Source organism: Xyrauchen texanus, chromosome 2, assembly GCF_025860055.1.
Source record: "Xyrauchen texanus isolate HMW12.3.18 chromosome 2, RBS_HiC_50CHRs, whole genome shotgun sequence".
Classification (NCBI taxonomy): domain Eukaryota; kingdom Metazoa; phylum Chordata; class Actinopteri; order Cypriniformes; family Catostomidae; genus Xyrauchen; species Xyrauchen texanus.
This window is the reverse complement of record NC_068277.1, coordinates 40,310,895-40,570,449: the sequence shown is the minus strand read 5'-3', so window position 1 is coordinate 40,570,449 and position 259,555 is coordinate 40,310,895. Positions and strand designations below refer to the sequence as shown.

Here is a 259,555-nt window from a genome sequence, read left to right as displayed (position 1 = left end):
CGTGCGTTTGAGTGTGGTGCAGTTCAGGTGCAAGTGAGATGAGAATAGAGTGCGGTAAAGTTAATTTTATATTTGACATTCGTTTGACATTCGCGACAATGCTCATTAAACTCTCTGTGCCTATAAAATTTTCAAACCAAACCAACTTAGACATGCATGAATGGGTTTTCTTTGCCTAGCACAAAGCTGAATTGTAAAAACATATTTTTTTCATATACATTTTATTAGCCCTATAAATCAATAAAACAATTTAACCATTTGATATTATAACATCACAACAAATATGAAATGTTCTTAAAAATATCCCTTTCATGACACAATGCTCTGTTTGTGGAATTTACATTCTATATGTTTTCAAATAAATATAGTGGATTAAATGTTTTTAATAATCAAATTCCATTAAACTCAATGACTGTTTGACCTAGAGACATGAAACCAACTATAAAACACTCCAAATATTATTCTTTATACAGCACAAGACATGTTTTTGGGAGTAAATATTCAGTGCTTTTTATACAGATATTATTCTTCAATGTTGCAATGTTGAGCTGGTCGGGATTCTCAAACTGAGCCAAAAAGAGCTGAAGTGTTTACATATTTTAAGGGGAACCAACCTATGAATAGCTTTTTTAATAGCTCTTTGAATATTCTATTGGGATAGGGAAAGTATTGTAACATTATAACAATAACAATTGCTGTAGTCCAGTGATTCTGAGACATCTTCTGAGAATGTAAGAGATGAAGAGAAGAGAGGGTCAGGCAAAGTAGCAAGATCAGTACAACCTTAACAATACGTCAGGGTCTGACTTAATCTCATAAATAAAAGGTAAAATGTAGTGCAGTGAATTTATGAACAACATAAAGCACATTATAATCACATTATAGTGGATTGTAGGAGTTCAGTCATGTATTACTTCTCATTTAGTGGGCACTACTCTATCCCTGCAATCAACTGTGCCTCTGGAGCACTATGGGGGTTAAGTGTCTTGGTCAAGGGTACATAATTATTGGCGACACACTCTTGTTATGGGCTACTCCTAACTGGGTTGAAACCTGGATACTTTGGCTGCCAGCCTAAAACCACAATGCAACCACCACTAGATCTAGTATCATTAATACTGTGAAATAAGATCCTTATAGGATTTTATCATTCATTATAATGATAATTACTTGATATTAAGTCATTATATATTGTAATTATGTGAATGTTTATACGTATATAGGATACGACAGAAACTGTTCACCCAAAAATATAAATTCTGTCACCATTTGTTCCAAACTTGTATGACTTATTTTTTCTTCTGTGAAACACCAATGAATATGTCAGTGTAAAATAGCTCAAGGATGGGCAAGGAGGAGGCGAGAACCGGCTTGTCAATATAAATGATAATTTAATGAAAACTTAAACCAAAACACATAAACAAACACACACGACGGACATGCCCATAATTCTCTCTCTCTCGAACCATCGTCACCGGCCGCCTTTACCCCTCGCGCGCCTCATCAGGCCGATTGGGGACCGGGCGCGCGATATTCTGATCGGCCGCGCCCCCTCCGCTCCACAGTCAGGAATCTCAGTCACCTTTTACATTCATCGTATGGGAAAAAAGGTATAATGAAAGTGAATTGTGACTGAGAAGAACATTCTGCCTTACAATCTTCTTTTTGTGTTTCATGTTAGAAAATCTTGTGGGTTTAGAACAACATAAGGAAAAGTAAACAATAACTACATATTCAAAGGCATGTTTTGGGTTCAATACAGGTTAAGCTAAATTGATATTATTTGTACAATAATGTTGATAACCACGGATAATAATTAAGATTTGTTTATAAAAAAATCACAGTAACAGTGAGGCACTTACAATGGAAGTGAATGGGGCCAGTCCATAAACATTCAAATACACCATTTTAGAGATTAAAGGGCACCTATTATGGCATTTAAAATGTTCCTAATATTGTTTTGGGAGTCCCCAACAACAGTTTTACATGCATGCAATGACAAAAAACACTTTTGTTGTCTTACAATATGCATTTATGTTTACCTGATTTGCTCACCGACTCCCAAATGATTTGTTCAACGACTAATTTTTCCAAACCCCTCCTTTGCGTGACACTAATCTGCGGTGATTGGTCAGATGACCAATTGTGATTGGTATACTCTGTGCAGAGATTGTCGGAAACGGAACGCCCATCACCGCTTTGTAGTAAAAAAATCAAACTCAGAGAAGGAATTTGAGTTGATTTATGTTAGCGATCATAGCCCAAAGTTCGGTGGTAAACACCCAAGCAGTTATTGTTTGCGTTAGCCCAACGCATAAACATATTGGTAAAGCACTGCATTACTACAAGTTATTGCTCTATTCTTTATGACAACTCCAATAACATCGACAAACATTTCACATATTTCAAAAAAATTGACATTGGAGACCTAGAAGCTGCGCTGAGCGTAACTTACACAACACACACAAATACTTAATAAGCATGCTAAAAAACACATAAAAGCAACAATTATTAATAATACTTACAGGTTGTGATTCGGAGGAGGAAGCTGATCCAAATAAACTTGGTACTGAACCTTCCTTCAGTATCAACCGGCTCGCGAATCCACACTTGAAAGCATTCATGTTCGTAAAGCAATCGTCATTAAAATGACGCGAAGACAGCACAAGGTTCGGGCTATACTTGTGTGGTATAGTTGTAAATATAAACTCTAGCCACTGATTCTTCACATGCTCGTCCCTGGGCAGTGAAAAAAGGTCGCTTTTGATATGCACTTCAGATCACAGCGTCTTGTTGTCGACATGATGTTTTCAAGTTTTCCCTGGTGTCTGCGCGCGCAGTGAGTGGGCACGGCCAATTTGATAATTTTTCGTCTTGACGTCACAACGAAAAGGAAAATGACTCATTGGAAAAACGATTCATTACATTGAGTCGACTCCTACTTTTGAGAGACAATAACTTTTTTTACGGTGAACTTTCATATATAAAACTTTGCAGGATGTTTTTGTTCACTTAAATCTATGTTACACACTACATGAAAGGTAATTTTCAAAATTCCATAATAGGTGCCCTTTAACATTACATCTGTTAACATGCTTTTATTGAGTTAAAATAGCTTTGTAACCTTATCGAAGTTATGTCCAATATTGCAACTTTGTAGTGATGGTGACCTAATGCCAGTAAATACTGTAATCTGGTAAAATGCTGTAATGCTGGTAAATCCTTGATTTTATCACAATAAAATCCTGTTAATCATGTACTGTGTAATGGTTATGTGTTGTAGTAATACTTTTTAAACGGTTTGTATTTTAACATTTATAGACTGGCCTCATTTATTTCCATTGAAGGTGCGTTACAGTAATCACGGTTTTTTTGCCTGTTACCATGTTTTTTTTTCTCCCCAATTTGGCATGCCCAATTCCCAATGCGCTCTTGGTCCTCGGGGTGTTATAGTAACTTGCCTTAATCCGGGTGGAGGAGGACAAATCTCTGTTGCCTCTGCGTCTGAGACCGTCAATCCATGCATCTTATCACATGGCTTGTTGAGCACGTTACCGCGGAGACATAGCGCATGTGGAGGCTCACGCTATTCTCCACGGCATCCACGCACAACACACCAAGCAACCACCGAGAGCGACAACCATGCTGTAGCGACCAAAAGTGGTTAACTTAACATGAATCTACCCACCCTAGCAACCGGCCTATTGTTTGCTTAAGAAACCTGAGTGGAGTCACTCAGCACACCCTGGATTCGAACTTGCGACTCCAGGTGTGGTAGTCAGTGTTTTTATTGCTAAGCCCCTGTTATCATGTCTTTTGATCCAACAAAATATGTATTTTAGCTTGTAACGCAAATCCATGCAACCTACAGGTTTGTTTTTGTTTTTTGTTTGTTGTTGTGTTACAGAAAGTGTTAACTAAATATCTAAGTGATAATGGCTTAAAAATCTCTTTTCACTTTTCCTGGGGAAAATGTCCCACATTCACCTGTCAGTCAAGGCTAGGCAGGTGACAAGATCCTGTTGGAGATCTGTGCATTGAATTATTCATGCTATCTTACAATGCCAGCTGAATATCACATTGAAATATGACAGAGTTATAGAAAGTGTATTAAAGCTCTGGCTTTCAGTTTAACTCTGGGCTGTCCAATTCTTAATTCATTTTTGTAAATAAATAATAACATTTCTTAATGACAATATAATTATGCACTTCTTTTGGGCTTTTATGCTATTTAGACCTTATTTACCTGTACCTTTCTCAATTACACCATTAATTTGCATAAGCAAATAAGCTAATTTATTGTAACTTAACTTACGTAAAAACCTAAACTTTTATAAGTTGAAACATGAAGAAAATATAAGAATGTGTCATGTATTTGGGAGATTGCTGATATCTGGTGGAAAAAAAAGAAACATTACATGACTTGAAAATCATGTCAAAACAATAATAACCAGTAGATGGCTGCAGAGACTGTGTGGTCTGATTGCCTTTTGTAACTTAATTGTAGATTTAATTAGATTATCATAAGTTATGCAATTTGAAATATATTTAGACATTTATAAAAACTATTATTTGTCAAAATGTAATTTTTTTTGTTGTCAGTTAAGTGTCAGATTTTGTAATAATGTCACATTTTGTTTACAGTCAAACCTGACCATGGTGTTACAAAGAGAAGACTTTGTAAGTGTTATGAGTGTGTGGAAATGCAGGAGAAGGCAGACGGGTAGCTGGGATCCAATAGCAGTTTATTGACACAACACTAAATAAACAAACTCGGGAACAAATAAAAAGATCCACAAGGGGAAAAGGAAACTAAAAGACTGGAACAAACAGCAGGGAACAAGAACGACAGGGTAAGCCTTGAACGAACAGCAGGGACAACGAACATCAGCAAACATGAACATTCAACAAACGACAAAGGAGCGGGAAAACAAGCGGGTTTAAATAGACCGGACACTGTGATAACAAAATCACGAACAGGTGTGGACAATTACGCCGTGACAGCAGTGATGAGGAGTGAGGACGAAGGGAAGTGTAGTTCTAACAGAGACAGTGAAACACAGGCTGGCAACAAGGAAGACATGACAGGGAGCATGTTCGGTGAAACGGAAAACACGGGACGGACAACAAAGAAGAGTGACATGGGACGCGACTGGCAAGAGTGAAACGGAAAACGCGGGGCGGACCACAATGAAAGGTGACATAAACGTGACAGTGAAAACAGAGAACACAGGGATCGTAACATAGCCCCCCCTCAAAAGGACCGGATTCCACACGGTCTAAACAAAAACAAGAAACACAAAATGTTCCAGGCGAGGGGGGCTAGAAGAGGGGGAGGAAAGACAGACCAAAAGGGGCACAAGGGACACCGCGACAGATCAAGGAGGCACAAGGGACACAGAGACAGACTAAGGAAGCACAAGGGGCAAGTAGGCAGTCCACGGGGGAAAAAAGGGAAATGAGACAGTTCACGGGGGCAATTAGGCAGTCCATGGGGGTACAAGGGGCAGACAGGCAGACTCTGGGGGTGTGTGAAGGGAACTGGGTCAGGTGGCCTGGGGGGCGTCCACCGGGTAGGGACAGGTTGAGGAGGCCAGGGAGGTATTGACCGGGCAAGGACAGGTTTAGGTGGTCCGGGAGCTGGCCACAAGGCAAGGGCCGGTTCAGGGGGCCTGGGAAGTGGCCACAGGACCGAGGCCGGTTTAGATGGCCCGGGGGCTGGCCACTTGGCAAGGGCCGGTTCAGGGGACCTGGGAGGTGGCCACAGGACAGGGACCGGTTCAGGGGGCCTGGGAGCTGGCCACAGGGCAAGGATAGGTTCAGGAGGCCTGGGAGCTGGCCACAGGGCAAGGACAGGTTTGAGGGGCCTCGGAGGCAGTCGAAGGACAGGGGCCGGTCCTGGAGGCCGAGCGGAGAGGGGCTCTGGAGACGAAGCAGGGGGAGGCTCTGGAGGCTCAGGAGGCGGAGCCAAGGCAGGCGGAACCATGGAAAGCTCTGGAGGCGCAGGGGGCGGAGCCGTGGGAGGCTCAGGAGGCGGAGTCGAGGGAGGCTCAGGAGGCGGAGCCGAGGGAGGCTCAGGAGGTGGAGCCGAGGGAGGCTCAGGAGGCAGAGCCGAGGAAGGTTCGGGGGCCTCAGGAGGCCGAGCCGTGGGAGGCTCAGGAGGCCGAGCCATGGGAGGCTCAGGAGGCGGAGCCGAGGGAGGCTCAGGAGGCGGAGCCGAGGGAGGCTCAGGAGGCGGAGCCGAGGGAGGCTCAGGAGGCAGAGCCGAGGAAGGTTCGGGGGCCTCAGGAGGCAGAGCCGTGGGAGGCTCAGGAGGCCGAGCCGTGGGAGGCCAGGGGGCAGAGCCGTGGGAGGCTCGGGAGGTGGAGCCGAGGAAGGTGGCGCCATAGGAGGCTCTAGAGGTGAAGCCCTGGAAGGCTCTGGAGGCGGAGCCGATGGAGGTGGCGCCGTAGGAGGCTTTAAAGGCGGAGGCCTGGAAGGCTCTGGAGGTGGAGCCGAGGAAGGCTCAGGAGGCGCAGCCGAGGAAGGTGGTGCCATATGAGGCTTTAGAGTCTCTGGGAGCAGAGCCGTAAGAGGGTAGGGGAGAAGAGCCGTGGGAGGCTCGGGAGGCGGAGCCCAGGAAGGCTCGAGAGACTTGAGGAGCGGAGCCCTGGGAGACTCGAGAGGCTTGAGGGGCGGAGTCCTGGAAGGCTCGAGAGGCCTGAGAGGCGGAGCCCTGGAAGGCTCGAGAGGCGGAGTCCTGGAAGGTTCGAGAGGCTCGAGAGGCAGAGCCCTGGAAGGCTTGAGAGGCTCGAGAGGCGGAGCCCTGGGAGGCTCGAGAGGCGGAGCCCTGGGAGGCTCGAGAGGCTTGAGGGGCGGAGCCCTGGGAGGCTCAAGAGGCTGGGGGGTGGAGCCTTGGAAGGATCAGGAGGAGGAGCCCTGGAAGATTTGAGGGATTTGAGAGGCGGAGCCCTGGGAGGCTCGGGAGGAGGAGCTCTGGAAAGCTCGGAAGGCAGAGCTCTGGAAAGCTCGGAAGGCGGAAAGCTCGGAAGGCGGAGCTCTGGAGAGCTCGGGAAGCTCGGAAGGCAGAGTTCTAGGAAGCTCGGAAGGCGGAGCTCTGGAAAGCTCGGAAGGCGGAGCACTGGAAATCTCGGAAGGCAGAGCTCTGGAAAGCTCGGAAGGCTCGGGAGGCTCGAGAGACTTGAGAGGCGTAGCCCTAGGAGGCTCAGGAGACTTGAGAGGCGGAGCCCTAGGAGGCTCGGGAGACTTGAGAGGCGGAGCCCTAGAAGGCTCAAGAGGCTTGAGGGGCGGAGACCTGGAAGGCTCGAGAGGCTTGAGAGGCGGAGCCCTGGGAGGCTCGAGAGGCAGAGCTCTGGGAAGCTCGAGAGGCGGAGCTCTGGGAAGCTCGGGAGGCGGAGCCCTGGGAGGCTCAGGAGGAGGAGCCCTGGGAAGCTCGAGAGACTTGAGAGGTGGAGTCCTGGAAGACTCGGGAGGCGGAGCTCTGGGAAGCTCGAGAGGAGTCCTGGAAGACTCGGGAGGCGGAGCTCTGGAAAGCTCGGGAGGCGGAGCTCTGGAAAGCTCGGGAGGCATTGGCGCTTGGACGGTCATGGCTCCAGGCGCTGGCCCAGGGGCGGTCGGGGCTACAGGCGCTGGCTCAGGGACGGTCGAGGCCACAGGCGCTGGCTCAGGGACGGTCGAGGCTACAGGCGCTGGCTCAGGGACGGTCGAGGCTACAGGCGCTGGCTCACGGACATCTGAGGCTACAGGCACTGGCTCGTTGACGTTTGAGGCTACCGGCACTGGCTCACTGACGTCTGAGGCTACAGGCGCTGGCTCGTGGATGGTCGAGGGCTCAGGCTCGCTCACCGTGGCTGACGAGGACTCAGGCTCGCTCACAGTGACATGCGTGGGCTCTGGCTCCTGCACCGGGGCTGACGAGGACTCAGGCTCGCTCAAAGTGACATGCGTGGGCTCTGGCTTGCTCACAGTGACGTGCGTGGGCTTGGGCTCGCTGACCGTGGCTGACGTTCCTCCTCCGGGTGGACAAAGTCGACCGTGCTGGCTCATGGACTGACGACAGGCATGGGGGCAAGCTCGCTGACCGGTGTGGTAGGTGGAAGAGGATGAAAAGGTGGAAGAGAAACTCGAAAAATTAGAATATCGTGCAAAAGTTCATTAATTTCAGTAATTCAACTTAAAAGGTGAAACTAATATATTATATAGACTCATTACAAGCAAAGTAAGATATTTCAAGCCTTTATTTGATATAATTTTGATGATTATGGCTTACAGCTTATGAAAACCCCAAATTCAGAATCTCAGAAAATTAGAATATTACATGAAATCAATAAACAAAAAGGATTTTAAATACAGAAATGTGGGCCCTCTGAAAAGTATAATCATGCATATGTGCTCAGTACTTGGTTTGGGCCCCTTTTGCATTAATTACTGCCTCAATGCGGCGTGGCATGGATGCTATCAGCCTGTGGCACTGCTGAGGTGTTATGGAAGACCAAGATGCTTCAATAGCGGCCTTCAGCTCTTCTGCATTGTTTGGTCTCATGTCTCTCATCTTTCTCTTGGCAATGCCCCATAGATTCTCTATGGGGTTCAGGTCAGGCGAGTTTGCTGGCCAATCAAGCACAGTAATACCATGGTCATTGAACCAGGTTTTGGTACTTTTGGCAGTGTGGGCAGGTGCCAAGTCCTGCTGGAAAATGAAGTCAGCATCTCCATAAAGCTTGTCTGCTGAAGGAAGCATGAAGTGCTCTAAAATGTCCCGGTAGATGGCTGCGTTGACTCTGGACTTAATAAAGCACAGTGGACCAACACCAGCCGATGACATGGCTCCCCAAACCAACACAGACTGTGGAAACTTCACACTGGACTTCAAGCATCTTGGATTGTGTGCCTCTCCATTCTTCCTCCAGACTCTGTGACCTTGGTTTCCAAATGAGATGCAAAATTTGCTCTCATCAGAAAAGAGGACTTTGGACCACTGAGCAACAGACCAGTTCTTTTTTTCTTTAGCCCAGGTAAGACGTTTGACATTTGAAGCCCATGTCCAGGACCCGTCTGTGTGTGGTGGCTCTTGATGCAGTAACTCCAGCCTCAGTCCACTCCTTGTGAAGCTCCCCCACACATTTGAATGGCCTTTTCCTGACAATCCTCTCCAGGCTACGGTCATCCCTGCTGCTTGTGCACCTTTTTCTTCCACACTTTTCCCTTCCACTTAACTTTCTATTAATGTGCTTTGATACAGCACTTTGAGAACATCCAACTTCTTTTGCAATTACCTTTTGAGGCTTTTTTTCTTGTGGAGGGTGTCAATGATGGTTTTCTGCAAACTGTCAGGTCAGCAGTCTTCCCCATGATTGTGAATTCAACTGAACCAGACTGAGAGACCATTTAAAGGCTCAGGAACCCTTTGCAGGTGTTTAGCTGATTAGAGTGTGACACTTTGAGCCTACAATACTGAACCTTTTCACAATATTCTAATTTTCTGAGATTCTGAATTTGGGGTTTTCATAAGCTGTAAGCCATAATCATCAAAATTATATCAAATAAAGGCTTGAAATATCTTACTTTGCTTGTAATGAGTCTATATAATATATTAGTTTCACCTTTTAAGTTGAATTACTGAAATTAATGACCTTTTGCACGATATTCTAATTTTTCGAGTTTCACCTGTATATGTTTTGCACTTTGGATGTTTTATTGCCCCACCTCTTCATTTCTCTGTGTGTGTGTGCGTGCTGAAATGTGGCTGATTTATTAAATGTATTCGACAAATGAAACAATTTTTGCTCTGTATCAAGGTGTCTCCCATTATTCTCCTAAAGTCAGTAAATTTTGACCGTGAACAGTGACAGTGTAGCTTTTTTTATGACCACTTAGACTCATTGAATCAAGTCCAAAAAATGGTTGTGTGCTCAGATTGCATGTCTATGAAAAGTCACAAAGTCTTGATTGAGGTAACCATTTTTATATATATATATATATATATAAATGAAATTGGTCGAAAATGACAGTACAGCCCAGGAAGGTTAAACATGCATTTTTTAACTGGCTGCCAAAGCATGCCTTCTGTAATTACAGTTCTACTTGTGCCAAGAAACACAATCTTTCTCCTTTTCTCTCTCTCCCCCACCCCCCAACCTCTTTCTCCTTGTCTCTTTTTTTGTAAATTGTGGATGTCATTATGAGAATGCCTTAAGTCATCTGCTCACAGACCAGTATATGTGTATGCATGTAGTTGATTTTAGAATAGCTTAAAGACATTCTTTATGTAAAAAGACCTTTCCTACTAGCAGAATGAGCTAAAAGAGAGAGTGAAAGACAGAGACTGCGTGTCTTTTTCTCATTACATGAGCCAGTAGGGAAGGCTATTGCATATATTAAGCACATGTGGATGTCTCCAAGCAAATTCTTTATGCAATTCTTTATTTTTTCTGTTTTATTTATGAAAACGAGGAGCCAGCATCCCCTATGAATTATCGCTGTCATTCAAATTCTATGTGTGTGTTTCTGCAAAAATTATTTTTTTCACCTCTCTAGTTGTCCATCACAGTGGACTGGAAATCGTTGCCATATCAGAGAAAGGCCATTTACTCCCACAACACCTGTTATACCAGATAGTAAATTTAATGAATGTAATTGCATGGGTGTGAGTGGGTGATTGTGGTTATTTGAATATATTTGTCACTGCCTATCCTTATACATACTGTATACTTGTAGCTATTTACATAGAGGAACAATATGTGATATATTAATACTGTACGTATTTGTGTACATCACAGCAGTCATCATTGGTTTAAGTGTAACAATTATCCTGTTGGTCACTGCAACTGGATTCATTTTGTTCTTTGTATTATAAAGGAGATATTCACTTAGGTACGTTCATTCACTTTCATCCAGGTAATCTCTTTGCTCAATTATTTCGAGTTTCAGAATGTGTTTGATATGTGGGTGTTCCCTGCATTGTTCTTGATTGAATAGAGACTCCTTTCATATTGAGAATGAAGAATTGGGCAGCTCTGCTTTTGACTTGCAGAGAGAGGTCAGTCATATATCTCTCAATTATAGGTGTTATGATCAAGAAGGTTGTTTTGAAGGCTCTCATTTTGAGGAAGCTCGCATTTTAATTATTAATAGAGACCTTCCTTTCCCTCGCCATGTTTTATATGTTCCATGTATCTCTCCACCACACTCCCCAGACTCTTGTCTCTTTCCTCCCACTCCATTTCTTTTTTTCCCACTTACTGAAGTTTTTCCACTTGGGAGCAGACTGTGTAATTCAGTAATTTGAACTGCTCTGCAGGTGTGAGAGAGGTCAGTCACACTGCTGATAGGAAATATTGACCAGCAGCCTTTGTGTGTGTTGTGTTAGTGTGTGCGTGTTTAGCACCCAATGCTAAAATCACTGTATTTTGAACGAGGTACACCGTATTTTCTCTCTCCCTGTGGTGAGGCGTTCTTTTCAGTGAAGCTAGGCATATTTTAATGGCTCACTTGATTTCTCCACATTTCACTCTGTTGCACACACTGTGAATCAGCTTTTTCAGAAATGGAATGCAGCAGGAGACCCACTGTCTCGAAAACAATTACTGAATTTCACAATTGTTTGTATTTCTGGATGTTGTTACGATTCTTATTACAGTACATTTTAGTGTTATTTGAATTTAATGAATGAATGAATGTGCTTTGCTTGCAATCTGACTGGGAAGGAGCCTCGAGCTTTGGAAAGGCATTATACTTAAGTTAAACATATTATTGTTATTACTTGAAAACCTTGATTTAAATTAACATGATAAGTCTCTATTTAGCTGGCTTCTCTTGCTGTTAGGCCCAGACATCCTGTACACCCTCAGTTAAACATGAGTGTTTACCCATGGATAGAGGAATCAAAGGTGTGAAACTCAGCTTTTCCACCACACAAACACTTTTACGCTCTTAAAAGGCGTCTAACAGTTTACGATCTTAATGTGTTCCAAATTAACACACAGAATAAATGGACTTTATAAAAGTGCTTTTCAAATGTTCATCTGTGTCTTCCTTTGCTTTTCTGTAACATTTTAGGTCTCCTCCTCAGAGGAAGCCAATCTCTCTTTCTCCAACCCGCAGAAGTGCACAAGGAGTTCTGAAGCTTGAACCAAAGACTTACACTCAAACACACACACTATAATGTCCCTATAGATTTACAGTACTTTCCACTTTATTTGAGCCTCCTCAACAACATGGCTGTACTTGTTTAGAGGATAATTTAATTTTAAAAGACAAACTGTTAATTTCAGTAAAACTCACAGGAGGAAAAAGTGTGGACACAAGTTACCATACATGATTACCATACATACTTTATTTAAGCAAAATAAAGCAATTGAACTTTTATCAGTCATATAAAGAAAGTTTCTTGTGAGAATTCTTGGCATGTAACAAAGACTTTTTACTGTGTTAAGTATTTTTTCTGAGGAACTGAAAAAATTTGAAATATTCAAATCAAATCACTTTATTGTCACACGACCATGTACACAAGTGCAACAGTGGGTGAAAGTCTTGTGTGCAGTTCCGAGCAACATAGCAGTCATGACAGTGATGAGACATATACAATTAACAATAAATAACATAATTACACAACACAATTTACATATCAAATGTACAGTAAATAATACACACAATATAGAATACACATACAATAAAAATACAAAATAAAGAGTATATTAAAAATATATATACAGTAGTTGTATTGAGAAGAATATAATTATGACAGTCCAGTGAGAGATATAAGATTAATAAAGTGCAGTGCTGATATATTGATCGTGAGAGATCAAGTGTTCAAAAGTCTGATTGCTTGGGGGAAGAAACTGTCACGTAGTCAGCTGATGCGGGTCCTGATGCTGCGATACCGCCTGCCTGATGGTAACAGTGAGAACAGCCCATGACTCGGTTGGCTAGAGTCTCTGATGTTCAAGTTATTAAAAAATGATTATAAATATTCAAGTTCAATACAAGTTGAGCTCAATCGACAGCATTGTGGCATAATGTTGATTTACCACAAAAATTTATTTAGACTCGTCCCTCCTTTTCTTTAAAACAAAAAGCAAAAATCGAGGTTACAGTGAGACACCTTTGGGTTTAAGGGCAGAAATGTGAAGTTGATCATTTTATTAAAGCACTTTAATACTTCTGTTAATAATTGTGTATTATTTGAGCTGTAACATTGTTAAAATTGCCATATTTACAGTTGTTTTATGGTTTACAGCGCTATGTCTTCATGGCAACAATGTTGTAAAATTGGCTATAACTTTACACAGATAAGGTTTATCACACTTAAATCATGTTAACATGCATATTGTTTACAACTTGTGGCTATATTTTTGAAACAGTGAGTATTTTAAAGTTTACGGATTGGCCCCTTACATTTTGTATTTTTTTTTTAAAAGGAAGGGTAAGTCGAAATTTATTTTTGTGGTAATCAACATTATGCCACAAATGCTGTAGACTGAGCTTAACTTGTATAGAACCTGCAATATTCCTAAAAGAGGAGTGGATTTGCTGATAGATGCCTATGTTCTTTAAATAACTAATTTAATAGTATCCAATGCATAACTCTGACAATAAATGTTCAGGTTCAGTCAAAAGAAAAATTCTGTCATTATTCACTCACTGTTATTTTGTTCCAAATGCGTTTGACTTTCTTTCTTCTGTGAAACACAAAAGGGGTAATTTTGAAGGTTATACCATTCGTGATTTAAGTATAAATGCAGTTGACAGTGATACTTTAAATCTTATAAAAGTACCCAAAAGTGTCATTAAATGTAACCAATGTGTCTTGTGCAGCATTCCAATTGGATTTCACTTCTATACATTTTCTTGAACTGCTTTTTGTCTTGAAGATATTTATGACTAATTTTGAGACATTGCCTTTCAGAACGTGAAGGGGAAATCTTAAGGTTTAATTCAAATAATATTTAGGAAGATCACAATGTTCCATTAAATCAGGAAGGATTGCCAAATCCATTATGAGCTCTGGGTGCCATTTCAGAAATTATTTGCTTTCATAGTCTGCCCTCTTTCCATTCCCTGTGGTTTTGAGAATTGTATTTCCATTACTTTAAATGTGTGTTCACTCAACACTTGGCTTTCTGTTTGATTCAAACAGACCACATTTTGACAGACGATAAATACAATTTTAAATATAAATAGTATCTAATTATGAACAAAGATAAGTTAAGTAGTTAACTATAAGATATAGTGTTTTGAGTGCAATAGAGAAAAAGATCACTACTTTATTTTAAGAATGTGAAATGTCAGATGTATGTAATGAAATGTCATAATAGTAGATAGAATAATTTCTTTCAGCTTTTATTTCTTTCATCACATTCCCAGTGGGTCAGAAGTTTACAACCACTTTGTTAGTATTTAGTAGCATTACCTTTAAATTGTTTAACTTGGGTCAAACATTTTGGGTAGCCTTCCACAAGCTTCTCACAATAAGTTGCTGGAATTTTGGCCCATTCCTCCAGACAGAACTGGTGTGACTAAGGCTATGTTCAGACTGCAGGCAAGTCAGATTTCTTTTTCAGGCAGACTGTCCACACTATTAACGTCTAGGTTACGGATGTAACATCCGATCCCTGATGGAGGGAACGAGACATTGTGTCGAAGAAGCGACACTAGGGGTCCAATTTAAATCACGCCATGCGCTGAGCCATGTACGTGTACTGCTGACACAGGAGCGGGCAGGTATTTTATATGCCAAAGTGACCAGCTGTACCAGGCTGCACGTACCCTTCCCCAACGCCCCATAAAATTGTCAAAGCCTTCTGGTTCTTTACCCCAGACAGAGGGAAACAAGGCGACATGCCAAGCATGGGAGCAGGCCGCGCCAGCCGCGCCTTTTCTCTCTCTATGTTTCTCGCATAGAGTTAAAGCGGCTGGGGCCATCTTAACGCTATCATACGCACTCGGGGAAGGTGATCTTTCCCAGTTTTCCTATTCTTCCAGGGGGAAAGACCCTGCGGAGACCACACCTGCCCAGACTGGGGGAGGTAAAGAGTGGTGAAATACATCACATGGGCTTTTAGGTCACATGTGGAGAATGGCGCGGTGGTAGATCCTACCTCATTGGGATCACTGGAGTTGCTACAAACACGGCGACCGGAGGTCCGTGAGGACTGCCCAAGGGAGACGCGGGTCCGCTCGCAAGAGGACCATACCGCAGAAAATACGCACAGGGGGAAAAGTCGACGTGGGAGCCCATCCTGTGGAGCACCTATTCCAGTGCAGGGTAAATTGAGTACCCGCATTGGTCTTGGTCGGCAAATTCCTCTGCCGAATTCGCGGACCAGAGGGCTAGGGAGGAGTCATCAAGGGAGCCGAGTCTGTGGGATCTACTGGGGTAAAGGCGCACTGTATTACCTCAGTGGAGGGAAAGGGCACTATGTGCAAGCGGTCCACCCAGTCAGTTTGTCAGCGTGTACCGAGTTCTACCGGCTCGGACCTGAGAAAACACGGGACGAAACCGACTCAACACTGAGATTGTAAAATCTCGCAAAGGTATTGGGTGCTGCAAAACCCGCTGCTCTGCATATATCTGCTAGGGAGGTGCCCCTGGCCAGTGCCCATGAGGACACAACACTTCTTGTTGAGTGTGCTCGGACCCGCACGGCTTGGGTGCAATAGGCCAATGTAATGGTGTCCACTACCCAGTGGGAAAGCCTCTGTTTGGAGACAGTGTTCCCTTTCCGCTGTCCACCAAAGCAGACAAAGAGCTGCTCAGAACATCTAAAGCTCTGTGTGTGGTCCAAGTAGAAATGCAAAGCACGTACCGGACACAGCAACGAAGGGGCTGGGCCTGCCTCCTCCCGGGCAGCGCTTGCAGGTTCACTACCTGGTCCCTGAAGGGAGTGGTGGGAACCTTGGGCACATAGCCCGGTCCCGGTCTTAGGATCATGTGAGTGTCTGCTGGACCTAACTCCAGACAGGTGTCGCTGACAGAGAATGCTTGCAGGAGCGATCAGGAGGGCAGTCTTCAAAGAGAGGGCCCTGAGTCCGACTGATTCTAGCGGCTCGATTGGGGGTCTCTAAAGGCCCTAGAGGAATTTAACCTCCGGGCGCCTCGGGGGAGCACAGGGCGACCCCGCCAGGTGGCGCCGTTCTCGGGGCACAGGTGGATCGCAACCGCTCTGTCCACCTGGGGGACCTCCGTGTACACGTGGGCCCCTCCGCCATCGAGGGTAGTGACAGAGAATGAGCAAGAGGCACGGTGATGGGTGGAGAAGGTTGTTCTCTACGAACTCGTCAGCTCATCGCCTGTGAGCAGCATGCAGACCCGAGGAATCAATCATCCAGCCACGAAGGCTGTGGGGAGGACGGAGGGCTCCAGTCCAGCCCCACTCTAACGGCGACCCGGGCAAGCATGTCGGACATCGGGGTGTCAGCCTCAGACTGGGCGTGCTGGCCCGAAGGCGGCAGCCCAGTCAAGTCATCCGCATCAGACGCCGGACCACTCTCCGATGCAGCAGCAAGCTCATCCGGCTCAGGGGGCTCAAGAGGATAGGCAGGCTGGCCGTGAGGTGAGCCGCTGTTGCCTCGAGCCTGGACGGAAGTCAAAGAGCGTGTCCGCTGCCATCCCCAAATTATCGCCAGCTGGGTCGTCCTCAATCCTGTGGGAAGAAGGAGCGACGCAGGGGGTGGCTTGAGTGGCGTTCCTTCTAAGGAAGGAAAGCCGCAATCGCAACATTGCCATGGCAAAATTTTTGAATGAAACAGATGCATTTCCCTCCCTTTATACCAGTATGTCCGGGGGCGGGACATTTCTCATTGGCCTTTTCTCATAGATCAGAGATGCAAAAGGCTCTCAAGAGAGACCCCTAGTGTCGCTTCTTCAACACAACGTCGAAGTGAGCGACAGATGGCAAGTGTTCAAATCAGATTTGCACATTCAGACATAACCAACCTATCTGCATGGGACGCTTGTGTAAGCTTCTGACCCACTGAAATTCAATTAAAAGTGAACGAAGACCTTTTTTTAGGTTACAAACTGGTAATTACAAGGGTATAATGCCATAAATGTGGTTTATAAGGACATTTCTAGTATCCCATTATTCAAATCTGTTAAAAAAAAAAAAAACATACTAAATGATGTTTTATTGAAAATGTTAAAATGCAGAAAGTTTTTTGTGAGTGTTAGGTTTAGGGGATAAAATCTATAGTTCATGCAGTATAAAAATCATTATGTCTTTTGAGAGTCCTCATAATGAAAGCTGCACCAACATGTAGCAAGCTGGGATTTTTCCTACTGCAGTATTAACAGTGTATGAGGCATGACAATTACTTGCCATGAAGATAATGAAAACATTTGCCAGCTCTAAGTGTTGGGATTGCTGAGGTGACAAATCTAGTAGAAAGAGGTGAAATAATATTAAGCATACAATATTTGAACAGAGGTAGTTCATTATCACATAATGCATAAATGCATAGTTCATATTTGAATCTAAGCTGGATACAAATGCGCATGCATTTAATTTATTTAATTCTCCAGTTCCTGTCTTTCATTCTTAATGTTTTTCTTTATCTCTTCATTTCCTTTCAGTTCTTTTCAAAGTCTCTGGGACCCTGGTTTTCCACTCAGAGAATGGAAGAGAAGCAGAGAAACGGAGGATTTTACAGCACAAGTTGAACCACATGACTATCTATTGTTTGTGTGTTACAGCTTTTACACACACACACACACACACACACACACTAGGGCTGTCAACGAATATTCTAAATTCGAATATATATTCGAATAGTTTTAAAAAACAGAAATTCGAAGGTGAAAATTAATATTCGAATGTGGAAAAAAAAACGCGCCCGCGGTAGCAGATGTGCGGCTGTCTGCTTTGCGAGTGGGCGTGCTGCCTGAGGGGTCTTTGTTGTCACATTTCTCGGAATTGTGTGCCTCATTTTATTTAACGTTAAACAGAAACATGACTAAAATGTAAGGCTACTGTACTGACTGAATAGATGTTGCATGAATAAGGTAGGTTAGATACAGCAGTTTCATGCACTGCAGGCTTCCACTGGTTTGATTATTTACCGTTTCATGTCAAGGAAAAGTTCCATGTTTACCACAGCACAGCTCGCTCGGAGCGTTCAATGTCGGTTCTATATACTGTAAAACTTCAATTAATGTTAATAATTTGTTTTAATCACTGAATGAAGCCTGCTATATTTGGGACAAGAGTCGCGACCTTTTATTGCTTGCACAAAACTCTTGATCAGCACTCAACATTTGTTTATTGTTGTTGTTCTTTTAAACCGTTATGCGCAGAGAGCGTGAGGGTGAGAGAGAGAGAAAGAGTGCCTGCGCGTGCGAGCGAGAGTGAGGTCTTGGCCATTAGTTGATTTACTTGTTTTTGTGTAGGTAATACGTTGTCAAATATGTTTAAACTTAAATAAACTACCTATACAAATAGTTATGTCTCTTTGTATTAATTTGTCCTGTTATTGACGTAATGCGCGTCATTGACCAAATGCGCAACCAGATATTCGAATAGTTCGAATATATGTGTTTTTTTTAGAGGGAATATTCGAATGTCATTTTTGAGCAATTTTGACAGCCCTAACACACACACACACACACACACACACACACACACACACACACACACACACACACACACACACACACACACACACACACACGTCGGTGCAGCTATCATTATGAGGACTCTCAAAAGACTTAATGATCTTTATAGTGTACGATCTCTATAGATTCTATCCCCTAACCCTCACAAAAAAACTCTCTGCATTTTTAGATTTTCAAAAAAAAAAAAACATAATTTAATATGTTTTTTGAAGAGATTTGAATTATGGGGGAAATATTTGAACTTAAACTGAGCACACATTCCAGGAATTTGGTCATTGTGTTTAAAATTGTGCCGTTTCGCAATAAATCGCAAAACTTGTAAAAGTGACATATCGTATGAAACTGGAGATTCAATTCTTTTGACTCAAAACAGATTTCAATGGAAAAGCTTAATTAGGGTTCTTACCGGATTAAGTTTTGTTGGTGTTTCTCCCAAAGACAATCTCCTCTGTGATCAATGCCATAGTGTTTGATCACATGACTCTGTGTGTCAAAAGTTTTAACCCTTTACTGACAGTCCAGAGTCTCATGAACTGAGATCAGTTGGTTTAAATGAAATTACATTGAATATATTGATAATTGTTTGTTCATAAAACCTTAAAAATAATGGTGACAAATGGAACCTTTTTGAAAAGAGTTACCAAAAATAAGTCATGCTTTCTTACAGTATCTTACACTTTTTTGCTTTCTTAAAGTTACTCTCTTACCTAAACTTAAATTAGTCTAACATTGTTATTCATTATGTACATTATATTTTAACAATGCATATGATTACATTGCTTTATTGTACTGAATGTAGTTACTAAAGAATTCTTTGTGTTTCCCTCAAACGCAACCTCAGGAGGGCTGGCGGTAGGAGTCCTACCATGATGAAGTGATTAAAAAGAGGTAAATTCTCTTTAGAAACTGTAAACAAGTGAAAGCCTCAGGCTAGAATCTGACAGAGAAATTACAATTCCTGCTTCTCACCTCTCATTTCTCTCTCACTCTCTTTTGATGTTATCTGTTTTTATTCTAATACAAACCACATTAAATAAGACATGCTTTACTTGATCCCATTGTTATTATTAATTCTGTATATATAAACCCTTATCCTGGCGAGCTCCACCTGTTCCTAGTGTATTTACCTTTAACCTCATTAAAAAGTGATCTGCCTGATGTGGAAGTCAACGCAAAGTTTACTTGTGAACTTCAAAGGGGATTTAAGTGGACTTCTGGGCAACTGGCGTACCTTCCAGGCCCCCAAACCCATATCAAAGGAGTGCCATCATAAACATGAGCAGAAGGTCTGGAGGTCCTCGGATCCAAAACAAAGGCATTCAGTCAGGGTTTCTACATGGTCTGGCTCTTGATACCACACTGTAAGGGTGTTTAAATAGGAATGCTGATGTGATGGCTTTAGTGAGCTTCATCCTTAAATGTTTTTGCCAGGCTGCTTGTCCTGGTCTGAATGAAGCAGAGGGAGGTGGTTAGCACTCAATTGCAGCTCGCTGCCTCTCGGTCCTCTAGAGGGACTTGAACTGGAGCTGCTTGGCAGACAGTGTGGAAAAGACTGCCAGTGCCCTTCCCAATTATTACATTAATGATCCCCCCCACCCACCCACCAACCCCACAACTGTCTGTCTTGCATACACACATGCTGCTCTCAAAAAGCAGTCAGAGAGGAGAGAATCACTATCACTATTGAGAGAAGGAGAGATTGGAGATATCAAGGACAGCAAGATCATCAAGCATAACGTTTTGTCCATTTCAATGCAGAATGTGTATGTTAGAAGCATTTCTATAGGTAATTCCCTACTTGGCACGCATAAGGAGGTGTGAGGAATACGAACAAATCAGTAAAGACAATGCCACACTATTCATATAAGTTGTAAGTTAGCAATATTACTTGACTGCGTTAAAAAAAAACACCGATAACAGCACTAACACCACATCAGCAAGAAGCCAGTAAGTCTGAGGCAGGGCACTATTGGTGGCACATTTGTGACGCCATCTACAAATCATGTGTTCAGTATCACTCCTGGTTTCGTGGTGAATGCAGAGACAAGAAGCATACTGGACTGGGCTGTTTTTTGGACTATTGTGAACTCTGCTGCGATTTGATTTGAGTTGAACTCTGAAGAAAACGCGTTAAGAGAAGCGCAACCCCCTCGCATCCCATCACATGAGCACTAGTGTTACAGAAGCTTCATAGCAGCGCGCGAGAGAGAGAGTCAGTCAGTGAAGGAGCGCGCGGACTACTGCTCAACGTCAAGCCTTTATTTTTGTCTTTATTTTGCATTTGCTGGGCGACGACAGAGCAAGAGAAACTGAGGACATTTCCCTCAGTGGATATCTGACATGGCGGGTTCACGCACAGTCGAGGTGTTTGTGGGATTTGTTCTAGTTTTGCACGCGCTGGGAAGTGTTTTCCAGGTCACCCGAGGAGAATTCACGGCGAAAGGTGAGTCTGTTGAAAATCAGGTCCACGCGTTATAGCCTATTGATTACAGTTGTTTAGTATTGGCCATGCGGATATGGAACAGCAGGTATAAACACGCACACCACGAACGCACACAATTACTGAACAAGCAAAAACGGAGGGTGGGCATTACTTCACCTCATAAAAATGCTTGAAATTTATATTAGCCTACTTTTAAACACTTCATCAATTTCGTGATCAAAAAACGGGATACCTTTTAATGGGAAGCTGATGGTACTACTTTTGCTTCTCGTCTAACTATGCCAATTTTTCTCACTCTTGGGAACTTAATGGGAGTTTATTGTCTGGTTGTCAATGGAAAATGTTCTCATGAAACAGAAAATTTTCAGAATTACACCTTATACTGTTTCCCAAAATATGAAGCTTCTCTCTTTTTAGTTGACACGATAAGCATAAGTTATCACTTATTTTGGGTGAGGAAAGTCCGTTATTTTGAGCTTCTAATTCCAGAACAGGTCTATTGTTTCTCTTGTGAGATATAGCAACACTGCTATAGGCCTATATCGCCCACCATTAGCACAGTACTGTCATTTTACAAAGAATTCTATTAACCGTCCTTTTGTTCCATTTTAACTGGTTGCCAATTGCAAAGGAGGCTGAGGAACACCAGAACCAGAACGTAAAAATACAGTTTCTGCTCAGTTTGAACCGAAATTAAATAAATTTAGTTTTTAGTACCTGATGAAAAGATTGGTACAAAAACCTTTGACCTAGTTAGTAGTCTACTTTACAGGCCTTGGCTGAATGGGAACTACAGGTGAGTTTTGGACGTGGAAAACAAAACATTGTCTCTCACCTGGGAAGCGTGCATTTGTGGTTATTAAAAATGTTAGATGTTCTATAATTACAGATGATAGAGAAAAACAGCCGAGTTAGGACAAGGGTTGAAGACAGAACTATTCCATACCCTGCCCCATACAGAGGGTGAGCGAATGTTAAACGTGTTCAGACACATCTCAATGCCAAACAAACATCTTGGCCGAGTTAAAGTTGGTCATAAGAAAAAGAAGAAAAAAACTCTCTAAAGCAAACCTGACCAGTGGAACCCACCAGCTTGGTGGCCAGCTAAGACCAGCAAAACACTTTTTTCCAGCAGTGATGGCAGCCCTCGATGTTTTTTGTTTTGTGTGTGTGTGTGTGTGTGTGTGTGTGTGTGTGTGTGTGTGTGTGTGTGTGTGTGTGTTTGTTAAAAGGTTTGCTTGGGTAAAGATGATGTTTCAAGATAAGAAGGTATTCTTGCTGGTTCTGTAACAGCCAAAAGTGCAAATCTTTTAGATACAAAGTAGGGTTTACAGGTGAAACTCGAAAAATTAGAATATCGGGCAAAAGTTCATTAATTTTAGTAATTCAACTTAAAAGGTGAAACTGATATATTATATAGACTCATTACAAGCAAAGTACGATATTTCAAGCCTTTATTTGATATAATTTTGATAATTATGGCTTACAGCTTATGAAAACCCCAAAAAGAATCTCAGAAAATTAGAATATTGTGAAAAGGTTCAGTATTGTAGGCTCAAAGTGTCACACTCTAATCAGCTAAACACCTGCAAAGGGTTCCTGAGCCTTTAAATGGTCTCTCAGTCTGGTTCAGTTGAATTCACAATCATGGGGAAGACTGCTGACCTGACAGTTGTGCAGAAAACCATCATTGACACCCTCCACAAGGAGGGAAAGCCTCAAAAGGTAATTGCAAAAGAAGTTGGATGTTCTCAAAGTGCTGTATCAAAGCACATTAATAGAAAGTTAAGTGGAAGGGAAAAGTGTGGAAGAAAAAGGTGCACAAGCAGCAGGGATGAGCGTAGCCTGGAGAGGATTGTCAGGAAAAGGCCATTCAAATGTGTGGGGAGCTTCACATGGAGTGGACTGAGGCTGGAGTTACTGCATCAAGAGCCACCACACACAGACGGGTCCTGGACATGGGCTTCAAATGTCAAACGTCTTACCTGGGCTAAAGAAAAAAAGAACTGGTCTGTTGCTCAGTGGTCCAAAGTCCTCTTTTCTGATGAGAGCAAATTTTGCATCTCATTTGGAAACCAAGGTCCCAGAGTCTGGAGGAAGAATGGAGAGGCACACAATCCAAGATGCTTGAAGTCCAGTGTGAAGTTTCCACAGTCTGTGTTGGTTTGGGGAGCCATGTCATCGGCTGGTGTTGGTCCACTGTGCTTTATTAAGTCCAGAGTCAACGCAGCCGTCTACCGGGACATTTTAGAGCACTTCATGCTTCCTTCAGCAGACAAGCTTTATGGAGATGCTGACTTCATTTTCCAGCAGGACTTGGCACCTGCCCACACTGCCAAAAGTACCAAAACCTGGTTCAATGACCATGGTATTACTGTGCTTGATTGGCCAGCAAACTCGCCTGACCTGAACCCCATAGAGAATCTATGGGGCATTGCTAAGAGAAAGATGAGAGACATGAGACCAAACAATGCAGAAGAGCTGAAGGCCGCTATTGAAGCATCTTGGTCTTCCATAACACCTCAGCAGTGCCACAGGCTGATAGCATCCATGCCACGCCGCATTGAGGCAGTAATTAATGCAAAAGGGGCCCAAACCAAGTACTGAGTACATATGCATGATTATACTTTTCAGAGGGCCGACATTTCTGTATTTAAAATCCTTTTTTTTTATTGATTTCATGTAATATTCTAATTTTCTGAGATTCTGAATTTGGGGTTTTCATAAGCTGTAATCCATAATCATCAAAATTATATCAAATAAAGGCTTGAAATATCTTACTTTGCTTGTAATGAGTCTATATAATATATTAGTTTCACCTTTTAAGTTGAATTACTGAAATTAATGAACTTTTGCACGATATTCTAATTTTTCGAGTTTCACCTGTATAATTTATGAGCATATTTATTAATGGACTATGTCTCAGGTCTGCTTTAGATCACATGCTGTGGAAACAATGGTTCAAGAAGAGCAGCTCTGAAATGGTGAACAGAAACAGTGAGAATGTGGGGCCCCACAAATTTTAAATAGCTCATCCCATAGGTTGGGTTTAGGTTTGTGTTCAGCCTATCGCTATATTACCTGCCTCCCTTTGGCTCTCTCTCTCTCTCTCTCTCTCTCTCTCTCTCTCTCTCTCTCTCTGCCCTCAATTTCTTTCTCAGGGCTATACTTTTTTACCATAACTTTTTTCTTCATTAGTACAGCATGACAATAATAAAAAGCCTTCATGTAGGCTAACAGCCATATTAAACCACACTGAATGTATTAGTGGGGTCAACTGTAACTACATACTCATGCATAAGGGGAACATATAGGGAATCAATACTGTATTGGAGCCTTTGGCTTAGATACAGTTACATGTGAAAACAGCATTTTGGTTTTCTAAGCGCATTCCATCCACATTGCCATTTCAAGCGTTTCCAAAAGTTGCTCATCCACACTAAAAAGTATGAAAACTCTTACATCCCCTCTCTGAGCATGCGAAAAAACATCCATTCCATGTACAGTCTGAAATGCCTCGTGTTCCGTCGCCGGACAGCAATTCTGAGTAAACTTCCATTCGCCTTTGAAGGAATGCAATTTGAAGTTTGTAAAAAGTAACATTTAGCTTTAACAATGCTATCAAAGTGAATAACAGGCACAACAAAGCCACTACCAATGTTAGGTAAGTTACTCAAATAAGTAATCCACTACAAATTAGGGCTGTCAAATTAAAATGAGAAATTCTAATATTCATTGAAAGTAAGAACAAACTGCACATTCGAATGCTAAAACTGTGCATTAGAATTTTGGATGTGTGCCAAGAAATGATGCTGACTTCAGAATGAACGCATTCTTATGCTACAAATACAAATACAGTTTAATAGAAAGCAGGTGTCTCAAGGTGCTTTTTAAAGTTCTTTTTAATTAGACAAAGCATCTAAAAAAACAGTGCTTCCTGCACGATATGCTGAATAAACAAAAACAAATCGAAACAAAGACATTCGGGTAGCACGCATTTACATGGAAAAGCAAATGTATGGTTACAAAAGTGTTCGGTGTGAACAGCCCCTTACAGCAGGTGGAGGTCTTGCGCTCTTATAAGCATTTCTCAGATTAAGAAATGGGCTTTCAAAAGCTTTGTCATGAAAGGAGTTCAACCTTGCGTTCGGTTCCATTCTGGTGTGTTGTCTGTTTGAACAGCCCCTGGCCTGGGAGCTGCTTCACCACCGAGTTCAGCCGAATACCACTGCTATCTAGAATATAGCTACCCTAAATACAACTGTAATGAATAAAAAACAATGTGATATTTCACAGTTATTATGGAGCTTGAGTCGAGCGTAGTATACTGTGTCATCAGTGCAAGTGTAACACCATGTGAACTGCCTATTGAAGTGCCCCCAGTGCCCCCCATTTGACTCTTGACTTAACATTTGACTAAAACTTTAAATGTATTTATTTTATACACATTAGTTGAAAATGGAATGCTCTTTGTTGCAGCCAGGAATATTATTTGCAATAATATAATGCGGTGCTGTTTGGTTTATGTATTCTTTGCACCCTCTTGTGGAATAAGGAAACAACATCAATTTAAAAATCAGCTGATTTAAAAATTCTAATTTAATTCTAATTCTGAAAATATTTAAGGTAAAAATTCAAATTTAGTTTCTCTGCCCAATTGACAGCCCTACTACAAATTAATAATTACTTCTTTAAAAATGTAATCACATTACTTTTCTGATTACTTCATCTATTAATTATTTTACATTTAAGTTACTTTCTAAAATCACTTTTCCTAGAAACATTTTTGGTTTTCCGCTCAAATTCAAAATGTCTATATTTCCTCATTCAATTGTTGCAAATGCCTTCTCTGTGGGGACGAAGGCCAAAACAAAGAGAAAAATATGTGATTTCAAACGAAAACGTAATAGTGTGGACGTGGCCTGTGTTCAGTTCTTAACTGTGTCTTTTTCCTGTGGTGAATCTGCCAGCATCATGAATAGTATGAAAGGCAATATTTTGCAATGCAATACCTAGTGGAAATTATTACCAGTTGCAAAGTTCAAAGTCTTATTTGCAGTCTTTGGCACAGCAAATCTCCTCACTGTGAAGTCTCATAGGGAGTAGTACGGAGTTACAATATTTTAGCAGTGCATGAATCCAGAACTTCCCTTGGGTTATAGACCACCTCACTGTGCTTTTTTGTTCTGGATTATCCAGGGCATTATACCTTAGTATGTCTTGGCAGCAATATTGGGCTACAGTATGTATTTCTTTACAAACCACAACTAAGACTGTGTCATAGCGCTGAACATCTCTAGATTGATCCTACTGAACAGGCCACAGCTCACATGGACGGTCAGCTAACTTCATTTTTATTGTGGTATAATTATAGAGATGTGCATCTCTTGTACACATAAAGTCCACGCTCGTGGCCTAGATAAAGCATTATTTATATTGTGTGCAGGTCATCTGTAGTGCTGTGTCACAAAAGACATTATTAACAGAAATGAAGAGCTGGGTGTGTTTCTCTCCCTACAGATATAATAGTATTAATAGTTTGTTTCTGAATTTGGCAGAATAAAGTGGACTCTTCTTGTGGGGTCACACAGATGGAAACTCCCATTTGCAGCTAAGGGGGACAAGTGGAGCTACTGTAACATGCAAAAACATGCACATTTTCATACCTACACTAAAGTATACCTGCATGCTGTTAAAGGGATAGTTCACCCAAAAATTAAAATTCTGTCATCATTTACTCACCATCATGTCATTCCAAACTTGTATGACTTTCAGCTGTTGAAAACAAAAGGAAGAATTTTAAAGCATGTCCTGTTCAATGGTTTACAATATAATGGCAGTTGGGAGGCACACACTTTAAATCTTTAAAAAAGTGTCATAAAAGTTGTCAATTTGTAGGTCATATTCAAAGTCCTCTGAAGGCCTATGATCAGAGAAGAAATCAGCGACATCCTGTAAATGTTCCTGTTTCATACATGCTGTGTTAATGACACGCAGTGACAAAGAGTATGAGACGCACACTCTATTTCTGTGGCGTGATGAAATGATGAAACAAAATCTCAAAGGTTTTGTTTCATGGCAAATAAGTGCTTGTGGGTTTAAACAGAGCATTAAAATATTAGGAAAGAAATGTTTTACTATTGCATAATCTTATACAAATCTAATAAAAATATATTAAAATGCATATAAAAAAATTACATTTTATTTTATTTATAAGTTCAAAAAACAGTGTGACAATTAATCATCATAATCACAATTATTTGTTTGACAATTAATCATCAGCCAAATTTCATAATCATGACAGCCCTAGTGCCATCAAAATCTTTGAGTTAGCTTAATATATAAGTTAAGGTAAAAGTTTGATTATTAAATAATCGTCTGATCTATTTGATCTAACCGCAATTATTTGAGACAACCACAATTACTGGGCATTCAAATTCTGCTGACTTTCCTGAAGTTTTTGTGGATGTACATTTATTTTTGGTCATGCACCTGTATTCGTTCTATTGTTTGGATGTGCATGCTTGCTAATATTTTTGAGGAATTCAAATGCCCAGTAATTGGGTTTGTCTCAAATAATTGCGGTTAGATCAAATAACCGCGATCAGACGGTTAATCACAATAATCACAATAGGCCTAGATGGCACTTAACTTTTAATTTAACTCTTTGGTCAAACTTAAAATTAACAAGTAATAATAAATTAAATACTATAAGTAGAAGAATATTAGCTAGAATAAGATTTTTAACAAGATATTTACCAGTCCTCAAACTAAGCTCAAGCTCCACTATTCACCACAATGGTAACCTCAAAACTCCAACAAAGCAGAAACTGTTCTAAATAACACAAACATTAAACACTAACATGTATCCCTTTACATTCATCTTACACAAAGACACATTATATATATATATATATATATATATATATATATATATATATATATATATATATATATATATATATTAATTTTAACATTTACTCTCCCTGTCGAGTGCCATGCAAAGCATGCTGGTAAATAGAAATCCCCTGCCCAGTTTCAGTTAAATTCAACTGATTTAGACTGAATTTTGTTAATTTTGTCCCCTTGCATCAAGTAGGCATCAAGTTAACAGACCATAGCAGACTGTTTCTAATACACAAGCCAGGTTTTGAGTCCATCATCCATCATAATGCCAAGAGCAGCAGCCTCCCACAAACACACACAAACACATAGGCATAAAACAAGTGCTGCAGAGGCAGTCAATGGAACTTCCATTGACCTTCCTGTCTCTCAATAGTGACTGTAGAGGGGAGAAGATCATGAGGCCGTTTGTAGGAAGAGCCAGAGAGGAGCAAAGAAGGTGGGTTTAAGTTCTGAATTTAGCACAACTCAACACACAAAAGTATATTAACAATAATGTATTATGAACTGCTGACAATCATTTGGAATAGTTTATCTATGATTTACTCAATATTGTGAAAAGAACAAAAGATGACCACTGATGCCCAGCTTTGAATTGCTGCACTTTGAAAAATTGTCTCAAATTCATGAAAGTTGATATGTTGAAATGTAGAAAAAAAAATATTACAGGTCAAATATTTACTTTGTAAATTGCTAAGTGTTAGCAATTGTGTACTTACTCTGCACTACACCCCACGTAGGGCCTTGGCCTCTCTGCCAATGCTAGCTCAGTCTTTATGATCTTTGGCACATTTTCTACATCATCTTATTCCAATCTCTCTTAAATCATCTTCTATGTCATCCAACCATCTTTTCCGAGATCATCCCTTCAAACTTCTACCATCAGGCTTTCCTCTGTAGACCTTCTTGGCGGACCTATCTTCTGGCATTTATTCCACATGACCTAACCAGCTCAATCTGTTGCTTTTTATTTCAGCAACAATATTAGGATGATCATAGAGTTCCTCCAACTCTATGTTATTCTTTATTCTCCACTGTCCCCCCTCATTTACTGCATCAAAAATCATTCTGAGATTCTTTCTCTCCCATACTTTAAGAAGCTCTTCTTCTGTTGAAGATGTTTCCGAACCATATGTGACCACTGCTCTTACTACTGTTCGGTAAACCAAACAATTGTGTCAACTGTGAACTTTTTGTATGATTTTAGAAAGTGCTGACAGTTAATATGCAAAAGTTTTCCCACCAAAACTGTCATACAGTTCAGAGTGCAAGCTATCGTTATGTGTAGTTTTTATTCATATTTATTAAATATTATAAATGTTTTATTGATTTAAACAAACGTTGCAATTCAGTTGGTCTCTGAAGTTTAAAGGGTTAGTTTATTTTTAGCAGCCTCAATCACCATTCACTTTCATTGTATGGAAAAAATATCTAATGATAGTGAATGTGATTGATGCTAAAGCTGGTCGCACACCGGACGAGAAGCGCTATGTCTCGTTGGGTGTAACCATGTCCTAACCAGACACGATGCCCCAACATGCAATAAAATGTATCTTTTCCATGGTAAACAGAGTTTTTGTCCTAACCAGCTGCAACACACGATGAGCGACATCAACAGGGTTTTCTATTTTTGTACGTCACGCCAGGCAGCACAGTCAACATATACAGTAGGTCTAAAAGTATTCTTATTGCAGTATATTAAAGCCGGAATCTCATTAGCCGGTTCACAACAACTTGATTTTGCCCGATGGCATCACACACCTACCGAATGTTGTGCTTAAAGTTTTCTGAGCACAGTGTTCTCTCTGTAATTGCTCTGTTTTCTACGTATTATTGTCAATTTTCCTCATTGTAATGTATTAATATCGTGGTGTCACGTCTGGTGTGGACAGGCAGATAGCTTATCACTGGAATCTTATTTTGTCTTGTCTTGTTAGGACAACATGTAAGACACACACTGGACATGTCGATACCGTGCAGATGGCAGTCCAAAGTTGTGAATCTAGTCTCCATACACACAAAGATTACAAAGGATTTTGTACTTCTTCTCCAAGTGACGTTAATGAGCTTGCAGGTTAGTGTATAAAACCAGTGCAACATATACAATGGTAAACTGCCAGCAACAGGTAAAGCCTCCGGAAGTGTACGAGCAGCCACATTGGTATTCCCAATCACCATATTGCCTCAATGACTAACAGCAAATATCACCGCAGTTTCACTGTCTCCGACCTCCAGATACGATTGTCACATTTTGCCCCATAGTGACAATCATGATTAACAATTAATTTGCTTGCTATCGATAATATTCTTTATACGGGAGAAGCCATATGTCAGAGTATTCACCTGTGCCAGTGTGCTGCATATCAGTGTAGTACAACGTGGGCAAATGGGGCCACGTTGTGGCCAAATTGTCAGGAAGTTGTAAACTAAGTAGATGTTTGCTTGTTATAGGGTGACAACACTCTTTTTTTCACTCGAACAGCCTCTTTTTTGGACCTTAAAAATTCAAGTCGGGATTTATAAATCGCCTAATGACCAAGATTTGCCTATTTTCATATTGAAGTGCTCTCTGTAGTCATATATATATTAGTGATACATTCTGTGTGTGTGTTTACCATTTAAAAAACATTTAATCCTAGTGCATCAGTTTAATTCTTGCCATCTTTGCTCTCTCTCTCTCTCTCTCTCTCTCTCTCTCTCTCTCTCTATGCGTGCCCACTGTGTGTGTGTGTGACAGATAGCGCTCTCTCGGGCAACTGACTGTGAGAAAAAGATTTATGCAAAAGTTACTCAGAATGAACACCGATGTTTGCAATATATATATATATATATATATATATATATATATATATATATATATATATATATATATATATATATATGTATATATATATATATATATATATATATATTCCATATTTTGAATAAATAAACAATACATGCATTTGAAGTTATCATTATAAGGTTGTACAGGCGGATTTCACATATACAATATGTGACTGAATGGCTAATGTTTACTCTTTGAAATTAGATGATTTCCAATTAAATTAATTGGCACACTGAAATGTTTGGGCATACATATATGGTGGGGCAGTGGCTTCAGCATTATGATGTCATCAGCAATCCAGTTCTATATTATATATCAGTGCTTGCAACTGAAAATACATTGTGTTGGCTATATAAATAAAGATAGATATACACAATGTTTCATCCAGTCATGGCTAAAGTAAATAATCTATGCCTTTTAATAATGATTTGTGTCGAATCTACTGGAGAACAATGTGAATGTTGCTCTGTGGCACTTTTGAGCAGCCTCTAGAGTTGTAGCTGGATGTGTGTGTCCATTCATAGAAAACAGTTGTTTCGAATTTTAGAATGTGCCGTGTCGTCCAACAGACGTGTCCGGTGTGCGATCCACTTAACTTTCTGCTAACATGTCTTTTTCGTGTTCCATGGAATAAAGAAATTCATATGGGTTTGGAACAACATAATGGTATGATGGGAAGACAGATGAGAGACAGTAATTTGGAATGACTTAATTGTTTTTAATGTTTTTAAACTATTTGAGTCCTCACCCCACCGGCTCTGCAATTTGCCTTCCCTTCTGTCGACATTGCAGATAATTGAATGGATAGCTTGAGCCTGGCTTTATCTATCCTTGAATGAGTTCCTGAGAAAGGATGTATAGAGCTGCTTTGAAGAAAAGGAGAGAGGGGTTTTTTCTTAGTAGGTATGCGTGCAGTGTCTGTTCTCAGAAGCACCAGCATGTGTCTGCTGATCCATTACCAAAAACTAATATTGGACTTTATAAATGAACAGTAAAACTCAAAATAGTAGGACGTCATTGAGTTACATTTGCTACAAAAAAGAGCAAGGCAATGCTACATCTCAACCTTTACCAGACTAAATCACATTCAAAAGTGCAATGCATGGCTTCACTGAATACAGTTGTGAAAAGAGAAAAAAGGGAGGAGAAAGAGAGAGAGTCACTTGGTGACAGTCTCGGAAGTTTCCAGTAGTTGTCTTTTGTGCTTTAAGGGTCTTGTGTGTTTCAAAATGCTCACAGTGCTCTTAAGGTGTCCAACAGTGCTTTTGTTTTCAATTCCTCCCCAGCTCAATTTCCATCTTTCTCTGCAGGGCTGCAATAATGGTGCCCAGTATGAGGCACTTTTTTCATAGCTTAGCTAATTACCCCTCAACAAATGTTAATTACACTGCACTAAAGTATTTCTTATTCTTTGGCAAACATATTCAAAACACTATTCTGAAACATAGCCAGCTAACAGCAGATTATGTACTGTATGTTTTCAAGTATTTAGGTTGTTAATTTACACTTTAAAAGTTGTTTCAGTAGTTGTGAAGTAGACAAGATGTTTTTGGCCCTTCAAAAAAAAGGCTGAACAGCTGCTATAATCTTTTCTCAGGACACTTAAAAGGATTTCTCACACCTGTTCATGTGCACTGACCCAAACTTAAGTACTGAATGCAGAGCATCTACTGACTTTAGAGCAAAGCCTCTAGTGTGAATGAGATGGAATGGGTGATGAGGCAGATAGATTGGAATAGTAAGAAGTTGTAAATGTGTCCCTGAGCATTTGTGTGTGCATGTGGAGATACTCTCTGTGGGGGTTAACTGAGGTTGGTTTACAGGGAATGGAAATTTTCAGTTTCATCTCTCAGGAGCTCTTTAGCTCTCTGCAAAGGACAATTAACCAGCAGAATGCTTTCTCTCAGGAGGGTTCCCATGTTAGTCATGGTTGTTATGAAGCTCTAAAAATGGCATAAAAGAACCACAAAAGCAAAATTAAAGTAGTCCATATAGCTTGTGCATTTTATTAAAGTCTCTGAAAGACATATGATAGGGTTGTGAATCACAAAAGGCTGCGTTTAATAAATGAATATAGACTGCATGCGCAGCTTGCTTCAGTAAACGTGCAAAATAAACGTGAACAATGCATGTTATACGCTAACGAAACTATCGAGCATCTACATCTGAGATATACTTTGTGTGGAGTGCTCACAGAGCATCACATTATGAATTCTGTGAAAGTGAATATACAAGTTGAAAAAATGTGTAAAGAGAACTGGCTTCTTTTCTACAGAAGACTTTCTTTGGAATTACTTAAAATTTTGCTGCTGGATTATCCAGTAGACTGTTTAAAAATAAATACAGTTTTTATTGATAGTCTACACATTTTTAATGTAATAATATTTTTTTTTCTATATTTTATAATGCCATAATGTGTAGTTAGATGTTTTTGTTTCTTTACATATGTAACCAGTCCTGCCCGACCCGCTCCGAACGGGATTTGAACCAGCGTCTCCAGCATGTAGGCAGATACAGTAACGAGGAGGCTAAAGGGATACAGACTCTAGTGTCAGTTGCTAGTGCACCTCTTGAGGGCAGGGGAGTGAAGTATACACACTCCGCAGCTACCTACCAGCTGGCTACCATTACACATAGAAAAGAGTACCCCCAATCAGTTCCACACAATGAGGTGTTGATATTCTAAGCCGATTAAGAAAAAACACTGTTATCGGATCAGGAATGGCTGATACTGAAAGTTAAGGTATTGGAATTGGATAGGTAGAGCAAAAATGGTATCTGTGCATCCCTAGTTGTCACACTGGGAAGTCTTTACAGGGCTATATCTCAGTAACAAAATGTCCAATTGAGCAAATGTGTGTTCCCTTCTGTCACTCACTCGACGTTGTGTCGATTGTAGTGACACAAGGGGTCTTTCTTGAGAGCCTCCGGTAACGCTGAACTTGAGAAAAGGCCAATATGAAATTGGTAGACAGAATTTGCATGTCCCGCCCCGGACAAACCGGTATAAAGGGAAGTGGGCATGCGTCTGTCAGTCAGATTTTTTCTTCGGTGCCGAGTGGTTGTGTGATCAGCGAGCTGTGTTCACGACTGCTTCACCCACCTCTGCAAGAGAGCTTCTGTTGGATCTGATGGCGCATTCCAGCGGCTCTACATCAGTAACCATGACGTTATTTCTAACAGGTTTTGTATGTTGGTTTCAAATACCAAGTTCAAAACCCTAATTTTTATGAATTCTACTCAGCAAAGTACATTTCTATATTTCATCTTATTTTTGTCATAGTGTTTGTGCGAACATAATCAAACCACACTAGCAAACATTAAGGCTAGAGTCATAAAAACTCTATTATAAAAACTGATTTTTACATAAGCGTTTGTGTTCTTAGGACAAATTGATTTTTCACAGCAGTCAGGTCAGGGCATTTCATTTTTTTCATGGTAGGTTGTCATGTGTGTTTTAAATGGCATAATTTTATACACTTTATACAATATTTGTTGGCCAAGACAATATTTTAATATTTTTGTATGTGACCTTTTCAACGTTTGATGTTTCATTAGGCTAATCTTTTTGTGCCCTATGTTTGTTTTACTTTTTACATTATGCTGAAAAGCCTATAATAAGCTGCATGCGTTGATTTAAAGAGTTGAGTAGATTTTATTTTGATGGTGGGATGTCGGGAAACATGTTGTTTACATGAACCCTCCATCACTGGTTTAATGGCAGGTTCCATTGTAATAACTTACCCCATATAGTGTGACAACATGCCCGACTATTGGGGAAAGTTGTCACAAAAGGGTCAGTGCGTGTTCAATGAAATTTGCAAGAGCACTGAAACTGTTCAGTTGATTTTTGTACCCAAAATTTTAAGGTATATACTGTAACAATGCAGAAATTGACTTTCAAAAATAAACCTTCTCTGAGAAATATTCACTGGAGTAAAAAAGTGTGACAACTAGCCCCAGTCTCCTATATGCATAAGTATTGACAGAGTTGCCAAAAGCTGATCTGAAGATAGACAGAGAGTACGCTGTAAAAGCAGCAGCTTAGCAAGCACAAAAAAACACGGTGCCGTCTCTTAAAATTGTCGGATGTTAATATCCCTGGCTTCTAATATTTCTTTCATCAGAAATACTGTAGCTAAGACCAAATGGGTCAAGCTGTTGCCATCTATGTTGCTCGTTCACAATTCACTGCAAGACACCAAAACTGTCACTGTAAAACAGCACAAGTTTGTGAATTGCATTTGTCAATCCCAAAACTTTGCATTGTGTATGTGGAAAAGGAAAACTTCAGTTCACTGATTGACAAGTAAATTGAGTAAAGCTTGTCAAACTATTGTTCCTTTGTGGAGTACAGGGTTTTTTCTGTAGTAGTTGTTTACACATTGTACAGAGAGTTTTTACAGTTCTTGAATTGTTAAATCCTTTTAAAACTTTTAGTGTTTAATTGTATTTATTTATTTGTATAATTTGCAAGTGAAATTTAATGGCTTGTATTTTCTCCTGCTTTTTATTTGTGCCTGAAATGTTTAAAGATATTGTCATTTTTATGAATATACGTAAACCACTTTTGTCATGTTGCTCAGTAGCACACATAAACAACCAGACTCATATTCACCCGTCCCAGATGTTTTTCAACTGCCTGCAAGCCTTAACAGGAATGTGTGGGCTCTGAGCTGACTAATACAGATTTAAACAGTAAAGCTTTGTGTTTCTGCAGCTGGAACCATGTTTGTGTAAGAGTGGTTATGTATGGTTGGAGGGTGTGCGTTAGTTGAAGAAAGTTCACTTCAGCAGAACAGAGATACTTAGTGCTTGTATTTATTTATTTTTTTTTTTCAAAGAAACTCCCCTGAGCCTCATCCAACTACTAATGCATGTTAACACATCATATATACAATTAGGGGGCTTTCACACTAGCACTTTTGGTGCGCACCCCGGTTCGAATGACGTCAGAGTTCGGTTCGTTTGGATGATGTGAACGCTGTCTTCTGAACTCGGGTGCGCACCCGCGAACCGTACTCGAGTCCGCTTAAAAATGTGGTCTGGGGTACGGTTCATGTGAACTCCAGTACGGTTCGCTGCTGATATGAACGCAATCGAACCAAACCGCGGAAGTGAACCGCTATTGATGACGTATAATGTGGTCGTCAGTCTCACACGCGTCACTTTCAAATTGAGCGGAAAGAGTTTACTTTCGTGCGTGTGTGTGTGTGCGTGTGTGTGTGTATACACTTACCTTGACGAAAAGCGGGATTGACGCACACGCACTGCAAGCAGAGAGATGATTTCTGCTTGCCTTCGCAAAAATGGTCTTCGGCGGACAGCCCGCTGTCTTTTGAACGATTTCAGTATTTTTGCGGCAGACAGACGCAACTGTGTTTATGTATCTTGATGTTGAAAACAAAACCAAAGGTTAAAAAAAAGAAGAACAAATGTGAACCGAGAAAGTCTATTCATTGAATTTTGACGCCTTTTCATTTCGCGGTTATCAAGCAACACGATTACGCACCAGCTGCAGCTTGATGACGCAAGCGTACCGCGGTTCGGATACAAATATATAATGCGAACACAGTCCATCGGGGGCAGGGGGGAGGGGGGAGCAATCGAACTCGGGTTCGGAACAGGCAATCGAACCAAGTGTGAAAGCCCCTTAAACACGTTAGTGATTTTAATGGGAAAGTTCACTCAAAAATGAAAATTCTCTCATCATTTACCCTCCCAGGTGTGTATGACTTTCTTTCTACTGCAGAACACAAACAAAGAATTTTAGAGGAATATCTCACCTCTGTGTGTCCATACAATGCAAGTGAATGGTGGCCAGAACTTTGAAGGTCCAAAGCACATAAAGACAGCATAAAAGTAATCCATTAATGAAATCTATGTATTCAGAGGTTATATTATTGGTGTCACGAACACGGGTGAAGGCGCCTCCTCCTCGAGCCTCCGGAGATCGCATTCACCCGAGTACTGATTACTCGCCCAGCTGTTGGTTATTACCCCACTCTATTTAACCACGTCTGTTTGTTCCCTCTTTGCGAAGTCTTGTTTAGCCCCGGCGACATTTCCAAGCAACTTAGATACCTCTCTAGTTTCCCTGTGTACCGACCTAGCTGTTCCCCGTTCCAGTTTGTTTGCTCCCTGCCCAGTTACTCTAGCCTGTTTACCTACCACGATTGATATCCGCCTGTCCCGATCTCTAGCCTGTTCTTGTTTACGCCTCAGCCTCTCTGCCTCACTCTGTTTGCCTGTCCTAGACCATTGCCTGTACGACCTGAGTTTACTGCCTAATAAAACCGCATATGGATCCAAACCAACCTGAGTCTTCATTACAGAAGACTTCACCTCCCATCGATCCAGCGGTGATCACACGCCTGTCGGAGGAACTCTCGGCGCAGGCTAACCAGCTCTCCGCGCAACAGCACCAGCTCGGGCGCCTCGCTTCTGCCATCGAGGAGATAATGCGCACCGTCCAGGCAGCACTCCAACCAGCGCCAGCACCGGCTTTCGCGTCCGCACCCGCGGCTCCTCAAGCTAGCCAAGCGTCAGCCGCCGACCCACTTCCCCAAGCCGCTGCCACTCAGCGACTCGCCTTACCGGAAAAATTCGACGGCACGCCCTCGAAGTGCAGAGGCTTCGACATGCAATGCTCTATTTTCCTCGCGCAGCAACCGACGATATACCCGACTGATCAGAGCAAGATTCTCTTCATCAGCTCCGTGCTGACGGGCCGCGCTCTCGACTGGGCGACCGCGGTTTGGCACAACCAAGGCTTCACTCACTTTACCTTTGACTCTTTCATGCAGAGCCTGATCGACGTCTTCGATCACCCCGAATGCGGCAAGAGCGCTGGTGAGCAACTCCTGGCACTCTGCCAGGGAAATCGCACAGCAGCAGATTACGCTCTCAACTTCCGCACCCTTGCAACGCAAACCGGCTGGCTTGAATGCACCCTCAAACTCCTCTTCCGTCAGGGGCTGAGTGCGGATCTGCAGTCTGAGCTGGCGTGTCGTGATGAGGGGACCTCTTTGGAACAATTCATCTCGCTGGCTATCCGAGTCGACAACCTCATCCGTTCCCGACGACCAGCGAGGTGGCTCCCGCAGCCCGCTCCGGCACCCCAGCGCCAAGCGTCCCCGGAACCCATGCAGGTAGACCCCACCTCACTCCGGAGGAGAGAGAACGCCGCCTCTCCAACCGCCTCTGCCTCTACTGTGGCCAGGCCGGGCACATCCGCTCCAACTGCCCGACGCGTCCGCCTGAGCGACAACAACCTGGGGTGAGTTTGCTCCTCTCTTCCACCCTAACCAGTTCCAGCCTGAAGGTGCCCGTTTTACTCTGTTACCGATCATCTAGCTTAAAGGCCCATGCCATGATTGACTCTGGTGCGGCTGGTAACTTCATTGATGAGAACTTTTGTAAGCAACATGGTATTCCCCTGACTGTATGTGAACCTCCCTTGGCAGTGGCGGCCCTAGACGGACGTCCCCTGGGTACCGGTCGAGTGTGCAACACCACTACCGACATCCGCCTGCAGGTGGGTGTGCTGCACACCGAGACCATCCGTCTGCACCTCGTCACCTCCCCTCACCACCCGGTAATCCTCGGCCTCCCCTGGCTCCGTCTTCACGACCCACGGATCTCCTGGCGGCACAGTCAAATCACACAGTGGGGCACTGACTGCTCGGCGAGGTGTCTGAAAACAGTCCTCCCCGTGACCGTGGGAACCACCAACGTCCTGAAAGCATCGGACGTCTCCGCTCAGATACCCCCCGTGTACGCTGACCTAAGCGAGGCCTTCAGCAAGGCCAAGGCCTCCTTACTTCCGCCTCACCGACCTAGCGACTGTGCCATTGAACTCAAGCCGGGAGCTACACCACCCCTAGGCCGAGTCTTCCCCCTGTCTGAACCTGAGTCCTTAGCCATGAGGTCCTACATCGAGGAGGAGCTGGCCAAGGGGTTCATCCGGCCCTCCACGTCCCCAGCAGCTGCTGGATTCTTCTTCGTGGGCAAGAAGGACGGCTCCCTTCGCCCGTGCATCGACTACCGCGGCCTCAATGACGTCACCATAAAATTCAGATACCCCTGCCACTGCGTGCCCGCTGCTCTGGAGCAACTAAGGAGCACGGTTTTACTCAAGCTGGACCTGCGCTCCGCCTACAACCTGGTGCGTATTCGGGAGGGAGACGAGTGGAAGACCGCCTTTTCCACCACCTGCGGCCATTACGAATATCTGGTGATGCCGTTCGGCTTATCCAACAGTCCCTCGGTGTTCCAGTCCTTCGTCAATGATGTGTTCAGAGACCTGCTCAACCGTTGTCTGATTGTTTACATCGACGACATTCTGATCTACTCTAACTCTCTTGAGGAACACATCACTCACGTCCGTACCTTCCTCAAGCGCTTGATACAGCACCAGTTGTACGCTAAGGCCGAGAAGTGTGAGTTCCACCAGAAGTCGGTAGCCTTCCTTGGGTACGTCATCAGCCCAGACGGAGTGGCCATGGACGACCGCAAGGTGCGAGCCATCCTGGAATGGCCTCAACCGGCCACGGTGAAGGAGCTCCAACGCTTCCTAGGGTTCGTGAATTTCTACCGCTGGTTCATCCGCAACTTCAGCACAGTTGCCTCCCCTCTCACCGCCATGCTGAAGAAAGGTAGAACCAAACTCCACTGGCCGGCTGAAGCCCTCCAGGCCTTTGCCCAACTCAAGGAACGCTTCACCTCTGTGCCCATCCTGCACCACCCCAATCCTGACCTCCCCTTTGTGGTAGAGGTGGACGCCTCGAACACTGGAATTGGAGCCATCCTCTCCCAGCGCCAAGGTAACCCACCCAAGCTGTTTCCCTGTGCCTACTACTCCCGCAAACTCTCCCCCGCCGAGCGAAACTATGATGTCGGCAACCGGGAGCTCCTGGCCATGAAAGCAGCCCTGGAGGAATGCCGTCACTGGCTGGAGGGGACCAGGCAACCATTCCAGGTCTTGACGGACCACCGCAATCTTGAGTACCTCCGCTCCGCCAAGAGGCTCAACCCCAGACAGGCCCGATGGGCCCTGTTCTTCACCCGCTTCGACTTCAACATCTCCTACCTGCTGGGCTCCAAGAACACCAAGGCTGACTCCCTCTCATGTCAACACGAGGCCACAGTGCAAAACACCACTGCCGAACCCATTGTCCCGCCCTCGCTTTTCCTAGCCCCCGTCCAGTGGGACCTCATTTCAGACATCTCCCAGGCTCAGGTCTCAGTCCCACCTCCTCCTGAGTGCCCTATCGATCGGACCTTTGTACCCCCCAGCCTCCGGGAGAGGGTACTCCGCTGGGTGCACGACTCCTCAAGCTCCGGTCACCCTGGAATCTCAGCTACCACCCGTCTCCTGAGTAACCGCTTCTGGTAGGGGACCCTACCCGAGGACACTGCTGACTTCGTCAAAAGGTGCCCAGCCTGCAACCTAGCAAAGTCCCCAAAACAACCACCGGCCGGACTGCTCCAACCTCTCCCCATTCCACATCGTCCCTGGTCACATATCGCTGTGGACTTCGTAACCGACCTACCCAACTCCCAGGGACACACCACCATCCTCACGGTCATAGACCGGTTCTCCAAGGCTTGCCGCCTGATACCCCTGCCCAAGCTACTCACCGCCCTCGAAACTGCCGAACACCTGTTCCAGTGCGTGTTCCGCTTCTACGGTCTGCCTGAAGAAATAGTCTCTTCATTACAATTGGTGTGGGTGAGAAATCCTATTTTACTATTAATCTCCACATTCACTTTCACATTCTTCTTTTGTTTCTTCATGCATATTGCCACCTACTGTGCAGTAAGAGGAATTTATATTTAAAAAGTATTTTAAATATCGGTCTACTGTAATTATATTTTATTGTTCCCTTACGAGGGAACTCGCGATGCGTCGATGACGCTTTGGGAACGCCTTTGCGTGAACGCCCCTGAAGCACGTATGTCAACTAGTCCAATGGAATGAATGAACGCCACGGGCGGGTGACGTCATGACCAGGAAAGGATATAAGCACATCCGGTGCGTTACTCGCATCAGCTTTTGTGCCTCAGCAAAGCGCTCTGTGTCAAAACTGTCTGTCTTATTTATTGTTGTCTGTCTCTCTTTATATTGATATTATGGCGAAACAACTATTTAAAGCCTGTGCTTCTCCTTGCCCTCGTTATATCACGGGTGGAGATACACATGAGCTTTGTGTAGTTTGTTTGGGAGTGGAGCATGCAATGTCAGCTTTCGAGGGGGCTGACTGTCATCATTGTGAGCGTCTGCCGCTCCACATGCTCCACTCTTGTCTGTCCGCATTTGAGGATGATGGACAGGCTCGCGAACCTCAGGGTTCTGGACCCGCGGCTGTCGAGGCAGCTCGAAGAAGGCTCACTGGGGGTTCGCAAATGGATCTCTCCGAGGTATCCATTGCTCTCTTGCCGGTGTCGGAAGCCCGCGCTGCGGCTTCTTCCGCCCGGGAAGAGAGCCCGATGCTTCGGTGCTCTAGCTCTGAGGAGGTGGAGTTACTGAGCGTTTATGAGAGTGACACAAACACTAACACAATAGGGGGAGAGGATTCGCCTCCCTCTCCCCAGCATATGAGGAGCTTATTGAGGTGATAACTCATGCTGTTAATAAATTAAATGTTGACTGGCCAGCAGAAAAGAGATACTCGTCCTAAAAGCAGATCATGGAATAAACCATATTCGTCTTTTTAACCTCGATGTTCTCACATATTCAAATATAAAGGGGCTGAAAGATTTTGGTTATGGGTCGATGCCCCCAGCTGAATAGACGCTCGCGAGCTATCTGTCTCCTGGGTCAGCATCATCCCTGAAGGATCCCGTGTTGTCGAATAAACCACTAAAAACCACATCCAATTTTGTGGGTAAGGCTTATTCGGCTGCAGGTCAAGCTGGAGCCTGTCTACACACGATGGCAGTGCTCCAAGCCTATCAAGCAGATCTGCTGGGGGATATCGATAGGAGTGAGGGAGTTAGTCCCGACGAAATTCGAGAACTTCGTCGGGCTACAGATCTTTCTCTCAGAGCTACGAAGGAGACCGCCCGTGCTATTGGGCGGTCTATGGCAGCCCTCGTAGCTACTGAGAGACATCTTTGGTTAAATCTTGCAGAGATTAAAGATAAAGAGCGGGCTTTTCTTTTAGATGCCCCTGTGTCTCCCTCTGGTCTCTTCAGTGACTCGGTGAATACGGTTGTTGAAAGATTTCTAGAAAATATAAAACAATCTGAGGCTTTTAAAAAATTCCTTCCTCGCTGAGTCCATCCCCCTGGGGATGCTGGGCGTGAGCATCCCCAGCCAAGCTCCTCGCACCGTGTGCAACAGAAAATAAGTGTTGCGTCTCGTGCTCCCCCGAAATCTTGGGGACCGAGCCAACACTCTCAGCCGAAGTCAGCTAAGTCTAAGCCGGATCTGAGGACTGTACTTAGAAGGCTTCGGCTCAAAAAAAAAATGGTCCCTCATGGGACCAGTCTGCCAACCCCGCCACCCTTGGTGCTTCGGGGCGCAGTGGTATCCAGCGGAAGTTCGGCGCAATGTCGACTCGACGTTGCGTCGGACGTGAGCCCTTTGAGGGGGGGTCCAAAAACAGTCAGTTCGGTTGTTTCCTGCCAATATGCTTCAGGTTGCCAAAGTGGCTGTTCCTTTAACAGGGTGGAGCGGTGTACACCTCAGAATACGGTGCTCGCTCCACTTCGGGGTCCTCATGGGACCAGTCTGCCAACCCCGCCACCCTTGGTGCTTCGGGGCGCAGTGGTATCCAGCGGAAGTTCGGCGCAATGTCGACTCGACGTTGCGCCGGACGTGAGCCCTCTGAGGGGGGTTCAAAAACAGTCAGTTCGGTTGTTTCCTGCCAATATGCTTCAGGTCGCCGGAGTGGCTGTTCCTTTAACACCAGAGGCCAGTCTCGAGAGACTGGTACCCTTAGTACGGTCTAGCTCTGTCACCCCGCATGTTCACGAAGTGCGTAGATGCAGCTCTGGCCCAGCTCAGGCTGCAGGGCATACGCATTCTGAACTACATCGACGACTGGCTGATTCTGGCGGAATCAGAGCAGTCAGCGGTTCGGCATCGAGATGTCGTTCTCGCTCATATGAAGAAATTGGGGTTGAGACTCAATGCCAAGAAGAGTGTGCTTTCTCCATTACAGAGAACCACTTTCCTTGGTTTGGTATGGGATTCAGTCACAATGCGGGCCACACTATCACCTGTTCATGTAGCTGCTATCATCACAGCCACAAAAGAGTTGAAGCTAGGCCAGTCACGCACTGTGAAACAGTTCGAGAGACTGTTAGGCCTCACGGCAGCAGCGTCCAATGTGATCCCCTTTGGCCTGCTGTACATGAGACCTTTGCAGTGGTGGCTCAGGACCAGAGGGTTCTCCCCGAGGGGGAACCCACTTCGTATGATCACGATCACGCGGCGGTGCATCCGCGCCTTGATTATATGGAGGAAACATTGGTTCCTGTCACAGGGGTCCGGTGCTGGGAGCTCTTTTCCATCGAGTTGCTATTTCGACAGACGCTTCTCTCACCGGCTGGGGAGCGGTAATGGAAGGCCGCTCAGCTCAGGGTCTGTGGAGGAACATCATCTCTCTTGGCACATAAATTGCCTGGAGATGATGGCCGTCTTCAATGCGTTGAGACATTTCCTCCCAGATCTGAGGGGCCATCATGTGCTTGTCCGTACAGACAACACATCGGTGGTCTCTTATTTAAATCGACAGGGGGGTCTGTGCTCACGTCCACTCTGCAAACTGGCGCACCAGATCCTCTTGTGGTCCCTGGGTAAAATACTCTCCCTGAGGGCATATAGGAGCAGACACCCTGTCGAGGCAGGTGCTGAGGCCAGGGGGATGGAGACTCCACCCCGAGGCGGTGGAGCTCATTTGGGAATTTTACGGCCAAGCAGAAGTGGATCTGTTTGTGTCTCAGCTTACGACGCACTGTCCACTTTGGTTCTCCCTCACGCAACCAGCCCCCTTGGGGTTGGACGCTATGGTACAGACGTGGCCGAGGCTACGTCTGTACGCATTTCCCCCTGTTGCTCTGCTCCCAGGAGTTCTGGAGAGAGTCCGCCAGGACGGAGTAAGTCTATTATTAGTAGCTCCACGCTGGCCGAGTCAAATTTGGTTTGCGGACCTAATTCATCTCCTCGACGGCCCTCTTTTCGAGGTATCCGTCAGGAGAGACCTTCTGTCTCAGACAGGGGGCACAACATTTTACCCCCGACCGGAGATTTGGAACCTATGGGTTTGGCCTCTGAGGGGGCCCAACTTTTAGAGAGTGGTCTCTCGACTGAGGTCGGTGAGACCATTCTTAGCTCCAGAGCTCCAGCCACGAGGAAATTATATACACTTAAGTGGAAAGTTTTCACGTCTTGGTGTCACCAGCATCAGCAAGATCAGTTAACTGTTCAGTCAACACAGTACTTAAGTTTCTCCAGTATCGTTTTACATCAGTTTCATGTCCTTCTACCTTAAAGGTTTACGTGGCGGCCATTGCGGCTTTCCACGCCCCTGTGGGTAGGACATCTTTGGGTCGAGACCCCCTGATTATTCGTTTCCTTCGTGGCACCTTGAGGCTGAGGCCTGTGGTTATTGTACTGCAGGCATTCTGTCCTCCTCTGTTTACATCTTCGGACGAAGAGCACTGCGAGCACTGGACACTTGTGTCCACAGGGCTGCCCCGTGGAGAAGATCTAATCAGTAAGTGGATAGCTGAGGCTATTTCTCTTGCATATGAGTCCTCTGGCCAGCCGTGCCCTTCGGTGGTCAGAGCTCATTCTACTCGAAGTATGGCGGCCTCTAAAGCCCTCGTATCAGGAGTTTCCCTTCAGGAGGTTTCTGATGCGGCAGGTTGGTCCTCGCCGCTAACTTTTGTGAGGTTTTATAGCCTGGACCTGGAAGCTTTTTACTGATTTCCCGACAGTTTTTATCAACTGGCATTTTGTAATTATGGCATATTGGGTATTATCGTTCCCAAAGCGTCATCGACGCATCGCGAGTTCCCTCGTAAGGGAACGTCTCAGGTTACGACTGTAACCCTAGTTCCCTGAGAAGGGAACGAGACGATACGTCACCCTGCCATACTTCCTGCATCCCTGCGATCGACTTTGCTTCGGCTCTAAAAGCTAACGTGAGTAACGCACCGGATGTGCTTAAATCCTTTCCTGGTCATGACGTCTCCCGCCCGTGGCGTTCATTCATTCCATTGGACTAGTTGACATACGTGCTTCAGGGGCGTTCACGCAAAGGCGTTCCCAAAGCGTCATCGACGCATCATCTCGTTCCCTTCTCAGGGAACTAGGGTTACAGTCGTAACCTGAGACGTTTTTTCATCATTATATTCACATTTTAGCTTTTTAAAAATGAAGAAATCAATGTATTTAATCAATAAATATAATATTATATTGCATATATAATATAATACATTTTATTGTTTAATTGCATTATTTGTACTATTTACAGGTATGTACATTGGTTTGTAGAACACGTGCTAAAAATGCAAATACGTCACATGGTCTTGCCGAGTCTAGTCAGAAGTATGTCATGTGGAGAAGTCCCATGGTAGGTCCTGCCCAATGGGGGAGGAGGCTCTACGAGCATGGAGACTGGGGCAGAGGGGCCTCTGCCAAAGGAAGATGCAGTTTGCCAACGTGGAAAAGGTTTTCAGTGGAATATACGTCGCAAGGGGTTGCCTATGGTGAACAGCGTATGCGGAGGACCTGTCCCAGTACGGGGCTTGGTTAGCACAAGTACTGGGCTGGCAGTGTGTTTCTCTGCAAACTCATCTGCCACAGGGCTAGGAGGAAATCAACCAGGGAACACATTTGTGAACACTACTGGGAATCAGCAAGGCACATATTCAGCTCAAGGGAGGTGAAAGGTGTAGGCGCAAGTGACATACCCGGCCGGTTGACCTGTACTTACCCATTCATTCCTGCTAAGACATGGGATGAGACCGGCTCAACCTGGAGATTGTAGAATCTCGCAAATGTGTTGGGTGTAGACCAGCTCTGCAAATGTCATCTAGAGAGGTGACACTGGTCAGAGCCCAGGAGGCCACCACACTCCTGGTGGAATGGGCTTGTAGCCCTGCAGGGGACAGCACATGCTGAGCCAGGTAGGCAACAGCTATGGCGTCATTGATCCAGTGGGTGATCCTCTGTTTGGAGACAGCGCTTCCTTTCCATTGTCCACCAAAGCAGACAAAGAGCTACTCAGAGCTTCTAAAGCTCTGCGTATGATCCAAATAGTTGTGTTAAGCATTCACTGGACACAGCAATGCTAAGGCTGGGTCTGCCTCCTCCTGGGGAAGCACTTGCAGGTTCACCACTTGATCCCTGAATGGGGTCGTGGGAACCTTGGGCTCATAGCCCAGTCGTGGTCTCAGGATCACGTGAGAGTAGTCCGGGCCGAACTCCAGGCTATTTTACTGACAGAGTACACAACCGATGTGCCTGGATACCTATTCTAATGGAACCCCTGGCCGTAGAATTACGAGGTCGTTCCAAGGGCTGAAAAGGCAGACAGATCGGCGTGATGGCCACCCTTCACCATGTTGAAGTGGATACCGGTAAACCTGGACGGGCGCCTGATGATCTGAATCATGTAACCGAGTCGGACGGTCTGGGTCAGCCATCGTGACAGGTTGGAAGGCGCGAGCCACGTGTCCAAGCTCCGGGCGAGGGGGACCAGGGAACAATCTCGTCAGTGGTACCGGCGGGTGGGGCCTCACGGTGGGGCGGAGCCACGGAGGCCACATTGACGGGGTTTGAGCCCTGTAGGGAGAGACATCAAAGCACTTTCCTGACTCCTGATACTCACCAGTGGATCGGTCGAGGAGGGGGGAGGTGGTGTTTCGTCCCTGCGGTCCGTTGAAACCTTCCGGGTTTGAGTATGTTTGTGCCACAGCTTGGTGCGCAGGGGCGGGGAGGCTGCCGCCGGGGAGCTAGACCTGCCAAAGAGAGATAGAAGATGGTGGTCGGGGTGATGGCCGTACACACCGGTTATGTGACCGAGGGACTGAGAAAACTGCTCTTTTGTTGAATGTTTGGGTACAGCAGCTACTGGGGCGTGTGGCAAAACAAAATGAAAAGGAAACAAAAGATTCTCCTCCCGGCCCTCCACTGGGGAATAGAGTTGTCTGCTTACCAGCTCCAAGGCAGTAGATCCTCATGTCCCTAGGTTGGGTAGCGTCTACTTCCTGCAGGGGGCTCGATGCCGGGGCGGGACCACAGAGGCGGGCCGAGGCAGAGCCGGTGCAGCCACCGCAGGGAGACGCCATTGGTGACGTGCAGACGTGGTGCGGGATTTTGAGCTGCGCCGGGGCACAATGTGCTAAATAGCCTCCATTTGCTGCTTCACCGCCGAGAACTGCTGGGCAGTTCGGGGACAGACAAGTCCCCAATGGTGTCACCGAATTGGCCTGGGAGATGAGAGCGTGTGTCTTTCAAGCCTCGCGCATCTTGACCAGGTTAAGCCACAGATGGTGCTCCTTGACCAACAAAGTGGACATCGTCCGCCTGAGAGACTGCACCGTGACTTTCATTGCTCGGAGGGCAAGGTCGGTCACCGAGTGCAGCTCCTGCATCAATCCCGGGGCAGAACTACCCTTGTGCAGTTCTTTCAGTTCCTTGGCTTGGTATACTTGCAGGAGAGCCATGGCGTGCAGGGCAGAGGCGGCTTGTCTGGCAGCACCGTAGGCTCTGGCCATCAGGGACGACGTAAGCCTACAGGCCTTGGACGGTAGCTTCAGGCGCCCGTGCCAGGTCGCGGTGCTTTGCGGGCATAGGTGCACTGCAAGTATCTTATCCACTGGGGGCATCGCCGAGTAACCCCTGGCCTCTCTGCCATAGAGGGTAGTGAGACTACAACCATATCAAAACATTGCTGACCAGGGCTGTGTATCCCATACAACGATGTAACTCACTGCTTAACCACCATAGTATGATGCATCGTTAGAGAAATTAACTAGCTAGTCACAACTGTTTCCCGAAACCGCTGTCACACATCCACCATTCGAACCATGTTGGTTCAACAAAATAGAGCTGTCATTAATGACATTATGCAGGGGGTGGAATAATAACTTCTGAGGATATCAAATTATAATAGCTCATTTACACATTCTCCAGAAAGCTGTTTAATGCGCGAAAGCTGCATGTACTGTGTTTTGTGACAGGTACATTGCGCTGCAATAGTAGGATTTCCCTTTACATCAGACTTCAAAAACCTATAAGAACACCACTTTTGTGTTAATATGGACACATAAGCCGTGTTCTCGGAAAGAATCCATGTGTGTTAAAGTGCTTTCTCTTAACAGCCTGCATTCAAGTTTACATGTAAACGTTGTCAAAGTTTGACAGAATGAAAAATATAGAAGCCTCAGCGATGTCAGATTATGTCCACAAGGCAAAATAACAAGAAACTATGCTTCTAAGCACAGGTAAATAGATGTAGTTCCAACCACACAACTTTGCGATGCTTTTCGAGAAAAACCAAATCGTTGAACTACGTTGGTAACGATGGAACATGTGGCCCTAGTTGGCTACTACTGCTTATGAGAAACGCACCCCAGCCTGACACAGCAACATTGACTCAATCAATGCCGTGAGTTGGGGCAGGACAGGGGGCGTGTTCAGGAAACCTGTTTAAAAAACAGTTCTTAATTGTTTGGTGTTTGGTGACACTTGTGGAACAGAAATAACACACTTCACCTTTAAGGAGCCATGTCTACCTGCCTTGACCACTAAAAATTACTTTTATTTCATGAAGGCTAATGTTTGACAATTTATAGCAACATAGAGCTACATTTATTTACAAATAAATACATTTGCACAACTATAGGTTTACTGACATGTATTTATTTTATGGTTATTCTTTCATGGTATTGGGGGATTATTAGTTTTGTGTCACAATAACATTAAGATATTAACTTTATGGTTTATGATAATTCAGGCTTATGGCTGCACAGAGACAAGGGGTAATTGAGGCAGATGGAGTAATTCATGCTAAGGGATGCCCACTTCTCATCTAAATACTGAAAGGTATTGCTCATTACTGATTGTCTTGTTGCACTCATTGGGGTTGGGAAAGAGAAATCTAGCTTTGCTGTCTCTGGGTTTGTGGGTGAGTGTGTGCACATGATGATCTGATGGGAACAGCCTCAAGGACATTTTCCCGTCATGCCTCACCCACTGCAGTCAACACCATCAACCTTATCTGATGTCTTTTCTAGAGTATTTGTGTTTGTGCAAGTATAATACTATCATCGCAAATGTCACCAATGAGGTGAAGTAACTGGGCCCTGCTGTTCCATCGATCTTGCTACATAAGCACTTCCAATGTCAAGTCTATTGTTTTAAGTGTGTTTGAGAAAGACAACATTGCTTTCACACATATTTACACTCATAAATACAGCTGGTGCTCAGATTAGTCACAGTCAGGTGAAACTGTCAGTTTCTATTTTGCATTGGCCTCAAAAACATTTTTAAAGAAGTGATGGGACGTAATCAGTGGAAAGTCCTGCAGTGGGACCTCTTACTCGTTTAAACTGAACTGAAGCAACTCCAATCTTGCTTCCCGAAAAAACTACTTCATGAAAACATTTAGTAATATTCCCTGGAGTGAAACACAAAACACAACTCAAAGAGAAGAAAGGAAAAACACAACGAATGCTAGCCAGACCGATAACAAGAGCAAGAAAAGGGGAAAAGGAGATGTTATGATGTAATCTCTTATTGTTGTGTACATTGTGTTCAAGGCATGTTTGCACTGTTGCCTGATTTGGATAACTCCTTAAGTGGATCTCGTGCAAAAACAAACCATTATAAACGGGTGCATTTTTTGTGAGTTGAATTTCCCCCTCAGTCAGAGTTATGAGTGGGATAAGTGAAATTATGTTCAAGAGAGTTGGTCTGCAACAGTTGGTGCAGAGGGTGTTTCTTAATAATGTATATGCCTGTTTAACTGCAGATGTCAAGGGTGCCGAACAAAAAACACATTTTTGGTGTGTTTATGTCACAAGTGCTAGTCCTGCCCTCCCAGTATATAAAAACTGTGTGAGCAGCAAATGTTACAAATAGATGCCTGCACGGATCCCGGTGCAGTTTTGTCCAGTTTGTATACATGACTGTATAAAAATGCAACTTACATTGCTTTTTGACAATGAAAAGCTTTTTCATAGTTTGGTTAACTGATTACAGATTCCAGCTAAGCAATTACTGTAAAATGAAGTGCATATGATTTTTTAATTATTGCCATAATTTCATTGGCATGACTCTGAAGGAGTATAAAAGTTTTTTAAAGGAGCACTATAAGGCTTATAAGTTGTCTCATACATGCCATAAACTAAGATGAGAAAACATGGTTTAATAGGACCAGGCTGTGAGTGTGTAAATCTAGGACATGTGTTCTGAGGTCTATCGCTTTCTCAGAGGAAATGAGCACAGCAACCAGTACATCGCAAATCCACTTTGGAAAGATCCCTGTGCATCAGATGTACCTTATAAATAAACATAAAAATAAAAACAATATGTGTGTGTGTGTGTGATTCAAAGCAATGTTATACAACAGTATGTTCCAATTTATGCACAATATACACTGATGTGTACAGTATCACAAGGTGTTCATTAGAAATCCTATATTTATGGTGCATTTTAACATTGAGAAAAAAAATTAGCTTTCAGAAGCTTTATATGGAGTTAGGATGACAATACGGTGCATTTAAACTGTTCTGAGACCAATACAGACAGACAGCAAACTGGAGGTTAAATCATTCACTAAATAGGGAGCAAGGGAGCATCTTATAGCTTTCAGATGAAGCCAGGTGTATTCAATCCAAACTTCCTATCAAAAGCTAATTTTCAGGCTGCAGATTATGTTTGGACCACTCAACGTGTTTGGCGGACATGAGACAATGATAATAAATACATAGTTTCCAAGGTTATAATAGATATTTTTAATTTTACTTGGTTGGCAGCGATTTGACTTTCAGAATTAATTATGCTATATTCTGATTGGTAAAATGCTTCAGGACTGGCTATCACTTTTTTGTTCTAAAGTACAAAGAGAGAACATTCAGATTTTGTTTACAAAGTAGAAAAAAATATTGTAACTTACAGTTGAAGTCCGAAGTTTACACACATTATGTTGAAGTCATTCAAGCTATTTTTTTCACCACTCCACTTATTTCATATTTGCAAACTATAGTTTTGGCAAGTCGTTTAGGACATCTACTTTGTGCATGACATGAGTAATTGTTTAGAGACAGATTGTTTCACTTTAGATTGACTATATCACACTTCCAGTGGGTCGGAAGTTAACATACACTTAGTTAACTGTGCCTTTAAGCAGCTTGGAAAATTCAAGAAATTGATGTCAAGCCATTAGACAATTAGCCATTTAGCTTCTGAATTGGAGGTGTACCTGTGGATGTATTTTAAGGCCTACCTTTAAACTCAGTGCCACTTTGATTGGTATCATGGGAAAATGAAAAGAAATCAGCCAAGACCTCAGAAAACAATTGTGGACCTCCACAAGTCTGGTTTATCCTTGGGAGCAATTTCCAAATGTCTGAAGGAACCACGTTCATCTGTACAAACAATTGTATGGAAGTATAAACACCATGGGACCACGCAGCTATCATACCGCTCAGGAAGGAGATGCATTCGGTCTACTAGAGATGAACGTAGTTTTGTACAAAAAGTGTGAATCAATCCCAGAACAACAGCTAAGGTCCTTATAAAGATGTTGGAGGAAACGGGTATACAAGTATCTATATCCACAGTAAAACAAGTCCTATATTGACATAACCTCAAAGGCTGCTCAGCAAGGAAGAAGTCACTTCTCCAAAACCGCCATAAAAAAGCCAGACTACAGTTTGCAAGTGCACGTGGGTATAAAACATTTCTTTTTGTAGAAATGTCCTCTGGTCTGATAAAACTAAAATTTAACTGTTTGGCCATAATGGACATCTTTATGTTTGGAGGAAAAAGGCTGAGGCTTGCAAGCTGAAGAACACCATCCCAAACGTGAAGCATGGGGATGTTGTGGGCATGCTTTGCTACAGGTGGGACTGGAGCACTTCCTAAAAGAGATGACATCATGAGGAAGGAAAATTATGTGGATATATTGAAGCAATATCTCAAGACATCAGCCAGAAGTTAAAGCTCAGTTGCAAATAGGTCTTCAAAATAGTCAATGACACCAATCATACCTCCAAAGTTGTGGCAAAATGGTTTAAGGAATTGGAGTCTGATCTCAATCCGATAGAAAATTTGTAGGCAGAATTAAAAAAGCATGTGCGTGCAAGGAGACCTACAAACCTGACTCAGTTACACCAGTTCTGTCTGGAGGAATGGGCCAAAATTCCAGCAACTTATTGTGAGAAGCTTGTGAAAGGCTACCCAAAACATTTGACCCAAGTGAAACAAATTAAAGGCAATGCTACCAAATACTAACAAAGTGTATGTAAACTTCTGACCCACTGGAAATGTGATGAAAGAAATAAAATCTGAAATAAATAATTATCTCTACTATTATTCTGACATTTCACATTCTTAAAATAAAGCAGTGTTCCTAACTGGCATAAGACAGGGAAAGTTTTCTATCATTGAATATCAGGAATTGTGGAAAAACTGAGTTTAAATGTATTCGGCTAAGGTGTATGTAAACTTCTGACTTCAACTGTGAATGTCAAATCAGTTTTATTTGTATTGTTTTTATTTGTGCTTTTCCCAATACACATTGTTTCAAAGCAGCTTTACAGAACATCAGATGTAATGCCTGTAAAACATGAATAACTAACACTCCTGGAAATATAATAAACAATTTGATTTAAATAAAATCTGACTTTCTTTAGCTTGATATTATTTAAAATTTCAGAACTTAGTCCCGCTGTCCACATATGTGGACACATTTTTAGTAAAAGTGTTTGCTCTAGAAAAAAGTATATACATGTTTATTAGGTGCTACTAGTTACAAATCAAAAAGGGAAATGGAAAATTCACACAACAGTCACAATTAGGAGGTTAGAATACAAATTATTTAAAATATAGTTAGGATCAATTAATGGATTGCATTTATGCCTATAAAAAGTCTGCAAACAAACTTTTTCAAAAAACAATTTTAACATGTATCTTTGATTTGTTATATCTGCTGTGTAGAAATCTGAAATGATCGTATTATTTAGTAGATCGTAGAATCAAACTTACGATTCATCTTTGTTTTGTGGTCCGTTTCCCAAAAGCATTGTAAATTAAGTAGATCTTGAAAATACTTGTGGAAAACAAGTGCTCTGATGTACTTGTACAGCGCTAAGAGCATCGTAAAGACAATTGCTAATTTACACCTGATACAGTTTAAACACCAATAGCTACAATTTATGCTGAGACTTTAATATTAGGATATATGTGTTTCATTTATTTTTATTTTAACAGAGAAGTCGAATAATAATAATAATAAAATAGGTAGTCTAAATGGATGAATAGATTAATTAGTTTACAAATACATTTATTTGTGTGGACAAGCTGGTAACAACAAAGTGGGGGCATGATTGATGAAGACAACTGTATAAATTAATATTAGAGAGAGAAGAAAAAAGTAATTAACTTGCTGCCGTGCATGAAAATCATCCGTATATATTGGCTCTTCATCCTATATTTACATATATTCATTACATATATTCATATCCTCGTCTCCTCTTCCTCTCTGACACCCAAAGGCTCTCTCACCAGCACTAAAAGTTGTGTAGCACTGCATATGCAGCACTGCTCTCACCATTATCACTTTTGGGAATAAAGAGTAGACCTCCACTTAATTGGTGAATGTCCCTAAAGTGCAGCTTCCATACGTATCTTATTTTGCACTCCGCAATAACATGTTATATGAATGCTTGTAATTAGCACTGTCTTCACTAATCCTAAAAGCTTTTATTTTGAGAGGAATTTGTGATAATGAAATATTACAAATGCACACCTGATTATGTAAGCAGATTATGTAAAAGAAAAAGATAATTCTGCATGAAATTATTGTAAAAACCGTATGTAAACATGTAGTTAATTAGGTCAAATATTTAAGAAAATATTGTAAAACAAATTTTAGCTATTTCAATTACAAATGATTGTAAAGATGTGCACAAATATAATAAAGTTACAATGACGAACAGCACTATATGGTCACATTTCAGCACTGTCATATGAACAGCAAATATCTTAATTGGCACTTATAGCGCGTCCTCGCACATTCATGTTAAGTGCAGTTTTCAGAAACGCACGTGATAAATTAAAAACTTTCATAAAATTGCTAGTTGAAAACTCTCTTAACCGCTAAGTCGGAAACGAGGCCCAAGGCAGTAAATGCAATATTAACTGAATCTCTGATTTCCAAATAATTCTTTCTCAGTTCTAAAAGAAACTGGAATTGTTACTGGAACAATTAAGGAACTGGAATCATTAAGAGGAATCGGAACCGGAATCGTTAAATTCCTTACGATACCATCCCTAGCACTCCAAGAGTAATGTTATTTAGTATAACAGCACTGGAACGTTTCACTGTTTGTATCACTTCACTTGTCTGTTTGCTGCATACCAGAAAGGGTGTATAACTTTAAAATAAAACCCAGAATACTGTATTTTTGAAGTTTTTTTTTTTTTTTAAATAAGCACACTTGATCTTAAGATTAAAACATTGCAAATAGATTTCAAGTAGACACAATCAAGGGCGTTGATGTCAATCTTATTGATAAAACCTTAAAGAGACAGTTCACCCAAAAATTCAACTACTGCAGTCATTCCATCCCTTTATTCCTTTGATTTCATGTAAAAGTTTATTAATGCATCAATTTGACATTCTGGAACACATTTTTAGTGTGAGTGTGTTGCATTAATTAATGACAAAAGTTACTTTTCTTAAAGTAACCATTTACTCTTTTTTTTGTACACAAATAACACAAACACACAAAAAATTGCAAGTTACACAGTATTAACACAATTTGACCTAGTTACAAGGCCTTTAGAGAGATGAATGAGACTTGCAGGAAGAGGTTGTTGCATGCTAGACCCAGCCATCTTCCATTTACAGCCCCAATAAATGTGCGAGTTAGAGTGAATATGTCTGTGTTTAATTTTTAGGCTCTTTTAAAACAGGAAATGACCACACCCTTGCAGCTCATGGATCCCTTAAAAGGATTTTATATAACAAGTAACACTGTAACTTTTGTAACTGGCTGCAAGATTATCAGATGCATCATGGATGGGCAAATCGATACTAAAGTATGGATACTTACATAAAAATATTGATTCTGAAGTTTTTTTAACTAGTGATCTTATTATTTAGATAACATGAATATTAAGGCATTTCATAAGCTTCAAAGTTTAAAAAAGAATTATAGTAGCGAATTGTTGCTAGGAACAATTTTTTCTTCTGCTCATCTTGACGCTAGAAATAGCGCAGAAGTGCTAAAATACACCAGCAGTCACAGACAGCGCTCATCCTTTCACTCATAGCGCTCGTTCAAATAGAGAGCAGTGCTTTCATGAAGTAAAAAAACAGCATCTGGTGTTATTCACACTAAGTAATGAGAAACCTAGACGTGACATGATTTATAACGGGCTTGTGGACAATTTCTACAAGTTTATTTAAATTCAGAGCTGTTAAAACATTGATAATGATATTTAATTCTCGTTAATAAATGATACCTTTATAAATAAACCCATGGATTTACTGTAGTAATATTGTGTTTTTTTTTTTTTCATTTTTGGCTCAAGGTTTTGATGCAATTAACCATGGTTTTACTTGGTTTTAGTAATAGTAACAATCTAATAATATCTAAGGTTAATTTTGAGGTTTTATATGAGGCTAAAAGGTAAACAAAGCAGCCTAATTATTTTCTGTTTAGGCCTATAAATATGTAAAATTTGTAAGTAATAATTTAAGTTACTAATAAAATAACTACAATAAATGTAATAGAGGTATCGGTATCGGCGATATTGGCCTAAAAGTACATGGTATCGGATCGAAAAGAAAATAAGTGGTATCACCCATCCCCAAGATGCATGCATGAAACAACACATATGACACTTCATAACATTTCTCTGTACACATCACATTTTAGAGTGGCTGATATGTTTGATATAAAATGAGTAAATCCTTACAACTTCTACATGCAGTATGAAAGCATGGCTTTAGTGAAACAATTAAGGCATTTGTATGTATTACAGCTGCTAGGATTCAAACTCTGCCTGAGAGCAAGTGAAATGTAATCACTGAATGAGATTTCTTACAGTCAAGAGAGGTATAGTTTGCTTGTTCCTGCAATACGATGTAATATTGTAGCTTGCTACAAGCCTATGGGATGCCAAGATCATTCTTGGAGCTTGTTAGAGTTCAATTAAGCAGAGTTTAGAGCTAGTCCAGGGTTTGTTGATCCATGTTTTATTTTAATTAAGTTGGCTTGTGAGAGCCAACTTACTGAAATCCTACTTAAACTTATTATTATACCGATTCTTCTTCTTATTCTTCTTAGCGGTGAAATTTCGGTATCTAACTCCTCCTAGAGCTTTTAAGCTACAGGCACCAAACTCGGCACAGACCTTCAGACTAATCCCGAATAGTGTGCTATATCTTTTCTAACTGATCGGACTTACGGTTTTCCTAATAATGACGATCAAACTCGAAAAAACTCCCATTGACTTAACATTGCGGAATGTTCAGAAATTCAAATTCCAACTGACATTTTCACACACACAGACAAAAAGGGCCTGTCAGCCCTGCATCTCTCCCTCTCTCTCTCCCTCAGAGGATTTATTTTATCAAGCAGCCAAAAAGTAATGACCTAAAATCTTCCTAGCCACACGCTAAAACATGCTAAAAACATGCTAGCATCTATCTGAGGGTCAATATCTATCTATCTATCTATCTATCTATCTATCTATCTATCTATCTATCTATCTATCTGTCTGTCTGTCTGTCTGTCTGTCTGTCTGTCTGTCTATCTATCTGAGGGTAAATATCTCTCTCTCTCTCTCTCTCTCTCTCTCTCTCTCTCTCTATCTATATATCTGAGGATAAATATCTATCTATCTATCTATCTATCTAGCAACTAAGTTAAACTATTTTAACACTACACTGTAGAACTGGCTCATTAGAGTCATTCATTTGGGAATCAGACTACACCAGTCACACTGTAAGTTTCACATTGTAGATTCAAAAGAACCGGCTCATTAGAGTCATTCATTTGGGAATCAGACTAAACTGGTCACACTGTAAGTTTCACATTGTAGATTCAAAAGAACCGGCTCATTAGAGTCATTCATTTGGGAATCAGACTACACCAGTCACACTGTATGTTTCACATTTTAGATCAAAAGAACTGGCTCATTAGAGTCATTCATTTGGGACTCAGACTACACTGGTCACACTGTATGTTTCACACTGTAGATTCAAAAGAACCGGCTCATTAGAGTCATTAATTTGGGAATCAGACTACACTGGTCACACTGTATGTTTCACACTGTAGATTCAAAAGAACTGGCTCATTAGAGTCAGTAATGTTGTAATCAGATTACACTGGTCACACTGTATGTTTCACACTGTAGATTCAAAAGAACTGGCTCATTAGAGTCAGTAATGTTGTAATCAGACTACACCAGTCACACTGTATGTTTCACATTTTAGATCAAAAGAACTGACTCATTAGAGTCATTAATTTGGGAATCAGACTACACTGGTCACACTGTATGTTTCACACTGTAGATTCAAAAGAACCGGCTCATTAGAGTCATTAATTTGGGAATCAGTCTACACTGGTCACACTGTATGTTTCACACTGTAGATTCAAAAGAACCGGCTCATTAGAGTCATTCATTTGGGAATCAGACTACACTGGTCACACTGTATGTTTCACATTGTAGATTCAAAAGAACCGGCTCATTAGAGTCATTCATTTGGGAATCAGACTACACTGGTCACACTGTATGTTTCACACTGTAGATTCAAAAGAACTGGCTCATTAGAGTCATTCATTTGGGAATCAGACTACACTGGTCACACTGTAAGTTTCACATTGTAGATTCAAAAGAACCGGCTCATTAGAGTCATTCATGTTGGTAATCAGATTACACTGGTCACACTGTAAGTTTCACATTGTAGATTCAAAAGAACCGGCTCATTAGAGTCATTCATTTGGGAATCAGACTACACCAGTCACACTGTATGTTTCACATTTTAGATCAAAAGAACTGGCTCATTAGAGTCATTAATTTGGGAATCAGACTACACTGGTCACACTGTATGTTTCACACTGTAGATTCAAAAGAACCGGCTCATTAGAGTCATTTGTTTGGGAATCTTGCTAACGCATCATAGCATTGCCTAGCGAAGTGCTAAAACATGCTAAAAACATGCTAGCATCATGCTAACACATGCTAGCATTGCCTAGCGAAGTGCTAAAAAATGCTAAAAACGTGATAGCATCATGCTAACACATGCTAGCATCGCCTAGCGAAGTGCTAAAACATGCTAAAAACGTGCTAGCATCATGTTAACACATGCTAGCATCGCCTAGCGAAGTGCTAAAACATGCTAAAACGCGCTAAGCATCATGCTAACACATGCTAAGCATCGCTCTAGCGAAGCGCTAAAACATGCTAAAAACGCGCTAGCATCATGCTAACACATGCTAGCATCGCCTAGCGAAGTGCTAAAAAATGCTACAATCGCTGCAAGCATCATGCTAACACATGCTAGCACGCCTAGCGGAGTGCTAAAACATGCTAAAAACGTGCTAAGCATCATGCTAACACATGCTAGCATCGCCTAGCGAGCGCTAAAAATGCTAAAAACGTCAGCAAGATCATGCTAACACATGTTAAGCATCGCCTAGCGAGCGCTAAAACATGCTAAAAACATGGTAGCATCATGCTAACACATGCTACAATCGCCTAGCGAGCGCTAAAAAATGCTAAAAACGTGATAAAGCATCATGCTAACACATGCTAAGCATCGCCTAGCGAGTGCTAAAACATGCTAAAAACGCAGCTAAGCATCATGCTAACACATGCTAAGCATCGCCTAGCGAGCGCTAAAACATGCTAAAATCGTGCTAAGCATCATGCTAACACATGCTAAGCATCGCCTAGCGAAGTGCTAAAACATGCTAAAAACGTGGTAGCATCATGCTAACACATGCTAGCATCGCCTAGCGGAGTGCTAAAACATGCTAAAAACGTGGTAACATCATGCTAACACATGCTAGCATCGCCTAGCGGAGTCCTAAAACATGCTAAAATCGTGGTAGCATCATGCTAACACATGTTAGCATCGCCTAGCGGAGTGCTAAAACATGCTAAAATCGTGCTAGCATAATGCTAACACATGCTAGCATCGCCTAGCAGAGTGCTAAAACATGCTAAAAACGTGCTAGCATCATGCTAACACATGTTAGCATCGCCTAGCGAAGTGCTAAAAATGCTAAAAACGTGCTAGCATCATGCTAACACATGCTAGCATCGCCAAGCGAAGTGCTAAAAGATGCTAAAAACGTGCTAGCATCATGCTAACACATGCTAGTATCACCTAGCGAAGTACTAAAAAATGCTAAAAACGTGCTAGCATCTATCTGTCTGTCTGTCTATCTATCTATCTCTCTATCTGAGGGTCAATATCTATCTATCTATCTATTTGAGGGTCAATATCTATCTATCTATCTATCTATCTGAGGGTAAATATTTATCTATCTATATCTATCTATCTATCTGAGGGTAAATATCTATCTATCTATCTCTCTATCTATCTATCTGAGTGTCTATCTATCTATCTATCTAGCAACTAAGTTAAACTTTTAACTACTTTAAACTACAAACTACTTTAAACTTTAAACTAATTTAAACTTTAAACTCATTTAAACTATAAACTACTTTAAACTTCAAACTAATTTAATCTTCAAACTACTTTAAAATTCAAACTAATTTAAACTTTAGACTAATTTAAACTTTAAACTAATTTAAAATTCAAACTAATTTAAACTTTAGACTAATTTAAACTTTAAACTAATTTAAACTTCAAACTACTTTAAACTTCAAACTACTTTAAACTTCAAACTTTCTGGTCCAAACTTTCACAAGCCAACTTAAATTTTGTCTCGACGAACTTTTTCTAGTTTGAATTGTGTTGCACCACTTAATTTTAAATAAGGTTTAATTAGGTTTAAACCTTAATTAGTCAACATTATACTAAATTCTCCTTTTGTTTCACTGAAAAAAGAACATCATACAGAAGTCAAATATTCTGTGTTTCATTGTTTGGTGAAATAACACTTTAATGCCATATTGCTTTTAGCTAGTATTTAACACAATTTAGCAGTTATCTATCTTATTGTACTGTATCAATAATATACACTCACTGAGCACTTTATTAGGAACACTATGGTAATAAAGCTTTTGTAGCCCATCCGCCTCAAGGTTGTGCATTCTGAGATCCTTTGCTGCTCAATACAATTGTACAGAGTGGTTATCTGAGTTAGCATAGCCTTTCTGTCAGCTCAAACCAGTCTGGCCATTCTTTGTTGGCCTCTCTCATCAACAAGGTTTTTCCATCCACAGAACTGTCACTCACTGGATGTTTTTTGTTTTTGGCACCATTCTGAGGATACTCTTGAGAAAAGTGTGTGAAAATCCCAGGAGGACAACAGTTACAGAAATACTCATACCAGCGCATCTAGCATCAACAATCATACAACGGACCAAATCACTGAGATCATATTTTTTCCTGTTGCTTCTGACCTGTAGCTGCATGATTTTATGTACTGCACTACTGCCTCAAGAATGGCTGATTAGATAATTGCATGAATAAGTAGATGTACATGTGTTCCTAATAAAGTCCTGAGTTGTATGATTCGATACTGTCAAACTCAATTAAATAAAAGAAGCTATTTAACTGCAGTAATTTGGAGATTTTGTGAAAAATATTTCAAGGTAGGTCATTCACCTTAATGTGTAATAAAAAAAAGTTTAGAATATAGATCTCTCTCTCTCTCTCTCTCTCTCGCTGTGTGTGTGTGTGTGTGTGTGTGTGTGTGTGTGTGTGTGTGTGTGTGTGTGCGCGCGTTTTTGATTAATGGGGCAGGACAAGGTCACTAGTGCCTTATAGCTCAAGGACCGGAAGTCCATGGTACTAAATCTTACATGCACAAACACCCCTGGAAAGCATCCCCACAATATGTGCTGCTCAGTACATAACCCATTCTTTCACCAACCCTCTTAAATCTCACTCATATAAACAGAGGCTGTGTTGCAATTCCAGCTGTTTAAACTCACTCATTGAGCAGAAAGTATGGGAAGTGTAAGATTACTCGCTCGTCCTCGTCCTGATTCTCGTTGTTTTGATTGTGTGTATATGCGCATGTTTATAATTGGAGGGATGTGGACAGATATGTACATTAAGCTAAATGTTGATCTGAAGGGCTCATTCATTGCTTACTCTAACCGAGCAGAGTTTGTGTCCTTATGTTTCAGATAAACAAGCATTTATGGCTCTGCACTAATTTAGATAATTGCAGTTCCCTGTCAGCCTGAGCTTTTATGTGGAGAGAGGATTATAGAAATGACTTAACTGATATACACGCTGTGTCGGCTCAGCACTGAGGTCATAACTTTGACATTTCTAAATAGCATAAAGCTTGTTCCTGCAAATCAAATGCTTATGAAAAATATATTAACCATTTGGGACAAAGCTTTTTACTATGTTTGCCTAAGAGCAACTTTATCATACACTTTATGATGCTGAACCTGATATTGTATATTTGATATTTGATCTGTTGTTTTCCAATCTGTTAACAACATTGTTAAAATGTATTAGCCTATACTGTATGTGTACATGCATATGTGTGTTGGTGTATGGCATTCTTGTTTAGGACTTGTAAGGATAGGAATCGTAAGGAATAAAATGATTTTGGTTTCTTAACGATTCCAATAATGATTCTTTTAGTACTTTTGAGGATTAAATATTTGTAAATAGGAAATACTATTTTGTCTGTTACTAAAATATTACATTTATTTATATAGCTAATAAAAAAATAAATGTATTTCTATTTGAATGTTTTAAAAGAACAGATTCTTGCAAAAGGTCTGTTACACTGACTTTTTAACTAATTAAATGTTTTTAGAAAAAAACTCATATTAAATAAAACTGATAATGTGTATCTTTGACTACACATATCAATGTCATATCAATAACCATCCAGTAGGCTAAGTACTGATTTAAGTCTCATATTTGTGTCTTCAGCAATCATAATTCTTGGTTCAGTACCCAACACTTGGTTCATTTCGAGTCAAAGATGGTGAAATGACTGTGCACCAGATGATGAGAGTCATTAAATCGGAATTAGACTACACTAGTTGAGCTCTCTGTTTTGTGTTGTAAATTGTAAAGAACTGACTCATTAGAGTAATTTATTTGGGACCTGGACTACACTGGTTACACTGTATGTTTTTGCTGTAGATTTAAAAGAACCGACTCATAAGAGTCATTTGTTCCAGAATCAGACTACACTAGTTGAGCTCTATGTTTTGTGTTGTAAATTCAAAAGAACTTACTCATAAGAATCATGGAATGTTGTAGTGCCGGAAACACTGTCAGAGTAGTACCCTGTTCCATCTGCATTGGCGAACGAATGATCATTCAAGAATCGTTTATGGAAGCAAAAGTCAAGAAAATAATAAGAACTGGTTCTTGGTTTCTAACCCGAATTCTAAGCAGTCAAAATGTGTCATCACATCCTCCTCCTGTAGTTTAAATCCTTTAATTATCTAATGTTACCCTCTGCTAATAAGCACTTTCAATTGTGTGAAGTTGAAACAAAGGCTTTTGAAAATGTGCTGTGTGATTGAAGGGATGTAAGAGAATGACACAACTGAGAGAGCAGGAGATGGATGAGGTTAAATGGTGAGAAGGACATTAATTGGAAGCCATGTAGAACTGTGCTGATACTGTCGATTTAAGAATTTAATAATTGCAGTACACATCAGTTTTACAGCTTTTTTTTAATTAATAAAGCAAGGAAGCACATGCAGAAGAATAAACCTGTGAGAAATAATTTTGTGTCTGTGTGAAGTAGGGCTGGGTGATATATTGAATATCCACGATTGTCATGATTCACTGTTGTTTGCCTTTTGTTTCTCCCCGTCATCTGTTCTTCCCGGACTACACTTCCCATATTTCCCTGCCCGCATCACTGCCAGCTGTCCTTGTCCTTAATAATTTTCACCTGACTTTCATTACTCATTATCCAATGTGTATTTAATGCCTTGTTGTTTGCCTTGTCTTTGTCACTTGTTATGTGTTTTGAACTCCAGTTTAAAGACCCAATCCCTTCATAGCTCATTTCTGTGTTTTTCCCCCATCGTGGTTGTTTGTTTTGTTCCTGTGTTTCCCCCGTTAATCTGTACTTTGTTTATTTTATTAAATACTGTTTCGCTGCACCTAGATCCAGCTCTCGTGACTTCCTTCCTTACGTTACAGAACAACCGACCACAAATTGGATCTAGTGGCGTACTTCGTACAGCTGAGCCAGGCGGACCTATCAATAAGAGAGTTCTCCCATTTCTTCTCCACCGTTCCATCCACACTGGATTTGATGATGATACCCTGAGGTCCATCTATTGAATCAGACTAACAACACGCTGGTGGAGGGAATTGCCGAAGACCGGAGATTGCACATGGGAGGAATATGTGAGGCTAATCTTAGAGACACTTGCTGCAGAGGATCCTCCTCTATAAATACCGGTTACGGCTACGCCTGGGTCTGCATACCGCCATGTCACAGCCATGCCTCTGTCTGATCCAAGCCCTGTCACAGTCATGCCACAGTCTGCTCCATGTCATATCCACGTCTTAGTCTACTCCATGTCACAGCAACACCTCAGCCTCTCCCATGCTGTATCACAGCCAAACCTCAACTTGCTCTACACCTTGTCACATCCATGTCTGAATCTGCTCCATGCCATATCACATCCACACCTAAGCCTGCTCCGTGCCATGTCACAGCAAAGCCTCAGCCTGCTCCGTGCCATGTTACAGCAAAGCCTCAGCCTGCTCCGTGCCATGTCACAGCAAAGCCTCAGCCTGCTCCATGCCATGTCACAGACACGCCTTAGCCTGCTCCATGCCATGTCACAGCCACACCTCAGTCTGCTCCATGCCATGTCACAGCCACCTCTCAGTCTGCTCCATGCCATGTCACAGCCACGTCTCAGTCTGCTCCATGCCATGTCACAGCCACGCCTCAGTCTGCTCCATGCCATGTCACAGCCACGTCTCAGTCTGCTCCATGCCATGTCACAGCAATGCCTCAGGCTGCTCCATGCCATGTCACAGCCACGTCTCAGTCTGCTCCATGCCATGTCACAGCCATGCCTCTGCCTGCTCCATACCATGTCACAGCCCTTCATGGCCCTTGTCTCCAAGTTGAATTATACGCTACTGATATCGGTGCGTAGGGCCACGAAGACCCTACCCCACAAATTGTCAGTGCCCACGCCTGCCACGGCCAACGAGCCAAAGCCCTCGCCTGGCACAGGCAACGAGCCAACGCCCTCTTCTGCCACAACCAATGAGCCATCGCCCTCACCTGCCACGGCCAACGAGCCAACGCCCTCGCCTTCCACGGCCAACGAGCCAATACCCTCGCCTTCCACGGCCAACGAGCCAAAGCCCTCGCCTGGCACAGGCAACGTGCCAAAGCCCTCGCCTGCCACAGGCACGAGCCAACACCCCTCGCCTACCACGGCCAACGAGTACATGACTCTGTCTCCTGAAACTGTTTCAGCCTTATGACCACCAACTAGTCCTCCTGATCCAGTCCCTACCCTGAGGTAGTCTTCTGGGTCTGATGGCCATCCACCTGATCTGCTCTGGTATTCATGGTCTCCTGGCCTTCTGCCTGATATACTCTGGTCTCCTGGGTCTTCTGGCTGTCCACCTGATCTGCTCTGGTCTACTGAGTCTCCTGGCCATCCGCCTGATCTGCTCTAGTCTTCTGGGTCTCATGGCCATCCACCTGATCTGCTCTGGTATTCATGGTCTCCTGGCCTTCTGCCTGATATACTCTGGTCTCCTGGGTCTTCTGGCTGTCCACCTGATCTGCTCTGGTCTACTGAGTCTCCTGGCCATCCACCTGATCTGCTCTGGTCTACTGAGTATCCTGGCCATCCGCCTGATCTGCTCTAGTCTTCTGGGTCTCATGGCCATCCACCTGATCTGCTCTGGTATTCATGGTCTCCTGGCCTTCTGCCTGATATACTCTGGTCTCCTGGGTCTTCTGGCTGTCCATCTGATCTGCTCTGGCCTTCTGAGTCTCCTGGCCATCCACCTGATCTGCTCTGGTCTTCTTGGTCTCCTGACCGTTCACCTGATCTACTCTGGTCTCCTTGCCGTCCGCATGATCTGCAGAACCAGCATTGTCAATCTCATCTGTCCCAGAGCCTGCATTGCCAGCCTCGTCCGTCCCAGAGCCTGTGTTGCCAGCCTCGTCCGTCCCAGAGCCTGCTTTGCCAGCCTTGTATGTCCCAAAGCACACATTGCCTACGTCAGCCTCCCAGAGGAGGAGGAGGAGGAGAAAGGCTTCCGTTCCTGAGTCTCAGTCCATGCCCATGACCACAGAGGTTGTTCCCAAGTCTCTGTCCATGCCCATGACCTCAGAGGTCATTCCAGACTCTCTGTCCATACCCATGACCACAGAGGTTGCTCCCGAGACTCTGTTCATGTTAAAGACCTCTGAGGTAATTTCCCAGTCACCCTGGACTCTTTTAGCCACGGCTCCACCTTCTACGGCTTTGCCCTTCGAGCCTGCTACGGCTTTGCCCTTCGAGCCTGCCACGGCTTCACTCCTCGAGCCTGCCACGGCTCCACCTTCCGCAGCTCCGCCCTGAGAGACTTCCACGGCTCCAGTCTCTAGTCTGTGGCCACCACCCTGGCCTCATGACCCTATATCAACCCTGTGGTTGCCACCCAGGCTTCCTGACCCTGTTTCAGCCCTGTGACCACAAACTAGGCCTCCTGATCCAGTTCCTATCCTGAGGAGGTCTTCTGGGTCCCCCTCGGTAGGCACAGGCAATGAGCCAAAGGCCTCGGCGGGCACAGGCAATGAGCCAAAGGCTTCGGCGGGCACAGGCAATGAGCCAAAGCCCTCGGCGGGCACAGGCAATGAGCCAAAGCCCTCGGCGGGCACAGGCAATGAGCCAAAGCCCTCGGTGGGCACAGGCAACAAGCCAAAGCCCTCGCCTGGCACAGTCAATGAGCCAAAGCCACCTGATCTGCTCTGGTCTACTGAGTCTCCTGGCTGTACATACTGTAACGTCATGCCGCGATGCGGGAATGGATCCAGTCGCATACTGTGACCGACGTCATGCCGCGACGCGGGAATGGATGGAACGGAACATTAGGAATCGTTAGTGGAATCGTTAACGTGTGGACGTGTACGATTCCGATGGATCGGAAAGTTTGGAACCGGTTCCAAACCGGAACCTGGAACCGATTCTCAAGCCTACTTGGTCTCACAGTAATCATTTAGTATTATGCAATATTCAACTTGGTGGTAAAAAATAAGTGAAAATATTTTTGCACACATTGTTCATTTTACAAAAAATATTTTAGTAAAAATGTATGTAGGTGTGTTATTTTTTTATTAAGCTACTATGTATCATGTATATAAAATATAAAACTACATATCAGTGAAAATTGGAAATATGCTTTTATCATTTAAAAAAAATTATTCAATGCCTTTAAAATATTGAATCTACTTGGTTACAATGGCTTTGGGTTTGGATGAAATTATGGTTTCTCTGATTTTAACTTTTGAGCCATTTCAGAGCAAATACATAGTAATCGAGATGTATTGTTTATCCAACATAGTAAATAGGATGAAAAATATCTAAATATAATTTTTGTGGCCATATCGTATGTATTCTGTCTTTACTGTTAGCCACAGACCATGTAATATACACAAACTACCTATTCAAACACACACTACAAATAATTATGAAGTCATTCTGTCACACTCAACTATACACACATTAGTCAATTATGTTACTCAATCAATCATCCTGATATAGAATAGTTTATTCTCTCTGGTATGTATGCAATCTCCACTTGGTTGAATGTGTGTTGGCAAGTCTTTATGATGGCATTCTGATCCACTTTATGGATGTTTCCTCCACTTTAAGTTGAAGTTTGCTGCCGATAAGCTGAAACCAATTACAGCTCAGGGATACTGTGGTTTTTCTTTACATCAATACTCACAGCCTTTCCAATGTAGTCTGTCTATAAAGTACAGTAAAAACAATGATAAACTAGATTTGCATTTCCTGAAAGAAATGCCAGTGTTTGCAAGGCAGCCAGTTTTAGATAAGTTCAGGTGTTGGGCTTTGGTTGTGTGTGAATGCAATGCCTTTTCTGAGCCTTAATCTTAGCAGTTGTCAGTCATGACTGTCAGCACATGTCTTGTTTTCTTTTGGCTGTATAAGATAATTGGCAAAACTTGCCTCATAGAATCAAGTTACTACACCTACATTTTTGCAGACTAATTTTTTACGTGCCTCATTGTACATATTGTGGCAGTTTCCTAGTGCCAAAAAAAATTAGAGGTGCTACAACAAAGACTTTTTTTCCCTTTCACACAAATCATGAGTAAAACGGCAGATTATCAGTTCATAAACTCTTACTTCCCACCCTTTTACTAACACATTGCTATTTTATGACATATAAACCAGTGCTCGAATTGATTCCAGTCATAGCCATACACTATATTTGTTATAGTGCTTTTAGTTGTTGTGTGTGGTTGAAACAAAGATCAAGAATACAATTAATAATTTGAGTGCTGATCTAAACACCTTTACTATACTGCATGACTTGTAGGGTGATCCATTTTAAAGTCCCCCTGAAGTGCCTTGTCAAGCTCTGTTTTCTTTATTCTTTGGTGTTTAGCCAGGGAAACTAAGAAACAATCTCAGTACAGTCTAAACGCTTTTCAACTAAACTGAACAATGATTTTACTAAACATGTTACTACATAACCATTCCACAAACAAACACAGCACATCGCTGTCTTTGCATATGACAATGCTGGAGCAGTTGTGCAAGTTTAAATCCCAATACGTCAGTGCTTTAATAAGAATACTTTGAACATATATAATAAAGAACAATAATCGTGCATGCCAAACAAATCTCAGAAAAATGGTTGCATTAATCTCCAGCAACTTTTCTCGCATCCAGCTTCTACAAGCCCATTCTATTCAGAAGCGATCATCCCTATGCCCTATTCACTTGAAAGACTATTACCCTCCTCTGTGAGAGCATTAGAGGGCTAAAAGGCTAAAACAGTCATTCAGAACTTACTTTTTATGTGATTTTAAATGGAAATTCTCTTTGGAATGACCCTACAGAATGGATTTAAGTACCCTGAGAATGTATCATCTGCACAGGTGATAAAACAGCCATGTGCTCTGATCAGATGGAAAAGGAGGGTGCCTTCTCATTCTAGAAAGCATTTGATTGGACAAAATTAAAGGGATAGTTCACCGAAAATTGTCTTATCGTTTACTCACCTGCATGTATTCCCAGATGTGTATGACTTTCTTTGTTCTGCAGATCACAAACAAAGATTTTTAGAAGACTATTTCAGCTCTGAAGGTCCCTAAAATGAAAGTGAAAGGTGGCCAGACCTTTCAAGCTCCACAAATCACATACAGGAAACATAAATGTAATCAACATGACTTTAGTTTTTAAATCTATATCTTCAGAAGTGATATGATAAGTGTGGGTGTGAAACAGACCAAATTGTTACTTCTGAAAGTGAGAGTGGAGATTTAAAGTAAAAAGGACTTAAATATTTTTAAGAAGTACATTTCTTACCCACACCTATCATATCACTTCTGAAGATTTAGATTTAACCACTGGAGTTTTATGGATTAAGTTTCCTTTATGTGATTTTTGGATCTGAAATGTTCTGGCCACCATTCATATTCATTCTATGGACCTACTGAGCTGATATATTCTTCGTCTTGATACGCAGTTTCTTTAGCAATTGCGTTTTTCATCTGACGTTTCCTTTTTATGATGCTGTCAGTTTGGTTTTTGAATTTGGGTATGGAGGTACAGTAAGTTTTGTTGATTTTAAACACTTATTTGTGTTGATTTAAAACTCCATAGAGCATTAATCTTAAAAACATCATCTTGGAGAAAATTTTACTTGCTTTTAGTGCCACACACTGTACATTTCACATAGGAACTTGTATGTATAAGGAACCGTGTAAAATATTTGAATTTATTTTTGCCACAATCATATACATTTCATGAGATCAAGCTGGAATCGATGCGACGTGACACCATTTTCCTGTGCAGGCCTGGCTCCAGCTCTAAGATGTAAGGTGGGCCGAACAGTTGAAGGGGTGGGTGATTATAGTGTGGGCCAGGCCCTGGTGCAAAGATGGCTTTTGTTAAATAGATGCAAGAAGAGTAGGTCGATCACAATTCAGTGTGCAAATAGAAGGCGAACGCCTTGCAAGTACTATCATTGAGCAGAGTGAATATCTGCGTATATCGTTCACAAACGATTGGTAAGTTCTTCCTCTGTATTTTACTGTACACTCAACTGTTTTCTTTTCTTTTTTTTTTTCAGTGTGTGAATCTTTGCTTTAGATTTTTTTCAGGACTGTAAAACTAATTTGAACTACAGTGTTCCAACATTCAGATTTCAGTTTTCTAAACAAATATTCAATATTACTGTAATTATTTAACATTTATTTATATTAGGTTTGATAAAGACAAATGGTCTATCTATAGTCATTGATTATGCTGAGAATATAATTTGTCCATCTCCAGTTTGGGGGGTGTTTGTGTATACTGTATTTAGGTTACTGTTGTAACCTCCGTTCCCTGATGGAGGGAACAAGACGGTGTGTTCCCCTGGCCACGACGCTGAACGAGCCACTGCCATGGCCGGACCTTACTCTCAGCTCCTCAGTGCAAAACCTGAATGGACAGATGCATGATTCCCTAATTTTATACCCGTATGTCCTGGGGAGGGACATGCAAATTCTGTCTTCCAATTTCTCATTTGCCTTTTCTCAAGTTCAGAGGTAACCAAGGCCTTCAAAGAAGTCCCCTAGTGTCGCTTCATTCGACACAACGTTTCGTTCCCTCCATCAGGGAACGGAGGTTACAACAGTAACCTAGACTTTTTTTTATGATTAAGCGTATAGTATCTCATGAGTCTTAAGAAAAGTTTTGTAGCAGCATCTGTATATACAGTATGTATTCACTGTGCCTATTGGATATTTAATATAATGTACATGTATTGTGTAATGCATAGCATTGTATCAAGAACATTTGTAAAGGCCAGCACCAGTAGCGTTTAATTAAAATTGCACAGGTGTGTTCTTTACTTTCACTGTGCAGTACATTTCTGTGCAGTATAATTACATTTTTACTGATGCTGGTCTTTACAAATGATCTTGATGTATTGCTTGGCATGCATTAATTTACAGACCTCTTAAGAGCTGAATAGAAAAGGCATACCTTCTGCTCAGAGAGGATAAGGAAAGAGAGAAAGAAAGGGAAATGTGGGAATGGATGTACTCTCACAGAAATAAAGGAAGCAAAAGCTAAATAGAGAGAGATCCTGTCCATGCTAAGGTGGCTTTTCAAAGCATGTCACGAGTAGACACTGATTTCCACTGAGCAACAATAAAAGTCAGTGACAGCCGCTTCTCTAGCTCTTCATTGACCTGTTATGTGTAAAGGGCTTTACAGAAGGAATTGGCAATGAGAATCTTTTCTCAGATCAAGAGTTTTAAAGTGGAACATTAGACCGTGATGGCATGAAAAAAGTGCTTTCTGCAAGTTGTGCATTTTTTGTACTTTCATTCTTGCTTAGGTAGTTTAGCAGCACGGATAACAGATTAGATACTCACAGGAATTAGTAGATGTGTGGTTGGATTATCGAAACAAAAAAAAACTGCAGGAAAATATTGGAAATATGATCTTTTGATTAGGGTTTTTTATTTTATTTATTTATTTATAAAATGTCAATAGTGCTGTATTATGTGTTTAAATATTTGTGTTCTGGCACCACAAAATGAATGAACTAGACTATGTAAATCTGTATAAGAATGCTTCCTCTCACAGAGGATAACTACTAGTATTAAAACTCATTCTTGCTATGGGTCTAATTTTTTTTAAGTAGTAACACAGCAGTCCTATTTAGTTTTCTAATCTATCAAATCAGCAACACACAAGTTGTCAATTAAAATGGTTTGTCTCAAAGTGAATATTAAGATGGTGGAACTAGAACACACTGAGTGGGAGTGAGGACAAAAGTGATCTTTGAATCAGGCAATGTTTCACAAAAGATACAGGAGAATCATAGTAATGCACAGTAATCAAAAGTATTTATACTGTATACACAACAATCTCTAGGAGCTGAATAGGTAATAACAAGTGGACAAAGAATTGAGAATACTTCTGGGTAATTTTAGCTTCATCATTCCTTTCTCCATCCATTCAAACTAACTTGAATAGTGCATAACATTACACTATTGGGCTTTTAGATTTGGATGGTGTTTAATGGACACTAAACTAGATTCCAGGGTGATTCGTTGACTCTCCTTTTTTTTAAATTCTTTTTTCATTAATTTTTATTTAATCTTCTGAATCACATTATGAGGTGGTTACGGAAACTCCCATTGTCTGTTCCATCATCTTGTCTGAACACACTTGTCTCTTACCCATTAATTTCCAATGAGAGGAATAGAGGCGGCAGAAAGAGCAGAGAGTAAAGTAAATAGAAGTTTTAATTAAGCCCTAATAATGTGACTCTAGAGAAGAAGCAGTATGTTTTTTGTCAATGGAGTGTCTTGATTTGCATAACCATTTGGCTGTGTGTATGTGATTGTGTGCTTTTGTGAGTTGTTGGAGAACAAGACAAGAAAAATTATATAAAGATCATAGGAGAAAAATCTATATATAAGTCTCTTATCTTGCAGTTGAAACAGTTTCTTCATCTTTCAAATTTGTCTCTTATAGGTCAATTAAAACACCATCTCTCAGTTTAACAATAAACCAAGTGTCCACTGCACTGTCTGCAATATTATACTGCACTACTGACTAGACTAGAGGTCAACCGATAGTGGATTTTGCCTATAATGATAACTAAGAGGGTGAAAAGGCTGATAACCAATTAATCGACCGATAATATTTTAAAATTGATTTATAGAATTATAAAGGAGTTCTAAAATCCCAGATATACTTCCTACGAATTCAAAGAACGAATGGGTGTGATGTCATTTAGAACAAAATCTGGCTAAAACGAAGCTGTTTTTCGTTTGTTTCAGTAGTTCGTAATAGCCAAACATTTAGGAAAAATTCTTACCGGCGACTAAACGCCTTACTGCCATTGGTCCACATCATCGGTAGGTGTGGCCTGGAGCTCCAACTACTTTGGCTTGATGCCTACAGCTCATTTTGTTTTCCTTTATCATCAGTCAAAATAAGCAAACTTGAACACACTGGCATGTACTGTAGATTTATTAGCGAGCTGGAAAAAACATGGTCATGGTGAAAAGACATTTTTCAAGACCATGTCATGCAATTATTATAATTTTTTCCTACTCTACAAAAGGAATCAAATCTACTCAAATACTCTCAAGTGTCCATTCACTCATGTGCCTTCTACAGCAAAAGCCATTCACACATCTGTCCAAAGTAAGATATGCTTAATCATTCTTTTGTCTTTATTCTGCACATTAACACAATTAAACACTCATCTTTGAAGTATTAGTGTCATCATAAATTACAATAACAGAGTGTAACCAGTGCATATTATGGCCGCATATAGTGTGTTAGCGAATTAGTGTCATGCATTCACTATGTAAACAAGACAAATAAAAAAAAAATCATAATACTGTTTTACTGTATATATATATATTACTTAAAATCATCGAGTGGTTAATGTCAAGTCAAGTCAAGTGGTTTTTATTGTCCTTCAACCATATACAGTTAGTACAGTACACAGTGAAACGAGACAACGTTCCTCCAGGACCATGGTGCTACATAAAACAACATAGGACAAACCCAGAACCACATGAGACTACACAGACTAAAATAACGTACCTATATAAAGTGCACGTGCATACGTGTGCAAAACGTATGGGACAGCACAATAAATTAATAAAAATGAACAGGACAATAGGCACAGTAAGAGACAGTGCAGCACCGACCAGTACACAGTAGTGCAAAAGATGACAGTTTCTAAAAATGCCAAATGTAAACATACTGTATCATACTGTGAGATAGTGTTCTATGCACATAGCAGTTATTGAGGTAGCAGCCAGGTATAAATTGACAGTGAATTAAAGTGCAACTCAGAATACATGTGTGTGTGTCAGTCCAGTCTCTGGCCATGATGGCCCAAATGCTTCGGTACCTCTTGCCTGAAGGCAGGAGGGTGAAGAGTTTGTGTGAGGTGTGTGTGGGTTCATCCACAATGCTGGTTGCTTTGTGGATGCAGTGTTTTTTGTAAATGTCTTTAATGGAGGGAAGAGAGACCCTGATGATCTTCTCAGCTGTCCTCACAATCCTCTACGGGCTTTGCGTTCCGAAACGGTGCAAGTCCCAAACCAGGTAGTGATGCACCTGCTCAGGATGCTCTCAATAGTCCCTCTATAGAATGTAGTGAGGATGGGGGGTGGGATATGTGCTTTCCTCAGCCTTCGAAGACAGTAGAGACACTGCTGGTCTTTCTTGGTAATAGAGCTGGTGTTGAGGGACCAGGTGAGGTTCTCCGCCAGGTGAACACCAAGGAATTTGGTCCTCTTGACGATCTCCACAGAGGAGCCGTCGATGTTCAGCGGAGAGTGGTCACTCTGTGCTCTCCTAAAGTCAACAACCATCTCTTTTGTTTTGTCGACATTCAGAGACAGGTTCTTGGCTCTACACCAGTCCGTTAGCCGCTGCACCTCCTCTCTGTATGCTGACTCATCGTTCTTGCTGATGAGACCCACCACGGTTCGAGCTGAGCATTGCTGCACAGTCGTGAGTCAGCAGAGTGAACAGCAGTGGACTGAGCACACAGCCCTGGGGGGCCCCAGTGCTCAGTGTGGTGGTAGTGGAGATGCTGTTCCCGATCCGGACTGACTGAGGTCTCCCAGTCAGGAAGTACAGGATCCAGTTGCAGAGGGAGGTGTCCAGGCCCAGCAGGTTCAGCTTTTCAATCTGGTGCTTAGGAATGATTGTGTTGAATGCTGAGCTGAAGTCTATGAACAGCATTCAAACGTATGAGTCCTTTTTATCTAGGTGGGTGAGGGTCAGATGGAGGGTGGTGGCGATGGCGTTGAACGTTTGGATGATACGCAAACTGCAGTGGGTCTAAAACAGCTTCTTTTACTGACCTCATGTAAATTCTACTCATAGAATGAGGCATAAAGTCATTGATAACACATTTTAATGTCACATTAGTTAAGGTTTATTGAGCATCCTCATATTTAAATGCTCCTCTAAATGCCCCTCACAGCAGTGTAACGGTTGTCTGAATGTTCTTAAACAGTATACGATGATTTTAGGGCAGTGGTGGCTCAGCGGTTAAGGCTCTGGGTTTCTGACCAGAAGGTCAGGGGTTCAAGCCCCAACACCACCAAGACACCACTGTTGGGCCCTTGAGCAAGGCCCTTGATCCTATCTGCTCCAGGGGTGCTGTATCATGGCTGACCCTGCGCTCTGACCCCAGCTTAGCTGGGATATGTGAAAAAAAAATAATTTCACCATGTATATGCAGAAATGTATGTATAATGTGGGACAATTGATCAATTTATTTTTATTATTTTTATTATACAGTACTTTTGCTCAGCTTTTTAGAACTTATTTTTACCCCTGAATGAAGAACGAAGAACGAAGAACTTACTATGATGGGCAGAGACATAGAGGCTATAATAGTCCAAAATGAAAGCAAAACCCAAAAGTAGTTCATTTGCAACCAAAATTCCAACAATAACTAGAAAATTAAGATTTAGTGCATAACATGGGACTTTTAGCTAAAAACAAGCCTGACCAGGGACTTTTATTTTAATATAATAAATTAAGCTTATTATAGCCTATAATTTCACCAGATGAGGTTTATTTATGATAAAAATAAAAAATCCAGAATAAAAAGCATAGATTTAGTTGATAACCGATAGTTCCTAAAAGCATCAATCTATCGGTTTTACCGATTAATCGGTGCCACTAGTTGCTCTTTGGAACTATTGGTTATCAGCAAAAATCTATGCCTATAACCGAAGTTACTATTGGCACAGATTAATTGGTAAAGCTGATATATCGGACAACTTCTTCAACTGACTTCATATTAACATGCTCAAATGAAAGAAAATGTCATTCTCAAGACTGTGTGAGAAAGGAGAATTTAAAACAGTGATGCTTTGTGTATTTGTTATACTTTTCGTGTTAATACTAATGTGTAGGTGAAAACTGACAACAACTAGTGAGACAGATGAAGCTTGAAGTCTGGCTTTTATTTGAGTAATTCAATAATCAAACTGATTCTCATGACAATGACCATTGCAAACTTTTGAAGTAATAACCTATATGATGAAATCTTGTCACCATTTTCAAAGGGAAATTTTTATTTATTCATATTTATGCTTTTAGACCCATAACAGATTTGTTTCTGTTTTTCTCCAGGGCCTGCTTATTCAGTTCTTCAGAGATGGTCACAGGATGATGATGTCACAGTAGAGCGGTTAAGGACGAGACGTTGGCTTCTCATGGAGCCCCTTCCAATGGAAAGTAACAAAGCCAGTCAGGACAGCTTGAAGCCCGAGTCTCAGGATTCACCTGGAATACTGGCTGATGATGATGCAGATAACAGCTCCCAAATAATGGTAACATTTAAACTTTAACACTTTAGACCCATGCTCTACAAAGACATCATATGGATTTTCTCTGAACACAATAACGATTTGTAACTAAAATAAAAATGTACCTCATCATCCTCATATTTAATGGCTAGTTCACCCAAAAATGAAAACCCAGTTCGAAACCTGTAGTATTTCTCTTTGTCCGTCCATGTAACATAAAAGGAGATTTTTAGCAGAATAGCTACAATTTTCCTTGTAATGAAAGTGGATAGGAATCTGCTGACAGCTTTCTCGATGGATAATACAAATTTTCTTTTTTTTTTCAAATATATTTTGTGAATTTGTTATATTTTGTAAAAATAAATGTTAATTTAATTTCAGCACTTTTGGCTACTTTTAATTTTATTTCTTCGATTAATCGATTAATTGGATAAAAAATTACATTTTACTTCCTGTATTTTTTTACATTTGATTTTTAAAAAACAGAAATGATTAAAGGCATAAGGATTTTGTTCGATTTAAGGTTCTAAATTCATGATTCTATACTCTCACAAAACTTTAAACAAAGCCTAAATCATGAAAAGTTAAGTAAAGTTTACATCAATTAAGTTAACTGTGACTTTAAGCAGCTTTGCTTAATATTGAAGTAACATCTCAAGACATCAGCCAGGAAGATAAAGGTCGGTCACAAATGGGTCTTCCAAATGGACAATGACACCAAGCATACCTCCAAAGTTGTGACATAATGGCTTAAGGACAACAAAGTCAAGGTATTGTAGTGGCCATCACAAAGCCTTGACCTCAATTCAATAGAAAATTAGTGGGCTGAACTGAAAAAGCGTGTGCGAGAAAGGAGGTCTACAAAACTTACACCAGTTCTGTCTGGATTTTAAATTAATATTGTACGTTTTCAAAAAGAACTGTCACTGATTACATGTTTCTAAACTCTTATTTATAAAAAAAATACAAATAAAATTGCAGTGTATGGTTTTCCGATAAAATAATGTTTGCCACAGTACAAATTTAATGGTGAAATCAGACATTACATTGCATTATTAGAAAGCACTTTCACCCCTAGCACTATTATATTCAGCATTATATGTAGTTTAATACAGTACAGTCATCTGTAAATGCAGTGCAGGGGAAAACATCTAAAACATAAAAAAAAACTGACATACATTGACCTCTGAGACATCAGTGTTGCATCAGTGAAAGTTGATTACGGTACATTGAAACTGAAATCGTGGTATGTTTTTACTAAACCGCAAAGCATAGTTTAATCATAATGATGCTGCTCGCTTTCTCTGTTGCAATCGGTTTAATTGATGTGGATGAGCGCGCTTGCTTACTGAGTGAAGTTTAATGGAGATGCACAGCAAAACGGAAATATGCGCCTGAATTTGAATTTAAACCATGTGTACAAAAGCATGCTTTCAAAAGTAAATTATAAGTGATGCGCTGGAGAGAAACAACTCTCAAACACATCAAAGAGAACACTGTCATTGCACCTGATGCAGCAACCGCTCCACGTTAAACTGTATGCTTATTATTATCGTCTTTTAAGTGTCCTGTTCCAGTTGCTGCCGACACGCTGCAGGAGTGTTTGTAGTTTGCTAGCCTTCTTAGCATTGCTTATTCTTATATGTTAATCATTTTATGCTTTTCCATTTTACAGCGTGCTTCAGGTTTCTCCGCTTTTCTACTGTTTCAACTGCGTGTATCTTACCGCACGCACCCGTTTTCTCTCTTTTTATTATTTTGTTTCCCCGCTTGTCTACATATCGCATCTCAACTGCGTGGATTCATTTTCTCAACTATGTCTTACACTGGTTATTGCATCAGTCTCAAACATCTGCTGATTAGGAACGACATCTAACCTCATCGATCTCAAACCCTTGCTGCTCAAGAACAACCATCACAACAACAACAGCAACAATTGTGGTAAGTCATGGCATCTGCTTATGTTTTTTTGTCCTGCATTGCATGCCACATGTTTACTATAGCTACTTCCATCAGCAGTGAGGGATTAAAATGTGATAAATGTAAGGAATTATTCATGCTGATGGAGAAGTCAAGTCAAGTCATTTTTATTTGTATAGCGCCTGTCACAACACACATCGTTTCAAAGCAGTTTTACAGAAAATCATGCATTAACAGAAAATTAAACCATAATATCTATAAAGTCTTAGAGTCGTCATTGTGTAGTTTGATTAAATATGATTATGATATGTGTATAAAAATAAGTAATTAAATAATAATTGTATTTAGGCACGCATCCGAATGCTAGTGGAGGTCAGTGAGAAAGAGAAGACTGTAGATACTGTTTAGGATACGGGCAGTACAGCGAGCAACACACACGCTTTTGTTCTGACTGTAGAGTCCATGCAGCAGGGCGTTTGGGTGAAGTCTCGACAGCATCCTCACTCAGCAAAGCGACACCACTCTCCCATTCCTGTTATAGTTTCCAATCGCTTCTTCCCAGTCAGTGATGTACCCACTGAGAATCATGTTGAAAGAGCCTTAATAATTGGTGATTCTATTGTAAGGAATGTGGAAATAGAGACTACAGCCACAATTGTTAAATGCATTTCCGGGGCTCTGACTTCAGATCAAATTTACAAGTGCTTGCTAATGCTAAACGTAGATTTTCTAAAATTTGTTATTCATGTCAGCACTAATGATGTCCAGCTTTGCCAGTCGAAGATCACTTAATATAATAATAATGAGGTGTTTGAACTTGCAAAATTGATGTCAGACACTGTAATATGCTCTGGCCCCCTCCCTGCTCATCGTGGTGATGAGGTTTATAGTAGATTAGTGTCACTGAACGGCTGGATGTCTGAGTGGTGTCCGAAGAATAGCATAGGATTTATAGACAATTGGAAGAGTTTTTGGGGAAAACCTGACCTTCTAAAGAGAGATGGACTCTGCTCTCCTCTTTAGTAATTTGGCTCATAGTCTTAATAGTGATAATATTTGACTAACTGGCTGCCCAGGTCAGGAAGCAGACAAACTGGCTAATCTGAACATCTGCTGGTTGTCTTGAGACATCACACAGGTCACATAAACTACAACACATAGAGACTGTATCAACTAGATGTCATATAGAGACTGTGTCTGTTCCCTGAACTAACAAACAGAAAACTCTCTCTAAATCATTTATAAAAAATTGGATTAAGGTCAAAAACATTACTAAACATTAGATCTCTTTCTACCAAAACACTAATTGTAAATTAAATTATTACAGATCATAGTTTGGATGTGCTCTGTTAGACTGAAACCTGGCTTAAACCGGATGAATATATTAGTTTAAATGATTCTACTCCCCAAGGTTATTGTTATAAACATGACCCTCATCTGAAGGGTCGAGGAGAAGGTGTTGCAAAAGATTGTGGCAAGCAAAGCTGCTGCTGCTGAGTCTCAACTGAATCAAATGAAAAGTGGGAAAAAGCCAGGTTTGGAAATTATTTGCATTTGAGGCTGATGAAAAGGGAAACATCATAGATCAGCAAAACCCTATTTGTAAAGGCTCCTTTCGCAATTTTCTGACGAAAGGATGAAACACATCAAGCTTAATAAAGACAGACACGGATTTATTCAAGCAAATAAAGCAGGTGAGTTTAAACGCATATTATCATTTGCATTAGGGCTGAAACGTTTAGTCGACATTATCATAAATTGACCAGTTTATTTTATGTAGATCCCAAAGTATTAGGGAATGATAAAAAAAAAAAAAAAAGTAGGGCTACATTCAGAAGCATGTACCTTTGTGGAATAAGCGGAGGCGGAGCTCTTTAAAGGAAACATCCCGGTGTTACATCTTAAATGCAGTTATAGTGAATGCGTTATAGCTGTATTAAAGTTCAAATAATACAGAAGCAGGTCATGTTAATAACTATAAACTCAGAAACCGGCATTTCTCTGTGTGGTCGGTGCCTCTTCAATGAGTTGCGCGAATGTCCCGATCTAAGGGGGAGAGATTGAAACTGTACCCGGCTGAGAGAGTCTCTGCCTCGGGGACGCTCCTCCTTCGCGCGCGCACACTTAATGTAGCTAGATTAGAACTTACTCGCAACTTATTTAATCATAATATCTATATATATGTCCATATGCATTTCTCATCATGAAGAAAAATGGCAAAATGCAGCTTTAATAATAAGAGAGCACATTGCACATTAGTTTGGAAATTGTTTTTTATTAATTCTATTGTATGCTTGTTTATTTTGGGGTTTGTTTTTTAGTACTTGGTAAAAACTTAAATTAAAAGTTTCAAAAGTTGAAGCAAATCTTATATAAGTGTTCAAAAGTACTTTAAGCATGCATTGTTCAGTTTTGTTATAATTAAGAAATAATATATTTAAATTAAAGTGTTGCTCAGTGGCATATTTTTGTTCTTAGTTCTGCTGCTAATGTTTTGTAGACTTTGTTATTAAAAGAGTGTTGTTTAGTAACCTGTTTTTGTGTTTTGCAAAAACAAACAGAAAATGGTATCAAGTACCGTGAAATTTCACTGGTATTGGTACCGACTACTGAAATTTTGGTACCGTGACAACACTAGTTCCTAGAATATCAAAATCCACAATAGGAGGTAGATCCTTTTCCTATTGGCTCCTAAACTATGGAATAGCTCACTAACACTGTTTGGGATGCAGACACACTCACTCAGTTTAAGTCTGGACTAAAGAATCAGGCATACACCTAATTTATCCATCAACTCACAATTAGGCTGCTTTAGTTAGGTCTGCCGGAACCAGAAACATCTATCATGATCTATAACTCTGCATAAAATTGAATGGCATCTATGCTAATATTATTCTATTTGTTTACATGTCTCAACCTCGGGATTCATATCCCAAAGTTACCAGAGTTGGCCAGATCCAGCTCCGTTCCTGCTTGGTGTCGGACTCCACTGCTACGTGTCGCTGAGTGATGACAACAAACTACAGCCGGTGCTAGCCAGACATTTCTTCAGTCTTTTACAGTGTATATCAGAGGATGAACTGTGTCACATATTCCCTGTTGTCTTTTGTTTTTGTGCTATTATGTTGAAGTTCTTGTTAGGTTTTTGTAGTTCTTTGTAGTTTCATTTTATGATTGGTTTCCCCTGATTGTTTCTCATTCCCTGATTGTTTCCCCAGGTGTTCCTTGTTTTCCCTTGTGTATTTAAGCCCTTGTTTCCCCCAGTTAATTTGTCAGTTCTTGCATGTTTTGTTATGATCTGTGCTAGGTTCCCTTGGTGTTGATTTATTCTGAGCGTTCTTGTTTATTTTAATAAAGCTGCGTATAGATCCTCATTCCTCACCTGCCTCGTCACAAACTGATTCCAACTCCCACTGTAAGATATCGGATACTTCAAATGCCAGTGCCTGAACCTTAGACTTAGGATGGACCCCACCGAACCTCACCAAAAGGACCTGCCGGTTGGACTGCGATGCACCTCATTGATCTCTGCTTGCATCACCTTTGTCTATTGATGGATTACACTCTTGAAATGGAATACATCGATTATCATTTAATTGCCAACAAAAGCCTTCATCAGCCAACTAACAAAGGACAATGCATCTACATGAACTTCTGTAGCTAATCCAGGATGGATTAGTCATTAATCTTACAGGTCATAAAAACAAATTTAAACACTGGCCCTTAACACTTACTTAATTTACAAATTGTAAACCATGACTTGCGCTGCACACAAATAACTAATATTGGCAGTATATTCATGTTGTTTTGCCAGAGGGGAACTGGCCCCACAGTGAGTCTGGTTTCTCCCAAGGTTATTTTTCTCCATTAACCAACATCTTATGGAGTTTTTGTTCCTTGCCACAGTCGCATTCAGCTTGCTTAGAGGTTCTTAATATAATTATTATTTAATTTTTATACACAATTTACAATCATATTTAATCTACTCAGTGATGACTCTTAATACATAGATATTACTGTAAAATATTTTGTTAATGCATTATTTTCTGTAAAGCTGCTTTGAAACAATGTGTGTTGTGAAAAGCGCTATACAAGTAAAAATTACTTGACTTGATAAAGTGTCTCATATACTGGACAACTTAGGTTGTGTTTTTTCTGCTTGTCATTTTTCAAACAGGTTATCATGTGAACAAATTTTTCACTAAGTTGTAAAGTGACATCATTGACGGACCAAGCTGAAATACAAACACATTATTTGGTCTGTTTGTCTGACTTTACAAAAATTGGACTGGTGCAATTTCAGTCAGACTAAATTGTTTATATGACATTTTAAAAAGACAAACTGTTAGTCCGACTGAAATTTAACTCTTAATGGAGTGAATTTTTGCACCAGATTTAAACCACCTTCCACACAGCACGGCTGTTTGCACTCCAATAGTCTGCAGAAAACAGAGAAATTGAAGCCAAAACTCACGTGCCTTCTGGATGACCAGAGTTAGATCCTGCCTTTTGTCCTCTTTTTTTTACATCTTGTTTCAGAATCAGAATGAGATTTATTGTTAAGTGTTCTCACGTACACAAGGTATTTTTTTTTTGGTGATAGGAGAAACAAGTGCACACAGAACATTACAGTGAGACTCTGAATATAAAATAAGGTAAGATTGTAAAAAGACAAATAATAGGACATATAACAGAATGGCGTATGTACATGTGCAAGTGGTAATGTATGTGCAAGTTAGGGGTTTGCACAGTTATTGAATTAAATAAGTGAATTTATATATATATATATATATATATATATATATATATATACATGAGATATGTATTTACATTATTGCAGTATCAGGGAGTCCTGAGGCAGTTTAATTGTTCATGTGGAAAATGGCCTGAGGGTAAAAACTGTTCTTGTGCCTGGATGTCCTGGCACTCAGTGCTCTGTGGTGCCAGCCAGAGGGCAACAGTTCAAAGAGGGAGTGGGTAGGGTGTGTGGGGTCCAGAGTTCAGGTCCTGAGAGATGGTAGAGCCTAGGATCCTGAATGACTCCACTGCTGCCACAGTGCTGTTGAGAATGGGGGGTATTTCTCCAGAAGTCCTCTATCATCTCCATTGTTTTGAGAATGTTCAGCTCAAGGTTGTTGTGACTGCACCAGACAGCCAACTCTTCAACCTCCTACAGGTTTGTCACTGCCAAGTCATTGTCAAATTCCTTACATTTATCACATTTAAATCCCTTACTGCTGATGGAAGTAGCTATAGTAAACATGTTGCATGCAATACAGGACGAAAAAACATAAGCAGATGCCATTACTTTCCATAATTGTTGCTGTTGTTGTTGTTGTTATGGTTGTTCTTGAGTGGCAAGGGTTTGAGATCGATGAGGCAGATGACCATGGTCTCATATGCAAACTTCAGGAGCTTGACAGTGGGGTCCTTTGCAGGGCAGTCATTCGTATACAGAGAGAAGAGCAGTGGAGAGAGAATGCATCCCCGTGGAGCACCATTGCTAATAGTGAGGGTCCCGGATGTGAGTTTCCCCAGTCTCACTGGCTGCTGTCAGAAAGATGGTGATCCATCAACAGATTGGGGTGAGCCTCGGAGAGCTGGGTCAGTTTGGCTGAGAAGATCAGGCATGATGGTATTGAAGGCTGAACTGAAGATCCTTGCTTAAGTCCCAGGTCTGTTGAGGTGTTGCAAGATATAATGCTGTCCCATGTTGACAGCATCATCCACAGACCTGTTTACTCGGTAAGCAAATGGAAAGGAGTCCAGCAGGGGTCCAGCGATGTCCTTCATGTAGGCCAAAACTAGTCTCTCAAATGACTTCATGACCTCAGACGTGAGAGTGACAGGTCTGTAGTCCTTAAGTCCTTTGATTTTTTTTATTTATTTTTTTTTGTGGACCGGAATGATGGTGGAGGGAACTTCACACTGCTCCAGTTATTTATTGAAGATCTGTGTGAAGATGGGGGCCAGTCAGTCAGCGCAGACTTACAGAAAGGAAGGTGAGACACCGTCTGGGCCTGAAGCTTTCCTAGTCTTTTGTTTCCGAAAGACGCGACATACATCCTCCTCACAGATCATAAGTGCAGATTGAGTAGCGGGAAGGAGGAGGATTCCAGGAGGTGTTGGGGTGTTGGGGTGTGTGTGTGTGTGTGTGTGTGTGTGTGTGTGTGTGTGTGTGTGTGTGTGTGTGTGTGTGTGTGTGTGTGAGCGTGTATTTATCACTTTGTGGGGACCAAATGTCCCCATAAGGATAGTAAAACCCGAAATTTTTGACCTTGTGGGGACATTTTGTCTGTCCCCATGAGGAAAACAGCTTATAAATCATACTAAATTATGTTTTTTGAAAATGTAAAAATGCAGAAAGTTTTCTGTGAGGGTTAGGTTTAGGGGTAGGGTTAGGTTTAGGGGATAGAATATAAAGTTTGTACAGTATAAAAACCATTATGTCTATGGAAAGTCCCCATAAAACATGGAAACACAACGTGTGTGTGTGTGTGTGTGTGTGTGTGTGTGTGTGTGTGTGTGTGTGTGTGTGTGTGTGTGTGTGTGTGTGTGTGTGTGTGTGTGTTATGATTTTACTACAAAAAACCAGAGTGATACTATGGTTACCTTAGTAAAACCATTTTTAATATTTGTAAGGAAAGGTTAGGTTTAGGAGTAGTATTTGGTATAGGGTGTCTGTGGGGCTCTAAATAAACACAATAAACACTGCAGTGATGTCAATATACTGTATGTTAGTATTGAATTAATGGTGCAAATAGCATCTAACACTATTTATCCTTTGTGAAGGAGATGCATACATCACAATTTGGAGCTTCTGCCAACTTTTAAATAGCATGTAAACATACTGATATCCTGGTTGTATGAATTTTACTTCCTCTTAAGTGTTCTTACAAGGCAAGAAAAGTTAATTGAGTTCATTGAGATTTGGTTAAAACCTAATCCTTCCTTTATCATCGAAACCTATTGCAGCAAAATTTAAAGTAAAAGCACTATGTGTGTAGAGAGACTGAAAGCAGTTGTATGTTCCCGCATTGTGGACATTATCGCCGCATGAAAAATATCACAAGGCGATTTCTGTGAATGAGTTTTCAATATTGAATTAGTTTCCCACATGTTCATTACTTAAGTGATTGTTTAATTTTTTTTATGTGCATTTTTACATTTTAAACTCAGAAATTGGGATTTTTAGTACAAATTGTATTATGCTGTGTGGTGTTTAATGCTGCTTGACCAAACCTGCTGCTCAATAATGTGTGTATCTGTAGTTATCACTTGCATCTGTTTGCGAGTCTATAGAGTGTATACACTATTTAGGTGTTGAATTTTGTGTCTACTGGCTGTTTTCTTTGATGATGTTTTACGAGATCGGTGTGTGATGTGGTTTCAGTGTTTGATCTTCTACAAGCTCCTTTATATTTAACCACATTCCTGTATACACGCGTACACCCACATGCACTAGGTGCATCATTTATTTTACACACAAGAAAGTTGTAATTTTTTATTTGGTGTGTTTCAAAGCCCTGAATTTATATTGCATTTTTATTACATGTCCTCAGACAAGAAAGTTTACCCTTAGTTCCCGCCACTGTTGTGCTACTTTCATTCCATTATAAGGGATTAAGTTGTCAAATATTTCATATTCACCCTCTCCTTTACTCTTAAAGGACAGACATTTTTCTTTCTGAGAAACATATAATTCATATAAATTATGTGACGCATTCCTTTGCGGCAGGGTACTGGGTGAAGTGATGCAGACCTCTTTGATCAAACGAAGCCGCCCTTCTTTTCTGGCTAACAAACCACCTTGATTGTTTACCGTGGAGCCCTGGATTATATACAACAGTCCTTAAAATCTCTACTGACTAAACTGTTTATCTCAGACTTCTCCAAATGTGCAGATCATGAAGACATTAATCTTAAAGAAGTTAAACATCAAAAGTTCAACTTTCATAAAGGGGTCAGGGTCAAGTGTTTGACTATTAATTAGAGGAACACTATTTATTAATTATGAGCCTGGATGGCTCAGCAAGCAGCAAGGAAGACGCTGTCTTCCACCCCTGGAGTCGTGAGTTAGAATCCAGGGCATGCTTAGTGACTCCAGCCAGGCTTTCTATGCAACCAATTGGTCCAGTTGCTAGGGTGGGTAGAGTCACGTGGGTTTCCTTCCTAGTGACCGCTATAAGGTGTGCATGGATGCAGCTCCAAACCTGCTAGGTCTCCTCGGTAACACGCTCAGCAAGCCATGTGAAAAGATGCACGGGCTGACTGTCTCAGAAGCGGAGACAAGTGATATTCATCCTCTGCCAGCTGGATTGAGGCGAGTCACTGCACCACGATGAGGAATCAGGGTGCATTGGGAATTGGGCATGTCAAATTAGGGAGAGAAGGGGATAAAATCCACAGCAAAAACTTAAAGATATCAGGCAAACATGTCTTGCTGTACGTACAGAGCACGTGAGCCAAGATTCAGTAATTAATATTTAAAAATGTTGGAATGATATCATAATCATTGACTTAGTCATGTGATCAAGGGTTTTTGTGAACATCCATCATACTAATTGGTAGTAAAGGCTTCAGATGGATTAATAATATAAGACATAAACAAATTTGATCATTTATGACATTTAGGTATACAATTTCCATTTATGAGTTGACGAGTAGATTTTGTTCTTCTATCCCTGCCCAAAGTATTATCCTGTTACCTATACCCATCATTAGAGATGGGTTCTGTTTCCAATACCACTTACATTTTCTGTCCTATTCATTTTCTTGGCAGATTTCATCTGCAAACCTCCTTACTTAGTTCAAATGTCATGGTTTCTGGACTTGTTTGTAAATTGAAAAGCCATAGTGTACATCAGAGCACATGTGTTGCTAACATACAGATACACTTATCCAAATGCATATTGTCTTCAATTATTATGACCAGGAAAATGGGGGCATTCAAATCCAGTTGTCCTTCTCTTTGTTTTTAGATTTGATGATTTTCCACGCAGAGTCCAGAATAGCCATACTGTTGCTGCTGATCAATGCTCAAACCTCTTTAACATATGGCCAGCACTGCAAATACACAAACAAACAGAAATTGCCTAAATGTCTGTTTGTAAACATGCCTCTTTGTGGTCATTTTTGTTTGGGAGAGTGACTGTATTTGTTTTCAGTACTGAAAACACTGAAATGGTGTTTGTTTTTTATGTGATAATCCAAATTGGCTCATGTCTTGGCTCCTGACTGTAAAAAGCCTGCCATAAAAATTTGTGCTGAGCTATTTTCTGCTGAATGTTTTAAAAGAAAAGTCCTTCCAAAAATTATGGCATCATTTAGTCTCCATCATGTCATTCCAAACCTGTTTGACTTTCTTTTTTCTGTGGGACACAAAAATATGTTTAGCACAATGTCCATGCTGCTATTTTCTAAACAGTGAAAGTGTTCCAAACGACTTGTGCACTATATTCCAAGTCTTCTGAATCTACTGTATGTGATAATTTTGTGTTAGGAAAAGACTGACATTTAAATTGTATTTGTTGAAGTAAAGATCCTTAGAAACAATGTTATTGTGCTTGAACCTTGTCAATGTAGTAAAATAAGTAGAATTACTTATGATTGCTCACTATTGAAATGTCTCTATCCACCTTTTTCCTGAAGTGTTCCGCAATTTGCAGTCTGGTCTCCAGTGTTTTCACTCGCAACAGCCTATATTTTTAAGGGGTAGTGTGATATCTAAAGTATTTACACAATTGTAAAAAAAAATAAAAACTGTCAAAAGCATGTTGCTCTATAGTGGCAATATTTCACAAAGTCGAGATTGCCGGGGTTTTTTTGTAGATGTCATGAAGCGACGGCCCAAGATAAGTTACGTTGATATCATTAACTATTTGAGTTGTTATGACAGCCAACAACTGCACAAGTTGAGCCTGAAATTCATTTTTACTCAAAATAACACCTAAATTATTGTTCTCCGTCTGGATTGCTCGTTTCGGTAGTTTTTGGGTGTTGGGTGAAGTGATGCAGACCTCTTTGATCAATACGAAGCCGCCCTTCTTCTCTGGCTAACAAACCACCTTGATTGTTTACCGTGGAGCCCTGGATTATATACAACTGTCCTTAAAATCTCTACTGACTAAACTGTTTATCTCAGACTTCTCCAAATGTGCAGATCATGAAGACATTAATCTTAAAGAAGTTAAACATCAAAAGTTAAACTCTTAGGGTAGGGGTAGGGGATAGAATATATAGTTTGTAGAGTATAAAACCATTATGTCTATGGAAAGTCCCCATAAAACATGGAAACCCCTCTACCATTTCTCTGACAAGCATTTGCATTATGTTTGAGCAGTTTTAAGCCAAATTTTATAGAAATTAAATTAAAAAATGTTGTTACTTGGTCACTTTTAATAGTGACACAATGTACCTTATGAAAGATAAATAACGCAGTGTTTTCTTTCTTATTAAAAAATCTTTAAATTAATCTCAAGAAGAGCATATAATGGTGTCAGCCCTCATTTCCAAATGAACATGCATTACATCAGCAAGGACACCTGCATTTGCTCCAAGGTAAATTAAAGCTAATAAAATGGCATTCATTAATTTATGTTTTGCTCCTTAGTAAAGGCTAGTATATAAAGAGTTCACTTAATCAATGTGAGTGTGTTATGAGATGTTATGATCAGTTCTCTTCACCTTTACATATTTTATCAGGTGTGTAATGGCTATTAAATGACACTTTTCTCCACAGTTTTCAATTAAATTACTCTGTAATTGAACAATTTCTTTTACAAGAAACGTCATATTAATATGCTTTACAATGTCAGTCTTCATTCTAGCCAACGTAAGAATATAATTTCATTTATGAGCATATTTTGCCATGGCAATCTCCCATTCATTTCTGTGGGAAGATCTACAAAGCTTGTCAGAGCGAGCAACGGTAACCAAGAGGGGTGGAGCTTAGCGAAGGATCAACTCTTTAATAATTTCCTGACACAAATCTTTTTCTTACACTCTTTGGTTTTGTCTGACTGACTGACAGTAAGTTCTTTGTCCCAAGCACTGACTGCCTCTTTGCTTTTCCCTTGTAGGAGGACACAGATCATAATTACTACACCTCAAAGACTTATGGCCCAGATGACCCTATGAGTAAAGAATTATGGGTAAATATTGATCATATGGACAAACAAAAGGTGAAGATTCATGGCATCCTGTCCAACACACACAGACAAGCAGCGGTAAGACAGCATTCATTCACACCAGCAAATACACTTCCTGTAAAAAGACAGCAGGACACCTAGGTTGGAATGCAGTACAATTAACATGAATTACTTAATTAAAATACATTTGAATTCACTCAAAAATAAAAATTATCAAAAACTGTCATACTATCTTTCTATCTAATTAAAATGCTTTAATTAAGAGGTCGACTGATAGTGCATTTTGCAGATTCTGATAACTAGGTGGTGGAAAAGACAGACGATTAATCGGCTAATAATATTTAATAATTTATAGAATGTTAAAAAATACCTTAGTCTTTCTTACTACAAAAGTAAAGTATCGGTGTACCTCTACTTTTATTACTCTTAGTGAAGTGTTTGTCAAATTACACTTTCTGCTGTATGAAACAAGAAAAGAAAAAATCCCCAAGAAGTTTGAACATCACATATTGCATAAAATGTTTAAATGCAGTTATGGGTTAACTGAATGAGCCTTTTCAAAAGAGCATCAGTTACAGTAATGCAGCCAGTTATAGGATTACATTTAAGTGGAAAATCCAATAACAGTAACAGTACATGCAATAAGAGTGCAATTTAGTCTCAAGATGGTTAGCTGACCAGATATGACTGGAAAGTTTCCAGTAGCACCAGCTTGAAAAATTCATAATGGTTGACGTTGAGTGCAAATGGTGTTTAACCACATACTGTATGTTCTCTTTACAGAGAATTAAATTATTTTTTTTTAGAAGAAACATTTTACTGTTTATGAGGGGATGTTTTTTGCCCATGAAAACATGAAACAGGACTATCCATAGTAGTAGTGATGAACATTGAAGCCCAACACACAATAACACAATGTCCAACATGACACATATCCATCAACCATACTGCATATCCTACAGAAAATGTTGCTTGCTAGATCAACATTTTGTATTTTGATCTCTATACCTAATATTCTGTTGTGCCTGTGTGTTTGAGGGAGTATATAAGAAAGAGTCCAAATGTTCTTCCTGAAATGCCCCACTTCCCAGAAATGGGATTCATTTCAAATCAGATTTTGGTGTGTTGCCATCCAATTACTCCAGTAGGGCTGTGATATCCTCAGCATTCTAGTGCATTGTGCTTTCCGAACAAAAAACACCATAGTTTTAGTACAGAAGTCAAATTAGCAGAGTTGCTAATGTTTGATCTGCAAACCACAGAATGAATTAGTTAGGGCTGACAAGATGTACACTTGCTGTCCATTTTATTGTGAAATTTAACACTTTTCTATTGATTCTGTTTAAAGTTTACATTTTGTTTATAAATGTAAGCTCAACTTTCTCATGTTTTTATCATCAGAGGGTCAATCTCTCCTTTGACTTTCCATTTTATGGGCACTCTTTGCGAGAGATCACTGTTGCAACTGGAGGTAAGTGAAGCATTCGTCTGCTTGTGATTTGTATTACACAACCACTGAGGTTCTGTTAGGTTACAAGAAAGCGTTCGCCTGCCTCCATGTGATATGAGCATTATAGCTAAAGCAGAGTGTGTGCTGAAAGAGGAATATGTAATTGATTAGTTCTTGCTTGTAGGCAAAAGGGCATGACTGTGAGAGGGTCTTATTAATAAGGCTGAAAGTGCAGGCTGTAGATATGATATGAGAGAATGTGTGGGGATTTTTATTGGGATTGTGGTTCATGTGACTCACTGGCTGTGGGAATGTGTTTGAGGTGAAGTGGTGACAGTGAGGGAAAGATAGAAAGAGGAAACCGCCATACAATTTCTCCCTATAATTACATCAAGCATCACTCAAAAGTAAAAAACTGTGAAAGAGATGTGATCTTATAGTCCCAGTGAAACTGTGTTCTGAAGACTGTACAAGTCATGGGTTGTATGAGTGGTATAACATTAAAAAGGATAGTTAACCCTAAAATAACAATTATTTACATTTTACATTTATGCATTTGGCAGATGCTTTTATCCAAAGTGACTTACAGAGCCCTTATTAAAGGGACAATCCCCCTGGAGCAACCTGCCTTGCTCAAGGACACAATGGTGGTGGCTGTGGGGTTCGAACCAGTGTCCTTCTGATTACTAGATTACCAGTTATGTGCTTAGACCACTACACCACTACCACATCACAAATTATCTCATCATTTTCTCATCTTTCTTCTGCTGAACACAAACAAAGATATTTTGCAGGATGTACAGTATGAAGTGGTTTTGTCCATACAATGCAAGTTAAACGGAGTCTAAATCTTTCAAACTCCAAAAGGATAGAAGTAATCCATACTACTCAAATGGTTTAATTTGTGTCTTCTGAAGCGATAGGATAGATTTTGGGTTAGAAAAAGACTAAACCTTTAGTCCTTATGGCCCCGATATACTTTCAGAGATGTTTTTCTACGTTCTTTGTTCAGGGTTCAAAAGAAGTTTGAAACAGCCAAGCAGCGGTATACTGTTTGCAAACATTCAGACACCTGCCACACCACTGTGGGATGCGTTTAGAGGAGCATTTAAATTTGAGGATGCTACATGTAAAACCCTACCTAATGTGACATTAAAATGTTAACATTGATGAGATCACTGACCACTTGATGATGACTTAAAATAATATATATGCATTAGATCATGTTTAATTTGTCTTGTTTACATTTTGAATTCATGATGCAAATGTGCTTACATGCTATACACGTCCATAACATATGATAATTAAACTTTGTTATTGTAATTTCTAATGAAACTGATACTGATACTGAAACTCTATTGCAAAGAAAGGAATATTCAGAATACAGACAAAATAATGATATAAGAGAGGAATATCTTCCTTTGGGAAGAGTATTTCAGTATATTTCATTCCTTTGTTAGACTAATTAAACAAAAACAAATAAATTGCATGGTATGGTCTTGGAAAATGTCTCTAAGCCAGTGGTTCCCAACCCTGTTCCTGGAGGACACTGCACATTTTGTATATCTACCTTTTCTGAGACACCCAATTCAGGTCTTGGAGTCTCCACTAACGAGTTGATGAGTTGAATCAGGTGTGTTTGATTAGGGAGATGTGCAGTGTTAGTGGGCCTCCAGGAACAGCGTTGAGAACCACTGGATACTCCAGGATGTAGCATTAAGCTTTGTATCAGTAGAAAACCAGTAGTATTTTCGAATTACTCTGCTAAAATGTCATTTTGCGTCATCGGAGGATTTTTGGGCCAGAGGCTTTAAACTACAGCCAGTATTAGTAGCTAGTTCCGCATGTTTTCACCACGCCCATATGAGGCGGGATCTTACTCATAGAATGTAAAGATAGTGTCAGCCATCTTTAAGCTAAGCTAACAGGCTCTTGCTCTGTAAAACTTTGTATAATAGTCTAATCACGATGGCGGAAGAAAGTTTTTAAGTAATGACAGATGGGGATTTCGAAGATCTTTTGTGTGAATCGGATGCTCGTGGCTACCTATACTGAGCCGCAATACAGCGACGAACAGTTGCGGGAGATGGAGGAACAAGAGGCGGCGGAGCAGCTGCTGCAGCAGGGGAGCAAGACCTGCTTGGCGGTCAGGAGGAAGAGCCCGGCCAGACTCGAGCTGGGGCGAACTGGTGGTGTCAGTGCTCTCGCTGTGCGTCTATGCAAACAGATAGAGAGTCCTATTGCTGTCGCTGAATTTCAGCGATGCCATTTTCTTCTGCATGAGATCGCTGAATCCGCTGATGAAACTGCACCGCTAGCATGTGTAACTGAGCACCCAAGTTTTGTACCACACATGGACAGGGGGTCCTGGAAACTTATTTCAGGATCCCAAAGATAAATTGAAACGCCAGCCAAAGCCTGCAGGGACAAATGGATGGCTTAGTGTAAAGTGAGTATTTGTTTTGTATTTCTTTTTGTTACTAAGGCGTAATGTACAGAGTTTGGACACCGGCATAATCACAATGTTGTTCCAGCGTAGTCAGCTGAGCTATTGTTATATTTTCATGTATGCGTACATACTGTATGTGCAAATAGTTACGCATTACTAACGTTGTGTTTACTATTTTGTAGACAATATAAGCTACCGTCACTTCATGGAATGGGTCCTGCAAGGCGAGAGACTTGGTAAAGGCTATCGTATCGTTTTGCCCACCTGTGTTGTCCAGGATATCAGGCGGAGATATCCAGCTCCTGACGGGCAATACAGTGGATATCAGGAAACAGCTGAAGCTCTGGAAGAGCTTTGAATGTAAAAGTGTTACTATTAATTATTTTTTTCAATAAAAGTTATAATTGACACTGGTTGTGGTTCTTCTTATAAATCTTTAGTGTTGCTAGAGTATGTATTAGCTTAGAGAAATATTGATTTCAATTGGAGTTCAATTTTTTTTATCGCGAAAGTCTAAGTTGTGTTATATACATTAGGCTAACTTTTCCTAACTTTAGTAAAGTTATCTTTAATTCAAAATCAATTCCAAGAAGGGAAATAATCCAGGTCTTATATGTCTACAGTAAGTAATTACAGCAAAATCAGTGACAGTAACCATTCAGCCTCAGCTCAGCAAGTCTGTAATGTAGAACTTTATTGTACACTGGAGTACAGGGTAAGATGAACAATTTTTTTGTTTTAATATTCACAACAAAGCATTTCTACCATATTCAAAGGTACAAGTTAAAATAAATAAAGAGATAGAAAACAAAAAATATATTTTGCACAATATATAGAAACAAAGCAGGCAAAAAATAAATAATGAAATATAAACAGCTGAGGCAGAATCTGATTTTACTGTAGGTGCTATGGTAAGCCGGTTTTAGAAGCGGCTCTGGAAAGAAGCTGTGGCAGCTTCCTTTGATGGTTTTGGGACTGGTGCAATGTTGGGTGGCAGCGCAGGCTGTGGCAGTGTAAGTGATGAGGTTGGCACTGTAAATTGAATGTTTGGGTTGCGTCTTCTATACATGACCCTCTTGATGAGTGTGTCTATAAACTGGGTGGTGTGTGGTGTGAAGATTTTCTTCAAGACTCACTGTTTGGATCTCTTGCAGAATACTGGGTTAAACCGTGCTTGTCCTGTAAATGATAGGAAATATAATGAAATATAAAATCTGAACTAAGATTTAACTTTGTCATGTCTGATCATTCCCATAGCTGTAAACATTCTAGTTTTGGATATTATACTACTCAGACAACACATAATATACCTGTCTTGGTTGTGTCCTGCTTCCTCTTGAAAATGTTCTCATTGTGCTCCAGGATGGCAAGGTAACATCGCTCCTTCATTCCCTGGAATGAGAATGCCTGGCGTTTGGGGATGTATTTTAGAAGTGCACTGTGAAATACTTCAAGTGGGCCTGTGTGCAATTAAAAGAGTAAGGGAGAAGGGATACAACAAATGGAAAAATAATCAAGTTTACAAGGGCAACTATTCTCACCTGTATGTTTGAATAGGGCCATCTTATCCATGTCTCTCAGAAGCCTTTTGTCAAGCACCAACGATGACAGGTCTTGAAACGCACACAGAATCTTTTTTTCATCCACATGCTTCTTTTGCTCCTGGTCTGATAGAGTAGCATGGTCACACCGATGCTGTTCTCTGTTGTCATCTGTCCACTCATGCTCATTACACACATGGTGTGTAATGGACTTCCACCTGCGTTTCAATGCCTGTGTGAAAAACACAGTTATTGACAATAAGTGTAGAGTTTTATTTAATTGTATTTAATTTTTCAAAAACATAATAACATTACAATCAAAAGTCTTACCTCGATGTCACCTTTACTTGTTGCACAGGCAAACCACATATGGTTTACGACTGACCTATAAAAGATATACAATTACTAATTTTGAACCTTGCAAACCAATGTAAAGTCTGCTCGATTACAAAATAACACTGACCTGGTCCATGCATGGAGGATTTCGTTTGACTTTTTCTTCCCCTTATTCTGCATCTTCTTCCGGAAACCTGCGAGTTATAGCAGAGTTAGGGTTGGAGAAGTGTGGATGTTTGTGTACAGGGGTGACTAAACAAATACATACCTTTTGCTGTGTGCCAGATGTCAAACTGATGTTGTTCCCTCATTATTTTTTGAATCGATGTGGAGCGATCTGTGGCCATCACCTCCACGTCAAGGCCCTGGTCCATCAACTCAGTCATGCCCCTTTTGAAAGCTAATGGTTCCATGGTAACAGAGCTGGTGGCCTCAGTAACCTAAAGAGTCAAGTTTGAGACAAATTCATAATTTTACAAATAGCATCTGTAATTTTCAATTACTATAATTTTGCTGCTATTTATATTTATTTTACCTGCACCAGTTCTGTGTGGAGTATCTCCTTTGTGTCATCCAACATAAATGTGTAGTGACAGTATTTTGCACTGAAACCTGGCGTGTCACATCGGCCATCACCTGTCAGGTGTAGCCTCTTTCCATCCTCCTGTTCTAAAAACACTCTTGCTAAGAGTTCTGTTCTTTTTTCAATATACACTTCCTCGATAGCAGGGTGCAAGTATACCTTCTGGATGTTGTAAAATGTACTATGTCCTATCATTTGGACACCCATGGTCTTGCACCAGTCCGAGAGTTCTGTGTATGTGCCCCCTCTGAACAAAACAGCTGCTGCTGCAAGGAGGTTCACCTCTGGCATTCCCCTAACGTCACGTGAAGATTTCCAGGACCCAACATGGCCCCCAAGACATGTCCAATCCACCTTCCTCTGTGCACCAACGTCAACAATAGTCTTTGAAGAAATTGGTTTCCCACATGTCTGGCAAAATTTGAAGAGTGACATGAGGCTGGATTCGTTGACAATTATCTTATTTTCATGCCCGTCTTTTACACCTTCATCATCAGATGATGATGATGTTGATGTGACGGTGAAGGTTGACTCGGGCTGATAGCTTTCATCATTTTCAATTTCAGCTTCAATGGAGCTGATGGTTGTATTGAGGCCCCCAGGTGTACTTGGGCATGGTGACTTTAAAACAAACAAAAATTAAAAAAAAAAAATACATACAGTTGCTTTAGAATTCATTAAAAAAAAGAATATGCTGAAGTATGTTAGTTCTTCAGAAACTTATAAATTGTTCTTGGACAGAAGCAGGAATTTTGAGCGGTGTTGAGGTCAGTAGCAATGGTTCTTCATTTTTCGACGACACTAACGCATCAGACGAGATTGTAGTCTGAAATGACACAAGTTCAATAAGGTTACATAACATTTAGTTGAACAGAACTTTCTCTGATGAGAAAACAATGCAGGTTTTTTGTTGCCCGAATAAAAAGGCAATACCTCTAACCTGGGCGTTTGAGGTTACTCACGGACATATAATCAAATATTTTACTGAAATTGAGGGTGTCAATTATATTTTTAAGCTTACAGTAATTAACATTATTTGTTCTAGTCTGTACTACATTAGGGGTTCATATCGCAAATGTATCTGTCTCAAAAGTCTTCTCAACAGTTTAATAAAGCAACAGGTTTGTGTGGTAACGCTAGCATAAATCGACAAATATGCTAACTCAGTTTTACCGAACAGTGGCTTTACTTTGAGAACAGTCAACTTATATACAACTTATATGTAATTTTCTATCTAACGTTACTTTTATAAATTTGCTGTTTTACTGCAAACAACTAAAGTTAAAACATTATAGGCTAGGCTACTGTGTGATCAGAAATAGAGTCGCTATTAGTTGATAGTCTTACCTCTAGACGAATGCGTTTAGTACCAGATGGCCCAGGCTGTTCGTCATCGGGAAGGTGAATATTGATGGTATTGCAGTGTCCTTCAGAGTGGTTCTCTTCATTCGAAGGACATTCGGTTCATAGTCTTCCTGCTTGAAATGTCGACTGCAAATCCTACGGGTTTTCAGGTTTTCCATATCGGTGTCCTCACCAAACTTCGGATGGTTGATAGCCCGCAGCCACTGTTTACATCGCTCCAAATCTTTTAACAGAAAATGATGGAAACTTACTTCTTCTCCTTTCCTGTTTTTTTTTGTACATCCCGGTACAATGCAATTTAGCACCATTTCGATGGAAATTTATCGAACAACTCACTCAACTCAACTCAATTTTTCAGATACTGCCGCCTGTAACTGGTAGGCGTGGTTTGGGAGTGGCCTCGTAAGTGCGGCAAAGCAAGTGCATTCTGGGAGTTGTTGTCTTTCAGCCACATGAGTAAAAAATACATTTTTTGCCTTTTCTCAGTCTAGAATGCTTCAAATTCAAAAATAATTTCACATTTCTACTACATAAATGACCACTATTAAATACACATTCATCTTCCCACAACTGGAGTATCCCTTTAAGCGAACTATCTTACAAATGTACAGTAGGTAATTTGCATCAGCTTGTTAATAACTGCATGTCGGTGTGTTCATGTTGACTGAACTTAACTGACTGAAAACTGTAAGCAAAATTAGCTGTCAGCTTCAAGGTAGGTGGAGCTTCAGGTCAAACCTACCGATGAAGTGGACCAATGGCATTAAGAAGGAGTTTAGCAGCCGGTAAATGTAAGCGCAGCGTAGTTCTAGCGGGAAGACTAGCAGCTGTACAGCATCATACCATTAGATAGGTAACTCCTAGCCAATCACATGTAACCCGTTGCTTTTTAAGTCGGCTCGCAATCTGTCACATTGCTGTTTCAATGTGCTAACACGGCAACCTCCACCTCCCCACCACCACCTGTTGTGTTCCGTCCTGCACGGGGGTAGGCTCCTCACCCCTGCCTCCTATATCTGGCTGGATATGACGGTTCTAAGTACAACTTCTTCATACCACCAGATGGGGCCTATGCCAAAGAGAGACATTACATTTCTGTTTTATATTCATCAAATAAAGGTAATCTTAAATTTCACTCAAGTCTGTGAGTCTTCCTGATAGTTTTCCTAAAAGTTTGCCCAGGCTCGCTGTTACTAACCACCGAAACAAACGCAAAAACAGCTTCTTTTTGGCCAGATTTTGTTCTAAATAACGTCACACTTGTTCGTTCTTCAATTTCTTCAATAAAAATTGAGGCCTTGAGAAATGTTGTCTGAGAAGATCGTTTGCACAGTTTCATGCCCTTGATGCATGTCTAATGGTTTGTGTCTAATTGTTTTCATGCCGAGTTGGCCTATTTTATTTTTTGGGTACATTTAAAATGCACTGCAGTTGCCAAAAGGTTGTTGATAAACACCAGAAAAAAGAAAATGCAACATCTTATTGATGTATAATGATACCAGGATTGAGTACCTGGCAACTGTGGGAGTGTCAAAGAATCTTGCACTTTGCGTTGGCACGAAAATTGCACTTAGAATTAGCTATATACCTATGTCAAGATTGATAGTGGATAAAGAATTACATTTCAGTCTGTTTTTCACCCAAAGTGTATACTTCGGAAGACATGGATTAAACGACTCAAGTCGTATGGATAACCTTTATCCTTTTTGGACCTTGAATGTTTTGGACTTACAATGTATAATCGAAAACTCATTCATTCAAAATATCTTCGTTTGTGTTTCGTAGAAGAAACAAAGTAATAAAAAGTTTGAGAAGGCACAAAGGAGAGTAAATAATGAGAAAATTATCATTTTTAGGTGAACTATCCTTTTAAAAATGTTTAATAAAATATATTAATCATCTTTGGCTAATAAAAAAAATAAAATAATTTTGCAATAGTGACCACATCTGTTTGATAGTATGATAGTTTAATAAACCATATAATATAGTTTATAATATTTTGCATAATGGACTATATCACTCCCTGTACATTAATTTTCATACTGTAACCACATTACAACCACGTTGACAACCTCTGTTGTCAATTCTTCCTTACAAATTGCGCACATTGCTAAAAAAAAACTTTTTGGGAGAAAAATCAATTTTAGAGAAAGTTTATTTTTCTGTCTCTTTGTTCGTGTTGTGAACTGTTTAATGGTGGGCTCTATTTTTGGTTATTTTTGTTTAATGTAAATGAGTTTTTCAGTGCACTGTGTTCACAGAGTCAGTTGGAATGGCCAGCACAGTCCAGCTTTGCTGAATGAAAATTGCATCGATTTGTGAAGGCAACTGTTCAAGATTTTAGATTAAGTGTGATATGTGTGTGTGTGTGTGTGTGTGTGTGTGTGTGTGTGTGTGTGTGTGTGTGTGTGTGTGTGTGTGTGTGTGTGTGTGTGTGTGTGTGTGTGTGTGTGTGTGAAACCTCTCTCCTTTCTGTGTGTGGGATGGAAGGAGGCATTTATATGGCTAATTAGAGGATTAATCACTTTGGATACAGGCCAGGGTTGTTTGCCATAATAGATAAATGAGGAAGGAGTGTGCAGAGATGAAGAAGAGAAGAGAAAATAAATATTCATGCGTTGGCAACAAAAGACACTTTACTCACAAACAAATCGAGTGGTTTTACTTTATTTTAATTGTAAAAATGACACTTATAAATGTATGAATATGTACAGTATTATAATGTCAGATTGTGCTTTATGGATTGTGTGTGTTTGTATTTACAGGGTTCATCTACACGGGCGATGTGGTGCACAGAATGTTGACAGCCACACAGTATATCGCTCCACTCATGGCAAACTTTGACCCCAGCCTGTCAAGAAACTCAACTGTCATTTACTTTGACAATGGTAAGAGACAGAGGCAATGTACAGTGTGTATGTTTGTGTATTTTTGCAACTGAGAGAGAGAAATATATAGCGGAAATATATGGTGGTACAAAATTATACAATATTGGAAATGTCAAACTTACCAATCTCCAGAAACACACACACACACTAACATTGTGCTATTAACTTGCCATAAATCAAATGTGTCATCCCTGATCAGGTGCAATTTGATTGTATGCCCCTGCAGGCTCAGAAATGGGTGCACCTTCTAACTGAAGATATAGTACTAAAGATACTACATTTTAAGCATTTTGGGTGGTTTTATAAATAATGTTTAATGTGCATGTGTACGTGTGTGCTTTTTTTTATAGGAACTGCCTTGGTAGTGCAGTGGGATCATGTCCATCTCCAGGATTCTTATAATCAAGGAAGCTTCACTTTCCAGGCCACTTTACACAGTGATGGACGAATTGTCTTTGCCTACAAAGAGGTGTAATATGTTTTTTTTTTCATTCCTTCTAAAGTATTGCAACCTTCTATTCAGAAGAAATTCTTGAAAACTCTCCTGTGTAATCAGATAAGGGGCTCTATTTTAAGGGCACATAAACCCAAAGATAGCGCAAACACTCCCACCCACTCGCCCATTTGCACTTTGCCCTGGCACGGAAATTGTGCTTAGAATTAGCGCTCTCACGAAAATTGGATAAGACATAGCGCATGGTCTTTGAGCTTGTCGCTGCGCTTTGCGCACTTACGAAAATAGAGACCAAGATGTTTCTGTGATTTATCCTATTATTGAAAAATCTCATTCGGCCTGCAAACCTCCTAACTGAATTAGTTCTCCCTCATTTCCTACTCAGCCTCTCCCTATCACTCCATGTCTGCTCTATTCTTTCTTTCTTTCTAAATTCACCTCTTCAAGTCGATAGACTCGTAGAGAAGATGGATGATCTGAATAATATTTTCTCTTTTTTCAGGTCCCAGTGCAGATTGCTAAAATAAGCTCTGTCAATCATCCAGTGAAGGTTGGGCTGTCTGATGCCTTCGTGGTGGTCCACAAGATTCAGCAGATCCCAAGTGAGTAACTATTAAGCTTTCATGACACCAGCAAACAGCACAACTACAGTGTTACCACATCAAACATACAGTAACAAGAAATCTGTGAACTTTAGACAGCCATATGGAGATATAGAGTACCGTATGTTGATGACTGAATTTATACCTTCACAGTCACTACTGTTAGCGTGCCTTGTTTGTAATGTACAGTATATTTTCTGTAGTACTACTCTAATGTATTGGATTTATTGTTATATAGTGTGCACTGTGAGTACTTTGTATGGATTTCTGCTAATGCACCTTAATTTCCCATGTGGGATCAATAAAGTATCTATCTAACTATCCATCCATCCATCCTATTTTTTCATTGCTGTTATTTATTATGTATTTATATTATTGCATTCTTATACTTGACAGTAATCACATTGCTAATTCATTTACTTTTAGGTTACTTTCTAAAACACTTTTAACAGAAAAGGTTTTGCTTTTGCTTTCGGCCCCAAAGTCCCCAAAATATAAAGTTTATATTTTCTCCTTGTTCATCGTCACTCAAAAGTAATTAACTTAATTGAGAGTCAGTAACTGTAATCTGATTATAGAAATGTAAAATGCGCTAAACCACTTTTGACATAGAAAAGTTATTTGATTCCAGTAATTAATCAGATTACACCCAACACTGTTGGTGACCGAAGCTGTCATTCTAACGACCCACCGCTCCCTCTTGTTACAATTGCCACACCTCTGAGGGCCATCCTTCAGGCAGGCTCACAACGGTAGTGGGCAGGAGAAAGGAGAGATGCACTTTAATAAGCCTCGTTTGGCAGCAGATGATGAGGTGCACCTGATGTGAATAGAGCCTCATCACAGCTGCTTTTAAAAATTTAGAGCATGCCTTTCCTCTCCAAGTGCCTTTCCTCTGGAGGCTCTTTCCTCAGGAGCCTCTATCTCCAAGTGCATACACACTGGCGTCCTCGCAGACCCAGGAGCAGAGCGGAGCAGAGCAGAGCGGGGAGGGTGCCGGTGCGAGTTAGATGTGTCACTGGGGATGGCAGTGGCGGATGGGCTAGGATGTCGGGCTGCTCTTCCCCTCAAACGCTGTAGCCACTGGGAAGTTGAGCCGCTAAAGGAGAAGCCGCCGCCTCTTGCACTCTGGACATTGGAGTGAAGCGCACCGCCGGACCCTGTCCACGTTCTGGACCATTCTTTCAGACACTTCCCAACCTGGACTATGCCCCCCTCTGCAAGAATGCCAGATTTCCCCTGTTTTGGACACATTCCCCCTTAGACACTTTAATTCTCCATTTCAAGCATTTTATGTTGTTTATTATTTCAAATAAACACTTTTCTTAGCCTGATGCCACACCCACTGTGTCTGCCTCTTGCTCATCCCACCACACTGCGTTATATCTCCTTTTGTGTTGCATAGAAGAAATAGAGTCATACGGGTTTGGAGCAACATGAGGGTGAGTAAATGATAACAGAATTTTTATTTATGGGTGAAATATCCCTTTATATTGCATTCATATTATAGACACTTACAAAAAGCGAAATTTGACAAATGACATATAGTCGACTATTCCCATCTGACAACTAAATGTATGTTTCCTCTGTCAGACACAACATCTGGGATGGTCTTTCAAAGCCTCCCCCAACCCAACTTCCCTAGCTGTCTGTTTGTTGTCTGGTATGTGTCAAACAGGAAAAGGCTTTGATGTTGCAGTAGCAGTAAGCTCAGCTGTACTGGAGAGATAAATTTAGCAGATAAATATGTCTGTAGTTGAGGAGTCAAGGAGTGTAGGAGAGAACAGGAGTAAAGGTGCTATTTGCTGTCAGGATATCATGAATGGAAGCTCAATATTTTTCAAAACAGCCCATTCTTTCCGACCTTATTTTGTGTGCGTGTGTGTGTGTGTGTGTGTGTTTGTCTGTTGTGACTGTCTGCAGAGAAAGGGCAGAATTTGCATCGGCTCGCTCTATCTCTTTCTGTTCTGTCTGTAACAATATGAGAAAGAGAGAGAGAGACAGAGGTCTGAGGGAGAGTAGATTAGAGAATGAGACTGAGAGGGGTAATAGCATGTGTTGGTCTCTCCTCTGCCACTAATTTGTGCTTGGAGACTCATTAGGTAACACAAATAATAAATGACAAACCAGTCACCTTTAAAGATCTGCACACACATACACACACAAATCACACATACAAACATCTCCAGGCAACATCAGCATGCAATAAAGGGGTTTTGTGACACCCCATGGGCAAGAAAAGTAATTACAGACAGGAAGAGGCGATAACCTGCGGAACAACCTCCACTGAAAAAGCCACAATTTCCTGTCTTAAAGTATATGCACTCTTTCATGCATTATTACACAAACTATGTAGGATTTAGCAAGGTCAGACTTTTACTTCTGCAGACACACATGTAGGCTGTAGCGAGTGGGGTGAAAGGTGGTAATGATTCTAGGGGCCCAAAGGTCCAGGGGGACCCACAACAAATTCAAACACTATTATTTTAATAGGTAAGGGGTCCAGAGCAATATATATTCAGGGGGCCCAGAATTCTTTGCTACAGCATTGCCCTTCCATACACCATTATCCTACTTTATTAATAAAGGGGATCCTTTAAGCCACAGATCTGACAAATGAGAACATCTTCTTGGCAAATACACACACATATAGGGGTGCCATGCCTCTGTTTTTTTTTTGAAAGGGCACCAGTGGCAGTCCTGGCTCTCTTTGTACACTAGGTGTGTAAAGAAAAAGCTTATTTTTTATTTTTTGTGATAAGTGTCAGTATTTGTCTAGTGGGACAGTTTTTTTATGTGTGCAAGGGGACCTGGGTTTATATCCCAACCTAACTCGTATAACCAAAATCGTAAATGGATTTGATAGCCAGTGATTTAATTTTTTTTAAAGCTGAAGTATGTACATTTTCATTGTTAAAGAGTTAGTTTCCAAAATGAAAATGTAAGACCTTTAAGGCATCCCAGATGTGTATGACTTTCCTTCTTCAGCAGAACCGAAGTAGAGATTTTTTATAAGCATATTTCACTCTGTTTGTCCATACAATGCAAGTAAATGGAAGCCATAAGTCTGCTGTCTGTCTGACGGTCCAAAATTAATATTTAAGCACCATAAAAGTAATCCACATGACTCGTTCAGTTAATGTCTTCTGAAGCAGACCGATAGGTTGGTGTAAGAAACAAATCACTATTTAAAACGTTTTAAATTTAAATAGTTTCTTCTGGCCAGTGCTGTACTGCTGTTTGAAATGAAATAACTCACACGGGACGTTCGTTCCCCTGTTGAATACAAAGTGCGTGCTGCCGACTTCTCGCGTGAATGCGTCATTGCACTTATGTCACGCGTCAGCAACGATGCATCGACTGCTGGCAGGAAGCAATAATTTTTTTAAGTTAATTACATATTAATTGTCCAAATATTTTTTAGACAAACTTATTGATTTGCTTCTGAAAACATTAATTGATAGACTGGAGTCGTGTGGATTACTTAATTTTCTTGAAAACTGTAAACACTGTGTCTCTGTGGCGCTATGAACATTTCTCGTTTTAATTTGAATGACCCGTCTCAAGAGAGACAATAACATTGACTCAACCAATGGCGTGAGTTGGGGGCAGGACTATCTGTTTGTTCGATCAACGGCAGAAGGGGGCGTGTTCAGATAGCTGTTTTGAAAAAAAAATTGAATTCCGTTTGGTGGCACATAAATTACATACTTTAGCTTTAACAGAAAGAAGTTAACAGGTTTTGAGTGACATGAGGGATTGTAGATGATAGGGTTGGGTACCGAGAACCGGTTCTTTAAAAAAATACCGTAATTGGATGATCTTCATTACTTTCAATTCCATTAATGGTTCTCCTGCTTGCAATTTGCAACCTTATACTGATGTGCAAGTTATGAATGTGTCACGAACCCCGCTCCCTCGCTCCGCCCCCTCGAGCTTCCACGTCCGTTCCGCCCCCTCGAGCTCCTAGCTGACATAACCTTACTAATTCATTATGTATTGCATTCAACTGCTCTGTCCATTTGTGGAATGAGAAACATGTCCAGTTGGGTGAGTTTGCTTAATGCAGTTCAAAGACAACGGGAATTGTGCAATTTTAAATAACATCATGTTTAATGACCACATGGATTCTAGGAGTATTAAATGAGTTAAAAGTACTGTGAATGTGTACATAATGCACATAAAAGGAGTAAACAGAACTGCACAGAAAATCTGCTTTAATTGCCATTAATCTCTCTCTCTCTCTTGTGTTAGTTTCAGCATTCTTAACTATTCACATGGTGAATGTAATGTGTGTCTCCAGATGTTCGGAGGAAGACTATATATGAGTATCACCGAGTGGAACTGCTAAAGACCAAAATTACTAACAGTACAGCTGTGGAAATGATGCCACTTCCCAGTAAGCCAATGCACTTCTCTAAACAACCTATCAAATAGAACTATACAAGAAATCATGTGATATAGCTAATAGAAAATAGTCAATTCATGAATTAATTTTCAAACATCTTAAGATTATGTTTTGAAATATTCATTTCCCAGAAGTTATATAAAAAGCAATTTCAATACTCCATTAGCCTGTGTCTCTCTTCCTGATTAATCCTGTGCTAATGTGCTTTCCGTGTCTTTGTCTCTTTTCTTCTCTTGTTCAGCATGTCTTCAGTTCACAAGCTGTTCTTCATGCATTGCATCACAGATTAACTTCAACTGCAGCTGGTGTCACCGACTCAGTAGGTGAGAAGACAGGCCACTCTTCATACTGTGGCTTTCTTTTTCCACTATTCTGATGTGATTTTATCAGAATTGAAGCAGAGGTATTCAAACTGCCTTGAGGGGATGAAGAGGGGGTATAAGTTGCATTTTACAAGAACTGTCAGCAGTTGCTGAAACAGAGGCACTCTCAAGACAGACATTTACAAGCTCTGTGAAGATAATTCACCAACTCTAATTCAGCGATCTCAATGCTACAAATTTGTCTTTATATTTAAAGTTGGCCCAGAAATTGAAACAAATTGTACACATCATGTGTAAAACACTAAATGTTTCTTGCCTCTTTCTGCCCTTATTTTTCGGAGTAATACTGTCTCCAGTGTAGCTGAGAATCTAGTTAATGCCAAGTGCTCTTTTTTTAAGTGAGAAAGAGAGAAAATAAAGTCACTTTCCTGCTTATTCATGCTGGAGTCCTCCCCTCCCAACCCCAGACAGCTTTTCTCTCTAGATCACATATCAAAGATGTTAGTACAATCAAAGGCAGACTCGGGTGACTGAGAAGAAACCAAAGATTGAATAGGGTCAAGTCGATGAGTTAAACAGTGGAATGGAGGTGAAATACAATGCAGGAGCAAAGCAGGAAAATGATTGCAGTGTGGATAGCGATGACTCCGACAGTGGGTCAGAGAGGGGTGCCAATGGAGATAAGGCTGGGAGAGAGTTTGGGTGGGATCCCTGAGGAGCATTGGATCCAACTGCAGAAAATGAGAGCCAATTACAACCCCAGAGACAGGGAAGTACGCAGGCACAGACAAGACCAGCAGGAGAGGTGAGTAGGCAAGCTGCTGACAGGGCTTGAGGAGAGTTTCAGAATGGCACAAGACAATCTGGCACAAGACAGCACACACAATGGAGTTAAAAAGGCAAGAGAGGCAATCGACTAATCGGGAAACAGGTGACACTAATTAAGCCATAAGCCAGCACAGCCGCTGCCCCTGTAGGGAAACACTGTGCTAGTTGCCAGCACATGTCCAAACAAACAATGAAACACAGAAGGAATTTAGAGAACACTCAGGCACAAAAACAGACTCACCATCCAATTAGCATCCAATCCTGACAAAAGACTAGACCAGTGGTTCCCAACCCTGTTCCTGGATATTTTGGATATCTCCCTAATCAAACACACCTGATTAAACTCATTAGCCCGGTAGTAGAGGCTCCACGGCCTGAACTGGTTGTGTCAGATAAGGGAGACATACAAAATGTGAAGTGATGGGGGGCCTCCAGGAACAGGGTTGGAAACCACTTTATTAGACTATGACACCCGACTTTTTCTCTTTTTTATATTTTATTTTCCATCTGTCAACACTTTCCTTCTCAAACACATAACTATAGAGTAACTTTCTATCATTAAATGCATACTGTGCTCCTGTATCTATCTTTTTTTTAGCTATAGGATGTCTGAAAGCCTTTTGTTATTATAATTATCACTACTAAATAACATTAACATAGTATAATTATGCATATCGTACCACATCTTTTAATGTCAGCAGTGGGACCTTCGTTTGTTTACCCTCTCTATTAAAATGGCATCAAATCGTGCTATTGAATAATTAAACAGGAAAACAGGAGTCAATTTCTTGCCACTCTCTTTTGAATCTTCTCCTAGTGGAGTGGGATGTTTGTGCTCAGACTTCATCAATATGCATAACCATTTTTGTTTGACTAGACATTATGGAAACAATGGCTGCACGTTAATTAAAATTAATTTTACTCAGACTCGATAAAAGCAGTGTGTGTGTGTGTGTGTGTGTTGTGTGTGTGTACATAGTTATACTGTGGTTTGGGGACAAAACTGACCTCTAAAGTGAGCTTAATCTGACAAAACCTCCCTGTAGGGACATTCAGGGACGTCCTCCTTTGGAAACTTGATTCATAAAGCAAATGCAAATATTCTAAAAATAAAAAATGTTTTCTTTAAGGTGCAGGGTTAGGGTTAGTCTATAGTTATTGTAATAAGCTTTATATAAAAACAATACATTGTCATATATTAATTTAGCAGATGCTTTTATCCAAAGCCACTTACAACTGAGGAACATGGCAAGCAATTTGTCATACAAAGGTCAACACTATCTGCCGTAATGCACTCCCAAATTCTCAAAGTTGCTGGAATAGTACAGAAACTAGCGTAGAAGAAAGAGATAAACAAGTGTGTGTGTGTGTGTGTATATATATATATATATATATATATATATATATATATATATATATATATTGTTAAATATTATAAATTATAAGTGCATTTAGTGTGAATTGGTTAAGTGCTCTCTGCTGGTTCTTGAACACTGAGATGGTTTCAGCAGAATGTTTAGAGGTTGGAAGCTCTTTCCACCACCTTATAGGATGGGCAAGGAGGTGGGAACTGGCTGAAATGTCAATGTAAAATGTAATTATGTAAATGAACTTAAAAAAAACATAAAACATTAATGAACAGACAAACATGCAGCCTGGCCCTGTGTGTCTCTCTCTCTCTGCCGAACTGGTATCTCCAGCTCATCTTTATCCCCCTCCCGGCTGATTAGCCCAATTCAGGGCTGGCCATGTATCCTCAAGGCAAGGCCCCACCTTACACGTAGATAGCCAGCTACAAGTGTGTAGTGTAACTTCGCAGAAATACGCTACAGCTCGATTGTAACTGCATATGTAAACATACTGATTGATGCTATTCAATTACACATAGTTGAGCTTATATTAGACGATGTGTGTGTGTGTGTGTGTGTTCCAGTCAGTAGCCACACTTAGTAGGGCTCTGCTTCTTGTCTGTGGGTCATGAAATCTGTAATTCAAAGCTTTTCCTTTGTCAGCCTGACACAATATACAGTAGTGTCCCTTCCCTTGCCACCTGTTCAAGTTTCTTCTTTCCAAAAAACATGTTATTTGAGCGCTGTGTCTCTTGTATTATTGTGCTCTGCACAGGTTGGCAGTTTTGTGGTCTTCCTTTTAGTCTCAATTTGTTGATGCTGTCTCTTACATGCAGCATTGAAAGACTGTTTCCAGAGCTATTGGTGCTATCCTTATGAGGACTCTCCATAGACATATTTATTTTTATACTATACCATATATATATTTTTGGTTAAGAAATCCATTATCACGTGGCTTCTTGAGCACGTTACCGCGTAGATTAATTCTCCATCCACACACAACTCACCACGCGCCCCATAGTGAACGAGAACCACATTATAGTGACTACGTGGAGGTTAACCCAATGTGACTCTACCCACCCTAGCAACTGGGCCAATTGGTTCCTTAGGATGCCTGACTGGAGTCACTCAGAACTCCCTGGATTCGAACTTGTGTCTCCAGGTGTGGTAGATAGCGTCTTTACTCGCTGAGCTACCCAGGCCCCCTGCATTTTAACATTTTCAAAAAAACATTGTTTAGTATGTTTTTTTAAGTGATTTGAATTGGGGGAATACTAGAAATGTCCTCATAAACCACATTTGTAGCATAATAATCTTGTAATTACCAGTTTGTAACCTAAATAAATGTCCTTGGAAACCACCCAAACCCTCACACACCCCCACAAAACTGCTTTGTTTACCACCTGTGAAGTGACTGCAGAGCAAACATGTGTCTTTTTTTCAGAGCGCAATATATCAGCAAGAAAGAGAGAGAGAGAGAGATTATATGTATGTCTATATGGTGAATAGTACTGAACTGAAAGGAGAGAATGTATCATGAAATGATGAATGAAGAATGAGGAATGGCAGAAGGATATGGGGAGTCAGGGTTACTGCATCACTGCAGACATCAGGAATGCAAAGTCCATTGTGAAGAGTTTTGTGTGCAAGATAAATTGAAGGGAGGGGATGAGGAAAAGAAATACTAGCATTAACTGTCTAGTCCTGACTCTATATGTCAGCATCTAGTGATGATATAACCATGTACATCCACAGTATGCTGTATTTTTTAGTTTCAAATTTCTTGACCTGAACCACAGTTATTGCCGGAGTACATTTAGAACATACGGTATAGTTCTACATTCAGATCCTTGGACTGGATCTGTTGGATGTATTAGAACTACCTTGTGGTTTTTTATTGACTGTCTCTTTAAAAATAATCGTATTTATCAGTGTTCGAATTGTATGACAGAGATTTTGGGGGTCAAAAAGTCATTTTTTTATTACTGTTTTGGTGCAATTATCAATGGCGTAACTAAGTTCTTATGCATTTTACTTAATGAAGCCAGATTTTGATAAATATACCATTAGTCCATCTTATCATGGTAGCCTCTTTAATCATAGCCTGTCAGTCTTTTTACTATCACACTATTATCAGCTTTCTGCTGAGTTTCTCTAATAAAATGACCAAAAACATAACAATCATAGTTTACCTGATTTAGCTGAGCTTTCGTGCTGGAGATGCCCAATGCTTGAAATAGTTTCACTGTTGCCATAGCTCAATTCTCTGCTGTAATTATGTTGTCTCTGCTCTGAACTATGTTAATTAAATTCATTACACGGGTCTCTGGAATACTCTATTATGGTTGGTCAATGACGGCATCTAGTGATCTGATATTTCTGAGTAACTAACGCACATCCGGGGATCAGTCCGGTCATCCAGGTATTGCTAGTCATCTTTCCTTATTTTCGTATCACCCTGCGGCATCTACATGAAAGCTAATAAAATAATTTCAGCTGAAATCAAGGTTTCATGTCCATTTATTTATATATGTGGCAAGCTGGATAACACAGACAGTCATTTTCACAAAATAAACCAACAGATTTCCAATGCAAACAGTTGGTGGAATTCAGCTGTTCAGCTATTTCTTTCTTCTGACATAATAACCATAATAATCAGTATTTCATGTCCATTTATTTATTTATTTGGTTAGTAGACATGTAATAAGCTGGATAATGTAGTCAGCCGATTGTTAAATAAAAATAAACCCTTTCAGTGTGATAAAAGACCTTTGAACATACAAAGGATGTTGTAGGTTGAGCTGTAAATAAGACATAACTCATCATTGTTGATTATAATGTGATAGAATGTACTGTTTTTTTCTGTTTTCACTATCATTTATCTGCATGCCTTGCATATGTAAAGATATTTAGGGAGATATTAACTGTGCACATATTCATTAACTTAGTGACTGTTCAGTGATGACTTAATGTAACAGAGATTAATAAATGTTATAAAAGTATTGTTCATTGTTAATTCATGTTAACAAATGTTGTTAACAAATTTTAACAAATAAAACCTTATTTTAGTGAAAAATGTGAAAATGTAATTCACTTAGTCAGAATGTTTAGACTGAAAGAGAATCTAATATTGATTACTCATGAAAACTGTGAAAAACTAAATATATTGTTGTGTTATCACCGCAATAACTTTAATAAAATCTAGTTTTATGTTTGTATTATTCTAGTTACAATGAAACAATTCAACAATTCAAACATTGTTTATATTAGTTATGACCTTTTAATTTCAGATGTTCCAGTGGCTTTGATCGTCATCGGCAGGACTGGGTGGATAGGAGTTGTCCAGATGAGGTGTGTATGTAGACGTGTGTGGGTGTATATGTTCCTAGTCTTGATGAATTAACAAGATTTCTATGTATGAAAATCCCCCACATGCTATATGAAATCCAGAAAATAATGGCATGTATGATAAGGAATCTTAAGTTGAGCTCTTATGAGTGTTCCCAGTGTAACAGGAAACCTAGAAACAGCAGGAGATGGGAATACAATTTTTAAATATCTTATTTGACTTTTTTTCTCCCCTTTTCTCCACGCATTACCGCAGAGACGTAGCGCGTGTGGAGGTCCACGCTATTCTCCACGGCATCCACGCACAATTCACCACATGCCCCACCGAGAGCGAGAACCACATATTATAGCGACCACGAGTAGGTTATCCCATGTGACTATACCCTCCCTAACAACCAGGCCAATTTGGTTGCTTAGGAGACCTGGCCGGAGTCACATGGGAGTTCAAACACATGACTCCAGGGGTGGTGGTCAGCATCAATAATCACTGAGCTACCCTATTTAAAATATCTTAAAAATTCATGGACATTTCTGTAATATATATATATATATATATATATATATATATATATATATATATATATATATATATATATATATATGTTTATACCCAGCTCTAAAAGATTCAATCGGCAAGAAATTGCACTTCACAAAAGCAATCTCTATAAAATGTGTTTTAAACATTTCAAATAAACTTTTGTAATGCTATTTATTTAAAAAAGCTGTTTTCAATAAGTCAAAAAACTGTGGAAGATATGCTGCTTACCTGCTCATAAGACATATTTTCATCTTTTTCTTCCTTTTGTTATTTATTGATACATTTTTTGATGGCAGGGGGTGAGTTTTGTTGTTGTTAGTGACATTCACTCTGATAAGATGATCACCCGTAACCATGGTTACACCGGTACTACTCAAACCATCAGATTCATCCCTGCAGAAGAGCAGAGTCAAAGCCAATCTAACGTAATTAAAATATCAGTGTTCCTCCGCAAGTAACTTGCAGTTTTATGCTTCAACCGCTAGAGGGTGTATATTACATAACCAAAATTCATGCATACATATATCATAATTACAATAACGAACCCGCAACATATTCCAGGTTTGTCAAATGAATAATCCTATTGTCTTTCATTCTCACAGACAAAGGACAATACCTGTGACATCATCAACACTTCTAATCTTAACATTCAGACCACTGCTTCAGTTGCCAAGATGACAGCAATGCACAGAGAAACTACTGAGGGACACTCCACCCTGGCCACATCACAGATGCCCACCAGCATGCCTACAGAAGGTACTGTCTCACCTAAACTCACACATGCACCATTTAGTTTACAGTTTGACACTTGAAGCCTAAAATTCAACAGGACAGCAAAAAGTCAATGATCTAAACTATTAGTTACAACCAACTGCTCATGATAAGAATGGAGCAAGATAATGTGAACAAAGGCGCCAATAGATTCTACATAAATCAATAGACACAGAAAAAGAAAAGCTTGTTTGTGCTTATGAGCCTGGGGAAAGAAATAATTTGCTGGAGAAGAAACACTGTTGCAGAGAACATTCAGCTGAATCAGTTTTCGCATGAATGAGGTTCAATAGATAAACATGCTCTTTGTCATGCTTGGGAATTTCCCCTAGTAGGAGGTCACAAAGGAGGTTGGACTTTTATTTTGAAATTGTTCCCTCGCTGATTGTTCCCCCAACTGTGTTTTGTTAACCTTGTTTTTTCTTGCTTATTTATTGCCCTCATGTTCTCTGTGTCTTTGTTGGTTTTTCTCATATGTTAGGCTGTAATGTTGTTATGCTTGTGTGTTTCCCATGTTATTCACTAGTGTCTAGTTTCTTGTGTTTTTATTAAAGCTGCATTTATATCTTTATCTTGCTTCTCAGGACTCCAATCATTACACTAATCAACAGCAGCTTTATAATCATCTGCCAGGATGTTAAAGACCTCATGACATCTTTCCTCTTCCAGGAACACAGGCCAAAAATATTGAAAACTCAGCCTGCACTATACAGATTTTTGACCAAACAAATGCTCCCTCCCACTACAACTGAACAGCAAGCAAAATATCGTATTCATGGCTGTGACGAAACTAAAGATTACTGGCTATTTAACAAAAGAGACGATCCCTTTAATATGTCCCATCTAGACATCCTCTTTCAATAAAAAATTAAATGTCAACAAATGATAGAAATCTATGTTTTCTTTGGGTCTTTACACTATTCATGCCAAAAAAATACAATAAATAAAACACATGAAAATAGCAAACATCAAAGCAACTATTAGCATACGTAAAAACACCCCCAACCCATACCTATGACTTACTCATTAGCTATTGTGTATATTTGATTAAATTTCTTTTTTATTTTGATGGGCACAGACACATAATCAGACAGTAAACAAGTGAACATCATGAAGCTTTTGCCCTCAGTGATGGATTTGATTCTGTGCAGTTCTGCTCAGTCAGTGTAAATCTCTGTCCAATATTTATGCTATAAACATTTTAATTGCAAAGGGAACATTTATCCTCTTTGACTGGGTAATCCATAATGTGTTGTAATATGTATGGCTGATAGGAAGAAACGGCTTTCAATAGGAAGGTGTGGGCATATGTTTCTATCCTATCTAAAACAAAAATGGCTTGTTAGCTATGAAAGCATGCCTCACAACCATAGACCTGCACATTTAGCACATCAAATGTAACATAATGACAGCTGTGCAGTCATTAAAGTTATGGCATGACAGGTCTTTCTGTCTTCAAAGGCAGAAAAGAGATCGACAGTACAGCAGCTACAAAGATTAAATTAGTCCCAAGATTGCCTGGAGTCCATTTTCTCATTAAAAGACTTGAAGTAATTAAGAACATCGAACAATCTGTTTATCATTAACACTTTCATAGAATAATCAATAAGATAGTAAATTATAAGTTCACTGTAGAGCGGAGGAGGGCGCAGCTGGGCTGGAACAACGCACGCCCCCAATCAGCGTGATGGGGCGTGCGAGGGATATAGGCGGCCAGTGACGGCAGTGCGAGAGAGCGAGAATTACGGGCAGCTGCCCTGTATGTGTTTGTGTGTGTCTTTTTATTTAATTAAATAGTATTTACATTGTTAAGCCAGTTCTTGTCTCCTCCTTTCCCTTTAACCCCCTTACAGTCACTTTTTCCTTTATCCTATTTCCTTGTTCATTTCAAAAGTGTTATTTAATGAACTGCCCACTCAACAGATTTGTCAATAGATACATGCTGCAATCACATGAAATCCCATATTAGTAATGTACAATGTGTGTTTGTATATGTGTGAATCAAGTTTTGCCCATATTGTGGGGACCAAATGTGAAAATATAAAAGGTGACTGTTAGGTTCAGGGGTTGGGTTATGCGATAGAAAATATAATTAGGTTAGTATAAAAACAAAAGAGCGGTTCAGGCTGTAATTCAAAAACATGGTGGCTTCAAAATTCATGTTTGAGGAATGACTGCGTGTAAATGATGTTGTATGTAGAGCAAAACATCCAAGTATCATCAAGTAATGTTTACCACAGACCTTGTTTTATTTATAAGAAAACCCAGATTCCTGAGGGAACCCATGGAAAATTAGCCTTTCAAGTTCGCCTACAAATTGACGTCATGTCTAAATAAACTCTATGAAGTCAATGAAATGTTCCTATCATAAGTGTGAAAACAAACACACTGTAGTAAGTGTGTAATATAAGTCATAATTTAAGTCATATATTATGAGTCCATATTATGACTAATTTCTCCATATTATGACTAATTTCTACTCTAAACCATTTTTTAGATACTGTATAATAATTTGAATAATTTTCTTTTTACGTTAGTACATTAAAGTCAAAATGTGTCTCTGAGACCAAGTGACTTAAAATATGGAGCTGGTCACATATCATTAGCTCAGTATCAAAACAACAGAAGTCAATGGGAAATCCCCACCATGAAAGAAAAACAAATGTCTGCGATCATTGCTTCTGTACCACTATCAAAGTGCGTGTTCTCTACCATAAACTTCTGTTCTGTTGTAATATGACAAAGAATTTAGATAGTACCATCAACAATAACACACCTTCTCTCTTCTATCCATCTCTGACACTGATCAGTGCTCAAAGTGTGCCAGTTAATCAGCGAATGCTTAGATGATGATGTAAATGAGAAGCTTTAAATCTTGTTTCAACTCAGCCTGGCTACAGCAGATAGTACAGCAGCCTCCGGTCTCAGCATCAGCAGTTACTGTGGTGCTTTATTCAGTTTGTTTGAGTCTAAGTTCTTATCAGTATCACCTGCAGAGTTGCCTACAGAAGATATTGACCTGTCTGGCTCTGGTTTTCAGCTCTCTATATTTAAAACATACTTATTCAAGAATCTTCAAATAGATTACTAATTTAAAATTAATTACATTCCATAACATACTCCCCAATAAAAGACATATTTCCCTGTCTTTTACAAGTGCTTCTCACACATATGAGTGACCCATTTACATTTTTTGATGAGAATTGCCTAAATATGCAGGCTGTGTTTTTGTTTCAGAGGTTTTTGTGTGTGTGTGTGTGTGTGTGTGTGTGTGTGTGTGTGTGTGTGTGTGTGTGTGTGTGTGTGTGTGTGTGTGTGTGTGTGTGTGCATTCAAAGTCTGTGATGTCCTTTTATTGCAAATGAGAAACTAGGCAAACATAAAATACTTTTCATTGTTAAAGTACATAAACTAAATATTCTCTCTCTTTCTCTCTTTTATTATGTATACCTAAAGACGACACCAAGATTGCACTACATCTCAAAGACAATGGAGGTAAGATCTTACCATTGTTTTAGTACACGTAGTTTTAAAGGGCCTATTTGAACAATGAAGCGAATAATTCCACACACTGTTTTTCTTTGACCTCTCACTGTATTGATAAATATTGTCCATATTTTCCTGCAAATACACAAATTAAGTCATACTCAGACAGGTCTGTGTGTGTGTGTGTGTGTGTGTGTGTGTGTTAGCATGTATTTATCACTTTGTGGGGACCAAATGTCCCCATAAGGATTGTAAAACCCAAATTTTTGACCTTGTGGGGACATTTTGTCGGTCCCCATGAGGAAAACAGCTTATAAATCATACTAAATTATGTTTTTTGAAAATGTAAAAAGCAGAAAGTTTTATGTGAGGTTTAGGTTTAGGGGTAGGGTTAGGTTTAGGGGATAGAATATAAAGTTTGTACAGTATAAAAACCATTATGTCTATGGAAAGTCCCCATAAAACATGGAAACACAACGTGTGTGTGTGTGTGTGTGTGTGTGTGTGTGTGTGTGTGTGTGTGTGTGTGTGTGTGTGTGTGTGTGTGTGTGTGTGTGTGTGTGTGTGTGTGTGTGTTTGGCTGGTAGAACAAAAGTTTTGACTGAATATCTTTTCCATTGATAGCAGCGCTTGTGCCAGTTAATTTCCTGTCCAACAGAAAGATTTTTATCATAGCTCTCCCACTCTCTTACTAACTGCCTTCCTTCTCTCCCACACCATTTCCCCAGAACTCTGTATGCAAGTAAGGACCAGGTCATGTGTTTTTAATTTTGAGCGAGCTCAATAGTTATTAGCTGTCGGAAACAGCAGTCAGGGATTCAACGTGTCGTCATTAGCAGAGAAAGCAGCCCACCCAATGGAAAATGTAGCCAAAAGAAAAGAGCTATATAACCTAAAGTAAAATAATATGAATTTAGTCATTCCTGGCTAAAACTAGTAAAAAGGGTTCTGATGTATTAACCCTTAAAAGCATGGTAATTTTCCCAATCTCTCATATAATCGGGTCTTTAGAGACCTGGCACTTATATCTATCAAACATTGATGTACAAAATGCTCAGAAAGTGTCAATTTTTCAAAATATTTTCAAGACGATTAGAAAATAATAAAATTAAATGTATTTTGAAGTTTTATTTTTCATATATCAAAGAGAAAATGCAACAAATTAGTACAATTCAAGAACATTATCTACACATAAGTTACACATGTGTATTTTCTCAGGCAGTTATTGTCTAAATAGATGAACAACTTACATCATTTCAGTAGTAAACCCAAATGACAATAGTCATATCATACTGTTCACGTGTTGTACTTGCTATAGTTTATTTCAGTGTTGTTTCTTCATCAAATAGCAATGTCAATTTTAAATCAAATCACTTAAACGTCAGCACCACTTTGAGTAAGAAATAACATGTATAATATTTGAACACGCATATGGAACACCATTGTTGATAATTAATTTTTGCTCAGAAAATCAATGTGATATAGTATTTGTTTGCATAAATACTCATTTCTATTGTAATAAACAAAGAAATAGATATCCTGTGATAGTAAACATAAATAGATATGAAATAATTAAAAATATATAATTTATGGAAGTGCAGAAAAAAACGACACTCTTAAATACCTCAGGTCTTTAAAGATCATATGCTTACCGTAATTTCCGGACTATTGAGCGCACCTGAATATAAGCCGCACCCACTGATTTTTAAATAAAATATTATTTTAAACATAAATAAGCGCACCTGTCTATAAGCGCAGGTGCCTACGGTACATTGAAACAAATGAACTTTACTCAGGCTTTAGCGAAACACGACTGTAACAAAAATAAATAGGCTTTAGCGAAACGCGGTGTGGCAGCGAGCGTGGTCAAGCGCCGTCCGGGAGAAAAGCGGTAAGAAGCTTACACCTGAGCTAAATTATGTCTAACACCGGTGTCTAATTTCAGTAAGCATGGGGAGAGCGGCATAAAAGGCAGCAGCCACAGAGCTGAGAAAGTGACACACGTCAGTCTAGTGTTGGCGCATAGAAGAATTGAGAAACTTTATAAAATTGATTGTAAACATTGCTGTGGCCATTAAAAGCCTTACCTGGAGCGTCAAGTGCCCTGCTGAAAACTGTCACACTGGTGCCCGTGTGACAGTTTTCCCAAGAACTACGTGAAGCAGGGCACTTGAAATTAGACACCGGTGTTAGACATAATTTAGCGCAGGTGTAAGCGCCCTTACAGCTTTTCTCTCCGGACGGAGCTTGACCACGCCCCGCTGCCACACCACGGCTTGTAATAAAACATTTGCAGTAAATAGTAGCCTACCAAGAAAGTCATTGGTCACTATCTTCCTCGTCCTGTGCACTGAAACCACTGAAGTCATCTCCTTGATTGTCGGAGTTGAATAGCCTCAGATTTTTGTCTTTTTGCACTGAGTCAATTCCTCACGCTGCTGTTTCCAGCGTCTTATCATCGACTCATTAAGACCAAGCTCCCGTGCAGCAGCTCTATTTCCTTTTCAACAGCCAGATCAATCGCCTTCAACTTGAAAGCAGCATCATATGCGTTTCTCCATGTCTTTGCCATGGTGAGGGTGACAAAATTACTACCGTAATCAGAATGATGGGAAGTTTGGCGCTTCGATTTAATCTAAACAGTAAACAAAAAAAGTTGTTTTGACCTTAACCCGTTCGGCAATTTCATTGGTCTAATGAAAGCTTCACGCTGCCAAAAAACTGAGCACGTCACAGAATATTTTTATTTTTATTTTTTTTATATAAAATATGAAAGCGGGAAAAATCCATATATTAGCAGCGTCATTGTATAAGCCGCGAGGTTCAATGCGTGGGAAAAAAGTTGCGGCTTATAGTCCGGAAATTACGGTATTTGGTACTAAAACTATTATTTAAAAAATAACAATGTTGTAGTTTTTGACAGCACTCATTTGCTTTCTGCCAACCACGATCACAATAAACCCCATTAAACACAGCTCGCACATTTTGAAGACACAAAGTAGGCGTGGCACCGAACAACTCCACCTTTTGTTGTGGTGCATGATCTGACCATTTAAAACAGCATATGAGTTAATATTGCTCTTATTAATGTGTCTCTATTTCAGGGGTGACTACTGATCTTTTCCTCACAATGAGATACATAGAGGCTTGTTTTATCATAACAGATGGCCCAAAGAACACTTAAATGGCGTTCCCTATCTATCACTCACTCGTCGTTGTGTCGATGAGTTGACACTAGGGGCTCACTCTTGGGAGCCCAGACATCTCTGATCTTTGAGAAATGGCCAATGAGAATTCGCATGTGGCATTTGCATGCTACTCCCCCCGACATAGGGTATAAAAGGAGTGCCGCTTGCAAACACACACTCAGATTTCTTCTTCGGTGCCGAGCAGACGTATTCACAGAGCTGAATTCCTCCTGCTGTTCCATTCATCTCTCTCTCTGAAAAGCTGTTGGATCTATGGCGCAGTGGTTCTCCCCCTCACACACAATTGTTGTATTGAGTAACACCCCTGGGCGCTTGGACAGCTGTGCAGAGCTTCTCATATATATATATTTATACACAAATAAAAAAGTACATTTTCCTCTAAAAGAGTGGCGCAAACAAGTGTGTGTTTCCTGGTTGCAATTGTTACCCATCCACTTCCCACGGCCACTATCGCTGTCTCTCGTGTTGGGCACTGCCCATTCGGGGACAGCACTTGTGGACGGGTCATGCTCTCACTGCGAGGGCATGATTTTGGCAACACTGCGGTCGTGGCTTTCTCTCGTAAAAGGGAAAGCCACTCCAGCGGCTCCCCGACTTCTACCCACGGGTATGAGGCGGAGTCGGACAGCACTGGGGCGATTTGGAGATTTCAATGGGAGATTCTCCACCGAGAAACCCCCCATACCCCAGCACGCTCGTTTGCCCCAGCGAGTTCTGCGAACTACGGGCAGGAGTTGCCCTAGGCCAGGTCTCCAGGCATGTCATGGTCACGACAGATGCCTCCCAGCGTGGCTGGGGCACCGTGTGCAATGGTCACACAGTTGCTGACCCTTGGACTTGCCCGCGACTGCGTTGGAACATCAGCTCGGTGACCTTTGGGCGCTGACAGCTGCAGTGAAATGGCCTCCATGGCTGTGGAATCTAGCAGCAGCAGAGGAGCAGGTGTCTGGCTCCTCCTCCTCCCCTGGGCAGTGATCGGTTCATCACACTGCTGTGCAACCGGGCCAAACTCTCGACAGAGCTCCATGTTGAAATTCAAGAACAAGGCGCAACAAGGGCATTCATTGTCCCACATGGTGATTCCCCACTCACCAGTCTTTCCAGTGAGGCACAGGATGATGTAAGCTACCTTCATTCTCTCCGTCGGGAAAGCAGAGGGCTGCAAAGTGAAGTGCAGCACACATTGGGCAAAAAAGCGCTAGGGGATCCCTCTCCTGAGAACGCAGTTGGAGGGAGGATGCACGCATCTGGTCGGAAAGGTGCGTGGGGAACTGATGAAGCCAATGGGGGTATGTTCTGAGGTGAGCCGGGATCAGAAGATGAGGAGATTGGTCGTCGATATATTGTGCATCCCTAATATACAGTAAGTAGAGAGAAATTATCTGTGCAGTTCACATTTTAAGGTTGCCTTTTGCCCATGGTTAGGCTTGTCTCTCAAGAACCACATTGTCTCTTGCTAATACCTGAAAAGGAGAGCTGTGAGAGAATGTGACTGGAGTGATTCATCTTACGATCTCTTTACACTGAAATGGAGGTGAATCTGGAATATTTAAGTGGTCTGCAGTCAGTGTCATTCTTTTACACTCAGTGTACCTGTGATAGTAAAATAGCACAGCCAATGTTTAAAAAGATATTCAAAGGCCACAATTTAAATTTTATGACCGATTTCAACAAAACGACTCGCTCTGATGTTGCTGTGCATCAAATTATCAAAATGAAAGCGTCTGAAAATAATTCAGTCCCACTTATACCAGAAAGGTTTTAAGCACCAGGTAAAGAATGAGTGATGAGCAACAATAAAACATTTATGTTACTCTGAGTTATTGCCTCGCAGCACACTGCCAGGTTACATCTCTTTAAGAGTTATCTGAATTTTATTTTAGAATGACAGTCCCCAAGCCAAGATTTCTTTGGCTGCCAAGCCTCAGTCACCCTCATTCTGAAAATTAAAGACTTCCCATGCTTATGTGGTCATGGGCACTTCTGGCTGTAATGAATGTATGGTAGCAGCAAAAACCCTGCCATATGATTAGTTCTTTTGGTTTCACTGTCTTTATTGTGGTTGTTAGTGTTGATGTAAAAAGACTGTAGAATATTTTATTTTATACTGCGTATTACTGCATTACCACAATGTGGGAATACCAGGGTGGAAAACACAAATAAATTTACTTCTGTTGTAATGTGTACACATATTTCCAAAGAATGTATGATAAAATAAAATGTATAATAGTTTTGCAAAATTAACTTGATCTATAGACAACAGTGAATCTCTATAATAGAGACTCATAATATAAATTGAAGCCTTGCCCCTCTTTTCACCATTAGTCATGTTTTTATCTGCCTGTTATACAGATACACAAAACCCAGTAATTGTAAAAAGCCAATGGGACAAAATGCATAAATTAGGTGTGGGAACAGTGCTCTCTTCTGTAAGAAAGAGGAACTGTAAGCTACACATAGATTCAAACCTGTACTGCTTTTCAAAGGAATAGTTCACCCAAAAATGAAAATTCTCTCATCATTTACTCACCCTCATACCATTACAGATGTGTATGACTTTCTATCTTCTACTGAACACAAACTAAGACTTTTAGAAAAATATCTTGGCTCTGTAGGTCCATAAAATGCAAGTGACTGAACTTTGGTGGCCAGAACTTTGAAGCTCCAAAAAGCATATAAAGGCAGCATAAATGTAATCAATATGACTCCAGTGGTTAATTAAATTCTAAAGCAATACCATCACTTTGGGTGAGAAACTGATCAATATTTAAGTCCTTTGGTTACCTACTGGGCAAGGAAGAGAATTTATAGGAAAAAAGGAAATAAATATTGAAGCAATATAATAGGTGTGGGTGAGAAACAGATCAATATTTAAGTCATTTTTTCCTATAAATTCTTCTTGCCCAGTAGGTGGTGATATACACAAAGAATGTGCATCGCCAAAACAAAATGAAGAAGAGTGTGGAAGTGAAAGTGGAGCTTTATAGTGAACAAGGACTTAAATATTGATCTGTTTCTCACCCACACTTATCATATTGCTTTTAAAGATATGGATTTAACCACTGGAGTCTTATTAATTACTTTTATTCTGCCTTTATGTGCTTTCTGGAACTTCAAATTTCTGGTCACCATTCACTTGTATTGTAAGGACCAACAGAGATATTTTTCAAAAAATCTTCGTTTATGATCTGCAGAATAAGGAAAGTCATTCACATCTGGGATGGCATGAAGGCGAGTAAATGATGAGAGAATTTTCTTTTTTTTTCTTCTTTTTTTTTATCCTCTTTTCTCCCAATTTGTAATGCCCAATTCCCACTACTTAGTAGGTCCTTGTGGTAGTGTGGTTACTCACCTCAATCCGTGTGGCGGAGGACAAGTCTCAGTTGCCTATGATCCTGAGACCATCGACCGCGCATCTTATCACGTGGCTCATTGTGCATAACACCACAGAGACTCCTAGCATGTGGAGGCACATGCTACTCTCCGTGATTCACGGACAACTTACCACGCGCCCCATTGAGAGCTAGAACCACTAATCATGACCACGAGGAGGTTACTCCATGTGACTCTACCCTCCCGGGCATTATTAAAAGCAGTGCAGTCGTGTGTGTACAAAGTCTTTGTGAGTTATTCTCACAAGGTAAATTAACTGAAGTGTGTGTTTACTAATATATAGAGCTCAGAACAACATTAAATATATTGTGTCTATGTGTGTGTTTCAGCTGCTGCAGCAAAAAGTACAGCAGAGAACGGCACCCACTCCTTGCACATGGGTCTGATTCTTGGGATTCTCGTGCTGTTACTGGTGATGGTGGCCATCGTTCTGGTGACCGTCTACATCTACCATCACCCGAGCTCTGCTGCAGGACTATTCTTCATTGAGGTGAGACTATGTATAAGCTATAAGCTACAGTATAGGACTAATAGGAAATTAAAGAAACATGTGGAAGTAGCAGTTTAGTTGCAATTCTGTTATACCAGTTTAGTAGATGATGAATCTGGCCAGCAATAGAGTGCAACAGTTTTATTCTCGAAGTAAAAATCTGATTCATTTTCTGTATAGGTGAATTGATCTATAACAATAAGTTATAAACTTTTACAGATGTTCTTGCATTCAAAACACTTGAAGGAGCGCAAATGCAAACTAAGAAGATTGAGTATTAAACTATATTTAACTTGACACAGTGACCTAAACATTTTATGTTTATGATGCAATGCACCCAAGAGGCTACACAAGCATGTCTGACGTAGGTGTAAATTGACGGTCCTTAAACAAGCCCTCATAATAAATCTCGAACTGATTGACAAATTAATTTGTGAAATGGATTGCTATGAACTGTGTGCCAATGATTCACTTATACATTGTATTCTGAAGCCGCTTTTTGTATTGTCTTATCAATGATTCCCCTTCTGTCGCTCACTTTGACGTTGTGTCGAAGAAGCGACACTAGGGGCCTCTCTTGAGCGGCGATTATGCCTCTGATCTATGAAAAAAGGCCAATGGGAATTAGGCAGACAGTATTTGCATACCCCTCCCCCGGACATACGGGTATAAAAGTGGGCAAATACGTCGAGTTCATTCAGAAATTTTCTTCGGAGCCGATGGTCGTGTTGCAGTCAGCTGCGAGTTACACACCTGTTCCTGTTTCCTCTGACGCTTGTCTGCTGTTGGATCTACGGCGCACTTCAGCAGCTTTCTCCATTCTCTGCATGGCAGTGCAGTTTGGCCCTGGGCGCTTCGACAGCGCAAAGAGTTCCATAAAAGTTCCATAAACTTTCGAGTGATTTCTCTAAAAAGAGTTATTTTCTTTAAAAGAGCAATACGCAGCTGGCGTTGAACGTACTTTTTAGGACGCGTCTTTGTAAAGATGCCTTTCCACCCCTTCGTAGTTCCTGGATGCGGTAGAGTGCTCTCTGCTTCAGACATCCACAGGCGTTGTCTCGTGTGTCTGGGTTGCGATCACACCGAGGCAGCGTTTGTGGATGGTTCATGTTCTCAGTGCGAGAGCATGACCATGGCAACGTTGTGGGTGCGGGTCGCGGGTCGCTTTCAACAGAAAGCACACCACTCCAGCCACGCCACTCCAGCCCCGCATTGCTCCTTCTTCCCACGGGATTGAGGACGGTGCGGCTGGCGATGGAGGCGATCTGGGGACGGCAGTGGGTGCAGCTCTGCCGGGTACGCCCCCTCGGACCACCCGCCCCCTGGCACGCTTGTTGACTCCCGTCCATGCTCGAGGCAACAGCGGCTCGCCTCACAGCCAGCCTGTCTATCCTCTAGAGCTTGGGGTGGATGAGCTCGCCGCTGCATTGGAGAGCGTGCCGTCTGACGCTGAGGACTCCCCTGGGCTGCCACCTTCAGGCCTGCACGCCCAGGCTGAGGCTGACTCATGCTTGCCTGGGATGTCCGATATGCTTGCCTGGGCCGCCGCCAGCGTGGGGCTGGACTGGAACCCTCCGTCCTCCCCACAGCCATCGCGGTTAGATGACTGGTTCCTGGGGGCTCCGCCCCGCTCACAGCCGCGTCCCCCCGGTCCCGTTTTTCTTGGAAGTGCATGATGAGCTGATGTCTGCATGGAAGGCACCCCTCTCAACACGTCACAAAGCCATTCGCTTATCCGCTCTCGCTACCCTCGACGGCGGAGCGGCCCACGGGTACACGGGATTCCTCAGGTGGTTAGGGCTGTTGCGCTCCACGTATGCCCCGAAAACCCTTCCATCTTTATTCGCCCTTTACTCCCCTCCAAGACCTGTAGGACAACTTCGTCACTGACGGACAAAGCCTACAGCGCCGCCAGACACACCGCTTCCGCCTTGCATGCCATGGCCCTCCTGCAAGTCCACCAGGCCAAGGCACTCAAAGATCTGCACGGGGGTTGCCCTGATCCCAACATGCTGCAGGAACTTGGGCAGGCGATGGCCACACTCGTGGTCTAGGAACGTCATTTGTGGCTAAACTTGGTCGAGATGCGTGAGGCCGACAATGTGCTTTCTCAGCAATTATTTGAATATAATGAATTAGATTTTAAAAAAATTCAATTGACAGCCCTAATATATATATATATATATATATATATATATATATATATATATATATATATAGTATATCCCTCCATCCCTCCATTCGCGTCTCCGTGCAGAAGTGCAGCACGCATTGGCACATCAGACACACAGGCAGGCAGCAGCCCCTCCCAGCTCCTATCCCAGTTGGGTTTTTCTTGGCTTGGGTGGAGGTGAGTGGTGATGAACAAAAAACTAAGCTACCAGTACCTCAACTTTACAGCTAATTAGCCAAATGACAAATATAGTTAACTTGTGTCTTGCTAACAAGCATGACTCATGAGCTACTAGCTAATGTAGTCTACTGGCTAATGTACTGTACTTAATGGAGACACTACAGGTGAATACAGTTTGTGTCTAATAACTTCATCACAATCACCACAATGATATGCATATTAGGCGTTAACTAATTACAATGCGCTAATTTGCATACATTGAAGTGTTATGTATTCCAATAACACCAAAAGAATTAAAACGATGTATTGCCTTGTGAAAAGTATACAAATTATCAGTGAAACTATGTCCCTCTCCTTGGTGCAGTCATTTATTCTAAGTATATACTTGAAACTAGTTGCACAGAAAACATGCACATTGTGGCATAGTTTCCTTTGCTGTTGCTGCTCTTGTGATAAACCTAGTAAATACTAATGAAAACCATGGTCTCTGTGTGAACTGAGTATGAAACAAATGTGTGAGGGAATTAAAATAAATTGGTAAGGAAGTCAAAGTTGTGTTAATATATTTAACATTTTGTTTAAAAATATATATTTAAATAAATAATTATGAGAAGTGCCCTTTTTTTCTACTTGAGCCCCTGCCCCCCAAAATGTCTGTGCATGTCCCTGTACACTTATAAGCAAAAAAATGTAAATCAATAGTTTAAAATTTGTTAATCATTTTAAAAATGTTTACGTTATTTGCAATGCTTCATGGGATTGTAGCTTATTACCTCATAAAAAGACGGTGGGTCCAGTTTTAAGCATGAAAGAGCTAAGTGCAGCGCAATGCCTTAACTCATAAGCGCAAAGTCAGTGGGCATGACCATGAAGCATGGTGTTTTTCTGTAAGCGTGTGCTAAGTGTAGGCGCAAGTGGGTTTGGTGAAACTGCCCACAAAAGGTGTTAATTGGGTCAATGGAGGTTCTTCTCCAGTACCGTCTCCATCCTATTGTATGTACAGTCCATTCCCTGTCAAGCACCAGCAAATATAAACAAAGACAGCACATTCATAAGAAGTTGGTAGTGTAAATGGACTGTATGCAATGATTTAGAAGAATATAAGTATGGATTTACATTACTTTGTGCATCCTTTTTAAATGGGACACTTTCTTTTTATATGCATGGAAAATGTGGTCCAGGATATGGATGTACTGTATGCTCTGTTAAATTACTGTAAGTAGTATTAATCATTTTCATCTACTGACACGCAAATGGCTAGTACTAATAATGACTGTATCGGCATGCACTTCACTTCTACAGGTCAACAATGATTTTTAAAAATTTATTGATTAATTAATTTTATTTAATTTATTTATTGAAACACGAAAAAATTGAATATATAAAAAATATATTAAATATATAAAAATGATGTCTAAATTCAAATTACAGTTCAAACAAAACAAAAATAAAATCAAAATAAGGAAGTGGTAAAAAGAATTATACTAAATCCAAACATTTTACTCTCTCCTTCTTCCTTGACTTAAACATAACAATAGTAATAATAATTGAAAAATAAACCATGACCTCTACAAAATGTAACACAAATCTCATAATTTTTTATTAACAAATGCTTCAACAGCTATAGCCAAGGACATTATTTGATGTTCTGTACTTTTATAATTTGGACATTAACTTTATTACCACCTGCTGGTGAAATCTCCAAACTGCAAATACAGGAACTGAATTTGGACTTTGTGCTGAGTTAAGAGGTGGTATTGAAACGTCTTTATGCAATTACCAAATTCTTAGGAAAATTGCACTTTGCGCCACTTCATTTACATACAGTACACTCACAGTTTGCTTACCTAAACCCATAGATAGCACAAACACTCCAACCCACGGCCATTTGCACTTTGCACTGGCACAAAAATATTTATTAGAATTAGTGCTTTTAAATTGGATTAGACATTGCGCAGGGTCTGAACGTTGCACACTCACGAAAATAGAGCCCGGTAAGTGCACAGTTTTTATACAGTTTTCAAATAATTTTTTTCTTCAAATGAAAGTTGTAATGTTGTGATTCCCCTTAAAGATGTTTGGTTTTTGTTCATGGCTTAGAATTCTTTTTGTTAGGATTTTAAGAAATCCTAAAATATGTCCGGAATCAAGATGACTAAAGTAAATGAAAGTAATTCAATCTAGCACCACCTAATAGAATATGTGTGTATTGTCTGTGATGGGGAGTGCTTTTCAAAAAAATCATTTATCATCTTTCGTGTTTAAAATTTTTTGCATTTGCAGAGGCGTCCCAGCCGATGGCCTGCAATGAAGTTCCACCGGGGTTCTGGTCATCCAGCTTATGCAGAGGTAGAGCCTGTCGGTCAGGAAAAAGAGGGTTTTATTGAGTCAGAACAGTGCTGAGGTTTTACCTGCGACTTCTGAATTTACACACTGCCTAGCGACCTTCTTGATGTCCATCTATAAATCCATACATCTCAAATCATAATGTTCCACCAACCCTCCAAATGCAAAACACTGAAAAAACTGAAAACAATGAGGGTATGGTATTTATGATGGAAATAACAAGATGCTGATAGCTTGGATCCAGGTTTAAAGCCACATTCAGAGGACAACAGAAAAAACCCTGTTTCTTAATCAGATGGATGAATAACGAGAACAAAGCTTCTGTACTTAATGCTTGGCTCTTGACATGACGTAGGAGCAGCTCTGATTGAACAGGAAGAGGCTGTGATCTTTAAGGTCTCAAGACACGTTGTTGAACTGAGGGTTTGGTTCTCTGATTTAATGGGCCTTTTTTTCTTTTGAAAATTGTTTGATGAAAATTCCAGAGATGCACATTTATTCAATTCTTGTTTTGGAAATCTAATATAGACCTTCTTATATATTTACAAGGTTTTCTTAGGTTTATCAGATGCTTGTTTTTCTATTCTTTTATGATTTCATTTTTGATTTGCAACTGATGTTTTGGAGTTTGGAGATACAGATTAGCTCACTATATACTTATCACAAAAATGTACATTGCAATTAAAATACAATTGGGAAATGTTCTGTGAACAAATAGTATTGATTCATTTTCATGTATATTCCAACCGTTTAGGACGTTTTTGCACATGTCCATTTGGCACACATATATAGTTTAATTATTTCCACAACTTTTGTTACTAATGCAGATTTACAAGACAGGCGCTTATGAGGTTGTTTGTATGTGCGGGTCTTTGTTTAGAAGTTAATTTTGGTTAAACTGTACTTTTTGATTCATTCAGAGGACAAAGATGTGTTTCACTGTACAGAAAAACTAATACATTACAACCCAAAGCTTATAATGAACATTCAATTTGTTGTTTTAAATAATAATTTCTATTATGTTAAAAAATAATGTGGCACAATTTTGACTCTTAAGGTTTAGAACATTTATCCTTTTGTATCTCAATTAATTAGGACACTACTTACATGCACCTACCTAACATTTTTTCACTTGTTGCATTATTTTGACCAAAGAGCTCTTATTACACACAAGAAAACACTTTAATCATAGGAAATCTGTACAGCGATATCACCTCAATCCAATACACAGATTCCATACCTCCAGATTCCTCTGTCCAGAATCAGAACAGAGATGTTTCTAATGCTGTTACGAATCATTTTTTAGTTAAGAGTTACAACAGGCCAGACATCTTAAAAGCATTGCCATAATATTGTACAACCAGATGAGAGGTACTATGGAACATATTTTGTCTTTTGTTTGTTAATTTCAGTAAACCTATGCATATAGGGCTGTTCCTGAGAGTCCCCCTCATATCAATGTTTAAGTTCTGTTTTTATCACTTTCTCCTCTGCAAATGTGAGCTGCATGTATGTTCTATATCTGTGTGTGTTCAAGTGAATCTGAATGTGTACGACTGAGCACTAAAGTGATATCTGAGGGTGCCTATTTTATGAAATAATCTCAAACAAAATGTTAGATGAGGGAGAACAATTTTCTGTTCAACAGTGATGCCTGCTCTCAAAATTTGGGGAAGTATACATTTACTTACCTGCATTTTTGATAATCATAACATTGTCATGCCACACATTAAGAGACAGTGAAATACACAATGCTGTTATCTGTGTACTTTTGTGTTACTACTGTCATTTTGATTACATTTTAAATAATAAAGATGTCTAAATTAATTTGATGAATTCTGTCATGTTCTATTCTTAAGACTGTATGAGTGGGTGAGTGAGTGCAAATATGTAGTCTACAGCTTAGTGCTAATACTGTAGTAGATAGCAACATGTCATGAAATAATTTAATGACCAAATCACAGTCAAGGAATGGTAACACAAAATGATCAAGGGACGTTGGAATAAAACTACACTGAAAAACATGAACTTGGAAAAATTAAGTAAATTCTACATTTGTACTCAATTCAAACAGTAAAAATGAATGCCCTGGCTTATAAGTAAATATTATTAATCTTTACAATGTGTCATGTATTAATCCTAAAGTAGAAAAGCTTGTAGTATTTATTCGCTAATTTCAGAACATTTCACAGATATATAATTTTACTTAACTTTTCAAACTGGTGTTCCCATCATGCACATGCATGAATAATTAATGAGCTCACATGGTTTAATTTTTTTGTCTGTATGCACAGGTCTGTATATTGTTTCAATCACTTTTTATCCAAGATGTTTTCTAATAGGCTGCATAGCATGTGTTAAAGGGATAGTTCACCCAAAAATGAAAATTCTCTCATCATTTACTCACCCTCATGCCATCCCAGATGTGTAAGACTTTCTTTCTTATTACCTATATTTCAGGATGCATTGGTGAACAGACCTTTGTAGCTCCAAAAAGGACATAAATGCAGCATACAATTAATCCAGAGGTGAAATCCATATCTTCAATAGCAATATGATAGGTGTGGATGAGAAACAGATATGTATGTCCTTTTTACCATAAATATCCACTTTCACTTTCAGATGTGAAAGTTAAACTAAACAGGTACCACACAGGTCTTTCAGATGTAAAATTGAAAGTGGATATTTATGGTAAAAAGGACATACATATCTGTTTCTCACCCACACCTATCAGCTAAATTATTTCTAACACCTGTCTCTAATTGCAGTAGCTTGAGGAGAGCGGCATAAAAAGCAGCAGCAACAGAGCCCAAGGGAGAGCCCGACACAAAGGCCAAGAAGCTATTGTCGTATATTAGTGTGTGAATTAGTGTGGGAGAATTAAAAACAACCTTACCTGAACCCTGTTGCTGTTTCCGTCCCTTCCTCACTGGAAACTTGTTACATATGTTTTATTCACTTTCACTCAAATCGTGACTTATATGGCTGATAATGGCATTTTAAATATAAATTTTTCTCTCTATTACTCAGACTACGCTACTTTATGATATCGACACCATGACACCATGACACCATGGATGGAGAGGTTTGACGACCTTGGCGTGCGACCATGTTAAGTGATTTCACCTCTAAAGAACTAAATTGTGCCAAAAAAATGAACTAAAAATTATTAAAACAGCAACTGCAAGGGGGGATGACCAATGGGGTGAGAAATACCTGGCCACCCCCTAGCTCCGCCACTGATCTAAAATTCACCTTAAAATTGCGTTTGAATATGACACCACTTCACCTGCTTTTGGTGCCCCCAGCTGAACATTTTACTGAAAACCTGCAGCCAAACCTGATATACAGCATGGTTCAATATCCAGGGTATTAATAGGGTTCCCAGATGCTATAGAAATTAACTGGTTGACCGTTGAGAACACAAGTTAAGTATTCATGTGGTATTAGTTCCATCAAAATATTGTTCCAGCCCGATATGGTTGGAGCCTTATCATAGATCCATCCCAATTAAATGTTCTTTCTGGCAGTAAAAGTGAGTATATTGTACTCTCTTTATTCCCTTGATGAAATTAAAGCACTGTCTGCAAGCCCCAGAATCAAAAACAATGGGTTCAAATCAAGCTTCTTCCTTAGAACAATGCTGATTTCAGAAACTATCTCAGCCCAATTTTTTGCAGTTATGCCATGACCAAAAACAACGAGTAAGGGTACCAATTTTACACTTGAGGCATAGAGGCAAGAGGGAGCAACTAAATGCATGTCTGCGGTAAGGAGAGATGTGCATCCTATGTGTAATTTTAAATTGTGCCTAACTTTGGTTCGATTACACACTGAAATGGCTTTGGCATATTTCCAAATTTTGTCCCACTCATCATCACTAATGATAATACAAAGCTCCTTCTCCCACACATCCTTGACCATTATTGTGACTCCTGCAGACATAAAAAATGTTTTTTATTATTGCCAAGGAAAAACATACATAATAACAAATACAGATGTACAAACTTAATAAAAGTAGTACATACAAATATAATGTATTACGTACCAAAGTTTAACTAAATAATTTAAAGAGGTAGCACAGGGCTTTGGAGTTCTTTGAAGGTGAAATATTTTGGATGCATTGCTCGATTTCTTTTTTGTTTTAAATAATAAAGAAGGGTTTTTGATGACTGAATTTACATCGTTGAATGTGAATTTGGCAAGTAGCAATAATAAATGAATAATACAATACACATTATTTGCTTTGTTGATGCTATAGTAACCAAACAACAAATCCTTTTCCTCTTTTTTTTAATTAAAAAAAAAAAAAAAAAATTTTTATTGAAGATTCAAAAAACTACAAAATAATAACAGACAATTGTTATATCACAAACAATCCAAAAACAAACAAAAAATACAAGAAAAATAACATGAATAATTACAATAGAATAAAATATATATATATATATATATATATATATATATATATATATATATATATATATATATATATATATATATATACATTAACAAACTTCAATTGATAATATATTTAGCATTACCTTACATTCTTTTAAACAAAACATTTAGAGTATAAATCAGTTATTAGCATAGCTTTCTTATTTTTAACCAATTTAAGAGACTCAAAATAAAATTCAAATTTCAATTTGAAATAATTTAAAACAAGGTTTAGAATTGGAAAATTTTGCTTTATGAATATGAAATGTACCTAGTAAAATAAAGGTATTAACAATATTACTAAGCTTTCTGTCTTTACAATCAAAAAAAGGTAATAATTTGTTTCCCATCAAGAGTGATTTTTTGAGTTATTTTAGATGCCAGATCATTTTCAATATTTTCCCAGAAAGTTAAACAAAATGAACAGCCATAAAAAAGATGGGTTAATGTTTCTTGTTCAGTTTTACAAAAACTAAAATTTGTATCACTAGATGTGAACTTTGAGATAAATAGATTTGTTGGATATATATTATGCAATATTTTCAGATGTAATTCCCTAATCTTGTTTGATATACAAAATCTAAAAGGAACAAGCCACTACACATGCCAATTCATCTCTGTGAATTGAGAATTCCAGAAAGATTTCCCACAATGAGTTGTTTTCTTTAAGTTTAGAAAGCATTTTCTGATATGCTTATTAGTACATTTACTACTCATAATATCTATACCATTTATATAAAGAGTAAATTTAAGGTCAGTAACTTCATTTAGTTTTTTATAACTTTTCATTAGTTCTAATATTCCATTAGGTATAGATTTAACAACTGAGTTATATTCTTTGAAAGTAATTGGGAATGCCTTCTCACTGAGAAAGGATTCATAGCTAAGAAATTGGTTATTGCAGTCAAAAAGGTCTTTTACAAAAATAATATCTCTATCAATCCAATTCTGTAAATAAAGTGACTTGTTCCCTTTAGTGATGCATTCATTATTCCATAAGATGGATTTGTGTGGAGAAAAGTTGTGAGTGACATAATTTCCAGTCCAAAAGAGCTTGTTGATAAAATTGGGATAGTTTTAGCGGCAATCTTGTAATATTGTAGCTACATTTCAATAAGAATTTTAGGCCTCCTACATTATTAAAGATGTTATTGGGAATAAAGTACCATAAGGATTCTGGTGCTCTCAAACATTCCTTCAACCGTTTCACCTTAAAAGTATAATTCAAACAAATCCTTTTCCAAGTAGATGCAAATAGTTCACCGTCACGTCAAGGCTGTGACGCTACAGTCACGCGTCTCTGCGTCAGAGATCTGCGCTCTCACTGGACGAGCAGTGTCAGCAAAACTAGCCACCATCTCAGTCAGTTTAGTTCATAAAGTGTTTCTCTCTTTCTTGGCCTAACTCTATTGTCATATATATTTAGTTCAAGAAGGCTTCAGTTAAATTGTCGCGAGGTCCGCCTGGATGGCTGAAGCCTCCGTTACAGGTAAGCAGTTCGTTATGGCTAACACAGTGGCTAGCGGTAGTGAAGTGCGGATGTTTTATAAGTGATTGTTATTATGGCCCACTGAATTTAACTGCTTTCCCACAGTATTCTATTCATTATATTATAGTATATCAGTGTGGTTTTCTTTACGCTATTAGGACTCTTTAAACTACATAATTTAATCAGCCATTATCACGTCACTTACGGCCGCCATGACATGGTGGAAGTTTGTTAGTGTAACAAAAAGTAATTAGCATGAAAGGCTGGTTGTTAATCGATTAAATATATTCATTTCTGGTCAGCAGAGAGAAACGCAGGTTATGTCTTCAATGTGACGTTGCAGTGTGTTGCAATAAAGCTGACGTCAGTATGAATGTACAGTACATGCAGTAAACTCAAATGAAGTCAAAGGGCACAGAATTAACTCTTATGGAAACTCTTATTTTCTGACTTTTAGACACATCAAAGTTGAATCCTGAGTCAGCTGAGTTTGTCCCACAAGCTAAACCGAACAGAAAAAGCTACAGGCCGCTGGAGAACAGTCAGGACTGGAGGGCTCATCATGCCGGGCAGCATCAGCGATTTAGACAGTCTAATCATGGGGACAATGCATTTAAAAACCCTGAGAATAATGCACTAACCCCTCCAGAACTTGCCATCAGAAGAGGTGCAAGGGGAGGCAGAGGTGGAAGACAGAGAGGTGGACAAGGTAGTGGTAGACTTAATAATGTCCAACGTCCCCAGAGTGAAAGATGGACAAAACCGGGAAGTGATACCAACTGCCCAGGAAGGGAACGTGGAGCTGATTTTGGTCGACGACCCCACATCCCTACTTCTAACAGATCCACAGATGAGGAGAGGCAGGAAAGACTACTTGTAGAGACAGACACAAGAAAGTCTTATCAAGGCAGCCGACAGAAGAAGCCCAATAAAGAGAGGCGGGAGGAGAACCAGGCTGCTGGAGAAGACAAAAAGCCTGTTGGGCCTCGTGACAATCCAGAACAGGAACCTGACTGGAGGAACCACAAGGGATGGAGAGGTGGAGACCGGCGCGTACAGCCCAATGTCCGTGGAGAAGGACCTGTGTCCACCCATGGGATTCAGGGTAACTGGAGGGAAAGAGAGCCCACTCAGAATAAAGAGGAGACAAGAGGTGTAGAAGGTGAGCTTGGAAGAGAGGACAAGTCAAACTGGAGTGGAAGAGGTGGGAAAGGGAAACGACCATTACTGCAGAATCCAGGACTGAGGAGAGATGGGGGTCCCGGTCGAAGAACCGGACCGGTGAAACGCATGGAGCCTCCCAAGAGCAAAGAAACACAGACAGGTAATGTGCTGGAGAACATGAGTTTTACTTGTATCTGTGGTCACAACATTGCTTGTTGTGATGTCACAGAAGTCATGAATATTTATTAGTTTTAGGGATGGGCATTGTCGTGGAATATCACGATGAATCTCTCTAAGTTGTAAGAAAACTCTCAGAGTCTTGAGTTCCAGATGCCAAAGTTGTAGTTTATTGAACACCAACAAACATGAGACCGGCCAGCTGTCCATTCTGACTGTCTTAGTCCAAAACCTCCTCTTCTATACAGTTTGTTATCTGGCATTACCTCATTTCTGTGCCCCTTTGTTATTTTTGTTATAAATGGATACTATTTGCCACCATTATCTCACAAAGCCTTTTGATATCTTTTTACTGGTAGAAACTTGGCTTTAGTCTATCTTCAAGGTCCTTAGTCTCATTATTTTGTTACAGCTGGGTGCTCTTTGTGGCCTCTGCAGCATCAACACTTTTAGTAACCTCATATGCCCTCTCCTGGGTCACACAAAGGCCAGGAAACTCATATAAGTATTTTGATATATAAGAAACATACTAGAATATTGAAAATATACTATATATTCCCACCTCTGAGACTTAAAAAAGTCTCACACTCTATTTCCCTCAAACCAGAGTGCAGTCACACAAGCCAGCCTGTCCCATTTCATCATGTAGCCAAAGTAGGCCACTCAGTCCACTATCCAATGCCATTTTTATGGGGCTGCACTCTGCAGAACTTGGGACCAAACATCTCCATCCACACTTAACGAGGAAGGAGTAAAAGATCCCAGTCCTCTAGCTAGCACTGTTCCTGGGGGTGGGTGACAAAAATCAACTCATTTGTAATAAGCATGTGCATGCAACTGTAAAGCCTTGCGTGATGTAGAGTACAATTGATTATCCATTAAGTAGAAGATATATATATATATATATATATATATATATATATATACATATACACACACATGCTTAACAAAACACTAGTAAAAGTAACAGTAATATGCATCCTTCGTTGCCAGAGGAACTCACAGACAATTCCGGTAGCCTGGAGCTATCTGGTGGTGTGTTGGAGTAGACAGCGGGTTTTAAACCACCAGTTGAGTCTATTTGCTCTTGCAGCCAAGCACTGAGGTGCTCGCCGCTCCTTTCTTCACATATGTTCCTCACATGTCTTCTTTTGGCAAATACTTCACATCCATATTATGCTTAAACATAATCATCATCAATACTACTTCTACTTGATTAGATACATTGTAATAAAGATATACTTCATTAATCATTATAAGTAATTGGTTACATTGAGAGTAATAGGGAATATGTCAAAAATAACAAACAAAACACCCTCTAACTCCTTTCTTGAGTTGCTATCTATTCTGTTATGTAAAATGAAAGTACAATAGTCTTGCTGTCTCCCTTACTATCAAAAACATGAGAAAAGTGTTCAAAAATAAAATTCCCCTTACATTGTTATTTTCTTGATTGCTTCTCAGTAAATCTCATCAAGTTCATCCAATCCTGGCCCAATGGTATATTGTCTGGTTGCTACACTTGTTTGCGTTGTCATCATTGATACGGCTACCATTTGCTTAGCCTCCGTTCTAGTCATAACTGATCTCAGAATGGGTATAATACAACATAATAATAATGCAAGTAGGGTCAGTCCCATAACTATTATTATACCTATTTTCATTAGCCCCAACTTCCATGAACCAAAAAGATCATCAAACCATTGCCCAAACCGCTGATCTCTCCCTACATTAGATTTAATTTCCTTTCGCAGGTCATGCAGTTTCCTCATCGCCTGGGTAAAAGTTCCTTCTGGGGATGTATTATTTGGTATGTATGTATATACAGCAATCTAAATCTAAACCTAATCACATTATTATTAAAAAACATTTCATCATCTAAATGCCATATTACTGCACAATTGCCCTTAAATTGTCCTACATTCGTTTTTCCTTTAGTTTTGTTAAAGCATTCATACTCCAGTTGACGATTTATTTTATATGATAATGGGCTTTCTTTTTTCTCATTATCCACACGTATTTGTCTAATCTTCTGCCTTCATCTCCCCACCCTATCATCTTATAATATTTATCATATTCCGGATGACCCAAGAATGCCAAACATTCTGCTGGGCAGTACACTGTTCTCCCTGTTTTACCACAATTTTTTGGCATAATACTCAGCGCTAATGCTTATAATCATACTGATTTGGGACTACTACAAATTTTTTTCAATGGAGTGGGTGAGCACATTACACAGTTTGTCATTTTTGCTTGCTTAGCTGTATATCTGGCCCATTTATACCAGTCATTTTGATTTGCATATTGTAATAGTTCCTCTGTTCCTGCTGACTCTATGGGTTCCATATCATTTTCTAAATTTATTTGCTTTTTCAGTCTTTGGGTGATTATTTTGACAGGTGTCTTTTGAGGCCGATTCTTCGGTTTGTTCTGCTTAGCCAAATTGCTTATCCAGATTCTTTGCTTTTCGGGTTCACCTTTGTTTAGTGATCCAGGCGTTAGCTTCTTTCTGATTTCTCGTGCTATGTTATCTAGACTCTGCTCATTCGGGAATAATATTGAAGGTCTGAGATGTCAATTGTAGGAAATTCATCATACCATAGTCGTTGTGATGGTCCTCGCCTGGGGAGTCTGGGCCTTAATTGATCGCCTGTCCGGTAGGCCCTGTATAGGAGGCAATACCTGTCCCAAATATGTTAGTAACAGCATCATCAACACTAATACCTCCTTGAGCTTCCATTCTTTCTCCATGTGCCACAACTCTTCCTCGAACAACTGCGCTTGTTGGCCTGTTTCATTTCCTTCAGTTGCTTCTGAATCTGTTTCAGCAGGACGATCACTTTCTTCTTGTCTTTCTCCTTCTTCACCTTCTTGGTCCTGTTCTTCTGTGACATGTACTTCCGTCTCACTTTCTATGCTTTCCTGCTCTACTGCGGCACTTCAATCCCTTTTTCTGTCGCAGCGTGCTCTTCCCCTACTTTCGCTCGTCCTTCTACTTCCTCTTCTCTTTCCTCAGATTCTGTAGCCGGTTCCTGCTGATCTTCTTCTTCCTCAGGTTCTTAGTTTTGTGCTTGCTGCTCTTCTTTGTCTGAATCTTGCCTCGTATTCATCGTTGGGAAGTCCATATTCATAGTTTCTTCAATACAGTCCGTCAAGTGCACTGTACTTTCTTAATTCACATTCTGGAGTATTTCGTTTTAGGTCAGCTTCATTGGAAAGGCCATCCAAGATCCCCAAGGCTGATTGTAGGGAACCCACTCTGCAGTATGCTTTCTTAGAATTGTTCATCTGGTGATCCTGGTCCTTCTTGGGACGTTTCTCTGGTAGGCCCCATCATTGGGGGCAACACTTGTCCCAAGTATGTCAGTAATAACATCCATATTATTATGTCTTTCTTATTCATTGGTATTGTAGGCGCAATTGTTTTCCACCTTCTCTCCTTCAGCTGGTCATCCTGTCCTAACTTGCTTCAATGATGGCAACAGCATGACTATTTCATTTTATATGCATAAAGAACACTGTAATCACCTCATATGGTTACATGTTTTATATTAACTAACAATCATTACTTTCTGCATTCATTTGATTAATATATTAAATGATTTCCCTTATTAGAGTCATTTGCTACACACACATTTGTTGCATCTCATTTCTAGCACTAAATAACACATGGGTCCTCTGCCTTCTCCAGGCAGGAGCCAGGCATAGCCTGACTTTGTTCCAATTAAAAACATTAGATCATCCCTTTAGTATCTATACACAACATTTTTCATGGTCATTCACAGAAAGGGTCATTCACAAAAAGGCTATAATTCTCCACAGAGGAGGTAAACTACCACAGGTGTTTCTTATCTTAAAACTCCCTACTCATTCACTTATCACATACATTTCATTTCCTCCTGTTTCCCAAGGACTCTCAATGTCTGTATCACATTAATTAATTTTCCCTGCAAGCTAAGCTGTTTTTCATAGTTTCAGACTATATCAGAGTAATTCAGAGTATTAAATCAATAAAAGAATTATCAAATATATAACATATCATTGGAGGAATCAATTTCCTCCCAGTTTGGTCTTTCTGTTGCATTGGGCCATTTACATTGATCAGTACTTCATCTGGTTTTTATTTAATCAATGGTAACACACAATATTATATTATTCCCTCTCACAAATTGTTGTTTCAATTATTATACCAATTGTAGCCAACCCTGCACCCTATTTCTTAATTAATTCCATTTATATTGTTACAAACAAACAAGACAAGCAATCGTAATCTTTAGTCACCACCATGTATCTTTTCCATTCTTCATTACTTTTAAAATGTATATGAGTTCAATTAAAGCATAAGTAAAAGTAATAAATCATCTTCCAGTCTAAATTCATTATCATACAAACATTCCCCATGTTTGTTTAATACTTCTATAAAATGTCAAGCACTCCTTTGTCTGCAACGGTTCTCAAAACTTTACCCCCAAAACCAATCTATAAATAATCCTCTACACAGGGTATGATCCCCTGAAAACACAGTGACAGAATGCTTAGTATTTAACACTGTGATAAGTTGTTTTAGTAAAGTGGTTATTAAAATGCTGTCGGGTTCAGTGGAACTTTACATTTTTGGGCAGGTCTCTTCTAGACCTCCCTTTTGATGCTTCTGATCTAAGAGCATTCATCCACTTCCTTAAACCCCTTTCAAACCTTCTTAGTCAGGTCTCCAGGGCGGTGACGCCCCTGCTTTGGTTGCTTAACCTTTTATGCCATTGTCAAGTCTTACCCGTCATTGGGTCGTCACCTCTTGCCACTGGTCTTGATGCTGCTCAGTCCTCAATCCTTAATAATTTGCTATCAGTAAACAGATATTTTCTTTTTCAGGGAGTATCACCAGAGAACCGACACAGCCAATGGAACATCTACAAATGCTTAAATATGGAGACAATTCAAAACATGGTTAAATTCAAAAAAGCATTATTAAAAATTCATCAATCTATTAAAATTGTCCAAAGTAAAAGTAAAATATGCTAAAATTGAACTCATTTATAGATAATTAATTTCCATTCAGGTTTTATTTCTGCTACTTCAGCAAATGTTACACAAAACTATGTATCATGGTGAGGACTAACATCAGATCAGAGCCTCTCAAGCTTCTAGGAAGCTTAATTAAAAACATCACCTCAATTCAATAATAGTCTCTAGATAGTTTTTGAACCTACATTTATACTTTCAGATGAATTTTCAACTTAATCTCTTTTCTTTAGTATAAACCCTTAACTTTAGATTGCCCTCTTAATATATAAAATCTTTAATCATTGATGAGGAGAGCTGTTTGAACTCCTTCATATCACTCTATCTAACATTAGTGTCAAGGCACATCATTTTACATATAAAAATAAAATCAAACCAAAATAAAATGAAATAAAACACTTATTTCTTCAAATTCTGCTCTTGTGTTTCTGTTTCAAGCAGACACTTATCAATTTTAGACTGAGAGTGTCCCTCACACTGTTTCTAATCTCATTACAGTTATTTCTTATTTTTTCATTTCACAATCTCACAATAATATATTTAATTTATTCTTCAACAGTAGAAAGTGATATTTATAATAACTGATTATAGTAACTGCTTTCAAACTTTCTCATTGCACACCAACAAAAAACTACTCTCATCTTCTGTCCATTCAAACAACATACAAATAACCTTCTAATCTTTAATAAAACAGAACACAATGTATTTTTTGACATTCTCTATATAATCAATTCAACTTATTTTTAGCCTTCTGTTCATGCAGAGCTTTACATTTACAACACCTATCTTATTATTAATATATTATAATCCCTTTTTATTGTTAAGTAATAATTTGTTATTACTACTTTCTCCATTTCTTACACTTTCTCAGGTGAAGGAACTTCCATTGTATCTAATAAAATAATATAAATCAAGTTTATAAACTAACAGAAAAGTAAAAGTTTAAACATAATAAAGTCTTAAAGACAAACATATCTAAAAACATATCTCTTTTCTTGTGTTTTGAAATAATTGCTCAGTAAGATACACTACGTACTTTTAATTTCTCATGACTCTTACATTATTTTTTTTATTTATTTTTTTTTAATTTTTTATCCAAATGTTTCATCATCTTTTAACAGTTATCACTATTATACCTCTAAAATTACACTTTCATGTATTAACTATGGCAAACTAAAATAGTAGTAATAGAAGTAGACACTCAATCAGCACTTTATAGCACACACTAAGCTCCTTTTTTTTTCTTTTCTTTATTATGAGGGTACTCTCTGGAAAATTTGGGGAGTAACCAATCCAATAGGTAACTCTATAACTTTGCCACATGTTTGTAATATTTACTCTTCAAATCAATAAATCAGTGGTTAGCTGCTGGATTTAAATTTAGACCCTCAGAACAATTTAGACACGGGCATTAAACCCCATTGATGGCATTCTGGAAAATCATAAAGTGATCGTATAGGACTGAAATAAACTTTTCCAGAGAAATTTTAATCCACATTATAAATGGCAAATCAATAATGATTACCAGCAGCAATGAGCGCAGGAGGATATATCAGATCAGTCACATCATTTTCAGTCTTCTTTGTGTCCTGATTTCCTCCTGCAGCATTAGTAACTTCTATAAAATCATCTTTCTCAGCCGTCCGCAATGGTGAGAAACTAGTTCCAGAATGAGTTAGTGAAACAACACACATAATAATAACAAATGAAACACAGAATAGACACATGAATATGAAGTTATTAACATTCATATATGAGGAAGTTATGATGTTCAATTTAATCTTAACCTTTCTCCATGGGCTTCACCCGCCCCAAAGACTAATTTTTAAATGATCCAAATCATTCTTAAATTTATGTTCCTTTAATTTTAGTCTCAAATGCAGCTTCTCAGTGTATCCACGATCAACCAAGACCTATTCTGTGTATACCAAACAAAAAATAAATAAAATAAAAATAAAATAGCTATCTATCTGCTTTCTATCTTTTTCTAAAGTCGGGGCCCCTTTCTGTCTGTCTGAAGACATCAAGAGAGGCCTGTTTCCCCTCAAAGCCATCCTCAATGCCCTCATCAGACAGTCCCTAACAAAAATAAAAAATCTCTGCCTATCTTGTGTTGGTTGATCAAGTTTACACCGACAACGCTGCACTCACATTTAAATTGTTCTCCAGACATTTTTTAAATCATAGAAAAATCAAAAACAACTTTCTAGTGTTTAATTTAATAATGTTAAAAATAGTATTCTCTCATAAACTGGACCAGACAGAACATAAAATGGACACATGAATGTGAAGTTTTCACATTTAAGGTTTAACTTAATAAGATACAAAATATAATTTTCTTATTATTTATTTTATCATCATATCATTGGCCCTCTTTTGCCATTTGCTTGAATATAACAACACTTATCTTAAATACAACCTTGGTTTAAAATCCAATAACTTTGACTTTAGTTTAGCGCAATACACTCGACTCAAAGCTTTATTGTTTGTCCAGATAATGTGATTTCCCAAATGCAATTCAATCACTTTAAAGTGATCACTTTTTTATAATCGAAATATTCTTACTCGTCACTTTGATGTAAAAGGAGTTATGATCTGACACATGTCCATTCAACAGCTGCTCCCTCTCAGTTTAGTTAATCTTATATCAGGCTTCATTCATGGCATGAAAAGAACAGCCCAAGAATAAACATTGTCCAGTCCACTAAGAGTTAACTTTTTGATTTCATGCACATTTTTGTTTTACAGCTATTTGTTTGTTTATACTGTATTATATTTATCCTTATACATACACACACACACTTACACAGACATACACATATATTTTTATCATTAGTTTTCATTCTACAATCATAATATTTATTAAGTGCCCTCTTTGTTTTTAATCATCAGATCTCTTCTGCCTCTTATATTGATGAAAATAGTCTAAATAGATTTTCTTTTATGTAAATTTCATACATACTCCTCATTAGTTATGCAGCAAAGGATCAACCTCTCTATCTTGATTGATATTTATTGGGCTCATATAACATACACTTCCATACGCAATCACACTTCAGTCATACTTCCCATACTTTCAAACACAGATACTCTCACAAACACAGAAACTTTCACACTTTTTACAAACACAAGGCCTTTATACATACAGAGCTCTCAAACAATACTATACTAAAACAAACCTATTACTTCTGCCCCTCCTTTTGCTCTCCTCTTTTTATCCCTCTCTCTCCTTTATTTCCATAAAAAACACTCATTATTTACAGTGGTTGATCGCTATATCTGTTAATTATTTTCATATTAAAACTCATGTACTTCCACCCACAGCTGTCACATCCATTTTGGGTCTCTGTTCAAGACAATTTCTACATTGGTGCTAATTCTCCTTTACTCTCCCTTTTAAATATCACCTTAACATTTTTGACTGTATTTAATTTGTTCATAACTCCAGAAATGATCACTCATTCCCTGTGTTTCTATTATTCATCTATATCTTTTCTTCTCTCAGTTAGTCTCCTCTCAAATTCAGTAACAGCTTATTTCCACATTATGATTTCTGTTTCATGAGGAAAACTGAGACAAGGAAAAAAAAAAGTCTCTCTGTTTCTGTGCATGCTCACAGCCCTCCCTTTACAGCTCCCTATTCTCGCTCTAGCAGCCCCTCCCCTACAGCTCTTCACAGCACTCAGTCTCTAGCGTACTGTATGAGAGAGAAATGTTACCTGCTGCAAATTCTTTCCAGTCAACAAACGGCCATTCTTGTTCTATTTCTCCTAAAATCACCACTTCAGTTAAGGTTCTCATTAACTCCTTTTTTACAGTTAATTTTCTCTTCTGCCCTGCGTAATCTATGTACTCTGATTCTTTCCAAAAATGATCGCTTCCCTTTGACACTATCAGTTTATTCTCCAATTCTCTCTCCCACTCTTCAGATCCGCATTGATCTCCAACTTTACAAAACTTGCTTGTCTCTGCATTTTTCTCTAGTCTTGTTCACTGTAATGGAAAACATTTAGCCTTTTCTTTATCTTTTTCCCAATTATTCTATTTTTTTTCTCTTCTGAATCTCCCTTCCCTCACTCACAGAGCTGTCCGTTCAGCTGACCAGTGAGTGAGAGCAAGGCAGGGAGTTATCAGAGAAGCAGGTGCCATTTTGCGTCTTTATACTTTTTCAACAATTGTTTTATTCAATTCACTGTTTCAATTAGTTTTCCACTTTTGCTCTCATTTAGCATTTCCTGCTTAGTGCACCTGATTCTCTGTATTATTCTGCCTTTGCACACAATACATCATCAACATTGCAATCATGCATTTGAATAAACACAAGAACAGCGCAATTAAAGCACACATGCACCAACAACATAGTTAGTCATGCACATTATTCATTATCTCAAACATGCACACATAGTTCAACAATTCCCGTTTTCTGCACAGTCCGGGTTCCGTCAAACACTGCAATAAATAACTTAATCTAACACCTGGAGGAATTTTGTGCGAATTTTCACTTCTCCACCCGTGTTAGGATTTTCACCTGTACAGGATTTTCAGCCACTCTTCTGGCAAAACCTTGAATAAATGCACCTAACCGGGAATTTTCACGGCGTACGCTTCTCGACTCACCCCCAGGCTTTTTCTACCTTCTTCAAATAAACTTTCTTAAACTCTCTTTAAACAATCCCACCCCCTATTTTTGAAATCTGGAACTCGCCTCTATTTTAGCCAATTAGTTCAAATTATTCTATGTCCGGACTGGCAAAAGTCTTAGGGAAGCCACTTACCGGGACTCGCTACCACAGATCACACAAAAACACCTTAAGCAAAGATGCTTACCTCAGTTTCTGGCGCCGGTGTTTCTGTGCGATTCGTGCAAGCCGTCCCACCAGCGACCTCTGCCCCCTTGACCTCAATGCGAGCCCCACGTTGGGCGCCAAAGATATGTCGTGGAATATCACGATGAATCTCTCTAAGTTGTAAGAAAACTCTCAGAGTCTTGAGTTCCAGATGCCAAAGTTGTAGTTTATTGAACACCAACAAATATGAGACCGGCCAGCTGTCCGTTCTGACTGTCTTAGTCCAAAACCTCCTCTTCTATACAGTTTGTTATCTGGCATTACCTCATTTCTGTGCCCCTTTGTTATTTTTGTTATAAATGGATACTATTTGCCACCATTATCTCACAAAGCCTTTTGATATCTTTTTACTGGTAGAAACTTGGCTTTAGTCTATCTTCAAGGTCCTTAGTCTCATTATTTTGTTACAGCTGGGTGCTCTTTGTGGCCTCTGCAGCATCAACACTTTTAGTAACCTCATATGCCCTCTCCTGGGTCACACAAAGGCCAGGAAACTCATAAGTATTTTGATATATAAGAAACATACTAGAATATTGAAAATATACTATAGCATTTTGGTCATTTTGTCTACTCGAGTACTCGGACTAATTACGCGAGTACTCGCCGAGTACTCAAAGGGCAATTACATGTTCACTGTATATGTAATAGCATGTCTGACAAAAGTCTATGGCTGCTTCATTGTGTCTTGTTGTTCCAGTGTATTGTCTATTCATTATTATAGGCTGTTATAAAATAGTCTGTTACAAATTGTAATAATCAAAATATAATGCATAATCAAAATATAATGCATCATATTTTGTCATTATGTGAAGATTCACTGCCCAACTCTGAAAGAATGTGCACAACGCGCATCCGTCTGTTCTTCCTTCGGGTTACCGTCTTAATATTAGTAAGTGCGCTCCAGTTTTTTTAGTGACTGTCTGAATCATCTATTTTACAATAACAGGAGATGCCATAACCATTGCGTTTTAATATGCGTGTTAAATTGAAGTTCAGTTTTGAAGATGCCGCATTGTGTTCCATTTAACTGCGCTCTGTCTAGCTGTTTGAAACTCTCGCCTGCTGTACACCACCACATGCGCCTAGTGTGTATGTGTAATGGTCCGTTCACATACAACATGAAGAAAATTTTCGCCTCACATTTCTCAAGGGTGTTTGACCGTTGGATTATAAATTACACGAGCGCGAGTAACGCGAACCCGCGAGTATTCCCCCTTCTCTTCCGGAAAAGGATAGGAGGAGGGGCTTCTACGACTTAGTTCATAGTAAAGTACAACCAATAGCTGGAATCAAGTAGACACACATATTTTCAGAACTTCCAGGTAGCCCAACTTCCTCGCTCACTTTCCTCCAAGCGATGCCTTTTTTTCGTCCGGTCTCTGTACATGTATGACGTTGTGTCATACAATTCTGGGTGTCCACACACCACTACAACAATTTTTTTCATTAATTTTTCCAGATTTCTTCAGCTGCTATGTCAGTACGTCAGTGACATTCCGGACAATCTCGTGGTACCGCTCGTATTATAAAGCATGAGTCCGTGGTAGTGCTATGAGACCGATATAGGCTAAGTGCTGATTTATTTTGGGAATATTTCAGTGAAATTTTTTTTGTTTCTCAGCCCTGTTGACAGCCCTACTATACTCTCAACAGGTTTGTTCAAAATATGCTCTTCCTGGTATACTGATACAGTATATCAGATTTATTGTAGTTTTGATTTTTTTATTTCATTTTTATTTATTATTTGCATTTTTTCACTCTTTGATGGTTAGTTTTATTTTTTTCTGTGAACACTTTAAAAAAAAAGAATTATTTTTCTTTTTTTAAAGAATTATAACACTGATAATTGTGTTATTTTAATGATAAATAATAAAGATATTATAGTGGATTCTTTTAATCTCTCTGTGTATCTTTCTTAATGATGAGCTTTTTGCCAATGTCTATATCTGTGTATTGTATTTGTAGGGTGTCTAATTGAGCAGCTAACAGAGGAGAAGTATGAGTGTATGGTCTGTTGTGAAGTGATTCGACTTATGGCCCCAATTTGGAGCTGTCAGAGCTGTTTCCACGTATTCCATCTTAACTGCATCAAGAAATGGGCTCGCTCACCTGCATCTCAAGCCGATGGTACGTCAGCCATCTCACCTTTGACTTTACAATAAGAATAGTGCCAACATACTAGATTTCACATAAAAACCTATTCAATCTGTACACTGGTTAATCCCCAGACATTGTAGATTAGTTATACAAAAATAGCCATATTTCAATAATTGATTAAAATTGTTCAACATTTACAGATGGTAGTGAAGGCTGGCGATGTCCTGCGTGCCAGCATGTGGCATTGAAATCCCCAAATGCCTATACTTGCTTCTGTGGTAAAATTACTCTTTTGTGCATCAATCACATGATTCCTTGTCTCTGCTGTGGATCTTGCATCATTCGAAAAATTATCATTTGTATTTAACATTTCAATTGATAATAGTGTGACACTTTCAATGTAAAATTAAATTCTGTTGGTCCTCTTTATTTTTCATTCAACTTTAATTTTGTTGGACAGGGAAGGTGACCAATCCTGAGTATCAGCGGACTGAGATTCCTCATAGCTGTGGAGATATGTGTGGAAAGAAAAGGAGTGGAGGGGAATGCAATCACCCATGCAATATGTAAGAGATCAGCAGCATAATATGCAGCCCTATATTCATTTCAGCTTTTGAACATTAGTTGATTTTGCCCATATTATAATATTTGTAGTGTAATCAGTAATTTAAATGACTGGCACATTTTCAGATGCTTGAGTTGCTATGATGGTGATTGCATGTATTTCTATAACCTATATGAACTGTTTATTATCATAATGGTCTTAATTCAGTTCTTTTGAATTTATGTTGGCATTCTTGCATGATAATGTCACTTGCTCTTTGTAGCTTGTGCCACCCAGGTCCCTGCCCACAGTGTCCTGCTTTTATCACCAAGCCCTGCATTTGTGGGAGAATGAGGTATTATTTACTCTTATTACTTCTACATGGAAGCATTTTCCCCGATATACATAGGCAAAAAAACAAACATTTTTCATGTGTTTGCAGTAAGCAGGTGCGTTGTAGTCAATCAGGACCTTTGCGCTGTGAGGAAGTCTGTGGGGCTCTGCTCAACTGTTCAGAGCACTCCTGTCTCCAGGTGTGCCACGCAGGGCAATGCCAACCCTGCCAACTACGTGTACAACAAGGTAAGCAATCCTTATATCATGAGTCCCTTTTTTTATTACTGTTTTATTAAATCTTTCTTTTCAGTATTCTTATTTCATTCAGTCATATACTTTTACATGTTTCCATCCACCTGCCATTTTCTCATGCCATTGTACCCTTTTTAGCATGCTTCTGTGGTGTGGTATTCAGAGAGGTGGCTTGCGGGACTGATCGTGCGAGTTTTGATGGATCAGGATATTTCTCCTGTTTCAAGCCCTGTGGAAAGTATGTAAAATTTCCACTTAGGTCCTCAGTTTTATAACTATGTACTTTTGTATGTATGACTTTAATAATTTAAGCAATTGTGCAGTAGTTATTCTCTTCAAACTGTATATAGTCCCATCACCTTTTTGTGTTGGGACCTTTTTAATAATTCCTTGATTATATCAACTCTGTGCTTTTCGTTATTTTCTAAAGGCATTGTATTGTATTTATGCTGCTTGCTTATTTGGTGTAGTGTCAACTCTCATTTCTAAATGTGTTGCTCTAGGATGCTAGACTGCCAGTCCCATCGCTGTCAGCAGTCATGCCACCCTGGGCAGTGCCAGCAATGTCCACGCAGCACCAGGCTGGTGCGCAGCTGCTCGTGTGGGCAGACTCCACTCTCTAAACTTCTAGATCTTGGATATCCAGAGAGGAAGACCTGTACTGACTCAATCCCCTCCTGTGGCAAGACCTGCAACAAGCCACTGCCATGTGGGGATGCCCGTATGTGTCTTATATTGTAAATAACTACAGTTTGGGTATTAATTATGGCATTCCAGTTGAGTATGGAGTCACACACCTTTATAATCGTTATGGTTGATACGTAAGCTAACATTGTGACTGAGCAAAACCTACCTTTTATACATTTTATTTTGAGGTTGTCAAGGAAAAAAACAATAATATTTTAAGATTGTCAAAATATTAAGCAATACATAAAGTCTTATTGGGGGCCTGGGTAGCTCAGCAAGTAAAGACGCTGACTACCACCTGGAGTCGCAAGTTTGCATCCAGGGCGCAAGCCACTTGATAAAATGCGTGGATTGACCGTCTCGGACATGGAGGCAGCTGAGATTCGTCCTCCACCACTGTATTTAAATGAGTCTCTACACCACCACAAGGACCTAGAGCACATTGGAAATTGGGCATTCCAATTTGGGGAGAAAAGTGGAGAAGATCCCCCTAAAATTTTCTTATTTCATGCACAAAGAGAGTGTCTAGAGTTCGGAACAAGTATTTTACATTCTCCTATCACTGTAGTTGTCTTATAATAGCATAAAAGAGTAGCACGTTGTATAAAGAGTAGCAGTTAAAAAAAAATCTTTTGTCACAATTTACGTGACTGTGGCAATGTTTTTTCTAAATGAAATTACGTGGTTTGTTAGAGGTATCATTGCAATTTCGAGGTGAAATGTCCACTGAGGGGTACTAAAAGCAAGTTAAATGTTTTCTCAAAAAGAGGATGTTTTAAGGTTAATGCTCTAATAAAAGTTTTTGTTGATGTTGCGCCTCTAGTGGTTATTGCACCAGAAAGCTGCAGCGATATGTTGAACAAGGCATGTAAAATCATTTAGCTAAAATATAGTTATAGTAACGAAAATCTATGAGACCAGGTTTATATTTCCGTTGCATTTGTGTCTGATCTGTTGTAGACTCAGTCCACCTGTGTGAAAAGCTCTGCCATGAGGACAGCTGTGGACCCTGCTCTTTGACCTCCAGTATTCATTGCAGATGTGGCAGTAACAGCAAGGTTAGTCTGGGATCACACAGCTGCACCGAGGTCAGGAAAGTTTTGAATGCCCCAAACCTAATACATATTCTATGTATATATCTTTATAGGAGGTTCCTTGTGCAGCAGTTCAGTCTGAAGGTAAGAATTTGAATGATTGTATAACACATTTATGGAACAAATGAAGTATGTGTAATAGAGTTGCAGTTTTAATGCTAGTGTGATTTTCTTTACAGAAGACATGGTGTTTACATGTGAGAAACGCTGCAACAAGAAGCGCTTCTGTGGCAGGCACAAGTGTGGAGAGTTGTGCTGTGTGGTGAGTCCATTTTGTGTTGTTGTGAAAGTTTGTCTCTTTGTGCAGCAGTCATAAGAAAGGTTTATTAAAGGGTTAGTTCACCCAAAAATGAAAATTATCCCATAATTTACTCACCCTGATTCCATCCTAGGTGTATATTTCTTTCTTCTTTCAGCCAAACACAATCAGAGTTACATTAAAAAATATCCTGGCTCTTCCAAGCTTTATAATGGGAGTGAATGGTACCTTAGATTTTGAAGCCCAAAAAAAGAGCATCCATCCATCATAGAAGTAATCCATATGGCTCCAGGGGGTTAATAAAGTCCTCCCATTATTAAGCTTGGAAGAGCCAAAATATTGTTTTAATATAACTCTGATTGTGTTTGGCTGAAAGAAGAAAGTCATATACACTTATAATGGCTTGAGGGTGAGTAAATTATGGGATATGTTTTTGGGGTGAACTAACCTTTTAAATGTGCTCACTCTTTTTCAGGACGTGGAACATAAATGCATGATGATTTGTGGCTACAAGCTCAACTGCGGCCTGCACCGGTGTCAAGAGCTTTGTCATCGTGGCAACTGCCCGCCTTGTTGGCAAACCAGTAAGCTTTACCAGATGTGTTGTCGTCTTGAATCCCATCTTTCACATGTTTGCCCTCCAATAAAGCCTCTGTGTAATGTTTATCCTCTTCATCACATCCAGCACTGTGTGTTTTCTCCTAAGGTTTTGACGAGTTGGCGTGTTACTGTGGGGAGACTGTGCTGTACCCGCCCATCCCTTGTGGAACCAAACCTCCTGAATGTAAAAACCTGTGTACACGCAGACATGAATGTGATCACCCAGGTACTCACGTCACCTACCTATACAAACTATAACAAATAAACCGTAAGATCTCAGGAGATGGTCATTCAACTTTTCTGTCTCAACACCTGACTATTTCAGTTTCAAAGTTTGACACACTTTCAAACACAAGCACATGAATTAACTGAAATATCATGTAATGAACTGCAAAAATGGGTGAGCAGCTGTTGATTTGTGATATGATTTTCCTGTAGTATTTCATTCCTGCCATAGTGAAGAGAGATGTCCTCCCTGTACCTACCTTATCAAGAAGTGGTGCATGGGTAATCATGAGGTAACAAGATTTTTGAAGTGTGTCTCTTGTCAAATTTCATTTTAAAGTCTGTAAAGAGTGTTAAAAAGATTATAAAAAAAAAAAAAAAGAAAAAAAGATTAAAGACTAAAAAAGAAAAACTATTAATCCCCATTCAAACTATTGATTATTAACAATAATGTTATAATATAATTGTTTCTATAATTGAAATGAATAAAATAAAAAATAAAGAGATAAGTAAATCTCATCTGCCTTACTTTCCATTGTCCCATTTCTCCTTAGCAAAGGAGTAATATCCCATGCCACCTGCAGGACATCTCATGTGGTTTACTATGTGATAAGCTTTTACCCTGCGGTTCTCATCGCTGTAAGAGGATATGTCATCGTGAGGAATGCCAGGCAGAGGGAGACTGTAAGCAGCCATGCGCTCATCCTAAACCTGACTGTGGGCACCCCTGTGGAGCTACCTGCCACACAGGCACCCCCTGTCCACCTAGTATTTGCAGTGCCAAGGTACTTATCCCAGATTTAGTCTGATCTGATGTATGATCAGCTACTGCATGACTGGCTATCCATAACAAGTATAAATGGAAATTTAAAGTAGTGACATGTTGTATGAAGGCTGCTGTTACATTATAGGTTATGTAGAGCAATGGTTTACACTAAATGGCTTAATGGCAGTGGTACACTAAAGGGGGTTCCATCATTTTCCAAGGAGTTTAATATAGTTTTACATCATTTTACATAATAGTTTTACATCATTTTCAGATGAAAATGTTTTTTTTCCATGTTTAGAATACAGTGCATCTGGAAAGTATTCCAGGGTACCCGCGGGTCTTAAAAACCTTGAAAAAGTCTTAAATTTGATAATCTCAAATTAAGGCCTTAATAGCCTTGAAAGTCTTAGATTTCGTTACAAAGGTCTCATATTTTTTTTTGCCTTTCCTAGGATTGTTCATACCGTAACAAAATTAACTGTTAATGTAGGCTAATTAAAAAATCATGCAGCGTAACGTTGAGTGCACCTCGCGCTCCACGTCATAGCAGAAAGCGCGAAAGCATGCGCATCCGTTACTATGGTTACTAGGCAAGTGAGGTACAGACTGTACAGACCAAGATAGTAGCTAGCCTAGTTTGTCTGTTAAAATGGGAAAGTGTCGGTTTAATCCGCTGTGGCCAAGGAATCCGAATTACGTTTGGGTCAAGTCTGTGCCAGGAAATGACAGCGAGGCCTATTGCTGTTGGTGCCGGAAATCTTTTAAGCTAACGACGATGGGTGTTACGGCCCTGGACTCCCATATGAAGGGTGCCAAACACACCGCGTGTAGTACTGCTCGCCAGCGCCAACCACCTATTGTTCTGTTCTGTGCAGCACAGACCTCTTCGGTTACTGAAACAGCTCTGGCTATCAATAATGAAGAAATTTATACATTAGAAGCATTGCCACCACAGCCAAGGAACATCCTATCTTACTGTGGCTCAACACCAACTCTGCGGGCAGAGGTGATGTGGGTCCTTAAAACAATCTCTGAGCACCACTCTTACACATCAAATGAGAACATTACAAAGATTTTTAAAACCATGTTTCCTGACTGCGAGGTTGCAGCTACATTCTCGTGTGGAAGCAACAAAACTGCATATATTACTAAATTCGGATTGGCTCCCTTTATAACTAAAGAACTGACTGACCAGGTCAATATGGCCAACGGGTTTGTTGTCATGTTTGACGAGAGTCTCAATAAGATGACGAAAAGTAAGCAGTTGGACTTTCATATTCGCTACTGGGTGGACGACCACGTCCAGTCACGATACTTCGGCTCGCAGTTTATGGGTCATGCAACGGCAGTGGACCTGCTCAAAAATTTCATTTTTTCAATTCATTTTTAAAATGTGGAGTTTTTGTATTTATCAATAATATATGATATAGTTAAGTAACATAACACGACCAAGTGAGCTGTTCTATAATATCACGATTGCAAATGTTACATTGAATGTATAGTTTAATAAACAAGTAGCCTAGTTAATATGTAGTCACTTACAATTTATACGCATTATCGTTTTGTTCTATTTTACCGACGAAAATAGTCACAAAAGAAAAGCAACACTAAGCGCTGTCTTTTGTTATTGAATTATTCAGCATTTTGAACGAATCGGTTTAATGAATGACTCAATGATTCATTTATTAAGATGGTCACTTGCCGCCACCTATTGGTTTATTGTTTAAAGGCATCATTGATTTTTTTTATATTATTTGTTTAAACATCAATCTCATAAAATTATTTATTACAATTGATTGATAACAGCCCTTATTATTAAAACTGAATTTGATCAAATGTAAGAATTTGACAGGTACAGGATGCATCTTGAAAGTGAACGAAAGAAAAAAGAATCTCAATCACATAGTCAAAGAAGAATAATGATTGAAGAGGAGTTGGAGCAGCTAAAAAAGACAAGACAGACCATCCAGGAAGTTGCAGAGCATCTGAGGAGGGATGCAGATAAGATGGCAGAGGAGGCTGAGGGCAAACAAGGCAGCAAAATGGCAGAGTTAATTGCCAAGTCAAACGCTTTGAGAAGAAGTCACAAGCAGAAGTTGACAGAACTTGAGAGCCTGGGTGAAAAAATTGCAACCAAGGCAGCAGAGCTGCGAAGGCTGTAGTGTTCAACACCAAGTTCAAATCTATTTGTTTATTACAAATCAAATCTGTGTTACGCTGTTGCGTATGTATTAAATACAACTGATAATTTAAATAAAATATTTTATTTAATTCAGGTAGCTACTTGTACATAATTATTTTCTAGGGTTCAAAATGTATACAGATTTGACATTTTCCCCTCATACTTCTGTCGGAATGGGTACGAAGTTGGCATTAAATTTCATTTGAAATGGTATTAAAAAGGTCTTAAAAAGCCTTGAATTTCATTTGGAGGATCCTGGGGGTACCCTGTATTCACAGCGCTTCACTTTTTCCACATTTTGTTATGTTGCAGCCTTATTCCAAAATTGATTAAATACATTATTTTCCTCAAACTTCTACAAACAATACCCCATATTGACAATGTGAAAGAAGTTTGTTTGAAATCTTTGCAAATGTATTAAAAATATAAAGTATTCACAGCCTTTGCCATGACACTCAAAATTGAGCTCATGTGCATCCTGTTTCCACCGATCATCCTTGAGATGTTTCTACAACTTGATTGGAGTCCACCTGTGGTAAGTTCAGTTGATTGGACATGATTTGGAAAGACACACCTGTCTACATAAGGTCCCACAGTTAAAGGTGCATGTCAGAGCACAAACCAAGCCATGAAGTCCAAGGAATTGTCTGTAGACCTCCGAGACAGGATTATATCGAGTCACAGATCTGGGGAAGGGTACAGAAACATTTCTGCAGCATTGAAGGTCCCAGTGAGCACAGTGGCCTCCATCATCTGTAAATGGAAGAAGTTTGGAACTACCAGGACTCTTCCTAGAGCTGGCCACCCGGCCAAACTGAGCGATTGGGGAGAAAGGCCTTAATTAGGGAGGTGACCAAGAACCCGATGGTCACTCTGACAGAACTCCAGCATTTCTCTGTGGAGAGAGGAGAACCTTCCAGAAGAACAACCATCTCTGCAGCACTCCACCAATCAGGCCCGTATGGTAGAGTGGCCAGACGGAAGCCACTACTCAGTAAAAGGCACATGACAGCCCGCCTGGAGTTTGCCAAAAGGCACCTGAAGGACTCTCAGACCATGAAAAACAAAATTCTCTGGTCTGATGAAACAATGATCGATCTCTTTGGCCTGAATGGCAAGCGTCATGTCTGGAGGAAACCTCATCACCTGGCCAATACCATCTCTACAGTGAAGCATGGTGGTGGCAGCATCAGGCTGTGGGGATGTTTTTCAGCGGCAGGAACTGGGAGACTAGTCAGGATCGAGGCAAAGATGAATGCAGCAATGTACAGAGACGTCCTTGATGAAAACCTGCTCCAGATCGCTCTGGACCTCAGACTGGGGCGAAGGTTCATCTTCCAACAGGACAACGACCCCAAGCACACAGCCAAGATAACAAAGGAGTGGCTATGGGACAACTCTGTGAATGTCCTTGAGTGGCCCAGCCAGAGCCCAGACTTGAACCCGATTGAACATCTCTGGAGAGATCTGAAAATGTCTGTGCACCGATACTCCCCATCCAACCTGATGGAGCTTGAGAGGTCCTGCTAAGAAGAATGGGAGAAACTGCCCAAAAATAGGTGTGCTAAGCTTGTAGCATCATACACAAAAAGACTTGAGGCTGTAATTGGTACCAAAGGTGCTTCAACAAAGTATTGAGCAAAGGCTGTGAATACTTATGTACTTTTTTTTGTTTGTTTTTTATTTTGAATACATTTTCAAAGATTTCAAACAAACTTCTTTCACATTGGTATTGTTTGTAGAATTTTGAGGAAAATAATGAATTGAATCAATTTTGGAATAAGGCTGTAACTTAACAAAATGTGGAAAAAGTGAAGCGCTGTGAATACTTTCTGGATGCACTGTACATTTGCATATCCCAGTTCAGCATACAAAGACTAGTCAGGATCAATATAAGGAATCCATTTGTTGATTGTTCAGATCAAAAGAGCAACATTTCTGATTATGCAAGCGTGAAAAGCTCCTTGAATGTATCCGTTAACCTTTTCAACACATTTTTCTGCACATATTGGTTCTTTACAAAAAAAAGGAATCACAATGTTCATCATCAGAATTCTCAACAAACAATTTACAGAATGGTGAGTCTTACATTACACATTTATTTCCCTCTTTCAATCTCTAGGTGGCACTGCAGTGTGACTGTGGCCGTAAGAAGGAAACTGTGCTTTGTGCTGAGGCAGCCAGTTCCTACCAAAGGTTAGAGCTATCCAAGCCTGTAAAGGCATAATTATAGTGATAATCAAAGAGGTTGTGTTACTTTGTGTTGATAAATTGGCAGAATCACCAGATAAGTGTTTTGAACTACTGAACTGTAGTTGATGGTTCATTAACTCATTGGTTTGATGTCGAAAATTCTCATTTGTCTGAGGTCAAACACAATTTGCATTTCTATGTTCTGCAGATATGCTGCTATTTCCATGGCCAGTAAGCTGTCAGATATGCAGTTGGGAGAGTCAGTTGACATTGGGCAGCTCACAAACAAGGAACAGAAAAAGGCCAGGTATATTGCACAGATTTACCTTTTTACTGTTTATTTGACTTCTGTGGCATTTTAACAGGTATGTAATCTTGGTTGCAGATAACGCACATAATTTGTGCATTAACGTTTTCATATAATCTCTTTCAGACTGGAGTGTGATCAAGAGTGTGCTACACTGGAGAGGAACAGGTGAAAATAAAGACGGCATAAGCTTCCTCCCTGTGTGTAGAAATGGATGGGTCAATGTATGGGTGCTCTGGTTTTTCCTCACATGTTCTGTTTTGCCCTTAGACGGCTGGCTGAGGCCCTGCAGATTGACCAGTCAGTGGATCCCTTCAACAAATCCACATCCTCCAAATATAGTGACACTCTCAAGGAGGATGCAAGGTTTTATACACATTAGTTTCTAATATACTAGTACATGAATGCAACAACTCTACATAAAGCTATTCGCATGGAGTGTGAGACATTATTAATCTCATATTCTTTGGAAGAACTCTGGATAACAGGACAAACAACTTAAAGGAATAGTTTGTCCAAAAATGAAAATTCTCTCATCATTTACTCATCCTCATGATATCCCAGAGGTGTATGACTGTCTTTCTTCTGCAGAACACAAAGATTTTTAGAAGGATATCTCAGCTTTGTAGGTCCATACAATGCAAGTGAATGGTTACTAAAACTTTGAAGCTCCAAAAATCACAAAAAGGCAGCATAAAAGTGAGTAGCAACCAAAAGCATCTTTGCACTAATTGCAAAGTGGCAGATACTATTTACACCCCCTAATTAAATACTAACATACAATATACGGGCAGTGTGATTTAGTCCCACAGACACCGTACACCAACCCATAAACTTAACCTTACCGTAAAAAAAATATTACCACCATATAACCATATTACATATTACCATATAACCATATTACACCATGGTTAATTGCATTAAAACTATGGCTTCTGCAAAAAAAAACATGGTTATTATAATATGACTATAGTAAAACCATGGTTAATTTTACCTGGATCAGAACTTTCTCTCAACTCCCGACCTTCACCTTGACCACTGCAAGGAAATCAACCTTTTATATAAATTATTTATTTTAATTATAATATTTCCTTTAATTCTACTGAGTGGAAACAGGAAACAGAACGGGAAAAAGGTGGGACAAAAGGTAGAATTGCACCCGGATCGTCCACACCCCGTTACACCCCATGCCATTGCAGTGAAACTGGGGCTGCAGTTTGTCTGCGATTTGTGTTTCTACTAGACTATCGGAGCCCAAATAGCCGTGCTGTGTGGCAGGTGTTGTTTACATCTAGTGCGAATAGTTGCTCCGTAAAAGTAATCCTTAAGACTCAAGTGGTTTAATCCATGTCTTCTAAAGCAATCGAATCAGTTTTGGGTGAGAACAGACCAAAATGTAACTCCTTTTTCACTATAAGTCTTGCCATTGCAGACTATAGGTACAATCATGATTTCAAGCTCAATTACACTTCCTAGTGCTTGACGCATGCACAGAGTGTTAGATAGTGCTAGGAAGTGTAATCTAGCTTGAAATCATGATTACCAAAGACTGCGGATGTCAAGATTTATAGTAAAAACAAATATATATATTTTGGTCTGTTCTCACCCAAAACCAACTTCAGAAGACATGGACTAAACCACTGGAGTCTTATGGATAAATTTTTTGCTGACTGTGCTTTTTGGAGCTTCAAAGTTTTAGTCATCATTCACTTGAGTAAAGTTTTACTTGAATACTTCTGCTGTTTTTTTAACAATGCCAGTAACTGGGCACTTAAGCATTGGCAGTTAAGTTTGGGTTCTTGCTGACATTTGCTTTGACAGTTAAAAGAAAAATGGAGGAGTAGAATACACTACTAAATAATAAGTAAAATGTTTGGTCTAGTACAACAGTGCCAAGTGCAAGCATAGAATGTGGCAGCATTCCTGAGGCGCCTTTAAGAGAGGGAGAGTTCTCTTTATGCTGATGAGCTTTCAGACAAAGGAAACGCTTTTATTCTGCTGTTGATGAGGTAACTCTAAAAATACCTAAACAACAAATGTTTTCATTTTTTAAATGCAGGAAAGACTTCAAGTTTGTCAGTGAAATTGAGGAGGAAATCAAGAATTTAGTTGAGCTGGCCAACAAGGTAAGATGTGAATAAATGAACTTCAAAATGTTTTGTTTTTTTAAATCGACTACCCAATAATTTCTGTATGTGGCATTATTTTTAAGAGTTGTGCGATTTTGTGTTTTTTCTCAGGGTAAACAGCCAAAAAGGAGTCACAGTTTCCCACCTATGAAGCGTGAACACCGGAGAATTATTCACGAGTTAGCCGAGGCATACGGTGTGGAAAGCGTTAGCTATGATGGTGAGCCCAAGCGTAACGTAGTGGTCACTGCCTCCAGGTCAGCAAAGAAAAGACACCTTCCACACAAACTAATTAATATTGGCATTAAAAAAAACATATTCTTTGAACAAGTATCTCTGTTAAACATGTGCTTTGTCAATAAAATTGGGTACTCTTGAAACATTTTGGATGTTGTCTTTTCAGGGGAAAATCTGTTTGTCCTAACATTAGTCTGACTGCTCTGATTGAAAGGGAAACTGTTGCCAGAGCCCCTCCTCCCATTGCCCACATCAAACAGCACAGCAAGTATGTTCACACATCTCACAGCTTTGCCGATTACTCGAGGGAAAAGTGCACCTAAAATATAAATAAATGCCATACCAGATGTGTATGATTTTCTTCTGATGAACACCAAGATTTTAGAAGAATATTTCACCTCTGTAGGTCCATATGCAAGTGACCAAAACACTTAAGCTCCAAAAAGCACATAAAGGCAGCAAAAAGTAATGCATAAGACTCAGTGGTTAAATCCATATCATTAGAAGTGATATGATAGGTGTGGGTGAGAAACAGAGCAATATTTAAGTCCTTTTTTTACTTTAAATTCTCCACGTCCAGTAGGTTGCGATAAGCACGAAGAATGTGAACCGCCAAAAACAAATGAATAAAGTGATACAGTAAATGGAGATTAATAGTAAAAAACGACATAAATATTGATCTTTTTCTCACCCACATCTATCATATCGTTTCTGAAGACATGGAAAATGACTTTTTTGTTTCCTTTTATGTGCTTTTGTAGCTTCAATGTTCTGGTCACCATTCACTTGGATTGTATAGGCCTGCAGAGCTGAAATATTCTTCTAAATATCTGTTTTTATTCTGCACAAAAAAGTCGTACACATCTGGGATGGCATGAGGGTGAAATATGAATGTTCATTTTTAGGTGTACTATTCCTTCAAGGCCTTGTCTCAAAACATCAGTATTATTATTTATTCACATAAGATACTCTAATTACATTTCATAATAAGTCCTCTAGTTGATCCACATCTTCTTGGCATTCATAGTAAATATTGCTTTGCTTTGTCAGATGTCAGATTGGGGGGGGGGGGGACACAAGCTTTAGAAATTGGACAGCTGTAATGAAATGTTTCCCTATTGTGTCTGGATTAATATAGTAATGAAGGGATTTGGTGAGTGTAAAATGTCATGGCTAAAAGCTAATTGTTTTTTTATCCACATTTGTTTCAGGACCGACAATAGTAACACTTGGATGAAACCTGCTAAAGAGGAGCCCACCACTGATTATTTTGATGTGCAGGATTGATATGAAATTTAGAAAAATCACTGTAATCATCACATTTAATAAAACTGCATGTTATCCTGGTAGTACAAAAACTTTGTTTCATTATATCTTTATAGTTCTGTTGGATATTTACACTGTGAGAGCCTGAAGCTATGAGTTGTAGAGGTTCATTCTAAAGAACAACCATTTATTAATATTTGTAGTCTGTGAACTTTGTTTAACTTGAACATGTGCAGTTAACTTTTTGGTTGGAATCCCATTGTTCACTAAGCGGATGTCTGGTTCGACAAAACCAGAAACTGAAGGACTTCTGTGGCTGGACACACTTAACACAGCCCTTAACCAACAATGGCAAGTCGAATTGGAATTTCAACTAGTAAGAAATTAATAAAAGATATTCAACTAGTTTACAGCTCTAATAAATAATGGCTTTACTAGTTGAAATTCCATTGCCATTTTAATTTCAGTAACTTGTAAGAAAGCCTTTTAAAATATTTTTAATTGCTGTCCAATTTATTGCTATCTAAAATATAAAATCTGACATGTTGAAAAACATTTACAAGCATTTTACTGGTCGCAATTCAACTTTTGATATGAGGATAGGCATTTGCACTTGTAACAATGTAATTATTGATATATCAAATTATACATTTTTACAAGTAAAAAGTACCTTGCTGATATATTTATTTGGAATTTCAACTATAAAGAAATTAATTATACATATGTAATTGTGTTTTGATTAGGATAAATGGCAGATCATTGTGAAATACTATTGCATATTGAGAATTATGTTTTGTACTCGTTTTATTGATACCAAGAATGGGCATTTCTGCAAGTTATTTTTGCACTTTGACTAGTAATTCACATCCTGCACCTGATTAAAGGAGTAGTTCATCCAAAAATGAGAATGTAGGTCCATACAATGCAAGTGAAATCAGGCTCTAAATCATGATAGCCAATGATGTTATGATTTATAGAGGAAAAAGAAGTTACATTTTGGTCTGTTCTCATCCAAAACTGATTGGATTGCTTCTGAAGACACTGATTAATCCACTGAAGTCATATGGATCACCTTTGTGCTTTTTGGAGCTTCAAAATTTTGGACTTACATTATATGGACCTACAGAGCTGAGATATTTTTCCGTAAATATTAGTTTGTGTTGCGTAGAAGAAAGTGAGTAAATTATAAGAGAATCTTCATTTTTGGGTGAACTATCCCTTTAAATGTCGAAAGGACTTGCATTAATTTAATTGTTGTAAATGACCCCTGCAGTGAGGATATTTGTGAGCATCTCAATTAAATAAAATCTGTGAGCTGACAATTTTTCGCACAATTAAATTAATAACATTTTCCACAAAGATAAACCATACATTCCTCCAGAAAGGTTAACCATGCATTTATCTACATCGGCTATTTTTTTTAAGGTGATTCTTAAATGTGTAAGCTGGTTTACGATAAATCTGTTTAACCCTTGTGCTTCAATAAAAAAAGGCCCAGGTCTTTCAAGGACAAAAATGTCCACGTCAAAAAACGGCCAGAATAATATTATATATTAATAATCCACTTTAATTGGTTAATTTTTTTTAACCAACATCAGTCCTGATCAGAACTACCAAATAAATCTGTTTAACCCTTCATTCATTTTCAGGATTTTAACCCTTTACACACACAATTGAATTATTTTCCAGATACAAAATGCTTAAGGGAATTTTGTTTTTTTAATTATCACAGTCTGGGATATGTCAGTAATTAGCAACAACATTGATTTTGATACTTTATAACTTTTTGTGCAGTGTCAGATTAAAAAAATAAATAAATAAACACTGACTTTGATTTATTTGTTTAACTACCTGATCATAACTACCAAATGTTCATTCATTTTCAGGATTTTAACCCTTTAAATGCCAGTTTGTTTACATAATGCCACTGATGTTTTTCACACACACACTCAATACGTTATCTCAATACACACATATAAAACCCTCTCTGACATCCACACCAACACACCCACACAATTTTAGCTGCATCATTTATTCAATCGGCCTGCAGTGCTCTATAATACAGCAAACAGAAAATAGGAAAATGTATTTGCTCCATGGTGGAAAATATAAATATTTTGAAGCCAGAATGAAAGCATAATATCATAGAATTCGTGAGTCTATGCTTTTATGGCACTGGGATCAAATATTGCTGTTTTAATGGGTTTCATTGGGGACATTTCTGTCCTTAAGGTCCTTGTGTGCACAGTATATTATAGATGTATAATAAGAATTGAGGTTGAAATATAAAAATTCACCCCAAAAATGCCGTTTGGCATAAATGATCGAAAAATCACAAATGAAAAAGACAAAAATGTCCCGAAGGTCGCAGAAGGGTTAATCAATACTGGTTTCTTTTTACTCTCATGCCTAGAGCAGAGGTTTGGCGGACTTTTTTATGTGCACGTTGCTTCGCGTTTCAGGCCTGTTCCACAAAGTTCCGACTACATTCTCACGGCTCGTCTGAACGACTGATTCTAACAGTGAGCGGCGCGGAATTTGACGACGCTCCCTCTGAATCCCGAATTTTATTTGAAGCAGCGGCGCACGCGCCTGCGCGTCAGCTCTCACCGTCTCCGGCTGCATCCCTTCCTCACTCCGCTGCCTCTCTCTACACTTGACTGTCTAGTCAAACCAGGACTGAGCAACAGGGAGTGCGTGCCTGTGCTTCAAGCTGTGAAGAACTTCATCTCCACCGCTCCGGACACACATCCGCTTCTTTATCTTCCATCAGATCCGCTTGCCCTCTCGCGATAAACCGGCTACAGGAACCTTCTGTCATGGAGCGAAAGGTATGAAATAAACAGCTACATCAAGACAATGTCATGTTCTCGTTGGATAATATTTAATTTGTAAATGTTTTTCCATCCACTGCTGGTGTGTATAATCCGCCCATGTTGTCCATCTCATCACCGGCAGTCAGATTAGTGCGCAAGGGACTTTTTCCGACTGGATCTAGTTTATTTGGCAATGTAAAAAGCACAAAGACACTATAGGAATGCGCTTACACACATTGGTCCTAACCGCATGCATGAGCAACATGATGCACGTGTTAATCCTGTCTTCTCCATCACTGGTCTTCACTACAGATGGAGGGGCTCTTCGTGTTCTCATTGCAGACAGGAGTGCTTTCTTAACCTTGAGAGGTTCAAAGAACCACTTGGTTTTAGGATCTAATGTATGGAATGCCCTCTGCACTCTGTTAAGAGCCTAATTACCTCGAATTATTAGGTAATTCCCACTCAGGTTAGTTGTTGGGGTCGCAAGCAGTGTTACAAGCAGCAATAAGATACATTTCCTCAAGATTAATTCTGATAATAAACGTGAAGTAGATTTTTAGAAGAATATTTCAGCTCTGTTGGTCCATAGAATGCAAGTGGATGGGGTCCAAAGCTTTGAACCTCCAAAAAGCACATTAAGGCACTCCAGTGGTTTAATGTCTTCAGATGCAATCCACATCTTGTCATTGTAGTCTCTAGGCATGATCATGATTTCAAGCTCGTTTACACTTCCTACCACTTGACACATGCACAAAACTAGATGGCTTTAGGAAGAGCATGCCTAGAGACTGAAGACGTCAACAATTATTGTGAAAATGCAGTTACATTTTTGGTCTGTTCTCGCCCAGAGCCTTTTGGATCGCTTCAGAAGACAGATTAAACCACTAGAGTCTTATGGAAAACTTTTATGCTGCCATTATGTGCTAGTAAGCTTCAAAGTTTTGGACCCCATTCACTTATATTGTATGGACCTACAGAGCTGAGATATTCTTCTAAAAAAGTCAAATCTCTGGAGAGTATGAGGGTGAGTAAATGATGAGAGAATTTTTGAGTGAACTATCCCTTTAAGGTCCTTTAGAGTGGGCTACTCTATGTTGTATAGTAGATTTCATGCTTCTACATGATAAACATGCTTCTAGTCATAATAACTAATAATCTAATTTCCATTTGTGCAATTTTACATTTGTATTTACATAGGCCTGTTTAATAACACAAGTGCACAATGTGCCAACAGATAAAAACACGTTATGCACAAATCATTTTTAACCCTTATGCTATAATGAGACAACACATTATCGTTATGTGTAATCTTCTAGTCATTTTCTAGTTTATAAGTAACCCCTCATTTGAAGGGTGCCCTGCTTTAATAGTTTTGCAGTCAAGAGTTTTTCCTCTCTAAGAGAACTGAAACATGTTTCTTTTCCCTTTGTTCCCCTACACAACACAAACACACAAATTTGAGTGTTTTGATGTCACTAAGAAAAGGTACCAATACTAGAGTAGTGTTTCCTGCTCTATACAAATGACTGCATGACTGTTCAGCTCAGCTGAAGTGAAACCATAACTTTCCAAAGTGTAAAGAGCAACAAGAATGAGGGACATAAAGTACCGGTAGTTGTCTCGCAACCTTTTGTGACCACATTCTGCTTTCCATGGTTCGGGTGTAATGTTCCTAGTTCTTAAAATATCCTGCTTTCCTCTTCTCCTATGATGAATAATAGCCTTGATATCATGATGCTCCATCATAATTTTGCAGTTTCTTAGCATGAGTGGAGTGACCCTGATGTCACTGTCTCTGCAGTCAGACCAAGAAACAACTGAAGATTTAAGGACAGTTTTACTTGAAGGACAACTAAAACAGAAAACATCACCTTGAGGGTCAAAATGACATAAGTGAAGTGCCATTTCATAAGATAAAACTTGTCTTGCAGATTCATAATTATTAGACATTTGAATCCAAAAACCTTACATTTGGTAATCTGGTAGGTCAATGCCCCTATCATATCTGAAAGGAATGTTCCTTGTTCAATACAAGTTAAACTCCGTCAACAGCATTTGTGGCATAATGTTGATTACCACAAAAATGTATTTGACTCGTCCCTCCTTATCTTAAAAGAAAAAAATCAAAGTTACTGTGGGACACTTACAATGGAAGTGAACGGGGCCAATTTTTAGAGGGTTTAAAGGCAAAAATTTGAAACTTATAACTTACAAAAAACATTCATTCTTCTGTTAAAACATGTGTATAAGTTGTGCTTTAAAGTTGTTTAAATTGCCGTTTTACGTTCGTTTTAGGGTTTATGCTGTTTCGTCATGTTGAAATATTGGCTCTATCTTTACACAGAAAAGATTTTATCACACTAAAGCCCAATTACATGCACACCAATACACTGATTACTCTCTAAAATCATCTTATTTAAATAATCTGATAAGGCAAGAAATCTGCATTTACATGGCATTTGAAGTAATCATGTTACTCTCTACTTTTGACGTCACACCGTGAAGAGTCATGCACTCAACACTGCACACTTTGGATGAGCCGGTAAGAACATGGGGTAAGGAATTTACATGGCATGCGAATTCAGCATAATGGGTTAAAATCTACCTGTGATGATCAGGTTATTCATGGACCATTTATGGCCTTTACGCCATTAAGGAATGCAGTTTATTGCGTTTCCATGACCGCACGGGATGTCGGCTTATTAAGCATAATCGATGTAAGAACATGCATGTAAACACGCACACTGTTTATGTCTTGTGGCTGTACTTTTGAAACACAGTACATTTACATGGACACCAGAAAGTGGGTTATTGCGAGAAAGCAGTGTTCTTGTTTTCATGCACTATGCAAGCAGCGTTCTCTTTACTCCCATATTCATGCGGCTTCGTCATTAAGCAGCTTTCTCCAGAGCAATGTAATAATGACCACATAAGCTGCTTCTCCAGGAGACACCAAGGTGTTTTAGACTTTTTTAAGTGCATGTAAACGTTGTGAGTATTTTCACTTTTACGGTTTGGCCCAATTACCTTCCATTGTAAGTGCCTCACTGTAACCCAGATTCTTGTTTTTTTAAAGAAAAGGATGGACAAATCGAAATAATTTTTAGTGGCAATCAGTCAGAATCAATATTATGCCACAAATGAACATGCTTTATTCCTACAGACGTGTTCAAAAGAAAATTGTGCAAATTCATTGATCTCACTGACTGTTGAGTTGTATTCACTTCCACCCTTCTGGCCCCTTCCATATATCTTGGGGTGTTGCTTCAGTTTTGGATCTACCAAAACCCTTTTTTTGAGTTTGAGTTTGAACAGTCTGTATTCAAGATTTCTGCATTAGATTTAATCTCTGGCACGAAACATGCTCTTTAATTGCACCATCAATTTGCTTGGATGCACAGCAGGAACTTACCCTGTCAGTGACTGTAGAGAATTTGTATCTCTTTTGAAGTGTTTAGAATTTACATAAATACTCTCAAATCAGTGTTCTTCATCTTTGTAATTACATTGTCCTAATTATGCTATCCAAGAATGCAGCTGTTCCACAAGCTGATGCTCTAATAACTGCATGCTACATGAGAGATATTGCACTCATTATGATTTATATGAGAACTGGAGAACAAATTCTATTCTAGTAAATACATTATTTTATTTTGATGGTTGTGTGTATACCTGCACAGCATGGCATGTTGCATGCAAGTTTGTTTGGGTAACAGTGTAATATATGGTCATTATATTTTACAAGCCTTTCTTGTGCTTTGATTCCTTTCAGACTTTAGAAAAACATTTGATTTCCTGGCATAATCCTGTTGGAATGTGTGGCCTCTGTACTGTCCCTCACTCTACCTAGAGCGAAAGCTGATCTCTTCTCTTGCACTGAAAATAAAGTCAACATAGTTTTACTGCACTGCTTTAAACCGACTTTGCATAACCTTATTTAATTTATATGCATAAAAACTGCAGCAATTAATTTGATCTCAAGAAGGAACCATGGCTCCATTCATGCATACCAAAACTAAGCCATTTATGTTTATTGCTTGTCTGTTTCATCATTTGTTGTGTCCGCTCATTCCAGTGGTTGCAGTCTCTCAATCCATTATTAAGCACAGTTTATCCTGAAATGTATGATTGGATCAGAGTAATGTGAACATTTTGCAGTCTTGAGGAATAGTTTACCCATAAATAAAAATAATTTATTCACCCTCATGTGCTCGAACCCCATAGGATTATTTTTTACACTGGGACAAAAGTATCCAAAAAGTAGATATTTAGTGGAATTTGTTTTTTTTTGTTTTTTTTTTTTTGTTTTTTTTGTTGTTCATTGCAATGTTGATGTTGATTCAAGCTCTACAAAGGACAAACAAGCACATTAAAATCACCATGAAAGTAGTCCATACGATTTGTACACTATATTCCAAGTAATCTGAAGTCATATGATAGCTTTGGGTGAGAAACAGACCGAAATATAAATTGTTGCTGTGGCTGTCGATCTCCATCATTTCTTCAAAGTACATTGCATGGCAACAGTGGTAGTAATATACAGTGAAATATAAAGCCTTATTTACCACAATATTAAACTTGGACAAGGATTTATTTAATGCACACAGAAACATTAAATTAATTAATTATTACAGTATAGTATGATTCATTATTCAAGCAAATTAGATTAAATCATATTTACAGTTATTTGCTGTTGACTTTGTAGCAAAAATGTTTACTATTTTTCTGTAAACAAATCTTTTGCTGAAATGATGCACATTTGTATCATTGTAAAATAGTTTGTTTAATTTGCAGCCTGATCTCATGAAAATTATGTGACTGTGGCAACATATTCGCAAAATAATATTGCGTGGTTCATTATACATTTTGCGGCAGTTCCAAGGTGAAATGTCCACTGTGTTGCGCTAAAATCATGCTTTATGTTCTCCCAAACGGATTTGTTTTTTTGTTTGTTTATTTTCTCCCCAATTTGGAGTGCCAAATTCCTAATGCGCTAAGTCCTCGTGGTGGTGTAGTGACATCTCAATCCGGGTGGTGGAGGATAAACCTCAGTTGCCTCTGTGTCTGAGACGGTCAATCCGCGCATCTTATCACGTGGCTTGTTGAGTGCATTACCACGGACACATAGTACGTCTGGATGCTTCATGCTATTCTCCACGTGCAACTCACCACACGCCCCACCGAGAGCTAGTACAACACATTATAGCGACCACGTGGCGGTTACCCCATGTGACTCTTCCTTCCCTAGCAACCGGCCAATTTGGTTGCTAAGGAGACCTGGCTGAAGTCACTCAGCACGCCCTGGATTCGAACTCGCGACTCCAGGGGTGGTAGTCAGCATCAATACTCGCTGAGCTACCCAAAAAACAATAGATCAACAAAACTTACTCTACCTCCCTACTCTAAACCTTAAACCTAAATAGTTGTATCAGAAATAGAAAATGTTAGATGAAAAACGCAATTACTGAATCAACCACATCATTTTGTTGTGCTTCGATTCGCATGCTCTTCAAGACTCATACCCTGGTCCTTTTCATCGCAAGTGCAACATTATCAGTTAAGATACTGCACAGTTTGATCATGCGAACAAGCTTGAAATTGTATTGGTTATGTAATGCAAATGTTAAAATGTATTGCCTTTCAAGTCATGTGCCAAAATAAAAGTGTAGATAGCTTTGTGTAAGGAACAAGGCAAATTTGATATGCTATGATAAAATTTAGCCTACATGTGCCATGTTTCTATCTGAGATTTTCTCAATTTTGTTTATTCTTGAGGATTGTATGCACAGTGGGCAGACTAGCTTAAAAGTACTTAGTCAGTTGTTTCAAATGAGGACACTTGTACACTGTTTTAGTCTGAAGCATCCAGTCGCAGGTGTGCCTTTGAGCTCAAGGCCTTATTCTCTCTTGAATTCCAGCGGGGTCGTGCAGCAATACATTGAATGGATCACAGAAGTTCGCTTCACTGCCCAGCAATCTTCTGACAGTGAGAGAAATCTCATTAGTATTCAAGGCCCCACTTTTTTTTAGCTGTCTCACCTCAAAAGCTTTAGAGAGAATTGGCTCTTTCACAAGTGAGTGTGCAGGCAGAGAGATGAAGGGGTGATTATTAAATACACGCTTTCTTTCATATTTCTTTTTTTCTCCTTCGCTGCCTTTGTATTACATTGTCCAGGTGGAATCTGCTGTTTTAAATGTGAGGAATTTGAATTTTAGGTTCCCTATGGCTAGACTCTAGAAACGCTTCATGTTATGCTGTCCTTTGTTCAGTCGAACAAAAGATCTTTTCGTTAGTTTGATTTTAACCATCTAGTTTCTTTAAATACATCTGTGGTATTTGCTGGTTTATAAGTGCATTCATAATTAATGATGCCTGATAGTTGTTTTGAGTTTTTATTTTATTTTTATATATTTGAGCTGTGTGATACACAGTGGCCCCAAAACGTATTTGGATAATTAAGACACTTACAAATTTATCAATATCATTGCAGATAACAATATCTAACCAAGTGGCATTTATTTTATAGAAAGATGACAAGTCTTTTTCCTACAAAACATTTCACAAAACGAAGATGATTGATTATCAGTAGAGATGCACCAATTGCAATTTTCTTGGCCGATTTCGAGTTCCGATTTTTTGCAAGTGTGACCTGCCGATACCGATTTTTTTCCCGATTCCAATTTTCTTTCTAAGAACTATTATTGACCACATATACAAACAAAATCAAATTTCTTCAATGCTAAATTTTATTTTCATAATAAAATAAATTATTAAACATTACAATTTCCCCCAAACTGCACTAAGTTACAGGATCTTCTCTCACTTAAACAACTCTCAAAATAAAGTGCTCTGTGACTGGAAAGAGGTAGAAATAACAATTAACTGCAAATGAGTTGCTTGATATAACAAATGTCATTTTCCACTATTTTTATAAATGGACCTTTTTCTCTTTTTTACTCGTCTAACAAAACAATTCCAAAGATCTGAAAAACTGAAGTGTCCAATACGCTCAACTTACGTTAGATGTCCAAATGTCAGTTGTAAAACTGAGCACTGCTTCGGGAACGGCTTGTAACCATGCCTGTCAACGTTCCGTTTTTCCCGGGAGTCTCCCGTTTTGTTATTTCTCCCAAAAAAACTTGTATGCCCCAAACCACGTTATATGAATAATCAAATCAATATATTATTCCAAGGTGGTCCAGTTGCCAGATCTTGAATGAAACGCTTCCTACTCACACAATCGACACATCATACAAATTACAAATCATTTATGACCACAATCTGGCAACCTACAACCCATTTGCACTGTTGATATCTGCGCAGGCAGTAGACGCGGGATGTTAAATCAAGCATCACTGGTAGAGGGGAGGAGAAGACTCCGGTGAAAAAAACAAAATATACATGTACATTTAACAATAGTTGGATGGAAGAATTGAATTTCATATCCCGAAGCCATATCGACAATGCCCACGCCTTTTGCAATGTGTGTCGCACTGATTTTAATATCGGACACGGTGGGAAAAATTACGTTACTCAGCACATTAAATCACAATGGCACAATTTCTATAGTATTTAGCCTGCCTCTGCCATCCAGCACCCCACTTCCCCTCTCCCGGATATGTGTACCCAAATGTTGACAGATAACGGCTGCGTGTGTGACATGACACGAGATTAAACAACTCGGGCAACGTGACGTCGGAAAGTACCTCCTACTCTGTATCAAGGAAATTTATCAGATTTCTGATCCCTCTGTCCACAACTATGGAGAACAGCTGGTCATCCAGGGCCATGAATTCCATAATTTTCCTCGTAATTGCTTTGGTATTTTCGCTGCTCATACCAAGGAATGATAGGAGAGGTTGCTGACTTGTGACTGGCTCTGAGCTCTGGCTAGCTTTAGCCGCTTTCACTTTTTAGCTTCTTTTTTAAAATGGGCATTTTCAGCTGGGTGATGGTGTTATAAATATGGTTTAATTAGGTTTGTTGATCCGAAAGTTATTGTGGTGGTTCCCCCACGGTTTAATTTGGCCTTGCAATTATTACACTTTTCGAACTTGTATTCTTTACTCACAGTGAAGATCTTCCATGCCAATGACATGTTTACATGCAGCTGTGACGTTATTGCCTGCGCCGCTGGCTGGCAACAAAACGGACCGGCTTGGAATCGGAAAGACGTGAGGCTGACCGGCCGGTCACCGGTCCGGGCCGAGCATGCGGAAAATCGGCTAATTCCGGTCCCTGGCCGGTCGATCGGTGCATCTCTAATTATCAGTTCTGTAAAAACTCTTTCATCATTTGTTTGCAAATGCAACTTGGTTTGATATTTTCTGCAGTCTAAGTGAATGATATTCATACGCTTTATAAGTGTGAATCAGATGTCCAGTTTTTGGGACCACTAAATTTTTTTATGCTTTTTTAATGACTTTTTATATTCAAGCTGACTGTAACAAACAGAAAGGGTGTTAAAAGAGATGTTATTCAATGACATATGGATTTCGTGGATCTCGTCTTTGGACACAGATCGAGTCAAACCAAACTTTTACTCTCAACACACAGTGAAAGGACCTCTGTGCTAATAATTCTCCACTCTACTACTAAATCAGTGTTGACTGAAATCTGAACATTTTACAAGCCTTTGGCTAATCAGACATTTTTAGTTGCATAGCATGAGATTTGGTTGCATATGCGTGTGATTTACTTACATTATAGAGGGTTGCAACATAGAGTGAAAGATCTTGGGATTTAAGAATCGATATCAAGAATATCGAGGATCCTTGTAGAGAGATATGGACAGTTAAGGACATCCTTATTTGGTTGGCCAGGAATGCTTTGGCAGCATTAAGAAAAAACAGCTGGTTTACATTTATGTTTACCGAAGCTGCTTTTTTAAAAAAGCAACGAATGAAAAATTACTTGATATTTTCTATCTGTGTAGCTTACTTTGCAGTTTAGTGCAATGCTCTAATCTTAAATAACTATTCTAGATAAGGTCTGAATATCCATTTCATACAAACCCTAAATTGATTAACAAAACATGGCAATGCTCTCATCTCAATTTAATTGAATTTGCACCAAAATGGAAGCCTGCGGCTGTTAAGCGGTGGCCGTTGGAATGTGCCTCTACTTTTTTTTTTCTCTTTGAAATCCCAGACTCTGTAAGAGTACGGCTGTGGGGCGGGGCCGGTGGATAGACAGCTTGCAGTGGGATTTTGTAGCGCGGTTGGAGTTCTCTGTCCAACTGCTGCTGTTTTGTTTTCTCTGAGACAGAATATCTGGTTTATTGAGAGCTGACTCATTTTTACAGGGGAAAAGTGGGGTTAGCTGAATGGATTTATACTGTCTGCAATTATTACAGTCTGCATATTTGTTTTCGACACGTGTCGACACTGATCGGGTGCCGTTTGGATTTTTTGTGTGTGTGCCTATCCTCCCATTAAAAGGATATTAATGTTCACTTTTGGAATGTAGTTTGTAAAGGCTCTTGTTATAACAGATGGGTAAAAAGGCTTGATTAACCCCTCAGTGTCTCAAGTATTTGTTTGCATGAATATGGATTCATAAGGAGCACAGATATGTAATATAGTGAAATAATAGAATCATGATATGACATTTGTTATTTATATGATTATTTGCTGGGGTATAAATTGCATTATATATTTTCAGTAATGTACAGTACAATACATTTACAGTAACTTACTTTACAGTGTGTTATGTATGTCTTCAAATCACACTATATAGAGAAAACAATATTAATGAACCACCAGTCAGAATTCACAGTGTGCCAGTGTTGAAATATTAATTATCAAAGAAGCAATTCATATGAACTGAAACTAAAGTTCTTTTAACAAACATTAGAAATTATTTGTTCATCATCCCTGATAAACAAAGTTCAATGAAGTACATTATAAAACAGATAGTTCAGGTCCTGGATGCTGATATATACAGTGAATACAGTGTTCCAGCTGTTTTAACATACACAATTTAGTAATATTTATGATGTGAAAAACCTGTTCACATTCGATAACACTTTACAATAAGGTTGTATACATCACACAAGTTTAAACATTTGTGAATAATACTTTTACAGCAATTATTAATCTCAGTTAATGGTAATTTCTACATATACTAATTAGAGCTGTCAAAGTTAATGCATGAGATTAATGAAAAAATTTTTAACGTATTAAATGTTCTTAATCGCGTCCAATGCGTTTACCGTTAATAAAGCATAAAACAGGAACCTTTGTGTCATTACACTGACACACACACCACAAACACACACATACACAGCTTTGTCAGTGATTAAATTATGGAGAAAGGACCTCTTAATGCTATTTATTTTATAAGCCCAGATGTGACTTGTGACTGAAATCAAGTATTTTTTAGCGTAAGGCACAATTTAATTACCACAGAAGCACACTGAAGTCTTAACTATCACAAAATGCAGAACGAGTTCAAAGTGTCGCTTGAAACTGGTGTTGACACCCTGACACGAATAAGTGAATGGCCACAGTGTACTTGCAGATTAATATTATGGAGAATGAGAGTTTAAGAGATTTAATGCCCTTTGCAATGCATATGCAACATATGTGGGGAGTAGTTCTTTCAATTAGTCAAACTCCCACTTAGACTTGTGGAAATGTTTAATGTTACTTGAATTAGTGCTACTTTAGTGCATTTTTATCTTTATACTGTGGAAGGCTTTGTTTGGAAAATGTTAAAGCATTATTGTTACATATTGTTTTATTTGATTTCCTATGAAGGAAATTGTTTCACTGCTCCGGTGTGCTCATTCGGTTAGTTGTGTGTGTGTGTGTGTGTGTGTGTGTGTGTGTGTGTGTGTGTGTGTGTGTGTGTGTTGGGCTCCCTCCCTCATGTGTCACAGGTGCCACGGATTGAGCGTGTAGATGACTGATATCAGCCTCCTTGCCTTTAGTCCTGTTCGTGACTCTCCTAGCCCGGGTGCCTTCTCTCGTTCTTTGCCTGCTGCAGTCTGTGCAAAAGTGAAAACTGTGAAGTCCCTGTTCCAAGCTCTTTTGACTGTGTTGATTTGTATTTGACTGTAAACTAACGTGAACTGTTCCTCTACATTTGGATCCTCTCTTGTGTTTACCATGACAAAACAATCCAGTCACTGATGAGTCCAGCAGAGGATTCTGGTCTTCATTTGGCTCTTGCCCAGCAAGGAGCATTAATGGGGCGTCAACAGCTCTCCGCTTCCAACCAGGCCTTGGAGGTGTTGGTGACCCAGATGGCCAAACTTACCACCCTGGCCCAACATTGCATTCATCCTCACGAAAATGGTCTCCCTTCCGAGGAATCTCCACCAACCGCGGCGGTTTTGAGCAGTGCTGGATGCTCCGAGACTCAACTTATTCCCCCTGCTCCGTACTCCGGTGAGTTGGATATAAGCCTCTCATTCCTCTCACAATGTTCTCTCATCTTCTTGCTTCAGCCTTCCTCCTTCCCTGCTGAGAAGACTAAGGTCGCGTTTGTCATCACCCTTCAGACGGCAGAGTGGGGAAATGCCATATGGGACAATGAACATCCCTTCTGCTCATTGTTCCAGACATTCACCCCGGAGCTTCATAAGGTTTTCGACCACTCAGTCCAGGGATGCAGCGCAGTGAGTGTTTTGACTGGACTTGTTCAAGGAGACTGTTCTGTTTCTGACTACTCGATTGAGTTCAGGACCCTCGCTGCATCCAGTAAATGGAATGACCGAGCGCTATGGGACCAGTTCCTGCATGGGTTGTCCGACCACAATGAAGATGAGATCTATGCCCTGGATCTGACAACGCATTTTGACACCCTGGTGGACCTTGCAATTCGGGTTGATAACCGGCTCTCTCTTCGCTGCCACTGATCACCACGGTCCAGGTTTGTCCAACCCTTTCAGAAGCCCTCTACTCAGAATCTACGTTGGACCCAGAACCCATGCAGATCGGTAGGATCCACCTACCGTCGGAGGAGAAACAGCGCTGACTCACCCAGGGCCTTTGTCTGTATTGTGGATGCTTTGGTCACGTTTCCGCCACATGCCCGGTTAAAGACACAGCTCGTCGTTAGACAAGGGGTAGCCTCCAGATGGTGCATACCAACTGTTCAACTGGAGGAGCCCATCACCACACGCACCTTGAGTGGCATGCACCTTGAGTGGCATCCCACTGGCCATCTTCACCCACTACCCACATCCACTAACCACTTGAAGTAGATCTCATTCTGCGTTTTCAAGTCTCTGTCCTCTCCAATAGTGCTGTGGCACCATTGGAATGCATGGTAATGCATAATCACCACATAGACTGGCCTTACAATTCTTGCCTGGAATTATTTTTGTCCACCCACTGTCTAATGTCTGCTTTTTATCCTGTCAGTTCTTTTTGTGTGTTACAGGGTGAGCCTGTGAGTTTTTCTGGAGTTCCTGTGGCCTACCATGACCTCAGAGCGATGTCCAGTCAGTTTTGTGCCAAAAGCATCCCTCCTCATCACTCGTATAACTGTGCCATTGAGTTACTACCTGGCAATTCTCTGCATCGGGGTCAGCTTCTCACTATCAGCTCCTGAGAGAGAGGCCGTGGGTAAGTTTATCACCGACTCTGGCGGCCTGGCTCATCTGCCCTTCCTCTACGGCAGGGGTGGGGTTCTTCTTTGTGGAGAAGAAATATGGTTGCGCCCTTGTATAGATAACTGGGGGCTGAATGACATCCTGGTAAAGAATCGTTACATTTGCCGTTGATGTCCTTGGCTTTCAAACTCTTGCAGGGCTCGACCATCTTTACGAAGTTGGACCTACACAATGTTTATCACCTTGTCCGGATAAGGGAGGGGGTGAGTGGAAGACAGCCTGGAACACCCCTAGGGCCCACTTTGAATAGTTGGTCATGCCCTTCGGATTGGTCAACGCCCCAGATGTCTCCCAGGACCTTGTTAATGACAGGCTGAGAAACATGGTTGGCCGATTTGTCTTCGTTTATCTTGAAGACATTCTGATCTTCTCCCAGGGTGTCCAAGACCATGTCTAGCAACTCAGGAGGGTGCTCCAACGGCTGCTAGAGAACCGGCTGTACATCAAGGTGGAGAAGTGTGTGTTTCACGCACATTCAAATCCATTCCTGGGGTTCATCATTTCGACAGAGGGGATTCGCATGGACCCCGCTATTGGCCAAACCCTGACTAACTTAAATCTTTGCAGAGGTTTCTGGGGTTCTCCAATTTTTACCGTCATTTTATCCGCAACTACATTCAAAGCTCTGCTCCTCTGACGGATCTCACCTCCTCCCGTACAGAGTTTTGTTGATCCCCACGGGCTCAAGGCGCATTTCTCAAGTTAAAGAAAAGGTTTGCTACTGCCCCAATTCTAATTACTCCTGACCCTTCTCGTCAGTTCGTGGTGGAGGTGGATGTGTCCGAGGTCAGGACGATTTTGTCTCAGCACTCTCCCTCAGACTAAAAGATGCATCCGTGTGCCTTTTTTCCCATCACCTATCACCCTCGGAATGGAATTACGACGTGGGTAACAGAAAGCTTCTGGCTGTCTGGTTGGCTATGGGAGAGTGGCGCCACAGGGTTTGAGGGGACCTTTTGCAGTTTTGACCGATCACAAGAACCTAGAGTACATCCGTGGAGCCAAATGGTTAAATTGCAGACAAGCTCGCTAGGTGCTTTTCTTTGCCTGGTTTGACTTTGTGCTCTCACACCATCCTGGCTCTAAGAATCTCAAGCCTGATGCCCTGTCTTCGTGGTTCAAGGTCGAGACCTCCACAGTCCCATCGCACACCATCCTACCACCTTCCTGGGTGGTGGAGTCCAAAGTCCGTTCAGCATTGCTCGATGTCCCTGTTCCCGCGAAGTGCCCAGCAGACCTGTTATTTGTTTAAAAGTGGGGTCATTCCTCATTCCCAGGTGCTCATTTGACAAAGATTCTGGTGGCCCTCATTAGTGCAGGACGTTTGACGGTTCGTTGCTTCTTGTCCCATTTGTGTGTTTTTGCAAAACCTCCAGTCAGCCCCCAGCAGTGCTCCTCCAACTGCTTTGAGATTCTGGTCTCACATAGCTATAGATTTTGTTACCAGTCTCCCCCATCAAATCGCAACACGGTCATTATGACCATGGTGGACTGGTTCTCGAATGCGGCTCATTTCATCCCCCTCCTCAAATTGCCTTCAGAGAAGGAGACAACGGTTGAGATCATAAACCACGTTTTCCTCATTCATGGTAAGCCCCTTGAGCTTGTTCGGTTCATTCTGTGTGTGTATTAGTACAAACATGTACTAACTAGGCTGTCAATCGATTAAAATTCTTTGTCAAATTAATTACACGGTGTCCCAAGTAATTAATCGCATATACAAATATTTGCTGAGAAAGCACCTCATATAACAATAATTCAATATATAATGATGAAATAATTGTACATAGTTATCTTTAAATATTATTTATATATATATATATATAATTAAAATGCATTACATTCTTGTTGCAGAACAGTTAATCATTGATAAGTCAATACAAAAAGCAGATTTAGAATACAATGTATTGTTTACTACCATATTATTGATCATAAGTCAATCATTGGCATACAGTTCACAGCAATCCATTTTGTAAGTGAATTTGTCAATCAGTTCGAGATTTATTATGAGGGCTTGTTTAAGGACCCGTCAATGTACACCTGCGTCAGACATGCTTGTGTAGTGTTTCTGGTGCGTTGCATCATAAACATAACATTTTTAGGTCACTTTGTCAAGTTAAATATAGTTTAATACTTAGAACACATCTTGAGATCCCTTAGTTTGAAGTTGCGCTCCATCAAGTGTTTTGAACGCAAGAACGTAACGCATGTTTGTGTTGTGCTGTCTGCTAAAGGGTTGTTTTGTTCTCTGTATAAACTATGCGTTGCCATGCAGCTGAAGTTTCACTTACTGCCCTCTGGAGTAAACGGGTGGTACTACAAGCTTGCATTTCTCAGGAATCTTCCTTATTACGGTCTGGGGGCATTGTGATTAATTTTGTAAAACATTTTTAACGCATTATTTTTAATAAAATTAATCACACTGAATTAACACGTTAAATCAACAGCCCTAGTACTAACAATGAATTAATAATTAGTTTTAAATAAGTAAATATATTGTTAATTTCTAAGTTCATGATACTTAATGCATTAACTCATGCTAACAAGTGATTCAGATGATAACAGTTGATTCTGATACTGAATGATGCTCTCAGTTTCATATCTAGATATCAATTTTGTCAATTTGCCCTTTACTAATCATTACTTTAGTTTTAATCTTTTATTTAAAAAAAGATGTTTTCTTTTTATAAACAAAACTTGGACTTTAAAAACAAAAGAAATATTCTGCTATGTATTTTCTCAAAATGTGTTCTAAACATTTTATATTTTATTATTTGTATCACATTTGTATTCATAAAAATTGCAGGACTATTGAAAGTTCAGCAAATTAACCTAAGTCTGTCCTGAAACTATTTTGGATGCCACAATAGAGGAGAGATTGGGAGTCTTTTTTTGTGAGGATTGTGAGATGGGTCAGTTGTTTCCCACAATGTCGTCTTTCTCAGAGGAAAACTAGTCTTGCCAGGGACTCATAATAGAAAACGGAGTATACAGACATTTATTTCTGTCCACATAGTTCAAAAATACTGCTGCATTAAAATGCATTTAGCTGTTTGTTTCAGATTTTCTTGTATCTTATCCTTGTTCATCTAAATATTACATTCAGCCAGTGCTCAAATTCTTGTGCATTGTTGGATATGGATTCCTGTAGCTCAACTGGTAGAGCATGATGCTTGCAAGGCTATGGTCATGGGTTTGATTCCCAGGGAACATGTACTGTATGAACTGACAAAGCATCTACCTTGAATGCAATGTTAAGTTGCTTTGGATAAAAACATTTGCCAAATATGTAAATTTAAAGTAAAGTTAATTTGAACTCTAATTTTATATTATCAACTGGAGCAAATGTAACAAATAACTAGGCTAGGCTGTTATTATACTATTTGCAATGTTACTCAGGGGACATTTGACCAGAATTGCACCAAATACTCTTGATCTTTTAATGGATAGCTTCCCAAAACCTTTATTTTCAAAATTGCTCTTTGGCTCTCATTCCCCAACTGTTTCACTAGGGGTCAGGAATATAAGCTTTTGTTATAAAGATTCAAGAGGATTGTATGTTGAAATGGGGCTGTAATGCATTGTGCTTGTCTCAGCCACTGACCTGAATAAAGAAAATGGTCATATCTTCCTTAAGAGAAAGCTAGCAGCTGCATTGAGCTGCCTGCAAAGTTCAACAACAAGTTCAAGTTAATGTTGATGGCAGAGTAGCAACCTGCTGTAACACATAAACCACAGTACACCATCAGCACAAGATCAGCCATGTTACAGCTGCATGTTAGCAGTTAAGGAGAGGAGAAGAGAGCTCATAGGCACAGTGCCGGCAACAAAAGCTTTATGGTGTTGATTTGAGTTTATGTCAAAGACTGAAACCACTGTATAGTACCCAGTCTGTATATGAAAATTCTGTCCCTGGGCACATTCTTTATGGGCAGTCTTTCTTTGACAATAAAAATGAAATCCCTCAGTGCTGTGGCACATTGAAAAGAGGCAGTTGTTTAATAGGATGGAGTATACAGACCTCTGCAGGAGAAACATAAAACTGCAACATGAGGTCAAACTGTCCTACTTCATGACGAACACAATCTCTTTTTTTTTGTTTAACCCTCACAAGTCCCACACCACCTTCAGCTCCCAGTCAATGTGACCTGAGCATTTGGCAGGGCTGTAATGGGAAAAGGCAGATGTAGGGGACTCAAGTGGGTACTGAGACCCAAAGATCTTTCCACTTCTTTAACTAGATGCTAACTTGGGGTGACCAGAAGTGAAAAGGAGTAACAACTGTGATGGGTCATAACAAAAAAGCCTGTTTGTATGTAAGGTTTGAGTGCTTATTCGGAGGAATTCTCTCATTTGAACACAGATTAATGTAAAAAGCCCAAGTCATTATAAATTGATGTAGACTATATAATGAATAATACTGTAATAAACATGAATCACATCTACAGTAGGCTATGTGGTTTATTGACATAACACACATTTTTGTCTATCCAATACCTATCAATCAATTTCTATTATTTTACTAATTGCAAATTCTACAAAAAACTATTGTTTACTGTGATATTTTTCACGTAAGCACTGAAACTTAAAATTATTTGAATGTGATGCATTTTATTTAATGTAATAATTCTATAAAAAATAAGCTGTGCAACTCCTGCATTTTATTACATCATATATATGTCATAAAGCCCTATTTTTTGGCAATGAGAGTTTGAAATCTTTTAGTGTATGTCTCAACTTTTGATTTGTCAGAAGTGATTTGGATGGTTTTTAGGTTTGTTTGGTTGTTTGACGCATATGTGTTGCAGTTGTCAAACAGAGCCTCAAATGCTCAATTGAATTAAGATCAAAGCTTTGTCTTAATTAAATTTTCTGCCAAAATATGCCAAACATTTGGCTTAGTTTAGCAGGTTTAAACAGGTTCTCCTGCAGCAGTGCTCTGTGCACCATAACCATACATCGCTGTAAGGTTTGGTGTTTTTTGTAGGCAGTGTTAATGTTTGCATCACACACTTTATATCCCTTGATCTTGGTCACATCTGACCAGAGAATCACTTCCACATCACAACTGGGTCATTATTATGGTTTTTGGCAAACTGCACACATGGTTCATTTTGAGTAATTGCTTCCTTTGTGCCACCATCCCATCATTTACATTTACATTTATGCATTTGGCAGACGCTTTTATCCAAAGCGACTTACAGTGCAATTATTACAGGGACAATCCCCCCGGAGCAACCTGGAGTTAAGTGCCTTGCTCAAGGACACAATGGTGGTGGCCATGGGGTTAGAACCTGTGACCTTCTGATTAACAGCCCTGTGCTTTAGCCACTACATGCTGTACACCACCACCACTCCATCATACCCAGTGTTATGCAGAGCTCTTGATTTGACAGCCTCTGAACTTGATCCTTCTTGTTATTGCAGAGAGTTTTATTTGATGACTATTTCTAGCCACTTTCTGGTGATTTAGCCAACAGACTACAGGAAATTCCAGACATTTAGCTATTGTTTTGTACTCCGTAGTCTAGTAGGCAGGTGCTTTACTTTATCTCTGTTTTATTTGGAATGGTATTTAGTCTTCATTTTTACTGCTTTGCATTAAATTTGTAATTCGAACATTAATCCCTAAACCATGGAGTTTTCAGCCAGACAGTATCGTAATTATTTCAAAGATTCATAGTTGTTTGCAGCTATGTCCTTTGTTAGGGTAATTCTACTTAATCTAAGTGAATTTAACTAGAGCTTTGGCAACACAGAGACTGAATATTTTATACTTTACTTGTATATTTTAAATGTAATGGCTGTTTTCTAAAATAAAAATATAGCCTAGTTGTAGAGTAATTTAATTTCAGTATCTAGAAATACAAATATCACTGTGGAGTGGAGGGGGGCGGGGCCGGGTCGGAATATCGCGCGCCCGGTCCCCAATCGGCCTGATGAGGCCTGCGAGGGATAAAGGCGGCCGGTGACGATTGTTCGAGAGAGAGAGATGCAGGCATGTCCGTCATGTGTGTTCGTTTATGTGTTTTGAGTTTTCATTAAATTATTATTTATTTAACAAGCGGTTCGCCTCCTCCTTGCCCATCCTTTAACTGTTTTACATTTAAAACAGTTAAAGGATGGGCAAGGAGGAGGCGAGAACTGGCTTGTTAAATAAATAATAATTTAATGAAAACTCAAAAACACATAAACAAACACACATGACGGACATGCCCGTAATTCTCTCTCTCTCGAAGCTCTCCGTTTGCTGCTTTTTATGCCGCTCTCCTCACGCTACTGCAATTAGACACAGGTGTTAGACATAATCTAGCTCAGGTGTAAGCGCCCTTACCGCTTTTCTCTCCCAGACGGGCGCTTGACCACGCCCCCGCTGCCACAATCACCAAAAACGAAATTTTATTTAGATTTATTACACGGCTCTCTTGAAAAATAACACTCTATTCCAAGGGTCTTCAACAGAGGATCCACGACCCCCAGGGAGTCCACGGTGGTACTGCAGGGGATCTGCAAATTATTGTTTATCCACCATTGACATTTGTAATAATCACTCACTCGCATGGAAGAGGAGTATGAATTTTAGTCTATCGACACGTTGAAGTCCTTTGCAGCTGCATGCCAAATCTCAAAGTGTGACTTACTATTCATGGACAAATATTTCATGTGACCACTGCTCATCACGAGCCGCTCAAAGCGCAACACACATCAGGTTTAGCAGCGCTGCAGTGGATGGTCTTGTGAGTAAGCACTTTTTCTTTGCATTGGTCATGCTGTGCAGTTAAGCAGATGACAGCATACAGTTTATTTTATTATTTGTTGCTTTCAGAACAATAGCTTACTTGCCTGGTGTAAAATGAAATAGTTACCGCTGAGATTATCAAATGGCATAACTTTCCACATTATCAGTCATTAACACTCAGTCATTGTTTTCCTCAATGAAATGAAAAGTAATTTTGAAATATATGTATAAAATCGACCACTCACATGAGATGATGTCTCCATTTTAGTAACCATATAAAAGTTATTTTCTTCTGCATGAACAGAGTCTGTCTGTCTTTTTCTTTCTTTTTTTTGGAGGAGGTTTGGCACAGGGATTAACAAGGGGAATTAAAATGTCACTTCATGTAAAAAATAATGCAGACCCCTGCTGTAAACCCTGCTGAAAAGACCAGCTAAAACCAGCCTAAGCTGGTGGGCTGGTTTTAGCTGGTCGCCCAGCCTAGCCAGGCTGATCGGTTAGCTGATTTCATAGGGGTTTTGAACACTTTTGTTTTAGCTGGTCAGGCTGGGAGAATATCTAAGACCAGCTAAGATCAGCATGACCAGCTAAGACCAGCTAAAAAAAGTTTTCAAAACCCCTTTTAAAACCAGCCTGGTTTTAAATATATCAAATCGAACGATTCTATATATTGTGATACATCCCGATATTAATTCCGAATCCTTTCCAATTTCAATTCAATTAATTTGGGTATATTTCAGTTATATACTGATGTCTGATTAAGAGCATGTAGCTCGAAACGTCAAGTTTTTGTCTCTTGGTGAGCTGATTGAATTGATTTGGAAGAAACAGCGTGCCAACTTTGCAAGTTTTGATTGGTCGGTTGGTCGCAGAAAAAATAACCTCCACAAGAAGCCGACGAACACCGGTATTACTGCTGGTTGGACGCTAGGTGGTACTATGGAGTAATTTTTGTTAAGCAGGGTTAGGGTTAAGCCTACACAATAAAGCAAGACACCTTGATTTCAAACTTTGAACTTTATTTTTAATTTATCTTAACTAAAAATTCAAGTGAAACTGGAAAAAAAATATTTGCAATTAAAATGTGTGTTGTGCATCTTTTTGAAAGATGGCTTTACATGTAACGGTTACCCTGTCTTGTTTCACTGTTGCCCTCTTGTTTTTCCATCTTGTCACTTTTGCACTTCTTAGTTTTCACTTTAGTCCCTTATGTAACTCCATAGTCCTCTGTTAGCGTTCGTGTTCCCTGTCATTGTTTTCACCTGCCCTCATTAGTTTGCCGTTTGCTTCTGTTAATCACCTTATTATCTTGTTTGAGTTCTGTTCGTTCATTGGCCCCTTTTTCCCTTGTTTGTGTATTTATACCCCGTGTCTTTGTTCAGTCTTTGTCGATCGTTGTTTGATGTCAACCCGGTGTGTGTTTCCTCCTCGAGTCCCCTGTTTTGCTCACGTCGTGTGTAGTTTACTATTTTATGTTTAATTTCCCCATCGTGGGTTGTTCCTTTGTGTTTTCCTGTTTTGGTTCGTCTAATAAAGTTCAAGCTGCGTTTGGATCCGCATTTCCTCGTCTGCCTCGTTACTCAAGCATAACATTACAACAGTTGTGAAGGACAACATCTCTCTGGCAAAGACCCTAATTCAAAAGTGATAAAAGAATAATATATATACACCTTTCCATTTACCGTCAGGCAAGTGTCCGTCTAAACATGCAGACGGAAAAATACTTTAACAAATGAAGACTTAAAAAAATTATAATTATAATGATGATAATAATCACTGAAATATAAATCATGATTCAGTGTGAACATGTTTTTGTATTATTTTATGTTTTAATAATACAATGTGGTCACAATGAACTGCTCTGTGGAAATAAAGTGAACTGAACTCAAAGCAGCTCCTGAACTGAGATGTCTGAGGTCATTTGCAGCCCTCACAGATGAATTTTTTTTCATGCACGTGTTCCACGAGACTGCACACCTCTGAATAAACAGTGTGTCATACATGCGTATAGATGGCTTTTCTGTCATCTGTTCTTAATAATATAATAAAATATGGTTTTAAGTACGCGTCTGTGTGTCTACAGGCAAATTATTTGTAATATTAATTTGATAATATTAATAGCTTAATAATAATTAAATACTGGGGAAAACGAGCTGTAACAAAGGAGGACACCGGGAGCTGGATTCTTCAAACACAGGTAGAGAACTTTTAATTAACGACTTCTCTGGTTTACAGCTTCACAATAACTCATCAGCTTCACAATAAGGCTCTCGACCCAGTCTCTCTTTCCTTCGATCTGGCACTGGCGTGGTCCTTTTATGCTGCTCTCACCGATCTCACTACAATTAGAGACAGGTGTTAGTCATAATTTGATTATGTTGAAGTGCTTCCACAACACTGCATGCTGAGGTGTTGTGCAGAGGCACTGCTTCCAGACATAGCCTTGCATAATCCACTAGGACCAATACAAAGCGATGTCCATGTGCTGACTGCTCTAATGGCCGACAAGGTCCATGCCAATTCTCTCGAAAGGAACCTCGATCAGCGAAAGGGGGCGCAATGGCGCTTTTGGGGTGGCCAGTGGATTCATTAGCTGACATTCACGGCATGCCGCACACCTCCTGCGAACATCACCGCCAATGCCCGGCCAATAAAAATGGGCTATTAGACGTTCAGTTTTATTTTTATTCCTCTAAGTAACCCGCCATCGGATTATAATGTGGAACAACATTTCCCGGCGGCTCCGCGGTATCAAGGTAGATTGCGAAATAGGGATATGAAAGCACGACATTCAGTTGGAGTTGTTAACCATCGATTACTCTCACTTGATCAAAGACGTGCTTGAGGGTTTCATCTCATGACTGCTCCAAAGGGAAATCCCCTTCGTGAAATGCCCGAGGATAGGAGGAGCTGCCACCTCTAAATTCAGGCCAATTAGTCCCCAAAACCAGTGGATGGGTGAGGCGGGAACTTACCGAGGCCTCCACTCTATGCTTTGTTCCCTTAAATGTAATAACAAGGGTGACCACAGGGTAGTTGTGAATATCCCCATGTACACATTTCACCCTCACACTTTTAGTTGTGCCCAAAGCCTCGTGTTGAACCAAGCATTTGTGGATAATGGTCTGGTTACAACCCGTGTCCACAAAGGCTTGGTGTGTACTCCCCTTGATTCTTACTGGTATCCTGTACCCTCTGTCATAACGTGGCTCAGGTGTATCAACCCTTACCACTCTCTCTCTCCCGACAGAAGCTTGACCACGCCCCTGCTGCTGCATGAGCCAAATATCGTCTTGACATCATCAAAAGCATCAGCTATTGACGATCACTCTGACCATCGTCGACCCCCGAGATCATCGTCTGTCGGCACAACCCTAATGTGCATTTATCTCCATAAATTAATAAAATGTCCAGACAGTCTCCTTGCTGGTTTTTCTGACACATTCAGAATCATTACCACTTTTGTGTCACTGCGGCTCGCTTCGTGAGTGCACTTGTAACATTTATATTTGAAAGGCTCATTATTATGGTTAAGTATTTCTGTGTAATGTAGAACATTGTTAGCACTTAAATTAATTTAATAAATGTGTGACTAGTCGAATAATGGCTTAAATTAACGCCAACTAGTCGACTAGGAAAATCTTTGGTCGAGGGCAACCCTAATCTGAATTACACAAATAGTTTAATAAAAATATTGATACATGGATCTAAAATATGGAAATAATATTGCAACTTATCAATATTTGATTGTATTGACACAACCCTATTTTTCACTGTACATCTTGCAGTCAAATTCAAATTTGCTTTATTGGAATTCCCTAGGCACAAACGTGATTTCAATCTCAATTTATTGAATAAATAGGTTTTTTTATTTTTAAAAAGCCAAAATGTGACCAATATGATGAAAAACAAATAAAATATAATTATAAAAATGAATATTTTCTTAATGTAGCTATTTAGAAGGTCCCCTATATAATTAACAGCATTAACTTATAGAGAATTTATTTTATATGTATGCAAAAGGGACATTATAACTGATATATACATATATTAATCGATGTCGAATCGGAAATCTGTATCAATACCCAGCCCTAATGAATAACTTGTGATCTTCGTTTAGAATGGGTTGAAACAAAATAATAAGTAGTGTATTGCAACAAATGCCATCACTGTGCAGCAAAAACAAACAAATAAATAATATTTAAATAAATATTTAAAACTTAATGAAATATAATATTTCTGACAAGAACATTTTAATTTAATTTTTTTCTGATGGGGCCAGTGGAAATGTCAGCAGGGCAAATAAAAATCTGAGCTACATCCAGGCCAGCAGAAAAAAGCCTTACCGTTGAGCCCTTATATATTATAGTTAGGATTAAACAAGACTGGAAGGTGGTAAATAGCTGATCTTGCATGTTTCTCACAGAAAAGGCAGATCCAACCATTGTAATAATTTTAGCTTCAGAATTAAGTTGAGGCAGACTGCAGTAAACAAGGTCAGTATAACAGGTATACTGTAGTAAAAACCTGTTTGGCTTGCATCAACCTGAAATGCTCTCTTGGCCAGTTTTAATACCACCTTTGTTTAAAAACTGGTAGCTTTTCCTCACTGCTGCTTTAAGAATCCTACCTAAACATTTTTGAGAATGAGCAGTGTATTCCAAGCCTTGTCGGGTTTGACTGCAGCAAAGGAGAGCGAGAGAGAGAGCAGTAGTGAAGGGAGAGGAGGAGGGGTTTGGTTAGCGGCGAGACTAACTGCACCGCAGCAGTCTGCAACCGACCAGTCAGCTCGCATTCCCTTATCTACCAATGGAATGCAACAGCTGCAGCAGCCTGTGAGCGTGTGTGTTTTTGTATGAGCGTGTTTGTAAAAGGGGGAGGGGGACGGTCATGGTGGGCCAGCAAGAACCCCCCTGAAAGACCCCCAACTCTCAACCCCCCCCCAACCCACGTTTTCTCTCAGCTGGGATCCCGAAAGGCAGCTCAACCAAACATAAGTGTGAGAGACACAGAGAGAGCGAGAGACTCGACAGGGCAGCTCGCTCCGAGCAGACAGAGGGGGAAAACTGGAGAGACTGAGAGAGAAAGAGAGGAGAGCAGAAAGTAAGGGAAGTGGAGCAGGGTCCCTTGGAGGGGGGTTGAAGAGGTGAGCGAAGGGTGAAAGGAAGAGAGGCAAGGGAGAGGGAAAGACAAAGACGGGGATTGCGAGAGGGAAATGGCTTCGGAGGAGAGCGCTGGAGGAGCTCGGAAAGCCACCAAGAGCAAACTATTTGAGTTCCTTGTCCATGGAGTGGTACGTACCCTCTCTATGTGTGCATGTGTGAGTGCATAAGCTCAGCCACAGACGCCTGTGTGTCTGAGTGATAGCAGTGAATGGTGTCCATGTGAAGGTTATTTCTAGCCCTCCAGATCCCGGCTATGCACCGCTCTTTTTTTTTTTAAAGCGGAGAGAGAATTAGAGGTGGGAAGGAGAGAGAAACAAGGGAGGCAAGCATGTGTTTTCATGTGGAAAAAAGAGAAGGAGCAGCGAAAGCAAAAGAAAGGCCAAAGGTAGCCACTTGGTAACTGAAGGCTGCATGCATTTGGCAGCATGACTAAGGTGACGAGTGCTTTTATTCAAAAGAGAAGCGGCTCTGTGACTCAACACAGTGGTTTAATATTATTCCAACTCTTAAGAACACATCTGAATAGCTTTCATTATATCTGATGTAATATCTCATTCATTAAAATTTCAAGCATTTAATGGTATGGTAGAGTCAATGCTTATGCTACACTTAAACTCAATGGTTATAGTAGTAGAACTAGTAATTAATACAAATACTGTTGTAATACAATAAGTAATTTCATGTGACAATTATCACGGTTTGATGCAGAAGCGACAATAATAATCTACAAGCTTTCTAAACCTTTGTTTATATACAGTAGCAGTGTAATCTTTTATTTATGATTAGCAGGGCTTTGTCTAGCCAGAGCTTCATAGAGCAGATCAGTTTGAAGTGAAAGCCAGTTTGCAGAACAAGCAAAATGCATAGAGCTTCATGTCATCCATTCAAACTATTATAAACCCAAAGAGCTTCACTAATTGGTTTCTTGGATTTCAACCTTGGCCTTGTTGTATTGTATAAACTAAAATGGCAAAAGATTCAAGAATGTATTTAGTTTCATTTAGAACAGACTATTCAACTGATAAGTCATTTTAGGTTGAATAGCAAATTGATTGGATTTATGTTGTAGGAGAAAACTCTATCATTAATGCCAATCATAAGTGTCTTTTTCTTTTTTTATGTTTCTATCTGCCTCTGGTTTAAAGTATTACTTACTTTTTAACAGGTAACTTTTTTTAACATAGAGAAATGCTCAGTCCATAATAATGGACTGAGCGTTTTGTGTATTTGGAAAAAAAGGTTGTGTTGCAGAAAGAGTTTGGATGATGAATGAAGAAAATTATGTTGTTGCCACTGCAGACTAATTAACCTTGACGAAGCACTGATTGTTCCTGGGCAAATGTTTCCCAGTCCTTATTTTGGCTTCCTCTCCTTTTATGTTCTTTCCTGTGCCTGTGTTGCTCTCCTCTTCTACTTTACAGTTTCTGCACTCATCTCTTCTCTTATGTACAGTTAAAACCTCTCACTTCATCAACATTTCTTCTAGATACATAAGGCTCACTTTTGCTATTGTTCGCCTTACTGCGTCTCTGCCGCACTCAGTCTGAGGCATACATGTGGTAGTCATATATTCTACTGTATAATAATATAACATTGTAGTGTTAGTCTGTTGTATTTTGACCTAGCCAGGGAAATGCAGTTAGTTTGAGCTAGAAGAATGTGGTGGCACAGCCTTGTTTCCAAGGCAAGGAACATTGTGTGCACATCAGTGTTTGCAATAAAGTAACAATTTGAGCAGAAACCAGTATTTGTGAAATGGATTTAAAGTCAACATGAAATCAAAATCAACCCTGTTTACTTTCGTAGTGCATTTTCCTGGTATTATTGTGAACAATTCATTGGTGCATGTTATTCTAAAGGCAAAAAGATCTGTCTTTGTCATCTTTAATCAAAATGTAATAACATGCTCTTCCTCTAAAATGGCTTCTTTTCCACTGACGTGGGCTATAGCTACTTAGAATCAGAATCAGAATGAGCTTTATTGCCAAGTATTCTTCAACACACAAGGAATTTGTCATGGTGACAGAAGCTTCCAGTGCAAAGAGAATACAAAAAAATATACATACACAACCTATACATACAAACATTTGAAATATACATATAAATGTAACAGTGGATAAGAATAAAACATAAGATATAACAGATGTAAATATATAGAGGAAACTACAGTAGGCAATAATGTTGTTCAACTATTAGGCTATCGATCAAGCACTGCCCTGCATTTTTCTTGTTTCACTTGGAAATATGTCAGATTATGGAAGTAAAATTGATTGTGAATGGCAATTCAAATTTGCTTTGTGTTTTTGTGTTCAGCGTGTCTTGTTTTTTTATATATATGTTTTTAATGATTGTATTTGAAATTAGGTTGACAAATCATCTGAACTAGGCGATGACTTTTGTTAGTTTTGGGCGTACTGTTTTATGTCTGGGTTTTTATTATCTGTTTTATCCCATGTTCTAGATCATTGGTTCCCAACCTGGAGTTCACGGGGGGGGGGGGGCGCGGATATGCTTTGAGGTGAATAAAGATGCATAAAATGTTCCACTAATAATTTTATATAAAAATATTTTTTCAAATTAAAAAAAAAAAATCATATGCTTACAATGCCAAGATAAGGCAGTCAAAAATTATCTCTTATATAAAATAATTATTAAAATTTTGTGCAAGACACCGTCACTTGCCCAATGTGCTTGTTGTCATAGTAACGCAAAATGAAAAGGAAAATGGCAGAGAAACGTAAATGCGGTGATTCTTCATCAGAGGCGAAGAAAAAGTTAAGACACTATGACAAAACCTACATACATTTTGGTTTTATTGAAGGCCAAGACAAGTCTCGGCCAGAATGTGTCTTTTGTGATGAAAAACTGGCAAACGACAGCATGAAACCAAGCAAGATGAAAAGACATTATGATTAGCCTTGTAAAAAATAAGGATCTGTGCATGCATGCATATAAGTAGGCTACATACAGCATTCTACCGTGCATATTTAACATTACGTCATAACATTCAGTATTCTATGTTTATACACAAAATCCTGAAAAAAAGAGAAACAACTGCGTTTTACTAGTTGTGTAAAAATGAAAATATTAGCCTAAAAGGAAACATTTGAAGTTGAAAGGAACATTTCCTGTGTATTCATGTAATAAAATGTCATTAAAAACTTAAAACTAAATTTAGTTACTATACACAGTGTGTGTGTGTGTTTATGTGCATAGCATTAATATATATATATATATATATATATATATATATATATATATATGGGGGAGGGGTCACGGATTGTTAAATATGTCCATGGGGGGGCCCCCAAGGAAAAAGGTTGGGAACCACTGTTCTAGATGTTTAGTTTCAGCTCATTGTCATGTTTAGATTAGGCATCACAGTAGTGGTGTTTCATCTTAAATATAAATTACTGGAGTGCTCTATTATATTAGTGGGTCTTTGACTCTTTGAGTTCTTTGATTCTCTCTCAGGCACCCACACACTAAATGCACAGTGTTGGTTAATGACAGATTCAGTCTTTCTGTGAAACTGTGTGGTTAAATAAAGATGACCTACAGGTCATTTCACTCTAGGAGCAAAGACTCTTATTCCAGTTCACTTCACAATTTACGGACCATGTTTACATGCACTTAAGAAAACTGTTTATTTCAGGGTTTTTGGAGAAAATGGCATTCTTAAATGTAATGTAAACTAAATTATAGTTTTCCTCATGCTGTTTAAGGGATTGAAAGTGGTTTAACACACCCATGTTTCTCCCAGAGAACAATTTTTTTATTATTTAATCCTCTTTTATCCCTAATTTGGCATGCCCAATTCCCAATGTGCTCTGATTCCTCACAGTGGTGCAGTGACTCGCATCAATCCGGATGGCAGAGGATGAATCTGAGACAGTCAGCCCACGCATCTCATCACTGTCACTCTGTCAGTATGGGTTTTGGTCTGACAGGACCATGGCATCATCGTCCCATGTCTGTCTTTGTGTGGGCGCGCGGTTTCGTTTCGGCTGGAGTCACTCAGCACACCCTGGATTCGAACTCGCGTCTCAAGGGGTGGTAGTCAGCGTCTTTTCTCTCTGAGCTACTCAGGCCCCAAAATACAGTTTATATTACCAAGTACATGCATTAGCGACATTCTTACAGGTTTTTGAAGCATTCACATGTGCGTTAACAGACCAGATAACAAGCGTCAAAAGATGGAGCCCAATATCATATCAACAAGTTAACACAGTGAAAATAATTCAACATTTCTGGCAGTACAGTGGGAAAAGGAAGAAGCACATACACTATAAAATATAGCCATTTACACACACCAAATTAAAATATCAACTACTGTCCCTCACATCCGCATAATTGTGCTCAAGAACATTGGGGGAATCCTGGAGTTTGATGTAGGAGGAAAACCCCACTATTGCAGTGCAGGAAAAAAGGAAAAAACACAACAACAACTCTGGAATATCTGGAGATAAAGTGAAACAACAGAGAACAAAATAGCAAAGTCTTTCTTAAATCCCATGTTTGTACACAATATACACAAGCTTGGGGGGGGAACTACGTTGCTACAGAGAAAGCTGCATACTGACTGAGCCGCATACAGGAGTAAAGAGAAAGCAGCAAACACAGTGAATGTAAATGTAAATGCCGCTTTCCGGTCTTAAGCAGCTTCCTCGCAATAAAAGGCTTTCTGTTGTCCATGTAAACAAGCTCACTGCAACAGAGCAAACTTTAATAAAAATTGGAAAAAGTTACCATTTTATAAATCTAACTTGGACCAAATGTAAAAAATTATACCGTACATTTGTTCCATTTGTGTAACAATGTAAACATTTGCAAAGATTAATGAAAGGGTCATGAGTGAAATAATGTGGTTACCTAGGTCAATCCAAAGACACGAATAGATGTTGGCGCTGTTGTCATATTAACTGCAAGCAATGTAAATCCAGGGGGACATGCGAGTACTCTAGAAAAAGCAAATTGTTTATCACCAGGAGTCGAGCAGAGCTGCTCATCAGTCAAAGCTGATTGACAGCTCAAACACTGCTAATCTCTCTGAAGTGCAAATCCACATTGTGGGACTAAAAATATATATATGGATGTTTTCCCTCCTAGAGTACCTGCATCCAAATTTATATTCAAAGTGATTTGTGAACAAATCAGCTACATAGACATAGACAGTGCAAGCCAGTAATTGTTTAACACTATTTAAAGGACTATTGAAATGTTCAGTATTGTTATTTTTACAAGATGACTCTGATGGATACATCTTTATTGCTCTATACCTGTTATATTTGATGGTTTCTCTCATTGGGCCAGGTTTTACTGTATGAATGTAATTGTAAGACCAGTATACTGTAACAAACAGAGATAGCAGACATCTGAGTGCATGTGGCAACCCGTCAGAAAGACAGAAAAAGTGCTTAGCTGCAGCATTCAGGGAATAGCAGAAATATCACACCTGCAACTGTCTGGCCCTATCACATGCTAAATATGTCATTGTAAGTCTTTGTCTCTCATTACCCTGCAACTCAATGTTCCCTGCATTATTTCACAACAGTAGTCTAAATCATCAGTGTACTAAATTACAGACATAACAGAACTCAATCCCACTTGAGGTACATCATTAGTGCACACTAGGTATTGTTCTGCAATAATTATTGGAATAGTAAAATAATTAGAATTTTGCAAAGTTTTGCTTTGCTGGCCATATATATTGTACATTGAGATGCATGTTAAATCCTGAAAACAAACTAAAACTGGCAGTTATAACAGAATGCAATGGGTGGCGCTGTTGAGTGTGGACACAAGTTGATCACATTTGTTGAGCAAGCTGTTCTGTCAGTACTTTAAGATGGACACCAGAAAAGCGGATTATTGTGAGAATGTGGCTTACTGTGAGAAAGCTGGGTTCCTGTTTAAATGTACTGGATAAGCGGTGTACACGTTACTCTCATATATGTGCAGCTTGTCAGAAAGCAGCCTCCCCGAAGCAACGTAATCCCTGCAACGCTTCTGTAAGCAAAAAATATTGCATTCGAGAAAGAATTTGCTAACTGAGGTAAGGGACATTCCATCATTTAAACTGGTGTGTATAAATGAGTATAGTTTACTGAGCACGTGGATATGCTTGTTTTTCTCAACAAAACATGATGTGAGATAAAATATAAACATGATAACTATTATATGCTGAGTGTTTATACTCGTCCTGAACGTTAACTGTATCAGTCTACTTCATTAGCGATTTCTTTTTCTTTGCTTTGCGTGAGCTTAAATGCTTTCTATTCTTTTTTTGTTTTCATGCATTGCTTGTTTAAATATATATATATATATATATATAAACACAGGACATGATATAAGCTTGTTTTGATTATAATTAGAAGCTTATATTTTTGTAATGGTGACGCAACCTTTATGACTAAAACAAAATAATTTTACAACGTCTCTTTCTCATTAATTACCTTCATTTAAATAGTAATACATTTTTTATGATCTTAAATATTCGAATACCAAATTATTGATGAATGCCCATCCCTAGTGCACACATAACAATCACTTCCTTTTAATGAATTGCAGCATTAAAGTAATATTCTGAGTTCAGTACAAGTTAAGCTCAAGACAGCATTTGGGGCATAATGTTTACCACAAAAATGTATTTGGACTCCCTTCGTTACTGTCACGATCCCCTGTTGTCTGCCACTTGTCATAAACTACACTTCCCATAATTCCCTGCCCTCATCACTGCCGATGCACTTCATTGTTCTCACCTGTGGTTAATTTGATCATCATTATCACCTCTGTATTTAAACCCTGGTTGTTTGGTCAGTCTTCGTCGGTCGTTGTATGTGAATGTAAATGTTCCAAGGTGTATGTTTAAAGGTAAATGTTCCATGGTGTATGTTTAAAGGTAAATGTTAATGTCTTGTATATTCTGGTCTGTGTTCCTGCCTGAGCCCATCATGGATGTTTTCCCTTGTTCCAGTCTTGTTTGTGTTATTATTTTCAATAAAACTGCATTTAGATCCCCACTCCTCGTCTGTCCTGTAACAGAACAACTGACCGTAATTGATCTAGCGGTTCAACAGGCGAACTATATAAACTTCTCTGCCTCAAACAAAAGGACCGTCCAGTGGAGGATCACATTTGCGACTTCCTGGAGCTGGCTAATGTAGCGGACTTCCCAGATTACTCCCTGGAGGTGTTCTTCAGGGCAAATCTCCACAGTTCGCTAAAGGAGCTGTTGCCACCGGCGACTCGCTGCTGGACGCTCCTCGACTTCGTGGAGGAGACAATGCAAGTTTGCGGCTCGCCGTTCACAGTGGGCGTAGAAGAAGAGGGCTTTACCTGTCCTCCCACAGTGGTCACCCCCCAGCCTTCCATGACTCGTCCCTTCACGCCAGCCACGGCCAGCGAGCCAACGCCCACGCCTGTCACGTCCAGCGTTGCCAGCTTCGTCCGCCCGGAGGAGGAGAAGAGGAAAGGCTTCTGCTCCCCAGTCTCCGCCTGCCACGGTCAGCGAGCCAGAGCCCACGCCTGTAGCCTCGACCGTCCCAGAGCCAGCGCCTGTAGCCTCGACCGTCCTAGAGCCAGCGCCTGTAGCCTCGACCGTCCTAGAGCCAGCGCCTGTAGCCTCGACCGTCCCAGGGCTCCGCCTCTCGAGCCTCCCAGGGCTCTGCCTCTCGAGCCACCCAGGGCTCTGCCTTCCGAGCCTCCCCTGGCTCCACCTCCAATGCTTTCCACGGCTCTACCTTCCATGGCTCCGCCTCCTGAGCCTCCCACGGCTCCGCCTCCAGAGCCTTCTACGGTGCCACCTCCCTTGGCTCCACCTCCAGAGCCTTCTACGGCGCCGCCTCCTGAGCCTTCCATGGTTCTGCCTACCACGGCTCCGTCTCCAGAGCCTTCTACAGTTCCACCTCCTGAGCCTTCCATGACTCCACCTTCCACGGCTCGGCCCCAGAACTCTCCATGTCTCCGGAATCTTCTACAGCTCTGCCTCCTGAGTCTTCCACGGCTCCGCTCCCCAAGGCTCCGCCTACCACGGCTCCGCCCTCGGAGTTCTCCATGGCTGTGGCCCTGTGGCCGACTCCCAGGCCTCCTGAACTTGTCCTGTGGCTGGCTCCCAGGCCTCCAGACCCAGACCCTACCCTGTGGCCGGCTCCCAGGCCTCCCGGACCTGTCCCTGCCCTGTGGCCAACACTCAGGCCTCCTGAACATGTCCCTGTCCTGTGGCCACCTCCCAGGCCTCTTCACCCAATCCCCGTCTTGTGGCCCCCTTGGACTGTCTGTCTGCCCCTTGTGTCCCCGTGGACTGCCTGCTTGCCCTTTGTGCCCCCCTTGGACTGTCTGTTTGCCCCTTGTGCCCTCCTTGGTCTGCCTGCCCCCCCTCACTCCTTGGACGATTTTGTTTTGTGGGTATTTTTCTTTTTTTCTTTTTAGGAGCATCTGGAATCCGCTCCTTAGAGGGGGGGTTATGTCACGATACCACAAAAATGTATTTGGACTCCCTTCGTTACTGTCATGATCCCCTGTTGTCTGCCCCGTGTTTCACTTGTCATAAACTACAATTCCCATAATTCCCTGCCCTCATCACTGCCTATGCACTTCATTGTTCTCACCTGTGGTTAATTTGATCATCATTATCCCTCTGTATTTAAACCCTGGTTGTTTGGTCAGTCTTCGTTGGTCGTTGTATGTGAATGTAAATGTTCCAAGGTGTATGTTTAAAGGTAAATGTTAATGTCTTGTATATTCTGGTCTGTGTTCCTGCCTGAGCCCGTCGTGGATGTTTTCCCTTGTTCCAGTCTTGTTTGTCTTATTACTTTAAATAAAACTGCATTTAGATCCCCACTCCTCGTCTGTCCTTCGTCTGAAATGTAACAGTTACAATGAGGAACTTACAGTTGATGTGAATGGGGCCAATTTTTGTAGGGTTTAAAGGCAGAAATTTGTAGCTTATAATTTTATAAAAACTCTTACATTCATTGTTCTGTTAAAATGTATTATTTGAGCTGTAAAGTTTTTTCTCCCAGATGCTGTTTAAATTTAATCTAAGCACATACACAACATGTCAAGCAGAATTATCCGTTATTTTTTTGTGGATTACTTGTATTAAAGGAGCTTCAGGTATTCATTCTTTTCACCTGTGTTGATATCAGACACACTAAAGATGATCCGTGAAGCTCTTGTGATTGTGTATGTATCCGCTTTTTTACATTAACTGATCGGACAGTTATTTTATTTTAAAGCCGCTCATAACCAGCAAAGTTTAAACTCTTGTTTTAGCGCAGCAGTTGAGAGGCGGTGCTTCACTGCTGCTTGGACGGATTAGCGTTTACATCTCAAATCCAATGTGGTCACATATGTTTTTTGACCTCATTCGTATTTGTTTTTTGTGATCCGATCACAAAAAGTTTTAGACTTGTATTTAGGGCTGACCACATGTGATTGGATCACCTGAAACACATCTTAAAACCAGGTGGAAACGGGGTCTTTTAAGACTTAATTGCTTATTAAGTTATAATTTAAAGGAATATTCTTGGCTCGATACATGTTAAGATCAATCGACAGCATTTGTGGCATAATGTTGATTACCAAGTCAAGTAATTTTTATTTGTATTGCGCTTTTCACAACAAGCATATTTTCAAAGCAGCTTTACAGAAAATCATGCATTTAACAGAAAATGAAATTGTAATATCTATAAAGTCTTAGTCTTCATTGTGTAGTTTGATTAATATGATTATAAATTGTCTATACGAATAAGCAAGCCAAAGGAGACTGTGGCAAGGAACACAAAACTCCATAAGATGTTGGTTGATGAAGAAAAATAACCTTGGGAGAAACCAGGTTCACTGTGGTGGCCAGTTCCCCTCTGGCTAAACAGCATGAGTTAATGCCAATGTTAGTTATTTGTGTGCAGTTCAAGTCATGGTTTAAAATGTGTTAACTAAGTAAGTGTTAAGGGCCAATGTTTAAACAAAGATTTTGTGTGAACCATAAGATTAATGACTAATGTATTTTGAAGTCACATAGATGCATTGTTCTTTGCTGATGAAGGCTTTTTTTTGGCAATTAATTGATAATCTATGTATTTCATTTAATGTTGTCCATCATTAGACCAAGGTGATGCAGGCAGAGATCGGTGAGTGCATCGCAGTTCAACCGGCAGGTAATTTCAAGGAGGTTCATCCAAGGTTCATGCAGTGGCATATAAAGAATCCCATGTTTTATGGTTGGAGTTGGCATCAGTTCACCCCCTGAAGTCCATTGTAATAGACTGGTCTGGCTGGCACCGGCTGCATTTAGTCATCACTCAGAGACATGTAACAGTGGAAAAGTGACACCAAGCAGAAAGTGAGCTGGATCTGGCCGGCTCTGATAACCTCGAGATATGAATCGGGAAAGGTTCAGGTGGAAACAAATATAATAATAATAATAGAGTTATAGAACATCATAAATGTTTCTTGTTCCAGCAGACCTAACTAAAGCTGCCTAATTGTGTGTTGATGGAGCTAGACCATTCAAAGCTTTGTATGTAGTTAACAACATTTAAAAATTAACACAAAATCAGGTAGCCAATGTAACAATGATAAAATGGGGCTAATATGATCATATTTTTTGGTTCTATTCAGTACTCTGGCTGCAGCATTTTGAACAAATTGAAGTTTATTTATTGAACTTGCTGGATATCCTCCCAGTTATCATCTTGTCTTGAGGTCATGAACGCATTAATTAGTTTTTTGGCATCAGCAACAGAGAGCATGTGTTGTAACTTTGCAATATTTCTGAGGTGGAAGAATGCTGTTCTACAAACATTGGAAATTTTATTTTCAAAGGACAGATTGGTATCAAATATAACACCCAAGTTCTTTGCTGTTGAAGATGATGTAAAAGTACATCCACCGAGAGTCAAATTACCATTTTATGAGTAATTTGTACCATTTTATACCATTTTATGAGTTTTTTGGTCCAATAATTAATACCTCTGTTTTGTCTGAATTGAGTAGACATTTCTGGCCATCCAATCATTGATTTAATTGCTACACACTGATAATTTGGAGAATTGTGAAATTTTGTCTGGTTTCGAAGAAATATAAAGTTGGGTATCATCCAGGGAAAACATATATAAGGAGAAGAGCAGAGGCCCTAAAATTGATGCCTATGGCACTCCATACTTGACTTTTGTTTGATTTAATTCCTTTTTTACAGACAAAGTGGTAGTGGTCTGCTGAATAGGACCTAAACCATGCTAATGCAAGCCCACAAATGCCAGCATAATTCTCAAGCCTATTCAAGAGAATGTTGTGACCTATGTTGTCGAAGGCATCACTAAGATCTATAAGCACTAGAAGAGAAATGCTGCCGTGATTAGAGCAAGTCATTTGCAACTCTGATAAGTGCATTCTCTGTACTGTGTTGGGGCCAAAATCGTAATTGTTAATAGACAGTATACTTTTTTAAGTAGAGATGAACATAATTGAGAGGACACTACCTTTTCTAGTATTTTCAACATAAATGGGAGATTTAAAATCGGTCTATTATTAGCCAATTCTCCAGGATCAAGTTGTGGCTTCTTAATAAGCTGTTTGATAACTGCCATTTCTTGGGAAATGTCCTAAGGTTAGCGAGGAGTTAATCATATTAAGAAGAGGTTCTGAGATTACAGGGAATACCTCTTTCAAGAGCTTAGTTGGTATTGGATCTAACATACTTGTTTTGGCTTTTGATGTTTCGAAAAGTTTTGTTAGCTCTTCATGAACTATGACAGCAAAGGATTGAAGTTGCTCGTGAGGAAATTTATGAGGCACTGTTTTCTGAAGTGCTGTGACAGTTGATTGCATAATTCCAATTTTTTAAAAAGAAATTAATGAAGTCATTATTATTGTGCTGCGACAGAATATCTGGTTTGGTCGAGGATTTATTCCTAACCAATTTATCCACAGTACTAAATAAACACCAGGATTGTTGTTGTTATTTTCTATGAATTTGCTAAAATATGCTGACCTGGCAGATTTTAGTGCCTGTCTGTAGCTACAGACACTATCCTTCCATGCACCGCGAAATACCTCTAATTTTGTATTTTTCCACTTGCGCTACATTTTCCGAGCTGCTCTCTTGAGAGTATGAGCGTGATCACTGTACCATGGTGCAGGTTTTTATTTTCTTTAATCGAAGCGGGGCAACACAATCAACATGATGTTGTATCAACGTCAACTCCATATGACAGAATTAAATCTAGTGTATGATGATGATGATGGCGATGAGTTGACCCTGTCACATTTTGTCTGACTCCAAGAGAGTTGAGCATATCGATAAATGTGAATTTTGAAATCAGCAACAATTAAAGCCATATTCACATGAACTACTAGGTCTGATAGAAAATTGGCAAATTCACCAATGAAATCAGAATATGGCCTGGGTGATATATATACTGTACCAAGAGCAAAAAATTACGGAGATTTTTTTATTTATATTTGACGGTGTCACATGAAGCATTATTAGTTCAAAAGACTTAAACTTGTAAACTGTCCCCTGATTAACACCAAAAACTTCACTGTAGATTGCAGCAACACCTCCTCGACACTTCAGATGAAACTCAAGTTTATAACAGTAAGTATATTAATATAAACTAATATATTCGGTTTAAGACAGGTTTCAGTCAAACAGAGTGCATCCAAACTATGATCTGTAATAATTTCATTTACAATTGGCACTTTGGTTGAAAGAGATCTAATGTTTAGTAGCCCTACCTTTTATATATGTTTTTTTGTTATTTTCAAGTTTTAACGTAATAATTTTTTTTCTAAATCATTTTGTGAGGGGTTTGTTTTTGGTAGTTTGGGGAACAGAAACAGTCTCTATATGTTGTAGTTTATATGACCTGTGTGACGTCTCAAGGCAGCTAGCAGATGTTCGGATTAACCAGTTTGTCTGATTCTTGACCTGTGCCTCAGTTAGTCAAATACTATCTCTATTAAGACTATGAGCCAAATTATTAGAGAGGAGAGCGGCACCTTCCCTGGAGGGATGTAGTTCGTCTCTCTTTAGCAGGTCAGGTCTACCCCAGAAACTCTTCCAATTGTCTATATATCCTATGCTATTCTCTGGATACCACTTAGACATCCATTCTAAGTTCAGTGACACTAATCTACTATAAACCTTGTCACCACGATGAGCAGGGAGGGGGTCATAGCATATTACAGTGTCTGACATTGTTTTTGCAAGTTCACACACCTCTTCAACATTTATCTCTAGTGATCTCTGATTGGCTAAGCCTGACATCGTTAGTGCTGACATGAATAACAGTTTTAGAAAATCTACGCCAGCACTTGTAAATTTGATCTGATGTCAGACACCAGAGCCGAAATGCATTTAACAATAGTGCCTGGAGTCTCTATTTCCATGTTCCTTACAATAGAATCTCCTATAAGAAGGGCGCTTTCAACATGAGAATGGGGAGAATCGATTGGAAACCCTAACAGGAACAGGAGAGTGATGTCGCTTTGCTGAGCGTGTATGTCACCGAGACGTACAACCAAAGTGTGCGTGTGTTGCTTGATGTACTACCCGTATCCGAAACAGTATCTACCGACTTCTCTTTCTCACTGACCTCCACTAGCGTTCAGATGCGTGACTCTAACTCATTAAACTTTTCTGTCATCCTGACTTCCTTACATTTATCACATGTGAATCCCTCACTGCTGACGGAAGAAGCTATAGTAAACATGTAGCATGCAATGCAGGAAACAATAACATGAGCGGATGCCATTACTTACCACACTTGTTTGCTTTTGTTCTTTTTTTCTTTTCTGAAGTTTCATTCTGGGTGGCGGAGAATGAATCTCAGCTGCCCCCACGTCTGAGATGTCAATCCGCGCATCTTATCACATGGCTGGTTGAACATGTTACCGCGGAGACATAGTGTGTGTGGAGGCCCACGTCATCCACCGCGGTATCTACGCATGACTCACCACGCACCCCACCTAGAGCGAACCACATTATAGCTACCACGAGGAGGTTACCCCATATGAATCTACCCTACCTTGCAACCGGGCCAATTTGGTTGCTTAGGAGACCTTGCTGGAGTCACTCAGCATGCCCTATGATTCGAACTTGCGAACTCCAGGGGTGGTAGTCAGCGCCTTTACTACTGAGCTACCCAGGCCCATTATGGTTGTTCTTGAGCGGCGAGAGATTGAGATCGATGTGAATCCCTAATGCAATTGTTTGCTGTTGTTGTGTTGGTTCCTGATCATTAGATCAGGAACGGTGCATGCGGTAATATACACGTAGTTGAAACAGTAAAAAAGGGGGTAGAAGAAGCATATGGTAAAATGGTAAAAGATAAAACAATCTTAAAATTCCTGGCTGATGTCCCCAGATGTTGCTTCAATATATACACATAATTTTCCTTCCTCATGATGCCATCAATTTTGTGAAGTGCACCAGTCCCTCGTGCAGCAAAGCACCCCCCATGCTTCACGTTTGGGATGGTGTTTTTCAGCTTGCAATCCTCACCCTTTTTCCTCCAAACATAATGATGGTTATTATGGCTAAACAGTTCAATTTTGTTTCATCAGATCAGGGGAAATTTCTCCAAAATGTAAGGTCTTTGTCCCCATGTGCACTTGCAAACTGTAGTCTGGCTTTTTTATAGTGGTTTTGGAGCATTGTCTTCTTCCTTGCTGAGCAGCCTTTCAGGTTATGTCAATATAGGACTCGTTTAACTGTGGATATTGATATTTGTCTACCTGTTTTTTCCAGCATCTTCACAAGATCCTTTGCTGTTGTTCTGGAATTGATTAGCCCTTTTCGCACCAAACTATGTTAATCTCTTGGAGACAAAATGCATCTCCTTCCTGAGCGGTATGATGGCTGCATGGTTCCATGGTGTTTATACTTGATCTGTTGTTTGATACAGATGAATGTGGTACCTTCAGTCATTTGTAAATTGCTCCCAAGGATGAACCAGATTTGTCCAAAAAAAAAATTCTGAGGTCTTTTTTATTTTCCCATGATGTCAAGTAAAGAGGCACTGAGTTTGAAGGTAGGCCTTAAAATACATCCACAGGTACACCTCCAATCAGAAGCTAATTGGCTAAAGGCTTGACAGCATTTTCTGGAATTTTCCAAGCTGCTTAAAGTCACAGTTAACTTAGTGAATGTAAACTTCTGACCCACTGGAATTGTGATTTAGTCAATTAAATGTGAAACAATCTGTCTGTAAACAGTTGTTGGAAGAATTACTTGTGTCATGCACAAAGAAGATGTCTTAAACTACTTGCCAAAACTATAGTTTGCTAATATGAAATCTGTGGAATGGTTAAAAAATGTAAACTCCTGACTTCTGAATTTCTGTCTTTAAACCCTCCAAAAATTGCTCCCATTTTGTACCATTGTAAGTGCCTCACAGTAACCTTGATTATTTTTTTATTTTATTTTAATTTTTTCTAAGAATAAGAAGAACGAGTCGAAATTTAATTTTGTGGTAATAAACTTTATGCCACAAATGATTGAGCTTAACGAATATTTCTTTAATTTTATAAAAGCTGATTAATGTGATGTTACATTACCTCAAAACCCTCAAATTGAATATTCTTTAATTACTGCTACAGTATCTAACTCTTTAATCTGTTCTCTATATCGAATTATTCTTAATGAGCCTATTCGTTCTCAGAGTGTTCAATTGCTCAAGTATATGTTATTTTTGGCTCATTTGAGTTTCTCTTACCTGCCCTTTTGACCACTCTTTGTGTGTTTGCTTTGTCACTTCAAGCCATACCTTTGACATGCCAGCACCATGATCCTAGCCCTGACTGTGGCTTCTCTGAGTGGCATCACTAAATAATATCTGTTTTTACCTCCCTCTCTGGTGCTGTGTATTATCATTGCTTTCTTCTTTTTGAGAAGTTGTTGCCTCATCCATTTCCATTACTCCTTTGAAACTTTCATCTATCAATTTTATTGCCTTAAGAGCCATCAGGACTGTCACTCTCAATAAAAATTTTCTTGTCTTTGCAGGCACATTGTTACCCAGTATCTTGCGAGCTATACAGTATTATGTTGTGACTTTTTAAGGATGCAACTTTACTACCAAGACAAAACAAAAAAGGTCATTAAGGACATTATTTATTAAAGGATTATAGTGCAATCTGTAATAATAGCATATTAACCAAATTACAGTTTTCCCTCTAAACCCTAAACAACATTTCTTCCTACAGATAATAAGATTCTCCTTATCTTACCCCGCAGCTATAATTTTATTTTTACTTCATATCATTATTCAAAATCTTTCCTGATTGCATTAGCAGCTCACCTGAAGAGCCTGAAGTGTTTTTTGTTTTCATGTCACATTTCAGTGCAGCTAAATACCACGTGAATATCACTTTCGTAGATCAATACTTGTATTGAAGAACTACATTTTATATTTGATGTACCAAATTCCATAGTTGTTACTATTGATTTATCTATATCTATATATATTATCTTGATTTATTAAACTATTAGTTTGTTCACTTTTTATATGTTCATTAATAAATATATATATATATATATATATATATATATATATATATATATATATATATATATATATATATATATATATATATATAAATATTTAAGCAATATCACACAAGAAGTTTTGCGATATGGCCCTACATATATCTGAATATTTTTTATTTTTATATATATATATATATATATATATATATATATATATATATATATATATATATATATATATATATTAGGGCTGTCAATCAATTAAAATTTGTAATCAGATTAATTACATGGTGTCCCGAATAATTAATCACGATTAATCGCATATACATATATTTGCTGAGAAAGCCCCTCATATAACAATAATTCAATATATAAAGATTATACATATTTATATCATATATAATTATACATAGTTATCTTTAAATATTCAAAATTTATATATATAATAAAAAATATTCAGATAATTAAAATGCATTACATTCTTGTGGCAGAAGAGTTAATCATTGATAAGAAAATACAAAAAGCGGCTTTAGAATACAATGTATTGTTTACTACCATATTATTGATCATAAGTCAATCATTGGCACACAGTTCACAGCAATCCATTACACAAGTGAATATGTCAATCAGTTTGAGATTTATTATGAGGGCTTGTTTAAGGACCGTCAATTTACATCTGCATCAGACATGCTTGTGTAGCATCTCGGGTGTGTTGCGTCATAAACATAAAATGTTTAGTTCACTGATTCAATTTAAATATAGTTTAATACTCAATCTTTAAACACATCATGAGATCCCTTAGATTGCATTTGTGCTCCTTCGAGTGTTTAGAACGCAAACGCATGTTTGTGTTATTCTGCCTACTGAATTGTTTTCTTCACTGTATAAACTGCGCGTTGCTCATACAGCTGAAATTTCACTCACTTAGTAAACAGGTGGTACTACAAGCTTGCATTTCACAGGAATCTTCCTTATTATGGTCCGGGGGCATTGTAAATGTTATTTTTTGTCAAATTAATCCCACTGAATTAACGCGTTAAATCGACAGGCCTAAAATAAATATATATATATATATATATATATATACATACACATGGTGTCCCGATTAATTTCATAATAAATTGTAGTCGATTGACAGCCCTAGTATGTGTGTGTGTATATATATATATATATATGTACAGTGAGGAAAATAAGTATTTGAAATCACAATATATGATTTTTTAACTATTTATTTGTATGATACAGCTGCAAATAAGTATTTGAACACTTGTCTATCAGCTAGAATTCTGACCCTCAAAGACCTGTTAGTCTGCCTTTAAAATGTCCACCTCCACTCCATTTATTATCCTAAATTAGATGCACCTGTTTGAGGTCGTTAGCTGCATAAAGACACCTGTCCACCCCATACAATCAGTAAGAATCCAACTACTAACATGGCCAAGACCAAAGAGCTGTCCAAAGACACTAGAGACAAAATTGTACACCTCCACAAGGCTGGAAAGGGCTACGTGGAAATTGCCAGGCAGCTTGGTGAAAAAAGGTCCACTGTTGGAGCAATCATTAGAAAATGGAAGAAGCTAAACATGACTGTCAATCTCCCTCGGACTGGGGCTCCATGCAAGTTCTCACCTCGTGGGGTCTCAATCATCCTAAGAAAGGTGAGAAATCAGCCCAGAACTACACGGGAGGAGCTGGTCAATGACCTGAAAAGAGCTGGGACCACCGTTTCCAAGGTTACTGTTGGTAATACACTAAGACGTCATGGTTTGAAATCATGCATGGCACGGAAGGTTCCCCTGCTTAAACCAGCACATGTCAAGGCCCGTCTTAAGTTTGCCAATGACCATTTGGATGATCCAGAGGAGTCATGGGAGAAAGTCATGTGGTCAGATGAGACCAAAATAGAACTTTTTGGTCATAATTCCACTAACCGTGTTTGGAGGAAGAAGAATGATGAGTACCATCCCAAGAACACCATCCCTACTGTGAAGCATGGGGGTGGTAGCATCATGCTTTGGGGGTGTTTTTCTGCACATGGGACAGGGCTGACTGCACTGTATTAAGGAGAGGATGACTGGGGCCATGTATTGCGAGATTTTGGGGAACAACCTCCTTCCCTCAGTTAGAGCATTGAAGATGGGTCGAGGCTGGGTCTTCCAACATGACAATGACCCGAAGCACACAGCCAGGATAACCAAGGAGTGGCTCTGTAAGAAGCATATCAAGGTTCTGGCGTGGCCTAGCCAGTCTCCAGACCTAAACCCAATAGAGAATCTTTGGAGGGAGCTCAAACTCCATGTTTCTCAGCGACAGCCCAGAAACCTGACTGATCTAGAGAAGATCTGTGTGGAGGAGTGGGCCAAAATCCCTCCTGCAGTGTGTGCAAACCTGGTAAAAAACTACAGGAAACATTTGACCTCTGTAATTGCAAACAAAGGCTACTTTACCAAATATTAACATTGATTTTCTCAGGTGTTCAAATACTTATTTGCAGCTGTATCATACAAATAAATAGTTAAAAAATCATACATTGTGATTTCTGGATTTTTTTGTTTAGATTATGTCTCTCACAGTGGACATGCACCTACGATGACAATTTCAGACCCCTCCATGATTTCTAAGTGGGAGAACTTGCAAAATAGCAGGGTGTTCAAATACTTATTTTCCTCACTGTGTATATATATATATATATATATATATATATATATATATATATATATATATATATATATATATATATATATATATATATATAATATATTTTTTTTTTTTTTAATCGGTTCTCTTCAGTGGTTGCTTTGTTTTTAATAATTTATTTTTCATAATGAAAATCATGGTTCATTCTAATTTAATTATATACATTACATTTGGGAAAAGATTAACCTTCACTAACATTTAAAAAAAGATTTAAATAACAAGTTTACGAGTCAAACACACACCACCTGTTCTCAGGAGAGAATTTGACACAGATGTGAGAGTGATGAGATTGTAGGTTTACTGTAGCAGAGTATACAGAGTAATTTGTTCATTGTCCTGATTTCTTTTATGTGTGGACTGTTGTCTAAGGTGTCATAAGTGTTGAGCAATTTGTGCTTGAGTGTGTGCAGTTGCTGATTCTGTTAAGGAAAGTAACAGCTGCTTTATTTGTTGGTTAGGTCTAACCATGTATATATATATATATATATACACGGTGTCCCGATTAATTAATTTGATTAAAAATTGTAATCAATTGACAGCCCTAGTATGTGTGTATATATATAACTTGTTAGTGGTATTAATCAAAATCTTTACCTTGACCAAACCTTTCATAAAAACAAGAACTTGCATTAAATTTACAGGAGTTCACATATGTGCACATATTCATTATTAGTTAATATTCTACTTCTACTTATAATTGTTCAGTGCATTATACTGTATAATCTAGTTTACTGTTCTTAGAGCAGGAAAATGTAAATGTCCATTTTTTAATTTATATAAATTTTTTGTGGTTAATTTGGAGCAAGGTTGCTGGTTCGATCCCTGTGAGTCATGAACCATTTCCACTGTGCCCACCATTGAGCCACTTAAGTTACTTAATCGCTGGTTGTTCCAGGGGAGCTGGCATTTTAATGTGTTTATATGGCATTATTGTATTAAAGTGGCAGAAACCAATTCCACTGGCCCTTTGTTGTAGCAATAAATGAAGATTTTATTCTATTCTTATGCCAGTTTATTTTTATTTTTTTTTAATTATTATTATTATTCTTTCAGCGACCTGGCATGCCATCAGGAGCAAGAATGCCTCACCAGGGTGCACCAATGGGACCTCCTGGACCACCATATGTAGGAAGCCCTGCTGTCCGGCCTGGACTTACCAATCAGGCCATGGAGACCAGCCGCAAACGACCTGCTCCTTCCCAGCAGCAGGCTGTACAGAACCGAAACAGGAAGTGAGTATAATATGACCCCCTAATAATCAGGAGCCCTCATGATAATATAGAGGCTTTTGTCATACCAAAAACTGGAGAACTTGAAATTATTGACACGGTAATTTAACCCTGGGTTAACACTGGGAGATGGCGATTCCACTCAGGAATGTCACTTTTTATTAAACAAAACAAAAACTTGATCGCTTAAAAGTGCAATGGTGCAGCTTCAGTTCAAACTCAAATAGCTCAGGTAAGCACACGGGATTGGCCAACACACACAAACAGCTTCTCAGCTGGGCTCTCTCTCTCGACTGCCACTGTCTCCTCTCCTTAAAAGACCCAATCACTCCTCACTGAAACACAAGGCAGTTGGCAGTCATTTTCCACTCATCTCCCACGCTTCACTCTCCACAGCATGGTGCTCTGCCACGGCATCGCCTCCACATACCCCCACTGCCCGACACAGGCCAGGGAATCGTCTGGTCTGCCACAACTCCTGGGACAACAAAGCCCCCAAACCCCCTGTCCGATGCATCTGTAAGACAAAAGGGAGAGAGAAGTCAGGGGAATGTAACTGTAGACCAGCTCAGAGTGCAGCTTTTACTTGTAAGAAAGCCTGTTGGCACAGCTCCGTCCACTGGACTGGTCTTGTGCTCCCTTTTTAGTGAGATCAGTCAGGGGCCTGGTGACATCCGAATAATTAGGCACAAATCTCCGATAATAGCCTGTCAACCCCAGGAACTGTCTCACCCCTTTTTTGGACTTAGGCCTCGGGCAAGTCACAATGGCCACAGTCTTATCTATTTGGGGGCACACCTGTCGTGACCCAAGTTGTAGCCCAGATACCGTAGTTCCACCCGCCCAATTGCACACTTCTTTGGATTTGCCGTGAGCCCTGCCTGCCTGAGCGACTTCAGGACAGCCCTCAGATGCTCAGATGCTGGATGTGCTGCTGCCAATCATTGATATAGATGATGATAACATCCAGAAAGGCAGTGGCATATACAGCGTGTGGACTTTGTCCATGAGCCGCTGAAATGTTGCTGGGGCCCGAAACAAACCGAACGGAAGCGTAACAAATTGGTGTAAGCCAAACAGAGTGGAAAAGGCAGAAAAGGCTCTGAACATGGGAGTCCAGGGAATATGCCAAAATATTTTTTTTGTTAAATCTAGTGTTGAATAAAAAAGAGCCGCACCCAACCAATTGAGCATGTCGTCAATGCGAGGGCTTGTGTACACAAAAAATTGACACCACGTTCACTTTTCTATCATCCACATAAAACCGGACCGATCCTTCGCTCTTAGTGAATAAGAATGCCGGACTGACCCAGTCACTGTGTTATACTATTAAACCCATGTCAAGCAGAGCACTCAATTCCTCCTACACTACCTTTTTTTTGTGTTCAGTTAAACGGTAGGGATGACTGCGTACCACAACCCCTGGAAATGTTTGGATATGGTGCTGTTTGAGATTCGAATGCCCGAGAAGAAGCGAGAACACATCGGATAATTCTCCTTCCTCTACGATTTCGGACGGTGAGAGGTGGTCTCCACAGGGAACCGGGGTGACTCAGTTGTTGATTTTTAAACTCACTTCCGGACCGAGCTCCTCCCTCTCTGGGACCACCATCACCAAAGTCACGGGGACCGCCCCTATCCATAGTTTTAGGAGGTTAAAGTGGTAAATCTGACGGGCTCTGCCTCGATCCATACGCATTACCTCATAATCAATTTCCAGACTTGCCGTGTGAACTCAAAGGGCCCTTGCCACTTTGTGAGTAATATAAAGCTTGATGTGGGTAGTAATACAAGGTCTTTATCTCCCTGTGTAAATTCCCATAGCCGAGCCCCCCTTTATACAGCCAGGATTGGCGTTCTTGAGCCTGTAGCAAATTCTCCTGTGAAAGCTGCCCCAATGCGTGGAGTTTTAGATGAAGTCTAAGACACCGCAAGGGTTATGTCCATGCAATAATTCAAACGGGGAGAACCCCATGGAGGCTTGTGGGACCTCTCGAACTGTGAATAACAGGGGTTCACGACACTTATCCCAACTTCGAGCATCTTCATTCACAAACTTACGAATCTTCAAGGTTTGATTAAACCGTTTGACCAAGCCGCCCATTTGTGGGTTGTACACGATTGTCCGAATCGATTTAATACATAATTATTTGTACAGTTTGCGTAGTGTATGTGACATAAAAGTAGTGCCTTGATCAGTGAGGAGTCCCCACTCGGGAGATTATTCTGAATAGTGCCTCCATAACACTATGTGCTGAAATGTTGCATAGAGGCACTGCTTCAGGATATCGCCATTTATTAATACCAATTATTTTGAAGGGAACCTCGATCAAAGGAAGCGGGTACAAAGGCGCTCTTGGTGTGGCCGTTGGCGTCACCAGCTGACATTCATGGCATGCCGCATACCACCTGCGAACATCACTCTGAACGCCCAGCTAATAGAAACGTACCATTAGATGGTTTATTGTTTTTTTCTCGGCCCTAAGTGCCCCGCTATCGGATTACGATAAACTATCTGGAATAACATTTTCCGATGGCTCTTCGGTATCAACAACTGGATTGTATTTTCTTTTCCTTGAGCATTCACTCGATACAACCAATCATTTAAAAAAGAAAAGTACGTCAAATAGAAAAAAATTTAAATAGAAAAGTCTCCTCCCTTGCATCATCCTGACACAGAACTGACAAAGACAACCCAGGTTCTGCCTCCCAGCTAGCTAATCACAGACTACATGCCAACACACTTTGGTGCAGGGCCCATCCGCATGTAAACCCCCCAATAATGACAAAAATGCGGGCTAATCCGTACCCAAAATCAGCGGATGGGTGAGACGAGGTCTAACCGCCACCTCTATTCTATATTTTTGACCCTGAAATTAAATAGACACAGGCACTAAGGGATATTCATGAATGTCCCCATGCATACACCTTCACCTTCATCAAAGCCTCCTGTTGAACCAAGCAGTGGTGAATCGAGGGTTGATTACAAACTGAATCCACCAAGGCTTGGTATGTACCCCCTTGAGGTATCAGGTGTCTTGTACATCCCTGCTCGGGGGCGGTATGTGGAGCGTCAGGGACCCAGACCGACACGCCCACCTCCATCACCGAACATTGATCTTGGAAGTGGCCCTGCTCCCCGCAGCAGCAGCACACCAGTCCAGACTTTCCCCCCACACCTGCGGCTACAGATTCTCCAATCTGGTGGAAAAGGGAAGGAGACATGGTGGGGTTGAGGTGCCCAGAAACCCTGAGCCCACTGAGTGGGATGGGGGGAATAAACCCCCATCTCTGGGGAGCAGAAACGGGGCATGGTTGGGGAGGGGAAGAGACAGCAGGAAGAGAGAGAGAGAAAGCTTGGCCGTCTCCCGGATGAGCCATCAAGTGGTCCCTAGCCAGATGGACTGCATCCTCCAGAAATTTCGTGTGGTGGCACCGGACCCACTCTGCGGTCCTTTTTGGCAGCCAATTGGCTAATTGTACCAGCACCACCAAGTTGACAATTCCCTCTGCTTCACGTTCCTCCACTAGCAACCACCTCGCAGGCATCCCAGAGCTGCTGAGAGAATGCAAATGGGAGGCCGAATTACTCGTAGGTCAGTGCACAATAGCACTGCTTATGTTGCTCAGGGTTCAGACCAACCCGCTGTAGGATGGCCCGCTTCAGGTCTGGGTACTCCAGCAGGTTAGCAACCGGCAGTTGAGCCATGAGCTCAAAAAAGCGCCAGCAAGCCGACTGCCCATTGCGTCTGGGGCCAACCCTGGGGATCCATCTTGGCCAGTGTGATTTGCGGGGGGGAATCCTGCAGCTGTTGTCGCTACTGGTGTACCCCATCCTCAAAATGTTGATTTACCATGGATTTAAAAAATATGTTATCCCAAGGTTAGTTTGAAAAGTAATTTACAGCCCTGATGGTGTTACATTGCATCGAGTGTGGAAGCTGTTCCATACTAGTATACACACGTGTTTGAAGTTACCATAAAAACAGCATGGGGGCTGTTACTATGAAAACACGCATACACCTGCTCTGCAGGCAATTTATTAGATTTCTATCATTTATAGTACAGAAATTCAGCTTTTTAAAAAATGGCAAACAGCTGTTAGCAATGAAAATGTTATGGCTGTATTGATGTAGATTAACATTTTTGTTGTTGTTAATCCTCTGGGGTCTGATGGTATTTTGGGCCCTGGAGAAGTTTTGACATGCCTTGACATTTGTGCTTTTTTCAGTTGCTTAAAAACATATTAATGGCTAAAGTCTGATTACACTGTATTCAGCACAAACTGGGCTACAATAATCTGTGAGCAACATGTGTTTGTATTTTTGAGAAAATAAAGTTTATGCGTGGTTTTTGAAAAACGAATATGTTAAGTCACTGAAATAAGGCCATATAACACATACTAAACATTTGTCCACAAGACTTTTGAGAACTGGATCTTGTAGCCTAGAGTTTTTGCTACAAAATGATGTGAAAACCATCCTGATCACTCATTCATACAAAACAATATAGTCATTTAACTTGTGTAAGACAATTTTATTGTTGCAAGGTAATATGCGAGGAGGCGTGAATGATCATGAATATTGATTGTAATTCACACATGAGAGACAAAGACCCTCCCCTGGGCCTATCAATGAGGGATAGAGAATGAATGTGAGGAGACTTAATGATCAAAATCAAGTTTTAAGTTAAAAGAAGTAATCTGACTATATATTTTCTTTACATAAAGACTTTACTTAATTTTAGACCTACACTACCGTTAAAAGAAGTCTCTTCTGCTCACCAAGACTGGATTTATTTGATCCAAAATACAGTAAAAACATTGTGTGAACTCATTTTACAATTTAAAAGAACAGTTTTCTATTTAAATATATTGTAAAATGCAATTTGTGATCAAAGCTGAATTTTCAGCATCATTACTGCAGTCTTCAGTGTCACATGATCCTGCAGAAATCATTATAATGTGATGATTTTCTAATATGGGCATATTTAAAGTGCATTTTACTAATTTAACCCTAACACATATTTGCAAGTGCAAGCTTTGTTGATGATAACGAGGCATTATAAACACTAGATAAAATATAATCTAAACATTCATATTATTTTTATATCATATTACATATCATATTTATATCATACAGCATACAATGTAAATACCTGCTTTAGCTGAAACAGCATTTAAATGTAACTAAAACTTGCTTATTAAGACATATTTCAAATGTCAATACTCTGAATCCTGTCTGGCAAGTCTGGAAACAGTCCCACTAGTAAAATATGTACATGTTTATATAAAATAGCATGTCAGCTTATGAAAACTAAATGACCGAAATTGTATCCTCGGCTGGATCAAGTCTCTCTTCAAAATACAAACGTTCATCGGAGTCCCGCTCTTCTTCTGAGGAAAATGTTAACTCTTCCTTAATATCCTGGAAGTTTCTCGCCTGTGTACCCTTGCAAACGAGCAGAAAAATGAATGAAATGTGTTTAAATCAAACCTCACTGTCGGTGGTGTTCACCATTTGCATTGTTCGTCTCAGCACATTAGCGTATGAATGAGATTTACAGATAATGAGAATGACCGGTAAAAACTGTACATCGCTTTGTTTCAAACAGATTGCATTGCAGGAGAATACTTGATTTCAATTTGAATTGTTTTATTTAAAAGTAGACATTTTAAGCTTTCTTTAGCCATATGTTTAATGTTTGTGTAGTAAGTATTCGCAGAGTTTCAGTTCATTTTTGTGATGTGTTTCAGAAATATGCTCGCGAACACAGAGACTGCTGAAAGCTCACACTTTTTATTTTCTATATTTTACAAAAGCACAAAGTTTTGTTGTTATTGTGAGTGTACACAAATACAAGTAGACCCTTTATAGTCTCTAATGATGTCTTACACTTATCTGTATACCCAAAAATGACTATTTTAAGTTGTTTCTGCTGTAATGACGAAGATATCCAGCAGGATGCGCCGGCGTGTCCGTCGAGCCCGGAGGGTTAAGGAAAAGTATACCCATCATCATTTACACACCCTTATGCCATCTCAAACTTGTTGACTTTCTTCTGCAGAACACAACCTTAGATATTTCCTTCCAGAGCAATGTATATGGGCTATGCTGCCTTTATGTCTGTTTTGGAGCATGGAAGTTTTGGACCCCATTGACTTGCATTGTATGGATATAAACACATCTTACATCTATAAAACATTTCTTGGTGTGTTCCGCAGAAGTCATGCAAGGTTAAGATGGTACAAGGGTGAGTAAATGATGAGAGAATTAGAATTTTTTGGGGGTGAACTTTTAAGTAGTCTTATCTCTATCAGATACAAATCCATTAGCCTTGTTTTGCATCCTTCTTGTTAAGATGTTTTTTCTTCTGACACCCAATGGTGCCTTTTGTTGGCTGTTGTTAGCAGAAGATTGCTGCGATTTGCAATGGCCCCAAAAAGTATTTGGACTCTTCAATTACACTTATAGATTTTTGAATGTCATTGCATTAGATAAATTATCTAACAGTTTGTACTGACAAGTATTTTGACACTTGTCAAACTTAAACTTTAGGGGAACTGACTTCATTCTCTTGCAAAAAATTACCGTATGACCAGTTGGTTAAAAGTCATTTCAAAAGTGACTTAGAAAAATAAAGTTAGTTCTAAGGAAAGGTCAACCATCATTTGTTTGCATGCCACTTGGTTTGATATGTTGCCATCTTTGCAATGAAATTCATAAAATTTTACATGTGGTTTAAATGCTCAAATACTTTTTTGGTGCCACTGCACTGTAGCTTCCCATTTGTGGAAGGTGCCTTGCTTTGTGCCTAACAGACTTACAAGGCGCTATCCATAAACCTGCACCTAACCATAAACTCTTATTTACAGCATATCACAGTTGTAGTTCTAACCACACTCAGTCTCTATTTACTTATGTTTAATCTTATCTAAAGTTTCGTTTTTGTATAATTCAACTGTTTTTAATGTCACTTGATTGTAACTGAATGAACTGAGTCTCTCTAGAGCTACCTTTGTATTATGGCTGTTGTAGAACTAAGCTGATCTGTAGTCTACTGGCAATTTGTCTGATGGCACTGTATTCTGAGAGAAAGGCACTATTCTCTGTTGTTTCATTAATATAAGGGCTGTTGATTTATTGCATTAGTTCAGTTTGTTAAGGATGTAAGGAATATAGTCATTTGGGTGTTATCCCAAAATAAACCCTGGTGATTAGGACTCCGTTGCCAAGAAGTAGGAAAGATGACTGCCGGTCTGATATATCTTAATCCCCGGATGTGCAGTTGTTAGTCAGAAATATCAGACCACTATATGGTGCCATTGATCAGAATTGAGTATTCCAGAGACCAGTGTAATAAATAAAAAATAATGCGTTAAATATCTATGCAATTAATCATGTCCCCAGACCGTAATAAGGAATATTCCTACCATCGGAGCATCTCAAGCTTGAAGTACCACCTGTTTTCAGCAGGGGCAGTAAGCGAAACTCCAGCAGTTTAGGCTAGTGTTTTCCAACCTTTTTTCTGTCACAGCACACTTTTTACAACTAAAATCTTATATGGCACACCACAATCGCACATAGGCTAACCATCGTCAATATTTTTCGTTTTCAAGAACTTGCCCATATTTTCTGTCCGTTTTAGTAGTGTGTAGCATAGCCTACCTATGTGACTTGATTGTGGTTTTGTTTTCTTTTTTGCATAGCCGAATTTCAAATACAATCAAGTCAAATAGGTAGGCTATGCTGTGTGAGGTCACAGGTGGCAAGAGCGCTAAATGTGTAATGAAAAAACAACAAATTTGCTTCTTTTCTAATTTGTAGATTTGTTCTTGCAATGCCACAACAAATTACAGGGGTGCAAACTCATTAGTCTCAGAACGCGTCACAGAGGGAAGATTTTACGAGTTTGCCACGTAAAAAAGCGGGAGCTGTGCACAATAAACATTGAAAACATGTATTTGGAAGAGAGAAAATAGCTTGCAGTTGCTTTGATAGCAGAAAGTACTAAAAGGAATCGTTTATGTTTAGGTCAAAGCGTTTTCTTGGTGAATTTACATTAGTTCAATAACTAAGATCTTAATATTTAATAAAAATAAATTATGAGACATTCAATATCAAAACGGCGAATTTCTCTGAAAGATGAGGAGTTTGGTTCCCTGAAATTATATATTTATTCATGCATTTATTTGTTTTGTGGAATTTGATAATTTTCCACGGCACACCTGACAATCTTTCACAGTGGCACAGAGGTTGGGAAACACTGGTTTAGGCAACACACAGCTTTACAGAAAAGAAACCACACTCTGGCTTTTTTGACATTAGCAACAGCACCAGATGAGGATGGACGTGTTCTTGCTGTCAAAAACAGCTGGACAGACTGCAATTCCGAATGCAGGGATCTCAAAAAGTACTTTTCTAAGTTTCAAACTACGTTAAGTTGACACAGCGACACAAAATAGTGTTTGTGACATTAAGCAACCAAAGTAAGACACTCCAAAAGTGTCTATCCGAACACATGTGTACATTGACACTCCTTGGAAAAGCCCTGATAATAAATATACATCTGTTAGCCAATGATTGGCTTATGTTTAATAATATGGAACTAAACAATGTTTTGCCTTCTAAAGCCACTTTTTGTTTTGTCTTATCAATGCTTTACTAGTATGTCACAATAATGTAATGCATTTGAATTATTTGAATTATTATATGTATAATATATACACTGGTGGCCAAAAGTTTGGAATAATGTACAGATTTTGCTCTTATGGAAAGAAATTGGTACTTTTATTCACCAAAGTGGCATTCAACTACAGAACAACTGCAAACTCAGTACCCTCTAATAAAGGACCCTTCCAAATGCCATCAACTCATAGGAAGCCTGTGGGATTTCCTGGACCCAATGAGATGCCAGGGAGGCAGATGGATATGAGAGAGGCCCAATCAGATCCCACACTTGGATCAAAGTAGGAGTTTATTCTGCTGCATGATGGATTTCACACGTTTTGATCCCACCCTTGTCCCAAGCCTTGACCCCCTTACCACAGCACATTTTCCTGAGTACATCTTGTTTCCAAAATGTCTTTTGTCTCTAACAAGTATTTTTGTCCCTTTTACCCTCTGATTTACCACAAGCTTGTTGTTTGTTCGGTATCAATGATTCTTAATTTGTACTGCAGTTTTGTTTTTTTAGTTATAGATGGGCTGATGTCAGTCTGTTAGACCTAATGCAATATTTGAGTCTGATGCAAGAGTAGATCTGGCGTAACTTTACCCACTCACAAGGTGCACGGATTAAATCAACAGGAGTGAAGAAGAGGTATCCAGCAGCACTTTATTTGAATTTAAAAGTAGTAAAAGAAACCAAATCGTTTCTGCACATAGGCCTTCATCAGGGTTAATATAGGAAGTACAAAACATACATATTTAAAACAGCTTTGACAAATTACAAATAAGAATTTTACACTTAGACAACCAATCAATTTGGACTGTGGAATAAAAAATACCTAAAATAATCACTAGGGAGTCCTCAGTAGTCAATGTGCATTTTCTATTGATAATTTTTAGAGCTGTTTTAAATGTTTTGTACTTCCTATTTTAACCCTACGTGCTGAACGCATTTCTTTTACTACTTTTAAATTAAAATAAAGTTTCTTACCACAAATATTTTAATCTGAGACATTGAATAATATTAAGTTGGGACAGTATGAAAAATGCTAATAAAAACAAAAAGGAGTGATTTGTAAATTATATTCCACCTTTGCTAAATTGAAAACAATACTGTTTTCACATCATATTTACACATCATATGATGTTTTGCCTTGTGAATTTCATTGTTTTTTTTATTTATTATTTTTTTTTAAATGTATGTACAGTAATTTCAAATCAGATTATTGCAACATGCTCCAAAAAAGTTGTGACGGGGCAATTTAAGACTAGTAACAATTTGACGAGTTAAAATAACAAGGCAATGGGAAACAGGAAATGCTAAACAGGTGAGGCAATTGTGTCATAGTAAATAAGGAGCCTCCAAAAGCAATAGCAAGAATCATTTGAGACTTGTCAATTTGCCAACAGATGCTTCAGCAAATAATCCAGCACTTTGAGAACAATGTTCCCAAAGACAAATTGGAAGGATTTTGGGCATTTCACCCTCTACAGTGCACAATCTGGTCAGATCTCTGTGCGTAAAGGGCAAGACGAAAACCACTTCTGAATGCACGTGATCTCTCTCAGACGTCACTGTCTTTAAAAAAAACATCATTCATCTGTTATAGATATTATGAACATGGGCTTGGAATTACTTTATAAACCTTAACGTTAGTCAACACCACTCGCTGGCCTTTACTATGCAGAGCAGAACCCCTACATCAAAACTGCCCAGAAGCGCTGCCGATTGTTTTGTTTTTTTTTTTGGTCCGATGAGTCCACATTTAAAATATCTTTTGAATAACACAGCCGTCATGTTCTCCGGCCCAAAGAGGAAAAGGACCATCCAAGCTGTTAGTAGCTCTGGGTCCAAAAGCCAGTATCTGTTTGAGTCAGGGGTGTTTCTGTGCCCATGGCATCGGTAACTCGCACATCTGTGAGAACACCATTAATGAAAACGGATATGTACAAATTCTAGAGCAGCATCTAGCACCATCTTTTCCAGGGACGTCCTAGAATTATCAGCAGGACATCTTCAAACCACATACTGGCCGAATAAGCAGAGAGTGTGGGTGCTAGATTGGCTTGCCCGACCATCTCCAATTGAGAATGTGTGGCGCATTATAAAGCGCACAATACGGCAGCAAAGACTCCGTACAATTGTGCAGCTGAAGACCTGCATCATGGGTGATTGGGGGAAAATTCCACTTTTTAATCTTAACAAACTTGTGTGTTCAGTGCCTAAATGCTTAATAAGAGTTATTAGAAGAAATAGTGATGTTTCACAGTGGTAAACACTTGACTGTCCCAACTTTTTTGGAGTGTGTTGCAATCATCTTTGAAATTACTGTACAAAAAAAAACCCAATGATATTCACAAGGTAAAACATCATATAATGTTTTGTTGTAGTGCTTTCAATATAGCAAAGGGTGAATATAATTTACAAATCACTCCTTTTTGTTTTTATTGTTATTTTGCATACTGTCCCAAATTGTTGGAATTGGGTTTGTAATTTTAAAATTTAGCATGGATGTGCATGCATGTCCTGTTGCATGGCATGATGGGAGACTTCATATGTGAGAGATTTATCTATTTATCTTCATATTTAGGTAATAGGCTAAATATACTGAGCTAGTGGTCAAGGAAAACCTATATGTGCTCCTATAAAATGTGTTGTACTAAGATCAATAGTAGTTACTATAAGAAACCATTAATTTTAGCTATAGTAGTTCTTCAGTAGTTCAAAAGGATTTATTTTGGAATATCACAGACATATATGGATATAGAATACCCTGGTCAAAGTTTCCCTGATAGTCTTACTGTGTTTGTATGTGCTTTTGTATTTTTAAGATGTTCCGTTGTCCAGCTTTTGAATGTTGGGGGAAAGGAACACAAGCTGTTCTACACAACTGTCCAAATGATATAGTGTGCATTACTCTTCACACAGTATATTTCAATGGAGTCAATAGGGCCTGTATGAGTGTTTGTTTTTACAGTGTACAGCTCTCTGAACTAGCAGTGTTTGCAATGATCAACAAACATAGACTCAAAACAACCATATTGACACACCTGAATGCACTCCATGTTCAGGTCCTGTGAATCTGTGCTGCTTGCTAAGCTTGAACTTTTGAAGTTAGAGCAGCATATTAGTAATGTTCTCTGTGTAAATGGTTGCCAACACCATCTGGGCTGGCAACACACACACTCAACCGGATTTCCCGCATCCTGGACCAGCCCCAGAATTTTAGCAGATGTCCTGGGTGCTGTCAGTCTCCATAGTAACATGTTGGATTTTTTCTGCCTTTTTCACTCTGTTTCCCCTTTCTCCCTCTTTCTGCAGTGCCAAGAGGAGGAAGATGGCTGATAAGATCCTTCCACAAAGGGTGAGTCCGAGATCTGAGTCTTTTCATTGTTTTCATTGGTTTGGCTGGTTTAATGTTAATGTGTGCAAATGTGCAATGAACAAAGATGCAAGGGTGTGTGTGTATGTTTTCTCTCAGCCTTTTAGAGGGGTGGAATTCACAACCAAGCAAGCGATACAATGGACAGAAATGTTCTGGAAGGCTCATTGTCACTGCACTTAGAGAATACAGATAGACTCTACACTAAAAGCAGGGCATTTTCAAAAATATATTATCTGGAGAATATCTCAGATTCACAGGTTTATCTTAGTCTTAGATTTCACATATTGCTATATATATATATATATATATATATATATATATATATATATATATATATATATATATATATATATATATATATATATATATATATATATATATATATATATATATATATATATATATATATATTTTTATATATATTTATATATATTACTTAACTAGTACTAAACCTTATGATAGCGAAATGTTCATGATGATGTCTGTTTTTAAGTTGGTTTCAATCCATTATTTGTAATTTACTGAAGTAGGTTTTAAATATGTTCTTAAAGAATAATTCTATTCACACTGTTCTTTTTATATTCATTGTGTCACTATGAGGTGGTTGTGTTTGATAAGTGCTATCAGCCCATATAGATACAACTGCAGTAGAAATGCCAGACACATTAGTCATTATAAAAATTAAAAACAAAGTTGGTCCATCATCAACGGAATCCTCAGCAGAGCGATTTGACTCAAGAGAGTCAAATTACTAGGATTGTTTCGAATGCCTTAACAAATGACATTTTCCTCTTTTTTTTTTATTGTCTAAAAAGTTGTTTCATTGAATTCCTTCATCAGATTCGTGAGCTTGTTCCAGAATCCCAGGCATATATGGACCTGTTGGCATTCGAGCGCAAATTAGACCAGACCATAATGCGTAAACGCGTGGACATCCAAGAGGCACTTAAGAGGCCCATGAAGGTATTCATCAACCCTCATCGTGATTTTTTGATATTGAAAAATGATTGAAAATATTATTTCATGCTATGTGTTTTTAATCAATTAAACAATCCTTTAGTGTATGACAGACCATTTAAAAGGCCTTTAGGAAAAAGGTTCTTTCCAAAATTGCCTGGTGTAACTTGGTGTGGCAATATTGCTTTGAGTTAAACACAGGATAAGACACCAAAAAACTTAAATGAGCTGAAAATGTGCTGGATATTGTTATTCAGAGTGCTTAGCTTCAGAAACAGAGCATTTTTACCAAACATAATGCATCTGTTGTTGCACCTTAAAAGGATAGTTCTCCCAAAAAATTATAATGTTCTCATCATTTACTCACCCTCATGCCATCCCAGATGTTTATGACTTTCTTTCTTCTGCAGAACACAAACAAAGATTTTTAGAAGAATATTTTAGCTCTGTAGATCCATACAATGCAAGTGAATGGGGACCAGAAATTTGAAGGTCCAAAATAATGAAAATGTGAAAGTGGAGATTTACAGTAAAAAGAGACTTCAATATTTATCTGTTTCTCACCCACACCTATCATATCACTTTAGAATATGTGTATTTAACCTCTGGAGTCATATGGATAACTTTTATGCTGCCTTTATGTGCTTTTTGGAGCTACAAAGATCTGATCACCATTCACTTGCGTTGTATGGACCAACAGCATTGAGATATTCTTCTAAAAATCTTTGTTTTTCAGCAGAAGCAGAGTAAATGATGAGAGAATTTTGGGGTGAACTTTCCCTTTAAAAGTATGAACATGCTAATATCATCTTGAGAATAGGATGAAAATAAAAACTCAGGTAAACAGAGGCCTTGGTTCTCAATTTTGTTTCTATTTTTAGCAAAAGCGGAAACTGCGTCTCTACATTTCCAACACTTTCAACCCTGCCAAGCCTGATGCAGAGGACTCTGAAGGCAGCATTGCATGCTGGGAGCTGCGTGTGGAGGGCAAACTGCTGGATGATGTAAGTTAGATTTACATTTAAATGTAGTCATTTAGCAGACATTTTGATCCAAAGTGACTTACAAATGAGAAACATGAGCAATTTGTCATTAAAATCAAACAAAAATTGGATTGCCAAGTCCCAAGAGTACACTAGAGCAGTACATGAGCTAGTGCAGAAAAAATAGACAGAATATTTAATTATTTGGTTGTGGACTTTCATAATTTACCAAACCTTTATCATACCTATTCCACCCATACCATCTCACTATATGTTAAGAAGTGTATGACATTTACGCATTTGGCAGACGCTTTTTTCCAAAGCAACTTACAGTGAGTGCACTTATTACAGGGACAGTCCCCCTGGAGCAACCTGGAGTTAAGTGCCTTGCTCAAGGGCCCAACAGTGGCATCTTGGTGGTGCTGGGGCTTGAACCCCCAACCTTCTAGTCAGTAACAATGAGCCTCAACCACTGAGCCACCACTGCCCCAGGAATCCGCTGTCAGCATGGTGATACCCACACTGGGGATCTCAACCATGTGCTGTGTGTCTAGTGACCCTGTGAATGGCAGCTATGTACATTTTTGAACTAGTGAGGTTAAATTTACTCTTGCAGGCTCCACAGTCTTAACCACAGAGATCTGCCTCACTTACCAGTGAGATGACTTCCCAGCTTCCATCCAGTCATAAGTGCCACCATGTTCTGTGGCTCTATTAACTTTTCTTTAGCTTTAGCTTTTTTGATAGTTGTGTATGCCTGCCTCAACTTATCAATTCATACATTATCTTATGGTAATATTCTAGGTTAACAGAAGCTCTATTGACAGCATCTGCAGCATGTGTAGATTACCACAAAAATTATTTTAACTCATCTTGTAGATTGTAAATAAGAACAAAATCATGTTAATCAAGTAATGTATGTACGATTAAAACTAGCAGGCAATTATGCATCACAGAGAATAAATGCACAACTATAACACTTTGATAATGTAACTACAACACTTGAATATTACGCATGTTGTTAGAAACACTTATCAACCCTGTCTTCGCGAAGTTGATGAATCTTTCAACTTATGTTATGACCAGTAAACCAAATGGCTGTCATATTTTCTGTGTGAGGATACCAGACGTAAGATGTGACATAAGTAGAAGTAAAGCATTATTTACATGAAGTAAACTCCAAAAGATTTTCGTCAGTAAAGCATAAATAGAAGTTCACCCACCAAGAAACATTCTCAACTTAACAGGAAGATTAAGATACATTTACAGCTCAAATAAGAGGAAAGTGCTTCAACGAAAATACAAGCTTCACATTTCTTCTTGCCTGCTTGACTTCCAATAATGCCCAAAGGATTACGGTGAAGCACAAAAACAAAAAGATATGTGGAGATATACTGACGATACGTATATGAGTATACACTCATATACATATACACTTTATAAGAAATACATGTACACCTACTTATTCATTCGATTATCTAATCAGCCTGTCGTGTGGCAACAGTGCAATGCATAACATCATGCAGATATGGGTCAGTAGCTTCAGTTAATGTTCACATCAACCATCAGAATGGGGAAAAATGTGATTTCAACTATGGCATGATTTATATTTATGATCTCCTGGTATTTTCACACACAACAGTTTCTAGAGTTTACTCAGAATACGGTCAAAAACAAAAAACATCCAGTGAGGGGCAGTTCTGTGGACAAAAACTCCTTGTTGATGAGAAAGGTCAACAGAGAATGGCCAGACTGGTTTGAGCTGACAGAAAGCCTATGGTAATCCGATAACATCTCAGTACAATTGTAGTGAGCAGAAAAGCATCTCAGAATGCACAACATGTCAAACATTGAGGTGGATGGGCTACAACAGCAGAAGACACGTCTGGCACATTATTAAGACCACAGTGTTCCTAATAAACTGCTCAGTGAGTTTAAGATTAATTAAACTCAGAATATTCCTGTAATGTTGGTGTTCCAATTCTAATGGGCAATTATAAAATATATCTGACAGTGGAATTAGTACTTGGAATCCACTTCCACAAGCATTATGTTCATAAAATGCCTATACTGTTTTGTATGTTTTTGGTTGACCACTGGGAGAGAGTAGTTTGCACTAATATATCTTTAATTAGGACTTAGGGGTGTTTTAAATTGCCTGTGATGCTACATTATTACAGTAGATAAGGTTAGTAATTTCCATTCAAATGAGTAAACAGAAGTCTTGAAAGCTAAAACTAAGGCTCATTGCAGGTTTGTTTTTGCTTAAGCACGTTCTCTTCACCTCCAGTCACAAGCTACTGAAGCATGACTGACCATGCAAAAAAAAGTGTCTTTGTGCCTGTCTGTGAACTCTGAACTTCATTAGAAGGGAGGAATCCACTTATAAAGAAGGGAATTGTGAACTAAGAAATAATCAATGGAGACACACACTGTATAGTGTTATAATGTGTACAAGTAAATTTACTTTTTAAAATGTCATTTGATGTATGATTTCAAAATCCTGCTGATGTACGTTTTTTAGGAATGTCATTGCAGCCAATCTGTAACCGTTGAAAATGGATGTCTTCATAGCTATTTGATTATAACATAATCCTAAATATATATTCAGAGGAGGAGCAAAAGTATGGGCACTTATTCCTTAATTGGTATGCGATGAAGAATAAATTCTGACTCTTGGGTCAGCCTCTAACCAAGAATATTTTAGGTAATGTACTTGAAGCGTTTGTTTTTCCATGCCCAAAGAGATGAAACTAGTACTTATTGATGATAGTTAAAAAGCATCATGCAGCTTTTGGGTAGAGTGGAATGTGCTTCTGAATAGCAAATCATTCACCAGTACACCACATTTAATTTGAACATTCAGAGGCCGCTCTCTTCCATGAAAACTTTATGATGTGGTGCAAGGCTCTTGTTTTCCCACAATGTCTTTATACTTGAAACTGTATAGTTATGTTTGCTCATTGGTGCACTCTGGTTATAGGAAAACAATACTCATCCTTTTTTTCACAGCCAGGAAAGATGAAAAGGAAGTTCTCCTCGTTCTTCAAGAGCCTGGTGATAGAGCTAGACAAAGACCTTTACGGCCCTGATAACCATTTGGTAGAGGTTGGTGTTTGTTCTCCTACTAGTAGCTCAAATGACTATGAAACTCCTAAATACAAGAGCAAATTAATAATTTACTTATACCTCAGCAGTTTTTTTTTTAAGTATTCACATACTCTTATGTATTTCCATTTCCATGTATGCAATAAATCACTAAATTAACCCTTCTGTTATGTTTAAAATTAATGATTACTGTAATGTTCGGGTCGAAAATTACCTGTATAGATTACAATATATCTGGAGTAGATTTACATCACAATTGTCTATTAATTATGAACATTAAAATTGGCACAGGCTTAGCTACATGTTTTCACACATTACAGGCTTATATAGTACTATTTTAACTGGAACGATGGCCACCTATTTGTGAGATGTACAGTAAATCCTTAGCTTTACTGAATGGATTTACAGTACTTAAAAGATAAGCTGATACTTAGATTACTTTAAAATGTTATTAGTCTGAAAGAAAAACAGAATTGCTGTTTATGTTCTACAACATTACAACCATAGGAATAATACAAAACATATATCATTGTACAGCAGATACATTGTCAGCATTGTCAAATCAACATTGTGCAGTTGAACAACTAGAAATAACTTTTGTGTAGACAGGTTTGACGTTCCTTAAATATAAACCAATATTAAAAAAACCTAAAAAAAACTTTATTTTCTTTTTTTTACATATTAAGTCAATGTTGATAGAACCCAAAGGCATTTTGACCAAATTTAAGATTAAAATTCGTTTTTAACTAATTACTAATTACTGTTTTTAATTCTTAATCGGGATTAAAAATAAAAGTCCAGAACATAAAAGGAGGGTTAATTCATTCATTGATTAATTGCCATAGACATACTGTATTAAGGTGATATTACAATAAAGCTTGCACTATATTGAGGATAATGCTTACAGTTTAAGTCAGGGCTATTTAACTTGCGGATTGCAGGCCAAATCCGGCCGGTTTGAAATTTTCAGTGGCCCATGTAAGGTTGTCAGTTGTCTGCATTTGTGTTTCTCTTCACGCTGTTTTTTTTTTTTTCAATTGTAAACTTGCGCTAGACGGACATGGCCACGTCTCGATGTTTTTACAGAATCTAGTGCAGGAGTGCCACGTTTTTTAGACTCTTTCAGATGTTGCACTTTGAAAGACCATTATCCGTCATTATGACAGAATGGGAAGATTAAAGAACTAAAATCATGGACGATTGCTAAGCGTGAGTTCGGAGAAACAGAAAAGCTCACTTCATTAATTTGAGAAAAGTTAAAAGTTTAAATCATTGCATATTTACCAAACTTGGTAATGTCTGATGCAACTTCACAAACAAACAAGGTGCAAGGAAAGAGCAATTTTCTTAATTTAGAACAAATTTCACTGTAAAATTTAGTATCAGTTATAATTACTATATGTAATAGACAGAATTTCCAGCTGAACGTGATTCTTATGATAATACAAATAAAGCTATAAACCGATGTTTTATTTATATAGTGAACAAATATTATAGACCTACTACAGCACCATATCTGATTGAAGCTTTATGTTAACATAATATTCTTGTCCTGTTTGCCCCAAATATTTTTTTCCATCCGGCCAACTGGTCGATGAAGTTTAACAGCCCTGGTTTAAGTGATTCTAGTCTTTTGCTTATAATGGAAACCTGTGTTGTTGCTTTATATTATGTAAATGAATGTTCATTTCTCTTTATTTCTGCAGTGGCATCGTACTCCAACCACCCAGGAGACTGATGGGTTCCAGGTGAAGAGGCCTGGTGATGTTAATGTACGCTGCACTCTGCTGTTAATGTTGGATTACCAGGTAAAGTCAACAACAAGCATCCATGTAAATAGAAATGTGTTTAATATGTATATCAACTGAAGAGCACCTTTATGTGATTGACAACTACGACTTAGGATAGCTATTTGTCAATTAAATGTTTTTTTGTTTTTTTAAGGACTTCAAGACTGAAAAACTTTGTGAAAATAGTCAACTTTATTAGAACGCCTCTTTCATTTTTTCTGATTCTTTCAACTTCTTTCACTGACATAATGAGTATGCAAGTAAAAAATTTGCAAAATAGTAAAGAGTTAATATCACATGAGTATATTAGGATATCTCACATGATTTTGTGAATAATATTACAGTTTTCAGTCATACTTAATAAATACTCTTAATAAATCTGCGTTACCCAATTTTCTATATAAAGCCTGTGAGTGAACAGCACAAGTGATGTGTGATTGTTGTGCCCTGTGTGCAGCCGCCTCAGTTTAAACTGGATCCTCGACTGGCTCGTCTACTGGGCATTCACACACAGACTCGCTCCAGTATCATTCAGGCACTCTGGCAGTATGTCAAAACCAACAAACTGCAGGATTCCCATGATAAAGAGTACATCAACTGTGATAAATACTTCCAGCAGGTATGCTAGATCACAAAGAATGCCTATTATTTAAGGTAAAATCTGTAATTCTGAATGAAACAGCACCATACAAACACAAAAAGTTCATATTTGAAAAACTACAGGTTTCAAAGAATGAGCTCACTATTTTGCCTGAAAGTTGTAATTATAATGGACGAGCAAGTATTCTTGATTACTTTAAGCATGTATACCCTAAAACTTTTTGTAAGAGTTTATGGCCTCCTCCTACTCTCATAGATCTTTGACTGTCCACGCCTGAAGTTCTCCGAAATTCCACAGCGCCTCACCAATCTTCTACTGCCCCCCGACCCTATTGTCATCAACCACATCATTAGGTTTGGCTACCTGTTTATGCTCTTTTGGCTGTCTATTTGTCTTTGAGTGCGCCACATTCATTACCAGTATCAGTCTACAAAAATACTTTTTTCTGCTTCTTACGTCATGATTTTTATTTTATCAGCCTTTTATTTAATGCAGCTTGTACTTATACTTATGCATGCTCATGTGCTCGTTTAGAGTTGAACTTGAATTTATTTAATCCAAGTCATGAGGATTTTGGTTCAGTCTTTGTGCAAGCTTTGAGCATTTAATGTTGTCTACTACTCTAATAAGAATTCTCATAGAGTTTTATTGTTGTTGTTGGGATGGGGATTGCAGTGTTGATCCTAATGATCAGAAGAAGACGGCGTGCTATGACATTGATGTGGAGGTGGAGGATCCACTTAAAGCTCAAATGAGCAGCTTCTTGCTCTCCACAGCCAATCAGCAAGAGATTGCCTCCCTGGACAACAAGGTGGTATAACAGTGAAGGCACTAACTTAACAATGGTGCACTTGATTAAACATCTAGACGTTCATTCTGAATTACACAGTCTCTTATTCTGGCTGATATTATGATATTATGAACAGGATAATAATCAGTATTTAATATCTTAGAGACAATACTGTAGATCTTACAATGACAACCTTGATTTCTTATTCTAAATGTCCTCCAGATCCATGAAACTATTGAGTCCATTAATCAGCTGAAAATCCAGAGAGATTTCATGCTCAGCTTCTCCAGAGATCCCAAAGGCTACATCCAGGACTGGCTCAAATCCCAGAGCAGAGATCTCAAAGTCTGTACCAACTGTTGCATTTGTGCTTATTCTTTATATTCATATGTCAACATAATGTGAAGTGGGCAATTCTTTCAATGTTCCTATATTTCTTCCTATCCCAGTTTAATGTGCAGTGACAACTAGGGATGTACCGATTTATCAGTTGCCGATATTTATCGGCCAATTATTGACCAAAGAATACCATTGATCAAACACCAATGGTTTACTGATAATTAATAAGTAACATATTTTGTAAAAACGTCCTAGAAGTAATTATAGCCATGATAATGTAGAAGGGTTGACACTCCTAAAACCATGTTCTTTCTCGCTCTCATGTTAATGCGGAAAAAACGCAATAAACAGACTTGACAGTTGTGAAAGCAGTACTTATATACATATCGGCTACATGATGAGAAAAAACATCTAAAACTATTTAAAACCAGCAGACTTTGACTTCTGAGATATCGGTATGATTAAACCTTAAACTGCAAAAATAGAAGTGCAAAAATGTTTTATAAGGACAGAATAAACTTTTTTCATGAGTCTTCATATAATTATCTCTTTCACTGTGGCTCTCTTTAAAAATGTTGGCCAACAGATGTTCAATGGAAATAATTTATTGTTAGAACAGACTTTTGCTACTCTTTGTACATTTTCTTTAAGCATTCTTACGTAAAATAGTCATCTGATGAAAAAAATAAATAAGGTAAGTGGCAAAATATCGGTATCGGTATCATTAGTTATCTGCCTATAAGTTTTTGTTTAAAGCAGTATTGGCCATATTTTTTTCATATTGGTGTATCATAGCAACAACTATAGTTAAAGCCATTTGTAGGCAGGATTACTTGAGACTGAACGTGATTCACCGGCATCATGCTGACAGATGAGGTAGCATAATTAAAATTACACAGTTATGATTGTTTTGCTACAAACTTTGAGACTAAACTAAAACTACTCATCAGCTAACATAGCATACTGACACACACATTCAGCTACATACTACCAAACTATACCAGATATATGTTATGTTGCACTATTGTATGTTTTGTATGTCATATGTTGTACTACGAATAAGAAACCAGCGTATTTGCTTAAATGTATCCTGTATACCTGACTTTTAGTATAAAGAGAAGATCGTTGAAATTATTTGAAAGTTACGAAGCAATTCGTCAGCGTTAGCAGGCAAGATCAAGTTAGCTAAAATGACACAGATCAATCCTTAGGGCACTATATTTCACATGCTGTGCAGTAATGTACTGTCAGCTTACCTGTCCAATAAGAACGCCAATTTGGGGTCGGTTTTGATTCCCAAAACTGAACGAAGGTCCCTCCAAGAAACAAATGCCCTGCCGATGTTCACTCTAGTTTTCGCTGGACCACAATCACGTTTCCGCTTAGTCAGACGGGATTCAGTAGATAAATGTGTTTTCGTTATTTTTTTGCTTACTCAGAGTTTGTGTAGGAGTCGGTGTTGTGCTGGGAGCCGGTCGTTTGCTGGATTCCATCTCTTAAGATAACGTTACCTAGTGTTGCAGACTGTTGTCTCTGTTGAATAGCGGAAGATAAGCTATTACTGTCTGAGGCAAGGCTCTCAGGAGAGCGTATAAACGTCACATCCTTTGGATTTTCCAGACAAAAGTGACCCACTCCCTTCGCAGGAAAATCAGTCTACAGGCTTTAATAGGCAACCTAGGAAGTCCGGAAAGGGCTCATTTTTTTAAGTTTTGTTACAAGCCATTCACACATTGGCAAAACAAAAGGTGAATATTACATGAAAATTGTTACATACTGCAACTTTACGTTTTGTAAGGGGCCGTAAGAGTGTTTGAGAAACCTTTTTGGTGGTTTTGATAATACACATTTCAACTTTGAGCTAGATTTATTCAAGCTTATAGAAGATGTTTGCTTCATATTATCTGGAAACCCTTCACAGCTCTTACAAGTGAATTCTTTCTTTGCAAAAAATCAAATACAAAAAAAAAACATTTGATCTTCATGATTTAATCCTGCATCATATTGAATACTGACATTGTCCTGCATTTCTTACCGATATCACCTTTTGATTGCTTGTAGCTTATGACAGATGTTGTTGGGAACCCAGAGGAGGAAAGGAGAGCAGAGTTTTATCATGAGCCTTGGTCTCAGGAGGCTGTCAGCCGTTACTTTTACTGCAAGGTAAGGTTATTAAAAATACACAACTTTTAACCACTCATACTGGTCTATTACAAACCAGGATGATATATCTGGCTGTATGTGCCACTATATCAGTCTTTTTTAAGCTTGTATTGTTTACCTGAACTGCACTATGCATGAATAAATGTCACCCTTATTTTCCCCTTCAAAAGATTCAGCAGCGAAGACAGGAGCTGGAGCAAGCCTTGGCCATGAGGACCACCTAGATCCCAGACTGACCACATTTAGACACCATTTGTGACAACTTAGTCTAAGCCACATGAAGATCTCTGCATTTCTTTTCCCACAGTGCATCAGAATTTGAGTCATTGTCGTCACTGTGACCTACAATTTAGAGTACTATACTGGACCAATCACACCCTTTTACCCCAAACAGCCCTTGCTGTGTCCTGGATGACATGATTTCACAATACACAATTTGGATTTCTAGTTTTAAATATTATTCATGTTCACCAGCGTTTTGAACTTAATTCTAAAGTCTGCAGAGCAGGATTCAGCCGTAGTCATGGTTACCTCGATTGTGATTCAACCTTCCTTCCTCTGTCATCAATTTCTGGTATTCACACACATTTTTCTGTGATTAACATAGTCTTTTGTTAAGGTATTGATGTCTCATCTAGCCCATCCGTCATCAAATTTTGCTCTCTTTTTTTTTCGTGAGAGGAAGAGGGGTCATTTAGTTTTATCAGTGTTGAAATGGAGTGTCAATGGTGCTAGGATAATGGGTATGTCCATTATTTTACACTTTTATTCAGAAGTGTATTTATTATGTACGTTAAGGCAGGCAGCTTTTTAAAGAGCATATTTCATAATTAAATTAACTGGTGGCTTACAGGGTATATGTTAATCTCTGCTGTCCCTATCACAATATTCAAATTTAGCTGCATTAAAGTGAATATCGTACACTCACTGAGCACCTTATTAAGAACACGATGGTGGTCTTCTGCTGTTGTAGCCCATCCACCTAAAGGTTCGACATGCATTCTGAGATGCTATTCTGCTCACTACAATTGTACAGAGGGGTTATCTCTGATAAGAATTACCGTAGCCTTTCTGTCAGCTCCAACCAGTCTGGCCATTCTCCATTGACCTCTCTCTTCAACAAGGCATTTTCATCTGCAGAACTGTTGCTCACTGGAAGTTTTTTGTTTTTGGCACCATTCTGAGTAAACTATAGAGACTATTGTGCATGAAAATCACAGGAGATCAACAGTTACAGAAATACTCAAACCAGCCTGTCTGGCACCAACAATAATGCCACGTTCAAAATAACTGATATCACATTTTTCCCCCATTCTGATGGTTGATGTGAATATTAACTGATGCTCCATATCTGCATGATTTTATACATTACATTGCTGCTACACGATTGATTATCGCAAAAGTGAGTGTACATCTGAACATTGAAGGATTAAAGGAGGTGGTTTAAAACCAGTATTTAAGGGGGCCTGGTTAGCTCAGCAAGTAAAGATGCTGACTACCACACCTGGAGTCGCATGTTTGAATCCAGGACATGCTGAGTGACTCCAGTTAGGCTTCCTAAGCAACCAATTGGCCCGGTTGCAAGGGAGGGTAGAGTCACATGGGGTAACCTCCTCATGGTAGCTTTAATGTGGTTCTCGCTCTCGGTGGGGCACGTGGTGAGTTGCATGTAGCGTGAAGCCTCCACATGCGCTATGTCTCTGCAATAATGCGCTCAACAAGCCACGTGATAAGATGCGTGGATTGACCATCTCAGAAGTGGAGGCAACTGATATTCGTCCTCCGCCACCCAGATTGAGGCGAGTCACTACGCCACCATGACAACCTAGAGCGCATTGGGAAGTGGGCATGCCAAATTGGGAAAAGAAGGGGAGGAAAAAAATATATATTTAAAAGCTGTTGACATAGTCCAGATATGGAGCATCAGTTAGTTCACATTGAAGGGATTTCAGTAAAGTCAGTGTTTTCAATCTTTCACTTACTTGAAGAAATGATATGAAGTCGCACCGCATACTAAATGTAACACTCAGAAATAAAACAATTAGCTGATTCAGCAATCAGCTAGATGAAAGTGAGTATAATGTAATAAGTCTTTAATAAGATCTTCCTTTATGCGTCACCAAAATATTTTTTACCACCTTTTTATCATTTTCTGAGTATTTAAATTGTGCAGTTTCAAAAACATCTCGTGTTTTTCACAGCATCTTTCTATTTAAATGTTTTTGTTTGTTTTTTTGCTTTCATATTTTATGTTTTACCAAAGGTCTAAAATGCAGCAAAAACAGTGTTCAGACTTTGATTAGATAAAGGATTTGTAAAAAAAATTGCATTCAGTATATGCCTATGCATAACTGTGAAAAAAATACTTTTTAATATTGCTCTATGACTTTTCAGAGTCTTTGCACTAAATCATGGATCATAAATGAGCACTTTGAACTCACTCTTTTTAATCATATGTCACTTAAATGAGACAAATGAAGGATAAACAAGGGGAATAAATGTTACAATGTTGCCAACACTGTACTGCCATGTGGCATTATAGACTAGTTTCATCATTGCAGTATACTCCTGGATTCTCATTGGCTCTGGATATTGGTCCTGAACCCTCTGATGGTTCTTTAGTGTCAGATGGGTGATGAATTGTCCAGGTCAATTATTTGGGGTTCTTGCAGTCTTGCCTGTGACTCAGCTTCTCATGGGGAGAGAGGAATGCTGATGTCTTTGGGAATGACCTCTGTGTTGTTACTCAAGAGTATTTTTTTTTTAGACCTATGCATGCTGCATGGCACATTTTTATACTTTCATACAAGGACATGAGAACTCTGTTTACTGGGGACTTGAGCAGAAAAGTCCCAATATTTAGTTTGTGACCCTCAGTGTTTGGGTCAAGACGCAGCCTCTACATTCAATCCTAACATGTACAGGCCATTTTAGGTTATATGTTGTTTTTTGTTTGTTTAGTTTTTTTAAAAACTTTGCAATTAAATTTGTGGATAAGAGAAGCACACCAAGGATGTTTACCACAACTACTAGAGTACCAAGCTGTTTTGGCAACAAGTGCACCTCCCATTGAATGTCATGGGTACTACATGTATAGTGTCAGCCATTTTGAACATTGTAAACTTGAAATAACAGTTGTAACAAAGTCATTATAACATCTGCCTGTGGTAGCTACTGAGCAAGGTTTTCTAATGTGTAAAGCAGTCTTTCTCTTGCTCCAAGTGGTCAAGTGTTCACTGCTACTGCCTCACATGCTTGTTTAGAACCAACTGTCCATAAATCATGTGGTCAGTCACTGCGGCCTTTGTGGCACAGTTAATGGGATCTCACTGCCCTCTAGTGCGTCTTTAAGGGAAAAATCTTTCTCCCAAACAGTCTGGGGACACAAAAAGGTTTGCTCATTCAGATCACTGTTCATTCCATGCCACACAAGTATTTAAATATTTAATCTCAGATTAACAGTTCCTTTAGGTTTTAAGTCTATTCGAAACCTTCTCTATAACTAAGTTTCGGTTATTGTACCAGTTTCCTCTTCGAGTTTGTTCATAGAAGTACTGCAAATGGACATCTGGACAAGTTGGTTTTAATGATACACTACTAAATGTATTTTTTGGTAACACTACAATAAGGTTTGGTTTGTTAACATCAGTTAATGCATTAGGTATCATGAACTAACAATGAACAATAATTAACAGGGACTAAACTAAATGTTTTTCATTTTGGTTTGTTCTGTGCAGAAACTGTATATTTTTCCTTCTGGTTCCAGAATTCTGCTGACTCTTTCCAGCTGGTAAACATTTAATGAAATTAAAGAATTTATTTATTAAAAAGTAATTGGTATAATTTTAAAAACGTACTGTAATAAACCATTTAGACTGTGGTTTCATGAAAAAATTAACCAGCAGCCAAAATTACAAAATACATTTTCCACTCCAGAACAATTAAATTGGACTTCGTTCCCATTTATGGTTACATTCAGCAAAGATATTAGTTTATTTTCAATAAAAAAAGTTTTTTTACAGCATTTATTAATCTTGGTTAATGTGCACAATTGCATTATGTAAGTACAAAGAATTAACTCCTGCAAACATGTACAATACATAATACATTTAAAAAATGTATTAGTGTCTTCAAATTAACATGCAAGTCCTGTGAAATTCATTGTTAATGTTAACTAATGTAGTTAACTACTGTTACTACAACCTTATTGTTAAGTGCTACCATATTTTTTGTCTCTTGCAGTTTGTACAAGTTTGCTGTCTCACCTTGTTCAACTGTTCACCCAGATTAGTACGAAGCTACAGAAGTACCTGTAAAAGACAGTGAGTTTGTAAATAAACAAGCGCTTGCCAAAGTTTGCGAATGAAACACCATACTGAGTTTATTCTCAAGAAGTGTATTTATGTGAGTATGAAAAAGCGAAAAAACTAGATAGAGTTACACATGGTTTGATAATAAGATTGTGGTAGTTGAGAATAAAAGATTAATTTCTGCTTTTGAGCCAATTTTTGTGTGTTTATTCATCCGGGAATTAAATAATTCAGCATTTCTTTTAATTTTATGAAATGCTCTAATAGGACAGATTGAACATTGCAGCATTGTCCTAAAGTCCAATAAGAAGAAACTTGTGTTTTTCATCCAGCACTAGGCCACACCTTCTGCTTTGAAATAACCTTTCACTACCTCTACTTTTGATCGGGCAAAATCAACAGGGTCCCCCTCTGTTCTTGAAAGTACATGAAAAAAAAAGGAAGGTGGAAAAGAGTGCAGTAAGAAAGAAGACTTTCAAACATGCAGTCAGAGAGAATTTACTGTATTTATCCACCATCCCTGTGGAGGATTACAAGAGGCCCCATTTCACATGAAACCAGACATATCAGTCTGGTCACTCTAAATATAGTGTAGGTAGTGAGTAAATGATGAGAGAATTTTCATTTTTGGGTGAACTATCCCTTTAATCCTTAGCAATTGTTTAAAGAATGAATAAGGGAGAGTTATTGTTAAATTAGGCCACTTCTTTGTGTAAATCATGAATTGAGCTATAAACAATCTAGAGTTCATGAATGGCTGAGGAAAAGCTACTTTATAAGAATATGTAAAAGTGTTAGCTTTAATTAATAGCATTTAATTTGCAGCAAAAAAATGGTTTAACAAGCTTTCATTTCAAAATGACTGGTATATACACCGATCAGCCACAACATTAAAACCACCTGCCAAATATTGTGTAGGTCCCCCTCGTGCCGCCAAATCAGCGCCAACCCGTTCAATTGTACAGAGCGGTTATCTGAGTTACTGTAGACTTTGTCAGTTCAAACCAGTCTGGCCATTCTCTGTTGACCTCTCTTATCAACAAGGCGTTTACTTCTGCAGAACTGGCGCTCACTGGATGTTTTTTGTACCATTCTGAGTAAATTCTAAAGATGTGTGTGAAAATCCCAGCCTGGGATTCCCAGGAGATCAGCAGTTACAGAAATACTCAAACCAGCCCATCTGACAACAACAATCATCCATGCAATTATCTATCATCAAAATAGGGGATAAATATGATCTCAGTGATTTGGACTGTGGCATGATTGTTGTTGTCAGATGGGCTGGTTTGAGTATTTCTGTAACTGCTGATCTCCTGGGATTTTCACACACATCTTTAGAATTTAATCAGATGGTGCCAAAAACAAAAATCAGCCAGTGAGCAGCATTTCTGCGGATGGAAATGTCTTGTTGATAAGAGAGGTCAACAGAAAATGGTCAGACTGGTTCAAACTGACAAAGTCTACAGTAACTCAGATAACCGCTCTGTACAATTGAACGGGTTGGTGCTGATTTGGCAGCACGAGGGGTCCTAAACAATATTAGGCAGGTGGTTTTAATATTGTGGCTGATTTGATTATTGTTAGTCCATCTTTGTTCATAATGCATTAACTGATGTTAACATCTATTGTATAACTTTTAATTTTATGCATTAGTAAATGTTAAAATGAACATTAACCAAGATTGAACAGGTGTCTTTTATACAGGTAACAAACTGAGATTAGGAGCACTCCCTTTAAGAGTGTGCTCCTAATCTCAGCTCGTTACTTATATAAAAGACACCTGGAAGCCAGAAATCTCTGATTGAGGGAGGGTCGAATACTTATTTCCCTCATTAAAATGCAATTAAATTGATAAAATTTTTGACATGCATTTGTTTCTGGATTTTTTTTTGTTGTTATTCTGTCTCGTACTGTTCAAATTAACCTACCATTAAAATTATGGAAGGTATGAGAATCACAAAACATAATGTAACCAAATGCTACAATTTACTTAATAATAATATCTCTATGTTTAATTACCATAATGTTAATTCATATTTTTATTATAACAACTGTAATACAATAAGACATATACAGAATCAGTCATATCTCTCACTAAACTGTGTGAAATGTTTATTTCTGCCTTGTTTTATTCAGTTGGCATGTAGGAGTTGATAATAGTTTGCTCAATAATCTCATTCCATATCTGGATAATTGCTGCAATATCATAGAAGATACATTTCCTCCTCTATGATATTACAGTATGTTAACTTAATAGCCAAAATACTTGGACATACATAAATTGGAATAAACCTGAAATAGGAATGTTTCAATCACAATGTACATTATGTGGCTTAGAGATGATTTAGAATGTTACAAATGGTTATTTCTATTTAAATAAAAGTTGTTGTTTTTTCTCCCCTTTTGGCATGCCCAATTTCCAATGTGCTTTTAAGTCCTCATGGTGGCGCAGTGACTTGCCTCAATCCATGTGGTGGAGGACGAATCTCAGTTGCCTCCGTGTCTGAGACAGTCAATCCACGCATCTTATCTCGTGGCGTTACATCCACGCAGAACTCACCACGTGCCCCACCAAGAGCGAGAACCACATTATAGCGACCATGAGGAGGTGACCCCATGTGACTCCACCCTCCCTAGCAGTGGCGGCCCTGCATTTAAAGTCTAGGCCTTCAGTGTGATTCATCCCATTACAAAACACAGTTTCACAATGAATAAGACACACTATGCCTTTGGGCATCATACTTTGTCACAGCTAACTTGTAATACCAATTGACGTTTTAAAAACACATCCAAGCATGAAAGCCTCAGCAAATGGGGAAAAAACCCCACTGTATTGTGATTGCCACATGTCAGCACAACCATTTTCAATTGTTATTGATCAATTTAATGCATCCTTGGTGAAAGGAAGTTTTCATTTCTTTAAAGAACAAAAATGGTTTTGTGTTATACAAATAGAAGTGTATATACAGTACTATATATAAAATATAATTTTGATAAAAAGTTGACATTCGGCACATTTCTAATATACTCTTGTCATAATATTTCTCAGTCTTTCTACTTGTACTCAAGTGAATTATTTCTTCAGTAGCATAACTTTCAATAAAACAAAACAAATCAGTTCTCTTTCCACCACTCTATACATTTTTCTATCTCTCTTTCTCTCACTTGAAATTATATATATATATATATACACACACACACACACACACACACTCACCTAAAGGATTATTAGGACCACCATACTAATACTGTGTTTGACCCCCTTTCGCCTTCAGAACTGCCTTAATTCTACGTGGCATTGATTCAACAAGGTGCTGAAAGCATTCTTTAGAAATGTTTGCCCATATTGATAGGATAGCATCTTGCAGTTGATGGAGATTTGTGGGATGCACATCCAGGGCACGAAGCTCCCGTTCCACCACATCCCAAAGATGCTCTATTGGGTTGAGATCTGGTGACTCTGGGGGCCATTTTAGTACAGTGAACTCATTGTCATGTTCAAGAAACCAATTTGAAATGATTCGAGCTTTGTGACATGGTGCATTATCCTGCTGGAAGTAGCCATCAGAGGATGGGTACATGGTGGACATAAAGGGATGGACATGGTCAGAAACAATGCTCAGGTAGGCCGTGGCATTTAAACGATGCCCAATTGGCACTAAGGAGCCTAAAGTGTGCCAAGAAAACATCCCCCACACCATTACACCACCACCACCAGCCTGCACAGTGGTAACAAGGCATGATGGATCCATGTTCTCATTCTGTTTATGCCAAATTCTGACTCTACCATCTGAATGTCTCAACAGAAATCGAGACTCATCAGACCAGGCAACATTTTTCCAGTCTTCAACTGTCCAATTTTGGTGAGCTCTTGCAAATTGTAGCCTCTATTTTCTATTTGTAGTGGAGATGAGTGGTACCCGGTGGGGTCTTCTGCTGTTGTAGCCCATCCGCCTCAAGGTTGTGCGTGTTGTGGCTTCACAAATGCTTTGCTGCATACCTCGGTTGTAACGAGTGGTTATTTCAGGCAAAGTTGCTCTTCTATCAGCTTGAATCAGTCGGCCCATTCTCCTCTGACCTCTAGCATCAACAAGGCATTTTCGCCCACAGGACTGCCGCATACTGGATGTTTTTCCCTTTTCACACCATTCTTTGTAAACCCTAGAAATGGTTGTACGTGAAAATCCCAGTAAATGAGCAGATTGTGAAATAATCAGACCGGCCCGTCTGGCACCAACAACCATGCCACGCTCAAAATTGCTTAAATCACCTTTCTTTCCCATTCTGACATTCAGTTTGGAGTTCAGGAGATTGTCTTGACCAGGACCACACCCCTAAATGCATTGAAGCAACTGCCATGTGATTGGTTGATTAGATAATTGCATTAATGAGAAATTGAACAGGTGTTCCTAATAATCCTTTAGGTGAGTGTGTGTATATATATATATATATATATATATATATATATATATATATATATATATATATATATATATATACACATACACATACATACACACACATTTAGTTTCTCTTGTTAACCTACCTATTACATTGAAACAGCTGCCCTGAAATGCCATCGGGCCTCTCAGTTCTGGTTCAGGAAATTACAAACAGCAGCTTGTTTCAAGAGGGTCCTGTGTTGTATTGGAAATAACAAAAGTTACAGAACTTGCTTCCAGTGTGCAGACAGAAAGCAACAGAGCATTCATACAGGATCTCCTTTGGACTGAAGAACTGTAATAAACAGCCATAATAGCAAACAGATGAAAATGCTAAGCATTTAATTAAAACATCTTGGTTTCCAAAGTAAATGAAAGTAGGCACTAAGTGTCAACACTATAAATACTCTCAAGTTGTTTAAATACCCCTTAACCAGTGTTGTTTAGGCAGCTCAACAATTGGGTACTTTATTGTTATGACTCATCATTAGGTTTCACATACAATTTGTTTATTCAGTCCTGACATAGGCATCACATTCTGTCTAAAGGTCATACAATCATATATGCGGAGGAGGAAAGACGGCTCAAGTTACGTTTGAAGCTGAAACTTAGGATGAAACCTCTACTAAGGCTCTTTCATTCACTCATCAAATGTTGTGTACATGAACAAAGTGAAGTTCAAACCACAAGTTTTATTTGAAGTCGTAAAGACTTCATGGGTACTGTTTTCTGCTTAGAGAAGTGCTCTGCTTCACATTAGTCATGTTCACCATGTAAGAATTTATGGGTCAATACAGCTGAAAGTGGATCCGTAAGTACCAAGGCTATTCATTATGTCTAGTCTGTGCAGAAAATGTCACATGCATTAGGGTGAAATTCACTCAATTACTATTTGTAGGTCCTTTCCCCACGAGTCAGAGTTTGGTTCAAGACTAGTCCAGGTATTTTAAGGCCACCTAAATGACATTGATGAGGTTTTTAGCCAAGTTGAAGCATGCTTCTTGTAGTAGTTCGTTCTTAGGTGCTGTTAGCCTGCTCTTGTTCAAACAAAGCCATTGCTAGGTGTGAGCGAGAGGCCAGCCCCTCCAGGTTACTGAGCACACAACGGTGATAGATATCCTCACTAAACCGTGGGTTACATTCCCTGTGAACATACTTCTGAACTAGTGCCGGCTCGACAGCCCGAAACACGTGCAATCCTGAGTAACGTACAAAGATCTCATAGATGTCCATGCTCTCAAGCAACTCATCATTGTCCAAGATGTCGGCAGCCATTTTTGTGCGTGCAGCCATATAATCTGCATTGTAGAAGCAGGCTTCCTCAAAGACATGACGGTCAAAGTGGCCATCTCGTAGTGTCTCAGATGAAAACGATGAAGCAACCGAAGGCTGTTGGTCACGGTAAACCAGAACAGGACTGTACTCTTGGAAGTGAATTGGGAAGAAAACCTGCCAATTGCTGATAGCATTCATACGGCAACGGTTGAGAAAGTCAGCATTGACCTCCGTCCAAACGCTGGCCAGGAAGAACAGGGTGTCTACTGGATGTTTCTTGGAGATGATGTCCATAAGCTTGACCTGTGAGGGAACTTCGGTCTTTACACTAATCCAAGGAATTTTAACATTACTGTAACGTTTCTCTACCTCACCAATCATGGCTTTGACACCGGCAAAAACATCTGTCTGGCTGACTCTCTGGGCATCAAAGGGGTCATAGACAAATAAGAAGGTAAGCAGAGCATTGTCATGCGTATCCAAAGCATTCATTACATACATGTCAAGGAAGTTGCCCACAAAGTCTTGCTCATGTGCTGTCACGGGGAGAATGACCTGTACCCTCGTCGCTTCTGTTACATATGGCATGGGGATGATCTCAACAGCACTGAGTGGCTTCAGCAAACTCACCCGTTTAGCGAGGACCTGACTATGACCCTTCTGCGTGAAGACTTCCAGGGCCAGATCCAGAACATACTCCATGCCTCGCGCAGGATCAAAGCGCCTGTACCCGTTTAGTAAGCGGCGCTTACGGAAGCGCAACTGTGGCTGATAACGCTCATTCAGACATGCCACTGCAGTCTCCAGGACCGAATTAACATCTGCCCGGTCTGCACCTCGAAGTTCGCACTTTGGAGAACTGTCAGTGCATGAGTAAATGTGCTCTTCAGTAAAGTACTCCCAGTTGATCACCTCAAAGCGGGTCTTGGGCCGGAAGGGAGGGTTGATTCCAATGGGCCAGGTGGCTCCGGCTTTGCCCTCTGGAGTGAGCTCACTTATGTTATTGATCTGCATCTGTAACCAAGTAGGAGAAAACAATAGAATATTTATTTTTAAGAAGTAGCAAAAATTTTAATTTTGAAAATGGCACAAGTTCTCCCTTTAAAATTGGAAATGGGTTGTTTCAAAAACATACTAAATGTTAAGAAGCTGTGGTAGTTGAATAAATTAATTTTGTCCGGCTGACCGCAGCAAGCACCTTGTCCCAATACCTATGCCGTGTATTTGCCAATACATGATAGACAGTACATCCAGGCAAGGCATTTGGAAGATTACAGTGGTACAGTGATTACCAACAAGTTCCAGAGGGTATGCTGATCTCTATTTGATGTTGCTTCTAAAAATCACAAGATCAATTTTTTAACCATTTAAGCTCAAATGGGCTGCTGAATGAAAAATTATTATACAAATTTTAATAACTACAGTCTTGACCAACACAATATACATATTGTTTTAAAGCATAGAAGCTCTACTTTACAATGCATGTAGGCATTATGACAAAACTGAACAAGGATTTTGAAATTTGCAGACAAATCAGAAGTGTTTTTTAATTTTGATAATTTATTATAAAATGTGTACTGTACATATTATTGCAATCAGTAAAAACATCAAACTCATCAAATAGCTATGTGTCATATAGTTGGAAAGCGCTCATGAGTAGAATACAACCAACCTTGTTTTACTCACAAACAAAAATATAGCGAGTAATAGCCAAGTATATGTCTTTGACATACATGTTTCATGCTTATATGCCGCGTTTTCATATGTAACCTCACGAAAAACAAACAGAACATACAATATCACATACCATTACTTTAAAGAGGCGATTCTCTTTAAGATGATGGTCGGATGAATAGATCATTAGATAACCCACACAAAGCACAATGTGCACACAGCTCTAGCTATTTGGCACCTTGCCATCTGGCTCAAACACTTTCGATTTCCTTGTAGCATCATGGAACGCTAAACCAATCAGATTGGGTCCAGATTGCTCCAACCAGTGGTGAAAGTCCGCCATATTTGGGCAGAGTCATGTGATCAATCACCCTAATTACATATGGCTGCCAAGATATGGCACCAAGTACATCACACAGACTTGATGATGATGATGAAATGGCACAGAATGAAATTCGTTGGATATCACATGCGACAGTGAGTTTGACTTGCTTTATATCTAACGTTAACTCTTCATTTGAATACAACAACAGTGTGTAGAAGTGGAGTTGTGTTTTACTTGTGTTAAGACTCAAGTTGTTTAATTCTAGATAGCTTTGCCTTTTGCACACATTAAATCAGGGTTTGATTTTGAGCCAGAATTTTAAACTATAGTAAGGCTTGCACAAAACACAATTAGAAAGCAGAAAGAATAATGTGCCAATAAAACAATTTTTTTTTCAGAATTGTTTATGTAACAAATGTTATACTAAATTACGCACAGGAGAGATTCAGTTAGAAATTAACAAGTATTGCGATACGTATCGTATCCTCTGTATTGTGATGTTGATGATCCTGTGCATCAGGGATATTTCAAATTTAAGTGGTACTTGAGCCTTACTGATGGTGCTGTAGGGGTACTTGCAGCAAAAATAGTTGGGAAACACTGCCATATATAACATGTTCACCAGCTGAGACAACCATTACAGACACAGATTGATGGTGAGAAAGCAATCAGATTTCTAGCTAAATTATGTAAAAGGGCGAGTCAAACTAACCAGAGCCTAATGTCACCATCTGGAAGATTAAAACAGGAGCCTTGAGGTGATAACATGATTTATTATGATGCAATAAAGCCTTCTTATACTCTTTCTGTTGCAGACGTCTAACTAGAATCAGGGCCAGACAGGGCTGTGTAAGCAGTAAGATATGAGAATGGCTTATGGGTAAAATACTGATTTTACCAAAGTTTGAACTTGTCCCAACACAGAAATGTAATAAATGGAAATGAATTGAATTTACTAATTTACAAATGTAAGTGTACAGTGCATTTCATAAAGTCTCATCAAAGCACAGGTTTTTCCAGATGCAATGAGGTCATCACACATGATTGAACTAAATGTGCTGGTTCTAGATACGTTTCTTTTTGTGCATGATGATTCAAATTTGCCTACTTGAATAATTATTGGGAAAACTTAACCATGTCTGGCCAGAAGTTAAAAGCTAAATTAGGCTTAGAGGATTGTTTTCCCTAAGATAAGGTAACATACCTGTAACTGCTGTATTTGTGCATAGGTCCAGTCCAGTTCAATCTGATTATAGCGTTTGTGCAAGCGATACATCAGGGCAGGTTCAGAGACTGGGTGCACAGTGAAGGCATTCTTAAACTTGGCACTGTCCTCACGCTCAGGGTCCACGTTCTTCTGCAGCTCAAAGTAACGGTAGGTCATCTCCTGCATCATTACAAACACAAACACACACACACACACACACACACACACACACATCACTGTTCATTAGGTTTTTAAATCTATTAAATCTGAGTGGCTTATGTAGCTTCCTTTGAAAGAAAAGGGCAACAGGAGGAGGTCATTCCGTTTCTTTGAAGAAATAGTTAAAAGACCATCTTTAGAGAAGACAAAGTTATTAACCTAAATACATCAAATTATGAGGCAGGTAAATGGGAAAAGGTGGGAGACTGTCTCTGCTGTGCCCAACTACGATAGGGATGTGGATGGAGTGAAAAAGAAAGTCTCAATATTTATTGTTTGAATTTGGTGATAACATTTACAAAACATTCAAAAACATGTTTTGGTCTAAAATCACATTTCTACATAAACAGCCCACTGCGACTTCAGACTCAACATGATAGGACACATCACATTTAAAACAACCCAGTAAATGCATTACACATCTTACCTTTTAAGATTTAAGACCACTATGAGGTTATGCTAACTTTAAGAAGTTAATTATGATGATTTTTATGAGAATCTTAAGAAAAAAGATAAGAACTTCAAGAACTTTTTTCAGGAATTCAAAATATGTAAAATAATATCTTATGTTACAGATTCAAAAGAAAATGGTAGTTAAGAAGAATTTCCTTCTTAAGAACATTTCATGAATCTGGCCCCAGAATTACATGTTTACAAATTTAGGACAACAACAGAAAAAAAATGAATCCTAAGATTATTATTATTTTTTCTATTTACTTTGTGGGGGGAGCTCTGAAGAAATTAGACCAATTTTTGCCAAGTTGTCTTGTGTAAGTAGTTGTGTAAATGGTGAGCTTTAAAATTTAAGTGTGAAAAATTGTGAATTGTGTTGAGAATTTTATTTCATGTTTTGTATAGATTAACAATCCAGTAAAATAATTACCCACAATTTCTCATTATTTTTTAAAGTCTAAAAGTTCAAAAAGTGTTTCCTCACCTTATGCTTCTCCACACAGCTAAGACCCAAGTAGTCAATGATACATCGACCAAGCCACTCATCTGGCCTAACGCTGAGGATATCATTTCGACAAGTGTCCAGGTGGGGCTGCAGTCGGTCTAGTAGACTGCGTGACAGCAGATAACCATATCCACCATGGCAATACCGGGCACGTTCTTCACCCCCAATAAACTCCTCTGCCCGTCCCATGTATATATCCTGTCCCGTGCCAAGATGGTTAACCAGTTCCATCACCCGTTCAGCTTGTGTGTATGCATCATCTTGGGCAAGGTAAAACCAGTCATACTCATTGCCGTGGTGTTGATGGAGGTGTCGAATAGTTTCATACATTAGCCAGACAGGCCTGTCATCACCATGGGCGACAACAGCCATGCCGTGGAGTGCCTTTGCACTTCGAAGACCAGTGAAAAAGAAGGTGCGATGGAAATGGTGCGCAATGGTTTTATTGACTGCAACACCTAGTGTGTTCAGAGTGGCACGCGAACTCAGGATGCCCACTAAAAGGCGTTCTCGGATGCCAAGCTCTGTGTGTATGTAGCGAGTCCTATGGAAAGAAAAAAGAAAAAAGAAAACCTAAGCAAAATTTGAACAGAACTTTTAAACGCACATGTATGTGTGTTAAATTAGTGTCTCTCTTCAAGGATAATTGCATATAAGCATTTCTAATTGAAATTTCAGTCTTTATCCCTTTCAAATGTGAAATGAGGCCAAACCGAGGACTCACCTGAATACTTTCTTATGTGGTTTGTTAGGGTCTTTGTGATAAGGCACTATGCGTGGCTTGAAGTCCTCATTCCCATCCCCATCTTTGCCATCCTTAAGATCCTTGATATGGCCATTGTGTAGGAGCCCCCCATTGCCCAGTTCATCTCCACATGAATCATCTGTCTCCCCCTGTGTCCAGGACACCATCAGAAGACTGAGGCTGCAGCCCAAAGAGAGACCCAGTATGAGAGGCAGAGCAGGCCGGAAAACAGCCAAAAAGGAAGACGCCAGGCGCATGATAGAGCAAAGTTTTCCAGATTTCAATCAATTAATTTCAAGTCTCGCCTAGGGACTCCTTAGATTAAATGCAGTTCAAAACTCTTGTTTTGATGGTTTATACAGGTTATGCTTACAGTAGTTACCAACTCTTCTTTTAAGTTTTTTTTTAACTTTATTCAATTCCTGACATTAACATTCTGTCTGCTCATGATATGACTAGTTAAATCAGTGTTGACCATCCTGATAATCTGTTCACACACAGATTAAAGTGCTGAGGAGGACACATACATCCCACAAATGCATAATTTAACATTTGTTTACAACTACAACGCGGCCAAACCAACAGGAGGAGCAATGCCAAACAATCCGAACGGTCTCTTTAAGGTTCAAATGATTAACATCAGGACGTATACGTCTAATTTAACATATATATATGTGCACATGCGATACTGAGACCACACATAATATAAAGTAGCCCTTAAACAGTCACAAATCAGGAAACTCTCGTGAGATATGCGCAAACTACATTTAATAATACATTATTCGAGATTATTATAATTGCAGTTTAAGATCAAAAATAGCTGCTACTAATAATGCACTAAAGGATCACTCTCTAACCAGTGGAAACCATTTGCAACTAACATGCAACGTCGAATATCGTCGATAAATGAAATGCACAGTTGAACTTCCCCTTTGACTGAAGACTAAAGCCGAACGTTAGTAGCCACTAGCAACATTTTCCCAGAAAAACTGCTGCCCTCACACTAGATTACTTCTTGCATATATTCCGATGATTAAATGAAATATTCATAAACAAAGGTGAAATTAGTTTCTTAGCTTTGCTTTATGTCTCGAGCATCGTTCACGAAAGGTCGGTGCAAAAGAGGAAGATTGACTCGATGCAAAAAAACAGACCGAAGGAAACAAACAGCGCACACAAGCGTTCCACGTGTCAGAGTCCTGCGCATCATTACTGACACTGACGGGACACACGTCATCAGGCATGAAGGACAAGCTAGAAAAATCAGTTTGATCTTCCAATAACACTGTAATTGTATATATTCAATGCTGAATATAAATCAATTTAAAAAAGACACCAATGCATAAAATGTCAGATTAGCACTGTAAAAGATATTCACCTGCCATTGTTATCTAAAGGAGCTATATATATATTTCATATGCCCCTTAAAAATGTGTTTTGTTGTTGTAATGTAACGCAGTCAGAGTGATTTAGACATGTTAAATAGGTTTTTGATATCAATAAAGGTAGTTAATTTAGATTTACATATGTTGGTTACCTGAAAAACGTTTTTCAATGAGAGAAAAAGGGAAAGTGAGTGAATCTTAAACTTGTTTGCTGATATTATTGTTTATTCTACTTTTATTTTAGCATTAGTTATTTAGGTAGTCAGTCAATCATTAATTTTATTTGTATTATTATTATTTAGTTTTTTCCATTCATTTTCTTTTATTCTTTAGAGTAATTATAACAAGTGACATTTAATTAATATATACATTAATTATATGCACGGGCCACTTTATTAGGAACACCAATACATCTACTTATTCGTGCGATTATCTAATCAGCCAGTCGTGTGGCAGCGGTGCAGTGCATAAAATCATACAGATATGGGTCAGGTTCAGTTAATGTTCACATCAACCATCAAAATGGAGAAAACATTTTTTATCTCAGTGATTTGGACCATGGCATGATTGCTGGTGTCAGACGGGCTGGTTTCAGTATTTCTGTAACTGATCTCCTGGGATTTTCATGCACAACAGTCACTAGAATGTATTGAGAATAGGGTGGGGAAAAAACAACAACCTGTTACATACAATGCAAGTGAATGGTGATCAGACCTTTTTAGCTACAAAAATAACATAAAGGAGCATAAAAGTAATCCATATAACTTCAGTGTTTGAATCCATATCTTCAGAAGCGATATGAGAGTTGTGAGATTTATAGTAAAAAAGGGCTTAAATATTGATCTGTTTCTCACCTACATCTATCATATCACATCTAAAGACAAATATTTAACCACTGAGGTCATATGTATGACTTTTATGCTACCTTTATGTGAGTATTGGAGCTTGAAATTGTCTGGTCACAATTTACTTGCAATTAATGGACCTACTGAGCTGAAATATTCTTCTAAACATGTTTGTTTGTGTTCTGCTGAAGAAAGAAATTCATACACAGGGTTCATACAAGGTGCTTGAAGAAAAGATTTCTTTGAATATTTCTGGCATACTTCTCTCTTTGTGCTATATGCGTTTATTCAGAACCGCTTAAATAAAAATACCGGATGATTTTCATGACTGTCGGTTCCGTTAACGGTTCATTAACATACTGTGCATTCTTCTGCTAGCGTAGACGAAACACTGACCAGTAGATTCAAATTGACGAAACTGACAAACAAATGGCCAGTTCTTTTTAACCATATGGGCAGAGGTCCAGACCACTGAAGCAGCGCATCGACGGCGCTGTCATGTGACACCTGTTACTTTTGGAAGCGTTGTTCAGAATGGGCCAATCACAATCAAGTGTTACTGGAGGATTTAAAAAATATATAGATTTTATAGATACTGCTGTAGCGGATTTAACAAGTATGAATCCTTGCAACTATCAGTTTTAATGGAAAAAAATTACTCTCCAGAGTGAAAAAATTATGTGAGCTGTAAAAAGTGAGATTTGAATGCAGATCAGTGGAGGATGCAGTTTTGTGAGCCTTCTAGCGCCCCCTTGTGTAAAGAAAGCTTTGCGTCTCACAAAATAGGTTATTTCTGAGAACATTTGGGTCAATATAGGGTTACCATATATTATTTTAACTCTCTTTTCTGCCAATATTTTCTTCTCTTAGATGTTGCCACTCTGGCCAGTACCGCCGTTCCCTACACACATACTACGCAGTCTGCATAGGGCACCAACTCCCTAGGGGGGCACCATCTTAACCTAGGAGGGCACCAGAAAGTCCACCAGCTGCCCTTACTCGCATGTTATATGTAATTCAAGGACCTTAAAGCAGTCGCAGAACTCTGTCCAAGGTGCTGGATGAGTTTGAGCTGCGTAAGATAGAGGCTAGTGCAATGATGGGTGTCTTAGCCTCCAACCCCAACAGCACTGATGTTCACATCAGCAGTCTGTCACTCACCTTTCATGGCCAAATACTGTGCGACACCGGCCTGGAGCTCAGGCATTAGTGGGCCTCTTTCAATCAATGGACCCTGAGGGTCTCTCTGAGCTTACTTGTGGTTCACATGTTGAGTGGCTTTTAGAGAAGATTCCCCATGAGTAGTTCTGCCAGTTTAAGAGGAATATGAGTTTGAATAGACAAGGTCCCCTTTAAGTAAAACTGCCAGTTTAAGAGGAATATGAGCTTGAATAGACAAGGTCCCCTTTCCTATAAACGCCTAGATTTTTCCAACAAGAAGCCCGCTGCTAGTGGAACCAAGGACCTGCCTTCCTGTTTCAATCCCCTGAGCTGTGGCCGACTAGCCCTGCTATAGATTAGTCTGATGACCCTGTAGATCTGAGTAATCCCAGTTTCTGTGGTACCGTATCCCTCAGTCAATGCCACTCCATCCCTGATCTCAACCAATTTGCCACCTTCCAGGACCTCCTTGACTGCACTGCTGCATCCCTTCATGGGGCGGCAAAGCCCCTGTCAGCAGAAAACTACCGAGATGCAGGGATGGCTATCCTAAAACAAGCCCAGACGTCCCTCTTAGTCCCTTAATTTCCCTGGAAGCACCCAGCTCCACCCAATCAATCTCAGGCCAATCAGGACACCCTCACAGGCCTTATTAACGGCACCTGTGCCCACAGTTTCTCCTTTATTTTCTTATTTGTTGATCCATGCAGAGGACTGTGATCTCTACTTATCCTCTATTTTGTGTGCGTAATTGACAATGTAAGTGCCTTATGTTTTGTATTTTAAAGATTAATTTGTATAATTTGAGTTTGGACTAAATGCACTTCTCATTGTCATGCATGTTCATGTTAGATACATTTTAAATTGTATTTGAAGATCTAGCTGGCCTTCAGCATTGTCATTGTTAGAGTGCCTGCTTACATTGGCATGTGCTTTATTTGTTTCAGATATGTATTATTGGTACATGTAGATGGTAGCCTCATGCACTCTTTAGATTAGTTTAAGTTTATTGCCTGTGAGTCTCCTAGTTTAGTGTAACATTTCCCAATGCTATTTCCTGAGGTGGCTTTGAGTATTGGGAACCTAAACCTTGTATTCCATTGTCTTTCCCTTTAGAAACCACACACACGCTTACAAACTCCCATAAATACATGCTTGGATGTACAATAAATAATCTGATATCTGACTAGACTGGATCTGTTCTCACCGACAGTCCAACTGGTTTCAAGCCAGCTGCCTACTCACTCCTGACTTCTCTCTCCTTTACAAGCCTGTTTGGATTTTACTCCGCTGCTTTTCATGTCATACCTGTGTTTGGATTACCTCACCTTTTTTTTTCCATCTCATCCCTTTCCTTGTCAATAAACCCTGCGAAACTCACCACACACCCCATTGAGAGTGAGAACCACTTAATCATGACCAAGAGAAGGTTACCCCATGTGACTCTACCCTCCCTAGCAACCGGGCCAATTTGGTTGCTTAGGGTACCTGGCTGGAGCCACTCAGCACATCCTGGATTCAAATTTGTGACTCCCAGGGGTGGTAGTCAGCGTCAATACTCTGAGCTACTCAGGCCCCCTACAAAGCTCTCTTAAAGGGGACCTATTATGCAAAATTCACTTTTACATAGTGTTTGAACATAAATGTGTGTGTACACAACCACCCTAAAATGATTCAAATCCACCCAGTCCTTTTTTTAAAAATCCCCATTAATCATAAGCACGGGCTCCAAACAAGCCATGCAGATTATGCACAAAGTGACATAATTTTGTACAAGCCCTGCCCACTGTTGACGGACACTGCTGATGGACATGTTTGTGTTTTGTTATAAATGTATTTGTGTGTGTTGCTCATCCATCATTGTAAAACTGCTGAAAATAGATACATTTATCAAATAAACATTCTAAACTTCCTGGTTCATTCTCAAAGTTGTTACTTCTGATGGAGTCTCTCCCTCATCAGTGTTTGACTCCGGTTCAAACATATAGGGCTGAACACCACTATTTTCGATGTCAGTCATATTGCTTATGAAGTTATCTGACGCAGAGATGTCAAAACTCCGCCCTATTCTGGATTCCAGCAGGCAGCACCAGCTCATTTGCATTTAAAGACACACACAAAAACCGCTAGTTTTTATTCCCAAACAAAAATTGCCATTTTCAACATGGTATAATAAATGATTTGTAGAGGATTTTGAGCTGAATCTTCAGACACATTAAGGACACCAAAGATTTAAATTAGATCTTGTGAAAAGGGGCATAATGGGTGCCCTTGTCTTAATAGGAGATCTGATCCTAAGGCTTCCATGGCTAAGTATTACCAGTATGTAAACACCAAGGAGGAGCTAGACGAGAACCAGAGGAAACTTGGTCATGTATCAGCCAGGCTTGGAGCAAAAAAACATAAAAGGCAAAAAATGGTGGCATCTGGCCTAACAGCCCGCATGGTGAATGACAAGGTCTGTTTCAGAAACAAATAAATTGGCACACACATTCAGTCTAGTAATAGTAAAAGGAATGTTCTTGGACCCTCTGAAGGAAGCGGGAGCCGTGCAAACATCCAACAACAGACTCTATATTGTTAACACTTTTTAATGTAACAAAATATTCAACCCGAACACACATCAATGGGGTGCTTTCCTGCGCCGAGACACACACAGCTTCTTTGTAGCTCTCTCCCTGGGTCTCTCCCCGACTGTAGTTCTTGTCTCGCCTGTTAACGCTATAATCACCCACAGTTGGGGTTGTGCTTGGTTTTTGTTTTGTTTTATCTCCCCAACATGTTGCCATATGCATTTGTAAATGTATATGTGCAGCTATTTATTGTTTGCTCTGACCAGTAGCACCTTTAGAGTGCTCCAAGTAAAGTTTTGTATTTTGAATTATTAATTTTATAAAATATGAATAATTCTATATATCCGTAATAATTCTAGATAACCGTAATTATTATTATTATGTGGAATTGATACATTATTATTATTATTATAAACGTTATTCAATTTAAACAGTGTCTTTTTTTTATTATTATTTTTACAGGATTATATTTACAAATACCTGGAGTTTAGCATTGACTTGGACACAAGAGTTGCGCTTGTGGGTCCCAATGGAGCAGGAAAGTCACTAATGGGAGAGGTCAGTCAGGATTTTGATTATTAACTTCCTAAGAGCGGAGCGTGACTTCTGTGTGCGTTTTCCATTTCCCTTTTTTTAACCTAGTAACTTGTAAACATGCAAAAAAAAAAAAAAAAAAAATATATATATATATATATACACACTCACCTAAAGGATTATTAGGAACACCTGTTCAATTTCTCATTAATGCAATTATCTAATCAACCAATCACATGGCAGTTGCTTCAATGCATTTAGGGGTGTGGTCCTGGTCAAGACAATCTCCTGAACTCCAAACTGAATGTCAGAATGGGAAAGAAAGGTGATTTAAGCAATTTTGAGCGTGGCATGGTTGTTGGTGCCAGACGGGCCGGTCTGAGTATTTCACAATCTGCTCAGTTACTGGGATTTTCACGCTACAACCATTTCTAGGGTTTACAAAGAATGGTGTGAAAAGGGAAAAACATCCAGTATGCGGCAGTCCTGTGGGCGACAATGCCTTGTTGATGCTAGAGGTCAGAGGAGAATGGGTCGACTGATTCAAGCTGATAGAAGAGCAACTTTGCCTGAAATAACCACTCGTTACAACCGAGGTATGCAGCAAAGCATTTGTGAAGCCACAACGCGCACAACCTTGAGGCGGATGGGCTACAACAGCAGAAGACCCCACCGGGTACCACTCATCTCCACTACAAATAGGAAAATAGAGGCTACAATTTGCAAGAGCTCACCAAAATTGGACAGTTGAAGACTGGAAAAATGTTGCCTGGTCTGATGAGTCTCGATTTCTGTTGAGACATTCAGATGGTAGAGTCAGAATTTGGCGTAAACAGAATGAGAACATGGATCCATCATGCCTTGTTACCACTGTGCAGGCTGGTGGTGGTGTAATGGTGTGGGGGATCTTTTCTTGGCACACTTTAGGCCCCTTAGTGCCAATTGGGCATCGTTTAAATGCCACGGCCTACCTGAGCATTGTTTCTGACCATGTCCATCCCTTTATGTCCACCATGTACCCATCCTCTGATGGCTACTTCCAGCAGGATAATGCACCATGTCACAAAGCTCGAATCATTTCAAACTGGTTTCTTGAACATGACAATGAGTTCACTGTACTAAAATGGCCCCCACAGTCACCAGATCTCAACCCAATAGAGCATCTTTGGGATGTGGTGGAACGGGAGCTTCGTGCCCTGGATGTGCATCCCACAAATCTCCATCAACTGCAAGATGCTGTCCTATCAATATGGGCCAACATTTCTAAAGAATGCTTTCAGCACCTTGTTGAATCAATGCCACGTAGAATTAAGGCAGTTCTGAAGGCGAAAGGGGGTCAAACACAGTATTAGTATGGTGGTCCTAATAATCCTTTAGGTGAGTGTATATATACATACATACATACATATACATATAGGGTTGGGGAGTAGCGAAATACAAGTAACGGGAATACGTATTTAAAATACAAAATATAAGTAACTGTATTCCACTAGTTACAATTTAAATAATTGGTAATCAGAATACAGTTACATTCAAAAAGTATTTTGATTACTGAAGAGATTACTTTACATTTTATTGTAATTTGTTTCATTTAATATTTATTTATTTCAGATGGAAAACATTTATACATATAAAAGATGCGATCCAAAGTGCATCTGAACAGCGATGAAACACTTTCTTATGATGTGTTGCATTCATACGAGCAGACAGAGAAGTAAGTTTGAAGTAAGTTTGGCACAAGAAATAGAAATAAATCTTGTGTAAATTGTCAGCTTTATGCTAAGCTAAAATGCTATTTCTAGCCATTTTAAATTCACTTGTTACCAGTCACGATCATATTTTTTTTTATCAAGAAAATTCACTTTAGATCATCATTTATTTTGTATTACAGTTTGGCAGTTTTTATAGTCAAAACAAGTGAAAAATTCTACCAGTGCTGAAGAAGTAATCCAAAGTATTTAGAAAACGTTACTGACCTTGAATAATCTAACGCAATACTTTACAAATGACATTTTACAGCATGTATTATGTAATCTGTAGTGGAATACAGTTAAAAAGTAGCCCTCCCAAACCTGAATATATATATTATTTCGTTTTTCAATAGTTTTCCTAAAAATGTATGTCCACATATGTGGACAGGTGCTAAGTTTTAAATAATACCAAGCTATATATTTTTTTAATCAATTGTCCCAATTTTTTATCAAATTGTTTATCATGTTTTCAGGACTGTTGGTTATTCATTTTTGAGACATTACAGTTATTACATCAGAAATTAGCATAACTAATTCTTATTCAAAGTAATGTCCAGCATCATCTAATCACTGACAACCATGTTCAAATACATTTATACATTATAAATTCCGAATCTATGTACTGATTACCATTGTCCCATGTCTGCCAAACATGCTGAGTGGTCCAAACATCATCTGTAGCCTGAAATTGAACTTTTGGTCAGATGTTAGGATTGAATGCGCTTGGCTGCATAAAAAAGGATGCTCCCTAATTTGGGAATGATTTAACCTTCAGCTGTCTGTCTGCACTGGTCTCAGAACAGTTTGAATGCACCTTTTTTTCATCCAAACTTAATATACAGCCTCTGCAAGCAACATTTTCCAGCTTCTGGATGCATCCATCGATTCTCAGTGTAATAATGCACAGTGAATATAGGATAATTTAAGGAATTTAAGGTGTTTAACAATGTGCCATTTCGTGAAAACTCTTTGAAACTTTTTCAGTTGCATATCGGATGAAACTAGATATCTATCTTTTGCCTCAAAAATTTTTTAATGTAAAAATTATGTTTCTCCCAAAGACAAACTCCGCTGAGGTCAGCGGCATGTTGTATTGTCTCATGACTAGGTGTGTCAAAAGTAATGACAGCCTAGAGCCTCCTGAAATAAGATCAGTCAGTTTAAATTAAATGAAATTATGCTTAGCCTATGGCAAAGCCAAAATGTAATGTCCACGATTGTGGCTGCAGGATCTCAGGAGGTTAAACCAATAACGGATTGATTTCACAGTTAAATTTGACATTGAAGTTCTTATTGAAGGTGAATCTTATTTAAAGACATTACATTTGTTTGGCCTGTATTTATCTTCCTCAAAGCTTCTCCCCATAGACAAAATGGTAAGAAAGCACTCACATGTTAAGATTGGTAGGTAACACGAGGTACAGACATGGTAGAAATTATTATTAACTTCAGCATCATTAACATATTAAATATTATTAACACCGTTATATTCACTGCTTGTGTTATTCTTGCCATTTTCATGATGTTTATATTTACAAAATGTAACATTGCTGAGATCTAAACAAAACTTATAGTCACAATGTACATAAAAACATACATGGTTCATATATGGTTATAGACATTATTTCAAAATGTTCTCACACTGTGTTTAATTTGCAGCATCTTATTGAGCATCTAGAGCTTGAACTGTGTCCTCTGGAGTACATGATGATGTGTTAGATGTGTAAATGGCGAGCTCTGCGTACTTTGCCGGTTTTTAATAATTTTTACTGTTCTATGAAGTCAACATGGGAATTCAAAATCCTCAGGCTCTGGAGACATTAAAAGATACTTATGTTCTCAAGCTGATACCTCTGACAAGGCGGCAGACCAGGGACTCAATTTGGACGGTGCAGTGGGAGAAATTCAACGGCAACTTTCGAGCATGTCTGTAATGCTGACGAAGGTTGTTACTGATCTGGAGGATCTTGCTTTAATACGTCGATCGATTATGGTGATGGATGCGAAATGCTCCGAGTTGGTTATAAGATTGTCAGGCGTCGAGAGGCGGATCGATTATCTGGAAAGTCATCAGAGAATGAATTGGCTTCTAATCCGCTAGCAACCAAGACAGACTTGGAACGTATTTGGAAAACATTGGAAGACTTATAGAACCATAGCCGGCAGAACAACGTCCGAATTGTTGGAATTCCTAAGCATGAAGAATGTCGAGATATGGTGAAATTCCTAGACGAGCTGTTATCAAGTCTGCTCGACATAACAGGCCATAAGATGGAAATCGAGCGAGCTCACAGATCTGCGGTAAGAGACAGGCCCCAATCAATTCTGGCCAAATTTCTGAGATCATCCGATAAAGATCTTACTACGTGAGGAGCAAAGGAAGGCTTTCTTGGAAGAGCCACAGCATTTTCTTTTTCCCAGATACTGTGAATTCGACAAGAGAGAAACGTGATCGATTCAAGGCATGCAAGAAACTCTTACATCAACAGAAGATCGCTTTTGCACTGATGTTTCCGGCCAAGCTGAGAATAGATAATAAGGATGGCCGCAAAGTATTTACATGTCCCCAGAAAGCATTGTCTGTCTTTCATAGAGACAATGAGGTGAGTGAGCCATTTGGTGATTTTTAGTTTGTCTCGCTGAACATACACTTGACTGTCTGAGGAAGTTGGGCACCTTTTTTGTTTCTTTTTGTGTTGGTTCCGTCTAGCGCCTGGAGTTTGTTTTGTGGAATAACACTCCTTCGGGAAAGTTGTGGATGAATCTGCTCGTTCTTTGTGTTTATGCCTCCTGTTGGCTGGAGTTTGTTTTTTGGAATATTTTGTGCAGGTCATCATCAAATTAAAAATGAAAAAAAAAAAAAAAACATACTTAGAAATAAACAAATATTGTTTAAACTGGACATAAATGGGTATGTATACATTCATTTCCTTATTTATTCAAATGTTTATACATGATTTTATTTCCACATTTATGTATTTCTATATTTCTTTGTCCACATGGTAATGAGGGTTGTTTTCAACTTCAGGCCTAGCAATCAAGCTCAGAGTGCTCCAGAGTAAAGCTTGGAGGCCAGAGTGACATCTGGTGGTTGAGTAAAAATAGATCAAATAGGGAATGACTGATCTTATATATAAATAAATAAATGAATAAATAAATAAATGTATAAATAAACAAATGTAGATTTTTTTGTTGTTGTTGTAAATAAATAAATGTGTGTGTGTGTGTGTGTGTGTCATTTATTTTTGGAGCTTTTTGATCGTAGGCCTCACTGATCTGAGCCTATGCCCCTTTGTTTTTGAGGGGGGCACTAAACCACTATTTATCACAGTAGTGTGTGTGCACAGGTCCGACGCCTTTATGTTTGCAAGCTCACATGCATACAGGTGAAACTCGAAAAATTAGAATATCGTGCAAAAGTTAATTAATTTCAGTAATTCAACTTAAAAGGTGAAACTAATATATTATATAGACTCATTACAAGCAAAGTAAGATATTTCAAGCCTTTATTTGATATAATTTTGATGATTATGGCTTACAGCTTATGAAAACCCCAAATTCAGAATCTCAGAAAATTAGAATATTACATGAAATCAATAAAAAAAAAAGGATTTTAAATACAGAAATGTCGGCCCTCTGAAAAGTATAATCATGCATATGTACTCAGTACTTGGTTTGGGCCCCTTTTGCATTAATTACTGCCTCAATGCGGCGTGGCATGGATGCTATCAGCCTGTGGCACTGCTGAGGTGTTATGGAAGACCAAGATGCTTCAATAGCGGCCTTCAGCTCTTCTGCATTGTTTGGTCTCATGTCTCTCATCTTTCTCTTGGCAATGCCCCATAGATTCTCTATGGGGTTCAGGTCAGGCGAGTTTGCTGGCCAATCAAGCACAGTAATACCATGGTCATTGAACCAGGTTTTGGTACTTTTGGCAGTGTGGGCAGGTGCCAAGTCCTGCTGGAAAATGAAGTCAGCATCTCCATAAAGCTTGTCTGCTGAAGGAAGCATGAAGTGCTCTAAAATGTCCCGGTAGACGGCTGCGTTGACTCTGGACTTAATAAAGCACAGTGGACCAACACCAGCCGATGACATGGCTCCCCAAACCAACACAGACTGTGGAAACTTCACACTGGACTTCAAGCATCTTGGATTGTGTGCCTCTCCATTCTTCCTCCAGACTCTGGGACCTTGGTTTCCAAATGAGATGCAAAATTTGCTCTCATCAGAAAAGAGGACTTTGGACCACTGAGCAACAGACCAGTTCTTTTTTTCTTTAGCCCAGGTAAGACGTTTGACATTTGAAGCCTCAGTCCACTCCTTGTGAAGCTCCCCCACACATTTGAATGGCCTTTTCCTGACAATCCTCTCCAGGCTACGGTCATCCCTGCTGCTTGTGCACCTTTTTCTTCCACACTTTTCCCTTCCACTTAACTTTCTATTAATGTGCTTTGATACAGCACTTTGAGAACATCCAACTTCTTTTGCAATTACCTTTTGAGGCTTTCCCTCCTTGTGGAGGGTGTCAATGATGGTTTTCTGCACAACTGTCAGGTCAGCAGTCTTCCCCATGATTGTGAATTCAACTGAACCAGACTGAGAGACCATTTAAAGGCTCAGGAACCCTTTGCAGGTGTTTAGCTGATTAGAGTGTGACACTTTGAGCCTACAATACTGAACCTTTTCACAATATTCTAATTTTCTGAGATTCTGAATTTGGGGTTTTCATAAGCTGTAAGCCATAATCATCAATTATATCAAATAAAGGCTTGAAATATCGTACTTTGCTTGTAATGAGTCTATATAATATATTAGTTTCACCTTTTAAGTTGAATTACTGAAATTAATGAACTTTTGCACGATATTCTAATTTTTCGAGTTTCACCTGTATATGTGAACATTAATATGATGAACATGCTCCTGAATACTCCATTTTTCTCTTATTTTTTATCTCCCCCATTCCTTTTCAATGGCCAGGAACACCACAAGTGTGACTTTATGCCATTTTGTACAAAATAAAAGCATATCAAAACAAACTTATTGGGTAAAAATTAAAGCACACGAGTGTGTTAAATATTACAGAATGTTTTCATATTTTAATTATTATTGCCAAATTTATCCACAAAAAGTGCTTTTTTTCACTCAAAAACTGAGGTCCATCAGCTCAGGTCAATGAGGCCTAGAAATACAAAACCTGTGCTAATTGAAAGAAAACAAGTACCAATCACCAATATCACCAAATTAATATAGCATAACAAGAGATTTATAAGCAATTTTAATAGGCTGGTCATTTTTGACCGGGAGCACCAAATTAGGAAAAAACATTTCTACACAGAACAAGGGTTACGGGTCATATATACATACTCATTTATGTAACATTTACATGTATGCATTTCGCAGACACTTTTATCCAAAGTGACTTGCAGTACACTTATTACAGGGACAATGCCCCCGGAGCAACAACACAATGGTGGTGGCCATGGGGATCAAACCAGTGACCTTCTGATTACCAGTTATGTGCTTTAGCCCACTACACCACCACCACTCAAATTTGTAACAAATTTGTAATGTAACAAATTTAAACATTTATTTATTTATTTATAAGTACACTTTTCTATTTCTTATTGCCACATTTGGTCCTCCATACCATCTTTGTTGACTCAAGATATTTACATTATATTCTCATGTAAAGTCTCAGCAGACCCTTACCAAAGTGATTTAGTGAGTAGGTCAGTGGAAGGAGTCTAACATCCACATGCCAGCACAATTTGTGGAAAGAGGATATACTAAGATAAAACAATGAACAACACTAATTTGACTAAAAGCATAAAAATACCAAAATTGTTGTCTGCTGATGTGGTTCATTACATACACTCACTGAGCACTTTAATAGGTACACATTTACACCTACTTATTCGTGCAATTATCTAATCAGCCAATTGTGTGGCAGCAGTGCATAAAATCATGCAGATGTGGGTCAGGAGTGTCAGTTAATGTTCACATC

General features: G+C 39.4%; 4 protein-coding genes across 6 annotated transcripts; 3 read left to right on the top strand and 1 right to left on the bottom strand.

Annotated features, from left to right (window-relative positions):
* The first annotated feature begins 20,635 nt into the window (after nucleotides 1-20,635).
* plxdc2b (plexin domain containing 2b) lies at nucleotides 20,636-129,092 on the top strand. The gene is made up of 14 exons (XM_052149116.1): nucleotides 20,636-21,053; nucleotides 75,527-75,726; nucleotides 88,704-88,850; nucleotides 90,174-90,243; nucleotides 99,262-99,384; nucleotides 99,735-99,853; nucleotides 100,341-100,440; nucleotides 104,744-104,839; nucleotides 105,090-105,171; nucleotides 110,639-110,699; nucleotides 111,837-111,990; nucleotides 115,461-115,499; nucleotides 122,422-122,582; nucleotides 127,219-129,092. The coding sequence occupies exons 1-14, from the start codon at nucleotides 20,951-20,953 to the stop codon at nucleotides 127,336-127,338; spliced, it is 1,575 nt and encodes a 524-aa protein (XP_052005076.1). The 5' UTR covers nucleotides 20,636-20,950; the 3' UTR covers nucleotides 127,339-129,092.
* A 3,939-nt stretch (nucleotides 129,093-133,031) lies between these two features.
* nfx1 (nuclear transcription factor, X-box binding 1) lies at nucleotides 133,032-161,344 on the top strand. The gene is made up of 24 exons (XM_052149247.1): nucleotides 133,032-133,210; nucleotides 133,668-134,534; nucleotides 146,383-146,544; nucleotides 146,715-146,792; nucleotides 146,975-147,080; nucleotides 147,342-147,413; nucleotides 147,501-147,640; nucleotides 147,785-147,884; nucleotides 148,150-148,367; nucleotides 149,294-149,391; nucleotides 149,481-149,511; nucleotides 149,607-149,689; nucleotides 150,162-150,270; nucleotides 150,393-150,512; nucleotides 150,725-150,804; nucleotides 151,066-151,296; nucleotides 155,585-155,658; nucleotides 155,864-155,962; nucleotides 156,089-156,130; nucleotides 156,233-156,328; nucleotides 158,022-158,088; nucleotides 158,203-158,348; nucleotides 158,495-158,596; nucleotides 159,540-161,344. Exons 1-24 carry the CDS (start codon nucleotides 133,189-133,191, stop codon nucleotides 159,613-159,615), a joined length of 3,219 nt encoding a protein of 1,072 aa, XP_052005207.1. The 5' UTR covers nucleotides 133,032-133,188; the 3' UTR covers nucleotides 159,616-161,344.
* Nucleotides 161,345-162,221: 877 nt separating this feature from the next.
* On the top strand, nucleotides 162,222-235,372 carry smarcd3b (SWI/SNF related, matrix associated, actin dependent regulator of chromatin, subfamily d, member 3b). Of its 3 annotated transcripts, XM_052153170.1 has the most exons (14): nucleotides 186,566-187,068; nucleotides 207,186-207,364; nucleotides 216,240-216,329; nucleotides 219,353-219,395; nucleotides 220,257-220,379; nucleotides 221,255-221,377; nucleotides 224,369-224,464; nucleotides 226,171-226,272; nucleotides 226,712-226,873; nucleotides 227,111-227,208; nucleotides 227,531-227,666; nucleotides 227,868-227,990; nucleotides 230,046-230,147; nucleotides 230,318-235,372. In XM_052153170.1, exons 1-14 carry the CDS (start codon nucleotides 186,991-186,993, stop codon nucleotides 230,369-230,371), a joined length of 1,509 nt encoding a protein of 502 aa, XP_052009130.1. In that variant the 5' UTR covers nucleotides 186,566-186,990; the 3' UTR covers nucleotides 230,372-235,372. The 3 variants fall into 3 exon arrangements, with proteins under 3 accessions (XP_052009122.1, XP_052009130.1, XP_052009115.1); XM_052153162.1 differs by lacking the exons at nucleotides 186,566-187,068; nucleotides 216,240-216,329 and adding an exon at nucleotides 162,222-162,425; XM_052153155.1 differs by lacking the exon at nucleotides 216,240-216,329 and having other exon boundaries at nucleotides 186,567-187,068.
* Nucleotides 235,373-238,994: 3,622 nt separating this feature from the next.
* On the bottom strand, nucleotides 238,995-246,465 carry LOC127658709 (chondroitin sulfate glucuronyltransferase-like). The gene is made up of 4 exons (XM_052148149.1): nucleotides 245,282-246,465; nucleotides 244,537-245,101; nucleotides 243,378-243,560; nucleotides 238,995-241,188 (listed from the first exon to the last, which is right to left on the bottom strand). Exons 1-4 carry the CDS (start codon nucleotides 245,557-245,559, stop codon nucleotides 239,917-239,919), a joined length of 2,298 nt encoding a protein of 765 aa, XP_052004109.1. The 5' UTR covers nucleotides 245,560-246,465; the 3' UTR covers nucleotides 238,995-239,916.
* Nucleotides 246,466-259,555: the final 13,090 nt, after the last annotated feature.

Excerpts from the sequence above, each read along its gene's own strand:
- plxdc2b (XM_052149116.1), top strand. The coding sequence starts at position 20,951 with ATGGCGGGTTCACGCACAGTCGAGGTGTTTGTGGGATTTGTTCTAGTT. Across the intron at positions 99,854-100,340 it reads TTGTCTTTGCCTACAAAGAG|GTCCCAGTGCAGATTGCTAA; the intron begins GTGTAATATGTT and ends CTCTTTTTTCAG. Across the intron at positions 122,583-127,218 it reads CAGGACTATTCTTCATTGAG|AGGCGTCCCAGCCGATGGCC; the intron begins GTGAGACTATGT and ends TTGCATTTGCAG.
- smarcd3b (XM_052153170.1), top strand. The coding sequence starts at position 186,991 with ATGGCTTCGGAGGAGAGCGCTGGAGGAGCTCGGAAAGCCACCAAGAGC. Across the intron at positions 219,396-220,256 it reads ATAAGATCCTTCCACAAAGG|ATTCGTGAGCTTGTTCCAGA; the intron begins GTGAGTCCGAGA and ends TTCCTTCATCAG. Across the intron at positions 227,667-227,867 it reads TTGCCTCCCTGGACAACAAG|ATCCATGAAACTATTGAGTC; the intron begins GTGGTATAACAG and ends AATGTCCTCCAG.
- nfx1 (XM_052149247.1), top strand. The coding sequence starts at position 133,189 with ATGGCTGAAGCCTCCGTTACAG. Across the intron at positions 133,211-133,667 it reads GGCTGAAGCCTCCGTTACAG|ACACATCAAAGTTGAATCCT; the intron begins GTAAGCAGTTCG and ends TCTGACTTTTAG. Across the intron at positions 149,392-149,480 it reads GATGTGGCAGTAACAGCAAG|GAGGTTCCTTGTGCAGCAGT; the intron begins GTTAGTCTGGGA and ends ATATCTTTATAG.
- LOC127658709 (XM_052148149.1), bottom strand. The coding sequence starts at position 245,559 with ATGCGCCTGGCGTCTTCCTTTTTGGCTGTTTTCCGGCCTGCTCTGCCT. Across the intron at positions 245,102-245,281 it reads CCACATAAGAAAGTATTCAG|GACTCGCTACATACACACAG; the intron begins GTGAGTCCTCGG and ends TTCTTTCCATAG. Across the intron at positions 243,561-244,536 it reads GCTGTGTGGAGAAGCATAAG|GAGATGACCTACCGTTACTT; the intron begins GTGAGGAAACAC and ends GTAATGATGCAG.